This window comes from Artibeus jamaicensis, unplaced genomic scaffold (genome assembly GCF_021234435.1).
Source record: "Artibeus jamaicensis isolate MK-2021 breed Jamaican fruit bat unplaced genomic scaffold, CSHL_Jam_final scaffold_1964, whole genome shotgun sequence".
Lineage (NCBI taxonomy): Eukaryota > Metazoa > Chordata > Mammalia > Chiroptera > Phyllostomidae > Artibeus > Artibeus jamaicensis.
In genome coordinates, this window is record NW_026522030.1 from 50,365,689 (window position 1) to 50,654,046 (window position 288,358).

At 37.8% G+C, this 288,358-nt stretch overlaps 1 protein-coding gene and 1 pseudogene across 7 annotated transcripts; both read right to left on the reverse strand.

The window, feature by feature from the left end:
• Positions 1-13,369: 13,369 nt before the first annotated feature.
• On the reverse strand, positions 13,370-173,079 carry MPDZ (multiple PDZ domain crumbs cell polarity complex component). Of its 7 annotated transcripts, none has more exons than XM_053656301.1 (46): positions 172,804-173,079; positions 144,914-144,982; positions 143,304-143,470; positions 115,189-115,392; positions 114,468-114,607; positions 112,864-113,077; positions 111,675-111,803; positions 110,011-110,205; positions 107,281-107,395; positions 106,852-106,940; positions 100,841-101,024; positions 95,310-95,419; positions 93,021-93,167; positions 90,164-90,328; positions 88,489-88,674; positions 87,129-87,338; positions 84,193-84,309; positions 81,789-81,956; positions 74,183-74,467; positions 73,818-73,941; positions 69,820-70,018; positions 62,725-62,829; positions 59,201-59,293; positions 52,752-52,929; positions 49,583-49,693; positions 45,008-45,106; positions 41,852-42,011; positions 39,884-40,080; positions 38,654-38,745; positions 38,343-38,433; positions 36,045-36,125; positions 30,090-30,182; positions 29,928-30,002; positions 28,968-29,142; positions 27,101-27,246; positions 26,226-26,309; positions 25,853-26,046; positions 23,639-23,786; positions 21,984-22,070; positions 21,033-21,123; positions 20,094-20,137; positions 19,118-19,240; positions 17,417-17,521; positions 16,743-16,855; positions 15,832-15,955; positions 13,370-14,005 (listed from the first exon to the last, which is right to left on the reverse strand). In XM_053656301.1, exons 2-46 carry the CDS (start codon positions 144,927-144,929, stop codon positions 13,859-13,861), a joined length of 6,120 nt encoding a protein of 2,039 aa, XP_053512276.1. In that variant the 5' UTR covers positions 144,930-144,982; positions 172,804-173,079; the 3' UTR covers positions 13,370-13,858. The 7 variants fall into 7 exon arrangements, with proteins under 7 accessions (XP_053512276.1, XP_053512270.1, XP_053512273.1 ...); XM_053656295.1 differs by lacking the exons at positions 45,008-45,106; positions 172,804-173,079 and adding exons at positions 153,865-153,911; positions 154,342-154,512; XM_053656298.1 differs by lacking the exon at positions 45,008-45,106 and having other exon boundaries at positions 111,675-111,791.
• A 111,638-nt stretch (positions 173,080-284,717) lies between these two features.
• The window catches only part of LOC119045568 (actin-related protein 2/3 complex subunit 2-like), a 9,133-nt pseudogene continuing 5,492 nt past the window's right edge, over positions 284,718-288,358 (reverse strand).

Below are 288,358 nucleotides of genomic sequence, written 5' to 3' on the forward strand. Positions count from 1 at the left end.
GTGGGCCCAGCCCCCAGTGGCAAACATTTACTGCAAAGTAACTTCCTAAAATTCATGTAAACTCTCCAAGGAAAAGTGTAACCAGTTCAACCGTTTTTGTCCTTTTCATTTGCAAATATCCGTCTTCTGTGATGTGATTATCGGTATGGCTCCTTTGTTTTCTGTAAAAGGTAACCACCTGCCCCAGCTGGTGTAGCTCAGTGCATTGAGCACAGGCCTGTGAACCACACAGTCACAGTTCGATTCCCAGTCAGGGCACATGCCTGGGTTGCAGGCCAGTTCCCAGCAGGGGACACACGAGAGGCAACCACACATTGATGTTTCTCTCCCTCTCTCCTCCCCTTCCCCTCCAAAGATAAATAAATAAAAATCTTTAAAAAAAACCTGCAAAAAAAAAAAAAGGTAACCACCTGAAGCAACCCGTGCATAGTAAATGAGGACCATCATGTAATGTGCCAAGAAACCCAATAAAGGCCGGTCACAGCAAAGGCCAAGGCTTCTGCTCCCCTTGAGAGAAAAGCCATGCTGTCCCTTTTCCTCCACCAGACTTGGTTGTCCGTGTGAATGTCTCATTTCATCCACAATGATACGGACACTATGGGCCAGTGTTTGCATCATAAGAAGAGAGAGCAAAGAAATTAAAAACCTATTTTTTTAAATTATGACTGAGCCCTGGCTGGTGTAGCTCAGTGGATTGAGCACGGGCCTGCGAACCAGACAATCGCGGTTCGATTCCTAGTCAGGGCACATTCCTGGGTTGCAGACCAGTTCCCTGCAGGCCAATTCCCAGCAGGGAACTCACGAAAAGCAACCATACATTGATGTTTCTCTCCCTCTCTCCTTCCCTTTCCCTCTAAAAGATAAATAAATAAAATCTTAAAAAAAATAAAATAAATTATGACTGAAAGCTCTCCTAACTTAGTGAGGTAAATAGACAGGTAAATAGACACACAAGTCTAGGAAGCTCACAGGGTCTCAAGCAAGATGAGCCTAAAGAGACCCACACCAAGACACATCATAATTAAAATACCAAAGGTTAAGGACAGACTTTAAAAGCAGCAAGAAAAAGACAATTAACTACAAGGGAGTTCCCATAAGACTGTCAGCTGATTTCTCAACAGAAACTTTACAGACCAGAAGGAATTAGCAAGAAATATTCAAAGTGATGAAAAGCAAGGACCTACACCCAAAATTACTCTACCAACCAAAGCTACCATTTAGAATTGAAAGACAAATAAAGAGTTTCCCAGACAAGAAAAAGCTAATGGAGTTTGTTACCACTAAACCAGTATTACAAGAAGTCATAGAGTCTTCTTTAAAAGGTAGAAAAAAGTATAAAATATAACTTGGCAATAAATTCTTATCTATTAACAATTACTTTAAGTGAAAATGGATTAAATGTCCCAATCAGAAGACACAGGAGGGCTGAATGGATGAGAAACCATGGCCCATGTATATGCCGTCTTAAGAGCCTTACTTCATACTGAAAGACACACACAGACTGAAAGTAAAGGGATGGGAAATACCTATATTTCACAAGAGTGGAAACAACAGCAGCAATAAAGCTGGGGTAGCAATACTTAGACAAAATAGACTTTAATACAAAGGCTACAACAAGAAACAAAAGACTCAGCAATTCCACTTCTGGGTATTAATCCAAAGAAACCCAAAAGAGTAATTTGGAAAGACATACATATCCACATTATGTTCATTGCAGCATCATTGACAATAGCCATGATATGGAAGTAACCTAAAAGCCCATGAATAGATGAATGGATAAAGAATATGTGAGACATATATAGAATGGAATGTTACTTGTCTATAAAAGAATTAAATCTTACCATTTGTGACAACATGAATGGACCTAGAGTGCATTGTACTGAGTGAAATAAGCCAGAAAAAGACAAATACCATATAGTTTCACTTATACATGAAACCTAAAGAATAAAATAAATGAACAAACAAGAAACAGACTCAGAGATATAGAGAACATTTTTTTTTATGGTTGTTAGAGGGGAGAGTATTTGTGGCAATGGGTGAAATAGGTAAAGAGATTAACATGCACAAATTGATTGTTGCAAAATAGTCACAGGGATGCAAAGTACAGCAAAGGAAAAGTGGTCAATAATACTAAGAACTATGTACAGTGCCAGACGAGTACTAGATTTATCATGGTGATCACTTTGTAAGTTATATATATGTCTAATCACTTTGTTACATACTTCAAACTATGATAAGATCGTACATCAACTATAACTGAAAAATAAAAACATTTAAAATAAATAAAGAGTAACCAGGGTAGTAGTAAAAATACAAGGTCTGTCAGGAAAAAGTCCAGCCATTGTTACTATAACTAGAATGGTTTGCATGACATTGATGTGACCTGGCAGCCAAGGAGAGTGAGTGGACTGGAACGCACATGTGTGAACAATGACAACTTCACTGTACTAGTCAGTGGGAGTGTAGACACTGTTGAGTGAGCACATGTACTGTGTGGCCACTGCATTCAAAATGACTGAGTGAGTAGAGCATTGAATCTGCATCAAATTTTGTAGCAAGCCTGAACATTTTTCTGCAGAAATCATTCAGATGTTCAGAAGGCCACAGGTACGGGGCAACTGGTGATTGGCAGCTTCATCATGACAACACACTTGCTCATGCATCACATCTTGTGCAGAGTTTTTTGGTGAAACATCAAATGACCTAGATGACTCAGCCACCGTACAGCCCAGATTTGGTGCCTTTTGACTTCTGGCTTTCCCCCAAACTAAAATCACCTTTGAAAGGGAAGAGATTTCAGACCTTTGATGAGATTCAGAAAAATATGACTAGGCAGCTGATGGTGATCGGGAGAACTGTGTGAGGTCCTGAGGTGTCTACTTTGAAGGGGACTGAGGCATCATTGTCCTATGTACAATGTTTGTAGTATCTCGAGTCTTCTTTAATAAATATTTCTATTTTTCACAGTACATGGCTGGATACCTTCTGGACAGACCTCATGTAATTTGTTTAATTTTGTTTTTATGTAGTTTTCCCAAGACTTAGTACCTGAGATAATAAACTAACAGGGAGATCTGCTTTATAATGCCATGAGGAGGGCAAACAAAACTGAAATCAAATCCAACTCACAGATACCATTTAAGAAACAGTAAATTTTAATACTTGCTGAGCAAAGAAAAAGTTGAATCTAACAGATCTTTCAGGTAGCTTCCTGCTGGGAATTTGTATATACTGATGACTATGATCTCTAATGATTTTATGCTTGAACATTTTAGAGTAAGGCTCAATAAGTTAACAATAACAATCAAATATTATTCATGCATCTCCTTTACCCCAACTTCAAATGTACAACGTGAATGCTTGGCTAATTTCCTTCAATTAAGAAATATGATGGTAATATTATAAATTATTTAAATACTAAATTCTTTAAAAACCACTTTCAAATACTCATGTTAAATTAAAAGACCCACTCCTTGTCAGAAAACCTGAGTTTTAGTCCCAACTTTATCATAGATTATTGGTAACTTTGAAGATGGCTCATCAGTATTAGTGGATTTGGTTAGATTCTTTCTCAATTTAAAAATTTTCATCTTATTGAAAATCAAGAATTTTCAGGCTCCTATTCAGTATTGCCTTTGGAATGACACCATGCCAGACCCACAGCAGATGATCAGGGTCTGATCAAATAAACAAGCTAGAGAGATGGTAGGGTACTAGAACACTAGACTATCTCCATGTGCAAGTACTTTCCAAATGCGAACAGCCAACTTGGAAACATACTTGACCATTACAGGACTGGCTCCTACTCTACACCCTAACATTGCAATATCAATTAACTCATTTTGTTGCAACTCAGTGGGTACACCAAAAGCTGACCCAGTATCTTCCTCTCCAGGTTCGCGCTTCCTGGGGTGGGGGGGAGATGCACAGAGGGTTTCCTTTTCACCATTCACATCTCAGTTAATTCCTCAAAAATAATAAAACACTCCCTCTTTACCTTCCTTGCTTTCAACTCTCCAGTTCCTTTAGAGGAAAACTTTCTCTTTCGATAAGAAAAATAAAACATATCATGGCTTTCTATGTGATAGATCTTTTACATCCTACGGGGTTAAAAGCTAAACAAAGCCCACTCTGGCTGTCCAGAAGTTCAAAATCTGTTGAGAAGAAAATATATAGCTAATCGACTTTCTCATATCAAAATCTGGTATGGTAGAGGTGTGTCTCCTGAAAATGTATTCCTTAGAACTTGAGTCTCACCAGGTATTTTTGGTCAGTTGGGTTTGGAAAGTAGTATTTTATATTCAGTGAAGACTTATAATATATTGTTATTTTTGACTATTGTAATAAGTCTGGCATTTAATGAATCACTTTAACTGTGTTAAACCTATGTCCTAATAACTTATTTTTGGACTACAGAAGGTTTTTTTTAATAAGTAATAGTCCAGAGATAAAACATTTTATAAGCATCAGAAGATGAGTTCTGACTAATAATAGTTACTATTTTCTGAGTGTCCTAGGTATTTTCCATGAGAAGCACTTTAACACATATTAGCTCATTAAATAGAAAACTTTGTGAAGAATAAAGAATTCGTGCTAGGTCTTGAAAGATGCAAAACAGAGACACGCTGAAGAAAAAGACTTTCCAGGAAAAGGTAAGTGCACGTAAAACATGGAAGGCAGTATATGCAAATCATGTCTGGGAACATGCAGACAGGAAGCAGCCCACATTTAACTTTCATTTATGATGGTAGAAATATTATCAGAATAGGTTTCTTCTAAACCAACTTTTCCCCTTCTTCATTCCTTTCTTCTACTTTCCTCCATCACTCACATCACCACAGACACCAAAACTCCTGCCCCAATATTATTTTCAGTGTAGTAAAAGAACCCATAATGTAAATAAAATAAAATGACACAGTGCCATCATCTTTTATAAAATGTGTAGGTCCAAGATACAGTGATGATAAAAATGATCAAAAGATTGTACCTCAGAATGAGTATTGGGTATATTCGTTAATGAATCTATTGTGTGCATTTTAACTTTTTAAATTATTGATTTTAGAGAGAGAAGGGAGGAGAGAGGGAGAAAGATAGATAGATGGATACATCAATTTGTTTTTCCACTTATTTAAGTACTTAATGGTTGATTTTTACGTGCCTCGATTGAGGATCAAACCCATAACCTCGGTGTATCAGGATGATACTCTAACCAACTGAGCTACCTGGCAAGGGCTATTGTGTATGTATTAAAATTATACACCTTAAAATAAATAAAAATATATATCACCTCATAGTTTTGGGGAAATTGGATATATGTTATTCTATTCATTAATAAAGTTGTGGATTAGTAAAAATTTCCAGGGCTCTATACCAGGAACATGATGGCATATATGTTTAGATATTATCGGTCAATTCGATAACTTTTAATCAAAATAGCCATAAATATATGTTTCAGCTACTATGTAATAACAATGATCTGTGCTTTACAACTTTAAAAACACTCACATTCATTAATTATCTTGACTTTCAAAAACAGAGAAGATATCTCCACAAAGAAATACAGGGTCCAGCACAAATAACACCCCCATTTTTTTACAAAAATTTTTATCACAAAATCATGAGCATGTAATTCTGTAACATTACACCGTCACACTCGAGCACACTGTACGACATTTAAGACTATAAATTCCACACCCATAGCGTTACCTTCCCAACCACACTCCAGCAGGTGTCGCTGCTGCCGGGCCCCGCGTATGCAGAGGAACTAAGCATCTGGCCCTCGGACAGAAGAGGTTCACGGCTGCAATCACATTTCTTCCTCCTTCAAATTTGAAACATTTTCTGCAATCCCATTCAAAGGTTTTAGAAACAAAATTTCTAGTCTGTTCAGTATTCAGAATCCCCATCTGAAAAGTTAAGGTACTATTAGTGACTGTTCTTTTTTTCATTTTCAAGTTGAAAAGTAGGCAACCTCTCAAAGTAGCAACATCATAAGGGTATCATAAAAAATTAGCTCCATGGTCATAAAGGAAAACCCCTTCTAGAAAACTGTTTAATTACCAAACTAATTTCTTTTTTGTTCACTCCCTTTTGAGAAGGGCTTCTACTTAAAAAAGAAGGATGAAAGTAAAATTTATCCTAATTTAACACAGAGAACTGGGGAGACTGTATGGGTGATGGTTATTGTACAATTTCCCATTTACTTTTAAAACTACATATTGAGCTTATTATGCAAGCACTGGGGTTTTTTGATTGACTATGAAACCTCCTAGTAGGTTTAATAACTCCCATTCCAAGTCTATCTTATTTAAAAAATTAAGGCACATTCACTTCACCAACCAATGAGATTCTGCAGTTCTCAGTTCTGCTGGAATCAATTTTGCCTCCCATTCTAGTAGAAATTGAGGAAATTCCTAGAATGAGACAGAAAGAGGACACTTAAAAGTTCATTATTAAAGGCGGGATGTAAATTAACACCAGGGATAGCACACTCAAGGTCATCTCCACAGTTCCACTATGTGGACCATCACAGCCCTTAAATTATGCTGACTTTACTATAACAATATTTCTGCCATTTATCAAGCATCACCACATGCAGATTCTTCATCTCATTTGATATTAATGGAGCTGTGAGAAAGATTTTCTCAATCCCATTTTACAGTCAAGGAGACAGAGACCCAGAGAGGTCAGCTGCCTTCTAGTGGAGCCAAGCCAGGGTACAAACCCAGGGCCCTGAGATGCAGGAGCTCATGCTGTTCACACCACATTTCAGAAAAATCCAGAGTTCCTTTAGCGTAAGGCATTAATCAGCTATCACTTCCATTCATGCAAGGGAGTCCACATGCATGTCAAGACTTCATTACATAAATACCAGTAATGTGCATAAAGGAAAATCTTCAGAAAAAAAATTAGTGAATAGAAAGAACTATAGGTTCCTATAAATAAATGTAAATGAATGGGATGAAAATAATTCCCCTAGTTTTAGTCCTTCAAATAACAGTAAAAGTTGTAAATAAGAATTTAAACACAAGGTTTATTTATTAACCCTGAGATTAAAGCAGAAAGGATGAAGAAATTCTATGTTCCCTACCCTTCAAACACAAGTTAACTTTTTACAAAAATGAGCCAGCATCTTCCATCACAAAATGAACACCTGCACCAGATCTTTTTCTTGAGGGAAACTGTCTGAAAAAGAACATTTAACTTCTCCTTTCTTTTTAAAATCTTAAGTAACAAACCTAAGAAAAATAACAGTCGTGTGGAACAAATACTAGAAAGAATTTAAAATCACCCTCCAGCTAAAACGAGAGGTTGCTGGTTGTGCCTTCACCATCATAGGGAACCAAGGGCACAAAAGGGAGTCCACAGAAATTTGGATTCCCTAGGAAAGGATCTCATGAACTTTCAAAAAGTTCAGTGACATCTCTGAAGTATCTGTAGCGAAAACACATTATCTATATGCTACATTACAGCAACATATTTTCTAGAGTGATTAAGAACTTAACAAGTTTATGAATACCTGAGTGATAATTGGCCACTTCAGTTTGTTCCTAAGAAATCAAATTAACTTATGTATGATTCTATTACAATGTACCTTTTCAACTGTATAAAAATGTAAACTTACGTACTTCCTTATTGGTTTGTTAAGAAGTTTTTCCTAATGGGACCGACACATTTTAATTTTCACAGAAAGGACAAAAACCATAATAATAATAATGATTCGTTTTTAAAATCAGGTATTTATTTCATTTAACTTACAGAATTGTGGTTTCTCCCTTTAAAACATTGGGATGCTCAGCTGTTTTGTGTACTGTGTTGGTACACACCTGTGGGTTTTCACCCGGTGTGCCGCAAGAACTTTGAACACATGCAGTGCCTGACTGTTTAGTCAGGGGCACTGACCTCTTCTCCCTTAGACTGTCGAATAAAAAAGTGACAACACCCAACACAATAGCCAGCCGTCTGTTGTGAACAAATTGAAATCATACCTAATTTCTTGTCAGACTGGCCAAAAATATTTTGCTGTGCTGCAGAATTTTAATGATTAGTGTATGCGTGCCATAAGATGAAAAAGGTTAAGAACTATTGCCTTACGCAAACTTGTCTGGAGCCGGTGAATGAACATATTTTATACTCAGTTGAGAGATTTTTATCAGTACACTTAAAGGCAGCAGGGTGCATAATTAGGTATGCCTGCCATCTGCGTAGCCCTCCAGGTGCAAGAAGCATTAGCTTTATTTAATATTACCACAACATTAATTTTACTCCATTAATTTATGTCATTTCTCCTTTATTTCAAACTCAGATTGCCAAAACTAAGGCACTGAAGGAGTTGCCCAACTCTGGTTTTAAGTGAAAGCCTTATAAACAAAACCGTGAACAACCACATTAACTAAGAACACGGTAAAGAACAGACATTGATCAGCTTGGATTCACCTTTTCAAAGACTCTGCAAACAAAACCTTTCTGATTTTGGTATAATAGAGTTTTTCCAAAGAGAGAGTATATCACCTGGTCATTTTAGGAAGCATTGACAAGGCGCTAGAAAATACGGAGTTGCGTAATGAAGAAAGGACGCTATTTCAGCTCCTCTAAGCCCAGGGAAGAGTCTGCATGGAGTCCTTAGCACCCTTCTAACATGTGCAGTCTTCCTTCATGACAAAGTTCTGATCCTTGTTGGGCAGCAGTGTCTTCACAGAATTGAAGAACATGACCGTTGCTCGTAGTTACTTCATACTTATGCAAATGTATTTATTTTTGATTTTTACTGTTATTTTTTTAATCCCCACACAAGGATGTTTTTTTTCACATTGATTTTAGGGAGAGAGGAAGTGGGATGGGTGGGGGTGGGGAGAGAGACACTGACCAGTTGCCTCCAGTGCACGCCTACACTGGGGACTGAAGCCACAACCTTTGGTGTGTAGGGTAACGCTCCAACCGGGTACCTGGCCGGGGCATGATTTTTTCTGAATGTATTACTTTTTCACTCACAGTAGTGAGATACAATTCCTCTTTGAAGCACATTTAAGTTAAAAAGTTAATCTATTTTTAAGTAAAATATTTAATAATAATAGAGTTATATAAGGATATGAGAAATACCATGAAAGATGTACACAAAGCAAATGAAATTTTGGCCTATGTTGATTTCCATCTAACTTCTGAAGAAAAAGATATGATCACACAAAAGTGAAAATTGAAGGCAATTGAATAAAACTATTGAGTTTATATTATTCTATCTCTCCCAAGACATAATAGGTACCACAACTACAACCATTTCTTGATGGCTTACCCTGTACATGGTATTAATGCTCTATATACAGTAGTGTAATTTCCAAAGCAAGGTATAAGCAATGTACCTTTGATACCATTCAAAGATAGAATATATTTCAAGGTAGACTCAAGTGAAAAAATCTTGATTTCTACTATATTGATAACAAAAGAAGAGAAAGTATGTTTTCCCAGGGTAACTGTGTCTCTGAAAATATACACACAAGGTGGAGAAGAATGGGGAAGTTAAGAAGAAAAGATGAGAAAGTATTCTCAAACAACACAGCCTTCTGAAAAAATGTCCGAAGTTAAATGAACACGGAGAAGCTCTCTTCTTGAAGCTGCGTGAAACACTCTCGATGGTAGCATTTTCAGAAACTTCAAGACACATTTTCATTGAAAGAATTCTGAGGTCATAGTGATAGATTTTCCTCCTTCTTGACAGAATGCTTTCTAGGGGCCTACTATTGACCTCTCTTTACTTGTCTGGTAAGTATGATTCTTAGACAACCAATATAACACAATTGCTTTCTAGTTTACATAGAAAATGGACGATATGGAGCACCTGTATTTTGAAGGGAAAAACGAAGCTGCAACGTTAAAGTATACAAAAGTCACTCCAGGAACTTTTGCTATGCTTAATTTTCATGCTCTTGCATTTAGAAAGGTCCTCGATGCCAATGCTTCTTTCCTCTTGAGATAACTGAGACCAATCCCTCCTTACAAAAAATCTCTCTTTAGAAAGGAGTAAAGCTAAACATTGATTCCTAATAGACAAAGTTGAGGAACATCTTTGCACAAATCAAATGCATCCCAGAATACTCGCTGCTGACATGAAACAACACACCAGGGCTGCTGAAAGCAGGTGATGATAGTTTTGACATTCCCACACTTAGACCAAAAAAAAAAAAGGAAAAAAAAGCCTACTTACTCCTGTCTCCCTGCAGGCATCCTTTCAACTGCGCCATTCAGTCTGACAAGAGATCTGAAGAGAGGCTCTAAATCACTGCAGAGCATTCATTCCCAGACAATGAGCTGGCTGGCCAGATTGGAAGTGTACACCTCAGCGCAGGGAGGAGCTTCCTTTGCTTCTTCTAATCTATCAAAATCTGCCTTATCAAGTTTGTTTTTTAAAAGACTTTATTCATTAATTTTTAGAGGGGAAGGGGAGGAGAAGAGTGGGAGAGAAACATCAATGTGTGGTTACCTCTTGAGTGCCCCTCACTGGGGACCTGGCCTGCAACCCAGGAATGTGCCCTGACTGGGATTGGAACCAGCAACCCCTTGCTTTGCAGGCCAGCACTCAATCCACTGAGCCACACCAGTCAGGGCTGCTTTATCAAGATTCTTGAAAATAAAACAAACCAATACCCTTCCACCCACCCCGCCAAAAAAAAAACCTTTCTCCTTTGGCTTGTTTTATCCTTCATGACTTTAATCTTTTTAGGTTTCCAACTTAATCTTTGTTCTAGTATGACTGGCTATATACCTCACTGCTACTCCTGCTGTTACATATCAGTCAGTGCTGAAGTTAAACACGTAATCATCATCTTTAGGAGTGGTCACAGAGAACACCAGAAATGCGTGGCATTCTCTATTGTGATACAGTTGTACACACAATTCTATGGGACCAACTGTGGTCAATCCTGTCTTGAGTTGTACAGGACATTAACACTGTGAAGTTCATGTCTTCAATCTCTTTACTCAGGCCCTTTATTCCTTCATTAGATAGAATTCTTTTATTTCTAGAGCAAAATAATATAGGAAGCATAAGCTTTTGCCACTTCTTCCCAAAGCTGATGAATCAATATTCTTTTCCTCTCAATCTTTTTCTTTCTCCCTTCCTGTCACTCCTCCCTCCCTCTCTTCCTTTCACAGGCTTCAGTCTTGTTAATTAATAGAAATTCAGGAGGGGATTTTTCCTCGAGGTGTTTTTTATATTCCTATAGTAGCATTCCACTGTTCCTTTTTTGCATTTAGTATGCAGACTGCAGCTAGCTAACTTAATACCATCAAATTAATCATGATCTATCATTTAATCATTCATATGTTCAACAAAAATGTATAGAGCCTCTATTAGCCGGACACAATGATACCAGCTACAGATTTAAAAATATTTTAAATACTGTATTACATGCAGTTTCCCAGGGCTTCAGAACAAAATGTCACAGACTAGACAATTTATAACAACAGAAACTTATTCTTTCACAGTTCTGGAGGCCAGAAGTTTGAAGTCAGGGTGCAAACAGCCAACCTCTGTCTGAAGACCTTAGAGAAAAACCCTCCCTTGCTTCTTCCAGCTGCTAGTGGCCCCGGCACTTTTTTCTCCCCATGGATTTACATGGATTTTCACTGCAATCCAGTATGACCTCACCTTCACTAGTGTATCTGCAATGAACCTATTTCCAAATAAGGTCCCAGTCTGAGGTTCCTGGTGGATATGAATTTGAGGGGGATGTTATTCAGACTAGTACAGATATCCACCACGCTGTTCTCCCCGGAATACGCCCTCATATTTACTCAAACTTTCATTTGGTTAGTTAACTTCTCTACCTATACCATAGTGTCCTTCGTAAAAATCTTTGCTAGTTAAAACTTACAAAAGAGGGTAGCCCAGCTCCAGTGCCGGGCATACCTTCATGATGGAGGACCCTCAAGTGACGACTAAGAAGGTGGCTGTGTCACTGCATAACGAAATAAACTTTGTTACAGTGAGCACCTCGGTGTACAATGTCTGGTTAAGGGGAGTGTCTTCCCAGTTGCTGCATATGTAGCTTTGTCTATTCATTTTGTACAACTAAGAACCACAGAGTTTTTATTTAAAACAAAAACTAGATACAAGTTTTGAGATAAAACAACCTATCCTTTTACAGATGAGATGAACAAGAAGGAACGCCCATGTTCATAGCTGATTAAGGACGGACTCAGCAGAACCAAGGGTCCCCATCCATGCTCAGTGTTCAGATCAGACTTCTCAGGCTTCTGAATATAAATAACTTGATCGTGACTTTTCCATCTGAGCACACTTCAACTCTGACTACCCTAAAGAACGACTTACAGTATCACTGCACTAACCGCATCTCTGAAAAACAGATCCAGGCAGGAAGGAGACCTTTCTCTTTACAACGCTGCTTGTCTTCTGCTCCACCAGGAGTCTCTGGGTCTTTAGCATCAGTAAACACTCGGGATGTAATGCAGACAATACTGAGCTTTTCATTATCATGTTGTCCAAAGTTCCTCTCATTGTAACTGTGGACACCGCATGTTCAGTTAGACATGATGAAAAACAACTTCAAATTGTAAGCCTTGAACAGTGTAATAGAGCCTTTCACCAGTAAAAAGAACAAACAAAAAACATGTCTGCTTCTTTATTCGTGCACCATGAAACTTCTTTATTCACTTCAATTCTGCATTCACACAGAAGTGCTGTAATAAAATATCTGTACACTACTTCTGTTACAAATATAGATAATATTTAAAGTAACTTTATATATTCTAATGTAGGAGTTTCACGCTCTAAAATGGGAATGAACACATGATAATTTCTCACCAGTTGTCTCAATAAACAGCTCCATCTGTTTCCCTTAGTCTTAAACTATTGTATTATAAGATGTTATTATAAAGCAATGAAATGAAGTTATGTTAATTCCGTTAATTTTTCTATCAATGTTCTAATGGCATACAACCAAAATAATTACTAACACATGGCTTTTTTCCCTGTCGTTGGGATGCGCACTAAGGAGAGCTGACTGCGCAGTGCACTGACACGGCGTTAGCGCTGCGTCAGGGAAAGCCTGTGCTGCGGGTCCACGAGCTCCTGCTCCTGCGCGGCGAGCACAGCTGCTTCCCGGAGAAGCGACGGTCGGTGCAGGGAGGCATCACCGTTTTACCTGCAGAGTCCTGGGAATACTTCTAACAGGTCACAAATGAACATGAACACGGACAGGTGCATGCAATGAGTTCTTTACAACCTCAGGGACACTGCTTTAGACATCTGCTCTTCACACCACACTAGAAACCCACCCAGGAAGAAAATATTTATGTGTATACTAAAGGGGGGAGATGGGACTTTTTATAATAGTCAGAAATTTTAAACACTGAGTATTTTTAAAGATTTTTAATAAATTTTTTTAAGTTAGTAGTAAGGAGAGGGGTGGATTGACAAAATACAAGGCGCTTTTACATGACTTGACATTTTCTTCTTTATTTTATATTTTCATTTTCACCCTACCTTATTGAAGCCATTTCTCCTAGGCTAGCTTTAGAATTCTTTTTTCTTCCTCGCAAACCAGTTCAGCCCATGATAATTTTCACCCACGTTACTGTGAAGTGCCAGGCATCTTCCTGGAGAAAGAACAGTTTAACGACGTGGACAGTCCTACCTTTGGGTGCAGGCTCGCGCTGTGCAAGGAGCGAGGGGACAGGACGCTCCGCTGTCAGGGAGAAGGCTGTGCCCCTGTGAGTGCCACAGGCCTAGCTGGAGTTTTTCCCTACAGTTCTGAAGAGCAAGATGAACACCGCATGGGAGAAGCCTCCCAAAAGACCAGTCCCTTTCTCGTTAGTGTGACATGCAAGTGAGAGGGGGTGAACTTCAGGAGAGAACCACCAGTGTGACAGTGCCTTTCGTCCGCTTCAGGATGGCGACGGCCTCTTCGTGGGTCACCCCTTCCAGGCTCTGCCCATTGACAGCGATGATCTGATCACCCCTTTTCAGACGCCCATCTTCGGAGGCTGCTCCCTGCAATGACCAAGTAGGCCTGTTTACTCCTCAGAAAATGCTGCACAACAGAAAAAGATCTAAACTGGAGCTTAAACTGCTCGGCATGTGCACGCACACTGCTCTCGGGACTCCACGGCCGTTGAGCAATGATGAACACACACAAAGGAGGTCTTTCTCCTAAATGATTTCGGCAATGAAATTCCTATTTGAGAGGGAATGTAGCAGTCAATAGATTAGCTGACTGTTTTTTTGGCTGCTCAGCATAGCAGGTGGGAACCCAAATTAATGAGGAATATTGGGAATTGGCCTAGTAAAGTTGTTTCATAGAATCTAGGATTTCTGATCCTGTAAAGAAGACCTGCGGAAAGCAAAGTAAGGATCAGGCGGGAACAAAAGAAGGTTTGCAGGACAAGGGCGCAAGGTCCCTGAAACCCAAAGGTTTGCAGAAGTGAAAGCCCACATGTATGCCGACAGGGGTGGGGCAAGGCACAGACCCCGCTGATTCTGACACAGATGCTCTCTGTGATTTCATAGAGGCAGCTCAGGCTTGTTGGCTCCGTACTTCCCAAGGGGGTAGATGGAGTCTTCGCGTTCTTTGTGGACCCTAATGATTAAGTTTAAACACAGACATTGCTGTTTAAAAAGAACCCTACCTAAGGCACACTGATGGTAGGCAATTATGCAATTAAATATAAAATTAAAATACAAAAAAGTTAATGAGGAATCCATAATGATGAAATTCTTAAAATATGTTCTAACCAGCATGCCTTAAATAAACTGTTCCAAGGCTGAGGAAATGACTGCATGCCTCTTCTATTCATTGGCAAATGTTGTTTGTATTTTTGGACCGACTAGTGGCTTTTAAAAATCTCATAAATTAAGGCTATAGCTTGACTGCTGTAGATACGGTGCTTTAAATTGGTTAAAAATAATATTTTTTCAAAGTGACAGAATGAAGCTGCCCTTGGTGGGCACTTCATAGAATCACAGCACTAATCTCAAGCCCCTGTATCAAATCTTTTCATAGGTTTGATATATTTTACTGCTTTGGACTGTAAAATTTTGAGATTCTGTACTTCCTCCTGCAGGAAAGTTTGTCCAATTTTGTACTTCCTCAATAATGCCTTAAAATATATAATAATTACACAGGTTTAAATTATTTTAATAGCTTCACCAATGTTGCAATAACTTTGTTCTTATTCTAAACATTCTTAAAATAGAACAGGGTACTGTATAATTACAACTATATACTAAGGGGTTTTCTTTTTTTCAAATAAATCCTGTAACTGCAAATGCTGGTTTGATGTAGGTGATAGAGCTGCTGGATACTCTGCAAATTATTTCCGTTATTATTTCTCTACTTTATTCAATGACGTTAAACTGTAAAATAAATGTTCAATCAGTTAATCTGCATATCCATTTTTTGTACTTTTCTCTTCCTGTTTTATATTTCACAACAGTAAAAGAAAACAACGCACACAGTAAAAAAAATGCCAGCACTTTAGACCATACATATTTAAAATGTTCTATTTTCAAAAGACATTCAATCATACGCCACTTATTTTTTAAAAAATAAAATCAGGCATTAAAGTTCATCAATATTTTTATGTGTATTGTCAAGAATTCCCATGGAATTTCAATTTGAGCCTATTTTCCTTTAAACATAACTAAGCCTCAAATTGGACAAAAATATTTAATGACCTGTTCCTGGAGGGAGCTCCAGAAGAAAATGACCAACTGTTAACCATTTGGTGTTACCTCAGGCCATAAACTAATAAGCCAGCTGCTGACCACTACTAGCGCTTGTTTAGGGGAGAGAGGGTGGTTACAATTTGCAATCTTACCTTCGCAAACACTGTTTTAACATAAATGGGTAAGTCTCCATGAGGGCTGCCATGTCCTCCTACTATACTGAAGCCCAAGCCATCTGGTCCTCGGTCTAGTGAAATAGACTTACACTGAGGAGGTCTACAGCAAAAGAAAGAAAAAAAGTTTTTGGATTTAAAAAAATACATATATTATCATGAACCAGCAAGTCAAGGATTATCTAACACCAACCCAGAACGAGTATCAATGTCTGTGTTACTGATGCGTGTATCACAGGTGTTTTGGCAGGCTTAAATTCTCAGTCGTTGCTCAGTACTTTATATTTACATAATCTAACAAAATTCTACTTAACCTCCCTATTACTCATTTAGGGTTCTCTTAAACTAACATATTCACAACATGTGCTCACTGCATGGAGAAGCTCATTCTTTTCCCAATTTACTTAAAGTCAGAGGTTTAGGGTCCAGAGGACCATCACGGGGTAGCTCATAAACATCAGCACTCCCACACTCAGAGAGGAAAACCAATTATAAATAATGTAAAAGCTGCAACAAATTATTTAAAAACTCCAATACACTCCTCTCTTCTCTTCTTTCTATGTTCTAATTCTTTTGTTCTCAAGTGTTAGATACTTGTGATTTTTTTAATCAAAAAAATGATTCAGTGAGTAGGAAATGTTGGATAAATCGAACTTGCTCCACGTCGCACAGGACAGTGACAGGGAGACTAAGAAGTGCTCGCGAAAACTCAGAGCTGAAAGTGTGCAAAGGGCAGTGACATGTCTGTCTGTCTTTGATAAACTAAATCCATGCCATAATTGTTTAATAGCTTAGAAACACCTGACTTTCATATTTCATACCTCATCTCTTACTAGTTCACCTTTATCTGAGCAGTAGGGGCATACAAACATAATATATGATGAGCTCACCCTAAATCATCCTGAAATATACTGCTTGACGTCAGCCCAGAGAGAGAAAGGCTGGAGCTGGCCGGCTCCTGCTGCTGACCCGTGACCACGCTCACGTCTCCTCCGGCAACCACCTGTGTGCAGGAGACGCACAGGGAGAAAAGGACATGTGCATACGGCTGGGGAAACATCCGTAATTTTCCTTCAAAAGGAGCATTTGGATTAAAACATGTATTTTATTCTCTCCTTAATCATTTCTGTTAACATAATATACAGCCAAAGAGAAAGAAATTTCACAAGGTCCAGAGGCCTCTTCAACTGGCACTAAAAATATTCTCCTAGTTCAATTTATCAAGTTCTTTGATGGTTTTCAAACATGGCCTCACATGCCATTAATTTCTAAAGATCTTTAGAATACAAGCCACTCACACCACTTAAATTCTACAATCGATCCTTCATTGCTAGGCCTGGGCATTTTTCCCCTTCAAGTGTGAAACAATAAATGCACCAGAATAAATGTGACAGAACATGTTTTACTTACGCTCCTGGAACTCTCAGTATAATCAATTATGTTTCAGGGGAATATTAAGTGAAATCATAGCAGGAGATTTAAGAGTTTTTACTGGTTTAACATCAAAGCTCCTGTGTCTTCGAGCTACCTGTATTCTGAATAGTGCTTGGGAGAAAAATCTTACCTGCATTTCAATGGAGCCAGGGGTACTTTTCAGTAAGTTAACTGCCTGGGTGTGAGTCATGCCCTCAGTGGATGTGCCACCAATAGTGACAATCCTGTCCCCAACCTGCAAGGGGGAGAAAGACACAGCCAACTGCTAAAGCAGCCACACGGAGAGGAACACGGAGACCTGAACAATCATTTCCTTTTCTACCATGCACATCACACATGTAGTGCTACCAGCAATGAAAATCGACCTAGGGAAACCACTGATTCCCGTGAGGCTGCAATCGTAAAAAGAAGTTACACACAAATGACTAAGTTCTATAGTCTCTGGGAGGAGGAGAAAATCACTCTTCATTTCTCCTGGGTAAGATGCTGCCTCCTATTAAAAGAAGAAGATACCTGATGTCATTTGGAAACCAGAATTTCTCTGGACGTTATTCTTATGCACATTATATGTGACTCTAAGTCAGGGGTGTGCAAACCGAGATCCAAAGGCCTCATCTGGCCCACTGCTTCTGTTGGTGAATAGAGTTTGCTATGCTTGTCTGGTTGCATTCATGGGGCAGAGCTGAGGAGTTGTAACAGAGAATCCTATGTCCAAAAAAGCCTAGAACAGTTGCCACTTGCTCTATCACAGAAAAGCTGTCCCATCCCTGTGCTGTCTAACAAGCAAGTTTTAAGTGTCAGTCACATATATGATATCAAAGGAGACTGAACCATTCCCAATTTAAAGACTGTTTAAAGTGAGTGAAATAAGCCAGTCATAGAAAGACAAATACCACATGATTTCACTCATATGTGGAATTTAATGAACAAACTGAACTAACAAGCAAATAGAGACAAACTCAGAGACAGAAAGCAGAATGACAGCTATTGATAGCGGGGAAAGGAAGGGGTGGAGGGATTCAGGAAAAAGGACTCATGGACAACAGTGTGGTGACGGCAGTGGGGAGGAGGGTATAAATGGGTTAAATGGAAAAAATACGATAAAAATTTTAAAAAAATAAACTAAGAAGCTGGCCATGTTTCTTGACCATTTTGACACACAAGGCCACACAGATTTTACTCTGTAGAAAATTAGTTAGCTGCTAGCTAGCAAAAATTCCATCACAGTGTTCTCCAGTTGAATAATCCCTCGACTTTGAAGCAAGTTTTATATAGTTTTACAGTTTATGTTACATTTACAAGGTGGAACAAAACTAGTTTTACAGTTGTAGGTATGTCAAACAGTTTATTCTTGAATTTTTATTTATGAATTACTGTATTATTTATTTGTATTACAACTACAAATCTATCTATCCACACCTATATGTTGAACTTCTGCAAAATTGATAAGGCAATGAAACATAATCATCTTCAACTTTATAAAGTTAAATGAGCACTTAAACAAAAATGTGTAAAAAAATTTCCAACTCACACTGTTCTGAAGCACTTTGTTTTAACTTCTATAAGTTTCAAACAAGTAAAACAAGAAAAGAAACTAGAGTTAATCTTCCCACTTCATTTGCTTGAAAATTTGCATACAATAGCAAATTCTCTCTTCTAAAAATTTTCTTCACCTTTTACGCAAAGCAAGGCCAAGGTGTGCTGTGAGTAGATTATCTGATTTAAAAGCAGATAAAAACATTTAAAACCACCTGAAACCTGTGGTCAGATTCAAAGGTTTATCAAAGTTTGCCAATGTGCTGGGGCTACCAGGGCAATTAGATAAACTTACTCTGAGTTTCTGGGTCTGAGCTGCCACTCCATTCGGGTGCATCATGGCGATAAATATGGGGACGTCACCAAGCGGGCTACCCACTCCCCCAGCAATGCTGATTCCCAGTGAATCGGAAGGCCCCTGCCATGGAAGAGAGAGTTGGGCCAATGTGATATTTTTAATTTACCTTTGGTTTCTTTGGCACAATATTCTATGGTTAACTCTGATCCTCTAGGTGGATCAGAGGGTGGAAAATAATGCTCAAAAAAAATCACATTATTTTATTTGATAAAGGCCCTTAGTGTGATTTAGGAAAATAAGCATCTGTAGAAGAAACCATACATGTTAAGTGAAAATCATATCGTGGGGACTGATGAACAGCAGGTAAGCTGATAAAATGAAAAAAGCACAATTTTCTAAATCAGAGGGACTTGTGTTCAAAGCCAGGAAGCCACACTTCCAAACACTGGGACCTGGAACAAGTCCTCTCCTCCCAGACAACCACCAGGTCTTCCCTGACCGAGTGCAGACAACAGTGCCTGTCACAGAGCGCTGCAGTGAGCTTTAAATGAGATAGATGGTGGCAGCACAGTGTCTACATGAGAGCTCAGCACGTAGTAACGGCTCAGTGAGTGTGGCTGCTTTTATTGTCCCTCTTCTACACATCTGTTGGGGAAACCTGCTTCAGGAAGACAGGACATATCTACCAAAAGCAGAGGCTGACTTATTGGTATGAGGTGGGGCAGACTTTGCATGGGCTGAGCTGACGCCAGTCTTGACAAGACAGAGCATGCCAACAGTGACTTGTCAGACAAGGTACTACAAGCAGAAAATTCAGCAAAGACTGCATTGTGCTGTTCTTTCTGTGTTCCATAAGTAATTTTTCAGATGGGACTATGAAAAAGTAAGATAGCTTAGAGAAAAACACGTATGCAGGTGCCTCTAACTTCAACACAATTTTCATTGTTTTCTTTTTCCCAAGTCCCCAAGTTACCTTTTTTATTTCAACTGTTCTTAATCCCTGTATTTCAGATGCTACTATAAAGATGAAAAGAAAAAAATGTGGTTATTAAAGCATTTTTTAATTTTCATTTAGATTTTAGTGAATGTCTGGAGGTGGATGGGACTAAATGGCATATACCCAAATTTTTTTGAGAAGGTTCTCACAGTTGCTGGTACACATGATTACATCTGTCTCACAGAAGAACTCTTTATTTCTCCAGTCAGAAAAACACACACACCACCTCATGTCTTCCTTCTTATTTTAAGCATGATTATCTAACTGTATAATCCACTGTGAGTGAGACGAGGACAGGATGTGTTTTGGACAGAAAGACACATGTGCACAGCTGAGAGGAATAAAGCCATGGGTGCCCTGAAAAGCACTCATGGACGTAAGTGCCTAAATTTCTAAAATATTAGTCATATTGCAAACAGAGAATGCCATATGGCTAGTTTCTTCAATTTGAACAACTTTCAACGAATGCTTCAAGCCAAAACACTCTCTGCATCATGATTTCATGTAATTAAAACACGGGAGGATCATATTAATTTTCTCAATCAAAGGTTTTGCAATTCTCATGGAAAAAGAAGGCTTCACTTAATGGCCTCTTCTGATTTATTGGTGTTACACTAAACTGAGAAAGGAAATAAAAATCAAACACACCAACAGGCCGAGGGATAACAATTCACAGAATCCTGATTCTAACGTTTGGTGCATCTCACAGGGCAGACGTGCAGGGGGAGAAGCAGCTGTAGGCACAGCTTCCCGCCGTTCAGAATTTTTGCCGGCACACATCTTTCTGCCTGTATTAGTGTGTGGAATGATTTGGGGGAAAGGGAGCTCAGAGGTAAATGAAAACAGGGAAGAAAATCTGTGTTGACAGCCAAAATTCAAACCAGGAAATCATGTTGAAGGTCTGACCCATCTTACGTGCATTCTTCTTTGAATTACTGTCCAGCGACTCAGATGCACTGGATCCAGAAAGCGGGAAAGTGAAGGATGACAGGCTGCATTCACTCATCTACGAAGACAAAACAATGACTTTACAAAGTTGTAACAGTGATGATAGGCCTTCAATGCCACTTACTTCAGAACTCAATTATTTTAATGCATCTGGAGAGAAATACCTGTTATTAAGTAATACTGGCATTTGATAATTTGATAGGCATTTAAATGGCTTCGACTGATTTTTTTCTAAGAAAGAATTTGCATAATGATATAAATAAATTGAAGTGGAAAGGATGGATGAAATTGATTCCAATCTACTTCCAATCTACCTAAAGTTTTGGTGGATTTTCATAATCTCATTCGAGGTAATCCTCTCTAAATGTCAGCTGACACTGTACATAGATGGGGACTTACAAACAGTAGAACTGGGACCAGCTACAGGAAACCAGTGGCAACCATTAAGGGGCCAATAAGGGGTCTTTCAAGACAGGTTGATGAAAACAGGCTTCTGCCATCACAAGACAAGACTGAGGAGGGCTTGCCGAGAGACTTGAACCATGTTAATGCTGTACTTTCACACATGTGGAAGCATCTACAGTATACTGCTTGGTAAATGTTATAAAACACTTTAAAATATGTTATTTTGGTAGTCTTTCATAAATTAACTGGTATGAGATTATGGAAAAAGAATTATGTTAGAAAAGGAATTAAGTTTCTTTAAATTCTTACAAACTACTCGAGAGCTGTACCTTGCTTACCCGTCCACATTCGGCTCTTGCTCTTCCCTATGGCAAATTCTGCACCCCACTCGGCCAGGCTACCAGAGAGCCAGGCCTATGTCCGTGACCCTGGACAGACCCACAGCCTAAACTGTTCTTGAGTTCCCTTCGGCATGTGGACCGCATTCCCTTGATGAAGCCCCCAGCTACCCACCTGGCTGCTCTGAGAGGGCCTCCGCTCTGAATGGAACGGTCCAGCTTTGATTCTTCCTACTTCCAAGGTCACTGTCCCTAGGGAACACTGGGGGAGCAGTTGTTTTATGTAAACGTTTACATAAAATGCCACAGTCCTCTTCAGGAGCACATTTTACCCCTCAAAACTGAGTTTTTAAAAGGCTTATTCCTTTTGGAATTTCCATAGGCAAGGATACCCCCAAGTTTTGTAGAAAGAGGTTCTTTAAAACAAAACTAGTCAAAATAGTAACAATAAGCAGCAGCAGCAACATCAAATGTCTGTCTTACTACCTCTTAATTTACGTGGATACTCTTTCTCACAGGTAAGAAAATGAAAATCGGGCAATTATCTCAGAAAACATACTGATTTAGATCAGCTAAATGAACTAAATAACTCAGGTTTGAAAAAACAAAACAGAAACAATAAAACAACATGTTTTGCTCTCAATTGTAGACACACAGACACACACACGTAAATTCTCTATTGTTACTCTGTGCCCAAATAAACAACACCTAAATTAGCCATTGTGCTAGCAACACAAAACAAGGAATGAAGATGCTACACAGCCTCATGCAGAAGTAGCACGAGGAGGTGTGTAAGATGCTAGGTTTCTGCAGTCAGACACACTGTTTTCAATCAGACTCTGTGACTCACTAGCTGGATGACCTTAATAGATGACTAGCTCCATAAGTCTTTAGTCTTCATTTTTAAGATGGAGACCATTACAGGCTGTTGAGATGACATAATCCCAAATATAATGCTTATAACAATGTCCAGCGCAAAGCAGTACTTCCATAACTGCAGGGCACTGATATTATTATGCTCCTTCTGATAGGGATTACAAGAGATGTTTTATTGTGAAACATGTTGATGATGAATCAAATTCTGCAAGGTCAAAACTGGACATGCAATATCCCTAAGTTGTTTTGGTTTCTTTGTCACTTTGGGGTGGGGAGGAGAAACTTAATCAAACCCTTCCTGAACCTAGCATATTTCCAGCTTACATAACTGCAAAGTTAACAACTTCTATACCTTATTTAACTTGTATATTTATAACTGATTTACAACAAAGCTCTTATAAACTTCGAGTATCTATTATAAAAATTTTTCAAGTCAATTTTTCTGTTATAAAAGCAATTCTTCCTATATAGAAAGTTTCGAAAATAAAATGAAGAAGGAAAACCAAGGGTTCCATGGTTCCAATGATCACTTTGTAATTACCGTTAAAGGACTTATAAGATTTTATTTTACATGAATGTTTCTATACTGTAAATACAATGTTGTATCACATTCTCTGCTATGTTTTTTCATATTGATCAATATAATTTCCCTGACATGATTTTAAACAGATACACATGCCACGCACCTTTGCTCTATTTACTGGTCTGTATAGTTATGTCAACCTCCAATTTTTCTATGACAAATAACATTGCAGTGAACTTCATGTGTATCGTGAAGACTTTGTATACTGAAGATTATTTATCACAGAAATATGGTTTCTTACCTAGTATATTTTTCTTGAGAGAACATTTTAAATAAAGAGGAGTCACTGCTTTTTTTACTGTGAAAGCTCCATGTCCGCGTCCCCTGTTTTATATTATGGCACGCAATTATCGTTGACATTGGAATTTTACCTTCAGCAAAGCAGCAACAGCTTCCTGGGTGGCATTATGAACATCCTCTCCATTCACCATGAGTATCTGGTCTCCCTGCATCAGTCTTCCATCAGCATCTGCAATTCCTCCTTGGACAATGTCTGACACAAATACTCCACTGTCATTTCTGCAAACAGAATTTGAACTTGACTTTGACTTTCAACATTATTTTTCTCAATTGTAATGTGGTATTTATTTAATAAAGAGCTGACATTTTTTAACTAAAGTATTTACTCTATTTTTATGACTTCACAGGCTTTCTTATTTTCAAAGCAACACCGGGGCAATATTATTAGAATTTGTTTTTGTGGTAAATAATAGCTTATGTCTACACTATGAGTTCCTTAATTAATTTTATTTAAAAAATTGAAAAATGGAACTGCCTTATGACCCAGTGATTCCACTTTTGAGAATTTATTCGAAGACCCCTGGAACAGTAATTTCAAAGAATATATGCACCCCTGTGTTCATGGCAGCATTATTTACAATAGCCAAATTTTGGAAGCAGCCCAAGTGTCTACTAGAAGATGACTGGACAAAACAGCTGTAGTACATTTACACAATGGAATACTATTTCACTGTAAAAAAAGAAAGTTTTACCCTTCAGGACAGCATGGATGGACTTGGAGAACATTATGCTAAGTGAAAGAAGCCAGTCAAACGAAGATAAATATCACATGATTTCATTCATATGCAGGATCTAATGAACAAACTGAACTAACAAGCAAAACAGAGACAAATTCATACATAGAGAGCAGGCTGACAGATGTCAGGTGAGGGGGAGGCTGGAAAAATTGAGCAAAAAAAGAAATGAAACCTCACGGACATGAACAGCAGTATGATGACTGCTGGGGACCAAATGGTACATGAACTCAAAAAAATATAGCTTGTGTCTTGTAACATTTTCTAGGTTAAACATATCTTTCATAAGCATACTTATTTAACAATTATATACTGTGAGCAGAAGCGGCTTCTATTATACTCACCGTATGGATCACAGGATCACACAGCTACCAAATGGCAAAAATGAGACATAGGAGTCACTCCTTGGGAGCTAAATCTATTGTTCTTTCTATACCACAATGAAGCTTTAAATGCATATTGACCTATGCCTATCAAAATATGTTGCTATTACCATCAACATCATTATTAACATCATTGAAAATGAAGAACAAATGTGTATCTCAAGCTAAAACCATTTATCGGCCAGAATTTAAGTACCCCCTTTGCTCTACTACCTTTTCTTTTAAATCATTACAAATCTAACTTCCAATCAAGAGAGATTTATGCATAATGAAGAGATACTAATCTTGTTCTAATCTTTCATTTAAAAAAAACTATTAAATAAGCCAGCAACTTCTTGCTGAGACACAAAGGTAACTGTAATCAGCAATGTTCAGTGAAAGGTGAATTGCATCACTTGTTCTTGCCAAGGTGGCGACCTCAGGCCATTTCGCCATCTGATGGTCTGCTTCCCCATCTTTAGAAGAGAGGTGTTAGAACTTACTGCACTATATATCTGTTAATATTTCCTACACATATACATACTTAAAGTAGATTGGCACTGAATTTACGCATATTCACCAACCTACCACCCCTGCCTGTACCTTTACACTGTTCCCTTTCGATGGCCCGCTCCGTTCCAGCTGAGCCTTCTCCCTGGAATGTCCTCCACCCTCTTCCATAAACCATCATTTATCACTTTTAGCTTCAGCCTAGGCACCTCTTTTTAAAGAAGTTTTCCTAATCTACTTCCCTTAAAGAGGTTTATTTGGTCCATTTCTCCTCTGCTTCCATGGATCCTCACATACACTTCTGTTGCTCATCAAAAGGTCCCTTTGTTGCAAGAATATAGTTAATTCTCAGTTACCAAGCTGTGAGTTTTTGGAGGTTGGAAACCATGTTTTAGTTGCACTTAACTCTGCTCCCCAGAACCTAACATATTTCCTGGCACACAGCAGGTACTCAGGAGTGACAAATGGCTTTTTGTCTGGTGCCTTCAAAAGCCCTCAGAATACTAACTGCAAAAGTTCAAAATCAATGTCTTTTGATGTTTCACACCGAGTGGTCTGACAACAGCTATTTACAGAATACTAGCTGTTGATAAAGATTCTACTACAGCTAGGACTCTTGAAAAGACCTTAAATTCAATCATTTCCAACAGGTCACTGGACTTGCCCTTTTCAATCTTACCTTTTACCAACAATGCTCAACCCCAGGCCTTTCCCGGGTTTCTTCTGCAGCTCAACAGTGAGGGTGTCACACACGTCCTCCTCTTTGTATGGGGTCTCATCTCTGTAGAGTGTCAGGCGTACTCTTTGTGGCGTCTGTCTCAGGACATTTATCGCTTCATCATGTGTGGCCTTTCTCAAGTCAATTCCATTCACCTGTACGTAAATGGGATACAAGACCAGGTGAGTTAAGGAAAGGGAAGAAAAAAGGAAGCAAGGAAGGAGAGAGGGAGGGAGGGAGGGAGGAAAACAAACAAACAGTAAGACCCCCCCACCCCCATCACCTGGAGCAGTTTTTGTGCTGACTGTGAAGGTCAACCACACAGCATTTGTACCTCTAAAATCTGATCACCAGCCCAGAGTCTTCCATCTTTACACGCCGCTCCTTCTTCATAAACTTCATGGATAATAATGGCACCCTAAGGACCCAGACAAATCATACACATACTTTATTCCATTTTCCGTAGGAATGAAGAGCAGAAATGAGGCCAAAACACACTGCACTTTTACAGATAGTGATAAGGGTTATACAATCACTGGATCCACATGAGAGTCACATCAAAGTTCAAAGAAAAATATAATAATATCGTTTTTGCTAAAAAGGCTCACAGGAGCTTATACTTCTTTCTAATGATAGGGAGGCTTAAAAATTATGAAGTATATAAATCACACACATATATAATGAATACACATCATCTTTTGTATCACATATGAATGAAATGACAAAGCATTTTTGACATTTAGAAAATGTGCCTGCAATTTATCCATAGACTCCTCTCAATATGGCTCTAACTCAAACATATCAGGTCAGTGACAAGAAATTAAAGTACAGCAAGGACTAGTGAACTGATAGAAATATTCTGAAACTAAAGGCTGCAATCACAAGTTGTACAACAGAATCTTCTGTTTGTTTTCTTTTTTTTTCAACTGAATTTATTGGGGTGGCACTGGTTAATAAAATTATACAGGTTTCGGGTGTACATTTCAATCAAACATCATCTGTACACTGTATTGTGTGTTCATTACCCCGAGTCGACAGAAAATTATTTAGTCACACTTGGCTCACTCAAATTAAAAACACAAGTACCCACCTAGTTAAATATTTGCTCTGCAAGTTAAAATAACAAGAGTGGCACATTATTGCAAGCCGATCCCTGTCATTTAACAGACTGAGAGGAAGCCCCCGAGACGACCGTGGGTGTGCCCTCACCAGAAGTGTGTCGGACCCCCCGACGATGCTCAGGCCCAGCCCCGTCCGCCCTTTGGAGATCTCAATCGTAGTCTCGCAGCCTGGGATAATGGGGCAGGTGGTGGGGTCAGAAGCAAAGACTGCTGGTGTTGATGACCTGCTTGTACCTACAAACAAGTTAGAAAGAAACAAAACACAAATGAAATTGAGTAGAAGGCACAGACAGTAAACCTGCCACCTCCAGGAGTTGAAGTAGAAAAATGGGCCCAAGACTGGGACAAAGACTTCAAACTCACCTAATCTTTTAGTGATTAAACTATCAATCAAATACGACTAAATTCTCATTGTTAATTGACAGTGGCAGGCACAAAATTACCTGTTAAATTGTTTCTTGCACTATTTCTGTATTTTTTAAGTGGCTAGAGATAATATGTATACAGAAAAGAGGGCAGAAGAACTGAACTGAACCTCTAGTTTCACCGATATTCTACATTTCACCTGAGCCAAATAAACTTCTTATGAAATCACGATTTGTAAAGCTCAGAGTGAGATGTGCGGCAGGCCCCACAACACAGTCCGGGAAGACCACAAAACGCACAGAACATCAATGATTTTGTCACGAAGCCTGCCTTTGAGGGCTTCTCTGTCTCTGCGGTCCATTCCTTATTAGTGGAGAGCATCTCTTCTCATGTAGACAGATCTGAGCACTATGTAGCTGCACTTAACATCTGAGTTTACAATCAAGTGAGATCACTTGCAGTATCTTTCCTGTGTCTTATATGACGTCTTATGAACTCATATAACACATACTGGTACATATATGCTCAGAATTCAAGCAATCAGGATAGAGTATGAAAAACTGAGGCTAATGTAAGTTCACACCTCATTTTATTATAGTCTTCATATCCTACGACTTATGATATGCCAAGGAGCATACAGCACACAGCACATTTTGGGAAGCTGGGTACTTGGTAAAGCAGCTTTAGACAAGATGCTCTCTTTTTAGGAAATCAGAGACAGACTAGTTTCTTGCTCCTAAAGTGGTAAGAGTAGATGCAAGATATTTTCTTTTATGTTACATTTTTGTTTAGCTTTCCATATTTTTATAGACAATGCTATTTAGGGGTCAATATAAAATTAAAAATGAGAAAATTTCCATGAAAATTTTTTTAACAATTCAATGAAGTATCCACTCTTTCTGAATCACTTGCATCAGATATGTGCTACTTTAAGACTGTTTGTCCAACTATATTACAAATGTTTTAAACTGCTGTTTCCTTAAAAACCTGTCAAAATAACTGAATGTTACCAAAAGGGATCTTTTCCCCAACTTCAGAAAAAGTTAATGTGTTTAAATACCTTTCTTCAATGCTGCAAAGCTTGAAATTTATTGTTTTATGAAACAGTAGTGCAATTGTTCTTAAAAAATAACTGGAAGTAATAATTTGTGTCTCAACACACTAGAGTGGCACTGAAATGATATGAAAGAGTGGTGTCCCATTCACTTGACGAGACCCCCTGTTACATTCCAGGGACAGGATTCAGACTGACCACAAACACCCAGGGCAAGGACTAGCACTTTTAAGAGTCTCTTTTAGTACCAGGCACCTGCTGATTCCCCTGGTGAAGTGGTATCATCGTATCCATTTTCTACTGCATCCATTTAGAACACTAAGGCTTAGAAAAGTTAAATTACTTGCTCAGTGTTAAAAAAGAAATGTGCAAAATGTTTTTAAATCCTCAGTCGGATACCTGGAATCAAGGTACCGAGTTCCCTGACTGTGGCCTTTTAAAGACTGAGCTCCAGGCAGGAGCTGGCTCCCAGGTGAAGACCTGCTGTCGGGTCTGAGTGCGCGGGACGTGCAGGACTCACACGGCCAGTTCTTACCTCGGACGGGCTCTGGTTCTGGGGAGCCAGCTCGTGGGACCACTGCAGACTGGGAACTGTTCTTTTTTTCTTCATTGGTTGTACCAGCTGCTGAAGCAAGAGCCTGGGAATCTGGATTCTCAGAACGAATGGTAAGTTTCACTGTTGTCTTTGCTGTTTTCAGAAGGCTAATAAACTGGCAGGGGGTGAGTGTGGAGGGGAAACAATATTCAAAAGCAACTTAGTACACTTACGCAGATAAGCCACTATTATAGTTGGAATCTAAAACTACAACTGAGAGAGAAGTCAGAGGCAAATTCTGCCCTTGTCAAGACTTGAGGGGTCAAGGTAGAACTGTTACACTTTCTTTCTAGTTTCTCTACTTGCCTAATACCGATTAAGGCCATAGTTAACTTCCATTTGCAAGTCTAGTTCTCACTTGTCTTCCTTGTATCAGTATATGGACTTCAACTTTTTATATTTTCAGTTAGTTTCATCCATTTCTGTGGATCACTAAACCTTAGAATATACGAACATGGGGTATTTGCCCATATCCTGATTCTACAGAGAATCTGAAGCAGCTTAGCAAGCAATACACACAGTGGCTAGCCAGTTACGGGAACAAACATTCATAAAAATATTCCTTTGTCTTAAAACTAAGTTGACTTTTGTTCAGAAGTTTAAACTTTTCCTAAGGGAAAATGGAAGTGATAGGAAATGGTATTTATATAAATGTCCACTGAATATCAAATTTACCAGATAACAGAAAACAGCTCAACATTACCTTGACTGGAAAACAGAAAATAAAAATTAAAGAAATTTAGAATAATCCCTCTCTTCTGTAGGGTGTCTGTGTGATACAGCTACACGGCTGTAACTCCCTAGGCCAGCCACGCGGACACACACACACAGACACATGTCAGCCATGACCAAGGGCAGCTTCACAGCGCCGTTTGCATTTTTCCTTAACAGAAAAAGTACCTTTTCAACAGGATAGCCAACAACAACTTCATCATCTACAGCCAGGATCTGGTCTCCAACTCTGAGCCGTCCGTCCTGAAGAGAAACATGGAAGGTTTCAGTGTTTTGCAGAAGCACCTTTCTTCTCCACCACGGCTGGACATGAGAAAGGGGAAGCCTCACCTTGGCTGCCACGCCATGCTCTGTTAAACTCTTTACGATGACTCCGCTGAGAGTGTCCTCCTCACTGATAGCGATGCCCAAACCCCCTTGATCCTAGAGAAATAAAAACAAGTCCAGGCAGCAAATCTGAAACACTGAATTTACCCAAATGGAAATGTGGCCGTAAGTTCTGAAGTTCTGTATGTCATGCTCTTCCCAGGGACTAAGAAAGAAATTTAAACTATTCTGATGTCCTCTATTAAAAATCCTGTTTTTTTCTTATGCAAACTTTCACGTTTTAAATAGGAATAAATTATCCATCAAATATTCAAATACATGGTGAAGCAAAAGTAGGTTTATAGTTGTTCATATGGAAAATAATACAATAATAATAATACAAGAATAAACCGTGTTTTGCATACTCTTAATCGTAAACCTGCTTTTGCCCCACCCTGTATCTTCGCTCCTTCCATAGGCCTATTCTCTCTAATATCTTTAGCATATAGATCCAGCAACATATCTCTAGTACCTTTAGCAAAATATCCTACAAACAAAAAAGCATTCAGTAACTCAATGAACATACAATGTTTGAGACTTTAATTGGGTGTAACTGGCTAAGTCAATCAAAACCAAAGTATGCCCCTGCTTTCTCTCTGTGGCCCAGGCTTAGAAATACACACCGAGACGGGCTCCTCCTCCCCTCTGCACCTCTCTCTCTAGCAGCGAGGCTGCAATGACTGCTGCGTGCCCTGTCCTTTCGGGGCTCAGTAGGCTTCTCCAGGCATTTGTGTTTTGATCGGGTGCAGAATGAGAACACTCTCAACCCTGAGCCCAAAGACGTGCACTGGAAATCTGGCAAGGCTACGCAGCGGCATCTACTTTTATCAAAACCAAATGTTCAGTAATACTAGCTTTTACCTTTCTTTAATATTTAAGTTCATAAAATTAAATAGGGTTTTGAACATTTTTGTTCGGTTCGAGCTGGGATCCTCTTCTACCACGGTCTCCATGCAGGGAAATCTGAAGCAACAAGATAAAAGGGAGCCTCTGCATGTTTCCTCTGGACAGTCGACACGGCAGCCAAAGTTCGCCGTTGGGCGTTTCCGGTCACAACCAGGACGCCCGGGGAAGGCTTCACCAACACTGTGAAGAGTGCCAATGCTGGCTTTCCTGAGGCAGACTACTGCTGCTTGACGACTTTCAGACCGTCACTGCAACTCGCTCTCTTCCCAGGCAGTGAGTCGTGTGTATGAGACAAAGCTGCACTTTCAAGGCGATCAGAGCTTGGTTCTAACTTACTTCCTGCCTAGCTGTAGAAATTTGAACATGCCACTTAAATCTCTAAACCTCAATGTTCTTTTCTAAAGACAAGCCGAAAAAGGAATAGTACTACTTGCCCAACAGCAAGGTGGCTGTGAGGATCAAATGTATTAAGAAAGGGCTTGAAAAGTTCATGCATTATACAAGTGTTGTTATTATACATACATTCCTTCTGCTAATAATGCTACGGGACATACACAAATTGACTTCAGATAAATTCTTTAAACATGCCAGTATTTTGAAACCTGAAATCTGGTCTAGTAGTCAAAGAATCAGGCTTAATAAATAGGAAAGTCAATGTTCTACTACACTGACATAATCCCAATGCCAATGCTAAATGTTAATAATTTAGTTAACCACTATTTGGGATTTTCCACACTAAAGGTCTTTCCTATTGTTACAAAGATACTTTTGTTTGAATAAGTAATACTCTGTATCTACAATGATTGTACGTACTCAAGTCAGATCTGATTCTATTATTGTCTATTCACTTAAGTGTATTATTAGCTGGTTGTTTACCTAATACTCATTCTCACCTTACTGCCTTACACAAACTCACAGGTTTTCAGTAGAAAACCCAGCCCCCCTTCCCCTGCTGCCTCAAACAACATACATACTGTCCCCTCTCTCTTTGCCTACGTGTTTAGTGGTGGTGTTCAAACATGTTCACAAACCCTTTGATATTCTTCAAGAAGGATATCCATTTAAGAAGGGATTCCTGAGTGTGAGCTGGACTTGGCAACTTAATTGTAATAAATACAGTAGAGAAGGTAATGTGCCATTTCACAATGAAGTCAAAAAGGGCCTAAGAACTTCCTCTTTGCTCCTCTTGGATCACTCACTCAGAGAAAAGCCGGCTGCCGTGTCGTGAGGACACTCCAGCAGACTGTGCAGAGGAAATACGGCCTCTCACCAACAGTCATCGGAGTAACAATCACGACTGGATGTGGACCCTCCAGCCCCAGTCAAGCGTTCAGGCGACTTGCAGCCCTTGCTGGGAGTTTGCTGGCAACTGTACAAGGCAGTCTGAACCAGACCACCCAGCTAAACTGCTCTCAAATTCCTGACCTGCAGAAACTGTGAGAATAATAAATATCTATTGTTTTACGTTGCTAGTTCTGAGGTCACTTGTCATGCAGCAATAGCTAAATAGCTTCGAGGATGGTGTTTAAGTCAGCTGTACCATGTTATTCCGCACCAACAGTACTCAACTCAGTAGGTGTGTGATCTGAACTGGTCCGGTTAGGATGAACCTCCGGACTTTTGCTCAGAATTCTGGGACACTCTCTCCCTCAACCCCCAATTACATGTGGAATAAGTAGCACATGAGCCCAACCAGGGTTCACAACCATTCTAAAACTATGAGGAAGACCTGCCTTGGGATCTAGCTGACACAGTAAATGGCTGTGTGGGGACAGCAAAGGACGATTCTGATGACACGGCTGCGCTACAAGATCAACCCCCCAGAGCCCGTAAATGCCCTTCTTTAGGAGTGAGGGAGTATGTTTTTTGTTATTTGCAACAGGCAGAGTCACAAAAGGAATACAGTACATATTTACATGCATATATATGCCCTGATCCCACTCAGAATATTACAAAACAAGTATATACACATCTCCAGACAATTTATTGATATTGTCCGAGGCAGGATGACGTACAAATAAGGATGACAGGGTGGGAGCACGCAATTTCTTTTCTAGCTGCTCAACTTTGCACCTCACTTCTGCCACAGTACATTTAGTTCTTAATAAAAAAAGATCTGAGAAACATTGTTTTGAGCTAGTTATAAAAGCACCACCATAATGGGAATGTGAAACAAATTAAGGAAATATATTTATAAAGGAACAGTTGTATAATTAAAGAGCTAAAAATGAGTAAACAGGAATTAAAAGTCAAACTAAACTAAACATGCTACTCCATTATCAGGAGAACTACTTTGAAGTTGGAAGATATCCTAAATTCAGAAGAAGACAAACTTTTAATTGTATCTGAAGACTTTCACCACATAAAATTGAATGGATATGAAACATCTCTGGCAGTCATGTAAGTTTGTTACTTGCTTTTATGCATATGTACTTTCCTACTGCAAAATGAGCTAAAGATAAATCTTTAACCAAAGATATTCGTCTCTTAAATTGAACTAGCATTTCTGTCAACCACTGAGTATTCATTTATGAACACATACACATTATGAACTTTTTGTTTAAACTACTAGTTTCCCACTTAAAAAAAGAATTAAAAGAAAAAAAGAAGATCATCGACCTGTCAAGAGAGTTTCTAAGGAGTCAAAGTGGAACTCAGAATGACCTGTTACATTAGCTCCCTTTTGGAACAGTACAGGAACTATTCTCTCCTTCTCCACTCGCCTGTCTTGACATCTTTTCCCCTGTCCACACACTCTGTGTCAGTGGCCGTCATTCTTCCCTCACAGGTGCTTAGCATGAACTACAGTGTACCATACTATACAAGGTAATGGGAGAGAGAGTTTAAGAGTCACTTCTTTCAATATGCAATTTAGATGTACAGAAAGTATACCCACGTGGAAGTTCAGTATAAGAGAGACACTCTTGGGCATGCATGGTTAAATGACAAATAAGTGAAGACATCAATTATAAGCATTATATAGGCCAGAATATTGAAGAAATATTTCCAAATGAACAGAAGTAAGATCATGCTAGGTCTTGAGTCATGCAGGATTTATTTAAACTACACTAAAAAGAAAAAAAAAAGCAGAAGGGTGTTCCGATGTAAGCAAAGACAAGGAGGGATGAATTCTTAAAATAATCTCCATGGGCTCTTGATTCAAGTTTGTTGCAATGAGATAGAGGATCTAATAAGGGAACTGGGAACGCAACCCTGAAATCAGCAGTGGGAAGAGGAAGGTGATAATTAGCAGTGGAATGAGGGATTCTTGAATGCATAGACTTCTTGGTAGAAAAGAAAGAGGCTTTAATGACTTCTTTTCCCTCTACCTACAATACAAATGGCCCCTTGAGAAGGAATTCTCTTAAATGTATATGCAGGGTTATCTTAAAAAAAACAGTGAAGTCACAGTATTTTTTTCTCTTAAATGCTTAACAAGGTCTGACCATGTGCCAGGTGTTATACCAACCACTTTATAAAGAACTTGTTTAATACTTACAATTACCTATATCAAAGATCATATTATCATCTCCAATTTACAGGTGAGAAAACTGAAGAAAACATAGATCACACAACGTGTCAAGTATAGAAGGCCTGTCCAGAAAGTACCCAGCCATGTAATATGAAAAACAGAGACATTTACTGAAGCAGATATAAATACAAGAAACACTGTGTACAGGACAATGATGCTTCAGTTCCCTTCAAAGTAGGCACCTTGGGACCTCACACAGTTCTCCCAATTGTCATCATCTACCCCATCATATTTTCCTCAATCTCATCAAAACTCTGAAATCTCTTCCCTTTCAGAAGGTGATTTTAGTTTGGGAAAAGAAGTCAAAGGGCACCAAATCTGAGCTGCAGGGGGGCTGAGTCACCTGAGTGATTTGATGTTTTGCCAAAGAACCCTGCGTGAGACGTGCTGCATGAGCAGCCACGTTGTTGCGATGAAGCTGCCAGTCACCAGATGCCCATACCTGCGGCCTTCTGAATCATGTGAATAGTTTCCATGGAGCAATATTTAAGCTTAACATAAAATCTGATGCAGATTTGTTTTTCTACTTGCTCAGTCATTTAGAATGTGACAACCATACAGTACACGTGCTCGCTCAATGGCATCTGCTGCCCCTACCACCTAACACAGTGAAGTAGTCATTGTTCATACAGGCACCTTCCAGTCTGCTCTCTTTGGCTGCCAGGTTACATCTATGTTGTGCAAACTGTTTTCATTACATTAACAATGGCTGGACTTTTTCTGGACAGCCCTTATATACTTGATGGAGACCAGATGCAACCCTGACAGCCGGCTGCTAAATCTCAGGTGTTGTGGCATCACGCTGCACTGCCTCACAGCTGGAGAGTGGCCGCATTTTATGGGAATACCCTCCTACCCTCATCCCATCTCCTTGCTGACTCTTACCCCTCTGCACTTCACTGATCTTTCTGCTCCTCCTCTCATTCATCCTGTCCACCTGCAGACCAGCATGAGCCTACAGCACCTGAAAGCATTTACAGGTCTCTTTTCATCAAACCACATCTTTAAAGCCATCATTTGAACCTAAGGTTCAATAGCAAATACCTTATTGGTATCTATCAGTGAAAGTTCTAGTAATGTGAGCTTTTGGTTTTATGAAGGAAAAGGACTATAACTTCTCTTTCTTTATTCTTTACTTTTTCCCCACTGTAGATCCTTGGCAAATAAATCAAAAGAGGGACCATGAAATTTCAGACCTTGGGCTACCATAAAGGAGGAAAAGTGGGGTCCCTGCTAAAATATCAGTTAGCAGAGTGGTTCTGACATGTTAGCATTCACTGGAATATTGAAACACAGAGTGGGGGACCCACCTCAGAGTTATTCATTCAGTAGGTCTGAGTGGCCCCAAACAACTGCATTTCTAACCAGATCCCAGGTCATACTGACGCTGCTGGTCCAGAGACCACACTTTTGAGAACCAGTGGATTAGAACAGTGCTGTGAGGGAACTCATCATTTCATTCTAATTCAAGGCAGATTTACCTTGGGAAGCTCCAGGTGTTGCACATTTTTAAATGAACTCAGGTCCACAGCTGCCTCAGAAGTTGCAACGCTTGGTTCAGCCTGACAGAGAGAAAGAAATGGCAAAAACAGCAAGTAAGTGTTATGCATTTTTGTTTGTTTAAATACAGTGGCCACTTACTCACACTTATTTCATATATTGGGATTCATTATTACTATTTTAACATTTTATTACATTTAGGAACAGTATATTCTCTTCAAAATACTAGTGAGGTGTGATTAGACAACAATTATTTTAGAGTACAATATGGTTTTCAAACTGCCTGGACTGACTCTGTAATGCAATCTACTAGCAATCCAGCCACCAAACAGTGAAATTCATTGACACATAGAACACCGAGGTGCCATTTTCTTTTTCTTTTTTTTTTTTACTATGTTAGTCATGAAGTGATTTTAGAGGCTATTAAATGTTTTCTCTAAAAATTACTAGAATACTCCATTTCATTAAGAGATATATTTGGTACAATCCATATGAAAATAAAATTTTCTCCTTTACAATCATGAAAAACCACTTCACTCAGTTCACCATTACAAGCAATGACTCAGTTCCCAGGATGAGACGACAAGTCACACCTCTATCTCATATATTAGACAAAGCCTCAGGTTTATATGCTTATTTAGGGAACAGTGTTTCCTTTCCTATACCTTCTCCCATCGATAGTCATCATGGCTCTTCTAATTTTCAACTTTCCTCTTTCTATTATATCCTTCTAGTCATCTGAAACACACATCCGAAGCTTAACAAATAAGAACAGAACTTCCACCAAAAAGCTCTGAATTTTCTGTGTCACCCTGTAGCCATTGCCTTCTTTTTCTAACTCCCTACCCATATTTTGCTTTCTCAGGAATCACTAATAATTTCCTAGCTAACAAGTTCAATGGACTTTCTTTATTCATCTTCTTATTGGACCTCTTTGCGGTATTCAAAGTTGCAGGATATCCTCTTCCTGAAATGTGCTCTCATCAGCTGCCATGCAACATGTCTGTCTGGTTCAACTTCATCATCTCTGACCACCCTGTGTGAGCCTTCTTCCTTGTGCTGATAACACATAATCCTGTCCTTGGCCCTCCTCTCTCTAAATGTTCTCTACAGATAAGAACCTCAGTTTTCATGCCAAATCTGCACCTAAGGTAATCCATCTCTAAACACTACACCAAATGTATACTGTACTTCAATCTTAAGTTGCCTCAAACACATGGGTTCTTTTTTTTATAAATATTTGTTCTTCCTCTATTTTAAAAAAAATTTTAGTAAATGTCAGGCATCCATCAAGTCACCAAGTCAGACACCTGGAGGCCTTGTACATCTTATCTGTTTCATTCACAAGTCTGTCCCCTGCCCAAAGAAAAGGACCTATAAAAGGCAATATATATATATATATATATATATATATATGTATATATATATATATATGTATATGTATATATATGTATATATATATACACACATACATACACACCCAATAAATATTTGTTGGATAAATAAATTCTCAGCCATTCATCTTTCCCCAATGAGTACATTTAGTTGTGGACGAAGTATCTAGCTAGTTTCTTTCTTAGTCATATGATGTATATGAGGTAACCCTTCCCTTTTTTTTTTTTTACATTAGTTCAGGACCTTGTTATCTTTCTTCTGAACTACTCTGATAATTTTCTTACTCCCTTTAACTTCTTTACTACAACCTCTGATTTTTCTCTGCACCACTTCCAAAGAAGTTTTAAAAAATACAATTTTCATTCTTTGAGTACCTAATGACATGGCCTCAAAGACAAAGTCTTCATCACATCCCATAGTCTGACCCTCCCTCCCTCTCTTCTCAGTGACCCTTCCTCACCAGCTCCCACTCCCTGCCTCTCACTATTCAGTGTGCCCCGCAGTGTCCAACGGTCTTGCATCTGCCAGAGCTTCTACACCACTGCTCAATCCACTGCATCTTCTTGCAATGTTTTTGCCCCCAAGTCTTCTCCTTCCAACCTACAAGTAACCTCCTCTCTAAAGTCTTATTCTCACTCTCTCTCCAGGGGTGGGATTGACACCTCCTCTTCTACCTTCATTATTCTCTTTGTAAACTCTACTACTGGCCTTCATGTAAGTGGTGAGCTGACTTGCTCAGTGCTTCTTGTACTAGGCTACAAACTTCATGGGGCCGAGGCTACGACTTACTTATCTTTGATCGCCTGGAAGGGTTTTATACTTGTTGAATTAATAAGTGGTATATCAATTCAATCTTCCCAGAGAAGCAAACACGTGCTACATACCTCCTTATTTTGAAGATTCTCTGAGGTAGAAGACAAAGCTTCTATTGTATTTCCAGGACATACAGCCATCTGACTCACTGCATCTTTATTTCTAAGGGAAAATACAATGACCTGTCATATCACAACGATTCACATTATTTTCAATCTTTTACTTTGAGATTCAAAAGGATTACTAGAGAAAATTCTGTAATTCCAAAGACCTGGAACTATAACACTAACACATTTATAAATGTTTTATTTTTATTCAAAAGAACTCAGAATTGAAAGGCTAATACAATGTATTTAGTAAATCAGAAAAAGAAAATGCTCACCTGATAAAAATTATTTTTACTTTAGAAGGGGCACATTTAATGATTGATGAAGCATTCTGATGACTTCTTCCATATAAAATTTGACCATTGATCTATGAGAAATAAACATCATTAATTGAACTTGTAATTTTAATTTTGTGAATTTTTATCATCCTAGCTAGCTCATTAAAGGGATATTTATTCCTTTATATATATATATTATATATATATATATATATATATATATAAAAAGTTTATATATACACATGTATAATCTCTTTCCCAGAACATGAACCTGACTTTGAAAAAGCTCATTTTAAAAGCCAACATTAAAATGATATCATACAGTCTGCTCTTCCTGGACTAAAGAGGCAGTACCTGGACTGACTGTAGGAGAACAGAGAGTGAATTTCTTGGCAGGCATTGGGCTTCAGCACACTTTGAATAAAGCAAGGGCTCTGCGGAAGCCCTGTGACCTGCACGGAGCATCCTGAGAAGTCCCCTACTGTCATAGTTTCTAGTTAGTCTCAAAACTCAAGCCCTGGGCATAGGCCACTGGGAGAAGCAGTGCTCACAGACCCAGGATTTGGGCAGCACATTGTGCCTGATGGAAACTGTCAGTCTTCTACTTATTCAGTTACTGCTGACTGAGCCATCAGAAATACACAAAGTAAGGGAAGAGTATGAAGGCAATATAAAAATATGTGGATCCCAGCCTACAGGAAGCAAGGACAAACAAAACAGGCAAATGCAATGCTAAACACTATAAAGTATGATCCACAAATTTATTTTGTTTGGAAGGTTAAGTTACTGTTTTAGTTATTTAGCCTTAACCTTGACCCCAATGCACCCAACATCCATCACTCTACCATTAGGAATTCAACTTCCAGAATGTCTAATGGGTTAGTCTCATTACTGAGGAATGATCGGTCATTTGGCTTTTCAAAAGCTCCTAATAAATGCAGCACACACAAAAAGGTTTTTTGAAGTGTAATCTTTATTACTGTCTTGAGGCAAAAATTGTTTCTGGTGCTACGCAGTCATGACCTTTAAATGGAAGTTAATGGGAACATGGACTTTACTTAGCAGAGATGTGGTTTAGTGCTAAATTTGCTGTAATGTGTCTATTTTATTAGGCAAGCGATAGTTTTCTCCCTCACCATATGAGGCCCAGGTGAATTTTCTAGAAACTTCTGATTCCATTGCACCGATTCCACAAAAGTAAGTTCAGCGTTTTCCATAGGAAATTACCTCTAGAAGCTCATCTGCAATCTGTAATCGACCATCTTTCCCAGCTGCTCCATTTGGATCAATCCCCACTATAAAGACACTCATTCTGGATCGGTCTTTGTTCCCAGCAAGACTGAGACCCAAACCACTTCGACCTTTCTCCAGTTCAATCATATGCAGCTCGCCTGTGAGAGTTCCATAACGTTCTCTGATATTTTCTGCACACAACAACAACAACAACACAACATTATAGGTGTTGAGAGTTAATTCACAGTCAAATACTTTACTACAGAAGGCTACTTAGAATAGCCTCAAAAGGGCATCGTTTGTACCAGAATAATGCTTGGTGGTTAAGAAAGGCTAAACACGGCCACCAGGACCCAAGACCAGTTTCCTGGAAATCCCACACTCTGAGGCATTTCTTCCCACCTTGCTGCAGAGAGTACAGTATCTGAGCAGTTGGTTTACCTAGCATGAATAGGTCCAAGAGTGATTCACAGTAACAGACTCAGACTATGATTAAAATAGAAACTTAACATTTGCAGAGGAAACAAAAGTCCAGAATATTCATCTCCATTGGTCAGCAGAAACCTTTCTCCCACAGGAAAACCTGCAATGTGTGTCATATCATGATGGGCATGGCCCAACATATTTCCAGAGAAAAGGGAATGAAATTTGTTATTGTAGAGAGTCATCAAGCCAGGACTTATCAATGTACCTGTCCCAGCTTTTGGACACACATCCTAAGTAGATGAGACCACTCCTATCTCCCATTCTCCAAATTCCAAATGCAGGTGCCCTGTGTCACAAGCCCAAATGAGGAAGCAGCCAGTAGCAACACTAACTGCCAGGCGTGTGGCAGAGCCGTCATCAGGCCCAGCCCACTGAGCCCATGTACCACAGTCCCATGGGCAGATTAATAATGAACTGTTTCTCAAGCCATTCAGTTCTGGGGTAGCTTGTGATATGACAATAGTTAACAAACATTCCATTCAATGGTTTCCTCGGAGTATATTCCAGCCACTTTGGCGGACGAGCAATATACGCTAATTTCACTGGCAATAGACTGAACTATCAGTTTTACAAATCATCTCTTAGAAAATGTTACTGTATGGCTGATACCATGTATTCTCTCTTGATTCTTAACTCGATCAATTTCATACACTGCTGTTTCCTGCCATTTCCTGAACCCTTCTAGAATCTAGCAACACAACTTTTACATTCTGTACTTCTAAACAGCATATGCCATAGATTTCTTAAGGGAAATAATTATATTTTTAAAATGAAACTTTGTAAAGGACTAACACATTCATAACTCTTGGGTGCATTTTTACTATTTCCCTGTAAAATGGTTTCTTTCCTCAGAAAACGGAGACACCTCAGTCATCCTAGAAACAGCTGCCATTGAACATTTCCCGGGCATCAGGAGTGGTGCTCAGCACTCCTGAGACATTATCTAATTCACTGTGAGCAACTGGAGATAAAAACCGCACTTTAAAAAGAGGAATAAACCATGAAGCTAAAACGTAGAGGTGGTTAAACAATCTGTCAAATGCCCACAGACTTTATTTCAACAACTGTACCGCATTACCCTCCTAGCAGAGAGAGCAGCCATTTCAAGGCACAGCATCTGCGACAATCGGAGGAACCTGAGGCCTAGAGAGGGGCGATGACTTGTTGAAGACCATGCACGGCCGTTGGTCCGGGAACAGCTTCTGAGAGAGCGCCCTGTTCGAATTCTCATATAAATGGCAGAGGGAGCTTTGACAGAAATGTGGACTTGAATAAAAAAAGGAGGAGTATGACTTCATGCCTTGGGAACGCATGCTATATTCAAGAAAAAACAAACAGTATTTTTTTTCCACACAAAACTGAAGTATTTATAACTAAAGCTGAAACATCCCTTTTCATTTAGGGCATAAGCCTTGAGAACCACAGAGCTCTTTTAGTACTTGTTACAATTAAATGCATTACAAAACAGCAACTTACTCCAGCTATACCCAAACTCATCCTCTTTGTCCACTTCTGAGACTTTGCTCGCAGATGGCGGGGCTTGGTCACTGCTCATCTCAGCAAACGCTGGAGGAGGGGGTGGAGGCACACTGCGCGATGGAGCCTTTGCTGGCTCTGTTTCCGACTGACTGGGTGCCTGTGGGGACAGGAGGAATGCAGTGGGCATGTGCAGCTTAAGGAGAAAAACATTAAGGAAAACAAGAGAAGAATGTTGAAAACAAAAAAACTGGCTTTAAAATATCTGACACATACATAATAGGAAATATAAATACATAATGGGAAATATAAATAAAGTGGTAGATAGGATTCAGGTCAAGTTTACAAAGCCAAAGTGGGATGTTCAAAAACATTACATTATTATTTGGTATTTTAAAGTGATGAACTGTTCAATTTTAAGGCTTAAATCACTTAAGATAAAAAAGTACACAAACTTCCCCCTTTGGAAAATTTTATTCACAATTTATCATAAATGTCCAGGGCTCTGGGCAAGATTTGGGAGGGGTCTAGAAAAGGCTTCCAAGAAACTAGAAAAAAATAAAGATGCTAATCAAACAGCCAAAGATGTTCAAAGCTTGATAGCAAGACTGTACATAAATAATTTTTTATTGCTACCTGAATCCTCTCTCCAAATGACTGTGTCAACAAATCCACGAAAACAAACATCACACGCGCATGTTCCTCTCCCTGGGAGCTAGCTTGTCAGCAGAGGGCACACAGACTTGGGTCTGAGGGGCTCATTTTAAGAGACAACACCATTGTTCCCTTGCCAAGGTAGCTTGCAAGGTCAAGGAGAAACATGGGCAAGTATTTCACATAAATCCAAAGTATGGTATACTTGCTATCACAGGTCCTAATCTAAAAAAGGACTTGGCTTCATCAAGTTATAGAGTATCAAAATGAATATTAGAATTTAAAAGGATCTTAGGTAATTGAGTTCACTTTGCAGATTAATCACCCAAGACCATGAAAAGTCAAAGGTTTTGTTCAAAATCACACAGTGGTACATTCTTTTTGCTTAATTCTTAACCCAATCTAATGCACTTCCCATTATACCAGGTCATCTCCCCAAATTTCCACAGTGAGACAGCACCTGGTTCAAGAGTCAGAGACACCCAGCTGAAGTTCGTACCTGGGCATGGCAGTGTCCCTGAGGCCTGGAGCCTAGGTTTTTCTACCTTCTTTAGTTCATATTTCATCCTATGTGAAAATCCCTCTAATACACTTTATTTGATATGTGTATGTTTGGGAAAAACACAAATTAAAAACAAAAAACCTCTTACAGAACACACTAAAGGATAGGCAAGCACAAATACCCGGAGATCATTAAGTGGTATTGAGAATCAGAATACCACAAAATATACCAAATACTAAAACTACATGGCACTGAGTGTGATCTTTCTTTGATGACTCAGAAAGCACTTTGGGATTGTAAGTTACTCCACAATAATCATAATAAACAAGATTTACTATTTTACTGGCAAAGCACAGGAAAGATGAATAATACTTACAGGACAACAGATTTTCAAGTTACAAAATGTACTGTATTAAAATGTTCAGCTTATACACCACCGGTCAGACAGACAGGGATTGCTAGTATAAACTGCACCCTTGGTATCTTCCCAGATGCTGGGCCATGACACTCTCAAATTAACAGCGTGCAAATGAGAAACGGACAAATGAGACTCATCTGACAGACGAAGGTTCATTAAACATACCAAGTTGGGGGGTATATAATTAAAATTTTTCTGGTTAAAATAAAAAAACTACTTCTCTGGAACAAAAAATGTTAATAGGCATGAATTAAGCCCATTTCACTTTGAAAAATTAGAACAAAAATCTAATTTAAACCTCATAATTTTAATAAATTTATGGGTACAAATTTTTAGGTATTACTTGCTGCCTAACTTTTCTGAGCAAGTATTTCCCTTAACAAACAAACAAACAAACAAATAAAACCTACGGTGAACAAACTGTTCAGGATCTCATGTTTTTACAAGGTGAGCAAACAAAAATGGTGCCCTAACATAGCTCATGAATTGTAAAATGAATACAACTCTAAATACATTTACTAAAGGCAATGAGGCATTCCATTTTACTACCCCTACTCATTCTGAGATGATATAATTGGCTTGTTGCTGACACTTCTTAAAATTTGTTAATAAAAGTACAACTCTTTAACAAAGATCGTTCAGTGTTCATTGGCAACAATGTAAAGTGCACTTGAAACCACGCCATGCCATCTACGCACACAGCCTGATGCACACACACAGCACACTGTATAACACACCACTTACTCATGGAAACTTCTCATTCAGACAAACCTTAAATGGTGTGGGAGCAAAAGGGTTAGTTGGGGAACAACGGAGGATAACTCTACTTGAATTCTGTAATTCCTATAGTAACAGAAAATATATTCCTTCAGATACATTATCTTTGGTTTTCTTCATTACAATAACATGAAATTCCAATGAATATTCATAAAATGCTTCCTGGAAGAAATTATTCACAGCTTTCTTCCTTTTCATGATCAAATTATAGTATGTTAGTTCTCGTTAGTTTTTGTTTCAGTTTTGGACTTACAACTGCGGCAGAACAGGAGGACACCCAAGCGCATGTGCAGCAGGTCTCCACGGGCAGCAGTGGCCCCATGGCTCCCGACTGAGGCACCCCATGGACACAGCGCATGAATATTCAAGGAACTCTTGTCAATGCATGACTTTCCGTGTTGTGATCAACTCACACTGGGGATTTTAGGGCAACCTTGTATAAGTCTATTCAAGATTTAAACCATTACAAGGTTTTTTTAAAAGTTCCGTGTGACAGTATTTCATATATTTGGCAACTAGCAAAAACTTAAATATCAGAACATTTAACTCACACCAAAACACAGAAAAGGCACTGCACTCACCATTCTCCCTTACCCTTCAGAAGGACCATCTAATTTCAGCTACAAAAAGGAGTATGCTCTGGCAAGAAAACATACTGAAGAAAGGATTGACACGCCCACTCCAAACACACAGTTTGCTTTTTTCTGCCCCAATTTAGTAAACAGTGAACTGGGACAAGGCACGACAGTAACAAAGAACAAAACATTTTCAAAAGGCAACGGCAAGACAATGGGCATTATCCAACCTTGTCGGAGTTGAACTGCAGAGAGTCAGCAAATGGGTTAGTGCTGCTGAAGCTGAACTTAGGGTAAAGGTTGTGCGGCAAGGAAGGCAAGGGGGGTTTCTAAAAAGAAACACAACAGGCGCTAAGCGCAAAGAAATGTATTCCAGACAACTCAGTTTTAAGAACAAAGTACTTACTGATTTCAGTAACTGCAGAAAACTAGATCCCGTCAGACTGTCAGATCTACTATCAGTAACACCATCAGTCTGAAACAATGTTTACCTCTAGCGACCTGAATCTGCACTTCTATCTAAAGCTGGCCACCAACCGCACAGGAAACGCGTCTGACACATGGGTTCCTGAATTCCTTCACTCCCACTAAGTGTCTTCACTGGGAGACCGATGCATGTGTATCTGTCTACTTTATATACTAACATATATATTATGCAGATCGGTAAACATGTTTCTAACTAAAATCAAGTTTTTAAAATGTACATTTAAAAGCAAATTATGCAGGGTTTTTTTTTTTTTTTTTTTTGGTAAAACAAAGAATGGTGTATTTGTTTCAGAATGCAAATTAAACACTTGTCTGCTAATTCACTGGTAATCTTCATTAGTCTTTTATTTTGTTTTCCAGTAAGGAAATTTTCATACTTTGACTAGATATAAAGCTTGCTTTAAGTCAAAAAATTTTTAGTTAAAAATAATAATTTTTAAAAAGTGAATCACTGTACAGTGATGTTTCTAGTTCTGCCCACTTTTTAAAGTAGAAATATTATATATACATATATTTAAAATTCGCTATAAAACTCCCCACACCCTTCTATGTTGGGGAATTGATGGGGTTCTGAAGGACGCTTGCAGCCCTACCCCAGAGTGTCTCTCACAGGTGCTGGGGCTCACCTGTGCGGGACACACAGAGCGAGGACTACGGGGTTTGATTGGAATCATTAAAGGCCGGGTGACTGCCAGACAGAATTTAACATTTTCATAGTTTAAGGGAAAGGAAAGTAATTTCCTTACCACAATAAATTCTCCTTCTCTTCATACCCACTATCTTTTTCTTTCATTGACTACATCTTTCAAGGGAAAATGCAGACATTTAAAATTCATTTTGGCTCCAATTAAATGTTTGTGTTACTTCTCTCTATAAAAAAATCTCTACTGGCAAGCATGGAGAGTGGAGAGACTGTCACGTGACACCACCCCGCCTGGGAGAGCACTCTGCAAAGACCACCCTCACTCGGTACGCCTGCGCTGAAGTTCACGCCACACAGCCCTTTCAATCTGCTCTGCTGCAGTGTTTTTCCTACAGACAGAGGACAGAAAAAAGAAATGGGCACAATGACATTTCTGTGCGTCTCAACGCTCGCTCTGCTTTTCAGTTTAAAATGTCAACTCCTGCTTTACAAAAAAGAAGATCACAAATGTCAAGGAATGTGACCAGACAGTACGATGGAAGAAATGACTAGGCAGAGATTAAAAACTTATCCTAGGCGCAAAATAAAAAGTCAGTGCCACGGATGGTAGAGATTATTTCTAATTCTCACACGAGGAAGTTTTTGGTTTTACAGTTCCTTTATAATTCTGTAGAATAATATAAAATAAAACCATAATGTCAAGAAATAAAATATTTAAAGAGAGCTCTAGTTTTTTGCTTGCCTGCCTTCCTCCATTCCTATTTTTTATTTTAATTTGCAGCTCTTATAGGATTAGAATTTGGCCCTGAGAACAGAATATAACAGCACAGAATGAATGCAGCAAGGGAAGTGGTGGATCACTATTATTAAAGAAAGGTTTATGGAAAGAGACTACATTTCTTATTAAAAAATCAATGATGAAACTTCTGTTTATAGTTCCAAGGGCTGATAAAAATAGAAATGTTATTAAATAAGAAGCAGTACAGGGAAGACAAAAACATTCTCTGGCCCATATTAATAGGGCCCGCCCTTCCCTACAACGATGTAGTCAGACTAAGTTCTGGAAAGTGTCACACTGGTGGAATTATCAGGACTAGCTCTGGAAAGTTCTGAATCTTGAACAGCCTAAGAGCTTATGTATAAGTTTTTCTTAAAGCTTTATTATATCCACAAACAAAACATTTACCACTAAGAAACTTAGTTATTTGTAATTTTTCCTTTAGATTATAGTAGATTCAATTTATTTTCATAGGGAAGTAAATCATTGAATACCAAGCACTTCTCATTTTAAATGCAAAATTAATTATAATTTCCTAAAGCAAAATGCATATGTAGAGAAAGAAAAAAAAATTCCCATACCCATCTTAGGTTCTCAGCTGGATCTCTGTAATAAGAAACAGATTAACGAGAGAAAAGTGTACATATTGATTTAATATAAGTTTTATGTGACATGGGGCCTTCATAAGGAAATAAAGACCAGGAGAAATGGTTAAACCCGAGTGCTGTTACACGAGACTGCATGAACAGCTGGCAGTCGTGGGAAGTATCACGAGACATTGAATATGGACTTAGAGGAGTGCACTGGGGGACTCTGCACAGTCTGTCCACTGGCTCGCCTCAGCATCCCTTCCCCTCTTCTCCAGGGATGGGAAGGGCGCATCTCACAGGACGACCTGGCAACCTGCTTCAGCGTGGAAGGGGAGGTCAGAGTCATGGAAGCACCTGTCCTTTCCCAAATTCCGTTAGCTTAAAATATTCCATATCCAACATGCCATACTTTGGGGGGGCATGTCCTGAAACCTTGCTTGAGTAACACTTATCCTGGAATAATTGGTACAAAATCAGGCATCATTATAACTCATAATAAAATAGGAGTATTTTCCAGGTGCACACACACAAAAAAAAAAACCACAAAACCTTCCCAGCTCATTAGAAAATGTGACTGGCACTGAAATAAATATTTGTAGTTTAAGTTTTTTAAAAAGTAGTATTGAGAAGCCTTATTCAGCAATTTATATCATCCTAAACATTATAAAAGTTTGAAACAAAAAATAAAAGGAAAAAGAAATATGCAAAACCCACCCACACAAAAAATAGCTTTAACTTAAACAACCGTTTACCCACACTATCATGCTGTGTCTATGTTTAACACAACAAATGGAAACAAATGCAGAAAGATTTATAGTTATTTAAACAAACTGAACAGCATCTGAAAAGAATGCAGCATGATGCAGCCCCACCATTTGGCAGATTTTCTCATCTGAATGAATAATTATTACCTAACAATAAACAACTGAATGATTAAAAACTGCAGATGTGAAGATAAATGCTTACATTAAGAACAGCTAAATTCATTTCTTACAGTAAACTTGGAGCGGAGCTACACACCTGTCTCAACAACAAAAGGAACAACCAACAGGATAAATCTAGTCACTTTTATTCAATGACACAGATTTTGAAAATTACTTTGATCTCATCTACAGAGCTATTTGCTACTTTCCTACCATCATATTAAATTCTTAATTTTAAATTCTGAAAATTACCTTAAATTCTTCATTTTAAAAGTTAAATGTATTGTATATAAAATTACATATTTTAAATTTTAGATAATCCTTTTAACTCCCCTCACATATGCTGACCTTTCCCTTTAAAACACAACCAACTCTCAAAGCTGACAACAGGCATCTCGAAGAGATCAGCACGTCAGAGGTTCTCTGCTTGGATCTGGAAGTGAGCCTCTCTCTACGCTTCAGGACACTTGGGAAACTCTGGCAATGGTGTGCGAACTTTTCAGTGAACATGTGTGTTTCTGAAGAACTTTCTAAAGGCTATGCAGCCCAAATATATCTAAGAACTGCTACATGTTAAAATATTTTTCTTTTTACTGAGGTACAAAGAAGGAACAGAAAAATAGTCTTAATTCTTGGCACAATTTTCTTCTTTGGCAATATTAGGGCTGATCAAATACACAAAACCTCAGTAACTTCTCCCTCCACAACACTGACTAAAATCCCTTAGATTTTTAGAAATAATTTTGAAGCCATTTTACCTGTGATGGCTGATGGTAAAATGGGTCAGTAGGTTTCTGTCCATCAGGGACGAAGCAGCAATGTAAAGCTAAACAGTAACTGAAGCTGGGAAGCAGCAGTTATGACATAACTCGTATAGAGACATACAGCTTAAACAAAATCCACCACGTGTAAATGTAACATTCAGTGAAATAGATAAATACATTAAGATTATTCACTGGTGATCATGGGATTTCATAAACTGAAAATTCTAAGGAAATCAATTCGTAAAGAAAATGTCATCTCACTGGCTTCTAGGGGACTTCACTGAAGGTCAGAGATTATTAACCTCAAAGACTATACCACATTTCTGTTAACAATTTACATACTTCATGTCTATAGTGAACATTAATAACTGCCCATCACTGGCCACCAATGAATCCTACTTCTGTGCATTTAAAAGAAACTTCAAGTGTTTATTAAAATTGGTAGAAGGGATTTCCAGGACACCTCAATTAAGAAAAACAAGCAAAACAAACTTTTAACAAGTCTCCTGAGATTCCAAGACTCAGTATCTTTGTTTTTAGAGACAACTTGGCCCTTGATCCGTTAGATTCCAAGTTGAACACTGTTCAGATATGCCTACCTTGCCCTCTGTGTTTGCTTACCCTTGGTCTGTTTATAATGCTCTGTACCATAAAGACTACAGGGTTGCCTGCTTTCCGAATGGCTTCCACAGCTTGTTCGTGGCTTGCATCTCTGAGGTCCATGCCATCCACCTGCAATGGAAGGCCTCGGCTTAACATTTCAAGAAGCTATAGAACAACAGAACAATTTGTGGATCTGGAGTTCTGAAGATCCTTGGAGGAGCGTCCTGGAAAATTAGTTTCGGAATAAAAAATAATTGAGACTGTATGTGAGGCTTCAGAACTTTTAATCTGATCAGCAAACTGTGGTCCCTTGTTTTGGACACTGATTTCTCTCTCTACTAATCAACTGAAATAATAATCAATTAGAATGAAGGATCTGCTTCTGCATTCCTTACACTGCTTGGCTGCTCCTTTAATAAATCTGTGTAATTAAAGAAATAATGTAAGGGGGCTGTCTAGTAGCACTGTCTTCATCATGAAAGTCACTGTAGAAATGTTTTCCAACTCATTAGAGTGCTTTGGGAAGTGGATGGGTGATGGCGTTGTGCATTTTTCTCTGGACAGGGAAGCTTGAGGTTGAAAACAAAATTCTGATGTTCAGAAATAACAGGTTATTGTAAGGTTAGTTGTGCAAAGAATCTTTGCAGTAGACATGACAGGAACAGAAAGCCAAGAAATTGTGCTTACTTGTTAGTAATTCTTATATGAGTAGCTTGGAAAGAGAAGTTATTGTGTACCCTTTTATTCTGCATGGCTTGCCTCCCCGATGATCAACTGAGCTGGTGTACTACATGGATAGGAAAAAAAATAGTTTGAAAGGCCAAATGCTAATCCTGTCAGAAAACTATAGGATACTATATCATTTTATCATTTCCAATTACTGCAATATGGTATGTACAACAAAATAACAAAATTAGAAGGGACCCAATTCTGGAAAACTATTAGATCTCTGCATAGAACATCATCACCTTTAAAAAGGTATATACATAAGTACATACGTGTAATTGAAAAACTCCCTCAGGCTGATACTTAGGAGATACTTAACATGTCTTTCAGTGCATATTAAAAATGATTTCTAACTTCTGTAGAAGGAAAGTTAATATCCATGTGTGCTATATATATCATTAGTGAGAAAATTTTAACTGGACATTAAATATCTTTGTTCACATCCAAGAAAAGCTATACTTAGAATAAAATCACTTGCAAGCTTCTACTCATCTAGTCTACATACATTTTCAGAAACTCTTAGCAGAAATGTCAGAATCCCCAGGACTACAGAAGCCTAAGGCTTCCTTATTTATAAGAAAATCCCCCACACATAAAGCACTCAGCAAACCACTGCTAAACAGCATACAGTACTTTACCACAAAAAAGTCATTTTCAATTGGATAGGGATGTCTTAAAATTCTTAATACATTTAAACAATATTTTGGTGAAAACCATGATCAATCCTTTCCAGAAATAATCATAAGCATTTCTTACTTTTTCTATTTATGTTGAAGGTACATAATAGTGAAGTACCCATAAAATAAACTGCCCTGTGATCATTTAAAATGGAAATTTTAGGTAGAGTTCTTTAAAAGGGGGCTAAGATTTCATCTAAAGGAAGGTAAGTTTGCAGGGAGAAGAAAGCCCATCATTCTTCCTTGTAAGTAGTCGGAGGGAAAATAACACATACACGGCCCTTGTTTTCTCTCAATTCTCAATCTTCTTCCTTCTTCAGCGCTCAGTAATCATCAATCGATCAACTACTCAATCCCCAAAATGCTAATTTAAAAATAATGGCTAAATTATAACCTTCTTTTAAACAATTAGGGCATTTTAATGTATAAGTTCTATGATTTCAGAAAGTGAGAGGCAATCACTTGTATAAATTAAATATAACTTACACATAGTAAGTCACCATTATATTTAAAATTGTATAGTTTAACACTGTATTTATTATTTGCAGAGTTGAACTTTGGTGAGAACCAAACAAATTTCATAGTAAGAAAGCAATGAGTTTCTATTTGGAAGCTGTCTCTTTTTAGTCTACTCTATAAATCCTGACAACTCAACAAATCAGAAATCAGGTATCTCTTTACCCTCTTAAATACAGTAACACTATGCTTATCATGGTCAAATAATTTATCACAGTGCTCTGAAGCGGCCTGATTACTTGTCCTGTCTGTCGCACCTGACAGGCGGGCACGCCCTCCTTCCCTGTGGGTGCCCAGAGCCCGCTGGGCACCTGGAACACAACAGCTCTCCAGGGACACTTGTTAAGTAAATGAATGAGTGATGCCCGAGGGAAGAGTCTATAGAAACCATTAAACTTCACTTTAAATTAAGGAATTAGGTACAATCTGACCAAATGCTTTTCTCTCATACATAACCAAATGCACGTGTGTACACACATGTGTGGCAAACATGCAGCCTTGAGCGATGAATGGGCACAGCAGTTAAGAAGAAGGAAAATCTGAGTTAGGCCTGGGGCTGGGGCATTTAAATGAAAGGTAATCAGGGCCTTAGCATAAGAGATTTTATTAAAAAGCCTCATTTGGAAAAAAATCTCATTCATCAAAGTTTACAATAAAATGATAACTACAAAGTATTTTTGAAATGAAATCCCAATTTTGACTTAATTATGATGGGCATATTTTGCATGTGAATATATATTGTTAAGGAATTATTTCCCAAGAAACTTGCTTTGCTCTTTTAACAAGAATTCAATTATTATCTCTCAGGGCCAATGTTTTTAAGAATGGTTGGTAACACTCTCAAACATCAAGATACATAATCTGTCAGCCTATACTGAAGACAATAATTATGGATGAAAAGAAACAAATAAGAAATACTTTCCTGTGATCAGGTGGCTAAGTTGGTTGGAGGGTCATCCCACACACTAAATGGTTGTGGGTTCGATTCCTAGTTGGGGTGCTTACAAAAGACAACTGATCCAAGTTTCTCTCCTACATCAATATTTTTCTCCTTATCCCCCTCCCCATCTCTAGAATCAGTGAGCATGTCCTCGGGTAAGGATTAAATAAATGTTAAAACTAAGGAAAAGAAAAACCTAAGTGCTTTAACCACAAACACATTTTACTCTAATGTTCAGCTGAACAACCAATGTCAAGATGGTGATTCCCTTGGTAAAGAGGATGCAACAGGTAAAGCGTTTGGGCACAGAAGGCTCAGTGGAGGGTACCTCTACTATTCTGTCTCCAGGTTTCAAGGTTCCATTTTTCCCAGCTGGACTATCTTCAAGAACATGTTTGATGAAAATGCCCCTCATCACTTCACCGTTGCTCAGACGGCTCCCCATCCCTCGTCCACCAACAATGCTGATACCCAAGGATCTGCTTGGTTCTCTCCAAAGCTCAACCCTGTAAAAAAGGAAACACAGTGTTACGTGCATGAGAAAACAGGGGAGAAGTTCATGGCACGGGAGTTGGCCATTTTTTTGAAAAAGAAATGACACCAAAAGCACAAACAATCAAAAAATAGCCTAATTGGACATCAACAAAATTAAAAACTTCTGCTCACTTGAATATATTATTATTAGAATAAAATGGCAAACCAAAGAATAGAAAAATTTGAAAGTTTCATATCTGATAAAAGATTGAATACATCAAGAGCCTCTAAAACTCAATAACAAAAAAGTAAAAATGTGATTAAAACTGGACAAAGAACTTAAATAAAAATTTCTCCAAAGACATACATACATACAGAGGGCCCATAAGAACATGTAAAGATGCTTAATTCCACTAGTCATTAGGGAAATGTAAATCAAAACTATAATAATACAGTGAGATACCATCTTACACCCATTAAGATGGCTACTATAAAAAAAAAGAAGTGTTGGCAAGGAGAAATTAGAGAAACTGTGAAGAAATTTAAACCCTTAAGCGTGCACTGCTGGCAGTAATGTGTAATATTTTATCTGCTACTGGAAAACAGTATGGAAGTTCCACAAAAAAGTAAAAATAAAATTACTACATGATCCAGCAATTCCATTTCTGGATACAGACCCAAAAGAATTCAAAGCATGGTCATGAATATGTACTTGTACAATGAAAGGAAATGTACTTGTATGTACTTGTCAGAAAGGAAATTCTGACACATTCTACAACATAGATTAACCTTGAGAACACTATGCTAACTGAAATAAGCCGGCTAAGTGAAATGAGGAACAAACTCTATAATCATTTCACCTATTTGATGTACCTAGAACAGTCACATCCACAGAGACGTAAGCAGAAGGGTGGCTGCTAGAAGGTGGGAAGAGGAGGAAATGAGGAGATATTAACTGAGTCAAGTTCCAATTTTACAATACGAAAGAAGTTCTAGAGATGCTGGTGGTAATGGCTACACAGCAATCTTAACGTACTTGATGTCACAGATCAGCACACTTATACAAGATTCAAATTGTTAACAATGATAATAAATATTTTAAAATTCAATGGAATGTGTTTATATATTAACTTTTCAAATATTACTTGCTCAACTTATTAAAGTTCCACCAGTAGTAAAACAAGGTCATTTTAAATACTTCCCAATTATGTGTTTTATACATTCTGATAAATACTCATGCATTTCTGAAGCAGATTTGTTAAAATTAAATACTGGACTTACATACTCCAGGCTGGGCACAGACCAATGTTAAAAACCATTTTTTAAGAGCTCTATTATCATAGACATTAAGTAATCAAGAAATGCAGCTACCCCTGAAAAGACAGTTCTAAGCTCAGCAACCCAGTCAAGAGAAAGAACATTCCTGCACACACTACGTTAGAAGCTGACCTATGTCCAAGTCTTTCTCGCCAGTGCAGATCTGGTAACTAACAGTCGGTGGCTGCCAAGATCCTACACGATCCGGTCCCACCCCATCACCATTTCCAGAACAGCATCTCCCACAGCTCTCCCCTTCCCTCTGTCCGTTCCAGGAACACCATCTTCTTGCTATTCCCTAAGTTCAACAGACACATGCTCCTGCTTTGAGGCCTTGGCACTTGCTACTTCTGTGTTGCATTCACTTCCCCTAAACACATAAAAAACACATGAACTCATTTACCATAAGTCCAAATATCTAGAAGAGCTGTGGATGGACTGGAAGTACATATTTTATGAAAAGGCTGGGATACAAGAATAAGCTGACTGGTGGTGAGGGGTTTGGCCAAGATGAGGTAGCACTCGGGGAACTGGAGGAAGACAGAGACATCAAGCAGAGAACTCTGAGACAGTGAGACTACACCCTGCTCCCTGCTTCAGGGAGACAATGTTGGACATTAAATAGGAGAAGAAAGCATGGTCCCAACAGGCCCTCAACCTTGACATTCAGGGTGCTCACAGAGGAGAGGAAAAGTTGGAGTGAGGCTCCGGTGCAAGGAGGGAGCCCCCAATAAGAGGCTGAGGATAAAGGAGCACCCCAGGTGGAGTGAGGGGTGGCTACTGGTCAGATGGAGTCAGAGGAGACACTTCTTTGATCCACGGTTTTTTTCTTTATTAGAAATCTACAATCCTAGAGACCCTACCTGTTTGGTTTAAAAACATCTCACCATGATCTTTATCTTACACAATTTGTATGAACAGTTTAAACTACTTCAAATTTCATTCCTCATGTTTTTTCATGCTAAAAATTCTGGGAAAGGCAAAAGCCAGCAAACTTCCTTGTCTTTAAAGCAGTTCCTAAAGTAAAATAGCAAAGTAGAGAAGTCAGTAAAGTTAGTCACTATATTCATATTTAAGAAGCTTTAAATATTAATGGGTGGAACTCCTTAATTCTTCTTCCAAGAAATAAAAAGTTAAAAGACAAGAAAGAAAACAAGAAAGTATCTCCTAGGGTGCTTTGTGGTGGGTGTAAATTAAAAAGTGGGTCTTATAATTTCTTGATTAAAAATAATAGCAATAGAAAACACTTATTAAGGGCTGATCACATGCTGAGCATTATTATCTAAGTTCCACACACTCACACTTAATTCTCACATCATCTTTATGGGGTGGACATGCTTGTGAGTCCCATCTTACGAAGAAGGAAGACACACAGAGGGGTTAAACAACCTTTGCATAATAGCATGGAATGCTTACACAGGGTCAGGCACAGACAGCAGTGTTTCCAAACAGCAGTCCCTAGAAAAATCACTGTAACAACTGAAAACTGGAGAAGACAACCGAAGGTGGACTGTCAGAATGACAACTGTGCTGACGAGCCAGGCTCATTAGTCACTGAACGGAACATGGCAAACATGCCGTTGGAAGAAGAAGAAGACCCGTAAAAGAAAAACTTTATAGATCGTGTATGGAGTTAGTTTTATGCAAAAATGGTAGCCTTTCGTAGGCTTATGCAGAGATTTAAATAGAACGAAATTCAGAAAAGCCAAAGTGAAACAGAACTCTGAGGCCAGGATTTCTAAGCTCAAACCAGGTCCCTGGGTGCAAGTCCTGCTCCTTTGCTACCTGACAACTGAGTGACCCTCTGCAACTTACTTAGTTTCTCCCTGGCTTTCCTTATCTGTGAAATGGAGCCAGTAAGAATCTCTACATCAGACTGTTGCTGTAATTATTAAATTAATGAAAACATGTAAAGTGCAAAACAAAGCTTTGGCATATAGTAAGCAACCAGTAAGTCTACCACTACTCCTCTTATGATTATGGTTAGTGAAGCGATGTGATTAAGCAACACATAAAACTTAACCCATATGACAAATGGGCAAATACAAGCTCCGCCACCTCGATCCTGTTATATCTACATATTGTTTGTTAGGACGCAGCACCATTTTCTGCCCAGCAGACTGACAAAAACCTTTTTGTTTTTTAAATGATCATATGATGAAGTGACAAGGATATAAGGAAAAGGGACCTCTTGCATATTGGAAAAAGAAGAAAAACTGATATAGCCACCTTATAAAACAAGTTGACAACTTCTAAGAAAGTAAATAACACATTTAACTCTATGAACCAGCAATTCCACTTTTGGGTATATACATAGATAAATTCTCATAGATAACTACAAGATTTACTACAGAATTATTACAATAGTGAATAACTCTTAACTATTCAAAACTCAATTTGGGAATAAACTGTGGTATATTCATATATTAAAGTGCACTACAACAACTAAACTGAATTAACAGATCTTTAGGAATCATAATAAATCTTTAAAATACTGGATTGAGAAAAAAGCAACCAAGCTGGGAAATGACAGATAAAACAGTATGACACCAATTTTTTAAAATCAAAATCACATGCAAATAAGAGTAACACAGCTTATTTGCAACGTTCAAATTTACACTTTGCTAAAAAGTATTCATTTTCCACACAAAGCACGTTTGTTTTTTTTTTAGCGCGTGAGTAAATGCCCCGCACATTTACAAAGATATAAAGAACATTCATAACATTTGCTCCTCATTTATCAAAAGGTGTGGTTATTTTGGTAAGTTTTCTTGTAATATTCTATGGACATAATAATCAATGAAATTTTGCTGAAAAGTACTTCAGTGCTTCTTTACCAAAGTATCATTTTTAAGACTTATGAAAACTCAAAACATATTCTCTCTAACTAAACATAGCTACTGCCTTTAGAAACATCTTCTAGGCAAAAATTTATGATAAAATTAGAAAATATTCCTGTGTAGAAGTTACATTCATTCTTTCTCATAAGAAAATTTCATAATGATTTCAGTGTTCAACACTTTCTCTTTGTTTAGTTGTCAGTGATGATGGTGGTGGTGGTGGTGGTGGTGGTGGTGGTGGTGGTGGTGGTGGTGGTGATGTCTGACAAGGCCAGCCACTGACTGAGTGCTCATTCTGTATCAGGCACTATGCTAAGAATTTTAAATGAATTATCAGAGTAAATTCTCCCTGCCCCCTAATTTAAAAGGTTCTATTATTAATCCCATTTTACAGATGAAGGAACTAAGGCCTAGCAGAGATTCAGCAACTCATCTTACTGTCAAAGCTAGAATTCAAAGACAGCTCTTACTGACTCCCAACGTTTTGCAGAGTGCCATCCAAACATGGCTTTTCCTCCCACAATGTTATTAAATCTGCCGCCCTATCTTCTGCTTTCTCTATGATCACTGTCCCCCAACAAAGCTCAGCTTCATCACTGTGGTCACCAGCTACAAAATAATTTCATCCGGCAATTGTGCTTCCATTCTCAAATGAGAAACTTAACATCTTACACTATATTTTTTTGCCACAAACCTAGCATTTATATTCTGTTCTCAATATGGGTAATGTAGAGACTGTGATTTCTTTAAGCAAGGCTAAGCAGCTTTTTAAAAATTCAAATGAAGTAAGCCAGGAGGTGAAAGAGAAATACCATATGATCTCACCTACAGGTGGGACCTAATCAACAAAACAAACAAGCAAAATGTAACCAGAGACAGTGAAATACAGAATAAACTGAGAGTAATCAGAGAGGAGGGGAATAAGAGGGGAAAAAGGGGGAAGGGTCATCCAGGAACATGCATAAACGACACGTGGACAAAGCCAAAGGGGGATCGGACTGAGGGTGGGCGGTTGGGGAGGGTGGGGTGGAGGCACATGGTGGGGGAAAAGGGAGACACTTGTACTTGAACAACAATACAAAATTAATTCATAGCAAGAAGTTGTTTTAGATGGCTGGAAATGCTTACGGGGCGGGGTGGGGCAGGGGTGGGGTGGGGTGGTGCGCGTGCATGTGTGTGTGAAAGCAATGTACATTTTCTATACTTTGAAAGTGAATCAACCCAGAAAATGTTTCAATGTGATGACTGCTGCTTCATACTCTTCTGTAAGCAAGAAAAATCATGAAACTGTATCTCTGAAGACTGTAAATTACTCTCCTTGAGCATTTTACTTATTCACTGTAAAATATATATTAAGTTTTTACTAAGTACCAGGCACCACTATGATAGTCATCTTTAGATCTGCTCAGAGGGAGTGTCCAATGGTTATTTATATTTTATACTTAAGGAAAAATACCTTATTATTTTTATTTAACTACACTGCGCATCTCTGTATGTCGCTTACCCAACCAAGTACATTACAATTTCTTTGAAGGCAAGATTTATGTCTTACATTTCCCTTTTACCACAAAGTCATCTGCTTCTCTGGATCCATAATCAGAATGCAATACATTTCTATTAAAGTGGATTTGATTTTATTTAGCATGAACACAAAAACCTGCCTTAGTGACGTACAGTGATACAGCTGGGCATCTGCAGGACAGTCATCTTGTCCATTACATGTGAAATCGGTTATAGACAAACATGGGTTTGAACAACGGCAGCCCACGGGGACATGCTACTAACACATGATCATCTGGCACACACGTTTTGAATATATCGTTTCCACAAATGCTAGAAATTTTAAATTAACATTTGATGGTATGCTTAAGATTAAACTCTACAGCAAATAACCATTCTAACCACCAATGCATACATTTATCTAGTTAACTTTATGTACTCCCTACTACATGCCAAACTCTCGCATACACGTTAGTTGTAACCCTGTGTGATTTCTATTATCTTCTGAACCTCTCCACACATAACGAAGCACAGGCATATTAAATGACCTGCTCCGTGTCACAGTATAAAGTTGTAGTCCAGCACCTGGAACCACACCTTCCCTTGTTTAAATACTGAGTCGGCTGAAGACACAGACAGTCCTTACCGCCGGGGCTGATTCCAACTGCTGTACGCTGCATTCTGAAGTTCACTTTCTTCTCCCTCTCCTTCTTCTCGCTCCGGCAATTCTGGAATGTCTCTGTTAAAGAGTTACACGGTGAGTACACCCAAATCCTAGGAACCCCATGCGAGGCTGTCTGTCATATACGCCCTTGGCTGACTTGGCTACAAAGGCAGAACTGTTTTATATTTTCACCATATTCAGCCAGGTGGTATGTAATAGTTTACATTAAGGGAAGAATAAAAATTTTATCAAACAAAATAAAAACCTTACATTAGAACCAATCTACCCTAACTTAGTTTAAAGATACAGCTGAACACTAAGCATCTTGTCTAGTCTCTTTCCTGGTGAAATATGGGAAGATAAATGAAAAGAGAAGGGGACAGATACAGAATTTTAAAGAAAAACTATTTGACAGGTATGTTTTTGATACACCTACCACATGCAGGAAGACAGAAGCACCACATGAGTTATAAGGTGGCCCAGCCCTGGCTGAAGCCCCCCGACCTAGAGAACCTCTGATTAAGTCAGCCAGGAGTTTAGCATCTCTGCTTCCTAAGAATGGACCGATTCATCCCCTTCCACTTTGGAAGAAAGATGAAAATGCTTATGGTTCACCTCCAGGGGCCAGACACAGACCACTGCATGCAGGAAGCAGGTTACAACGCACCCGTGTTTGAGGTCACTTTTCAGTTTCCGGAGGAGTTCAGATTTTGCCAAATGCCAGGCATATAACAAAATGTGTCCAGTCAAGTACCATAAGGGCAACAGAAAATAGTTAAATCAATTATGGTGTCTTATGCTGTTAGAAGAAATCGAATTTCTAAAGAAAATTTCATATATTCATTTGAAAGAAGAGAAGGCTATACAAATTTTTATTCAAAATGATTTCCAGCTGATTTTTACAGAAACTGAAGATTCTAAAGAAAGCTTATGTTCAAATTTTGTCCATTCTCCATTGGAAGGAATACTGAATTCTGTCAAATGATATAATCTTTAGACTCTGAGGTCAGAAGTCATTAATCCAATAATTCATCTGCATTCAAATGTATTTCACATTTTTGGCAAGTAGATGGCCAGGCTCTTACGTGAATTTCCCATTTTTTTCTTTGACCTGATTGTTAGGTCTTTTGTTGTTGTTTTCATCTATTAAAAGGAAGTCTGTCTGCCTACAGGTCCTGCCCATTGGTTGTGTGTTAGAATTCCCCTCCCGTGCAAACGGAGGAACCAGGCCCTGCATGATGCTGGGGTTTCTGAGAGTGTAAGGCAGACAGTAGGACAGGAGTGTGGGCAATGGAGTCACGAAAGAGGAGACTTTAAAAGTGACACTAAGACAGTGACTGAAAATGAGACACTCTGAGTGAAGCTGCTGTCCAGATGATAGAAGGCAAAGAGATGGACACTAGGACTGACCCTCTGGAACGTAACTGGAAAGAATATTATAGAAGCAGCAGGTGTGGAAGGCAGACAAGAAGGAGAACTTAAAAGGACTGCTAAAATATTCAGTGACAGGCGTGGGCTGAGTGGAGGTCCTCACACCTGGACTGTCAGCTGCAGAGCTAGTCAGAAACACTCAGGCTCACAGGCTCCTGCTTCTTTAGCTGTAGGAAGACTAGTATCCTGCATCCTCTGATACAAAGGACTCATTCTCTTCAAATGACTCTGCAGTCTGGAACCCTTTCCCTATCTGAGCTATGCTCCTGTACCCGTGCTAATTATTCTTTATGCATCCTAGAGTGTGGGGTGTGGGACTCAAGTGTTCTAAAGAAGAGAATGGACCGATTCTCTTCCTCCTGCACTCACTCAGCCAGGAGTGCTGTTGAATACCAATGACACTTCTGTCAACTATAAAAATCCCCTTTATGTGTGCCTTTAGGTGCCAGACACTGGCACAAGATAACACACTAAAGTAGCACTCACATTTTAATTGAGCTCATTTTACTCTAAAACCTGAGCTCTTAACCTCCATGCTTTGCTGCCCATATTTCTATCCTGGGCTTGGGCAGTTCTTTCTTTGGATGCAATGGTTCAAAGCCATGGAGCCTGACTGTTTACATTCTAGTCTTGGCTCTGCCACTTATTAACTATGAAACTTGGGCAAGGTAGTTAACCTCTCTCTGGTACAGACTCCTCCTCCTTAAAATGCAGACTGTTCTGTTTTGAGCACCCTCAGGTTAACAGCAAACACACCTTCTCTGCAGTGAGGCCATTCCCTGGTCCACTGTGGGAGGCAAGTGCTGCAGGAGCGCTTTCTCCCTGGCACACTGTGAGTCCCTTTAAGCCCTCGGTGCTTAAAAGGAATATGACGTTACTATGGGATAGTCTTTAATTCAGCCGTTTGAAGTGACACTTCAGAGGGATAGTGGAGTAACTGCTTTTAGCGTTCTGACAGAAAGCATCAGGAAGCTCTAATCAATCCATGCCATTAACCCTGAGACGGACATTCTAGAGTGGAGTGTGCCTGAGCTGCGTACAAACAGGATAGAGTGAATACTCCTTTTCCCATAAAACTCATGAGGCCTCAAGGCTATTCCTTCCCTGTATTAAACACACACCTTCCCTTCCCTAACCCTTTCTGTCTCGTGGCCATCATGTGCAGTTTGCAGAGGGAACAGTGATGTCACACTGTGTCACCGAAATATTCAGGGATGTTCTAACGTTCTCTGAGGAATGGGAGGACCCTTCTGAGAAGATCCCAGAGTATTTACAAAGCCACTTCTGCTCTGCTGCTCGCCTACAGAGAAAGCTGGAACCTGGCTGCCAGTGCAACTGAAAATGAAACAGGCCCCAGCTGAGAGTGTGAAATGGTACATTTGACCTGGAAAAGCAATTCCGCATTATTTCTCTCCCTGTCTTAAACTCAGCAGCAGCACCAAAACCCAGTTCCTGCCTTTCCTAAGGGAGAAAAACACAACTTTTTCCTGTTCTTAATACATTACATATTAAGAGCATTTAAAAGACGTATGCTCTCTGCTTCCTAATGTATGTGTATATGTGTTTGCATGTGTGTGTATGTGTATGTGTGTACGCGTGTGTATAAAGACATTCAGACAAATATTCTATAAAAGAGTAAAAAATAACCATTAAAAATATTTCTCAATCTGTATGTATGTTAAAAAAGGAATAAATAAAATTTCTAAACATGCTTAAAAATACTTACAAAGAGGAAAAGCATGATAAAATACTATACAAACTGTAGCTTCCAAGGAACTGATGAATCATATTTATACCTAGGGTGAATTTCTCCAAACTCAACATGTTAAAAGTGCTATCTATATTTAGTGGTATAATTAGAAGTGATTTTAGTGTTTTGATTTGAATTTTTATATATTTTCCACACTATGTCATAACTGCTTAAGTATGGGAGGAGGATGAAAATATTTTTTTATGTTGAAAGAAAGAAAGGGAATGTCTTTCATTGCTGGTCCTCCTTTACTGTGGATTCAAAACTCTTCTTTATAACCTTCTACATTACCCACTCATTGTAGCAGATTTACCGTTTCATTTACCTGCCAGCGTATGAAGAAAACATATCCAGTGCCATCATCCCTCCGGGGTGTCCTCCCAACTTCACTCTAAAGTCTTCCAAACGCTCCACAGGCACGTAAGTGATCCTGGAACAGAACGTGGCCCGTGAGAGCAGAGGGAAGCGACGCTCTGGCTAACTCTTAGGGACAGCCTCCAAAACACCGAAATGAATTATATCGTCCCTTCACCCCACCCTTTCACACAACTCATTTAATCAGCCTACTCATTGGGGAATCCAAACTTCAAAAGAAGAAGTATCCTAGAGTAAGAACAACCGAAACTATATGTTAAAGTGCTCCAATAAACTATGTGTTTACCAATAATTACACGGGGGAGGAAAACATTATTATTATTTCCAAATGAGAAGGATAAAACAACTTTTTATACTTAGAAAGATCTATAAATTGTCAGTAGTAACATTCATTTCATCCAGAGTCTCGGTTCCCTGAGCAGGAACAAATTAGGCATATACCATTGAAACACTGAGTTTTTATTTTATGTAAACAACTTTACAGTCTTCCACAGTGCATACTTAATTATGGATATTAACAAGTATTATCAAGAATTAAATGTTAGCTCTATTAAGTTATGAACACTCCAAGCCTGACGTTTAAGCTGTTAAAGTTCATGGAAAGATACTCTTACTAATTTGTAGCAACTTCTTATAAGTTCATTTTGGTTTCGGAAGAAAACCTATTGCTTACATCTGAATGGTCACTTACTAATTCACCCAGTACTGGCTGCATGCCTCTGGTGTGGAAGGCACTGAGTCAGAGGCCGACTACAACCATAATGTTTACACAAGGACATCTGAAAACCCAAGTTTAGGGCTGCCCTACCAGGCTTACAGCTGATACACTTGTTTCAGTGGGCTGTTCCAAGATACTCAAACTAATGAAAAGGCAAGCATTTGAAGCCAGTTCAGCATGTTTGCACAACTGAAAAAAGAAATATATAGAAAAATGCACAATGTAACAATTATAAAGACTATTAAAACAGCTACCCATAACTTATCCATAAAGACAATAACTATTAAAATCTTAGCACTGAGGTGCAAGGATGAAAGGACTGTCTTTTATGTTATAATAAAATAAGAATTATACCAGTGCCATAATTTACTGAGTGAGGAAGGCATATAATTTCAGTATATTGGTTATTCTATAAAAAGCATTTACTCTGTGAAGTCACTTAGATGTGGAATCAGAAAACAGTTCTGCTACTCATCAGGAGTGTGGTGGGAGGGTGAATCACCACCGCTCAACTGCAGAAAGGACACTGCGTTTTATGAGGCTTTTGTAAACTGAGATGCATAATACCAGCGTCTGACAGGACACAAGCTGGCCTCGTCACACCCGATCACCCTGGCAAAATCCGAGGACCCACATAAAGGTTTAAAAAAATGAAGCAGGAACCTAGATTTAGGACTAGGCTGGGTGAGAGAGTTGCATTCTAATTTGGACCTTACTGAATCTATTCCCCAATAAAAACACCTTTTCTGTGATATTAAAATACAGGGTTCTGCAGAAGTAACACCTGCTTCAGTGTGGGGGGTAGGGTACGTGAATGTCTCGTATGAGATGGACAGCAATTTGAGCATTGCACCTAAAATGTTATACGGTGTGCTCGAGTGTGATATTGTTATGTTACAGAACTACATGCTTATGATTTTGTAACAAAATATTTTGTAATAAAAAGGGGCATTATTTGTGCTGGACCATGTATATTGAATAGTAAATTTATATTTATTCATTAAAAAGTAATGAGTCAAAATATCTAACACACGATAATGAAAAAGAAGACTGACTGTATTTTACAAAAAAATTAAGATAAACAAAAAACCCCAAGCCCAACGAGCCTGTTCAAGAAAACTGGCATTTCTGAAGATCCAATGTCGTTGAAGACATATAAGTAAAACCTTATGAGAAAAAAAAAAGAGGGAGGTGTGAGGGGAGGAAGCTAGAACATGATAGTAAAAATAATGATAATCAGTTCAAAGTATTTAATTTTTTAACTGGCTTGAGAAGGAAAATATATTTCTATATCAAATAATGTTTAAAGGCATTTTCTTCTGTATTTGTTCAAAAATGGTTTTCTTTTTAGCAAAGGGTGAGGGATGGGCAGCGGTACAAATATTTTTCTGGTATTTCAGGTAACGGTGAGAAAGGTTACAGAGGGCAGAGCTCCCACAAATATTCAGCCCGACGTGCACACGTCCCATAATGCGGCAGCGCACACGGAGCAGCCCCGACACGCCTGCTCACACGGCCACGCCAAACCTCCGCCTCACCGGGAAGAGCAGTGCTACACACGGACTGCAGAAACACACCGAAACTGCTTGTTTGAGGGCTGCGTTAAAGAATTCTTAAATGTAAACTAACCCTGGGTTAGATGTGGAGCAGAAGAAAAAAATGTAATGCCAGTGATGCCGAAATGTGATACGGCTCTTAATCCAGGGCCCGCGTCTGCACACGCAGACAGGACCGTTCCCTGACAAAGGAGCTTAAACGCTTAGGAGCTGAAAATATGATTTTCAAATAGGTTCACAGTCATTAGCACAATGTGAAAAATGGAACAATCCCACATATTTGTTCCTATGTAAATGAAGAAAAAAGCCCAAATCTATGTACTGAATCTATATCTGGATCTGTCCCTGCACCAGAATGTTACAAAAGCATGAAACGGTTTTCACAGACAAGTTGTAACACACCGCCATAATGAGCTTTTAGACTCACCGATACTCACACATAAAAGGGGCTCGATCATCAGCAGGTGCTGCAGAAAATCTAGAATGTGAAGCATACGCTGTGGCACCTTTTTACAATGGTGCTAACAAATGTCACTGTCTTGTGCGGAATCTGAGATGCACACATATGTAGTTAAAAGTGGGTGCTCCTGGTGGTTTCTTCCCCCTCCCCCTCCCTCCCATCTACACCTCCCCCAGAAAAGCATCTGCTCTTTACTGGTGTCTATAGCAATGATTATTAACAAGCATGGAAAAATGTAACTGCAATCAATCTTTTATTCCTTGATCAGGAATTCATCCCACACTTTAGGTTAAGGCAGGTGAATTCTGATTCAGCTCAGTAATTATCTGGCAGATGTTACAAGCAGCTGCTGCTAAGCGCAAAACCCTTTCTATTATTACAGAAATATAAGAGCTCCTGGCAAGGTGGAGTGAGAAGTGAAACAGAATGCATTCTGGTGAGGCTTCACATCTGGTTTTCCACAGAAAATAATGAAACCTGGAACTTAAACTGGCTGTTCTTGAACTCTTGAAACTCAAATTATCTTCACAGGCATGCGTGAACGCACAGTCACCAAGTTCCTAGCTCTCTATGGTAAAGGCAGAAAAGAAATCCAGTACAGTTGCCTTGTCAAGCAATGCTTTTCCTAAAACCAATCAGTTACGTAACTGAGCCATTAAATCTTTTTTTTTTAAGTCCCTCCAATACACTTCTCTACCACCGCCCCAGATGAAGCTTGGTTCATAAACAGAAATAAAAGGAAGAAAGATGGATGGAGCCCAAATCCAGGCAACGACTACAAAGCCTAATTAGCCAGAGGCAATGCAGGGCTCTATTCAGAGTAATGGGGGCCTTCTGGGAGGGAAACGCACATGGCTTTCAAGGTAATTCTAAACTCTCAGCTTCGGGAAAGCAAGTGATCTGCAAGGCATGGGGCCAAAAACGTTCTCTGCAAAATGTGTGGAACACACTGCTCGGCCCTGGCCAACCTAAATCACTATTTGTTTTATCATTTAACACACTTTTTTTCTGAAAAAGATTATGATTCTAATTTCTCTCTACCATGCACCCAATGGGTCACACCATAACCATCTGAATCACAGGTACAGTGGGACACTTGGGAAGAAAACAAACTTTTATGAGGGCACGTCTGTGAGTGTGTGTATGTGCCCTGCATCTTCTGGCTTTTCCCAAAACTAAAATCCTCTTTGAAAGAGAAGAGATTTCAGACCTTTGATGAGATTCAGGAAAATATGACAGGGCAGCTGATGGCAATGGGGAGAACTGTGTGAGGTCCCAAGGTGCCTGTTTTGAAGGGGACTGAGGCATCACTGTCCTATATACAATGTTTCTTGTATCTTGTATCTTCTTCAGTAAATGTCTCTATTTTTCATATTACATGGCTGGGTACCTTCTGGGCAAACCTCATATATTCATCATTTAAGCAAAAGAAATGGACATTGGACCACAAGGGATAAAAAAAACATTTTAAGTTTTTCTTTTTTCTTAGTATAGAGGCACTGATATTTTTAATGATTTTCACTTGTACTCACATTACTCTTAAAATAATTGAGGGACTGTGACAGGATCTGATAATCTGTTCCAACATACAATAAAAGTCAAAAGGCATGCAAAAACACAAAAGTTCCTTAGTAAAATCCTGCCTCAAAATTATACTTTTTTTTATAAGAAGAATCTACTCTAAACAGTAGAGATTTTCTACTTTTTATTGAAGACAAAATGAAAACCAGATTGCAGATATTATTTTTCTTTTAAGCTTTTACAATATGTACTTTGCAAGTAGCATTAATACAATAAAGTCCACCAATTAGTAATCATTGCATCAATCTAAGGTCAACAATCCTTCCCTGAGCTCTTACTACTTCATCCCTTATACAGTAAACACAAAGACTCAATGGTTAATGTTACAAGGAAAAGCCAAACTATTACATCAATGAGGTGTGACAATAAAGTCAGAAACTAATTTTTATATTGGCTCAAGAAATGCTTAGTGACTTAAAGATGGAACCACATATATAACGTGCTTTAGGCACATTGTGGGATTATGGGACAGTTGAGGCACTTCCCCCAAAATACCCTACATGACCTACATTCAGACTGTATCAACCTACTGATGAATCTCTTGGATCATGAGGTTCAAAGAAGGAAACTTACCACTCAGACTGGTGCTGCTCTACATGATCTTTGCCACTACCTGGCCCTTAAATGACTGGCTTAGTTCTACGATTCACACAGGTCAAATGGGTAGGGTACTCCTTACCCTGAGGGCCAATCGAAACTTCTTTGTAAGATCCTAAGGGTGGGCCCCTCCTGTTCTGTGAGAGATATCATTTATCTCACATCTAAGGTTTTTGCCAGAATCATTGGAAAATTAAAATTAAAAAGAGGAAAGCAACACTGTTTTAAAATATTTTTTATAGCAGGCATTTATTTGTTTCCAGAAATGAAAGACCTGACCCGCTTCAGAAAAGCCAAGTTTCTGCACCTTGAAACGGCTGTTTGGATCACAACACTGGAGATCCCCTCTGGCCGATGTGCGCAAGTTCCACGGATGGCCAGCATTCCCCCCTCGACTTGGGAGAGCTGCAGGATGGAGGAGGGATGAGGGAACAGATGTCTGAATGATGCCACCCCCACCAAACTCGTTCCAGATCATCTCCTCCTTTGATTCTGAGATAATCTAGACCCTTCTGGGTGACACTGAGGCTGCTGTGTTCCTGCAGTGAGGACCCGTGTCCTTGGCCACCCGGGCTGCTCTGGTCCTCCTTTAGATCTCCCTGAGTGGTTCCACGGGATCTCAGGATTGCTGTGTCCCCCCACCTCCTACCAGAATGGGAAGGCCTTTTGCTGGGAGTTTTCTCCTTTTCCTTTCTCTTCCCAGGGGCTTCAGCCTGGCGTTGGGAGACTCTCTGCCTCCATTCTGTTCACTCATGTTGCCTCTACTCTGCCAGCTGAGATGACGGGTCCAGCCCCTGGACCTTGCAAGGTCTCTGAAACAGGTTTGCTGGACATGTCCCTTCCTGCCACCACAGTCACTCTGCCCCTGGGTGTCACTGCTGTGGCCCCTGTGCTGCACTCTGGCTAGACGCTGCTAGTGCCAGGGTGAGGAAAGACAGTGTGTCCCTAAGCACAGAGTACTTGCATGAAGCATGTTTTCAGACTCCTTCCCCCACCAGCAGAAGCAAGAGAGGTGGCTCCAGCCACCTCAGCAACCATGGGGAGGCTCTTGATGCTGACCTGGTCTTGGTCACCTTCTTCACAAAGCTCCGTGGCTGCTGGGATCCTCCTGTCCTTTGCCTCCATCACAGGAATGTCCATCACTTCACGAGCCAGTACAGCACTGGGTGCTGCTGTAAGCCTCCCCTAGGGGGGTCTCAGGGAGAACACCAGGTCTTCCCAGTGTGCAAACAGACCTCTTGCCTCTGACAGGTGGCATAATTGTAGATAAAAAGAGTGGCCAGTGGCCGGTTTCAAGGGGAGCTGTTTTTGTCATGACTGTATATGGACAACTGTGCAAACTTCAAAGGAAGCAGCCTGGCCAGCCTCACGCTCCTCTCTGACTTCACAAGTCATGTCAGTTATAACTGACCAGGTGTGTCAGTCACGTTGGTGCCAACTGCACAGCTAACAGCCAGCTGTGCCAGCGGCATGACATCAGGTATTGCAAGGTCAGGGCTGCTGAATGTGATGCCCGGAGCGACCTTTTGCACACCGTTGTGCCTCTCAATAACTTTGCCTTTGCTGATCTGGCTGAAGTTGCTCTCAAACAAGGGAATGTGCTTAAACACGGGGAACTTGCCCTCGTGCAGCTACCACTGCAGCTTCCCTGTGGGGCCGGGGAACACGTGCAGCCCGTGGCTGCTCTGGGTGCCACCCTCCGATAGCGTCCTGTTGCTGCTCGTGTCTTTCACTATGACCACTGTGTGTCCTCGCTGGCACCTCCCCCCTGGTCTGAACCACTGCCCCTGACGCGTCACCTTCAAGCTTTGCTGTCCACCTGCTGCAGTCACACACGGCACCGCGTCTTCACCCCCACAGCCGCCCTCGCAGGAAGGAACAGCCACCCCATCGGGGGTGGAGGGAACGAGGCACACGTGCACAGTCCTAAAATATTTCCGCACTGTTACTTATAGTGACTATCTAAAATCAAAAACTACTGAGGACCAGTCAAATTCTTAAGTGACTTATAGTAAATAAATACATTATTTTGCATATCAAACAGAAGTATATTCTGAGGGAAAAAAAAACTCTGATTAATGAACCGAAATCCCTGAATTTCCCAAGACAAAGCAGGGTCCAAATGACACTTACTTTATGTCAGGCCCAGTGAGAGAATGTCTTCTCAGCATGGCTCGTGCCTGGGCGTTGGTCAAACTGATGGTAGATTCTTCATTAATAGACAAGATGCAGTCCCCAACGGCAATCCTGCCGTCTCGACTAATGGCACCTCCGTGAATAATGCTGCGAACAATCACTCCCAGGCCATCTTTATTAGCACTTACTGTCATCCCTGTGGTAATGGAGGAAAAGAGATAGGAATTAACTCTGCGACTTTCAAATTCATCTTATTTTGAAAGTCACACAATCCTTATGAACTAGGAGTAACTTCATCCTCACCCAAGGATATTTTACTATTGATTTTAGAGAGAGAGGAATGGAAGTGGGGCTGAAAGAGAGAGAGAGACAGACAGACAGACAGACAGACAGACAGATGGATGTGAGAAGCACCAGTCAGCTGCCTCCCATACATAGGTGTGTGCCCTTACTGGGAATTGAACGTGCAACCTTTTGGTGTATGGGACAAAGCTCCTGCCTCCTGAGCAACTGGCCAGGGCAGGGATAGCTTTTTAAGCCAATAATAAATAATCAAAATGAAAGAAAAAGTTCCTAACGAAAATATTTTAAAGTAAATTTTAAAGTGTGAAATTGAGTCCAGACACAGACACTCCCTGTTGGATACATTAGAGACAAAACAGGTCCACAGGGCAGTGCATGCACCTTGGACACCTGATGTGCTACTCCTTACACAGGAAGCGCTGCCAGGGAGACTGTGTTGACAGTACCAAGTGAATTTCATAACAGGAGTTCATCCCGCCCTGGCTGGTGTGGCTCAGTGGATTGAGTGCCCACCTGTGAACCAAGAGGAGGTCACCTCCTACAGGTATCAGAGAACAAAGAACAGTACCACAGATGGAAAGTTAGTTCAATAAACTGAGAGACCGAGAGACTGTGTACTACACTATTCCCAAATCATATGTTCATTCAGTATTCACTTATTATGTGCTTATTGTGTGCCAAGTACTATGCTGGTGGCTTGAGAGAAAAAGTCATAACAGAATTCTAACTTCAACAAGTGTGTATTAAAGTCTGACCCTTAGTGCCTATCACAGTGCCTGAATGTTTAGTAGTGTGTGGAACAAAAGTGCTGTGGACTTAATTCTTCTCTATTCCCATTTTATCTTCAACTCTGAATCTCAAATTCTATAATCTCCAGATCTGGATGTTTAATTGCCCTCCTGACATGTTCCCTAGATGAATAACAGGAAATGCAACCTTAGTATGTGTAAAGTCGAATTTCCAAGTCTCTACCTCCCCTTATTTCTCCATTTGTCCTCCCCTTTTTTGGTGCTGATGCCACAATACTGCTCTCCATTACTCAAGGCAGATATGTTGAAGACATTCTTGATTACTACCTCTTTCTCACCTCTTATATCTAATGCATCACCAAGTCCTGTAATTTCTATCTCCAAAATCCATACATGTCTTTCTCCATTTCCCCACTAAGCCCATACCGAGCTAGCGCCTTCTCTTGCCTCACTTCTCACAGCAGCCTCCAACCTGGTCTCCTGGCCTCCACAGCGTTCTTCTCACAGCAGACACGGGCATTTAGAAGAGGAGAATCACATCACATCCCGCCCTTGCTAACAACCTCTGACCATTTTCCACTTTGCTAGTACACAGCATACCTACAATACTCGGCACAGTCTGTAGGGCCCCCTCAACACGCACCCTTCCTTGTAAAACACAGTGGCCTCCTCGGCTCCCTGTGCTCCAGCGACTGTGTTTCCGAACTCACCTGGCCTCTCCCCATCTCAGACTGACGGCCTCTTTCAGTCATTCCCGCACAGCTAGTTCCTTACTCTTCAATATCACTTCCCCAAAAAGGCGTTCGCAACAAACCTCCCCTGAATTACTATTCCCTTCGTACCCTACCCTCACTCCATTTCTTCAAAAATCTAAAACCTTTTTAAGTTATGTTAACGCTTTACATAAAATAATGTTAAGTCACTTAAAATCATGTGCTAAAAGTTCCTTTAATTAAGCCAGATAAAGAGAGATATAAGGGTATTTATAAAAACTTTTCAGAGGTCAGACCATAAAATCAGATGTACTCAAAGCATGGCCCTTCCAAGAGCCTCCCGGCTGTTTTCAGTGTAATTCACAACCTTTGCCGGACTGGTCTTCCTAAAACACACGTCCCACCGCGTCACTCTTCGGCCCTGAGCTGCCCCTGTGTACAGACAGGACGTGGAGCCCGGAGGACACAGAGCCCTGTGCCCTGCACACGGGCCCACCAGCAGCTGTCTCCCACCTGGCCTTGCTTTCACTCCAGGTCTCACTTCGCCCACCTTCACACCACACTTCACCCATACCAAACAAAATCCAGTAATACTTCACATTTCTCTTCCTCGGCTCTGGTCGATTCCAGCTTTTCCCAATTCTTCAATTATGAGGTAAAAATCTACTCTTTCAACAACTAAATCAAATATCTTCTCCTCTTTGAAACCTGTGTAAACTTCACCACACACTCTGAGAGTAGGGATCGGCTATTTTCTCTTTTGAGCTTCAATGTTCTGTGTATTAGTGTCTATCCTAATATGTAATGCTTTCAGGACTTGACGTATTAATTAGCTAATTCTCTTAAACTCAGAGAACATGAGTTTATATACAGTGGCTAGAATACAGAGAAAAAAGAATGTTTGATGGTTGAGTAAATACACGAGAATAGGGTTTCTCATATGGGCTTTACAAAATGTTTTATGAGTTGGTCCAAAAAAATGGGTCCGAAGGCCAACGAAGTATGAGAAATGCTGCATTTTATAATCTCTTCTTAAAGGTCCACATGCACATCTGAGTACTAAAGATAGTGAGATATAGTACAAATAGAAAACTGTCTCCTTAAACTTATCACATTTCAAATTTTAAATGTGGAACCCACTTATAACTCCTATTTATAGCCTACAGAACTACTATTTTAAGTGACATGCTTTCAGAAATATTAACAGATGAAATATTTGACATGCTTTGATATATCTACGTCTCAGTGCATATAGAAAGTTCTTTAGCTTTCGCTTTATATAATTTTATTAAATGTAATATATAAGAAATAGTATAACTAAGTAGAAATTCTCTGCTGTAATTTTCTATTCAGCTGCTCTTGGAAGCACACAGCCAACATCAAATGGAACGAGGTATCAATGTAAAGGGTACTGGTTGGTACGTCATGGAAAGAGCAGATTCCCCAGTGCACAGCTAACCAGAGAGTCTTGGACCACACTCCGCATTCAGATCGACTGCTCTAACATACTACTTATCATCACAGATCATTAGGAACAGAGTTGAGTCACATGACTGCTTAACTAAAAAAAAAAAAGGAACAAATGTGTTCTGCCTCAATATAGCTTTAGTTATTGTAATTAGGATTTCATTTTTATAGGAAGTCTGCTCTGCCCAGCTCTGAAGGCTTTATGATTATGAACTAGCTGGAACCTTTTATGGGTAAGACAGGACAAAAATCCTGCCACCTGGGAAGGACTATTATAACTTGCATTTATATTTTGGTGGTGGCACACCTGGCTGTCTTTTTAGTATTTCTCTCAGTGAATGAAAGAAATTAAATACAAACTGACTTATGCATAACTGGTAACATTCAAAGAAGCTAATAATTTGCTTTTTCAAAGAAGTGAGAACTCCAAATTGCTGACTTTTCATTTTCTAAGAATTCCTTTTCTGATTTTCTGTTTCATACACAAACAATTTGTATATCTTTTACTTGAATGTAAATGAGACTACTGAATACTTTTAAATAATTAAGAGAGTGAGGGATTTATGCGAGTCTGAACTAAACAAATGTGTTAATCATTTCAGGAAAAATAATGAGAACACGAAAAGAGAAACCATAAAAATTACAGGAACATTTATAACATCTATTTTCTTATCTACAGCCCAAAATATCAAAACCAGGTTCAATTTTTCCTCTTTGCAAGGGGGTTGTTTGGGAAGATCTGTGTGGAAAATAAGGAACTTACCTAGGCTAGAATTGCCTTTTGCTATAATAATGGTCCTCTCAAAAGATTCTTTGGCCATATTTTGAAGCATGACGCACTCAGCAGCAGAGGCCAGAGAGCTCTGTTGATTTAAGAACTCAGAGCCCTGACGGAGAGAAAAAATAAGTCACGTGAAAAGGAAAACTAGACTTTGGAGTATGATTTCAACATCAAACATATTCTCTAACTGACCGTGCCTTATTCAACGAGAATCTGTAACAAAAACAAGTTCATAGGTTGCCTTCTGAACAACCTCCGTGGCCGGAGAGCACTAGCTCCAATGGGGAGATGAGCTGCCCTGCCCTCAACCTCATCGTTTCACACAAACCACACCTTTCAAACAGTACCTTTCCGCTTGGGTCAGGTAGCAGAGGAGAAGTAAGTGCTGCACTTGCTATAACATCATTTGGGAGGTGAGATTCAGCCCACACTCTCAGGTTTTCACAGCCATACTGTTGTTCGATAGCATTTGCGGGGGCATAGTCATTTATGGTGAAGCCAGAAGCGGGCCTCATGCTCAAGTCTCCTAAAGGTGGACTCTCATCCTGTCTTTGCAGGAGACTCTGGGTGTACAATTCTTCCAAGGACATGTGCAGGTCAAGTACTGGATCTGAAGAATTCTCAGTAACATCCTGATTATTAAAGAAGAGAATGAAAAGTTATGGCCAGAATTATATCAATGTATGATCCTTTCTTAATGAAAGGCTATTTACTAAAAAAAACAAACAAACAACGTAATTGTTCAGTATTTAAAAAGCACTAGCAAACATACAAATACTTCGCTTAGGTGATGTGCATATACCTTTATTTTTCTAAATGCTTTTCAATGTATCTCCTGCAATCATAAGTCTTACATTCTGCTGAGTTATATTATACAGTACATGGTATATGAGACCACTTAGATACAAAAGTATGCTCTATTCACTCAGTGTTTAATGTACATGGGAAAGCAAGTAACTTATATTTCCAAGTCTTATTTAAAGAACAGTTCATTTCCAATGAGATTGCGTTCGTATGTATCACAAGACCGCAATCATACAGAAAATGACATTAATTGATTCAGATTAGCAAGAACCTTCCAGAGGAAATTATTTTAACATTTATAGGTGTTTAGGAAAAGAACAGAAAGCCACACTTCGTATTATTGTAGAGAAAATTTTCACAATATTCTGCAAGACATAACAGAAGAAATACTAAGAATGGATATTATTCTAACCCATTAGAAGATGTATGTTCTAACCCAGGCTGTCTCATTAGCAATCTGTATATCACAGAACTTCTTTTTGCTTTATATTCATTTCTAAAATTCCCTAAGCTCTGAATTCTATAGTTTTACTCCTATGTAAACCCAGGTATCTACTTACAACATATATATTGTATCGCTTGTGCTCTGGCAAGCACCTGCTCCACGAACTGCTGTTGTTGAATAGACATCAATTTTCTCTTCAATTCTCTGATTGATATTTTTAAAGTATAATAGTAGTGTGTCTACATTACCATTAGAAAAGATTAAAGCCATTCAGATACACAGTCTGCATGCACACTATATTAAAGTCTTCCTCTGTGGCTCCTACTTCTGGTCCTTTCCCCCGTGAAACTAGCTGGCTTCAGCTGTGTGTTTATTGATCGCACATTAAAAATTCACTTGATGTATGTAATTCCAAATGCACACACACTCACACATCCAAGCACATATACTTCAATTTTTAACCTAAACTGAACCATATGCTGCACAGTAGGCTTTTACTTGCTTTTTTGAAGTATCTTTATATAAGAGATCCCCATGTCAATGAATAAAATCCAACTTCAGTCTTTTTATGGTTACAAAAAACTCCTAAGTATGAAAGACTTGAGTGCAGACTTCGGAGCCTGGCTGCCCCGGTTCAGGTGCTGACTCCATCACCAGCTAGTTCTCTGAGATTTGACAAGTTACTTAAATATACCCTGTATCTTGGTTTCCTCGTCTATTAATTAGGGAAAGTAACAGGACCTGGTTACAGGACTGTTGGGAGCACAGAGAGAGCTAATTCCACAAAATACTAAAAACATGCTTAATTTAACAGAAAATGCCCCGTAATTGTTAGCCATTGCTGATATTTTTACTCGACATCTTTGTGGACCTGTAAAAATTTATTCAGGATCAACTGCTACAATCGGAGCAGTTGTTCAAATGATATACACACTTAAAGTGATATGCACACATATACTGCCAAACGGTCTACCAAGTTCCTCTCACAAAAAGGGAACACGAGAGCTCCTATTCACTAATCTTGAAAACTGTAAATCAGCTTGGCAGTTTGAGTTGTAGGAAATACATGCATTAGTGTTTTAGGGTTTTAATGCATGTGTCCCTGACAAGTAGTGAGGACACGCCACTTGTACGTCTCTTGTGAACATTCTCTTTTTATACTTTACCAAAGATTCTATCTGATGGTATTCACTTATTGTCATCATTAATATATTTTGAATATAAAGTCTTTGTGATATATACTGAAAATATTTTCCTAGCTTGTTACATCTAAGTCTGCATATGATCTATACATGCAGAAGTTAAATTTTATATGTAATCAAGAATTATGTAATTGCGTCAATTTTTTTGTGATTCTGGGTTTTCTATGTTGTTCAGTAAGTCCTTCTTCTGCACAAAGTAAATGAAATGCTTTCCTTTTTTTCTTGTGTTATCATTGCTTTCTTTTCAGATTCCATTTTAACCCATCTAGGGTGTGGTGTGAGATACGGGGCTGTCTCTTCGTGTGTTCTAAGTGGGTAATCAGTTGTTCCAACACAATTACACTCCTCTCCCTCAATAAAGTTTTCACCTCTCTGGATTTAATATATCAATGGGACGAAGAAATGAGAAAAGTGTGGACATCAAACAAGCAGAGAACATCTTTAGAATCCTCAGGAAAAAATGATGGGGAAGTATCATCCTCTATACCCCTAGAACCTAGACAATAACCGGCTAGCTCTGACATCCAACTTGGATCATTTCAGTTCTATTAAAAATAACAGTGTACTTACTAAAGAAATTGGTTAGCTTCTGTATTATTAAATTAATTATGATAATTAGCAATAAGTCATCTCTCCCACTCCAAAAAATAAAGATAACAATAAAAACTACTTTTCATCAGAAGGAGGTCAAGCTGCCCTTGTTGGCTGGGGTTTGCTGTAAATCCTGTAACAAATTTCCATGCATTATTCATGAAGGAGTTAGCACAGACACAGAAAAGAAAGAGCTAATCAACACAGCAGACAACATAAGCCTACTTAAGAAACGTTTCTGGTTGCTGAACAACCAACTGAGTTTTATTTTTAAAAGTCTTACAGTGACTGATGGGAGGAGAAGGATATAAGGGAATTAAATGGTAATGAAAAAATACAATAAAGATTAAATAAAAAAAGAAAAGAAGCTCTTTCCCCATATATATCCAAAAATACACATAGTTTCCCATTGCAATCTGGTATCTAAATGAAACAGAGGTACCAAAAATCCACCCTAATACGCCCTTCTACTTGATACGGTCTTGTGCTCTGGAGGAAAAAAAGGGGGAAAGGTTAAATAAAAATGTCAAATTTACTTGAAAATAGGTCTATTTCTTAAATGTAATGAATAACCTAAGGCTGTACTTGACCACATCATTTACCAGGTAATATATTTACAAAGACTAGCTTAATACTTAAACTTTCATTGGATACAAACTGCTTTTCTTCAATGAGCAGTCAACCACAGAAGTCTTCTTATTACTTTTCAAAAACAGGCTATAAGCACGGCTATTGCAACTTACATTGTTCCCACACTTTCTGAGTTAGGGTCCTTTATTGTTTATATGCTAACTTTACTGAGCAAAAAGGCAACATCTTTTATACCTTTGAGAGCTTCCATTTTTGTTGTTAAGATTTTCCCAATCACTCTCATCATCTGACTAGAGTGATTTAATTAGTTTTTTAATACTAACCCTCCCCTCAAAAAAAAACAGACATTTTAAACATGGATGTAAAGCCAGTAATATTTTATGTTATACAATGACAGGTGAAGATTGGCGGATTTGTTATGGGAGAAACTCAGTTCTTGCTGATGCAGTAAAGAATTACAGACCAGCAAGCCTATCAGCATGCAAGCAAAATTTATTAGTGCTAAGTTCTAATAGGTAAGCAAAAACAACAGTGGCAAGGGGCCAGATGACAAGTGCCCTGGTGGCCAGAGCCCCTCCCTGACCCTGCCAGCCAGAGGCCAGCTAGCCAGGGGCCCCTCCATGTAGCAAGAAAGGGCCAAGAGAGAGGGTCCTTTGTTCTGAGGACTTATATAGTTGGTAGGATGGGGTGTGGGAGTTACTTATGGATTGATGGATACAGGTGGTGCCAGCTTCTCCCAGGGAAGACCTAACTACCCAAATGTAGATACATGTGGGGGCCTGTTACCCTGAATCCCTTTCTCATGCTAGACTCCATTTGTTCACTTTGCAGATATGACTAGAGGTAGGCAGTTAACCAAAGTCATTTTATGGGCTTTTTCTTTGCTCACTGTAGACTCCTCCCTTCCCCCTCCAGGTCCTGGAATAAATACACCATCTCAAGGTTTTCCTTTTCCCAGCAAGTGGAGATGACACACAAAGACCTTCCAGGGCTCCTCCCTGTCCCCTACACTATCACAATTTTGCTTGTTCAGAATGCCTGGCAGTCCTACTGAATCTGGCTCAGGACTACTGGGTCAATGGGTGAGACATGTTCTTTTGCTTTCAGCCTCCTATATCAAGTTCTCTTGTTAGAATGCAATGCTGAGGGTCCTACCTTTATTTCCCCTCTGGCCACTCAACTCCTAGCTGCTACCGTAACAGATTATATATTTATCTATCTACCTATATATCTATATATACTGATATCACAGACTCCATTAGCCGTGCTTGGTGTACAAGGTACAAAAAGGAGCTTCTCTCTTGACGAACATCAATTTCAACTTTCACTGGAATCAACAGCATTTCCTACAGGTACCAGAGCCCAGAAATGAAGGACAAGCACCCAACTGGAGACCTGCCAACCCTGGAGGAGTATGAGACCCTGGGTGCACCGGGAAGGGTGGGGCCTGCAGGTGAGGATTAGGAGAAAGGGAGACTCGTCACACAGCTATTAAGTCTTTACTGGGCATATTTTTAAGCCAAAATAGGAAAAAATAAATGAAAGCATCCTCTTCCCCAAGACATGTTGAGCTTTTAAAAGAAAATCTACAAGCATTCAAGTCTGAAAAGAATTAGTTCTGCATTTGTTATGTCTTTGGAGGGAACAAGAAAAAGGGGATAAAAAGATTAATCATACAGTTAAAACCTAAAACAGTAAGAAAGGGGAAAAAAAAAACTGGCTTTTTGCCTTTAAAATTCACCTTTCAATGGCCTGCCTCCATTAATCCAAATACAGGGAAGCAGCTATATTTTTCAGATTTTTGAGTAACGGTTATTTCTCTTAAATCCTTAACTGATAATTAATCAAATCAAGCAAACTACTTTAAAAAGAAAAACACAGCAAAACAGACTCCTTGACGGGAATATTTTGTACAGAGGAGCTCCGCATGGGGCCGCAGCCCTCTGGGGTCTGAGATGAGGAAGTCTTCCTTTCAGGGTGTGCTCCTGCTCTGGGCGCCCAGTTCCCACATCTTCTAGCATACCTGACCAAAGTGAACGACCTCACATTAATGTAAGAAGAAAGGCAAAACTACCCAGTGCTACCAGACACAACTCTGGCTACAAGATTATTACGTATTTAGTAAAGTCAGAAACTTGAAGAGTCACTGAGATCTTCACCCTCTATTTCATCCTTTTTCACATCAGTCTACAGGATTCTTAGTTTTACTTCAATATCATCTACTATTCAATCTTATTTTATCAAGTAAAAACTCCTAATGTGAGCTCACTTTTTTAAAAGAAAAATGGTCAATTCTAAATTCTATAACAAATTGCCATTCTGTCTTTTCAAAAGTAAATTTTGTGAAAAGAAACAGAAAGATGAATGCATCATCTAACTTTTTATTTATTTACACACAATTCCCTAGTAAATATGTAGATGCTAAAAGATGCTACAGAAAACAAAAACAAAATCAAACAAAACAGAGATTTACTGAACAGTCCTACTTTCACAGAAAACTAAAAGCACACAAGAGTTTCACAATTTGATTTAAAACACCCTCATTAATGTCTTCTTTCTTGTTTTGTAGTTTAAATATTTCAGTTGATAAACCGGCTTGCCAAAATTTGCTTCATAAAAAAAGTAAACTCCTTGGGAATTTAAAAAAAGAAAAAGAAAGAAAGGAGGCAAACAGACTTCAGTAAGCCAATATGTTGTGTTGCATATAGCCAGCATTTGCCCTGTGAAATATATGCACTTCTCAGCATGCAGATTGTGTGATACCTTTAAGTAACAATTTCAAAGTTAAACAATGCAATCTGTCCCACTGGCAAGAATGGTGCCATGCTGTGGATTAGGCAACTCCATTAGGAGATGAACTCAGCTTCCAGCCCTGAGGCAAGGAAAGACTGAACATGGTCCAGACAGGATGCAGTCGGAGAGACAGTCTCAGGTGTGGGGAGAGAGGAGCAGCTGCACCATTCGAGATTGTACCTTGTAAACCAATTCAAAAAGATTGCCCAGCATCATTTGCAAGGATAACAGGTGTACCTTAAACATAAAAGAAAATCCTTGAATGTTCTGGCCAAAACAAAAAAACTTGTTCATTCAGAGAAGGAGGAAATCTGTGCTAGACCTATGAAAATTCTACTTTCCAACTCATTCAAATTCCCTTCCCACTGATTTATGTGGAAAAAAGATATTTCATATATTTAAGAAAGAATTACTGGCCAGTCTTTTATCTTAATTTTTATTATCTGTGGATAGTTCCAACATAGAAAAATAAAGAAAATATATCTACATATGAACTTTTTGCTCAGATTTATAGATATTAACATTTTGCCCTATTTTCTTCAATCTCTTCCCAAAGTGATACAATGCATTAAATTACATTCCCATGCTTCCTTTTTTCTCTAAGAATAACTTCTTTCCTGAGGTTGAAAAGCAACATTACCACAGAGTTTTAGCTTTTTAAGTACATACACATACTCATAAAAATACACTGAATTGCTTTGTATAGCAAAAATATAAACAATGCCAACAACTCAATAGAAAGATAAGCAACCCATTAAGAAACAGTCAAAAGATACAAAGAGGTCACGGATGAAGTGAAACCCAAATGGCCAATGTATTAACAAGGAGCTCAACCTCACTAGTAGTAATCAGGGAGCCCAAATTAAATAATAGGATACCATTTCATACCCAAAAGATTGACTAGGTTTTAAAGTATTACTTATTAAACATTATATGGCATGTCACCAAGAAAATAGAGTTGGAGCATTATCTGTTTCTAAAATGCAAACATCACAGGTATGACAAAAAGTAATTTAATTCTTCATTCACATCCAGTGACTTAAATACACTGTGCTGTTCAGTATGATTTTTATGTATTCTTTGGCATCATTTTATATAAAAACATATGACAGCATTAAATTTAATTAAGCTAGTAAATATTAAATTAATGCAAAAATATTTTCATGAGTCATTTTTAAAAACAGTAAGAAAATAATTGTAATTTTTCCAAAGTAGACCAGCTAAAAAAATGCGATTTGAGAAACACATTCCATGGTTGTCTTTGTAACATGAAATCCTAAACAGAGCTTTGAACTGTTGTGTCTACACTGCATCCAGACCACAGAATTAAAAAGCCCCTATGAGTCTAAGAGTTACCCAATCAATACTACCTAAAGGACACTGCACTTTAATTTGATAATGAGCCCATGACTTGAGGAACATATTGTTTCCCACATGCTACTCCGATAGCTCAACTCCCCCTAGCAGTGATCTCTGGAAAATCATACACCAGGTTCGCCCATAGATGAGATAACATTTCCTTCATACCTTGGCAGGAGAAGATGGAAGGGAGGGACCATAGTTCAGGCCATCACTACAAGCACTGCCATGAAGAGATAAAATAGAGGCTGGAGTAGAGTAGATACTGTCATTATCAGGAGAGTACTGAGACTCAAATGCAGACTCATTTGCTAGGTCAGCATCATTTGTGTCCACCTAGGAATAAAAGCAGTAACATCAGTTGAAAATTCTATTCTATTATACATATACGATAAAGTCTTCACTTGAGACTAACAGGCATACTGAAATCATTCCTTATCTATGCTGTTTTCTACATAACCTCTTCACCCTCTTCACTGCATCAGAGACTGACTAATGCAGTAGAAGAGGGATGAACTGCCCACCATCTGCAAGGGATGTATGTTGGCTTGAAGGTTATTTTATTCCATCAGTAAAGAGCTAAAGGTAACCATTAATAAAGGACCCGGGTCAATTCTAAATTTGAACAGTTCCATAAATTAAGAAAAATATCTGCTTTTTTTTCTAGTTCACATTATTTTTAAATAATACCTGCCCAACTTCTAGAATTTTGTAATACAATGAATGAGGTCATCACTTTTCCTATTCAACCAAAATAAACTTCTTCGATACCACTGCCAGGTGATAATCTATTTCTAAATCTCACTAAAAACATATTTTAAGTTATCGTTAACTGGATTTAAAAATCACCCAAGTTGCAGACTTGGTACTTGATGATGATCATCAGAAACTAAAGAGGAAAACCCATCATTTCATGCTGAAATCACACTAATAAACAAGGTGCTCAGTTATGGTAAAACTGTGTTATAAACTGCTATGTTTATAACCCACATAGAGTTTGAAAAACCACATAGAGTGTGGTAGACAATTTCACTATGCCTTTTCTAAAGATCCTATGACTATCTGCTGTGGAAAACCAAATGACAGAGTCAAGACATGATAAGCTTGAAGATGTTCTTATAATTCACTCACTGTTACACCTTAGAATGGGTAGAACTGACATAAATATTAACCTTTTCCAATATTACCAGTATTTTCTGTTTTATTGGCAAAATCTCCTATGTTCTCCTTATTTGTGATTTCAACTTACACATTTAGCCAGGAAAAGTTACAAAGCAGTACAACATTATACCAGGTCACATTCTTGCATAAACATGACAAGAAAACAGATGGGCCATTTCAAAATGAACTTCTCTAATAATACAGGGTTGGGCAGAAATAATACCCCCTTTTTATTACAAAACCATAAGCATGTAATTCTGTAACATAACAATATCACACTCAAGCACACCATATGACATTTTAGGTGAAATATTCAAATGGCTGTCTATCTCGTGTGAGACATTCGCATATCCTACCAACCACACTCAAGTGAGCCTGCCTTCTGCCGGATTCTGTGTATTTCAATACATGTTCAAATTCACTAGTGTGTAACTGCGTGGAGATTTATCTTTTATGTATGGACATTATGTACAACAATCTAAAAAGAAAATATTTAACTTCTGTTATCTACATAGATAATATTAACTAAGCCTCAGATAATGGATTACAATAGAAACATACTTGTTTTAAGTAACATTAAAGAAAAATATCTCAAAACAGTTTGTATACCTTTCATTGATGACTCTGAATCTTAAAAGAGATCCCAACAATCAATTCATTTAATTACTGTAGAGATAAAAACACTACAGTCCAGAGAAGTTCAATGAACCATGTATATAGTTAGTTAGGGAGAAAACCAAGGACACATACTACCATAAGATGCTGAACTCACAGAAAAGTGAGACTACTCTTCTTTTTGACTGGTAGTCATATAAGGAGATTCAAGAAAGCCATGACAATTCTAGAAAAAATGATTTCTTGGGGCACTTTTAGACGATGATGTATCTGTAACCTGCAATATTTCAAAAAGAGTTTTCTATGGCTGGCTAGTATGGAATACATTTAAACCACAGTATTTAATGTAGTCCATGGAATTCTAAACTATCTACTTTTGAAGTGTTAACATAATATTAACATAATGCCCATGAAGACCTATTACCTGATTAAAAGGTAGACAAAAATGCTGATTTCTGGCTACATACTGAAACAATTAAAAGGATTTCTAGAAATCCTCAAGTATACAATTAGAGCAAGTAAGTGCTCCCATAAACTTTTGGTATGATGTAAAGATTAATTCTACTTGTTGACATAATGCCTTGCTAAATAAATTTTTCTCACAATTTCATATACTTTTCATATATGGTTGTTTTTATTCCCATTTTGAACTACTGGAACCATTGAGTTGATGAGAAAATGTTTAGTTTTCAAAACATAATGAACAAAGAATATAGTAAGACTTTAGACTATTTTGAAAAGCAAAAATTATACATAAGAGTTTTGAAAGAAAGCTTGATAAGTCATGGCCACTAACCAGAGCCAAGTCAGCCCTGAAGAGGGCTTTGTCAGCCAGCCCTTCCTCCTCACAGGAGTGTGGGGGGTAGAGAAAGCAATCCTCCTTAGCAGAAACATAGCCTTCTTCTGGTGAGAGCTGCAGGGAGAATGAAACTCAGTGTTGGAGGATGAAATGAAAAAGAAAGAGAGGGGAGAGGGGGACAGGAGAAAAAGAAGAAAAGAAGAAAGTATGGGAAAGTTTTCAAATGATACCACATGACTTTAACATCAAATGGTGAGCATAAATATGATAAATATTCATATTTAACAATTTTGTTAAGACACAGTGAGGATACTTATTGCAATACCAACATCACCTGTTAGAGGAGAATCCTTTTCAACTCATTTTTTTCATTTTTCTTATATAAGATTATCAAAATTAATAATATTTTATATTAAAGTAATCTGTTTAATTTTTTAGCTGGCAAATATTCTGGCTAAACAAGGCAACTTTTGTGTATTAAAACATGAAAGAATTGCCAAAGAATCAAAATATTAAAAAGAATCAACTTGTGTCATCCCTTATTAGAATGTTTTTTTAAGGAATGTAATTTTACTTGACAAGGAATGTTAGTGAACCCTACAATGAAGTCTCTTAATTCAGCATGGCCTTTAAAAAGCAAAAAAAACAAAAACAAAAACAGAAAACTACATGCATGCCATCTACTTAAACTGCATCCTGATCTATGACACTGTAATCCTGATCACACTACCAGGAAACCTGACATTCCTGTTCCAGCCTCAAATGAAACAAGCTACCACACTTAGATAATCGCTATGCCTGCCTCATCACCCTGCTTCATCAATACCTGCAGAAGCAGTTTAGGACAATACTGTTTCTCTTCTTTTTCACACAAGCTAATAGTAAACCTCACCTTATATAAAAGATATTTATCACATTAATGCAATGCATACCGAATTTGAAATAGCAAATATTCTCATAAGAAAAATTTATTTTAGAACTAGCTAAAACAAGAAAAAGTCTTTTTCTGTATGACTGGCACAGTTTCTCCCAAGGGCAGTAAAAAACGTGTATTTTTTTGGCGAGTCATGTTCGCCATTTTCCTTCGTCTAACAGGAAGACCAGAATCAAATCGCGTGTGGTTAATCTTAATACCCAGGGTGGAGCAAGAAGCAGGTTTACAGTCATGGGTACAAAAATTCCAGAAGTTTATTCTTATATTGTTATTTACTAATTATTTATCATTTTCCATATGAAAGCTGTAAACCTATTTTTTGCCTGCCCTGTGTATGTACAGTCCCATAATGACCTGTCTTCATTCTTATATTCCCCTTTGTATGGATCTTTTGTTCTGATTTCTTCAATCCTGATTTGATTTCAGGTTAGTTAGATGAACCTATTTTCCTTCTCCCCTTCCTTTCTTCTTTCAGTTTTCATAAACATATTTTCATAGGTTACCAATCCTTTGTGGAGTAGAAAGTGAAGAACAAAAAAAGTTAATTAACATTTTCCCTGGCTGGTGCAGCTCAGTGGATTCAGCACAGGCCTGTGAACCAAACAACCTCGGTTTGATTCCCAGTCAGGGCACATGCCTGGATTGCAGGCCATTTCCCAGCAGGGGACGCATGAGAGGCAACCATACATTGATCTCTCTCTCCCTCTCTCCTTTGCTTCCCCTCTAAAGATAAATATAATCTTTAAAAAATTAATTAACATTTAAAACACAGGGGTCCAGCCCTGGCTGGTGTAGCTCAGTGGATTGAGCATGGGCCTGCGAACCAAAGAGTCACCGGTTTGATACCCAGTCAGGGCACAGGCCTGCCTTGCCAGCTGAATCACCAGTAGGGGGAGTGTGAGAGGTAACCACACATTGATGTTTCTCTCCCTCTCCTCCTCCTTCCCTTGCCCTCTCTAAAAGTAAATAAATAAAACCTTAAATAAAATACAAGGTCCAGCAGAAGTAACACCTGCTTGAGGATGGTTGGTAGGGTAATACTATGAGTGTGATAGTTATAGTTTTAATTTGAATATTTCATTGAAAATGCTGTATGTTATGCTTGAGTCTGATATTGTTATGTTACAGAACTATATGCTTATGATTTTCATAATAAAATTTTAAAAAATAAAACAGGGTGTTATTTGTGCCGGACCCAGTATATTGACAAAGCTTACTATTTGAACAACTCCTTTCAGAAAATCAACAAATTTTTATTAGATGTTTATGCAAATATGTCCATGTGTTTGTTTCCTTAAGGGAGGGTATTTGCCCTTTCACTTAAAATATATATTTATAAGCTAAAATAATTTCACAAAGATAATGTCTCCAGTATTTCACCTCGATTCAGCCATAAGTGCTGTTACAATCTCCATGAACATATTGACATGTAGTCTGTCATTAGATATTTTTACTGTTGCAGTAATTAATGACATGAGGGCTATACGCCCCCAGGGGGAGAGTCACAAGCTGATGAACCCATTTTGGAAAGTTCAATTTCTTGCTTTGCAGTAATTAGATTAAAAAATGTGTTGAAATCAATAGAATGTAGGACCTGAAGCCACTTTACAGAGAATCTACTTCATCCCACCCTAGTTAAAAATTCCTAACTGAATTAACAGTTGTTGATGCTATTAATTTCTCTAATATTCCACTTGGTATAGATATTTTATGGCACATTTGTTTGAAAATATTTTATTCTGCAGCATCATGACATTATTATCAACTAAAAAAGGTCAAAAGTGATGTACAAAACAATGTTGTAAATTTATTTCTGAACCTCTTGTTTTATTTCACCATTTAAAAACAATCAGAATTAAATCTTTACTCTCTTGGAGCCATAACCATGGTGATAAAAAGTACCAAAACGTCATGATTCAATCATAAGAACATATGAAACTAAAAGTAAGCCATTTTGCTTGCAAATATAAAAAGGAATCAGTAAAATCCAAATTCTTACTGGCAAAGGCTTGGCAACTCCTATTTTCACAATTCCTGACGGTGCACCCTTCAGTGCCTGCACAGCTTCTTCAAGACTGCTGTTTTCCAAGTTAACATCATTGACAAACATGAGTCGGTCTCCAGGAAGAAGGCGTCCATCCTTTTCAGCAACGCCACCAGGCACCAAAGAACGAATTACGATCACAGTGCTTGCTGGATCAATTGGATCCTGAGAGAAGGGGGAAAAAAAAAAAGAAGGCAGCCCTATTTTACACTGAAAATATTTTTACAGGTTGCCCCCACTTCCCCAAACTGTAATGGATGAGTAACTATTTCAGGTGTCTTTAAAATAAATTTCATTAATACTTCTAATGAATTATCTGGGCTAACGGTTACCTCTGTTTTAGAGTTTAGGAAGAGTTCACCCTAAACAAGGAACCCTCACTTGCCATCGTTCCTGCATCAACCTTTCAAATTGTACATATAACTTTGAGAGAACTTTAACTTTTGATAAACTGTCAAATTTTATAACTATCATCTGAAGCTAGACAGATGTCAGATATATGAATTACTAAAATCAGCATTTGATAAAGAGAATAGAAGTGTTCTGGAACATCAGTAGGTGTGAGTAAATTGAAAGCAGCAGGGTACACCGTTTGAAATAAGGAAATATAGAAGGAGGCTGTACAGAATTTGATGATGCACTATAACATATACAGCAACCTTACTATCTGCACAAGGCTCCAGAATCAGGACCTGCGAACAACAGAACCCCGGGAGTCATCGGAGACAGCGTCTGGCTCAGTATTAATTAATGAGGAGCAACAGCTGCGTGCATCCAACCGTCCGAAGCATCTCCTCAGCTACTCACAGCACAGAACACAAGGAGACGTAAGGATGCAGGGCCCATGTAAACAATTTAAGTTTATTTATAAACTTATTCAAATAACAGAAATGCTAGATTTTATAATATATCTGATTCTACATTTATTATTTACTTCAGACAAAAGCAGTTAAGTTATGTGATGCTTCCTGTCTCATCATTAAAATATAAACCATCAGTTAAGTGCATGGAATTACAAATAGTTTGGACAGACTCCCAAATGTCAAAAAATGTTTCTACAACATTCCTAAAATGTACTCTGCATGTTCTTCAAATCCGCAAGAGCTGAAATGTAAAAGAAGTCAATGAGTGCAAAGTTAAAAAGACATCCTTTATGATAACCAATGAATCATATAAATTAATATTTTGAAAGATTTACTAGACACAAGAAAATGTCTCGATTAAAATATTATCTCCTTTTTCTCTACTACTAACAATGTATCATTAGTATATATTATCTTCATTAAAATTTTGGTTAAAAGTAGGGTATATTTACCTGATAATCTAAAATGCTGAAACCGAGTCCTCTGCTCCCTTTCTCCAGCTCGATGTGCTGGACACCAGCCTCCCACATGGCCAAGGGTCCTTGAACCTTCTGTGCATTCTGACCCACATCGGTCATCTCCAGCACAGGATCCTCTGTCTCCGAAGACCCGATGAACTCGCCTAGATCTATATGAGGCTGGTAACAGACCAGACAGCTCTTATTTCAGAGGCACTAGATTAGCAGATACACATAACACTACAAGAAAAAGGGAGATTCCCAGCTTCTTTACAGAACAAAACACTCTCAAATAAGAGCAGCAACAGCTGATCAGGAAACCTTTAGGGATTAAGGTCATAATTACTGAAGGCTATTGGACTAGAAGTAATACCTAACAATGGGAATTAAAAATGTATGGTTCAAAGACCTTATATGAAAATATACACTGGTTACATCTCAGCACCATGACTGTGGCTGATTTTCACTTTTTTCATCAGTGTCTATAATCAGAAGAAAAAGATAAAGCTATTCTGATATTAAAAAATGACTCTCGCCCTGGCTGGTGTGGCTCAGTGGATTGAGTGCTGGTGTATGAACCAAAGGATCGCTAGTTCGATTCCCAGTCAGGGCACATGCCTAGGTTGCTGGCCAGGTCTCCAATAGGGGACATGTGAGAGGCAACCACACATTGACGTTTCCTTCCTTTTCTTTCTCACTTCCTTTCCCTCTGTCTAAAAATAAATAAATAAATTTTTTAAAAATAAAATATAATTCTTATGATAAATAACGACTACAGAGAAATGGCTATATATAAAAGCTCCGTACTTCAGTGCAAACAAGGATTCTAAGCTTCTGTGTCATGTGCACAAGGTTATTTCATTGATGAGTTAATGTGCACAGTGGCAAGACACACTCTGCAGTTAGGTGGGCCTGGGCTTGAAGACTGTCTCTAAGATTTCTTATCTTAACTGCAGGTATCTAATGTTAGTCTTCAGAAAAGCCAATTAGATCCATTTCTTGACATTTTGACCTGAATGGAAAAGACTCAGCAAGCAGAAAAATGGTAGTTTTGGGGATGCAGAGTGTTACCTCATATGTAGCATTAGGAGCTCGAATTTATCACATTTTAAAAGTACTGGTAGTATACAAATAAGACATACACCAGCAGAGATGATGTGCCCACCCGTGTTTAGCTACTTGCCAAGCAGTAACTGTGTGTCAGGCTCTGAGCTCAGTAGGTTATGTAAGAGAAACTTTACCACATATGTACTACATATTCACTATTACATATTTCAGTCTTCTCTCCTATAAAGACAATATTGAGTACTGATTCCACAGGAATATTACGAATAAATTATACAAGCCTGTAGTGGGCATTAACATCTAATATGCTTACATTACCTTATTTAACCTACAGAGTAATGCTCCAAGACAAGCAACATTACTTACATTGTACAGAGGAAAAAACTGAGATGCAGAAAAATGAAGTCCATTGCCCAAGGTCACAGAACTAGTAAGTGCCAAGCCTGATTCAAACCCAAGTCTGTCCGACTCCAAGGTCTATCTTATACGCTTTGGTCAATGTTAGGAAATCAAACACCAAATAAAAGAGAATTAAAAAATATAGAACCCCGTTTAGGCCTTCCATTACATACTCAGATTAGTCTCATACCCACATTCCCAGTACCTTTTCTGTTATTTCAATGTCACACAAGTCCAGGCTCTCCAATTCGGATTGGGTGGCAGGGGGCACAGTTCGGCGACAGCACACCATGGTTACTTCTATAGGCAATTCTTTTAAAATATTCACCACATCTTGGTGATTTTCCCCAAGCAAAGTTATGCCATTCACCTGGGGAAAAAGACAAGTTGTCCAAGAAACATTTCATAATGTCAACATTCTTTTAAAAACAATTTTCTGTTAAATATACATTTTACTATTGCCATAGTTCTGCTGTGCTCAGAACTACAGTTAGACTTGTAATAATACCATCAAAAACAATTGACATGCAAGTACAGTCTTGCTGGGATTGGACCTTCTAAGACACTCTTGGATAAATGACGAGCCTCCATACATATTTAATCTGCCAGTGTAGCAGTTTGGAAAGAAGAGTTAATAAAAACTTTCTTTTCCTTCATATATTTTTTATTTTATTGATTATGCCATTACATTTGTTCTATTCCCCCCTCTGTTCCCCTCCACCCCGCACACCCCTCCCCCACCATTCCCCCCTCTTTAGTTCATGAACTTTCTCAAAAGATGAAAGGAAAAAATTATTTTTAAAACTGATATTTTATATTATTATTAATAAAAAATCAAAATGGAAAAAATGGTACATAGTGTGTGCTGGCACATTTTTTTTGAGTGGGGCAAAAGAATACATTGAAACTTTCTTATTTATGCATTAAAAGTACCCAGAAGGTTGCTTAGACATAAGAGTAGTTACCAATTGAAGGCTGATGGGAACTAAGTGAACTGGACAAGAAAGAGGTTTTTACTCTAAAGCTTTGCATTTTTAAAAATTTTTATTTTACTGATTATGCCATTACAGTTGTTCTATTCCCCCCCTTCATTCCCCCCACCCTGCACACCCCCCTTCCCCACCATCCCCCCTTTAGTTTATGACCATGTGTCTCAAGTTCTTCGGATTCTATATTTCCCATACTATTCTTGCCCTCCCCCTGTCTATTTTCTACCTACCATCTATGCTACTTATTTTCTGTACCTTCTCCCCCCTTCTCCTCCTCCCACTCCCGTTGCTAACTCTCCATGAGATCTTCATTTCTATGGTTCCGCTCCTGATCTAGCTGTTCTTTTGGCTTGCTTTTGTTTTAGATGTGGTTGTTAATAACTGTGAGTTTGCTGTCCTTTCACTGTTCATATTTTTTATCTTCTTTTTCTTAGAGAAGTCCCTTCAACATTTCATATAATAAGGGCTTGGTGATGATGAACTCCTTGAATTTGATCTTATCTGAGAAGCACTTTATCTGCCCTTCCATTCTAAATGAAAGTTTTGCTGGATATGGTTGTAGGTCTTTGGATTTCATGACTTGGAATACTTTTCTCCAGCCCCTTCTCGCCTGTAAGGTCTCTTTTGAGAAATCCGCTGACAGTCTGATGGGAACTCCTTTGTAGGTGACTGTCCCCTTAGCTCTTGCTGCTTCTAGGATTCTTTCATTTTAATCTTGGCTAATGTAATTATGATGTGCCTTGGTGTGTTTCTTCTTGGGTCCAACTTCTTTGGGACTCTCTGAGCTTCCTGGATTTCCTGGAAGTCTATTTCCTTTGCCAGATTGGGGAAATTCTCCTTTATTATTTGTTCAAATAAGTTTTCCACTGGTGGCTGTTCCTTTCCCCCTTCTGGTAGCCCTATAATTCGGATGTTGGAACGTTAACAATGTCCTGGAGGTTCCTAAGCCTCTCTTCACTTTTTGAATTCTTGTTTCTTCATCCTTTTCTGTTTGGTCATTTTTTTCTTCTGGTCCACTCCTTTGATTTGAGTCCCAGTTTCCTTTCCATTACTATTGGTTTCCTGTGCATTGCCATTCATTTCAATTAGTTTAGCCTTCATATGTTCCTCTAATTTGTGACTAAAATCAACCAGTTCTGTGAGCATCCTGATCACCAGTGTTTTGAACTGTGCCTCTGATAGGTTGGCAATTTCTTGTTCCCTTAGATTTATGGGCTCTGGGGCTTTGAAATCTTCTTGAGCCATTTTTGGTCTGTTCGCGCTCATTAAGTATGAGGAGCGGAGCCTTAGGGGCAGGGTGGGGCCTCCAGGGCGGGGTCGCTGGGTTGTGATGCTGTATGTGGTGGCGGGGTCAGAGTGGGGAAATGGTGTCCCCCACTCCTTCTTCCTTCGGCTGAGTGAGGAAGGAAGTCTTGGGTGTTCACCAGGGTAAGGTTGCTCAGGTCGGTGGATTGTGACACTGTATGTGGGGGTGGGGTCAGAGCCGGGAAATGGCGGCCATCTCTGCTGCCTCCCATTGTTGCTGGGACCCGCTCGGTCCCGTCTCACTGCCCACTCCCTCGCCGGTCTATCGGTCAGGCTGAAGAATTCGTTGTTATCAGACTTCTGGAAAGTTCAATTTTCTGTGTTCTGGCTGTGTTTTCTGTTGCTAATATTTTGTTGTCTCTAAATTTGGTTGTGCGAGAAAGCAAGGCATCTCCACCTATGCCTCCATCTTGGCGGAAGTCTCACTTTGCATTGTTTGTGATTTAAAAATATGTAAATAAATATTCTAAAAGTTGACAATATGTTTTTAAAAAATTAAGGAATTTTTGTAGTTTTCTCAACCTAAAACAACAAATAAACTCAGCATGAAACTAGGTCTGAAACTCAGCATGAAGTTAGGTCTGAAACTCAATGCAAATATTGACTTGAATTTCCTGCTTTGGGTGGAATTTTATTTGTAGATCTCTCTAAAGTACCCTTTAGAGGGGACATTTATAATAAGAACTTGCTTATTCACCACCTGAAGCTTCCTGCAGCCTTTTAAGAACCTTAGCTGGGGCGGGAGAGGACAATGGTGCAGCTCCTTACTTCCAACAGCTCATCTCCACTGAAAAGCTTCCCACTGTGTCCGACAGGACCTTCGGGTAGAACAGACCGGATAAAATGGTGTCCCACTGTTGCTTCCAGACTTATCCCCAACCCACTGTTCTCACTGAACTTGCTCACACAGGCCACCTGAAAGAAGAAAAATCGTCACAATTCTAATATTCTTTCATTTTTTAAGTTCTTATGTATGCATTTTATATTACTCAAAACATGTCAACTTTCTCACAAAAGCTTCATAAACCTTACTGTAAAGCTGCAAAACTTTGGAGCTTTTCCTTTGGAAGTGTACTAATATCTATCAGTTTTATGAACCAACAGAAACCAAAAGGAAGAAGCAAGAAGCAAAAACCCAAGAAAATTTGCCAGGTCTACAGATAACAGCCGTCTGGAAAAACGCACACTTTGCATTTACCATGTGCCAGTGACTGTGCTAACCCCTTTACACAGTTTACCTCATTCACTTCTCTCAGGTCCAGTTTCTATCCTAATTTACCAGGTTAGGAAGGTGAGGTTCAGAGAGGTTACCTTAACCACAGTTGGTGAACAGCCAGAAAAGAGCTATGAACCTAAGCAGCCTGAACCTATAGCCCACAGCCCTCGCTTATACTGTACTGAGGGACGACACTTGTCTTCAAAAGAAAATCAAACCTTAAAATAGGAGAATGACCTTCCTATTTCCTATGTTACTCACAAAATAATGAAGAATGTTAGGAAATCACCCATTTTCATAAAGACGCCATTCACTGTTACATTAAAATTGGAAGTATACTAAAAATTACCTACTTCATCCCCTGTATTTTACGGTTAAGGAAACTGGAGATAGAGAGACAGAAAAATGCTGCTTCATTACAAAAGATCTCGTTCGTATCTTAGTGGTAATATGTGCAGGGCTCTCATCAGAAACTGCCTCATCTGACTGAAATTGAGCACTGGATGACCTTCTCACTCCTAAAAACCTGTTGTAGACGCCTCTTCCTCTGAGCAGCCCTCCAGGTGCCCTCGTAATGTCCATCAACCCTCCTCTCCACTGTACCACCACTCCTATGATTAGCTTTGTGCTATAGACTACACAGACAACAATTTAAAGTTGGATCCAAGTCTAACTTACCTTCGTTGAGGGCCAATAAATAGTTTAGTTCTTTCGTACAGCTCACATGTGCCCTTGACAGATATGTAACAGCGTGAGGACCACCCTGAGACCATGAGCGCAAAGCTCACGAAGAGTTCCCAGTCTCTAACACTGGCAACAAAGCGGCAGGTTAAAGGGCTCCGTTCACTATTCAACCACCACCAGAAGCGCAGTCTCAGGTCGGGGCCAGGTGACCCCATGGGAGGAGTTCCTCAACTTTCTTTTCACGTTAAGTTAACCACACTTAAGATGGACCTTCTTGTATTTTCCCCAATTCGATTTAAAATGGTAGTAACAGCTACACTCATTTCTTAACTGTTAACTATCTTGAGTGTTTAAAACAAAGATCATTGTCAGGAGAATTAAATCAAACATGAAGAACACTGCTTGGCATGAAGAGATCAGTAAAGGCTAGTTATGAATATTATATGAATCTATTTTCTTTTCTCTCTTCTAATCTGAAGTTACTTAATTATAAGCAATAACAGAAATTCTACCTAACCTAGTACTACATTTTTCCTTTTGAAATCCCTGAAATTTGCTATATACCTAAAGACTGATAATTTGTGGCACCTTTGTTAAATCTTTCTAGGATGCCAATAACAATTGTTATGATAGTTATGCAAACTATATTAATAAACATAAAGCAGTCAATATGGCATAAGTTATGTGAAAAAAAGCACATAGAAATAAACCTGTCAAGGAAAGTAAATTCGTGAGTGTGATAGAGAGTAGGAAAAAGTCTTTACAATTTTATATATAGGTCATAATTTATTTTTCTTTAATCTTTAAATAACTGCTATTATTCTTTTATGATTCTCTCTATAAATCCCAAGTTGAAGAATCAGGATAAAAGTCTCCCTGTATCTATATAAGGTATACTACAGCCAGAAATATTAAAACATTGATAAATTATGAATTCTAAAACTTCATCCCATTCATTTCAGTTCCTTGGTTACTATCCAACTTTCTCCAATCTGAATTTTTTAATACCTGAATCAGCACATTTAGTTCCCCAAAAAAAGCCCAGTACAACTGCTACTTTTCAAAGACTCTTTTTAATTATGGTTTTTATTGCTCTCATGAACTTTGCACTAAATACAGTTATAAGTAAGGAAGTTAGGGAGGGTAAGGTAACCTACCACAATTTCATAATTAAGTCCCATAATCCTTTGCCACTTTGCCAGCAGGGCAGCTTCCTGTTGTGGTGGGTGTTCTACTTCTTCTATCTCAGCTAACAGTAATGGATACCCTGAAATTGCCAAAACAATTCAGTTAGTGACAAACTACAAAAATTATCCTCATTTTAACACTCTTTTTTTTTTTTTAAATTTTAACATTCTATGCCAGGGATCAGAACCTGTCTATTATACAAAGTCTAACTCATCATCCAATATATGAGATACTCTGTCTCTTTACATATTTTAATAATTTAATTTAGAATCCTATCATCTTCATGTTCTAACACTATTCTAAGAGGCTGTTTTTAAGCCTTGACTATATTTCCATTGAAGTATCTATTTACAATCTAACATTTACTTAAAAGAATGAGGGCCCCAGATGACTCCGGGTTTCAGTGGGTGATCCTTTGGTGATACTAGTAAAAACCATGCTGCCTGTCATGTTTACCTATTTCACTTTTATTTGGTTCTACAGAGTAAAGAAGGACCACGCTACACCTTAGCAAAAACAGGCAATCAAAAGAAATTAACAAATAAGATATACAACTCCATGTACAATGAGCAAATAAGAAAAAGTGAAAAACTGAGAATGCGCATTAAAATAAAAGCCCATGATTGGACTGCACTAACTGGCAAAAGGAAAATAAAAAATTTTGAAAGAAAATCACTAAACAAAATTAACCTAAATATTTAGCCAAAATAAGAAACTAATTAAAAAATTTGCAAGTCATATTCAAAGAGTTCCATATTTCGTCCTATTTCTTAGTCATAAAGGCTGTTTTCTGACTCTCACTTGAGGACATTTGTTTTTAAAGATTCTATTTAGTTTTAGAGAGAGGGTAGTGGAGGGAGAAAGAGAAGGAGAGAAACACTGATGTGAGAGAAACATAAACCAGATGCCTCCTGCATGCAGACCTGGCCTGCAACACAGGCATGTACCCTGATGGGTAGTTGAACCTGCAACCTTTTGGTTTGTGGTATGATGTCCAACACACTGAACCACACCAGTCAGGTCATAAAGGTTGTCTTTTAAAAAATCTCCACAAGGCATACTCTAAATTAAAATTTAATATCCCTGTTGGCATTCAAATTGCAAATTTAAAGTGTTCCAAAATTCAGATTTTTTATTAACTGCCTTCTCTATAATGGAATTAATGAGCTTTCACTCTAGACCTGTTTCACAAATTTGTAATGACTTAAATTAATAAAATGATCTGGGTTCTCCTTGAGAAATTGAAAACAGTAAAATATATATGTATACACATTTTAATTTAGAGAGTAGCCCACCCAAATGAGTGTTTTCTTTTCAAAAGTAAATTCAGTCCAGAGAAGGATAACTACGACACAGGGATGAGCAAAGGTTATATACAGCCTTTCAACCTGCTAAGGGTTAGAAAGAGCAGAGTCGGCTCAGAGTCCTACCCTCTCCCAAACCCCTTTTCTCTGATTCTGCTGTCCTTATAAAGGTGGGCAGTAATTCAAGCAGGGTGGGATTCTGAATGCAAAAAGTAGGGAACCTACATGCTGCTGATAAAAAAATCTGAAATGTGTCTCCATACAACGACAACCTACAGTTAACAACTCTCTATTCTCCCCCTCTCCCAACTGCCCTAAGACAAGACTTAGGCATATTTCCAAAATTCTAAAGTGCAGTCTTCTGATCTTACTGAGGAGTCAAATGGCTCCTCAATCTTGAGAAAGAAGAACAAAGCAGGAGGGAATCACCATAGCTGACACCAAACTATATTACAAGGCCATTGTAATCAAAATGGTCTGGTACTGGCGTAAGAACAGACACATAGATCAATGGAACAGAATAGAGAGCCTAGAAATAAACCCAAGCCTCTATGGTCAATTAGTATTTGATGACAAAGGGGGCAGAAGCATTAAATGGAGTAAAAATAGCTTCTTCAACAAATGGCGATGGGACATGTGGACAGCTACATGCAAACAAATGAGGCTCAACCACCAACTTACACCAGAAATAAACTCGAGATGGATAAAAGACTTCAACGTAAATCACGATACCATGAAAGTCCTAGAGAACACAGGCAGGAAAATCCAAGATATTCCATTCAGCAGTATTTTCACTGATATGTCCCCTAGAGCAAGGGACATAAAGGAAAGAATAAACAAATGGGATCTCATCAAAATAAAAAGCTTCCAGCTAAAGAAAACATCAGCAAAATAAAAAGAGAACCAACCGCATGGGAAAAGGTATTTGCCAATGATATCTCAGGCGAGAGTTGATCTCGAAAACATATAAAGAACTCACATGACACTACTCCAGGAAGAAAACAATCCAATTAAAAAATGGGTAAAGGACCTGAACAGATACTTCTCCAAGTAGGACATAGAGGGCCCAGAGACATATGAAAGGATGCTCAGCATCACTAGCCATCAGAGAGATGCAAATTAAAACCACAATGAGATACCATCTCACACCAGTCAGAATGGCCATCATAACCAAATCAACAAACAGTAAGTGCTGGTGAGGATGTGGAGAAAAGGGAACCCTAGTACACTGTTGATGGGAAGGCAGACTGGTGCAGCCACTGTGGAAAACAGTATGGAATTTCCTCAAAAAACTAAAAATGGAACTGCCTTTTGAGTTGGCAATACCCCTGCTGGGATTATACCCTAAGAATCCTGAAACACCAATTCAAAAGAACTTATACACCCCAATGTTCACAGCAGCACAATTTACAATAGTCAAGTGATGAAAGCAGCCTAGGTCCCCATCAATAAATAAGTGGATCAAGAAACTAGTACATTTATATAGTAGAATACTATGTAGCAGAAAGAAAGAAAAGAGCTCCTAACCTTCAGGACAGCATGGATGGATCTGGAGAGCATTATGGTAAGTGAAGCAAGCAAGGCGGTGAAAGAAAAATACCATAGGATCTCACCTATAAGTGGAACCTAATTAACAAAACAAACAAGCAAGCAAAATATAACCACAGACATGGAAATAAAGAACAAACCGACAGTAACTAGAGGAGAAGGAGGAAGGAGATAACAGGGGAAAGAAGAGAAAAGGTCATCAAGGAACAGGTATAAAGGACCCATGAACAAAACCAAAGGTGGGGATGGTTGAGGATGGGAGGTGTGAGTGGGTGGGCCAGACGAAAGTGGTGGTGGGAAAATGGAGAAAAGTGTACTTGAACAATAAAGTTGTACTACTTTTTTGAAAAAGTAACTTGGGACCCTTGATTCGGAGTCTAAAGCCTCTCCTGTCTGTCCTTCTATACTGTGTATTCTCTACAGCAAAGTAGATGGTCTGAGCCTCCATAACAACCCCCCATCCCCCACTTACTATCTTAGGCTTTGTGCTTTGAAACACTGTTATCTTTCCCCCCTACTACTGGTAATTCACTTCAGCCAAAGTAATTTCTTCACCTAATAGTGTAAAAAATGGTAGAATGTTATCAGCACCTGTGAATCTTACACATTTCACTGCCAGGGTATATTCACAAACACAAATACTGCTTTAAAATAAAAATTGTAAGTAAAAAGCAAAGAATTTAATGATGAAGTAGTAGATATTTTCAAGAACTACAATGTTTCAATAAAATTATTTTACGAATCGACTTCCAGCCACAAAGGAAGCATAGCTAGGTATGCTTTACTTTCTCACACAACCAAAAGGACAACCACAAATTTAAAAATAATAAACAACCAGAACTGCCAGAATATCAACTGTGTGGAAGTCTGACAACCAAGGAGTTAAAGAAGAAACATTTATCCAGACTAGTAGGAAGGATGGAGATTGGCAGCTGGGGAGGAGAGGACATGCCACAAAGCAGCAGACCAGGCTAGGCAAGGCGGCAGCGGGCAGACTGGGTACTCCCATACTTGCATGCAGATAAGCCAGGAGGAACAACTGAGAAGTGAGATGTACCATGCACCCCGGGGTTCCAGTGTGGGAAAATAAAGCCTCAAAAAAAGCATGCAGTGCCCTGTCTAAAAAGACCACAGCGTTCTGGTATATTTACATATTAAAACAATGCTGCTCTAAAAAAAATGTTTAAGCAGCTTGATGGGCTCTAGGCTTATAGTAAAAGAAATCTAAGAAAGTTTTAATTTCTCTCTAAAATTCCTTTCAAAACCAACCTTGCAATATCAAAGTTTAGAACTTTTAAAAAAGTGAGAAGGAAAACCCTCCCCAAATTGGATAGTTTCATTCCTGTTAGCTTATGATTTAAAAATTCCCTTGTGTTCAGTTTAGAAATGCTTTATAATTTTCTATTCACTTTGTTAAGTAAGTACACACACATGGTGGACATAGAAACCTGAGGGATGGAGTAAAATCATGTATGTAACTGACTGATCTTTACAGGGTCCTGGTTAAAAAACGTAGACGAGATTGACCCAGCAGGAAAGCATGCCAGCTCTACATGAACTATTTTAATGTGAACTATTTTAAGCAATTAATCAGATCTACAAATAAAGATGAATGGGCACATCTTCTTTTGAATTTTTTTTTTGTAATTTACAATAGGTCCATAGAGGCTTAATCACATTTTTAAAAATCACATCTGTATAAAAGTACATGAAGAACAAGATAACCTGACTCCAGGTGTTTACCTGCTTTTTCAATTGGTAATTGTAACATAAAAAATGTTTCTCCTCAAACATAAAAATGTTCATCTTTTTCATAAGTTTCTTAAATAAAAGAATATTTTAGTAATTATATTTATAATATAATCATGCATCTGAATTTTTCAAACCCTACTGTATATATTTGAATCCCTACATGAGAAATTGTTTTTCATAGGTAAACTCTTCAATAACAACATATTCTTAAAGGAAAGTTCTCCTGTTAATGGGACAAAGAAGTAATGAATTTCTCCTGTGATCTGCCTCCCTGTATCCTAGTACTGAAATAAGTACTTCACAGCATAAATACCGGAATGGTTAACAGTGTGAGAAATGAAGCAGCACTTTCAAACCAACAGCCGATTTCCACCAATAAACCCTTTTCCCCAGTGAGCTCCATGGGGTTCAGTAATTTCCAGAGATACTCATGTATATAAGCAGGCTTCGAATGACATTACTAAGTAGGAAATTAAAGTTGATTCCTTCCAGGAAAGGCTGAGGAGTCAGGTGCACTGTGGGGCTCAGGTGCACAACCCAGGCAGACAGAGCCCCCCTAGCGAGAAAACGTGACGATGACAGTCAAAGGTCAGTCAGGGGTAGAGAGGTAAATCCCTACCCAAGTCTCCAACGCAGAAATGGTGCCTGAATCAATAGGATAAGAAGTAATCTGCTTTATTCAGAAGCCAATTCTATACCTCATGAATACATCATTGTCCCATTAATCCCGACAGCATTAAATTTCCTTTTTACTGGGTTTGCATTAAATAGTGCGAACTAAAAAACAGTTTTTAGTTAAAAGAGAGTGAAAAAACAGTTTTTAAATGATTTCAGAATTAGAAAAGAATTGAAATGTTGTAAGGGTACTACTAGCAACCAGATTAACCTGGCACTACCTTTGCTTATGCTGGCATTAACAGGAGACAATACGGCGTCTTCGGCGCCGTCCTCCCTGGACGCAAGCTCAGCCTCCTGCTTCGCCCCTCTCCTCATTAGTGTCAGGTGCACAGTTTGTCCTGTGTGCCGCAACACCTCCACTGCTTGTTGATTGGTAAAACCCTGAAGGTTTGTGCCATCCACCTGGTAGGAACAAGGCAAGTTAAAGAATGAATGGATATTACCATTTATTATCATTTCACGAAATACACAGTTAGTGCTTGTTAATGTAAAGAGAATGTGGAGTGAGTACCCCTCTCACTGGGGGATGGGCTGACACCTGTTTGGAGACCAGTACTAGCTCACACTCACTAGAATCAGTCAGGAGGGTTTTGCTATTTTGTTTAATACAGATTCCTAGGCCTCACTTCTAGAAATTATAAGCCAGCAGTTCTGGGGGGACAGTCTTTTTATACCTCTTAAAATATTTTTACATTCTGCAGGTAATGTTGATGCAGTCAACTTTGGAAATCAGTATTATGCAGGACATAAAAATACAGAAGACAGTGAAAAAAGTGGTCAATGGAAGTGCTAATATTCTCTAAAATCATATACATATGCTTAAAAATGCCAACAAAACTGCACTCCTTTTCATTTCTTTGCCTCTTCAAAAAATGTATGCAGTTTTCCCTTTTTCTAGTTCACAATGACGAATCATTTGAAGAGGCCTCAGTGAGCTGTTCAAACAGAAGATATAATCACGTAACCCCCCTTGCCTTTCACAAACACGCATAGGGCAATGCTCTGATTTCTTTCTCTGAATGGCTAGAGTGGCCTGGGTCATTATCCTCACCTCCCATCACCACCTTCACCCTAAATAATGTGCTTATCACTCTGCCCAAAGGGCTTATTTCCATCCCTCCAATCTCATGGCTCCCTTCAGCCACGACATCTCTGCAAGTTGTGCTCCCACAGTACAGACTCTCTGGACAACCAAAGTGTCCTTCGCTAGATGACAAAGATGTGGTACATATATGCAATGGAATACTACTCAGCCATAAGAAAAGATGAAATACTACCATTTGTGACAACATGGATAGATCTTGAGATTGTCATGCTAAGTAAAATTGCACATAAAAAGTTAAGAACCATATGATTTCACTCATATGTGGAGCATAAAACGGACAGCAACAAAAGAACAAACAAGAAAAAAAACAAAAACTCACAGATGCAGATTACAACAGTATACTGGTTCCCACAGGGTAGGGGTTGAGGGAGTAGTCAAAGAGTAAAGGGGGTCACGTACACGGCGACAGAACGTGATTTGGCTCGAGATGGTGAACACACAACACAACATACAGATGATGTATCATAGACTGAACACTTGAAACCTATGTAATTCATTAACCAACATCATCCCAGTGGATTTAATTAAACAATAAAATAAAAATAAATAGTGGCATACAAAATTCAGTACTAAGTAGTAAGTTTAATTCTAACCTGAATACTACTACAGCAAAACAAACCTTTCAAGCCTTATTCCATAAAAGACAGAAATATGGATGTAATATACTTGTTGCTAACAGCAAACAACTATAAACAACATTTCATTTATAAGGATTATTTAACTATACCGCAACAGTTCTACATGTGCTGATATGATTATAGCTCCCAGGTATAGTTTTAAGTAAAAAAAATATTTTTTAAAATGTATGAACAAAGATAATATCGCCCTACTTAAACATAGATACATGGATACTTTCTGAAATTTTAAAATATAAACCACTAATAATGGTTTCTATGAGAAGATTTTTTAACTATGTTCAAATTTTATATTCTTTAAACCTCAAGAACAAAAATTAATCGAAGTTAAATATATATGTTATTTACTTTCAGGATAGTGAAGGAGAAAAACACTTGAAAAAAATCTGTCTTGAGTTTCCATAAAAATTTTTAACATGCATAGAACTTAGGCTGGAAGTTCTTAATTACAAAAGATTTTTATTGCTCAACTCTCAAAGTGAGTTTCATTAAGAAAAATCAAATGCATATGATTTTGTTTACTTAATAGTAATAAAATACAAATATGTAAAAAAAGTACATTTTTCCTTTATTTTGAAAGCTTGATGGCCTAAATTTAAATATATACTTCTTACCCAAGTGTCAGAGATGGCAGAAGAACAGAACAAATTGCTATAATGAAATAGTCACAGACTTTTAAACCCAGACTTCAGTTCAAATTCCTCAGTATCTTCATCTGTAACATGGGAATAATGATACTTCCCAAAATTACAGTAGGTGGTACTTTGTACTGAAGACACTTATCAGCTTGAATCATTATTAATAGGGTGAAGAACTGATTAATACGCCTGAAAATCCCAAGCCTTCATGGGAGCAACGTTTGTTCAACATAGTAAGTCCCATCATACGTGTGAGGCCAGATCACCCAGGTCTGAACCAAAGCTCAGGCCAGTTCTGGTCCCTCATTATTGAAGGAAGTGAGTTGAGTAAGACGTGGTTTCAGATCCAATGGTGCCACAGACAAGACTGCAGTGGAAATAGGTGCCATGGCAACAAGAGATATAAAATTAACAGGAACAATTACAGGGTGAAATACTAGTGGGAGCGACTAAAAAAACCACAGCTCCTTAGCACCCTCAATTGGCTGTCCAAGCCCTCCTCAAACACAGCCTATACCTGTATGTACAAAAAGTCACAGAATATCAAAGGCGACATTTGGCACCTTTCCATAGTTACATACTTATTTAATAATATTTTAATCAATCATAACCCATACTGCTTTTAGCCAGGATTATGTATGTTAATCTAAAAAGAATAAGTTTATATCTAATGACAAGCTTGGTCAACTTTAGAGTCCTTTTATAAGGTAATGCTTATATACCTATATATAAGTAGGGCAAACTGTATTCATTCACTCTACTCCGCTCCTCTGTTAAGGTCTATAGTGAAACCCTAGGGGTCCACAGAGCAAAATCTGTGAAACAGGAATCCTGTAACAAAGAAGTTTTAATGCCATAAAAAATACTTTCTCAAAATAGTGAGAAATGGTTTCTTAATCTTCCCACCATCACAATTATAAAATGAAAACACAGTATAGCTCCATATAATAATAGCTTTTACCAAGAAAAAAAAAGATAGAAAACAAAACAAAACAAGTACTGCAGTTGTGAAAACACAACCTGTGTGAAGTACTTTACTATCAGTATCTCAAAAGTCCACAAGATGGTGATATTTTGCACTAAATTAATGCATAATCAAAAGCATCTCATGACATTCCCTAAGAGTTTAAGGTGCTTCTAAGAATGTTGCTAAAAGTCAGAAATCAGAACATTGATGATGGTAAAGACAAGAAATTATATTGAAAGCAAGAAAACATTTCACAAGAAAGGTGCTTCCACTTCTGGGTCAACAATTTCCTTTATCACTGCGCTTGCCTAAGGGAAATGATATCTGATGATCCACTTACATAAGAATGAAAATAATGACATGATGGAGAGAAACACTGTGATTCTATTTTCAAATGTGTGATCATTTCATTCCCTTAATAAATATCTGCTTAACTAATTAAATTGCATCTGTGTGCAATTATGCAAAGTATTTAAAATAAATTACTCATTTGTTTTCCTAAAAACCATACAAGGGTCCTTTCTTCATCCCAATTTTGTAGGTGAAAGGAGTTTGCAAAACAAACACAAAGTTGTAATAGGATTCAGGGACTCAACTCCTAAGTACACACCCAAGAAATGAAAACATACATCTACACAAAAACTGGTACATGAGAGTTCATAGAGGTGTAGAAAGGTGGAAACCACCCAAATATCCATGAACTGATGAACGGATAAATGAAATGTGGTATATCCATACAAGTGAATAGCATTCAGCTAGAAAAAGAAATGAAGAATTTCTTCTTATATGCTACAATATGAATGAACCTTATGCTAAGCAAAAGAAGCCAATAACATAAGATCACTTATTGTATGATTCCATTTACATGAACTGTCCAGAACAGGCACATTTATATGAAAAGTAGCTGGGTGGTCATCTAGGGTTGAGAGGATGGGGGAATAGGGAGTGACTGCTAACGTGCATGAGGATTCTTTTTAGGATAATGAAAATGTTCTAAAATTGATTGTGATAATTAATACACACTGAATATACAAAACCTACTGAATTATACACTTTAAGTGGGTAAATTTTGATGTGAATTAGATCTCAATAAAGCAAATTTATAAAAGCTTTTCCAATGGATTACAATATACAGTTTAGGGGGGAAAGTAGTAACTATGTTTCCAATTTTTAATTCAGTATCACATATAAATTTAGAGTCTGTATCTATTCACTCTCTCTCCCTCCCTGTCCTCCAAAATAAAGCACTTAAAGAAATTAATTTTCATTGCATGTTAAAATGGAGATACTGTGGGGAAAATTCATTCCCAGGAGACAGCTGGTTTAGGTGGCAAGCACACCTTGAACTTTATAGTAGATTTCAAGAGGTGAACAGGTGTAGTTAGGAGCTTTATGGAATTAAGTCCGAGAACTCAGGGAGCTGCAATGTAGAAGCAAATGGCAGAGATAAAGAAAACCTCTACTTTTTCTGTTAAATGGTGGTAGAAAACATGTAACATACAATTTACCACCTTCACTATTTCTAAGTGTACCATCCAGAAGTGTTAACTATATTCAGTCATACCACAGGTCTTCAGATGTTTTTCTCTTGCAAGATGAAACTCTATACCCATTAACAAGAGCTCTCTATTTCCCTCTACCCATCCCCTCACAAAAACCATTCTACATTCTGCTTCCAAGTTTGGCTACTCTAGGCACTTCATATATGTGGAATTATACAGACTTGTCCTTTTTTTTGACTGGATTATTTCACTTAGCATAATATTCTTAAGGTTTATCCATATTGTAGAATGAGACAGAATCTCCTTTATATTGCTAAATAATTTTCCATTGTATAATATCACATTTTGTTAACTCATTCATCTACTTGTGGACATCGGAGTCACTATGTCACCTTAGCTATTGGGAATAATGCTGCTATGAACAAGGACTCCTCTATTTAGGTGGAGAAAGTAGAAAGTGTAACACTCTACTTTCTCACTGTTATTAGTATCCCAAGGAAATAACATAAACTTAAACATAAACAAATACATATTAAGATAAATTGGCATTCCCCAATATGTCTTCCAAAGAATATTAACATGTTTGAGGATAGAAAGAACTCATGATTACAAAGGTTTAGGAAACACTAAATTAAAAGAGTTAAACAAGTTTCTCTGCTATAGAACCTCTCAGTCTTCGATTTTTTGATGTGCACTGTGAATCCCTAAGAGAACAGATCGCCAGCAGTTTTCCTAAAGTTGTTGACCAGGAAGCCCCTGGTGAAGCACCTTTTGCATTTGTGTTCTAAGGAGAAGTCATGTAGTCCCATTCCCACTGAACACTGGGCTGAAAGTCAGACTGTCTTGAACATTGCCTTGAATAGCCCGTACACTCAAAACATACTGCTGTTATTATAATAATAATGATGGGCTTGATCTGAGTAAGAGAAGCTGGATCTTTTCTTTATTCTTGTACATTCTTAGATCTAAACATAGCCCTGGTCATGGAGTCAACAACAGCAGTGTCATTCTGCTATAGAAAAAATGAAAATGCATTCCAAATTCAGATTCAAGCAAACTAAAGGTTATGACATGTGGTTTTTGAAGTATCTACAACAAAAGTGTAAATATGATCTTAATGTAAGTTAACTATAATATTAATGTTACAACCCAAAATCAGATGTATCAGAAATTATTCAATAAGGAAGCCCCAGCTTTCGAACTGAAATCAGTAGGCAATGCTCTACCTCCACAAAATAAAGTTGGTCATTGTCATGAGAGCTTTAAATCGTCAAAGCCAGCTAATGTACTGAGCTAAATGTAGTTCTCAAAACTGAGTAAGCTAGGAGAATGCATTTTTCAACCATGAAAATTAACAAAGTGAAATTAAATGTGTTACTTACTGCTATGATTTGGTCTCCAATTTGGATTCTTCCATCATGCTCAACAGCACTGCTCTTTGTAATGCTCTTTACAAAGATTCCTGAAGGTTCTAAAATTAAAAATAGTTTTATTTTTACTATTTATAAAGGTCACTCAAATAATAAATCATATTCATCATCCATTATCTAAATATAAGGTCCTAATTTTGAACAAATATAAATAAATAAGCCACAAAAACAAAACCAGTAGTACAACTTAGGCTAGAGAATAAGACAATACTTCTGTCTGTCTTAAATACGAAATCAGAATCATACACATTCAATTATTCCTAAAAATGTTTCAATCTGGTTAACCATCAATATAAAAATAATGTTGAGAAAATAATTCATAAGATAATTATATAAGGCAAATGTCAAATTAAAAAATAAAATACTAATGTTTAAAACTACCTAATTTTTTATCTCCAATGTAACCAGCAATGGTAATTCCTAATCCTTGGACATTTTTAGTGAGTTCGACATCAAATGTCTCACTTTCTTCACTTTTCTGAGTGGAAGCATCAACCTAAAATAAAATCAATAAATAAATACACAGAAAAATAAATGTAAACAAACAAGATAAGCTCAAAAGGCTACAGCCTTTATTTAGAAACAATAAACTGTAATGAACTGTCAGAGAAGCCTGCTGGAGGACCATAATATAGATTTTAGTCCTTGCATCTTGGTGACGTGGACTAGCATCAAATTTGTACTAAGAAGGTGTGTCAGCAGTAAAGCAGAACATATACCCTTATCAGAGAAACACATTATTGTTTGTGTGTACAAAACTTTAAAATTCAAACAATTTCTTATTAACAAATTCTATACTTAGAGATGGCTCATCTTCATTTTTAAAGGAGTTAGGAGGCTGAAAGAACTCACGTTTCGAATTCAGAACGAGTTCAAATCTAGCTCTGCCACTGAATCTTTCTAAGCAACACTTTGTCAATAGCCTACCAAAAATAAAACAGCATGTCCAGCTAACATTTACTGAGAGCTTCTTTTTAACAAGCAGTTAACATAAATTTATTTACTCCTTAGAACAAGGCTATGAGGAAGGCACAATTACTGTAGATTTTTCTCTGGGGAAACTGAGAAATATAAACTTTTTCAATGATAAATGGTAAATGTTCCACAAGAGGCAGAATTAAAATGCAGATAGGCTGGTTGCTGAAACCCTGTTCTGAATTGCGAAGCTATACGTAAAATCCTTAGAGGACCGTAGAGGCCATCCTGTCTACTCAGGACATGTTGCTGCTATTACTATCCTAAGTTAATAGTCGATTCTAACACCATGAATATGACAATCTATCCTTCAGACACGTTATTAACAGACTGATGATTTAAGAAATCAGTGAGATTCACCAGTGACCTATTTAAAATGGCCCCTGTATTCGTTTTGTAAATTCATTCTTTAACTTAAAAGCTATCTATAAGGAAAGTATGCCTGTTTGCTATGAGTTCCTTCCATCCTTCAATGGAAACCAAAGGCAGTGTTCTCTAACATGTACCCCTGGTGTTAATTATGCATGGGCCTGAAGGGCGAGGATCCCTGAATTAAGCATTGGTGGACTAGTGCAGTGAGTCTCCGTGAGCTACGGTATTATACACCAGCACAGTGTCAGCAGACTGCAGGGAGAACCGCAGAGGATCACAACTGAATGAAGGCTAAGGGTTCCAATGGACCTGCTGGTAGGGGCTACTAATGTTCTCTGATTTTCTTTAAGAAAACTCTTGAGTAGATCTCACTGACAGTCCACCTAAATGAAATATAACTTTATGGTAAAGTTTCATTTAGTTTTTCTCACTGCACATAATTATCTGTGCAAACTTAGCAAAAAGTTTAAAGTTTAGATAATTACAAGAAAATGACAGGATGAAATCTGCTTCAATTGAAACAAATGTGTTTTCTATTTTTAATAAGACTTATGCGAGCGCTATTTTAGAGGGTGGCAATTTGACTATCGAATGGTTTTAAAAGGGGCACAAGCTTCAGAAATGATGATATGCACAGAATAGATATTTTTCTAAGCTTTCAATTACATCAAATGGTTTTCGGTATTGCATTCATTTATATGTTGCTGAATAAAATGTTTTTGTTTACCACAAAGAATGCCACTTAAATACTTTCATAAACAAGCTTTCTTTCTTTACTTCTTTCTCTCTGCAAAAAATAGCAACCAAACTCAATCCTAAAAAACAACAGAATCATGGAAATTTCAAGTGTTCTAATAAAGTTTCAAAGGGCTTGTGGAGGAGGCAAGGATACTAAAAAAAGAATCTGAAGCAACTGGTTACAAAACACATTAATAGAAAAAAAATCACATAGATGCATTTAGATCTATGACAAAGGAATGTAGGACTTAACATTTGCTATAAAGGTTATCTAAAAACTGAGTTGCTTATCTTTTTTAATATTTAGATTTTCTGGAAAAAATTATTTTGTAGATATTTTATCCGCTACAGTCATATCATGACCTGAACTATTTGTGATAACCACATTCTAAAATTCTGAAATTGCTTAGCTTTTTTCATATCAAGTTAAAAATAGAGATGGAATGCTATACATATGAATAAAGCTTTTGTGACAACCTCAAAAGCATAACTTTTGTTTAAAACTTTATAAAAACTGGTTCAAGAATAGAGCCTTCTCATTACAAATCTGATAATAGTTGTGTGACATAACCTTAAAACAATATTAAAAGATTTTAGTGAGCATTATTCATCAGCACCACTCCCAAAACAAAGACAGTATAAAGGAAGTTGTAAGGGAATGATTAAAACTTATAGCCCACCTCACAGACAGCCTTCTAAGAGCTTTAAAGAACTAAACATTTTAGGTATTAGTTACAAGTAATTTTTTAAAACTTTTTCAGAGTGTAAAGTATTATCCTCATAAATATGCCACTTAGATAAAAAGCATAAAATAGTGATCTAGAATTCTTTACACAATTTTTCCTCTGTTACACATTATTCCCCAAAACATATTATTTGTGCCAAAATACCTCTACGTTTGAATTTTGTTTCACTTTTTATCACTAATACATAAACATGATTAAATCTAGTTTTAAAGCAAAGACCCCGTCACGTCAGTGCCATTGACCACGTACGACCTCCCCGATTCGCCATCCACCACCTTACCCGCATCTCCGGTGTAGAGCATGGGGACGAGCACCCGGGGGGCGCTGCCGGTTCCTCAAGGGCGCCTCTGGCTATCACCAGTTTCACTCTGTTCCCACACTGCCGCAGGACTTGTGCTACTTGCTCACTGCTCATTCCTGCTAGATCAGTGTCACCAATCTTTAGAATGTGGTCTCCACTGCATAATCGCCCGTGCTGAATAAAAAGAGATGGATTTATCAGGCTTTATTACTATTATCTTCATCAGAGAAATCCTAAATGAGGGAGAGGGAATAATTTTAAAAAAAAACAATGACATGAAATATCAATCATGGAACACTAAACATGTGGTTGTGGTTTTTACTGTTTTTAACTAAAATTCACAGGTATTCCTTAAATTGAGAGTCAATATGAGCTTTTCAATTTGATTTCTACTCATTAGATACAAGAAAGTATTATGTAAGCCTTTTTGTGATTTTTTTTTGAAGTATAGGAGGAGAAAATGCCATTAAACAAAGATCAAGTATAGGTAATTATACAAATACATATTGCTCAAAATATGGTATAAACCACAAGAAAGCACTGAAATAATACCACAATTTTGTGCCTTGCTATTTAACTTATACGCATCTCTAAAGATTTCATTTATAGAAAAAATCATGGTGAGATAAACACAGTCTTACAAGCCTCCATAAAAACGACGGCCACTAGAAATTTGCGCAGTGATGAAAATGTTCTGCATTGTCCAATACGGCAGCTACAAGCAGCATGTCACCAGTCCAACTGAGCAACTGAATCTATAATTTTATTTCATTTTAACTCATTTAAATTTGAATTTAAAAGTGACATGTGGCAATTACCCACAGTATTGAATTCTGCAGCTATACACTGAAGGTAAAACTCATTTATCACAAGCCTGTTAACTAGGGGAATCTCACTGATGCCACTAGAGACTGGCTAATATTAGAAGAAATAAAGTTTGCAAACTGTCAATACCTTTATTGATAAGGCTGCAAATATATCTGACTTTCACTTATGAATATGACAGATATTTGATAAATCTGACTCCTAAGATCAAATATACATGCAATAGCAAATATCTTTATAAGCAAATTGTTATAATCAAGGTAAAAGACACCTGTATTAGCTATACTTGTCTAATTAAAATATAAATCATAATAAGTAACTACCAATTCCTTATACGTATATATTCCAACGTGTCACAGCATACATAGCAATTCTGTGAGGAGCGACTCTAAGTGATAAAAACAGACTGTGTTTCACATACAAAGATGATAACAGTGACCCATCACTACAGGGGCAAGATTAACCCTATTTTTTTCCTATAATAATGAAGTATTCTTTCTGTAATATGTGGGACCATAAAATAGTTGACTAGGTTTTTAGATATGATTTGTGATATAAAAATAATGGACTACTACCTCTACAATGATCAAAAACCATAAGCTTTTGTCTGTGGGTCTATTACTTTAAATTAATAACATCTTCATTTGAAAGGTATTTCTCCCCAGGTCTAAGAAAACATTTTCAGGACAGCCCAGCGAACAGAAGCTTATAACTCAGCTTCTTTGGTATTATCTAAGGCTGAAGTTTCTCTTTCCTGACAGAGAACATAAAAGAGGAAGCCATGCTATTTAACAGAGGACCCTTTGGAAGTGGCTTACCTGATCAGCCACCCCTCCAGGCAGAATGGTCTTCACTATCACGCCAGTTGCTTTGCCTCCTACAATGCCAAACCCTAGGCCAGATCCATCATTCACCAATTCAATGGTTTCCACATGCTGCCAGTGAACCTCAAAACAAAGCTTCTGTAAGCATCTGAAAAAACTTTTAAGGAAAACTAAAATTTTCATTGTAGCTGATATTTTTGTGAATATTATTTTTTGAGTAGTATTAAAGAATGAGTTCGAACATAATGAGCCTTAAGAAATGTACCTTTTGACCTGGCTGGTGTAGCTCAGTGGATTGAGCTTGAGCTGCAGATCAAAGGGTCGCCAGTTCAATTCCCAGTCAGGGCACATGGCTGGGTTGCGGGCCAGACCCCCAGTGGGGGCCATGGGAGAGGCAACCACACATTGAGGTTTCTGTCCTTCTCCCTCCCTTGCCCTCTCTCTAAAACTAAATAAATAAAATTTGAAAAGAAATGTACCTTTTATTTAGTACATTTCCCTTTCAACAAATTGTTACTGCATAATCATTCTCGAATTATCAATACATCATCCTAGTGACCACACTTAACCAGGTAAAGACAGTGATGATTTGTGAGATCCTTTGTGAAGCATTTTTTAAAAAGAAAACAATCAAGGAAAAACTTTTACCTATTAAAAATGTTTTCTGCATAGTCCTGCCTTGCCAGGTTCCAAACCAGATGACTTCTTAAAGTCACTGAGAGCCTAACTAACAATAATACACGGTGGAGCACAAGTAGGTTTACAGTTGTTCCTCTGAAAATAACACAATGGTTAATAAATAATAACACAAGAATGAACTCTGGGCTTCATGCACTCACAACTGTAAACTACTTTTGCCCTACCCTGTACAAGCTACCATTTACAAAGCAAAATCAAGATTTTTTTCTGCCTACAGTCAATTTTGTTACAGGATTAAATTTGTTTTCATTTGAGGCATGCTGTCAAATAAAAAATCAACTTCATAAAATTAGTAAAAATTGTTTTAGAAGCTAGAAATTTAATCACAATTAAATAAAAAAATATTCCAGGCTAGGGAAGGATAAGAAAATAAAAACGCAAAACCTCAATACAGACAAAGAACCTAAGGAATTAGAAACGTGTGAAAAATCAGAAAGACCTGGAAAAATATGTTCTGTTCCTTGTGAACAGCTTACACACTCACCGGATTAGAGTGAGCTGAAATTGTGCTGGCCGCAGACGGGGACCGGGAGATGATGGGGCTGATGAGCTGAGGCAGTGAGCCTCTGGCAATAACCAGCTGCACATTTTCTTTGGCTTTCTGAAGGATGCTGATAGCTTGCTGATGTGTGATTGTCTGGTCAAGTGCCTGTCCGTTGATAGCAAGGATCTGATCAGTTTCCTTCAGTCTTCCATCTCTATCAAGAATGAAAAGTAGAGTAAAAGATATCTGACAGCTCCCAAGACAATGACAGCTTTTTTGGCATATATTTCAGGTTATTTTAATTCCATTTTCTAACGTCCACACACTTAAAGATTTTTGGAACTTCTGTATTTAAAAACCTATACTTTGCTTAATGTCACTAATCATTAGAGAAATGAAAATGAAAACCACAATGAGATATCACCTCACACCTGTCAAAATGGCTACCATCAATAAATCAACAAACAAAAAGTGCTGGAAGGGGTGTGGAGGAAAGGGACCCTTTTGCATTGTTGGTGGGAATGAAGACTGGGGCAATCACTGAGTGAAGCAGTATGGAGATACCTGAAAAATTAAAAACAGATCTGCCTTTTGACCCAGGAATCCAACATTTGGGAATATATCTGAAGAAACCCAAAACACTAATTAGAAAGAATATAAGCACCACTATGTTCACTGCAGCATTATTTACAATCACCAAGATATGGGAGCAGCCCAAGTGTCCATCAATAGATGAGTAGATAAAACAACTATGGGACACTTACACAATGGAATACTACTTGACTGTAAAAGAAAAAGAAGAAAATTTTACCCTTTGCAACAGCACGGGCAGACCTGGAGAATATTATGCTAAGTGAAATAAGCCAGAGAAAGACAAACACCATATGATTTCACTCATATGTGTAATCTAAAAACAAACTGAACTAACAAGCAAAATAGAGACACACTCATAGATGGAGAGCAGGATGACAGCTATGGGGGGAAGTTAGAAGGTAGCGAGATCAAACATAAAGTGAAAAGGACTCAGACATGGACAACAGTATGGTGATTGCAGGGGGCGGTACAAGGGGACTGAATGGTAATAGAAAAAGTACAACAAATTTTTTTAAAAAACATAGAATTTGACTTCAGTTGATCTACCCCTAATCAATTCCTCCCCTTGAAACGTCCTCTTCTTTCAACTACCCACTCAACCTACATCTTGGATATTCCTATCTTCTACAAATGAAAGCAGAGATGCATATATTTACTTGTTGTTTTGAGTATATTAGTAAAATATAGTTCAAATTATCATGAGATATACATATATATATTTCCAAATAGTCATTCTTACATCTAATCAGAAGAGCCCATTTACTAACACTGAGAATACTATCCTAATCAAATTTTTCTTTCCTTACTAAAAAGGGATTAAGTTCTGTTTATATTTAAAAGCTGCTCTTTTCAACAGGACTTACTTTGTAGCATAGCAATGTTAATGACATGTATTTCTAAACTGGTTAATATCATGACATTTGAATTTTTGTTTGTTTTTATTCACTTTTGCTTCTCTGAATTCTCCTGAACGTGGTCCCAAACCGAGAGAAGCAGCCGGCCGGTCTCACCTGTGGGCCACACTGCCCTCTTGGATCTCTTGCACAAATATCCCCAGTTCCCCCCGGTTTTCACTCCTCAGTCCCACAACACTGAACCCGAGGCCTCCGCAGGGAGGTTTGAGGAGCTCGAAGACTTCTACGTGGCGACCCTGTCCACGAAATAAAGCAAGAAATAAAACCCAAAGCCAATCACTGTACTCACAGTTAACTTATTAGTGACATCATTTTGTTAAAAAATAGATTTAAAAACTTTTTCTAAGATAAGATTTATCCCTCATCACCTAGAACAGAGGTGTCAAACTCATTTTCACCAGGGGCCACATCAGCCCTGTGGTTGCCTTCAAAGGGCCGAATGTAATTTTAGGAGCGTGTAAATGTAACTGCTCCTGAACAATTAAATGAGAGCTCGGCACTGCCACTGGGTAGAAACAAGGTGCTGGCCAGATAAAACAAGGTTTTAGGGCCTTGTGTTTGCCATCTGTAAAAATATATAATAGAAAAATTTCTGAACTACCCAAACTCATACGAAATCACTTTCATTCCAATTTGTTTCAAATGTTATAAATGTCTTCATTAATATTTAATACTACATTTAATAAAATATATACATTTAATGTATATTTAACATGTTATATAATATAAATTTATTAATATTCTTCAATTTATCCAGGATTTGATTATAGTCTTAAGATACTGTACATTCTATTGTAACAGAAATAAGTGTTCTTACCTGGGCCATATTTTTAATAAGTTGATCAAATTCATCACAAGCATGTTTCCCATTGATGTGTGGAGTACCTGAAGTTGTAAGGGCTTCCAGATTACCATTGTTTTGGGATGATAAAAACAATTCATTTTGCACAGCTGTAGCTGGGGTGATATGCGAAATATGGGCACATTCTGCATTTGAAATGGCCGATGTTGCAATGTTTACCTAAGAGTAATATAGAAATTAACAATTTTGACATTCCACAAACTGTTTCATAAAAACATCCCAACAGGAGTAATAACAAAGTATATACCAAATTTCAAATTGTCCATACCCTTTAATTCAGCAACTCTATTTCAAGAAATCTGTTTTAAGGAAAAAATCAGAATAACACAGAAAGACATGTGAATAAGGATATGCAATGTAGCACTATTTGTTAGATAAAAAATATTTTAAACTAATTACTTCCAGAGTTCAACTCCAGGGTACTCATTAAAACAGAGCAAAAACATACACACCAATACACACATTTTTAAGTGAAAACAACTAGGTACAGAATAATATGTATAATATAATTCAATGTACTTTTAAAAATGTTTATATTTTATTTGTTTACAAATGTATTAAACATCTGAAACAATATATACCAAACAACCAATATAACACTATTTGTTCCTGAGAAATTGGATTCTGGGGATTACCATATTACTTGAATTTTTAAAATAGTGTATATAGTAAAGAATTTGATTTTCCCTAAAGAGAGATCTGGCCTTTGTCCCACCTCCTAGGAAGTAACTTTTAAAGCCTTGGAATTTCCCAGATGATAGGAGTGCCTTTGTTATTGTTGGTGGGCTCCAAGGTCACATGATACAGATCAAAGTCTGAGACTGTGTTAAACTCTATGGGCAATCAATCCAACCCAGGAAATGATGACCAAATAAAACTGAGCAGAGAGCTCAGGTGAGCTTGCTGGGTTGGCAATCCTCCATGCACACTGCCATGCATAGAACTGGGGGAAGGGGACACTTCCTAAGGAAAATAAAAGCTTTCTTTGGTTTGAAATCCTACCAGGCCCTACACTACGAGTCTCTTCATTTGGCCAATTTTTGACCTCCATCCCTTCTGTAAAATAGACCAAAACTATGGATGTAATAGCTTTCCCTAAGTTCTATAGGTCCTTCTAGCGAACCTGAGGGTAGTTTTGGGAATCCCCTGCACTTGCAGTTGGCTCAGACATTAGTCTGATCTTGTGTATGTATATTTTTTTTGGATTGCCTCTGAATTTGTCTTTGGAGCTTAACTCCTTTGCTGTTGGTCTCAAAGGTCTTGCACAGAGTTGCCAGTCTGAAGGACTGTGCCTCAACCTCACAGTCTGGCAATTCCAGGTACAATAACAAAAATACACAGTGACAAAAAATAATTCCATTTGTGAAAAATAGTCTATAATTACTTTTGTGTGCCTGTTATAAAGAGCTCCAAGCTAAAGCAAAGCAATTCACAAAACAGTGCAAACAGTCAATCCTGACTTCATGTTTCTGTAGGGTGTCTAGAACCTAACTCTTTATCTCTAATACCTTATCAGAAAGGTTACGCCAATGCTGTTTTTGGATCACTGTCTGAACTCCTCTCCTAGCACTCTGTCCTTCACCCACACAGCTCCAGCAACACGGACCACTTCACCTTTCCTCCAACTGCCAAGCTGCCCCACTCTGCCAGTCAGGTACATCCTTCTCGCAAGTAGCTACACACTTACTTCTTCCATTCAAGTGTGCCCAATGTCACCACAGAGAAGCACTCCCTGACAACCATATCCAAAGAGCCATCCCACCATTATACTTCATGCGCTCACCCTGCCCTATTTTTCTTCATGGTGCTTAGTACCACCTGGTATGTACCCAGTTGCCATGGAGCTCTGACACCAATCTGCCAAGACAGACTATAATGTAGAATCTGTCCAGGGGAGGAATTTGACTATTTTATTCTCTATACATACTCACTCTCTAGAAGAGTGCCTAGCTAGCAAAGAGCTGGCATTTAACATGTATTTGCGGAATGTGTTTATTCATTTTATAAGGATCTACTCTGATAAAATCTCGCCAACAACCCTCCACATATCTTTATTTTCAGTTTACAGATGACAAAATTAATTAAGTGACATAGTATAGAGCAGAAACAGTATAAATGAGCTATACTTTTTCATCAGTGTGTTCTTATCATCTTTGTTTCACACACAGTCATTTGAGATATCATTTCTGCAAATAAAATAATAGGTAAAGAGCTTCTAGTGCACAAATCATCAAAGTATTTCACAAAACATCACCAATCAGGCCTAAGAGTATGTTACTTATCCTTAAAAATAAAACTTAAGTACCAGTAAGTTACCAAAGTTACCAATAATTCAGCCAGTATAATGGTTTCTACAACCACAGATGAAAAAGAGATCAACGTGCTTAAGAGAGGCTTTTGGGAATCCTTTCAGATACTCATTTTTCAATCTACAGCAGGTATGATCGATTATTATTTTTCTAAAGCAAGCTTCTTATGCCAAACCCGATTTTCTTTACCCTGAGCCATGGCGACTTCAATACAGTCTGCCAGTGGAAGCCGCACTGCTCAGGTCGAAGCAGATGGCGTAACGAAATCTATCACAGGCTGAGGGTCCCACACATGAAGTCCTATGGCGTATTCCATAGGAAAAAAATGTTTGGATTTCTTCTATGGTAAGCCAGAAGGAACAAATCACATTCCAAGAGCTGAGAAATCTCTGCATGTTAATTGATGAACTATGAGCTCTGATAACACGTAAAGCAAGGAGCTGAGGGCATTCCAAGAGAAAGAGAGGACCAGAGCAAGTACAGTATTAGGATATGAGAATGTATAAAAGTGCTAATTATCAGTATTTTTTCCAAATTATGTTAAAGGTTTAACCCATATCAATGACTCTTCCTGCTCTTCTGGGCCCTTGAGCTTCACATAAATGTAAAAGCAAGAATAAAGAGATCACACATGTAAAAATTACAGTTTAATTACATTATCACAAACAAGGCTTAATAATTTCTAATTCATGTCCATAAAAAAGCACAAACTCCCCTTTTGGCCTTGTTATCACTTTATTAAAATGATTTCTGAACCAATCTCCCTGAAAAATTAGAATGAATCTTACTGCCCTTGATAGGCTTGTTCACAGCAGACAGAGTGTAAATGTTTAATAAAAAGAAGCTGACTCCCATCTTGGTTTATAGAATATTAAATAAGCAGAAGAAAACACCACTATCTGGTGATTTTTCCATACAGATAAACAATCTGTATAATTTACAGAAGTTGCTAGTAAATGAGCAGGAGTCACCAAATAATTATGTGTTCTCTATTCAACTTCTGGCTGAGTGTTTCAGTCTAAAAAGGGCTTTTATGTGCTTAGTAAATAAACATATAACTTAATTATTACGTTTTAATTAGTTCTAATACTTTAAACATAAATAAAGATTTTATAAAATATTCTGTTAAACATTTGTCAAATTCTTTGTGAAAGGGCAAAACAAAACACCATCTCAGTATTTATAAGTACAGGTAAAGCCCTTATAAGATTCCATCAAAACCAGTAATTGGTTCATTACTCTAAAAGGTCAGATAAAGCAGAAATAATAACAAAGGACAGATATATAACTTAAGAACATTATTTTAACTTAGAACATATACATATTCATTCACAAAAATCTTAACTATGAAAGGGCTCTACCTTCTCTCTTGCATAAACCAAATTCATATAGTATGATATTATTTTCAAATTCAGCTTCTGAACATGGAACAAGAATTTGGACACTTGAAAAACAATTTCATTAAAGAAGCCTAGATTTTTATGAGATCTTTCTTCAATTTTTTACAGTTTAATAAAACATAACCAATTCACCATGAATACATATGAATTCATCAATTCATATATATGGTCTTTCAAAATATTTTGAGTTTTCATAATTTTTGGCACAAATTTTATATAATAAAGTCATAATTATAAAAACAATTATAACTGGGATAAACAGGTATAAAATGACTTTTTGATAAATGTGTACTCATTTGGTAAGTGCTTCAGAAGCACAAACAAGGAAATATCTGAATGAAGAAGTACTTACTGCTCTGGGCGAAAGCCTACATGCCATGTAGAGGCACTGGACAGTATCCTTTTGCCTGGAAAGTTACTTATTTACAGGTATGCTATAGTAGCATCCCAACAAAATAAAATCATCTTTAGTTCTATATACAATTAAGCTCACCTTGTGGAAACAGCAGTTATCAGAGAAATCCTTTCACTGTGATCAGTAAAAATATTTGTATAAAGAACTGTTTTTTTTAAATAAGCCAGAAATGTATCAATAAGAATACATCACTTCTGTCATATTCTATGCATTGGAAGCAGATCAATAAGCCTGGACCACGCTCAAGGAGAAGAGATCATACAAAAGCAGGAACACCAGAGGGCAGGGATTATTGATCAGTGTCCACCTTAGAAGCAAACAGTGTACCATAGCAAAGCAGCTGAAAGCTAAGAAAAAGGAAAGATCTTCAGAGGTGCCAGAGGAAAAAAACAAACTTTATCTTCCAAAAAATATAATGCTGACAGATGATTTAAGTGAATCAATAAAAAAGACAATAGAATTTAAAAATTAAGAGTAAGAACAAAAAAAATGGACAACCTAGCACTTTTAGAATACCTCCTCCGCACACATACTCACACACAAAATACTGTGTTGTCTCAGATTTGTACAAAAAATAGCAAAATAAATTTTAGGCAAAAAGAAAATGATCCCTGATGGAATGTTCTTAATGCATAAAAGACTGCAGAGCAGAAAAAAAAGAATTAAAATTGAGTAAATAGAAATTGCTTAAAACAAGGAATAATCTAAAACTTGTAATTTTAAATACATGTAGTCTTAAAGTACATGATAATTACACCGAAGAAAGGAGTACGGTAAATGGGGTTAAACTGCAATGAGTTCCTTGCGTTTTTCCAGGAAGCAGTGAGAGTACTAATTAAAGTAAAATTAAAAAAAATTAAGGGTACATACATCTGACAAAAGACTCATACATAGCTGGCTTATATAAAGAAAAGTCAAAACTTAATAGTTAAAAAATATATATCCAACTAGAAAATGAACAGAAACATTTCGGTGAAGAGGATATATGGATAGCAAATAAGAATATAAAAGATGTTCAGCATCATTACCCATTAGAGAAATGCAAATTAAAAGCACAAAAAATATCACTATATACCCAGCACAATGACTAAATAAAAAATCGTGACAACACCAACCACCAAAGAAGATGTGGAGTAAATGAACCACTCATATATTGCTGGTAGCAAGGTAAACTGGTAGAGCCAGTCTGAAAAAGTCTGTCAGTTTCTTAAAAAATATTAAACATGCATTTACTATATGACACAGCAACTATACTCCTGGGCATTTACTATAAAAAGATTAAAATCTATATCCATGCAAAAAACATGCTCAAAACAGCTTTACCTGTAAGAGTAAAAAACTGAAAACAAACAAAATGTCCCTCAGTAGGTACATCCAAACCATAGAATAATATTCAGCAATAATAATTTTTTAAAAACTGTAAACATACACAATAATTTTGATGAACCACAAGAGGTTATGGTGAATGAAAAACCATCTCAAAAGGACATATACATCATGATTACATTTTTATAACACTCTTGAAATTACTAAATTATGTACACAGAAATGGTTGCCAGGTGACAGAGAGGGTCTGGGAAGGGAGCTGAACATGACTACCAAAGGGTAGATACGAGAGACCTACAGGTGACGGAATAAATATGTACCTAGATTGTGGCAGTGGTCACACAAACCCACACAAGTAATAAAAATGACACACATTGAAAAAACGAATGCATGTTATACCAGTATCAGTTTCCCAGTTTTGATATTTTGCTACAATGATTAAGTTGTAACCACAGGAGGGAACATGAGAAAGCATATACAGAACCTCTCTATACTACAGTAAAAACTTTCTGTGAATCTAGAATTATTTCAAAATGAAATCTTTTAAAAAAAATTGCCTCAGATCAAAGATATTTACTGCAATCTTTAACTACCAAAAGAATAAAATTAAGAAAAATAACATACTAAGAGAGGAAGAAGATGAAATAAGAGGGTAACACACAAAAATGACAAAACTAAACAAATAAAAACAAAAAAGAAAACAAAAAAATTGTAAATTAAAATGAAAATGTATCCATAATTACATTAAATATAAAGGGGTTAAATACAAAGTAAAAGACAAACTGCCAGACTGTATCGCACAATAAAAGGCAAATACAAGCTGTTTACCAAAGATACAAGTCAATAATAAAGATAAAAGATAAAGAAAAGATGAAAATAGAAAGAAAAAAATGATATACACACACATGAACCAGAAGAAGGCTGGTACAGCTAAACCAGCATCAGACAAGTGGACTGTAAGGAAATACGCGTTACTGGAGACAAAGGGGGACAAACCACAGAGATAACGGTCAATTCAGTAAGCAGAGAAAACAATCTTAGTCATCTAAAAATGTAATGTCAAAACATGCAGGGCAAAAGGACTCAAATCCAAATGACAAACAGCCAAATCTACAATCATAAGTAGATATTAAACACATCATCTCAGTAACTAACAAAAAAAAATCAATAAGGATAAGAAGATTTAAACAATATCGTAAACAAAACTGACATAGCTGAGCAATATGGAATGTTTCACCCAACAACTGCTAAATGCACATTCTTTTCAAATGCAAAAGAAATATTTACCTAAAGTACGTATCATCAAATCTCAATGAATTGATAACATACAGAAGATGTTCTCTGATTACAGAAGAATTAAGCTAGAAATAATTAACAGCAAGTTAAGTCAACTGAGCAATGCATTTCTAAATAAACCAAGGGTCAAAGAAGAAATTGTAATAAAAAACAAAACATTAAAAATTGAATGATAATAAAGATATAACACATCAAAATTATAGGATGCAGTGAAAGCAATGCTAAGAAAGGAATTTATGGACTTAAATAGGCTATTAGAAAAAATTAGGAAAAATTAAAAATCAACAAGCAGAGCACATATGTCACAAAGCTAAAATAAAATAGTACATTAAACCTGACAAAGAAAATACAATAGACCAAAATTCAAGAAAATAAAAAAAACACAATTAAGAAATTCAGCAAAGCCAAAAGTTTTTCTTTAGGATAAAGAAGAAAAGATTAATGAAATTGAGAAATCTCAAGCAACATTGACCCAAATATATGCAAAAGGCATAAATTTCCTGTATCATGAATAAAAAAGAGGGACCTAATTAGACTCTGAAGGTATACAGTGATTAACCTAAACCAAAAATTTTGAATATCCAGAGACACATGAAGAGATGCTCAATATCATTAGCTATCAGAGAGATGCAAATTAAAACCACAATGAGATACCACTTTACACCAGTCAGGATGGCTATAATAGACAAAGCAACAAACAATAAATGTTGGAGAGGGTGTGGGGAAAAGGGGACCTTAGTTCACTGTTGGTGGGATTGTAGACTGGTACAACCATTATGGAAAACAGTATGGAATTTTCTCAGAAAAATAAAAATTGACCTGCCTTTTGACCCAGCAATTCCACTGCTAGGATTATACCCCAAGAATCCTAAAACATCAATTTCAAAGAACCTATGCACCACAATGTTCATAGCAGCACAATTTACAATAGCCAAGAGTTGGAAGCAACCTAGGTGCCCATCAGTAAATGAATGGATCCAAAAATTGTGGTACATATACACCATGGAATTTTATGCAGCAGAGAGAAAGAAGGAGCTACTACCTTTTGCAACAACATGGATGGAACTGGAAAGCATTATGCTGAGTGAAATAGGCCAGGCATTGAAGGACAAATACCATATGATCTCACCTTTGACAGGAAGCTAAACAATAAAACAAACAAGCAAACAGAATAAAAACAAAGACACTGAAATAGAGAACAAGTGGGCAGTGACCAGAGGGGAGAGGGAAGGGAACTTAAGGGGAAAAAGGGGGGAGGGATTTTGAGGAACAAGTATGAAAGACACAGGGATGAGGACTGGGGGGGGTGGAATGGGAGGGAGGGGGGAGACCGGGCGGGGGGGGGGAAGAGAAAAAAAAAATGTACTTGAAAAGTAACCAAATAAAATTAAAAATAAATAAATAAATAAATAAATAAAAAATAAAAAAAAATTATATGAAGTACACCAAATTTACCAAAATGTCAGTAATTTTGTATCTATTAATGAAATTGAATACATTATTAAAAATCTTCTCCCACACTAAACAAAACAGGACTCCATGATTTCACTGGCAAGTTCCTCTAACTATTAAAAAAAATTTAACACAAATTTTATAAACTATTTCACTGGCAGGAAAAAGTAACTGCTCTAAGCTTTTGAGGCCAGCATAACCATGACACAAAAACCTACCAAGGACATTACTAGACAGGAAAATTATAGGTATGAAGATGCTGATCAAGAATGTTAATGCACTAAATCCAAAGATATAATAATTTTCCAAAGAAGATAATAATTTTAAGTAAGTTGGGCACTCCAGAAATGCAAGGTCAAATTAACACTTAAAAATTAAGTTAAATTTAACATACGAATGGAATAAATGAGAAACACAGAGTGTTACTAGCTCACTGGGTAACAGGGGAAAAGCAGTGGATAAAATGCATACTTAGTAGGGAAATACTGAAAGCTCTCAACCCTCAGACTGATGATGAGACTGTGACATCCACAATCACACTCCTCTTAGGCTTCATTAAGTTGGTGATACAGTCAATATAAAATAACTATATTTCCTAGCAAAAGCCAACCAGAGACTAAAATCTTTTTAGAAAGATTACACTTAAAATACTACAAAACCCTTTTTTGACAAAACTGGAATTCAAGACACCCACACACGACCACCTGAATTACAATGATGGTGCTAATTCTAACAGAGAAAAGGATGATGCTCTTTTCAATAAATGCTTCTGAGTCAGAGGTATATTCAAATGGAAAACCACATACACACCCATGAACATACATTCTTTATCTCAACCTCACACCATAGCCGAAATCTACAATACAATACAAGCTTATGAGAGAAAATCCCCGCCTCCTTGGCATAGCCAGTCGATTAGTTAAATAGGACCAAAAAGGCCATATCCACAGAGGAGAAGCTGGAGAAATGGGACTTCACTAAAATTTAATGAAGATATATACACACAATAAATCAGCAAGACTGACAAACCAATAGAAAAGTGGGCAAAGACTTAAACAGGGACTCCACAAAGTAGGCTATACAAATGAGCAATAAGCATACGAAAAGGTACTCAACATTATTATTAGAAAAATGTGAATTAAAACAACAATACATTAGAACATATGCCCAAAGTAACTAAAATTGGAAAATATAAAATTTGAAGCTGGTGTGCCGAGTATAAGCAATGATGTGAAGCAGTTACATTTTTTTCACAATTTTAGTAATAGCTACTTGGAAAAACAGTTTAACAGAAACTACAAAGCTGATATATAAATGTCTGTCCAGAAAGTATCCAGCTATGCATTACGAAAAATAGAAACATTTATTGAAGAAGCTACAAAACACAAGAAATGTTGTACATAGAACAAATACAGCCTCCATCCCCTTCAAAGAAGGTGCTTTGGGACCTCACACAATTCTCTGTGTCTCTTCCATTGTTCTAAATATTCTACAAAATCCTTTTGGAATCACCATCAGCTGTCCTGTCCTATTTTCCTGAATGTCATCGATGGTATGAAATCTCTTTCCTTTCAAAGCTGATTTTAGTTCTGGGAAAAGCCAGAAGTTGCAGGGCACCCAATCTGGGCTGTAGGGGGGCTAAATGTAGGGTAAGTGGAGACAGTCTTTCCCCAGGGGAAGCAGTGTTCCCACAGCCTTGGAGGAGCCTGATAACCACTGTTCTCATGGGCTTGAGACTGGGTCCGATAAACTGTTCCCATAACATGAAGTGGGCTTGCATATGCAGAATTATGCTGTGTTATATAATTTCTGGCATCTTGCCGGCTTTGTTCCCCTGTAGTACTTAACCAGGTAGGGACTCCCTTCTGGGACAGGTGTCATCCTGGGGAGCAAGGGCCATGACAAGAGACATTCAGACAGACATGCAGCTTGCAGCATGCGTGGCTCACCCACCTGGGAATAAAGGCATGCCAGACATCCGAACTGCTCCGTGAATCTTTTTCCGTCTGCACAAATACCATGAACCTGCCTGGCCTCGAGGGGTGGCAACACACTAAGTCACCTGGGTGATTTGATGTTTCACCATAAACTGCACGAGACGTGACGCATGAGCAGGCACACTGTTGTGATGAAGCTGCCAATCACAACTGAGGTGCCCATAGCGGTGGCTGTTTCCATCATATTTCTCAACCCGTGAAGAACACTGAGGTAGTACTCCTCATTAATTGTTTGGCCTAGAGAGGTGTACTCATGATGGACAACCCTTTCCCAATCAAAACACATATTTAACATGATATTGATCTTGCTGAAACTTTGCCACAACTCCTTCAGGCAAGGAGACCCAGGCAACTTCCGCTGGGACGACTGACCTTCATTTCTGGATCATAGCCATAGATTCACCCTTAATCTTTAGTCATGACCTTCTTGAGGAAGGCTGGCTTGTTGGTAGCACTTTCAATAAAGTCATTAGCAACTACAGCACAATGTTCCTTCTGCTCTGGTAGTAGAAGCTGGGGAATGAATTTTGCCATGACATTTCATGCCAAGTTGCTGCATCAAAATCTTGGACACAGTAGTTTTTGGAATCCCCAGATTAACTTTTAGTCTTGCAGAGTCAGTCACCAATCTTTGTACATTACAGCCCGTACAGGTTCAACACTCTCAGGTGTTCTGCTTGTTACAGGCCTTCCAGAATGTGGATCACTTTCAACAGATTCTTGACCATCTTTGAAGCATTTGTGCCACATTTTTATTTGTGTTGCACTCACTGCATCATCCCTGAAAACCTTCTGGATCATCTGAACATTTTCTGCAGAGGAATGTTCAAGCTGAATGCAAAATTTCATGCAGATTTGTCGTTCTAGTCAGTCATTTTGAATGCTATAGCCACACAGTACACGTGCTCACTAAACAGTGTCTACTGCCCCACTGACTAGTACAGTGAAGTCATCATCGTTCACACCTGTGCACTCCAGTCCACTCTCGTTGGCGGACAGGTGACATCGAGGTCACAAACCATTCTTGTTATAATAATAATGACTGGATTTTTCTGGACAGACCTTGTATACCCTTAAGGTGGAAAGATTTCACTCAAAGTAGATATCCAAGAGAAATGCACTTACGAACATCAAATGACATATGCATGGCAGTTTTATTTATAGTAGCCGAAAACTAGAGAAAACAAAATTACAATCAACAAAAGATGGACAAATACATCCTAGTATATTCATACAATGAAAAAGAACTCCCACTGCATATAATATAAATGAATGTCACAGATATGAAATAAGAAAAAGGAGCCAGATACAAAGAATGTATATATTCAGGTTGCATTTATATAAAGTTCAGATACTTATCTATGGGATAAAACTCAAAACATCATATGATCTGACTTATATGTGAAATCTAAAAAAGCCAAACTCATTGATACAGAGGAGATGGGTGGTTGCCAGAGATTCAGGAAAGGGGAGCATGGAGAGATGGTGGTCCAGGGGTACAAACTTCCAGGTATAGGATGAGTAAGTTAGAGGGATCTAATGTGCATCACAGTGACTACAGTTAATGGTACTGTATTGTATATTTGAAAGCTGCTAAGAGAATATATCTTAAATGCTTTCACCACATACACACACACAGAGGTAATTATGTGAGTTCATGGATGTGTTAACTAACCCAATTATGGTATTCATTTCATAGCAATGTGCCAAATATATGTTATATACCTTAAACTGGGATGTCAAACTCATTTTCACCGGGGGCCGCATCAGCCTCGTGGTTGCCTTCAAAGGGCTGAATGTAAATTTAAGACTATCCATGTAACTACTCCTGAACAGTTAAGCGAGAGCTCGGTGCTGCTAATGGGCAGAAACAAGGTGCTGGGAGGATAAAACGAGGTGGAGGGCTGGACTGGCCCACGGGCCTTGTGTTTGCCACCTGTGCCTTAGACTTGCACAATGTTATATGTCAATTATATCTCAAATAGGCCAGAAAAAAATAGTGATTCTTATGGGGTAGAGGGTTAGGACTGACTAAGGAGACACCAAAAGTACTATGGAGTAGTGGTAACTTTCTATACTTTGATTTAGGTGAAGGGTTATATGTGTACATTTAATTCATTAAAACAAAAAATTTGAGCTACACAACTTTGTTCCTTACTATATGTTACTTCTCACTTTTTAAAAAGTTTGCAAAATAAGTGATAGAATCAGAACACAGAACCTGGGCACTCCAATGGATGATACACAAGCGCCTCTGTTTATAAAAGTAAGAACAGCCTCTACGAACTATTCGGACCCTCTGAATCTAAAGTTCAATTACCAGACATTCACTTAGATGGTGAAGAATATAAAAACTAGTTATCTGAAGGTGAAGCTTCCTCTAATATTGTAATGGATGACACTCCACAGGCTTCATATGGATTCAACTGGCTAATTTCCATTCCCAGAATAAATCCTTTAACAAGTACTCAGTCAAGATGAATACTATGAAAATGTGTTAAATTTTTCTCCTCTAAAGATTATGAATTTCTAAAACTTGTAGTCACTTAATACAGACCAAATTACAAGAAGAAAAAATAAACATTATGTTATATTTTTATACTAACATATTTTGACCCATACTGGTACTAGGATGACATATTTGAGAGATTTCAAAATTACAAATTGCTTTACATGTTTTTTAATAATACCTACTGTATAAAATTAATGTCATTCCAAAATGCTCAAAAAGCTCAATGTCTTAAATATTTTAAAAATATTTTGATAATATAAATGTGCTCTGTACACTTAAGCTTAACCAAATTTTTCAGATACATAGATTCACTTAACTAAATTTGCTACAAAATATTGAAATATTGTCTTCTCAAATGTCATCCATCCCTTCTGGGTTGTTAATTGGAAAGGAAGTTAATATCATTGCCTCTATTTTAATGGCTAACATCAATCTATCCAAAGTACTGATACAATTGTCTACAAAGATGACTGCTTAGGATCAAACTGAATTTCCTTGTGTTTCTATTAGTGCAACCTCCTCTCAACGCTCAGTAGAGCAATAAGAATAAAATGATCCAAACACTATGTACATTTTATGGATATTACATTTCTATCATTTAGAAGCTCTAAGCAAGAAAAATGACCACTGCTTTTGCAACCCTAGTTTCATAGACTTTAAACAAATGTCACAAACATATAATGCTAATTCAATTTCCCATATTTTGTTTGTTTGTTACTCCTTTAACATAATCAGAAATAAGAAATGAGGCACTCTCTGGAGAATCTGACATAACAGGTGCACCTCACAGAAATGCAGACTGTTTTTTTTTTTTTTTAATTTGCACCTTGTCTCTTTTTCTTGCACAACAAAAAAAAGGAATTTGCAAAAATGCTGTAAAACACTTTCTGGAACTGATCCCAAATATAAAATGGAGAGATGGATAGGCTGCTGAGAGTATTCAATGAAAAACAGTACCTAAAATGGCAGCAATCACAGGGAAAAAATTTTATACACAATAGAACTGCATTTCAAGTTTAGAACCAAGGGAGGCCTCCTTTTCCATAAATCTTTCAGTGAAATACTGATTAGAGCACAACTCTGATGCATTATTGAACAGGCAAACCCTTGCACAATAATTGATGGTGGCACTTTGATTTAATGATCCTTATTTTTAAAGCTAATTAAAAAAATTGAGTTGCATGTTCAAAGGGGATTAGCTTAATGTGACGAGACTATTTTGGACATAAATTAGCTCACAGCTCCTAAACTAAACAAGATACAAAATGTAGCAGCAAGTTATAAAAGGGAGGGAAGACATTTTCAAATGAAATAAGCATAATTTTACATTTATTATGAGACATTACTTTCATTCATTCAAATACTTACTGAGCACCTTAAACATCCAAGATATTGGGCTCTAGGTAATGGTGATTATGCTTTCCATGATCACTAATATGTTAGGTATCCTATAAAACTACTCCACCAGGATTAGTTCACCAATCTACTAAGACAATACTTTTCTATTATTAGCCATGCCTATTGAACAGCAAAGCATATGGTGACCAATAATCCACCCAATAATTTGCAGATATTTTAAAGTAGCTATTGACTACTAGTGGCTGCTAAAGTTAAAAGATAAGGAGATTGAATTTAGAAAATAATTCCTTAACCAACTGTTTCACAAATCATAAAAAAAGAATGTTTAAGGAGCCATTCTGAGTAACCGAAATGCAAATTTTCTGCTGTTGCCTCTCTGATACATGAGTCCATAGTTTCAGGCCATTATTTGTCTTAAAATTTCCCTGTGCTAAAAAGGATAAACTATCAACCATGAGACTCAAGATGGAAAGCCAAGAACACTTAAACACTTAAAAACAGAAGTGAATTAAAGATTATGTAAGATTGTTGTCTTCTCCCTTTTAGTAAGTATGTGCAGATGATCAACATGTACCACAGCAATGCTGACTGCTACAGTTTTAAATGACAAGCTCAAGTATGATACTGTACTTCTATACAATGTCATCAACTTAAGTGAAAGGCCGGGTAGCAGGTTATGCTATTTTTTTTTAAGATTTTATTTATTTATCTTTAGAGGGGAAGGGAAGGAGAGAGGGAGAGAAACATCAATGTATGGTTGCCTTTCATGTGTCCCCTGCTGGGAACTGGCCTGCAGGGAACTGGCCTGCAACCCCAGTATGTGCCCTGACTGGGAATCGAACCGCAATTGTCTGGTTCGCAGGCCCGGCGCTCAATCCACTGAGCTACACCAGCCAGGGCCAGGTTATGCTATTTTATAATGTTCTAGTTTCCCCACAAAGCTGCATGTAAAGAGATTTTATTTCTTCTTGAAATTCCATCTTAAAATACGTTGATTAAAATCAAGCCACAATTCATACTCCCTAAAATGTTGAGTTCAGGCAGCATAATGCAGTGTTCCCCATGTATACTTTATAAACTAATTTTTAAGGAAGGTCTAAATTCAACTAAAATATTGAGAAACACTTCATATGAAAAAATTCAGATGTCACTCCACCACCAATTTTCTAAAACATACACGAACACTTGGGTAAAGACTAGAAAATAACTTGAATTTAAAGCAGTCACAATTATGTTTTAAACTTCACTTTATATTGTTAGAAAAAAGATTTTTAAGCTTACTGTTAAAAAAAAGTTACTTCCTATTGTGAAGTAAAATATAACAGGATAATTTAACCTATCCCCAGACCTTCTACTAAGATTCCAGTTCTACAAATTTCAAAAAAAAAAAGGTTTCTTTGTTGTACTGTTTGATCTATTTTGATAATACCTGTATTTTTTATAGCATCATTGTGTGGGAGGTGTCTGTGGCAGGATGATGAAGAAAAAAACAACGTTCTTTTCAGCTCCTCTCATCAAGAGCAATAGCCTACCTCTCCGTCCACTGAATCACTTTAAAAGTTCTTGATGAAACAGTAACTGACCTTTTTTGACCTTGACTCTTGAGTGTACAGCATGTCTTTTTAAGCACTTACACTGCATAAAAAATAAAACTTGTTTAAAGGAAAAGCACTACCGTTTGAGTTGTAGGCTGAACTAGCTACTTCTTTCCATGAGTATATTATGTGAAAAAACTACTGAATATCAAAAAGTGATTATACAGACTTAGGTATGTATATGGCAGATAATTTCTTGAAAAAAAAAGTAATCCTGTCATCTCAAGAAAACAACTGACAGCAACTGTTGCCAATAGTAAAATTTTGAGCTTTCAAGTGACAATTAGAATTTTGAAACATAAAACTGCAACATTAAATCTTGACAACTTTCCATGGCTTCAAGACTGTTGAAAAAAAATGGGAAGCTATCCTACCAAGTCTATTTTTTATATTATACAATAAAAATGTAATTGTCCCACTTTTCAGATTAGCAAGATGATGCAAAATTATGCACAGACTTAACAAATTTAAGCATAAGAGGGAGACATTTTACTGTAACTAAATACAAAATTTTCATTGGTTTGGTTTCAGATTCTACATTTTAACTAATTTTTGAGAAACTACAAAGAGCTTGGGTGTCTATCAAAGAAGGATATCCACAAATTTCTAAAAGGGCTATACTGTTACGATACAAATAATGGAACACCTGAAGTTGTCCCAGAGGCTCCTTAACTATCCTTGATTTTTTGGATTCTTTTTTCTTCATGTCGACTGGTTAGATGTCTTTTTCTTCCTTATATTCTAAATCATTCATTTGATTCTTAGCTTCATCCACTCCACTGTTGATTCCCTGTAAAATGTTCTTTATTTCACTTAGCATCTTTATTTATCAAAGGATCATTTTTTATGCTACTGAAGTACCCACTGAATTCCCTAAGCATCCATATAAACAGAATTGTGAACTTTGTATCTGATAGCTTATCTCCATTTTGTTTAGTTACTTCTCTGGACTTTTCTTCTGTTCTTTCACTTGGGCCATATTTCTTTGCTCATTTTGGCAGCCTCCCTGTTTTTGTTTCCATGTATAGGTAGAGCTGCTTTGACTCCGTGTCTTGGTAATGTGGCCTCATGTAGTAGGTGTCCTATAGGATCCACTTGCACAGCCTCCCCTACCCACCAAGCTGGGTACTCAAGCTGCACGCTCCATGTGGGCTGAATACTCCCTCCTCTTGTAGATGAGTCTTCATTGCTGTCTACAGATCAATTAGAGGCATTTACCAAGGCTAGAAAGCTGGTAGGACTAGCTGTGACACCTGGCCAGCAACAACCTCCCTCTTTAGCTTGTGGAGGTGGTTGGGTGGTACTCCAATTTGGTCTGTAACTGTCTGCTGGGTGCCAATATGTGCATTATAGGTATGCCAGAAGGAGAAGGGAAAGAGTAAGAAATTGGAAACCTATTTGAAAAATAATAAAAGAAAACTTCCCTAATTTGGTAAGGAAAATAGACATACATATCCAGTAAGCACAGATAGTCCCCAAAAAAGATGGATGCAAAGAGGACATCAACAAGACACATCATAATTAAAATGCCATAGGTTAAAGGCAAAGAGAGAGTTTTAAAAATAAAACACATAGTTACATATAAAGGAGTTTCTATAAGCATGTCAGCTGATTTCTCAAAAGAAACTTTGCAGGCTAGATGGGATTGGCAAGAAGTGCTCAAAGTGATGAAAGATAAGGACCTAGACCCAAGATTGCTCTATCCAGCAAAGCTTTCATTTAGAATGGAAGGGCAGATAAAGTGCTTCCCAGACAATGTTAAGCTAAAGGAGTTCATCATCACCAAAGCATCATTATATGAAATATTAAAAGGATTTATTTAAGAAAAATAGAAAAACTATGAACATTAAAATGACAATAAATATATAATCATTGACAGTTATGTTTTTTAAAGATTTATTTAATTTTAGAGGGAGAGGAAGGGAAGGAGAGAGGGAAAGGAACATCCATGTGTGGCTGCCTCCTACATGCCACTAATTGGGGACTTGGCCCGCAACCCAGGCATGTGCCCTAGACTGGGAATTGAACCGGGGACCCTTTGCTTTGAAGGCCCGTGCTCAATCCACTGAGCTATACCAGCTAGGGCCATTGACAATTAAATTTAAAAAACAAACTAAGCAAATATGTAGAACAGAAACACAATCACAGGTATGGAGAACTTTGGGACCTTGGCCAGTGGGGAGGGGCATCTGGGGAATGGGAGGAAAGGTGAAGGGATTAAGAAGTACAAATTGGTAGTTACAGAACAATCATGGGGATGCTAAAAGCAAGTACAGGAAATGGAGTGGCCAAAGAACTTACATGCATAACATGTGACATGAACAAAGGAAGGGTGATTGCACAAGGAGGGTAGGGTACTGTATAGAATAGTTCCTGACACACAGTAAAAATGTAGTATCTGTTCATTGTGATGATGAGGAGGAGGAGGTGCAGAAAGAGTAGGAGGAACATCTTACAACATGGTTACCAAGAGAAAAGCTTTTTTCAACATAATTTCAGTTACTTGGCACATTTATGTATATTAAAGTTAGATATTTAATAAGGAAAAATAAATTAATGTAACACAGTTCTGGATATTTAAGAATATTCATGCATTCATTAATTAAGCAATCATTTAATGAGTTTGAGCAAAGTATCATGTTAGGTATAAGTAGTCAAAGATGAATATGGTATGGTTTTTATCCCCAAAGTATTAAACGAATTCCAAACAAACCTAAAATACAATGAATTCCTAAACTGCTTTTTATGCTTGTTAAGAAAAAATGGCAAGTGGAGCACAGCATAGACACCACAGTCTAGACATGTGTGTTGATGTGCATTTGCAGAATGTCTTTTCTTTATTTAAATCTCAACACTTCTGTGCTTTCTTAGCAAAACTTCCAAGGCAAAACATTTAAAGAATGTAGCTTAACCAAAAATATTCTTATCAAAGGATGCTGCAATTTTCCATATCAAATGGGAGAAGATATCAAAATTAAGTTAATCTACTCTAAATGCCAAGACAAATAGCAATTTGGAAAATGAAAATTTAGACAAACAACGTATTAGAACTTCTTCAGTTGCTTCTCCTATCAGTACCGCATTTCCAGAAGACAAAGAAACCTGATTCACTGTTCATAGTCTGCCTGGAGAAAAATAAAAATACAACAAAACCCTACAGAAAAGTACAATATAAACACAAGGATTGCAAAAGCAGGTTGAGAGTTGTTTGTATGGAAAAAGACATACAGATCATGATTATGGCAACAGCTTTATTAACTGCTTGGCATTCTCACAACTGTAAACCTACTTCTGCCCACTACTGTATATGAAAATGAATGCATGATGACTAATGTTACTTTGCCATACTGTCCTTTCAATCCACTACCTATATTTACTTTAAAATCAAGTATAATTATAAATAAAAAAGGAATGAAAGTTCTTATTTATATTTTAAGGGACCTATGCTTAAAATTTAGGGGCAGAATTGAAGAGAAATGACAATAAATTTGAGTTTACAAAATATTTTGTTTAAGTGCATTTCTATTTAGGAATACTATTCCCTCTTTTTTCTAACATACTTGTTCCTTTACATTAGAGAAGTAAGGGTTTAGAAACAGTATAAGTTAAAGTAAACACATTGACTTTGGGGTCAGATGGATTTATATTCTCCTCTTAAATCTACCAATGAATAACTTCTCTACGCCCCAATTTCCTCAGGACAGAAATCGGGACAACCCCCGCCTTCCTCTGAGCTGATGGACGGTTGAAGGAGGCAGAGCTCACACAGTACACAGGGGTTTCTGAAAGGTGAACGCTGTTGTCACTAACGCTTCAAATGGACAACGACTGTTCCTACTACTTGGGCTAAAAATTTATTTGAGTTATATCCAGTAAATTACACATTTTTTCCTCCAAAGATCATTTAACTTTGTCACAAAGATACCACACAATTAGCACCATTTGCTGTTTCAGACACGCATGCATACCCAATAGCAAGATGGTGTTGCATTTTAATCCAGCACTGTATAAAAAGCATGAACAGTGCCTTCTTGCCCAGGATAAAACAAGAATTTTAGTCCTTTCAAAGGCTCTGTATTTACAAACTTTTGGTTAAAGGAACAAACATTTAAAAGCTGTTATTGTACCAAAAATAAAGTATTCGAAATTCCTACAGTAAATAAACTTTATGGTAAATGCAAAAACACAAGAATCACTCCTCTTCTTTAAACTTCTAGACAATGTACATTAAAGTCTCAAGAAACAGGCTCTTTTCTGGTACGTGGCTTCAATGCTCTACCAGAAAAGCCAAAGCATTCAGGGATAAGGAAAACCTTTCTTCATTTTCACAAGCAATATACACAGAGAAAAGTGCCAGTCCATTTTTAGATAATTTCTGTTAACGGGAATAAGGCATATTTTCCTTCTTTTTCTTCCCTCACCTTAGTGACACCAAGTCATAATTTAACTCACGCATTCTTGAGAGACAGGAGTCATTTCCCCCTTACTGACTGCAAGCCTACAGATGAATCATCTTCCCTTCAGTCTTGAATTAGAAGCCATAAAAAGAGGGGTCATTTTTTTCCTTATATAATAAAATAAACCCAAGGAAACAGCCATCCCTGTTCTTGGAGACAGGAATTGCACAAAACAGTATTTTTCTGATAACAAAACACAAAACAGGGCAACAAAATGCTCACTTATCAAAATTCTCATCTTCCCATACGTGGAAACTAAAAGCAAAGGAATATAAAAAGATACTTAATTTCATGCAGATGCAAAGGAAAAAATAAACAATCCAATTAAAAAATGGGCAGAGTATCCAATAGACACTTCTCCAAAGAGGACATACAGATGGCCAATAGGCATGTGAAAAAAATGCTCAACATCACAAATCATCAGAGAAATGTAAATTAAAAGCACAATAATACCTCACACCTGTCAGAATAGGCATCATGAATAAATCAACGAACAACAAGTGCTGGAGAGGTTGTGGAGAAAAGGGAACCCTAGTTCACTGTTGATCTAGGTGGAATGGAGACTGGTGCAGCCGCTGTGGAAAGCAGTATGGAATTTCCTCAGAAAACTAAAAATGGAATTGCCCTATGACTCAGTAATTCTGCTTCTGGGACTGTATCTGAAAAACAAAAAACCTGAAACACTAATTTGAAAGGATATATGCAATTTTATGCTCATTGCAGCGTCATTTACACTGGCGAAGATTTGGAAGTAGCTCAAGAGTCTATCAATAGATGAGTGGATAAAAAATCTGTGGCACATTTACACAATGAAATACTACTGGGCCATAAAAATTTACACAGTGGTAAGTGAGGAGAGGCTTAGAAACCTCCAGGACATCTTTAAATGTTCCAACATCTGAATTATAGGGGTACCACAAGGGGAAGAAGAACAGCAACAAGTGGAAAACTCATTTGAACAAATAATAAAGGAGAACTTCCTCAATCTGGCAAAGGAAATAGACTTCCAGGAAGTCCAGGAAGCTCAGAGAGTCCCAAAGAAGTTGGACCCAAGAAGGAACACACCAAGGCACATCATAATTACATTCACCAAGATGAAAATGAAGGAGAGAATCCTAGAAGCAGCAAGAGCTAAGGGGACAGTCACCTACAAAGGAGTTCCCATCAGACTGTCAGGAGATTTCTCAAAAGAGACCTTACAGGCAAGAAGGGGCTGGAAAGAAGTATTCCAAGTCATGAAATCCAAAGACCTACCATCCAAGATTGCTCTATCCAGCAAAGCTTTCATTTAGAATGGAAGGGCAGATAAATTGCTTCCCAGATAAGGTCAAGTTCAAGGAGTTCATCATCACCAAGCCCTTATTATATGAAATGTTAAAGGGACTTATCTAAGAAAAAAGAAGATAAAAAAGATGTACAGTGAAAGGACAGTAAACTCACAGTTATTAACAACCACACCTAAAATAAAAACAAACTAAGCAAACAACTAGAACAGAAACAAAACCATAGAAATGAAGATCACATGGAGAGTTAGCAACAGGGAAGTGGGAGGAAGAGAAGTGGGGAGAAGGTACAGAGAATAAGTAGCATAGATGGTAGGCAGAAAATAGCAGGAAGGGCAAGAATAGTATGGGAAATACAGTATCTAAAGAATTTGTGACAGATGGACATAAGCTAAAGGGGGGGAATGGTGAGAGAGGGGGTGTGCAAGGTGGAGGGGAATGAAGGGAGCAAAATGGGTCAATTGTAATGGCATAATCAATAAAATATATAAAAAACAAAAAAAGAAGACTAGTACTCAGTGGTAAGAAGAGGAAGGAGGGAGGAAGAGGGAGGTGGAGGAATAATCTTACCCTTTGCAATAGTATGGATGGGCCTGAAGAGCTTTATGTTAGTAAGCCAGTCAAAATAAGACAACCTTATGATGGGCCTTACGGTCACATTCATATGGGGAACATAATGAGCAAAATAAACTAACAAAGAAAACAAACAAACATATATAGAGGACTGACTGATGGCTGTCAGTGAGGAGGGTGGTTGTGGGGCTGTGTGGAAAACGTGAAGGAATTAACCAAAAAAATGGAAAAAAAACCACAGGTAGACACAGAGCAACACAGCGAATACCAGAGGAAAGGGCAGTGAAGGCGGTAGAAGAGGGTAATGGAAGGACAAATGCTGATGGAAGGAAACTTGATGTGGGGTGGTGAACACACACTACAATATACAGATGTTGAATTACAGTGAAATAGAACCGTACATGGTAAACATATAATTTTTGTATCATTACCCCAATAGATTCAATAAATAATTCTCGTCTTTCCATCTATCTTAAAAATAAAAATGTAAGAAATGATCAGTTACTGATGCTACTGCTTAAGAGCAGCATATACCTCGACATTTGGTCTGTAAACTTGACCTGGCAGTCTGCAAATACATACCTACTGGTGGTGGCCCTGCGGGCCACCCCAGAATAGTGCCCCCAACTGGTACCAGACATTTGAAAGGGACCCTCTGCAATGCACATGAACTATTTCTCTAGGTTTTCTAAAATTAGCTCCTGTTTTAAGACAAAGTACTGGAAAAAAATACAGGTTGTACATTTCCTCATGTACCCTCTGGAAGAAAAACCATAACTTTTATAAGTTTGAATGTGATGTATTCTTACTGTGTATTCTTAGTATATTTCATTGTTAGAAATATGAAAGAAGCATTTCTGAGAAGAGCAATTCATGTATTTATAATTATAACTGAAGGTCTTACCTATCAAAATGTCATTAAAACTCTTTTCTTAATTTTATGTTATATCTTTTTACTACAATTTTTTAATATGGACAAATTTAAAAAGTTATTGAGCAACTGATTTTAAAAAATCATTTATTAAATTATTAAATACTTCGCAATCTGGCCTGAAAGTGTTCTCTCTTACCAACAGCCTGCATATATTCCATTCTCTGATAACACAGGTATATATGTGACTATTTCGCAGATGCTCAGTGCACACTTTATAAACCCCATTCATTGTTTTGGAGGGTTGCTGTGTGCACTGAGGATGTTTAGCAGCAACCCCGGCCGGCCTCTATCTGTTACATGTCAGCGGCACGCCCTCTCCCACCCCAAACTGGGACAATGGAGCATGTCTCCAGACATTGCCAAATGTCTCCTAGGGCAGGAGAATGCAAAATCACACCCAGCTGAGAACTGTTCTGTACCCATGGACACGTTGCTCCCACTACCTGAAATTACTTCCCCCACCTCTGCAGAAATTCCTAACCATTTTTCAAGACCCATGTTATCTCCAGTGTGAGTTTTTCTTCTAGTCCAAGTTAGTAATTCCTTCCACCCACTCCATCCACCTTCTTGTTTTTCTATTTAATTACAGAAGCTTATATATGTTCTATTTCCCCCTCTGGATAGTGAGAACCTCTATCTTATTTATTCATTGTATTTTTATTGATTTTAGGTGTTCAGTAAAGTTTTATTAATAAATGATCATGAGCCTGCTTCTATGAAGCATCCATGATATAATCCTCCAATCACTGCCAAGCAAAAATCTGACTCACTGAATGATGTCTCACATTGAGCAATACATAATCCCCCAGTTTTTCTGCTGTTGTTTTGCAATTGCACATGGGTAATGGAAATTAAATGATATAATTAATTTTAGTAACCCAAGGTGCTGGAAAAATATAGTTCTTATATTTTTGTTTGACATTTGTTTAGATTTATCTTTGAATCAACTATGAATCAATGTATTTTACCATCAGAGGTTGTGTCAAATACTTTTTGGAATGTGAACAGTAACACACTTAGAGACACAGAAATATAAACCAAACTCAGATTAAACTTAGAAACCAAACTAAGGTAAAACTTATAAGCAGATATATAAATCAAAATTTCATACTATGAAGACTGTATTTCAAAAGTAAAAATAAAAAATATAATATTCATCAACACTGAACCTGATGATCTTCAAGTAATTTCCAACTTCATTTTATGTTAAATCAGTATCTCTCCAATTATTTCAAGAAATGTCAAAATTTACAAGGAAAACATGAGAAAATCTGACTTAATTTTGTGTGTGTGTAATGCATGCATCTAGACGACATGTGTGTATGTGTGCGTGTATCTAGACTTCTCTGGGAGAAAGCTGAATGAACTAGGAGCCTGGAAATATCAAATAAAAACAACAAAAAAAGAGTGTGACACTCCAAAAAATTTGGAAATCACTAGAAGGAGAGTGTTCTGAATATTGTGCCTCAGGGCTTGTTTCCCATATGAGCAGTTCTTGTAACCTAAATTACCCACATCTTTTCTTCAATCTTAGAATTGATCTCTGTTGGGAAGGAAGGAAGGGAGGGAGGGAGGGAGGGAGAGAGGGAGGGAGGGAGGGAGGGAAAAGAAAGAAAGAAAAAAAGAAAGAAAAAAAAGAAAAGAAAGACCAGCAATACAAATTTTCAAATATTAGTCCCGAAATTCTAATGTAATAAATAATTTTAATCCACAGTTTTCTTACAACTGACTCAGGGTAAAATGATGTTTCATTAGTGCCTGTGGTCAATTCATAAGGCAAGGGCAATTAAATCATCAAGAAAGTAGCATACACCTATACGGGACTGGAGAAGCGTCATAGAATAAATATGCAAATCCAATTTCCTCATGGCTGACAAGTTTCTATTATGAAACTGCTAACGTGTTTATTTGCCCCTCAATGGCTGGATTTTTGTCATGAATACGCATTGAGCCCTGCAGTTAATAGCTGTGATGGCTAGGTGACAGGGAGGACACTACTGGAGAATTTGCACTTGACAGATCATTGACACATAGTCACATTTCTTTTTTTTTCCCTTCTCTTCATTTAACAGGAATCATGCAGTAGGAAATAAACTGGAGCTATTTAGAGATTATTCAGGTTTAATAGCACACATCCTTTTAGCTGGTGGTTAGAACAATGCACAATGTGGCAGAGTTAAACAGAGGCATCAATTATACTCTCAGTCCTGTTAATATTTCTGACAATATTTAAATAGCACATCCCTTCAGGGCATGGCTTTTCTTTGCCCTCTCAGTTACACACCTGTCAAGTGTTTAATTTTCCAAAGGGAAACAGTTTGATATCTAAGAGCAGTCTTAATACTGAAGAAGCAAATTAGAAAAATTAAACATTATTGAATAGACATAATGAGGAGGATCTGAGGGGAAAAATAGTAGGCTTAATTCAACATGGCATGTCAGCATCTGTCATTAAAGCAACTACATGATCATGTTCTCCAATATGCTGCATATACCTTGAGTTTTTCAATTATTCTCTGCCTTTGCTCTTTAAAAGACAAAATTATGGTGGAAAAAAATCAGAGGGGCCAAATATACTAATAATACTAACAAAGATGGAGACAGTAACTAGCACCTACTGTGCATATAAAATTATACATCTGAAAACATAATCTAGGTATAAGGTAATAAACAAAAGCTAGCCACTGCTGATCAGATCTGTGTAGTTATTGTTTTAAAAGCACAAAATATTTCACTTCTTAGGTGCATTAATTAAATATTAAACGATAGCAGTTGGTAAACTATATAGAGAATTTAAGTCTAACAAACTTTGAAATATTTGTGTTTAAACTTTAATTAATACGAGTTTCTGAAACTGTAGTTATACAAGACAAAAATCTGGTTCAATAAATGAATGAAATTAGTAAAGAATGGAGACTAAAGTAAAGAATCAAAACAACTGGGAGGTCGTCACCTTTCCTGAAGTTGTCACCTCAGGAGGTTAAAAACCATCTGAGTCATTTTAACCAAAATTAAACTTTTATCAGCTAAGGACCAAGTTTCTGCCTTTCAGGGAGAAGTCATGTGAGACGGGCTGCACAGTCAGAAACTGGAGAGGACGGTGCCTGGCAAGGCCAAGAGTTCTAGTTCTAGTCACTCGTCCTCTTTTAGTCGTCATGACAAGCAGGTGTGGGTCACAGGGTGTCCTCAGACCCTTTCAGTCCCTGAACAGGTGACCTAAGAGCCAAAAGTCCAAAGGCATGTGAGACATGTCCATGGCATTCACCACCTCACAGTTTATTTAGTCCTAAAATATATCTGTCTATCATTAATACAAAGACACCACCACACCATACCTAGTCACAGAGGGCGACATACAATGATACTGTGCATCACAGATTTCCGAGGAGGTTTCAGCTGAATCACACGGGCCCGAGACAGTTTTGGAGCCCATTCCCTACTTGGAAATGGTAAAACCAGCTCAGCAACAGGTAGGCCCTTCTATCCCCTCCCTTGGGCAGCCCTGGCAAGTGCAAATGCTACTGGGATCCACTTGCATCAGGAAGACCACAAGGGGTCATTTTTACAGTTTCCTCACTGGACTAGTGGTATTTCCTGATGTATGTACTAGTACTTTCTGTTTCAAATTTTTCTCTCATTCTAATCATATCCTCATAACACAAGGGGAGAAGGCACCTGCTCAACCTCACAGCCTCTGAAAAACCAGTTTTTCATATCATAATCACATTTATAGTCATGATACTGGTTTCTCCAAAATCTTGCCCATCCATTCTAAAAATGAGCATCTAAAACCAATGTTTTCAATAACTTGCAATGGGGACAAATACAACTACATATAATGAAACACCTCTTTTTCATAATTCATGATGATCATTTTAAATCATTAAGTAGAAATTCACTAGAGAAAAATATTTTTAAAGATTCTTCTTCATTTAATTTTTTGGCTAACAACTTATCTAGATTAAGAAGTTTCATGACGTTGCTACTATTTTTTTCTGCACTAGGCACACATTTGAAGTATTTTTCATTGGAGCTGTTCTTTCACTGAATTATAAAACTAGTCTTAAGTTTCATTTTTAACCTTTTAATACAGAATATATGGTACAAGTCATCCAATACCATTAAATTAATGCTAAAAATATTAGAATGGGAATTAACTTGGACTGAAGACATAAACTGACTTCCAACCTTGGGAGGGTAACAACCAATTAAAAAATTTTTTTTTGCCCTGGTCCTTGTGGCTCAGTTGGTTGGAGTGTCATCCCATAACCATAAGGTTGTGGGTTAAACTTCTGGTCAGGGTGCATCCTCGGCCCCATCTGGGCACAAACAGGAGGCAGCCAATCAGTGCTTTTTCTTGCATCTGTGTCTCTCTCTCCCCTTCCTCTCTTTCTAAACGCAATGAGAGAATGTCGAGTGAGGACAAAAAAAAACCACTTAAATATTTTTTTAAAAAACTGAGAAATGGTGATTTAATTAGTAAATTCAAAGAACTGACTTCAATTTTCATTCTGTCATTGTGATATATTTCAGTTTTAATATAGATGCTAGGGCTTTTTAATGCTCATGATTTTTTACAGAGAAAACTGTTACATTTAGAAGTTCTAGTGTTTGTCACCATCTGATGCTGTCATGGAAGGGATGGCTACTTACACTCCTCTAAGAAGTGAGAACTGCAATTCCTCTAACTGATGACAGTGTAATTATTCCTTTTACTGTTAAAATGGAGGTGATTTCCCTTTTTCACACACGATTACACATGCAAATCCAGGCTTATCTGAATCTTTTAAGTGTACCGAAGGTCTGAATCTGAATGAGCAAGACCACATGAACAATGAGCTCTGGTGATGGTGGAAACCAAGTCTGTAGCCACCCACTCTACACATATTTTATTATCCCTTTCTCCTGTAGGGGCTCCTTCGTTAGCCTTCACACAACCTTCAACACCATGTCATATCATCTCCAATATACAGCAACAACCATTACAAAAATAACTAAGGGGGAAGAAGCCACGGTGAATCTGAATGTCTCCTTTGGAGGTTTAAATGACTTCATTAACTATTCATTCACACATACAAAAATCAGGCTTTCAGAAAAACGCCAGCCTTTCACAAGATCTATGCCAAGCTGTGAATGCCTGCTTTGGGTGAGTGATGTCCTACCTGGTCTTTCAGCTGCTGCACAGAAGTCTGAAGGCTCAGAATCTGACTGAAGAGTGGGCTCTGCAAGACTGACTTTAGAAGGTTCAGTTTGTCTTCATTGGCCACATCCCCACGCTCTCGCAGCTTGGCTTGCAAGCGCTCTGCAGCCTGCAGGGCCCGGGTTTTGTCTATACCAAAGGGCAGCATCAATCAGTAACGGGAGTCAAACACATACACCAACCCATGCTTATAGAAATCCCAGAACTTTTTTTGAAAGCATAAAATTGACTTAGGAAAAAAAAAAGGAGGGACTAAAACATGTCACTATAAATATGTCCCTCAAACTTGAAGTTTCTTGTAAGAAAGTTTGTTTGAAAGCAGAAAACTGAATATAGTATATGATACATGCAACTAATTTTAAAGTACAGAAACTAATTCAGATAAAGTATATTTCAGTTCTAACCCCAGCTATTTCTACTTTAATAAAATCTATTGAAGACTAAATGTTCAGTATTCTTGCAAATGCTGATATTTTCACCTGTTAAAAATTATTTACATGTAAGAAAAATTAGAAATATAACTCACAAATATAAATATAAGTTAGAAAAATTAGAAATTAGAAAGTGAATGTGGATAGTCATAACATCCAAAATATGACAATGCCATAGATTGAAAAGAAAATCATCCTATATGTGAAAATTTACCTGCAAATACATCACAGTAATGCATATATCGCTTCAAAAGCGCAACTTTTTAATACTTTTAGTTTCCCCCAAAATTTAAACAACAAATTTACATATATAATTTATCATTATAATTCAAATATTAATTGACCACAATTTACCAGACACAATTCTGCAAAATATATAATACAATAGTAAAAATCCAAGCATGTTACATGTTCCGCCAGATAATGATTTCTACCAAAAATAATGAAAAACATCTCCCTACGGACATGTATTTGCACACACACACACACTCCCTCCCTCCTCTGCTATCTCTCTTCCTTAGAACTGAAGCCAAATTTACTTTTTAAATGGAGCCTGTTCAGTTAATACCCTGAGAGATTATATATTATATATTCAAATATATTTGCCATATCATAGTACTCAAACACAGTGAGAATTAATGATCACCATAGGCACTTTCTATAACATGCAATGGGGAATTACACAGAAATTGGGATATGAATTAATGTTGACCATGAGTTCACAAACACACACAAATTTAAACAAACAATATTTACTCATATGCAGAAATTTAAAAGCAAATTATAATAAAGATACAGATGAAAACTTTATCCTGGGTCCTATTTCCCACAGTATCTCAGAATAAAAAGCCACCATTAGGTTTGTACGTAAGAATTGGGTTTACATTTAAACATAAAACCCATAATTAGTAAAACATTGCATTTGTTTTTAACTTTTGCTATAAATGATATTTTTATAACACTTCAGATGAAACTGTGCAGATATAGAAACACATTACATTAGTTTAATGCTAGTGGATAAAAACTTTTAAAAACTAAGCTACAACAGACTCCTGCTACTTAGAACATACCATATTTCAAAGATTCCCCTGGAAGGACTTTCAATTCTTATTAAAAATAGTCAGAAAGTAATAGGTCTTACCTATAGTGTCTAACATGTTTTTTTCAATGTTCAGTGTACTTCTCTATAAACAGCCACCAAAATGGAACTCTGGGGGGAAAATGAAACAGTTATGTTTTATCACAACTTGAAAACTATATTATAAAATTATATAACTATAGAAAGCACTTGATATTACTATAATTCTTCTGACCATTAAACTTTTGTTGACTTAAAAGATAGTTTTCCTTATAGGCAAAAAATATCTTATTTTGCAGGTAATACTTGCAAAATAAGGTTATTGGCATAAAATCTATTTTAAATAAGATTGGAGACATATTCAGAATATTTCTTTTAGAGGTCCGCAACACAGCTCATTAAAACCTTGGATTTACTTAAAGATCCTTACCCTAAAAGTAAAAAGTTAACTTGACTCTGCATAAGAAATTCTGTGGGCAAAACATTAAAATGTAACAAGGAGAAGATGTGATCCTGGCCTTGAAAGTTCACAGTGTAACTATGGCGACAGCACGTCCACACCAATCAGAATCAAACAGCGACACTCAAGCAGTACACCAGCCACTGGGAGGTAATGCAGTAAACCGTGGACGAACAACTGAATGAAAAGATTGCTACATTAAAAAAGATTCTTTTCAAAGGTTTTCACAATACTCTTCTAGCTATAACATTCTCTTCTTTCCCATAAAAAAATAAAAAAGATAACACAAACTTCTCAAAGGCTCCAACTCACACAGATCTCCTCTTTCTCTGACAGGTACTTTCTAGATAATTTTAAGTACTGAATTCAGCTCTCCACTGGCAATGTTCACATTTCTAATCCATCTTTAATCTTTGCTGTCCACCAATTTTGCACAATGTCTCCACAGTTAAGACTACCCTTTGTCTTGCAGAATACTGAGTCATCAGGAAGTCAGTCAATAATTCCTTCACTGGAGGAAAAGAATCTACAACCACATTCACACTCTCATCTGGAAGATGAGAAAGGGGACTTCTCTGAGAAGGAAGAAGTTGCCTCCTGTTATTTCTTTTAAAGGAAAATGCGTTTGGAAAAAAATGGAAGTATGTGAGGGATACATGTGAACACATGCAGAGACCACCAACGCCTGCAATTAGCTCTGGGTAATAACAGAGAACAATACTTATTGACTCTCCTAACCCCAAGTTAAAATATACCATTGAAACCATCAACTTCATTTCCAACAGTGAAAAGCTCAGCCGCTGGCACCTGTTTTAAAACATGCCCTGGTGTCACAACAGGAGAGCACTGGCTTTAACCTGGAACTGAAACCTAAATAGCGGTGTGGCCTTGAACGAGGGGCCTACCATCTGAACTCTAGTTTCCCAGAAAACATATTTATTCATTGCGTATATTATGATAAATGAGATAAATAAAATATACCAATTTCCAGCTCACTGCATAAATCATAACTATAAAACATATATTCAGCATTAATGCTGAGACCATATAGATGAGCATTCCAATATCAGGCACTTAATGGTTTCATGGGGACAAACACAGGGAGATCTTAAAAATAAGCTAGTCATATTTTTTATTCTTACTGACAAGAAAACTATAATATTCCTTTGTAAAACAGCATACAATTAGGTTCCCCCTCTCAAAAAAGTATTAACTTATGACATTTAAAGACTAGAGCTACCCCAACATAAGCAAGCCCAGATCTATGTGGGTATGTTTAATTAAACTGCCCAAGGGGAAGCACAGTAGCAACGAAAGAGCATGGATTAAGGAGGCTGACCATTTCAACTTGAACACTTAGTAGCTCCATGTGTTTAAGTCATCTATCTTCTCTGAACTTGAAAATCTCTTAAAGTTCAGAAAGGGTAAAATTATATACCTGAGTGCTTGGTATACACAATAAAATTTGGTGCTATTCTCTGTCCGTTATAAAATGTTAACTCAGAAAGACAGGCTGTATCAGCATGAGGGGGAGTGGGGGCACCCTTGAAATTTAGAGGCCCAGTGATTTAGGAGTCTGCAAAGAAAGTATAGGACGGGCAGTTTCCAACTAAGAAAAACACTGCTGTCCAAGAGTTCACCTACAAGTCAGTTACGTGAAAAAAGAATTCATCTTTTTCATATAAAGTCTTGTTATCATACAGGTTTTTGTTTTTGTTTTTAAGGCTCAAGTTGTAAGTCACTGACATTAGCTCCCAGATGAAATCACTACTCCTCTGGATTTCAGTGATAAAAAAAAATTTGTTTGTTTGTCTTCTCTGCTCTAATGTCCCTAAAACAAATACATGGAACTCTGTGTGTGTGTGTGTGCACGCATGCGTGACCTTTTGATTCATGAAAAACTTGAACATGATGACAGACTTGCCAAATCCCTTAGAAATTTCTAAAGGTTTTGGCTGTGATCATATGATTTTCCAAAAATGGGTCAGCAACACCAGCCTCAACAGAGGATAAAAATCCAATAAGATACTTAGTATTATGTAGAAACAGAAACTTAATAATTGATTAATAATTTTACTTGTTTCAACAAGTTGTACTGGTGATCTGTAGGCACAGCTTTCGTGTACTAGACAACCAGTGCTTGAAACATTAAACAAATCACTCTGCCCAATGCAGATTACATGGCAACCAACAAGTGAAAATATGTCATACTAAAAATAACTACTAAGACAAACTGTCCCAAATGTATACGCTTTTCTAGTTTTCTTAAACAACTCTGACTATAAGAGTACAACCTTAAAAGAGCTTGCTGGTTTGAGGCCTGTCGGAGTTGCTCAGCATCTGTTACTGGATTTAAATTTAGCATCTGTCTTGTTCATAGCTGTATCAGTACTACCTGAACTTAGCTCTCAAATGGGAGGCTGCAGTCATTTGCAAGTATTCTGTCATAAATTCACCTGGCCATGACAACACCACTTACACTTTCAGTCAAAGTTCAAGTTCTAGGGTAACAGTACTCAACTAGTGCTCCAAAAGCAGACAAATGACACCAGCATCACGCAGTCATCCAAGAGAAAACACAGCCTCTTTTTAGCATCTGTTCTTTTGAACTTCTCCCTCCTTTTTACAGGCTTGATCAAAAAAGCATTTGTGAATAATATTTTTGTTTTCCAGTTGGCATTTACGAATTTTTTAATTCCTTCAATAACAGTAGTCTACTATTTTACTCCCCCAAATTAAAGACAATCAGGTATCAAGAAACCTTGCCTTGAAACTGATCAATAGTCTTGTCCTTCCTTTATAAAGTGGAAAGATAAATTACCTATCCAAATTGAAAATGCTGAGGGGGTCACAGGATTAGAAAAGAACTCAAGCTCTCTTATTACTGATTCAACAGCACATAGGAAGCCTACATGAACGGCATGTTGGTTAGGTGGCAGAATTAGAGAAATTAGAGGACACAGTCTGGGAAGCAACAGGCCAAGTGACTGGAAGAAAAAACATTGTAAACCAGCACTTAAAATACAAGATGACATAAGGACACTACACCCGAAGGAAGAGACAGGAAAAGCTTCAGAGACCCCTGCACAGGGCCCTAAAGAACAGATGGGACTCAGGGCAGAAAGGGTGATCAGAGAGCGCTCCACACAGAGGCAAGGATGCATCGTACCTTCTAAGAACTGCAAGTAGTTTCTTGCACATGGACTGAGGTTGAAGGAGGAGCAAGGACAGAAGCAGACACGATGAGGGTAGAGTTTAAATTTTAGCTTTGAAGTTTATTTTGGTACAGTGAGTAATGTGGTTGCTTTGTTTTACGAAGGACACTCTGACAATCATGTGAAAGACCTATGAGAAGCAAAAGAAATGGGAAAAAGGCCAGATATGAGGCAATTATTAGAAATAGTGATGAAAGTGAAAAATAAATAAAAATGGGAGATAGATTCAAGAATTAATTAAGAGCTGTAAGCAAAGGGACCTGACAATACGAATGAACAAAGATGAGTCTAACATGAATTCCAGCTTTCCTGTTTCAGTTACTGATTGGATGGTAATACCAATCGCCTAGATAGAAAATATAAAAAGAACAACATATCCGGTATGACTCCTCTAGAAACAAAATCTGTCCTTATCAAGAGTTTAAAAGGCTGAACCATTCATTGTACCTCAATGCTGCCATGGACTGAAGTATGTGCCCCCAAAATTCATATGCTGAAGCTGTACCCCTCAATGTGACTGCATTAGGAGATAAGACCTCTATGACCTTATAAGAAAAGGAGCAGATATCACTTGCTCCCTCCCTCCCTCCCTTCTTCCTCCCCCTCTCTCTACATGAAAACACCAAAGAAAGGCCATGTGAGGACACAGTGGCCATCCACAAGCCAGGGAGAGAGTTTTCACCAAAAACCAACCCCTGCGAGACCTTGATGGCAGACTTCCAGCCTCCAGATCATGAGGAAATAAATTTCTGTTTTCAAGCCACCCAGCCTGTGGTATTTGCTGTGACAGCCCAAACTGACTAATATACAGGGTGGGGGAAAAGTAGGCTTACAGTCATAAGTATGCAAAACACAAAGTTTATTCTTATATTATCATTTCTTAATCATTGTATTATTTTCCATATGAACAAACATAAACCTACTTTTCCCCTACATTGTAGATTTCACCTTTCCCGTATCCCTTACTCCGAAAAACACATCAGACACCATGACTCTCCTCTGCCCCGATCAGAACCAGTGGAACAAGGACTGGGCGCCTCACCCAAGGAAAGACAATCTAAGTGCGACCTGGAAGGTAGAACTGGGCTAGTCTCTCTTGGGAACCTAAGAAGAGAAACATTCTAAAAATAAACCAACTAGTGGTAGAGCTACAGTTGCAAAGAGAGGAAGAAGAGGAGTAAAGAATGAAGAGGCACATGCAAGCCTAAGTTACGAGAGCCCACACAAGTCAATTGACAGAGACAGAGAAACAGAGCTTCGGAGAACACAGCCAATGGGAGGGAAACAGAGTAACTGGTCCCTAAGATGCAGTCACTGACACTCCTTACAGTGAGCTCCGTTTTGCCAGAGGTAATTAATATGAGGTTTTTGTTCCATGAAACAACCTGCTTTGGTGTAGCAACCCACACCCCCTCCCAAGTAACCCGATCCTCTCATGCACCCCTCTTAACAAGTACCCTTTCCCCATGTGAACACTCTGCTTCCAAAAAGGATCTGAGAGATATAAAGCAAAGATAACTTTAATAAGACCACTGAGATCATTAAGAATCTTACAGAGAAGATAGTTACATCAGAAAAACAGGGCTTAGGCTAGCTGCTCTTATGGCAGGTAAATAAAATACTATGAAGTATTCAATTTTGATCAATGCCTGAGAAAAGCTATTAGGTTCAATCAAATAAAACATTCACCCACTACTGAAAAAGGAATGTTCGAGCTAACTGACAAGGTTCATTCTATTAATGAAACCACAGTAACTATAAACGTTTAAAATAATGGTATTTTTGGCAAAAAAATATTCCAGTCATAGCAGGTTAGAAGTAGTAGTTTCATTCAAACTCCACTAGAAAAATAAGCCAAATATGTATGTCAAAAATGTAAAATACCACTACCAAACAGAAATGAAATCCATAATTTATAAACTAGGAGAAAAAAACATGAAATAAAGAATACTCAAATAATCTACAAGAGGTGGGAACAGAGAGGGAAAAAACAGGAAAAGGAATAGTAAACACAAAGCAAAGGGACTAAAATAAATCCAGGTACCTGTATTCGTAACAAATACAAAGGGATCAGACTCACTTATTAAAGAATAGATTCACTACCCAGATGTCAAAAATGAAATTGAGACTTGCAGAATAAGTATAGTTTAATATCGCTGATCTATATTTTTTAAAAATATAAAATGTGCTACATATGTTCTCTCATAATGTTCATATGTACTATAAATATGTATATATGTAATCTCATACTATTAAACAATTAACTAAAAGCACAGGTTCTAAAATCAATTATAGTACCAGTTACTTCTAAGTGTGGACAGCTGGAAGATGTAGCCTTGGATCAGAGGGAGGTCAGAGGGGATTTCAGCTTCCTCTATTTTTTTAAGGAAACTACACTTTTGTAACGTTTTTAAAGTATATCTGTAAAAAAGTAACTGGGTTGAAGTATTTATGCACGAAATAGTGAAATGTCTGGGATCTGCCTCATTGAAATGGAAGGGACAGAAGACAGAAGACCTGGGCGTGAGCCAGTGGCGATTACGACTGAAAGAGGCCATGCCAGGGTTCACTGTAATCATAATTCACTGTCCTGTGCACACTGTGAAATCTATACTTGAAACTTTTATAATAAAAATTAGAAGAAGAGATTAGCAGTAAACATATGAAAATGTTAATATCTAATTTGGAGGCTAGAACCAGGGAGGATTATTTCCTTCTTTACATTTCTAATCCCATCATCCTCCCTCATGGAAAAAAGATTTCACCTCCAACTGCTCAATTATTTGGATTTTTTTTTTACCATTGGTAAATGCTTCCAGAAAAAATAATTTCTTCAGGCTAGATTACTTAACCTCCAGCAAACTGAAAGAAAATATTATGAAAAGACTTCTTCAAAAATTAGTATGTGGTAAGAAATTTTTACTTTTATCATTAAACACAAAGTTTTACTCTGATTTTTTGGAGGGTACGCTGCTTCTAGTTTGGCCAACCAGTTTTAGATGAAGAGGCTGAGAAGCAGAGGCGTACGCCCCTGGCTGAGCCGGCCCCACAGGAGAGGAAGCCGCTGGGCAGGATGAACACTGCCGCGGCTCTACCAGGGAACTCAGACACAGGGCAGACACAGGTCCCCACCCGTGGGAAGGAGGGCCAGACTCAAGGGAGCACATGAACATAAATCTGCTCTGATGGAAAGAAAACTTATCTTTCTCATATATTCATATGGCAATATAAGGAATAGTTAGTCACATAATATATCTCAGCTGATACTCTAATATGAAGAAGTGTCATAATAACCCATAATAGGTGGAGATACAGAAATCAAAATCATTACTTTGACCAAGAATCCACAGACTTGGACTAAGTTTTGGTAAAAGTAATATCATCTCGTTCCTTTCCCAGGAATTTCCTAATAGGAAGGAAAAGAAAAACTTGTTGAATATTATAAAGAAAAATATAAACCCATATTTTTCAGACTATAAGACGCACCCCCAAATTTGGGAGGAAAAGGAAGGGCATCTTACAGTCCAAATGTAGCTTACCTGGCTTGCTGTCAGGAGGTGGGTGCAGCAGCCTATGTTATTTATGTTATTAAATATTTTACCACATTTTTTGCTTCAAAATTTTTTTCCTATTTTCCTCCTCTAAAACCTAGGTGCATCTTACAATCCAAAAAAATTTGGTATAACACAGAAGTGAAAATATTTTATTATAGATATACTTACACAATAAATATAGTTATACTAACAAATATTTATTAAATTAACTTTTGTTTTGAAAGTCACTTCTTTTCATTTTTAAGACTGTTGGCCTGAGATGAAAAGTTCCTTGTCTTTTCAAAAAGTCTACATGTTCTTAGCTTAATGGCAGACTCCTTAAAGCTCATAGTAGCTTTATAAAGACTTTTACCAGACTCACAGCCACTTCCAGAATGACATACTACATTCCATGATGCTTTTAAGTTAAGCCCCCTTGTTTACTGCTTATACCCAACTATGAAGTCGATTTTATAATTAGCCCCACAAAACATGCAGTTCGCAGACAAGCTGGAGCTCCCTGAGGTCTGGTTAGATAACAAATCAGTGGTGAATATGTATGGGGTTAAAATCTCAGGCTGCTGTTATCACTCTGTTGACTAATTTGAAAGGCTGAACTTTACTTTTTAATATACCAGACAAATCAACTCTGTTTATAGTCCATTGTATTTATTTCCTTCCTCCTCCACCCTTATCCATAATTTTTTAAATTTAAAAAAATATACACATACATGTTAGCAAACTATGGATTCCAATGTTTTCTCTCTGGACACCCATTTTTACATATTTTCCATCCATAATCTTCTCTCTTAGTAATGGGACAGGAGCCCTCAGTTGTTAACTCACACCAACCGTGGTGACTCAGAGAAAAGACGCAGATGCTCCTGAGAATGAAGATTTGGTCTCCTATGCTCTCTCAGTCCCCAGTTAAACTCAGAGGAATTCAGGTTTGTTGGGCCATTTGCCCAACTGCTACCACATTTTCGTGCTAGGCACCAAGACTCAACAGGCCGGCACATTTCTTGGGCAGAACCTTGCAGGGAAATTCCTTCAAGGGCTGTCCCTGCAAGGTAGACATCAGACTCTACAGGCCTATAACTGCTCATAAAGCACTCATTCCAGTCACATCATGTCCCTGGGGAAGCCGAAAATGTGCAGAGGGATTAACTTTGTGCCACAGAATTCCCAGGTGCAATTTCTACACTGGCAACAAAGACTCCAGAGAAATTACTTTGGCCTCCAGCCTCCTGCCCTTTTGCTGCCTAGAATGAGGCAATTCTCCAGTGGGCCCAGAGAAGATTAGGTCCTCGGTGCTTAGGAAAAGCAGGGATACTTAAGGTGTCCCCACGGGACCCAAAACTTAGCCAGCTGCTGCCCTGCATTAGGACTTATCAATTGCTGGAGGAGGTAACCATACAGAAGATATCTGTCACTTCTCAGCCCCCTCTCAGTGACAGATTTTCTCTGAGTCTATGAGATCTCAGTGTTGAGACTGGGGCAGAACAGTATGTGGTTTTGTCAGTTGTGACTGAATGATTCCTCAGGGCACAGTCCTCAAGGAGCGATTTTCAAACTTCTTCATTTCACAGCACACGTGAACTAAATTACTAGTTTAGTTTACTAAATTACTAAATTCTGCAGCACACCAAAAAATATTTTTCCCTATGTGACCAAAAACTTGGTATAATTTTTGTACATTCCCATCAAATGGCTATTGTTATATTGTGTTTTTTTGTCTTTTTTAAAAATTTGACAATCTAAAGGGGAAAGAGGTCAGTGTCCCTGAGTAAACAGTCAGGTACTTACCACATATTTTGAAAATTCTTGTGGCACGGTGGTTGAAAATCTCTGTCCTAAAAGACAGTGAAAAGGACAACTTTTCTAATCCAGATGAAACTGGATTTAGGAGGTGGGAGGGCAGACGAGAATATTATAACCATGGTGCTTTGATTTATCTCCCCACCCAAACTACCATGAGTCATGCCCTTCACCAAAGGTCATTTCCTAGTGCTAGTCCTTGTAACTTTTAAAATAACTCTACTTCCACCATTTCCCCATTATTGTTCCAGATGGTTTCTCCAGTTCTGGAATCTTTTCTACAAAAACTATGAAGAGTGTCATCTACCATACCACTTATTTAGCTATTACTGAGTTATAAGTACTACATACATAATCAGATATTTTTATCCTTCCCCATCAATCAGTGCCTCCTGAATTCGGTTTGTGCCTTTCATAATTTCCCTTTGCTGAACTTGGACAAGGGTCAAGATAAAGTTTACAAACCTTACTAAAAAAGAGACAGGCTCCAATTTCGGAGAGGAAATCCTCTGGGAAGAAAACCGCACATTGGTGTGATAGGATGTGCTTGTTTTCTTCCCTGTGCTGAGCCTGTGGTGGCTATGCCTGTGTTTCTGCTCAGAGAAGCACCACGTGGGAAGGGCTGGTGAAAGACTCCACTCCCCCACATTCTCTGAGTCCAGTCTTGGCAATACTCTTCAGCCAGAAAAAAATACGAGTTCATCTGAAGTTATTAATGCTTAATAATTTCAAATATCTTATCTGAAGACATAGGAAATTTTGTGAGTTTTTACCCTTTCTGAAACAACTTGCTAACGACATCGTACAGATGCAGAAACAGATCACAGAGATTACAAGCTTTCTCAAGATCACGTAACTCAGACATTTTTTAAGTAATCATATTTCTACAGCCATTATTATATGGGAGTACTGAAAAGTCTATGTAATAAAACATCAAAATTATCTGAAAGCTTCAGCCAAAAGTAATGTAATTCAGCCATAAGAAATTTTGGGGGCAGAGAAGAAAAAAAACGGGTTTAAAGCCCTTACTCGATCAGACTGAGTAGATAGATAGTCTAAGAAATAAACTGTTAAGTTTTCCATGTAATTTTGCTGATTAAAAACATAACTTTATTCCTCAGGCATAAATTTATTACCAAGTACTCTTTTTAAGATATAAAAGTTTCCACATGTATACTCAGTACTGGATGTCTAAAATGTAGGCTTGGTTATAACTCACAAATTAAAGCAATAATTCGTTATCTGACCCTTTTTAAAACTGCTAGTCAATAACAAATAATAATAAAATGGCATTTAAGAACTGATTGCTATTGCATTTACTACAATAATGATATCTCCAGAAAATAAAATAGTCTCCGTGAGTGCAATTTTTAGGCAGTCAACCACCACTGATTTTACTGCTTGACATGAAATCATTTATGAAATAGCCTTCATATGTCCTTGTCTCCTTAAACAGAGCCATGCATGTTATACACATATTTCCCATAAAACTACCAACAGCTCCATATTAGATACACCCAACTTCAAGTAAGAAAACTCAGGCTCAGAGAGACAGTTTTCCCTTACATTCATGAAGCTTGTAAGCAACGGAGCTAACATTTAAAGCCAACTCAAGTGTGAATGACATTAAAGCCAAGTCCTTTCCACCAAATCATAGCTCTGAGCTCTAATAATAGTACTAAAGAAAAGCAAAACGTTATTTGCCTTTAGATTAAATAGTCCCATGCAACTATGCTTTCAGAGTTCCCAGACTGCTTTATAAACTTTTCTTTAAGGAACATGTCACCAGATCTCGGCAGGCAGAAAACCCTGCTGGGGCAAATCCGCTTAATGGGGTCAGCCACCACAAGGCAGCTTGTACACTGTGGTCAGGGTCAGTCCTCACAGTCAGCCAACCTGAGGGCAAGGCCCACCCATGGATGAGCCAAAAGCAATCGAGACTAAACTTCAGCAGGAGAGCTCACAAAACCCACGTAAGGGGCACTCCTGGAACACCTAGCTCAGGTGATCAGGGAGGATGAACCACTGAGTCGCTGAGCCCCACAGGGCATCTATTTCAAAGGTCACTCTACCAAGATGGGGGGGTGATAACAGCAGATCTACAAAGCACACAGAAATAAACAGAGAGGCAAGCAAAATGAGGAGACAAAGAAACATGCCCCAAATGAAAAAACAGGAGAAATCCCTAAAAAAGGAACTAAATGAAATGGAGACAAGCAACCTACCAGAGAGTTCGAAACAATGGTTGTAAGGATGCTCAAGGAACTCAGAACTTCAACAAATAAATAACAAAACACCCCACCTCAGAACAAGAGATACAAACAGACTAAAAGTGTAAGAATAGAAAAAGATACTTCTACAAATAGAAACTGGGTAGCGATACTTAGACAAAATAGACTTTAAAACAAAGGTTATAGTGAGACAAAAACAAAAAGGACATCACATATTGATAAAGGGATCAATCCAACTAGAGGACAGAACTCTTGTAAATATCTATGCACCAAACAAAGGAGCAAACATTGCTCCTAAATACATAAAGCAAACACTGATGGACATTAAGGGAGAAGTAACACAGTCATAGCAGAGGCTTTTAAACCCCATCGACATCCACAGATAGATCATCCAGACAAAAAATCATCAGGGAAACGGCATCCTTAAACAACACATTAAACGGATGGATTTAATTGATATTTTCAGAACATTTTGCTCCAAAATAGCAGAATACACATTCTTTTTAAGTACACATGGAACATTTTCCAGAATAGACCACATGATAAGCCACAAAACAAGTCACAATAAATTTAAGAAAAATCACGTCAAGCATCTTCTCAGACCACAGGCTATGGAACTACAAATCGATAACAAAGAAACTGAGAAGTAGACAAACACATAGAGGCTAAGTTACATGTCACTACACGATGAATGAGTTAACAATGAGGTCAAAGAAGAAATCGAAAGATAACTTGATACAAATGAAAACCAAAATACAAAAACCCCAAATCTAAGGAACACAGCTCAAGCAATCCTGAGAAAAAAATCATAGCAATGTAGGTCTACCTCAATAAATAAGCAATCTAACCTTACACATAAAGGAACTAGAAAAAGAACAGCAAAACCCCAAGTAGGGAAAAGGAAGTGATACATGATCAGAGCATAAATAAATGAAATAATCTAAAAAATAGAAAAGATCAATGAAACCAAAACCTGGCTCTATGGAAGATAAACAAGACTGACAAACCTTTAGACTCATCAAAAAAAAGGAGAGGTTCCAAATAAATAAAATAAAAATGAAAGAGGAGAAGTAATAAGTGACACCACAGAAATACAAAGGATTATGAGAAAATATTACAAACAACTATATGCTAACAAAGTAGCCAATCTGGGAGAAATCGATAAATTCCTGGAAACATACAATCTTCCAAGACTGAACCAAGAAGAAATAGAAAATCTTAAACAGACTGATTACAACAAACAAAATCAAAGCAGTTATCAAAAAATTCCCAGCACACAGAAGTCCTAAATTACATGATTTTACAGGTGAATTTTTCCAAATATTCAAAGAGGAACTAACGCCTACCCTTTTCAAACTATTCCAAAAAATGAAACAGGAGAGAGGACGGCCAAGCTCATTTTATGATGCCAACATTATCTTATTCATGAACCAGATAAAGTCACTATAAAGAAAGAAAATTATAGGCCAATATCCCTGATGAACAAAAATCCTAAACAAAATATTAGCAAACAGAATTTAGTAATACATTAAAAAGGTTATACATTCTGATCAAGTGGGATCTAATCCCAGGATACAAGGCTTCTACAATATCCTCAAATCAGTACAAGATATACCACATAAACTGAAAGATAAAAATCATATGGTAGCAATAGATGGAGAAAAAGCATTACATAAAATCCAAAACCCATTGATTATAAAAACCCTCAGCAAACTGGGAACAGAGAGAATATATCTCAATGTAAGAGCCATAGATGACAAACCCACACCTAACATCACACTTAAAAAAAACACTAAAAGTGTTTCCCTTAAAAGCTGGAACGAGACAGGGATGTCCACTTTCATCTCTCTTATTCAACACAGTTCTAGAAGTCCCAGCCACAGCATTCAGACAAGAAATACAAGACTTCTAAATTGGAAAGGAAAAAGTAAAAACTGTCATTAACTGCAGATAACATGATACTGTACATTGAGAACGCTGGACATTACACCAAAAAACTACTAGAACTGATACGTGAATGCAGTAAAGTAGCAGGAGACAAAATAAACATTCAGAAATAGTTCCATCTTCAGACACCAACAACGAACTCTCAGAAAGGGAAACTAAGAAAACAATCCAATCTCCTAGTACATCAAGAAACATAAAATACACAGTGATAAATTTAACCAAGGAAGTAAAAGAACTGTACTTAGAAAATTATAAGACAGTGAAGAAAGAAACTGAAAATGGTACAAATTAATGGAAGCATATAGTGTGCTCCTGGATAGGAAAAACTAACATCATTAAAATGTCATACTACTCAAAACTATGTATAGATTTAAAGCAAATGCCACCAAAATCCAATGGCAATTTTCACAGAACTACAACAAATAATCTAAAAATTTATAAGGAACCACAAAAGACCCCAAAGAGCCACAGAAATCCTCACAAAAAAACAAACTCAGATGCATCACACTGCCTGATATCAAACTTTACCCTAAGGTTACAATGAACAAAACAATATGCAACTGACATAAAAACTGACACACAGATCAATAAAACAACAGACAGCCCCAAATAAACCCACACCTTTATATTTAATTCATCTATGACAAAGGCGCCAAGCACGTACAATGGGCTAAAAACAGTCTATTCAGCCCTGGCTGGTGTAGCTCAGTGGATTGAGCGCGGGCCTGCGAACCAGACAATCGCGGTTTGATTCCCAGTCAGGGCACATGCCTGGGTTGCAGGCCAGTTCCCAGAAGGGGACTCATGAGAGGCAACCATACATCGATATTTCTCTCCCTCTCTCCTTCCCTTCGCCTCTAAAGATAAATAAATAAAATCTAAAAAAAATAAAAAATAAATAAAAACAGTCTATTCAGTAAACAGTCTTGGGAAAACTGGACTGATACATGTGAAAAATGAAACTAGATCACCTTCTTATATCCTATACAAGAATAAATTCAAAATGGTTAAGACTAAAAGTAAGATTCAAACCATAAGACACTTAAAATAAAACAAAGGCAGTTGCATCCTTAACATTTTTCTCAGAAATATTTTTTCTGATATATCACCCCAAGCAAAGCAAACAAACAAACAAACAAAAAAACAAATGGGACTACATCGAACTTACAAGATTTTTCACAGCAAAGGAAACAATCAACAAAACAAAAAGACAATCTACTCAATGGGAGAATATATTTGACAGTGATACATCCAATAAGGGGTTAATATCCAAAATTTATAAAGAACTCATATAATTCAACACCACAAAAAATCCAATTAAAAAATGGGCAAAGGACCTGAATAGACATTTCTCCAAAGAGAACATACAGATGGCTAATAGGTATATAAGAAGATGCTCAATGTCACTAATCATCAGTAAATGCAAATTAAAACCACAATGAGATACAACCTCATACCTGTTAGAATGGCCATCATCAGTAAGTCAACGAACAATGAGTGTTGGCAAGGATGTGGAGAAAAGGGACCCCCATACCCTGTTAGTGGGAATGCAGATTGGTGCTGCCATTAGGAAAGACATGATGGAGTTTCATCCAAAAATTAAACATGGAACTGCCTTAGGACCCAGCAATTTCACTTGTGGGTATTTATCTGAGGAAGCCAAAAACACTAATTCAAAAGAATACATGCACCCCTGTATTCATTGCAGTGTTATTTACAATAGCCAAGGTCTGGAAGCTGCCCAAGTGCCTGTCAGTGAATAAAAAAAGTGTTACATTTACACAGTGGAATATTACTCAGTCACAAAAAACATCATTGTGAGAGCAGGATGGACCCAGAAGGTATTTTGCTAGGTGAAATAAATCTGTCAGAGAAAGACAAATACCATATGACTCCACTTACACGTGGAAGCTGGGGACCAAAATAAACAAACAAAATAGAAACAAGGGGGTTGGGTGCTAGGTGAAAACAATGAAGGGATTGAGGAGTATAAATTGTAAGTCACAAAATAATCACAAGGATGTCCAGTACAGCATAGGGAATACAGTTAATAGTACTATAACTATGTAAGGTGCCAGGTGGGTACTTGAAATATCAGGGGGACCAATTTGTAAAGTATATGGTTGTCTAACCACTATGCAATCACATGAACCTAATACTAAGTAATATTAAATGTAAACTGTAACTGAAAAATAATTTAAAAAAAGAACACACCACGATTTTACTAGTTGCGAGACCCTGGGAAAGTTGCTGAACTTCTCTGAGAGGCGACTGTAAAGTGGGCATTAGCAATAACACAACATGTAAAGTGCTTAGAAGTAACGGGCACACAAAAGCTAGTGCTGTCATTATTCTGCCCTCTGTTAACATCTAGACGCTAATCTTTCCCCTTCGCTGTTTTCAATTTGCTATCAGGTTAACCACATTTATTAAATACGTAACGTCTTAAAACAAATAAAATGTGGCCTTTTCTGGTCTGGGACTTGCAAATGGTACCATGTTTTACCTGTGCACTAAATAGAGGACGTGGCTTTGGAACATCTCCTTTTCCACTGCCAAAAAGTACATGTACTTTTTGTACTACTGGGGAACCTCAAAATCACCCCTGCAGCACTTCAAAGGGGTAGAAATGAAGTCAATGATTGCAAACTCCAAAATTCAGTTGGCAAAAAAAACTGACATTTAAAGGTGCTGCCTACCAGAAAAGACAGATGGGGAGGGAATAGGTTTGATGTATTGCAAGATCCAGATAAATAAACGGGAGGAAAGGCAGGAGAAATAATGAGGTGAAGAAGCTCAAAGGGAGAAGAGATAAAAAGATGGAGTGGCAGCAAGATAATTTAGAAAGTGCTTAAAAATTCCTTAGCATCCACCAGCCTAACAGGAGTGGGAACCGGGTGTCATCTGAGGTCACAGGGGCCCAGGAAGAACTGAATCACTTCCCACCAAAGCGAAACTTGGCCTTGCTCAGAAAGTGAGAAATGCTGAAGCATTAAGTACTATTATTAACAACACTATTAGCAAGAGAATGGCTAAGTATTCTTTCCTAACTTTAAGAAAATCAACAGCAAAACAATGATATAAATGTATTTATATAACACATTTATAAAAACCCCACTGCATTACTTCAGCAAGTTTTACCTGAGCGCTTGCGTCTCCCCACGCACGAGGCATGGGGAGATTCAGCCTGAAGACATTCGCACAGGATCTTTCCACTCCCATTTAACGAATTTTGCACTTTTATCTAATTTTGAATTTGTAATTTTTTTTTTAATGTAAGAAGACCATCCCAAATTCTATAAACTTTACCCCCCCCCAAATCTGTACCTGCCTATATCTGAATTATTTGACAAAACAGAATAAGGACCAGTATTTAACTTCTGAGCTCTGAATCCAGTGGAAAACAGTAATTACACTGTAACATGATGCAGAAATTCTGTGAGTCCAGAGGAATTCAATACTGTCACCATGAGTCACGAGAACTGGGAGGAAACACGACAGGTGATTGTCCTGAAGGTGCACAAGTTAGGAGAGGGTGGGGAAGAGCCTCAAGAGGCAAGGCCCCCCCGGCTGAGGGAAGAGGTCTGCCAGGCAACGAAGCTGTAAAGGAAACAGAACTTAATGACAGTGGCTCTACTGTACTGGGCTACCAAACTAGACGGAAGCTGGAAAAGCAATGTTTCCAGTCCCATCAGGACCTTGCATGGAAGCAAAGTGTTTAGATGCAGTAGTGAGTGGAGGAGGGATTACTAAAATTTGTATTCTGGAGAAACAATGCAGGCAAAAGGCCAAATAATTCACCCAAGAGAAAAAAATAAACTAATGATAATGCAACCCAATGTTAAGTTGTTAAAACACCTCAATTGGAAAAAAATGTAAGCCTACTTTAAGGCAGTGGCAAGGAAAAAGGAAGGAAATATACTTATTAGAAATCAAAACTATTCAACGGCCACTAGAACTATGTTGAGGACAGGTGGAATGAGTGAGGGACAGCAACGGATGTTGACTCTCAGTGTTTCTAATCTTGGAAACTAAAAACATTGGGACCCCCTTAACTTAAAGAACCACTGCAGAAATAGGAATGTCATCTGTTTTCAGAAGGAGTGGGGATGTTTTCCTTTCAGACATAGAGCTTGAAATGCCTTTGGGAAATAGGAATTATTAGAAGTTCCACAAGGGTAGTCATTTTTGTTGTTGGCTCCTTACCTGCCCGCAAAGGGTTACATCCCAAGCATGAGAAATAGTGGCTGGCCCAGAGTCGGCACTCAATCAGTATCTGTTAACAGAATGAGTCAATTACATCTGTGGATCTAAGGAGAAAAGAATTTGAAAATATAAGAGCAGAGAGACAATGGCTTCTAGGTGTTGCTGAAGTTAACGCAGATTTGATTGATCAGAAAGAAGGTAGAGCTGAACAAGAGGGGTGAACTGAGGTAGGGAACACTGGCAAACATGAACATTCAAAAATATACAGGGTCTGACAGAAGTAACACCTGCGGGAGTGTGGTTGGGAGGGTAACAACAGGGGTGTCATAATTTACAGTTTCAATTTGAACATTTTACTTAAAATATCCTATGGCATGCTTGAGTGCAATGTTGTTATGTTACAGAATTATGTGCTTATGATTTTGAAAGATTTTATAATTAAAAAGGATGTTATTCCTGTATATTAAATGAAACCCAGAATTATCTTGTAGAGGGTGGGGCCCTTGTAGTACAGGCTTTCCCACTACGTGAGTGTTCTAGGAACCCATCTATTATCAGTGTACCAGCTGGCATTGTTGTGAGAGGCTGTGTTCTGCTTGAATGAACTTTTTTTTGAAGACTCTTTCAATGCATTCACCCATTTCATGATGGGTGATCTGTGACCACACCATGTGGATTGTTCAGCAGTTTTTGAGAAAAAATGGCACGTTCCCCATGTCCCACCCTCCCCTATTCACCTGATCTCGCCCTGGAAGACTTTTTTGTGTGTCCCTGGATGAAAAAATTTCTGAAAGGGCAACATTTTGCCGATGTGGAGGAGGTGAAACAAAAAATGCCAGAAGCACTAAAAGGCATCAAAATCAACAAGTTCAAAAACTGATTTGAGAAGTGGAAAAAAAATCTTGATAGGTGTGAAGTTTAAATATATAAGAATAAAAACACAATTTTTTAATAAAGAAATTCTGATTTTGGGAGTTTCCCCTTCTATTTTAAAATTATTTCAGTGGCAGAATCAGTTAGAAATAAAGACCCTTCATGTTTGATCACACCAAGTATCACCTTCAAAAGCACTCAACACGAGGCCAGGAAGAGTGTTACTGTTTGGCTGACACTGAGTAAGGCTTACTTGACTTCACTTTAGTTACTACACCAGCATGACAACAAATTACATATGGAAGATTACCTTAACAAGATCAAATTAAATGCATGAGATAAAATATCTTAAGTAGATTTCACATAATTACTCAGAAGGTGAATTAAAAATCCCAGTAGAATAAGAAACATACTAACAAGTTCCAAGATGAAACAAAGTCTATGTATATGGAGAGAGAGACTGTATCTTAAATATATAAAATTGGCCATAATCCCCCTTTATTTGCTAAATAAAACATCACACGAAATCAAAACATTCTCCTTTGGATCTTCTATTGAAGAACTACACATCTACTCAAGAAATTAAAATTTGTCTGCAATTATAAAAGCAGTGTTTCTCATAACCGTACTAAAGGATTACTAATTGCTGACAGAGGAAAACCCTCTATCCCTGTGTCAGCAAAGAGGTATCACTGTCACCGTCTAAGTCAACTGACAATCCTGTCAGTCGGTGACAGTCTGCTGTGCTGAGAACACACTCAGCAAAAGGATGACAGTGTACAGCATGCTGGCGAGATCCCAAGTAGTCCAGACATGGGAAAACTACATGAGGAAAACCAAATTAATATGAACCTACCTGAACACAAACCTTAGCTGTATAAGATAAACAAGTGTGGACCAATTCAATCCCCTTATTACTAATTCACAGATAAATACAACAGGCTGCTCTATTAAGTTACCATATGTAATTCCATAGGACTCACTAGGGCCATCTTGACAATTGGTATTTTCTCTCTGAAAACATTTTAAAAGGTCTTATTCCCTTTCAATAAACATGACTATTTGATTCTTAATTAACTTACCTACTATTCATTAACTACATTAACTGTATTTTACTATGTTACTCAAAGGGCCAAATGTTAATAAGATTTTAAACCAACTTTTTTTTTTAAATAATCCAGACAGCACATCTGCCTGAAATGTTGTTTTGTTTTTGCCACATAATTTTAATTAAGTGAAGAGGAAGTAGAGACAAACACATAAATCTTATAAATGACCCAAAAAGTCTGAATGATTCCATCCAGAATATTGTATTTTCACAATACAATGCTTACCTCCGCTTGAATTCTCAGCATGTTTGAGGATCTTAGTTGTAACATACACTTACTGTGTGGCAAGTATTTGGATAATTCCAATACCAGATTAGTCCTTTAACCAATTCACTATATGACTGTCATATAAATTTGTTATAAGCAGTGACAGATAAATCAATCAAAACAAAGTACAAAAAATAAGCCAGTCAGGAGCATGAGGCAAGCCTCCGGAAAACAAAGCTCTGGGCTCACTACTGAGACTGACGATGCTGGACATACACTCTTCACAAGGCAATATACGAACGTTTTCAAAAAGCCTCAGTATTTATGACATTTTTTAAAATCACTTGATATATTTATATCAAGAAAGATATAAATTTTAAATCTCTTCATTTTACAGTCACCAGGTTTTTTTAAAAAAATGACAACATAGTTTAAAACTTCAAGTAACATTAAATAAAGGAATTTAAATTTTGTTTATCCAAAAGGGGTATGATTTTAAGAGGCCTAGAAAATACTGTCAAACACAGAAGTCTGACACGCACAATTAATACCAAGAACAAACACCCTGCAAAACACTGGACAAAGCACAAAAGAATCCGAAACTATTTTAAAAATTCCTGAATGATGTATCAATACAGTGACCTAGTGCTCAGCGATAAATAGTAATAAATGGTGAATGCAGGCAACATGGATAAATCCCAAAATAGAGTGAAAGCAGCCCAACTAAAGACAGAACATACTGTATGATCCTATTTATTTAAAGCCCTAGAGAATGTGAACTAGTTTATAAGGACAGAAAGCAGAGCGAACCAGTGTCTACTCGCAGAGGGGCGGAGGGGAGGCTGGGAAGAGTTCAACAGGGGCGTGAGGAAACCGTGAGTGATGGGTACGCTGGGTCTTGGTTGTGCAGATGGCTGAGCACAGGCCAAAATTCCACAAAGTGTATACTTTCCATACGGGCAGTTTATCATATGTCAGTTATAAAGTACACCTCAATAAAATAATTAAACCATCCCTTCCTCTAACTTGAGAAGAGGGTGAAGCCAGAATGCCCTGAGTTCAACCCCCAACAGATGTCCACTGAACTTACTGGAGCCGGCCAGGGAGCAACAATCCAGGCCCCGGGGGGCTGTTTCTTCTTTCGTTTTCTTACCTCCAAACAGATCTACAAATATTGGGTTGGCCAAAAAGGCCACTTGTTTTTTTTCTGTAAGATGGCTCTAGTCGTGGTTAGTGGTCTTTAACTTCATTCAAAACAAGTTTGTTAGATTGTATCATGACAGTGGTCATATCAGCGTGCATTTAAAAGAAAACTTACCCAAATTGGTGAATTTTTGTGTAGCCATTTTTATACTGAAGATGGAGAAAAATTAGCAATATTTTTGGCATAGCATGCTGTATTATTTCAAGAAAGGTAAAAATGTAACTGAAACACACACACACACACACAAGATTTGTACAGTGTATGGAGAAGGTGCCATGACTGATTGAATGTATCGAAAGTGGTTTGCGAAGTTTGGTGCTGGAGATTTCTCACTGGACAATGCTCCACGGTCAGGCATACCAACTGAAGTTAATAGCGATCAAACTGACACATTAATTGAGAACAACTAATGTTGTACCACACAGAGATAGCTAACATACTCAAAATATCCAAGTCAATAAAGTTATTGGTAAAAATGAAAAATGTGTCTTTTATTTTACAAAAAAAAAAAAAAACCTAAACAAACTTTCTGACCAACCCAATCTTTTGTGACCTAGCCTGATCCAATATATACAGTCAGCAGATTATTTCAGAATAAAGAGGCATTCAATGCTGCACTTTTCTGAATAGGAAAAGAATGACTACTTACTACTCCAAGGACACCCATAAATGTGGTCAGAAATGGGCGGGGTAAAAAGGCCGAACTCCAACTCCACTGAACCCTACAGTGGAGGGCAGTCCAAGTCCTCCAGTAGGAAACACATGCCTCCCTGAGGCAGACTTCTCACTTGACCAATGAAAATAAAATACCCATGGAAGGGTGGGGGGCAGGGAGACACCTAGTCTTAAAGCTCATGATCTTTATCCAGTAGTACCCTAGACAAACACTGTCAAGGGGGCCTAGCAAAGTTTAAGAAAAGCTGGGCGTTCCTTGTATAGATCACATAGTACCTGTTACACTGCAGGATAATATTTGTAACTTTATTATTCTATCATCACGGTTTTGTTAGGTTAGTTATGTTGTATGAGCAGAATATTTGCTACATCCAGTTCCCTGGAGAAGGGCATGCCAGGGACTACCCAATTATATCATGTGAAGTTATTCCAAACTTAATTATACATCTATGTCACAAGTAATTTTAAACAGATCGAGATTTAGAAATGCACTCTCTACTGGTGCCCTGTGTGCCACGGGCAGTTAAGCTCCTCATAGTCAAGAGACATTGGTTCAAATAGATGCTACTAAAGAGATGGATATTTAATTATCTCAGATCCTATTTCCTCACTGAGAAAAAGAGCAATCAGTGAAATCCCTTGATAAGCATCTCTACCTATGTGTTTGTTACATCAGGATAAGGGAAGCATCCTCAGTTCACAAATACGTGTTTATTTTGTGGGGGCATTGGGGTTGTAACTCAGTAATCGAATTACAGATAAATTTCATTTCTTTGAGCTAGACTGTATTTCCTAAATAAAGGGTGAAGCAAAAGTAGGTTCACAATTGTGAGTACATGAAACACAGAATTTATTCTTGTATTATTATTTATTAATTTTTGTATTATTTTCCATAAGAAAAGCTGTCAACTTACTTTTGTTTATGTATTTTTTAAAATATGTTTTTTAGCCCTGGCTGGTGTAGCTCAGTGCATTGAGCGCGGGCCTGCGAACCAGACAATCACGGTTCGATTCCCAGTCAGGGCACATGCTGGGGTTGCATGCAGGTTCCCAGCAGGCCAGTTGCCAGCAGGGGACACGTGAAAGGCAACCATACATTGATATTTCTCTCCCTCTCTCCTTCCCTTCCCCTCTAAAGATAAATAAATAAATATTTTTAAAAAATAAATAAAATAAAATGTTTTTTAATCATCAGAAAAGTTACTAAGGAAATAATTATCTTACATATTTTACTATAACTAGCTTTAAAATACAAGCAATACAGTAAATGGTAAAGTACCTCACAACACACTCAAACTATCAACATTAAATCATAAGCACAACCTAAATAAGTTTTTCCTCAAGATTTTTTCTTCCTTTTTTTGCCTCTTTTTCTTACAAGTGTTTCCTTTTTCACTTGCCCCTTATGCATTTATCTATAGCACCTTAGATCTGGAGGAATAGTGTTTTACAACAAAATAACAATTTTTTCATAAACATAAATAAAACTAAAAGAGGGATAAAGATACACATTTCCAAGACCAAACAAACGTAACCACCACAGGCAAGGAGAAAAGCAGCAAGAACTTCAGTTTCTTTTTGCTTTTATTTTTTAACTGAATTGGCCAAATTTGGAAGAAATGTTTTAATATTATAACTTCAATATTTTAAAAAGTTTTTCATTATTTTATGAAATTGTATATGTATTATTTTTTAAAGCTTTTATTTTTCCCAAAAAGAAAAGACTTCTGGGGGGAAAAGATTGTGCCAAATATTTGCCCACAAAATATGCACAGGATATGCACATAGTCTTTAGATTAATGTAATTTAAAGGATAAAAAATACTGCTTTAATTAAACTCCAAACTATCACGAGATGTTTACAACACTAACATTTCATCTTTCAAAGGTAACATACTACTTACTTTCAGGAGATAAAAGAAATATTCTTAAGAAATGCAATGCTTTTATGAAACATTTTAAAAGAAAATGAAGGCTCCATCTACAAAAAGGAAGGGCCAATTTCCCAGTAAACACCAGGAGAAAGAAAACAAGTGGCCACAGGCCAAAGTAAAATACCTTTTCCTCAAACAGCAGTTTCCCTTTAATCACAAGCATCAAATTACACAATAATGCTTAGTTATATCCCCACAATCCCCTCCTACATAACCCGCCTCCCTACACTGAGCCGGTCCATTGGAGGTCTGGCCAGTATTCGGCCTGCAGTCTGTAAGCACCACGTGGTCTCCATAAGAACCCTACTCTGGGCTGACTTACGCCTCCAACTCCCAACCTTGTATGTTGAAGTCCTAACCTCCAGTACCTCAGAATATGAGTGTATTTAGGGGTAGAGTCTTTAAAGAGGTATCTAAGGTTAAAAGAGGTCATTGGGGTGGTCCCCAACCTAGTGACTGGTGTCCTCATAAAAGATTAGGACAGGGATATGCACAGATGGAAGGCCATGTGAAGACAGAAGGACACATGGCCACCTACAAGATGCCATCTACAAGTCGTCAGCAAGCAATCCTATGTTGATGTCTAATTTTCTTTGAATCCCTATAACTTTTACTACATGCAAAATCTTTTTATTCTTTCCTCTGTGTCATTTTTGCAGCTAAGACTGGGAGCTTCTAGAGCAGTATATTGATTTTGTTTTCTCCCCAGTGCCCAGCCCAACAGAACGTGCCTCCTAATTCATCTATCACTATCTACTAAATGAGTAACTACCTCAGATCTCTGAAAACGCTTCGCAGGAAGGCTGTGGATTACTGAACAACACTGGCCTCCTTCATCTAACGGTAGTTCCTTATCTCATTTTCATTTGCCCATATGGAACCCCACTATAATTATTTAATCTCAGTATATCAGCTTTCCCTACTAAATGTAACTTCCCAACTGTATTTATATCGATGTTGTCCTATGAATGACACTAATTTACAATACAAAAATAATACCTTTCTTATTATAAATACAGAGTTAATATTGTATATAATGATGTAACTACATCAAACAAATTCCTAGTTCAGGCCAAATGTGTTTTTAAAGCAGATACAACTCTTTGGGAAATATAATGATAATACAAGATTCTGTCATGCGCATGGACTATCAAGCAGTCCTGAATTCTACAGGAAGTCGTCTGCTTCTTTACTTTACAGTACAATATCTTTACTGGCAGATGAGTTGTTAGTACAGTATACATGGAGACATTTCCGGCCCACTATATCAACTTGGCCTCAAGATATTTTATGAAAGCCAGAGTACTTTGTCTATGTTACACATACAAAATGGAGCCAACCTGTATAACTCATCACAAAAAAATCAAGTCTATGATGTCAGACTTAGGATGTAATCTGCAGAACAATTCTGAAAGAATAAACTCAGGCAGTTATCTTCCAGGTAAATTCAGTTACATGCCAGCTTCTAAGTCCCTCATCTTAACTCTAGACAATGGGTTCACTTCTTTATTTGTAAGCAAAGCCTTTCCACCCAGCAGCTAAAGGCCTGCATCAATACAAAATTACATATACTTCAAGGATTTCTATGAACCTGTTCTGAGCACCCCTAACCTGCAGAGATACAATGAACTATGGAAACAGCTGCCTCTAGTCCATCACAATATATGTGCATTTAAAAGGTATCTAATTGTGATGACATCTTTAAGGGCCAAACAGAGCTATGTCTACATGATAGCAATTTCAAGCAAAATAAAAACTGACATCTATCTAGTCAGGCTTAGAACATAAAAGGAAGTGTGTTAAAGGGAGACAGAGGGGGAGCCAAGGAGTGATACACATGGGCCTGATCTATTAGTGATATGGTGAGATAAACTCCATCAGTTTTTTGTTTGTTTTAGCAAATGAGGTGGAAAAGAGGCATGGGCAAGAGTGAAGGGGACTCCCCAAACTAGCTTTGTCTAAGTGACAGCATGCCTGTGGAAAGGAACCCATCACAGGGCCTAACCCCTCCCTCTCTTTATCCAAATAGTCATCTTCAAACCTGCTCAGATAACAGAAATGCTCAAAAGTCACTGGAACTCGCTGTAGAACACCTTGAAATATGGCTATGTTAAATTAAAAATAATAGACATATTTCTACCTGTCAGAATCTCTAGTCTACATTCTAAGAGAGAAAGATACCAAAAATCTAAAAAAAAAAAAAAAAAATGACAGCGACATTTGGAAATGAGAAAATCCAACACACTTATTTGTCTCTCCCCTGGGGGGAAGTACGCCAGTCATGGGGGCACACCGGAAACAGGGCCTGAAAGGCAATGAAATGAAACAATGCACCCACGACAAAAGGGAGTACTTAAGCAATACCTTTAAAGGCTGGCTTTGGCTGGCAACTTTTTCTGTTCAAAGTAACACAGTAAACATTTCAGACTTCAAAGGCTATACATCTCTCTCTCAACCATGCAACTACTCAACTCTGCCCCTCGCTGTGCAAGCAAGCAGCCATGCACGGGTAAGAATGAGACACAGATAACGTGTGCTACAACACAACTTTAATATGGACACTGACATTTGATTTTGGCGTAATTTTCACGTGTAAAATACTCTTTTCTTTCAACAATTTAATAATGTACAGGCCACTCCTAGCTCCTAAACCTCAGTGAAACACACCAGTGCAGTAGACAGATTTGGCCTATGGCCCTTAGATTTACAGACTTCTGTTTCAAAAGACCCCAAGGTGAACTCTGAGCAGAGACAGAGCCCAAACTAGATAGACCCTCCCATTTGTAAACTAGTCCATTAACAGCATGCCTGGGTAACCCAGGCAAGATTATCCCCATTGCCCTCTAGGTCTTCACTCTTCCCTCTGGCAAGGCAGAGCTTCCCTCCAGAGCTCTGCACTGTATTAAAAGAACTTCAAGTTTTGTTGGATTTTAAAATGCAACTGTAGTCATGGCTAGTGTGGCTCAGTGGATTGAGCCCTGGCCTATGAACCAAAGGGTCGCTGGTTTGATTCCCATTCAGGGCACATGCCTTGTCAGCAGGCCGGGTCCCCTGTAGGGGGTGCTGGATAGGCAACTACACAGTTTCTCTCCCTCTCTTTCTCCCTCCCTTCCCCTTTGTAAAAGTAAACAAATAAAATCTTAAACAAGTGAAAAAATAAATGCAACTATATACTTAAATTCTACCATTCGATAAACACACACATCACAAATGTAGACGATTCGACCCTAACAAAAAGTTCATTACAGACATCTACGACAAAGTTCTACAGGTAAGAACTCCCAAGCCCCAAACAATCACCTTGTTAGTTTTCCCGATCAGGTGTTATTTATTCTGTAAAATGCAACCTAAATGAGGAATGCCTGCGGAAATACAAAAGGGATGGCTACACTACAGCTGTCCACCAAAGCTGGATGACAGACCACTTTTCAGATTCTTCCCCTCTCAACATCAAAAGAAAATGGAGGGATTTCCTTTTTGGCTGGGGAAGTCATGGTCATCTAACCTTCTGATGATACCTACGAAACGCTAGTCGCCACCCGCACCCGCCCCACCAAGGCACACAACGGCCCTGCCCGAGTCCTTCCCAGAGTGACTTCAGCAGCCCCACCCACACAGATGGATGGAGATGCCCCGCGACGCCCACCTCCCCCCAGCCACTGTGCAGCGCAGCCACCTCCCGCCGTCCCCTGGCCCCTCCTCTTCTCCGCAGCCCCAGCTTCAATTTCTAAGTGATCTATCTGCAGGAAAGAAGAGCCCGACTTCCGTGCCTCTGCAAAGAACGCAAGCCAAGAATTTAACCATCACCACCGCCAACACACACACAGCTCCCCTAGACACAAAGCGTTTCCGAACAGCGATTCCCCAGGAACATCCGGCATCTCGGGGCAGCGAAATCGCACACAAAAGCAGCCCATCGGCGCCGGGGCGGGGGGAGAAAGCGGGAGGCCCAGGCAAAACCGGGTACCAACAGGAGCAGCAGATAAAAACGCACGGGCGCGGGGGGGGGGGCGGGTACCAATTAGCGGCGCCCGGGAAGAGGGGGTACACCAGTGCGGGGACGTTTCTCCCCACGCCCTCCCCACCCCGCGGGGCCAGGCACCGCGTAGCAGTGGAGGGGCATCCGGCCTGGGGCGCGTCCGCGGCAGCGGAGAGCAACAGGCTCCCGAGCCTGCGAGCACCCAGCCCACGCGCCAGGCCCGGCCCCGTTCAGGGCACGACGCCCCTCCAGACGCAGGCAAGGAAAACTTTCGAGCCACTCCAAGTAAGCAGACACAAGGGGCTGGGGGAGGGGAGGATGGAAACGTCTCGGAACATCGTTCGCGGGCCCTGCGGGGAGCAGACCAAAGAAACTTCCAGACCGCATCCTTTAAAAAGCCTGCGGAGCCGCGGCGGCTCCCCGGGCCCCGCGGGGTGGGGCCAGCGCGCCCGCCCGCCGCCCGCCCGCGCGCCGAGCCCGGAGCACCCGCGCACCCCGGCCGCCGGCGCGCGAGTGAGGCGCGGGAGCGCGCCCGGCCTCCGGCCCGTCCCCGCGCTGCTTACCCGGCCCGTGGCAGCTGCCCCCGCGCGGGGACGAACGGGGGCAGAGGCTGCGGAGCCGGGGTCTCCGGGGACTCCGAGTGCCTGGCCTCGCCCACGTTCTCTCTCTTCTCGAGTAACGGCCCGTCGAGGAGCTTCGGAATAAACGCGCAGACACACTCACGCGCAACCGAGAAACTTAATCCCCCGTGGCCGGACGCCAACCTCGCGCTCCGCCGCGCCCCCTCCCCACCGCGCGCGCCGCACTTGCGCCAACAGAGGCTGCGGCGGCGGCGGCGGCGGCGGGGCGCGAGCTGCCCGAGCTGCGTGACGCCTGCGGCCGGCGGGGCGGGCGCGCCTCCGCCAATCAGGGGGCGCTGCCCTGCCCGCGGTCCGGGGCTTGGGACTGGCTCCGGGGCGCCGGTCCTGGGTGGTGGGCCGCGGGCTCGGTGGGACAATCGGGGGAAATGCAGAGCGGCCCGTTAAATAAAGGAATCACTATTTTGGACACATATGCCCCATGCAATGTTTGTGACATAGTTATACTAAAAAATAGTTTTCGTCCTGTCTCTGAAATTTGAATTTAATTGGGCGTCCTAAATTTTAAGTAGCTAAATCGATTGATCCTTGGGAACTGGCGGCCTCTATTTCTAGTTGTAGGGTCTTAAACATTTTTTTAGTATGTGGACTGCCCTGTGGATGCCCCACGGGAAACTTAACTCAAGCGGTGTGGAATGGTGATGAGAAGCACTTAAACGAGGAGGCAGGCATAGGGGTGGGGCGAGGGAGTGGAGCTAACGATCTTACTTTCTAAGTTACTTTTAACAAAATCACTGTTCGTTCTTAGACATATGATCCAGTTAAAAGATAAAACAAACGTGAAGGAAGGGTTCAGAATTGCATGGTGCTGGGAAAAATATTTATTTCTATTTCGTGCCATTTAAGATTGTCTTTCCTTAAAGGGGGGGGATAAATGTTAATGGAAGAAGACTTGATTTGGGGTGATTATTATAGCACTGTGCACCTGAATCCTATATAATTTTATTAATCAATATCAACCCAGTAAGTTCAAATAAATAATAAACAGGCATTAAAAGGATTGTCTTTCTTATACCCTCAATTCCTGAATTCCAGTAATCTTTTCTGTGGAAGAAAATTGCTCCTTTTCTCAATACATAAACCTGATATCAGAGTATACATCAAAGAATACGCAGAAGCCCAATTTAAAACATTTAAAAGAATTTATTTTAATATTCTGAATAAAAATTCTATTTTGTCAGACATGTTTTTTTTGTTTTGTCTGTTAAAAACTACTTGTATTTCTCCGATATTAACCAAATAGTTGAAAGGAAACAGTTTAAAACATATACAAGACTTTAGAGGGAAACTGATTTGAGCTGCTTTTTAAGTTAAAAACTTTAATTACATTTTTCCCATTACCATTTGACGCCCTTATATCTCCCCCCCCCCCCATTGCAATCACTGGATATTGTCAGAAAGCTGCAAAAGATATAGTTTGCCTGTGAATGATGGGGGATTCAGCAAAGTGAACCCAGTGCCCGGAGTGGACACTGTGCCATCAACCACAAGGCCCCTTGTGCTTTCACAAACAGGAGCAGTGCAGATTTGCCCACTGGGGAAATGTAAACAGTGCCTAGGTTGCCTCAGAGCCTATGGATATTCACCTCCTCTGGGTCATTTGCAAATGAAAGTGAAGTTAGGATGAAAGGAAGTTAGGAAAACCCATTCCCTTGAATTTTCAACAGGTCGCGAAAATTTCTATCAGCATTCTCAAGTACCCGGTTCTTAAAAACATTTGCTCCACATGACTTTTGTGGTTTTGCCACAGTTATCTCAAAGCATCCCATTTGGAGAATTCCAACGATTCCTCCTCTTTGAATAGCAAAGCACTTAAAAATCAAGTTATCTTGAGCTAGGGAGAGAACCTTTCTCCCCAGTTTATTTTTCTCCTGCTACCACCTTTCCTCCCCTCTCCTTCACAGCTCAAATCCTTGAAATCAACCAAATGCATCTGGCTTTCTACCCAAATCACTGCACTGGAAGGGCTCTTACTAGGGACACTGATGAACAGCCACGACTGAAATCCAATGCATGTGTTTCTCTGTTCACACTTGTCCTCTCAGAAGCACTTGTAATGGTTAGTTGAGCATTCTCTTCAGAAGCACAAACCCCACCAATTCCACACAATCACACTTTCAGTTTTGCTCCTCCCTTTTACTTAGGGGAAGATGTGTGGGACCTGAAGCTTATACAATTTGGGTGCCTGCTTTAAGAAAAAAAAAAGATATCTTTTGAAAATTTTACAAAAATATATGATCATGCAAACCTGTGTCTAGGGCTCCTCCCAGGTAAGAAGAGGTCGGCCCAGAATCTTAAGCTTTGTTAGTTTCAAAGTAGATGTCACTTCTGTCATCCAGTCACTCACACTTCAATCTTTACCAGCTTTCCTCCTCTTCCTAACCTTTATGTGCTGGGATTCCTTAAGGGAGAGACACTCTTTTCTAAGTTCATGTTCACCTGTAGCTTATCATCTATTGATCAAAGATTTCAAAATTGTTATCTTCAATCCAGACTTCACCGTATAGCTGAGTGTTTATTCAACGTCCCTGTGTGCCTATCTCAAACCTACATTATTCCACCTGGAACCATGGTGTTTCTTCTACTCGGGTTTGGTCATCTATCCCAGTTCAGTGACTCAGTGAACGGCACTACCGTGACATCACTTCACAACTCGTACTGATAAGGTAAACCCATGTGACGCACTCTCATTGTATCCTATACTTTTGCTTCACAGTATTCATCCTACTTTGTAATTGTATATTTAGTTTTGTAATTACTTACGCAATGTCTCCTTTCCCCCTCAGACCATCGACTCCATGCAAACAGGTACCAAGTCACACTTTCATCCTCAACCCTAGCAAAATGCTTTGCACCCAATTGTTTGTTCAAATAATGTCTGCTTAAAAGATAGATCTTGGCACTTCCAATTTAATCCATCAAGATACAGAGAACAATTCTAGTTGACTCCCAAGTACACGGTATTTGCTCTGCTCTAACAACTGGTCACCTAGAGGTGGACAGCAGGCAGTCCCTCATGGCTACACGTTACTGAGAGCTCCGGTGTCAGCACTGTATGAACAGAATCCTTTCCCCAGGACTAAGTGACTCTTGGGGAATGCTAATTGTGGGGCAGTGGACTATTTCCATGCATTTACCAGCCATGAGTCTTACTACTAATGCTTCTCATAAGTGCAAACCAGATGGCATGTGTGCATCTCCCTCTGCCTGATTTATAATGATGTGCAGTTTTAATTTATTACAGTTTGCAGAGATTTTTCTATTCTATCTGCTGGTTCCAACTGGCCTCTAATTTCTCAAATGAAAGAAAGGAGTTTGGTTTTTTTCAGTTCAATATTATAAAAAACATTTTATACGATCATTAACTTTTTTCCTCCATCAAAAATATTTCAGATTTTAAAAAAGGTGAAGAAGAAAAAGGAAAATATTAGGATGAGGAATATATGTGTGTCTAGGAGAAAACTATTAGGAGGGAATGGCTAAGAAAGAACCTCAGGCATGATAAAAATGTAAAATTATATCTCATTTGAGAACATGTAGAGGTATCAGTCTCTATTCATACAACGAACTGTTTATAAAAGAATAAAAACACTGAAACCTACGTTGTGTGTGATTGGGTCTCATCTCTCCAAGTGAGAAAGAAAAGGCGCCAGGAGGTCATGACCATCTGACCTTAAATTCCTTTCCTTTTCAACCCACAGAATTCTAGTACAGTGAGGAAATCATGGGAGAACGCACCAGGACCAGGTTATTTTAGGGGTGGAACACACCCAAACACTGCTCCAAAAACTTTGACTCCAGTTAGTGCAAGCTGGCTAGATTGCCATTCTGAAGTCTCTCTCCTCCATGCTATGGGGGCATAAGTCTGTTTTCCAAAGTCAAGAAAAATCAGACATAATGCTAAGTGGAAAGAGCTTGCTCCAGTTACACAGTATCTTTTTGGTAATATCCATACTTGTGATGGCAAAAAATAATAGAGATAAGAAACTGAGTTTTGAGACCACCACTGTGTCCCTGGATTACATATTACCTGAAGTCCACCCCATCTCTTATATTTCCATTTATCTGAACCAATAAACCTCCTTTACTTCTTAAAGTAGGTTGAATTGGGTTTTCTTTTATATGTAACTAAAATAATTCAGACTCATGTTATATACATATGAGGCCATCCACAGTGAGCTAGACAGGTGCTTTTAAGTTTCAAAGAACACGTGAGATTACTTCAGTGGAGTTTGTTAAAGAACAATTAGGACTATAATGAAGACAGAGTTTCCACAGGTAAAACACACTGGAAAATGTGACATGTTTCTGGTTATATCATAAGCACACAGAGAGAAATGGAAGGTCATTTCAGAGGATGCACCTTCAGAGACCGGGTTTATTCAGAATCTTCGCAATTCTACCGTAATTATGACTCAGTGTACCTGTCCCTATTTATCTTGCTTTCCTTTTGCTTTTAACAATATTTGTTTAAATTGGTTCCTAGAAAGTCTGGTGATTCTTCATGTTTTGTAATATTTAATAATTAGGCAATAAACAGCTTTAGACTCTGTTCACACCAGATGGTTTGTGGACTCAGGTTCTTTACTTGTGAGGGTGAGTATTACTCAGGAGCCTCTAAAATTCAGGATAAGGAAGTCTTTGCTCAGTTCTGTTTGATCTGTTTAGAAAGGACATAGCTGGGTGTGTGTCTGAGAAATAGGCACCTGTCTTCGAGGAGTTCTGTGTGGAAGTGCTGTGTGTGTGTGTATTTGTGTCAATGCATGTATGTGATGTGGTCCTGATGGCAGTGTTGATTGTTCTAATTCTTGGGTTTTGCACCTGACATTTTATTTCCACTCTCCATTGTACCTGGTATTTCAGTGGTCTCAGCTTCTTTAATAGGAAAATCCCTTCCCTTCAGCTATAGTAGTCTAGGACCTAGGACAGTGCTTCTCAAACTGAGAAGGGTCAGGTATTTTTTTGTTGTTGTTGTTTTTGATTTCCAATGTATCACTGACCAATGAACTTGAAATGAATTACTAGAAAGATGAATACATATTTGGATGTTGTATCAATGATAACTGGCTGTAAAGATCTTTAAGAAAATGTTTATTTTTCTGTGCACCAGGCTATGGAAGACACATTGGGGAGAAATTCTCCAGGACCTTGTTCTCAAATATGGTCCATAAATCAGACATATGTGGATTGTCTGGGAGGTTATTAGGACCCAGAATTTCAAATGTCACCCCAGACCGCTGAATCAGAATCTTCATTTTAACCAGGTTTCCAGATGCACATTAACGTTTTTTGGGAGTTCCCACTCTTTCCTCTGTGTTTTGTCATCTAGGAATGTGCTGCTACATCTCCACCTGGAAAGTTTTTCTCTTCAGAGCTTCAGATGGCTGGCACTCCCCATTTGGGTCACTGATCAAACGTCACCTCTGTAGAGAAGGCTTCTCTGGCCCTGCAGCAAACGTAGTGGCCCATCCATGTCATTTTAACCTGTATTATTTTCTTTATAGTATTTAACACTTTCTAAAATTGTGATTGTCCCCCTCCCAGTCTCTCACCCCCACCTAGAATGGAAGGTCCATGAGAGCAGAGATCTTGTCTCATTTCCTGTCCTTTACCCTGTGAGAGCACAGGGCCCGGTAGGTGGGAGGCACTGCCCACAGCACGGTCTACACTCCATTTCTGGTTGTTTCATGACTTCTGCTCACTCCTGGCTCCGACTGCCTAAGTGCTTCTGTTTATTGCTTTCTCTGTGTGTCTTTCTGAATTTGTAATAAAAACCAACCTAAATTGACTCATAAAAAGAAAGGATGCCGGCTCATGGGACTAAAAAGGTCCAGCGCTAACGCAGTGATCAGGCATGGTTCAGGGCTCTGGCCCCATATCGCTCAGCTTTCTTCCATCTCTGCCTGTCTCCACGTGTCAGCGTCCTGTCCAGGGTAGCGGACGGATACCCACAGATGTTCCAGCTCCTGCACTCACACAGAATGCCGTCCAGAGACTGTAGATTGCAGTTGCTCTCTTTTAAAGAGTAAGTTTCCGTTTTCCCAACCTCCTGCAGTATTGCTCCAATATTCCTTACACTGAATTGGATCGCATGCCTGTTCTAAAAACATATACACACATAAAGAGTTGTAAAATTACAAACAATAGAATGTACAAATGTTCAGTACACAGTACAGTAACTTTTGACAATTATATACATCCACATAGACATCAAACAAACCAAGAAGTAGGATATTTCCATCACCCCCAGAAAGTTGCCTTGTGTCCCTTCCAGTCGATCGGGTGAATAACAATGCTTTGCCAACCCGTACTGAAGTTGGAAGCAAAAGGAATGATCAGGAATTCTCATCCTGTCTTTATTTACAGTGTTAACACTTTATTCATCATTTGTATTTGTTTTGCTCATTTAAAAATGACTGCACTAAAATATTATTTATTTTGATTATTGGGTGTTTGTTTGTGTGCCCCCACCGTAAATTTTGCTCTCACAGTGAATGCCACACTCACCTTAGTCTCCTCTCCCTATTTGCAGCTATGTCATCGATGACCCCCTCTCTCTGTCTCTTTGCCTCTCTCTCAGTGTGACTTCTGCCAATGGCCTCTGCACAGGACAGCCACAGAACAGCTGATACTCTTACATGCTAGCTGAAGGCCCCCAAAGCAAATGCCTAAGTGAGCCAGCAGGCAAGCTGCATCTCCTGTCTGATTTAGCCTTGAAAGTCACCTGGGGCAACTCCTGCCATATTTTACTTATCCTGGCAGTCACAAATGATCAGACATAAGGACAGCCAACGTAGACTCTATTCTTGATTGAAGGAGTGTCGGAGAAATTGCAGACATTTTAAAATCACCATGACCCCTACTGCTTTTACAGCCAATTTAGAATACAAATAGCCCTTATTTTTTAGTATGAAAAATTCCTATCCAAACACATTGTTGAAAATTTAATTTTACATTCAGTTTAAACTATCTCCTCTTTGCTCCCAGGTTTAGTTGGATAGTGTTGGTTTTATTCACTGCGTTCTGTCCATTCACTCACTGCTGTTTCTGGCTCCTCCAAATTAAGGGTAAGAAGTTAGGAATGAGATGAAAAGGAACAAAATTACCTTTTTACTTGGCTCACTTTTGAAAACTGTCTTCCATGGCAGATACCCAAAGGCTAACTCCTTCTCTTATGGGGTAATTCAGTGAGTTATTTGGAGACCTCCTCCACTCTGGCGCCTTGGACATCTGCCCATTATGGGGATGAGACATTCCTGCTAACCTCGTAGAATTCCTTTTCGGCTCCTGCTTTCCTGGTACACCCCGCACAACTTCTTCCTACTGGGGTCCAGGAATCCAGACAGGCAGTTCTCTTGGGAATTCCTTTCAAAATGGTGCTAGTCTACCCCTCACTAGAAATGTCTCACGTTGTCTTTATGGCACCACAGAGAAACTCAGCAACTCACCTCCATCCACATCTGCAGATTGTTTCTGGGGCCTGTTGACCACCGGCAATTCTAAAGCCTCTCACATTCAAACTTCTCAAGGGAAAAGTCAGAAAGTGATCTCTGGGCTCCCCAAACTCCAGAAGACCCAGATCAACTTCCAGGAAGGTTTTCTCACCACACTCTGCTTCCATAGCTGCACAAGGCAGGGACTAAGTTGTACATACAGTTCAGCAAGTCCACAGCCTGGGAAACAAAATACTACTCCTCTATCAGACAAATTGAACTTGGTAAGTGATGCTCTTAAAGCTCCTCTGACTTGTCTAGGGAGGTGTTGAGGAAGCAAGACTCTTCCCACACTGAGGAGCGGAGAAGAAACATACGGTGCTCTTACTAAGTGTACAGTTTTCTTTAAAGAAAGCCTCATTCTGAAAAACCCTCCTTTGAATTCCTGTTCTTTTTAAATTGTTTTAATTTATTTTCTTCCATCACCATTTTTCCCCCTATACCTTCTACCACTTCCACTCACCCACCTGACCTCCCAGTTACTACACTGTTGTCCATGTTCATGAGTTCTTTCATTTTTTCCTTTTTTTGCTCAGTCCCTCAACAGACCCCCACAGCACACCTCCTCCCTAGAGCTCTCAGCCTGCTCTCCATCTATGAGTCTGTCTATATTTGCTTATTAATTCAGTTTGTTCATTAGATTCCAAATATGAATGAAATCATATGATACTTGTCTTTCTCTGACTGGCTTATTTAACTTAGCATAATGTTCTCCAGGTCTGTCCATGCTGTCTCAAAGGGTAAAATTTTCTTCTTTTACCGCTGAGTAGTAAGTATTCCATGGTGTAAATGTACTGCAGCTGTTTTATCCACTCATCTACTGATGGACACTTGGGCTGCTTCCATATCTTGGTGATTGTAAATAATGCTGCAGTGAACATAGTGGTACTTATGTTCTTTCTAATTAGTGTTTAGATGGTTTCCTTTGCTGTGTAAACACATTTTGGTTTGATGCAGTGCCATTTGTTTATTTTTCTTTTGTTTCCCTTGCCTGAGAAGACACATGTATATTGGAAAAAATATTGTTATGAGAAATAGCCTAGATTTTACTGCCTATGTTTTCTTCTAGAATTCTTACAGTTTTGAGTCTAACATTTAAGTTTAAAATTATAGGACACCAAAGAAAGAAGATACAAATAAGTGGAAGCATATATTATGCTCATGGATAGCAAGAATTAACACTATTAAAATGTCCCCAATCTCCAAAGCAATTTACTCAACACAATTCCTATGAAGATATCGATGGTGTATTTCACAGAACTAGAACAAATATTCCAAAAATTTATATGGAACCACATAATACTCTGAATAGCAACAACGATTTTGAGAAAGAAAAACAAAGTTGGAAGAATCATGACACCTGATACTAGACTGTACTATAAGGTCATAGTAATCACAACAGCATGGTACTGTCATAAAAAATAGACATATAGATCAACAGAATAGAGAAATAGAGAATAAAAATAGGAACGGAATAGAGAGCCCAGAAATAAACCCACACCTTTTTAGCCAGTTAATATTTGACAAAGTAGGTAAAAACATGCAATGGGCTAAAGATAGTTTGTTCAATAAATGTTGTTGGGAAAATGGGACAGATATGTTTTTAAAAAATGAAACTAGGCCACCTTCTTATACCAAACACAAGATTAAACTCAAAGTAGAATTTCTGCTTTTCAAAAATCATAGCCTAGAAGTCAATGATAAATCAAGAGTGTCAGGGTCAATATTGCAATTCTTAGTAAGTGCCATGGGGATGTGGCTAGCACTCCTGTTTACAATATGTGGGTGAAATATCTCTGGGTCTTGAGCTACAGGAGTTAATCAAAGCTTTAAGACAGCAAATGTCCCAATTGAAAATGATCATGCTTCTGTTATCGTATATGAAAGTCACATATTATAGTGCCTATTGCTGGGTCATATCCCATGTGTCTCATCTCTTATAGCCATATTATGTTTTAATGATAGCTTTATAACTAAAAACATTTTTCTTAAGACCAGGAACAAAATAGTGATGTCCTCTTTTACTGCTCTTATTCAACATAGCACTGGAAGTCCTAGCCACAGCAACCAGACAAGAAGAAGAATTAAAAGGCACTGAAATTGGAAAGAAAGAAGTAGAACTGCCTTTACTTGCAAATGACACAATACTATATAGAGAAAATCTTAAAGATTCCACAAAAAAACTACTAGAACTGATAAATGAATTCACTGAAATAGCAGGATACAAAGTAAATATTCAGAATTAGTTACATTTTCATATACCCATAATAAGCTATCAGAAAGGGAAACTAAGAAAGCAATCTCATTTATTATTATAGAGAAAAATACCTAGGAATGAATTTAACCAAGGCAGTAAAAGACCTGTACTTTGCATATTTTCATACACTGAAGCAAAAAAAATATGAAAATAGAAATAAATGGAAGCATATACTATACTCATGGATAGGAAGAATTAACATTATTAAAATGTCCATACTATCCATAGCAGTTTATGGATTCAACACAATTCCCACCAAAATACCAATGCATATTTCACAGGACTACAACAAATAATCCAAAAATGTATGTGGAAACACAAAGATGCTAAATAGCCATAGCATCTTGAGAAACGAGAGCAAACTTTGAGGTATCATGCTACCTGATATCAAATTATGCTGCTAGGATATGCTAATCAAAACAGCATGGTACTTTCATAAAATACACAGATCAAGGGAACAGAATACAGAACCCAGAAATAAGCCCACACCTGTATGGTCAATCTATGACAAAGGAGGCCATAACATACAATAGGGAAAATTGGACAAATATGTATACCACCCTCTTATGCCATATACAACAATAAGCTCAAAATGGATTAGTAAATTTCTGTAAGACTCAAAACCACAAAACTCCTAGAAGAAATCATAGGCAGTAAAATCTCTGACATCTCTCTCAGCACTATTCTCTTCAGAATATCTCCTCTGGCAAAGGAAACAAACAAACAAACAAAAAAACCAAATGGGACTACAGCAAACAAAAAAGTTTTTGCACAGCAAAGGATACCACCAACAAAACAAAAAGACAACCTACTGAATGGAAAAATATTTTCTCCAATGATACACCCGATGATGGTTAATATCCAAAATTTATAAAGAACTATGCACTCAATACCAAAAAACAAATAATCCAATTAAAAAGTGGGTAGAGGACTCCTCCAAAGAGGGCATACAGATGGCCCATAAACATATTAAAAGATGCTCAACATTACCAGTCGACAGAGAAATGCAAATTAAAACCAGAATAAGGTATCACCCCCAACTGTCAGAATGGCTATCATTAATAAGCCAACAAAGAAGTGTTGGTGAGAATGTGAAGAAAAGGAAATCCTTGTGCACCATTGGTGGAAATGCACATTGGTGCAGCCACTATGAAAGACAGTATGAAGTTTCAAATAAAAAATATAAATGGAATTTCTTTATGATTTAACAATTTCACTTTTGGGTATATATCCAAAAAAACACTAATTTGAAAGACTATATGCAGCCCTGTGCTTATTATGGTGCTATTTACAGTAGTTAAGGTGTGTAACCAAGTCATGTGCCCATCAATAGATGAGTGAATAAAATAGTGGTGGTACATATATTCAAGGAACAGTCCCCCCCCCCCCCCAAAAAATTTAAAAAAATAAATAAATAAAATAAAATAAAATCTGCACAAAAAAAAAAAGGAACATTACTTGGCCATAAAAAAGAATGAACTCTACCATTTGTGACTGGATGGATGGACCTGAAGGGTATTGTGCTAAGTGAAGTAAATATTTCAGAAAAAGACAAATACCATATGATTTCACTTATGTGTGGAATTTAAAGAACAAAATAAATGACCAAACAAAATAGAAACAGACTTTAATTGCAGAGAACAGACTGATGGTTACCAGAAGTGAGTAGGTTTGGGGGGCTGAGTGAAAAGGTAACAGCATTAACCAACTGACAGTTACAAAACAGTCATGGATGTGAAGTGCAGCACAGGAAATGTAGTCAATAATATTGTAATAACTAGGTATGGTGCCAGGTGGTTTCATGAAGTATTGGAGATAATACTACAAAGCACAAGTAGCAAACACAAGGCCTGCCTTGTTTTATCTGGCCTGGCACCTTGTTTCTACCCAGTGGCAGCACCGAGATCTCGCTTAACTGTTCAGGAGCAGTTACATATAAACAGTCCTAGAATTACATTCAGCCCTTTTTGAAGGCAACTGCGAGGCTAATGTGGCACCTGGTGAAAATGTTTGGCACCCCTGCTATAAAGTATATGGCTGTCTAACAATTATGCTGTACACCCGAAACTAACCCCAAATAATACTGAATGTAAACTGTAATTAAAATAAAATAAAATAAAATAAAATAAAATATGCCCCATCCCTACTATTTTTTCTCACCTAATAGAAGAATTATTTAATTACATACTTTAACTTATGGAAATAAAGAATATTAAATAATCCAAAACATAATCCAAATGGAATTTGTAGATTGCTTTTTGTTTTAATAGAATCAGAACTTATTTGCATTTTTACACCTACCAACAATTGTGGATTTTATGGAATTTATCCTTTTGAATTGAATTCTTAAGAGCAAAACAGTATTGGTTGTAAGATGTGTTTCTTTCCCAAAGTTCTGTTTAAAAAGATGTAATCAGCCAGAGTCCACCTAGTAGGTTGAGTAATGATAAAGTGCTAAGTGAATTATCAGATCTGCTTTCTTTTATAGTTTTAAAATGTTGGTTACTTAGAGAAAGTCAGACACTGGATTAAAAAGAGTAGTGAAGAGAATAGAGAAGTAAAACACTTTAAAATTATATGCTGCATTATATTATTATTTATAGCTTTTAAAGTCTTTGCCTTCCTACTATTTATAAGTTATTAATCTTCCCATTGTGATAATGATTGTTGAACTAGAATAGAATGTATATGGAAAAATTGAGATTCAAATTGTTCATAGACTGAATAATTACCCTCTAAGGGCCTTATCTTTGCTGTAACCGGATGAGCTTTTTCAAGAACATAGACATTATACATTATTTAAAAAGTATATAAAATTAATGAACATGGTCCATTATTAATAATCTTAGTTCAGTAATGAAATTGCAAAATTGAAAAGGACAATGAAAAATTTGACAAGAGGAAACTTACACAATTCATAACATTATTTTGAGGGAAGATTTGAGTTTCTACTTTAGAGGACTTTGCCTCAGCATTTTTGTCTCAATATTGGCTCTTTATCTCTGTGATACGTGCCATGGTCTTTATGAAATAGTCAAATTGCTGAAAAACATGCTCTGGTTTATGAACAAGTATGAATTTGTTTGTATTTGATATCAAGTAAATTTTGAGGCTTTTTAAATTTCGCATTTCAATTAGATTATGTATAAACGACAATATGTGAAGACTGAGTTTACATGAATAATATTCAGTATAATTTTAATATAAGATAAAATTTAAAAAGATTAATTTGATATGTACATAGTAATATAAAAGTATTATACAATATGATAATTTATATATGTAACATGCAGATTCACTAAATTAATGCTAAGATTTTTTTTTTACAGATACATCAGGTAAACTTGGGAAGGGAAAAAGAGGAACAAGACCGAGTAAAAACTTCTATATATTCACTCAAAAGACCAGTACAGTTTAGAGCCCAGAAGAAGCTACTACTGGGTTACTGAAGTCAGAAAGGAGAGATCTTATTTTAGTTAAGACACATTTGCACCCTCTACTCTGTTGTTTCACTTTATTAAGTAACGAGTAACCTTGAACCCAGCAGGGATGTGTGATAAGAGAATAACTACCACTCATTTTTTAGTAAATGATGATTAAGTACTTGGTACGAGCCAGGCACCAGTATCCCCACAGAAACAAGGACCACAGCGGCTCCTCCTCCCAGGGCGCTCCCGTTTCAGAGAGAGGCTGATGTGGATGGATGACCGCAATACAGACCTGCTTCTAGCCATATAATGTCCATGAATACAGGACTGCTGGTAACATTTTTCTAAGGGCAGTGGGGAGCTACTGAGGAATTTTAAGACAAGGTAGATCATGACAAACTTTACAAATCTTAAAGACCAAAAGGCAGATGGAAATTACCTTTTCAGGTTCAGGCCTCCTTTCTCCCCCCCTTTTTTTTTTTTTCAGGTCAAGTGCAATGTGTTTGCAGCCTTTGGCCAGGCTCAAACTAAGAGTCTGGGGTAAAGAACAGAAGGAGTGAGCCCGCTACAGAGAGGTGATTACAAACATGGAGGTGATAGACACATCAAAAATGTTCAGGAATGTTATTCCCATTCTATGGCCATGTTCATAGCAGCTTTAACCCAAAGCCTGGTTTTCTCTCATCATGTGTCCAGAATGTAGCTTGTGAAACTGATCCAGTTCCAATCCCCTACTACCTCTGATTTCAGGGCTTCTCAGGGTCCCCAATGAAATATCTCTCAATATGTCTAAATGCTACTTACAGAAAGGACTGTACTGTCAAGAATTTCCCATTACTACCCCCTCTAGTACCAACACCACAACTACCATTTCTACTGTCACCTCCACTACTACACACCACCATGACCAACATCACCATCATCCAACACCATCAACAAACACCAGTATCCTCCATGACTTCCTGGTTCAGAGATTGTATGTCTGATTAAATGCCCCAGTCTGAGCCCTGTTGGATCACTCTGCACACACACATTTTGGCGTGAACTGGGCATACACATTCCCAAAATTAAGTTATGGGGTAATTTCTTTCCCCTCGGTGAAAATAGAGAAAACTACTAAAATTGGCTGTAGTTTCTTATTTGCTTAACCCCTCTGACTTAATTTGCTGTTGGTCTGTGTCTCTATATATCTTGCTTCTTTTCACATTTTGTAGGTAGTGTTTTTCTTCCACATCCAACCTCTCTGCAGAGTGATACGTGATCACAGAGAAACACAAACCCTGACCCACCCATCGACATTTCATTTTTTCATTGCTCTGTTGTCATTTTTTAAAATTTTATTTAGTTATACTTTGTTGTCATTTTACCCAACCAACTTCTCTAACAGATTGTCTGAATAGTTCAGATCCAATGAACAGTTTCAGATATGTCTCCTACCTGAAGTTTTATTTTTTCTTGAAATAATTCTTCTTCCCTGATTATTTCTTTTCAATCTTCTTTCTGTAAAATTTTTTGTAAGTTTCGTTTATTATTCTCTGCTTTGGTATTTATTTTTTATTTAGAGGTAGGTTTCTTCAAAGCCTTCAGACAAAAGCAAGTTATTTCTTTATTAAAATGATTGTACCTTCAAAACTTAACTTTCTGGTTGTAGCTACTTTGTCAAAGTAAAATTTACATTTATGCATTTTGCCATCACTCAGATTGCCTAGGGAGTCTGAAGTATATTGGGAAATGGCCTTGAAATCAACACCTGAGTGAAGGGCTATGAAAGAAAAAGAGGTAGGCAGAGGAAGGTGTTGAGTGTCGCAGTGTAGACAAAGCCCTCAGCAGATCCTGCAGGGTGCTCTGGAACTAAGGCGACCCTTTAGGTTGTCCCAGAGGAAAGGGATTCTGGCTTTTCAGAGGTCTATGAAAACTGCCTACCTTTCTAGACATTATTTCCAGAGACCATTCCAACATCATCATCCTTGCCTCTATCTTTGTGGATTTTCTTAAACAAATACATTTTCCAGATATTTTCTTAATTTCATACTCTTTTTTTCAAATAAAATAGAATGATTTTGAGTGGGCTTTGCACACTTTTCCTTCTCTCCATACAAAATGACGAAGTGCAAAAAAAAAATCAGTGCTGAGTAGAGCACAGAAAGATTAGGGCACAGTCAGCTCGTCAAATTTTCTCCAGTGGATGAAGATGAAGGCGTGACTGAGTCAAGCCTGGAAAAGCAAGTCCAGAGGCAGAAGCAGAGTAACAAACGGGAAGGGTATTTGGGTATCAGGCTCAGCACAGAAATTAGAGTGGGGAAGAACCTGGAGCAGAGCAAGAGTAAGTTGGAAACAAAGCAATTGCTACAAATAGCACCCGGTGACCACAATTTACACTTGTTTTCAGTTAGCCCTGAATGTGTGGTGAATGGAATTATCTCTATGGATTAAAATGACACAAAGAGAGGAGACGCTTTAATATTCGGGTTTATTTCAAGAGAAATAGACTAAGACTTAATCATGCAAAAATAGAAATTTGAACACATTGACCACCAGTAAGAAGATTAAATTTGGTCATTGAAAACCTCCCACCACTTCTTGAGTTGTACCTTTTATATTACAGCAGTAATCTAATAAGAAAAGCAAAACAAAACAAGAACAAAACAAAAAAAAACCCTCCCAACAAGCAGAAGTCCAGAACTAGATGGCTTCACTGCTGAATTCTCTCAAACACTGAAAGAATTAATACTAATCCTTCTCAAACTCTTCCAAAAAACAGAAAATGAGGAAACACTTCCAAACTCCTTTTATGAGGCCAGCATTGCCCTGATAAGAAAAGGAAAATACAAGGAAAGAAAATTGCAGACCAATATCCCTGATGAAAACAGAGGCAAAAATCCTCATAAAGTATTAACAAACCAGATTTAACAATACCTTTAAAGGATCACACACCATGATCAAGTGAGGTTTATTCCAGGCAATCCAAGATGGTTTCACATCTGTAAATCAATCAACGTGATACACCTCATTAACAAAATGAGGAATAAAAATTATATAATCATCTAAACACATGCAGAAAGAGCATATAACAAAATTCAATATCTATTTATGATAAAGGCTTCAAATGAAGTGGGTATAGACAGAAAATTCCTCAACATAAAAAAGGCCATACATAACAAGCTCATAATTAACATTATGCTTAATGATGAAAATCTGAAAATTTTCCTCTAAGGTCAGAAACAAAACCAGGATACCTGCTCTCACCACTTTATTTCAATGTAGTATTGGCAGTCTTAGCTAGAACAATTAGATAAGAACAAGAAATAAAAGGCATCCAAATCATAAAGTAAAACTGTCACTGTTTGCAGAGGATAAGATATTATGTGGTCTGTCCAGAAAAAGTCCAGTTATTTTTAATGTAACAAGAATGGTTTGCACAACATCGAGGTAACCTAGCAGCCAAGGAGAGTGGACTGGAATGAACATGTGTGAACAATGAGGACTTCATTGTACTAGTCAGTGAGGGCAGTAGAAGTTGTTGAGTGAGCATGTGTACTGTGTGGCCATCATATTCAAAATGAGCAAGTAGAGTGATGAATCTGCCTCAAATTTTGCATTAAGCTTGAACATTCTTCCATAGAAACTAAGCAGATGATTCAGAAGGTTTTCGGGATGATACAATGAGTGCAGTGCAAAAAAAAATAGTGGCACAAACCCTTCAAAGATGGTTGAGAATCTGTAGAAAGTAATCCACATTCTGGAGGGCGTGCAATAAGCAGAGAACACCTAAGGGTGTTGAACATGTATGGGCTGCAATCCACAAAGATCTGCAACTGGCAGTGTGAGAACTAGAAGCTGATCTGGGAATGCCAAAAACTGTGTCTGAGATTTCGATGCAGGATCTTGGCATGAAATGTGTCATGGCAAAATTCATTCTGTGGCTCTTGCTACTAGAACAGAAGGAACATTGTGCTGCAGTTGCTAATGACTTGGTTCAAATCACTACTCATGAACCAAATAATGACCTATCAGAAAGAGAAGTTAAGTAACCCCAATTTAAAATTGCATCAGAAAGATGAAAATACCTAGGAATAAATTTAACCAAGGAGGTGAAAGACCTATGCACAGTGAAGAAGTTGATTACATACATTGAAAAAAAAAATAAATGGTAAGATATTTCTTGCTCATGGATTGGAAGAACTAACACTATAAAAATGTCTGACTACCCAGGGCAACCTAATAGAACACACAAACCTAACATTTGTATGGAACTGCAAAAGATGTATTCCTTGCCTGCATTTGCCAACAACCTTTTGCAGAATCCTTGGTCAACTGGCTTCCAGCTCAATTCCACAATGGAAGGACAGAAAAGGGCAGAAACCAGTTTGCCCTCTTTCTCTCTGCTTTGGGCAGCTTCTGGCAGTGCCTATCTCCTTGGAGTTTCCTGCTGCCTCTGAATGAATACAGAGGCCTCCATTCATACTGCTGTTGAGCTCTGGTTAACCTGCCTTATACCTTTGCCCCTTCATCCTAAGGGCACTAGACGCTTCCTGATGTAGTTAATATGTGAGACGTCTCACCACTCCCTCTTTGGTTTTTCTGATAACTTTGTAGCTCCTTTCTCATACTAAATGCCTTCTACTAAACTAGCTGGTATAGGTTCTGTTTTTTCTGCCTGGACCCTGATATAAAATGAGAATTGTACTGGCGTCTAGGGTTGTTTTTTTTTTCATCTTTTATTGGTGATTACTTCCCACTATACTTTTTCTGTGATCTTGCACACCATTCATTCAACAAATATTTATTATGCTACTACCCAGTGCTAGGCACTGTTGTAATTGCTAAGGATACACATAATAATGGGAAAAATCAGCCTTGCTCTCACAGAGCTTGCATTCTATTGTGAGGTAGAATAAGCAACTGTCCCTGTTTGATGGGGATGGAGGGTTTCTCTGGGGGCAGGGCATTCAGTACTAACACTGGGGACATCCCAGGCAAATTGAGATGGTTGTGATGGTTGTGTGGGAGGTAAAGAAAAATATATATTTTCTAAAAGTCAGGTGGCAATAACACATAGTCATTATTACCTATGTTCATGGATTTAAAAAGTATTTTGCAAAAATGAAGTTGCTCATTTTAATTCACATAGAATTAAACTAAGTAATGGATTTCATACTATGCTGAGAAACTAATTTAAAATAATGGGAACAATCTAGATAATTTTCTTTATGAAAATATATAATTGCAATGCGCGAAAGTGGAACTTCATGGTTTCTTGACTTTGTATGATTTCCAGTTTCTAACACTGATGATTTCTTGGGTTTACTATGTTGTCCTATATGGGCAACTTAATAATTTGCAAGTTAGAGTTTTTTCTTTCTAGCACAAATACTTTGTTGAATAGAATAATTATATTTGGTTCTTGATGGTCAAAAATATTATAGCCCTAAAGTGACACTTATAGAGCTTATACTCTTTATTTTGCAACACCTTAAATAGGTTTCATAACAAATATATCTCTCTAGAAATTTCAGTTGAAAGGCAAAATGAGTTTGAATATATTCTTCCAAGTTAAGCACTTTCACGTTATGGCATTTTATCAAAGTACTTTAGTTCTCTTCTGAAAGTTCTACTCAGATGTCTAAATAAGACCTAGGTTTGAAACCTAAAATACATTCTCCTGGAACTTACATATATACTCAGATGTCTGTTGGTGCAAGTAAGTAGAGCTATGACAGACATAGAAAATCCTAAGCACATGTAAATCCCAACCTATAATGTAAAATATGATTGATCCAGTCCTTGCATTAACACTGTTGCTATAGAATAATGGATCTGTGATAGGTTTCTGATACTTCACCAGTACCACACCATCACCAATATCGAATTTATAATGCCTTTTAGAATCTGTTTGCCTATGAAGGACTGCAGCCTCTCTTACTATTTTGTGTTGGCCCTTGTCTGGTGGTGAGTCATCAAGGCAGAGGGACATAACCATTACAGTCTTTTTCTAGAACTTCTGTCAATGCTCCTTTGGCTGATGGTTCTCGCTGTGGAGATGCTGCTCTGCTGGGCACAGAGAATCTCTGCTGTGGCCACCTGAACCTTAGGGTGCCTTGCAAGGACGCACTGTATGGGAAGTGCACTGTATGGGAAGTCAACTGTATGGGACATCCTAGGTCCTCTTCCCGGCACTGCTAGTGCACTTGGTCTAAGAGGGAGCATCCCACCTGAACATATACCATACATAATCAGAGATTTAGCCTCTCAGCACTCTGGGTGGCTGGGCAGGGTTGGTATGGGCATAAACCAACCCTGAGTTGGTTTCCTGAGTCATGAGTAGTTTCATCCAATTGTCCAAGAGTGTTAGAATATTATTCATTTCTATGTAGCAATGATATAAAGTATGGTACTGGCTAAGAAAACCTTAGAAGAACAAAAGTCCTTGATGTTATTCTAATCTCCCTTGTAGCCACATTAAATCAAGTAGTGAGGCTGGGTACATGAGGAGATAACATCCCACTTCTCAAGGATGCTCACCTCTTCTCCTCACCTCAAACACGCAATAAAAACAGTCCATTCCCACAAAATAAAAAATAAATAAACATACAAAATTTTTTCTTTTTTTTGCTCCCAATTACCTTATGAATTAAGATTTATTTAGCAAAGAATGCCTTTCACATATATTGAGTATCCAAGTTCCAGCTGCAATCTAGCCAAACTGCTAGATTATAATAATATACCTATTTTAATACTTTACAATATATGAGGTTGTTTTATGTTTTTTAAATTAAAATCATTATTTAAAATATAAATCTCAGAAATTCTAGAAAGCCTATGTTACAAGATACTATTTTATAACAATTTCATTCCTTCCTCCTTCCTCAGTGATAGAAGCCTGCATTTTCCAGGTGGCTATGCACGTTGGCAGAGGCAATCCCCACAGGCTCTAAGCACTCCTGCATGTTCCTAGTGAGTATGCCATGAATGCTACGGGCCTAGGTCATCTTTCAGGACTATTTTTGCAGCAAGAAGGACTAAGCAGGCTTGCTAACTGCTAGCTATAAAATATTGGGTTTCCTCAAACTCAGGGCTCTTCTTTTGTAATGTGGGCTTTCATGCAGGCCCATGGCATCATTCCGTCATTCCCTAGGGACTTCAGGTGCAAGGCAATCTACACAAACATGCCGTGCCATGATTAATAAAGACCCAGCAGTCTCTAGTCCTCTGTCAGCCTCCATGAAACAGTAACAGCATGACTTCATTGTTTGGGAGTTAGGTAAAATCAAAGTTCAGACTTTGCAAACTCCAGACTTGAAAACGTATATTGCATCTGTGACCAGGTGTCTAAATTCTGGCTAAGGATCTATATTTATTAGAAGGAATTTGTGGGAAGGCTTCCTCAAAGGCAGTAAGTGGCTAAGGTAAACTTTGTTTCCTTCCTCCTTTCTGTTATTGGAATAAAGGTAAGATAAATAGATCTCTAACAGTCATCTTGGACCATATGGTGACCTTGGTGACAGGAGCCTATACCAAGGGCAGCAGAGAAGAAATACAGAAGAGGCTTAGGTCCCAGTTGAACTTCGTGGAGTTTTCATACCTATTTTGGTCTTCTTGCCTGCCTCTAGATAGTTATATTAAGTAAGAGAATAAACTATTATGTCTATGTTACAATCCTGAGGGTTCTCCTACTTTCCCAATTATTAAACAATTTTTATACAGGGGTGAACACAAACAGGTTAATAATAATAATAAATGCAATAATAAATTAGTAAATAATAATACAAGTAAATAAAAATACAATAATAAACTCCATGTTTTGCATAGTCACAACTGTAAACCTAATTTCGCTCACCCTTGTATATTATAAACACCAAATAAATGAGATTTCAGTGGTATGAAGCATCTGAAAAGTATTAGTCATTTGCCCTGGCCGGCTGCCTCAGTTCATTGGCACATCATCCCATACACCAACAGACTGCAGCTTCGATTCTCGGTCAGAACATGTACATAGGTGGCAGTTTTGTTCCCTGCTTGGGGCGCCTGTGGGAAGCAGCCAAATTGATGTTTCTCTCTTACATCAATGTTTCTCTTTCCCTCTCTCTCCCTCCCCCTTCCTCTCTCTCCAAAATCAATAAACATATCCTTGGGTGAAGATTAAATAAATAAATCAAACAAAAAGTATTAGCAATTTCTCAGAAGTTTCTCATGGAATCTCTGAATATACTGATTCTTAGAATTAGGAATCAGAATTTGTTGGGCAGTATTCTATGCCTTTACCTCATCACTCTAACTAAAGAAAAGTTTTTTTTTAATTGGTATTGTATTAGTTACTCTCCTGATAAAGCTTTTCTTTGAAGACAGACTCCATCTCTCTTAGAAAGTTTGAAATCTACTGTGTTAAGGAAATAGTTTATGAAATGCCATCCATGATATTATGTGAAATTAGGAAACTTTATCCTAAGTTTACTACTTGGAATACATTTGACATTTTTGTAATTATATTTGCAAAACTAGAAAATTAGTTTTAGTTGTGATGAAATGTGTTTTGGCAATCCTAATGCATGGATTTCCATTTGTAAGTAATTTTAAAAGGTTACATTCTTCCCTGAGTACACATTTTCAAGCAGCTATTATTACTACTCTACTTTATGCATTAGCATCTTGGGAAGAATATGGCCTTAATGTATAACCAGGGATTACAATGTTATCATATTTGAGATTCTTTTAAGCAACTGTTAAGAGGAGTCTGCAATTACAACACATTAAAATACTTTTACTATCACACTAAAAGTAATCTTATAACAACTACTTCACTTTTACCATAATTAACACAGCAAAACTTCTTATAAAATTCATATGGAGCTAAACAAACGCAAAAGATTGTTTAGATGTTAACTATCTGGTATGGAATATGACTCGGTTCTATTTTATTTTCAAATAGTCGTGTATCTATATCCTTTGAATTCAGACCTACTATGCAGTAATGAGAGGTGAGATGCACCTGCACAGTATACTAGCTAGGCTTGAGCAGAAAGCACCAAGGTGTCTTTGGATTAATAGCTGTTTTTCAAAATTACAGTGGTGCTTCTAAAAGTTGGCCTAGTAAAATTCTTCAGTAACCATAATGCTGTTTCTTATACAGAGAGGCACTAGAAGGAGTGCATTTGTTAACCATTCAAAATGGCTCTGCTTCATTCTAGAAAAGGATGGCTATGTAGCACAACAATCCAGAATCAGCAACTGATTTGACACTGAATAGACTGAGCAGGTGCCTATCCAAAATGTTTAACAGTTGGTGTGGCATAGGCGCTGGGGAAGAGTGGCAAAGTCAGATGGCATAAGGTCACATGATAGGGGAGGGGAAGTTTGTGACCGTTGTTGGAAGCCATGAATACACAGGGAGAGGAGCTACTGGGAGAGGAAGCCACAATAACAAAATTCTGGAAGTTGGAAAGAGATGGGAAGCTGCAAAACCACTTGATTTGCATCATAGAGTAAGACACTAGTGTTTCTGGAAACCAGGTGCTTCTGGAAATGAAAGTAAAAATAGTGCATAAAGTGTGGTGACTAAAAAGTACCTTTAAGTAGAAATAGCTCCCAGATCCTCCAACTCATTGCATACAACTGGTTTGTTCCCTCTTCTGCATCACAGCGGGAGACAGGGAGTTTATCGTTTGTGGAGAGTAAAACCAAAGGCTTTTGGCCTGGAGAACACGGGGCACCATTGAGGGCCAGGATACTGTACTGAAAATAGGGATAGTAAAGGGAAGGCTGAAAAAATAATTGTCAATATCCAACAGTTTTTTCCTCAGTTCTGCTCACAGAGCACCCACAATCTGACCTCTACTCCTGAGCATGATAATAGGAAAATTTTTATTGAGGAATTCAACCAATCCAAGATAAATTCCTAAAGATACTGATGTTAGATACTCCCTAAATTTTTTAATAAAAAAATTGAAGGACCTGGCTGGTATAGCTCAGTGGATTGATTGTGGGCCTGTGAACCAAATGCTCAGTGGTTCCATTCCCAGTCAGGGCGCATGCCTGGGTTTCAGGCCAGGTCCCCAGTAGGGGGCGCATGAGAGGCAACCACACATTAATGTTGGCTCTCCCTCTTTCTTCTTCCTTTCCCTCTTTCTAAAAATAAATAAATAAAAATCTAAAATTTTAAAGTAAAAAAAAAAACACTATTGTAGGTTAGTTCCCTGAGGAAATAGACTCTGAAATGGAGATTACCTTGCAGGAAGTAAAATAGGGTGGGGGACACTCATGGGAACACAGCTATGGGAAGAAGCAGAGGAGAAAAACAGGACTGGGAAGAGTTGGTTGGACTGTGATCACATCTCAAGCTGACAACATGGGAGATTTAAAACAAGGACGGTCCATTAAAGTCCTGCATTATGACCAGGAATTTGAGTGTCTGTGCCTTTACGTTGACTAATCATCGGACACAGGTTGCACCCAAGGAGGGGGCATGACTTTGGCAAAGGTTTTCCCCAACTGAGGACAATTTTCAGCAGGGAGTGACAGCTGAGGACTGTCAGCAGGCAGCACTCCTAGCAGCCAGTGAAATAAGAGCTCACTTCTGAAGAAGCTAGAGAGCACCTGGCAGTTATCCTGCAGGGAACCCCACCCACACCTCTGCACAAGTTTCACATTTAACTCTTCAATGTCTGTATCAGGCAGGAAAGGCCAGGTTTTGCTGGAATAGCACATGATCTCCCAGTCTCAGTGGGTTACAGAAATGCAGTGCTCTGCTCAAAGTCTTCTTCAATTTGAGATCTAGGCTCCTGGGGAATAGCCTCTACCTGGAATATGGCTGACTTTTTCACAAAGGAAAACCATGGCAAACCATGCAACGACTTTTAAGGCTCAGATGTGACAGACATCTCTTCTGCCGACATTTTATCAGTTAAGCATATCACCTATCTAAGCCTAATGTCATAAAGTGGGAATATGTAATATCCACTTACGTCAGTTATCTATTGCCCCCAAGCTCAGTGACCTAATACAGTATGCATGGAAGTATTCTTTGTCATGATTCTAAAGGTTGGCTGGGCTTGATACAGTGATTCTTTTGCTCCTGTAGTGTCAGCCAGAATCACTGAGGCAGCTGCATTCAACCAAGAACTTAGTAAAAGTTGAAATAGCCAAGATATTGCCTCTTCCCCATGAATGACAGTTGATGTCAGGTGTTGATTGGAGCACCTTGTTTCTCTTTCACTGGCTAATCCACTATTCAGTCGCCCTGGAGGGCTTCCTCATAGGGCAGTAAGAACACTTCAAGAGAATTTAAATGAAAGTTGTCAGCCTCTTAAGGCCTATGTCTGAGACTGGTATCTCTTCTGCTGCAGTTCATCAGTCCACATTCAAGGGGGGGAGTAGAGAAAGGTGGGGAGATGTTAGCAGCTGTCAGCAGAGGCCATCCACTATACTTTAATGGGGAGAGAAAGCAAGATATTGGTGAATGGCGGTAATTCCTATCACGGAAGACTCAAAGTGCATCAGGGGTTTGAGGAAAGCCTTGAACACAAAAGAAATCTAAGCATATAACTTTGCAGGAACCATGTAGAGTGAGAGACACACATGAAAACAAAACAAAAAATCCCCACCTAACATTAGATGAAAATAGAAAAGGTTTTATTCATAAAAAAGTAACATTAATTTTTAAAAGAGAAAACCAAAAGAGTTTTTGGAATTTAAAAAAAAATGGTAGAAATTAAACACTGCATTAGAAATATGGAATTTTTATGTTGAAATCTGCCTGTAGAGAAAGCACGAGGCAGAGTAAAAAATAATAGAAAAAAACATAAGAAAATGAGAGGATTCATCTGAGAAGGTCATATTTTTAGACACAAAGATAGGAAACAAAAGAATCATCAAACAAATAATTGAAGAGTTTTCATACTATGAAGTTCCCCAACAGCAAAATGGATCAAAATAAAACTAAACCAAGCTGCACAACTGTAAATTTCAAGTATTTGGGAGAGAAGATAAGGACCTACATGCCCTACAAGGTTCTCAAGAAAAAAATACATTTCATGTAAAAGATGATGGATCTCAATGGCATTGAACTTGAGCAATAGCAATGCTGGAAGCTAGAAGACAATGACAATCTGTCTTAAAATTCCAAAAGAAGATTTCCAATTTCTAATTCTAAATTCAGTTATCTATCTATCTATCTATCTATCTATCTATCTATCTATCTATCTATCACAACTAGGTGTGTCTAACAATACTTTTTAACTGTGCTATGTCTCAAAATATTATCCTCCATTTACCAAAATAGAGGAGTAATCAAAAAAGAACAAGACGTGGGAGCCAGAAAGCAAAAAATGATTAGAAGAGAGAGGCAAAGGAAGATCCCAAAAGGTTAGCTGCCTTAGAGGACAAACAGCCCAGATGAAAAAAGATGGAATTCACTGAGGACAATATATTTGCACAAACTGAGGGAAGACTGACACTTCTAAGAGAGACTGAGAGCTTACATATGAATATAAGAAGGTACTTACAGGGCGTGTATACAAGCAACAGCTACATAGCTGTAGAAACATAACCTTGATACTGAATAATACTTGAAAGTATGAGGAGGGTCGTTGGGAAGCATGCAAAGGCCAGAGACTGGAGAAGAAACTCACCTGTGACTGTGGGAAGTCAATAGGTAAATCCTACAACTGAAAAGCAAAGGACTGGCACTACTGAAGTTAGTCATAAGAAGCAAGTATAGCTGGATAGAAGTATCTAAAAAGTGGACTGTTTGGTTATGTAAATTAATAAACTCTTGTTTGCTTGTTCGTTTGAGTTACTTTTTCTGTTTGTTTTTTTTTTACTTGCTTTCCCCCCACTGAGTCATGTCTAATACACAAGTACATATTCTCAGATCCCACATCAGATTTTGTGAAAAAAAGTATTTTGAAAAACTTTCTAGGCACTTCTGATGATAACTGGTTTGGAAATCACTACTTTGAAGAACAGTAATCTTTGTGAGCTGTGTTCTTTGATAAGAATTCTCATCTTTCAAATTCACATACAAATGTAGCTCCCAGCTCACATTCTACTACATCTCTTCATATTTCTTCTTATCTTCAGCTATGCGGCAAGATTTTATCTTATATATGCAAGTATGAAATAGTGATGATGGCAGTGGCAAGTAGCACATTGCTCACTTGGGGGAAAAACACACAAAAAACAAAAGACTTGAAGAAATCAGGAATTTTTCTATCTGATAAACTTGTAAATTGCCTAATGTACTTTGAACTCTTGTCTCCCTAATGTTCCTTCCCCTCCGCTGCCATGTCCCTGAAGAAAAGTTTCAGTGTTTTATCCTTTATAAGTAAACCTGGGCAAGGGCAACACCTTTGTCCTTCATTCTATGAAGAATCCATTTCTTCTGCCAGGAAATTTTTTTTTGTAGTTGAACTGAATCTGTGAATTCACTCAATAAAATGGCCAATGGGACAGTTTTAAATCCTGTTTTACCTGATGAACAAATGTTTCTGTATCCCAGTTCATGCCATAGAAAATCGAGTTTGTAAATTATATTTATAATATTAATGTTGCTGACATGAAAATGGGTATGAAATGTTTAAAGAATAAAACCATGAAGTTGCTACATTCAGGGAAGAAAGTACTAGTTACCAATTGCTGCCTAGCAAACTACCCTGCAACTTAAAGAACAACCATTTTCTAATATCTCTTGATGTGTAGGTAAGGAATTCTGGCTGGTCCGGGTGATTATTCTGTTCTACACGGCACGAATAGAAGTCACTTGGTATAGTTCAGCCAATGAGTAAGCTAATCTCGAGGGTCCAAGGTGGCTTCAAATGAAGCCCTGTCACCTTGGCAGGGGTGACATGGAAGCTGAGCTTGGTTGGGACTGCTGACCAGAGCATTTACCTAAGGAACCACCAGCCAGGATGAAGGTCTCTGGGTAGTTGGGCTTTATTACCTGACTACTCAGGGCTCCCAGAGGGTATGTGCAAGAGACCTGACTTAAGATACAAATTGTAGCCACCTTTTCTCTGCCACAGGAAGTATCATGAAACACATGTTTCTGAGCATTGAGGAATTCCTTACTCCTGAGGATCAATCTAGAAGTTGTTCTTCTAACAGAGAGGACTATGAGCAATCAAGAAGACAAAGCAAGATATAGGGACACCTATAATAGAGACAACTTCAATGATTAAAAAACAAAGCCTTTATTGGTAACAAGAATCTAGTACAGTCATTTAGCAAAATATATCGCAGGAAGCAAAATCTCTGTGTCAGTATGATTGAAAAACAGTTATATTTAAAATAAGCAATTGCGTCGATGTCAACAAAACTGGCTGGGAAGCTGATGCCCTTAAGTGAGCAGGTAGCTGGTTGTCAGTGTTCTAAAAGAAGGGCCAAATGTGGGTCAAGGGGTGGAAGTCGGAGCTGGTATTGTTTCCAAATAGAGTGAAGGAAAACTCATGTGTAAACCAATCTTTTCCAAAATTGTATCACTATTTACTGAGCATAATGATCTTCAGTATGCTGCTCCAAGAGGTCTTATGGGACTTGGAACAAAAATCGACCCTACTTTGTGCCAGGCTGACGGAACAATCAAGCAGGTACTTGGTTTAGTTGGAGTTTTACCTGGTATCTTCACGGAACTGGAAATCTCCCATTTCCTGCTTGGAATGCTTCTAGACTGTGAGCACTGAAGGAGACAAGCAAGCGGCAAAAGTGCAAAAGTTGTCTAAGAGTTAGGTGCTCATGGCGACCACAGGATCTGCGTTGATGGAGGAAGTTAGTGCAGTCGAGACCAATTTGGAAAAGATTGCTTTGGCTAATCCTGTATGTACAGAAGTAGGAGATAAAACTATTCTTAGCAGAAGAGCTGAGAAAACAGTGCTGTTTGATTTTGGCTGGGGTCAAATAATAAGAGGAGAGACAATCAAGCTGATCATAGATGATGGCTGAAGAATTTAATAAAGAATACAGTTGGGTAAAGTCAGATTTTTCTCTTCACAACTTATGGCTATACTTTCAAAGCACTACTAGGGAATGAATTTCACAGCTCATTACTTTAGTAGTAGCTGTTATTCTGATTTTTTGTTGATGAAAAATTAACCCTATGTTTAAAATAGTGTCTTCAATAAATGCAAAAAAATGGCATAGTGTTGGATTGAATCTACCAGAAATGAATCATTCCCAAGTAATGTGTAATTTATCCATTACTGCATAATGGAGGTGGAAGAAGGAATAAGGGGGATAAATGGTAATGGAAAACAATATAATAAAAAACAATTAAAAATAAAAAGGAAAAATAATTCAGGTTTGAAATGAAACTATTTATGACAACCAGCTTTTGCTGTAGCATGCATGCAACCAAACCTGTTTGAAATAAAGTTTTTCCTCTTAAACAGTAAAATAAAATAAGTAATTAGAAATGTAGTGAATAAGAATTCCTGTGAATAGCAGTAAGGTCTTTACATATGAAAACCTTTCTACTTTAGGTTGTGAAAGACAAAAGCAGTGAGTAATACACAAGGAGCAGAACCTGGGCAATGAAAAAATAAAAGAAATACAGCTAAGGCAGGACATAAGACAGTTCTTTCAGCCACCAATGACTAAATGATTTGAGCAGGTTTTTAGCATGGAGCACAAAGATATTACTATAAAAATTCTCATATGTTGTCTTCATATTTGTATTCTACAAATTATGCTTATACTAGCTATATAGTAACTTGATATATATTTCTTTTCCCTAGGCATTATTTCTGACTCAACAGATATTTGTTGTTTGAATCACTGAACATATGAAAGTACAAACAAAAGATTAATAAAGAATGAAAAATCAGGATCCCCCATGATCATTTCAGATTCTCATAAACATAATCTGTGGCCACCTGGGGGTAAGAGTATCAGGCATATTAGGAGACTGATTCTCCTAGACCGGCAGGCACCACCCATGAGGGAACTGTGTTTCAAGAATAAGGAGACAATGTCACAGATTGTAACATAGTCAATAGAAAAGTAGAGAGCAAGTGATCACATATGATACAAAGAATTCAGGACAAATAGATTTTTTAAAAAAGGCTTCCTTGAGACATGATGAATAACAACATAAAGAAATTGGGAAATAATATTCATAATATTCATAGTTTAGCTTCCTGAAAACTTATTATAAATTTGTTCTACATTGTTAATAATATTAGCTGCATAGTCTAGGGAATGATACATACTGTAGCCAAGGCAGGCATACTCATAACAAATGTTTTTTATTTGTGTGGGATTGTAATTATGCAAATTAAAATTTAGCTGTAGTTACTCTTGCCTTGGTTCTGAATGGACTGTAAGTGTGGAGCTCATGCAAATTCGGGATTGTGTTTTCAGTGGCACTGATTGTCCCTGTGCTTCAGGAAAGGGATTGGAGTAAAGGCTGCAGAAGTAAGAGTGGCTTTGGTTATCAGAATAGTTTTTGAGTTTGTACTTTTTTGTATTAGTCGTATGACTTCATGTAAAGACTGAGATATCCGTGGTCCAAAGAGGGTCCCTTGGAATTTCATTCTTAATCTAAGTATGTGTTTCTGATTATAAAATTAATATTTGTGCATTGAAGGAGATTTGGAAATTGCACAGAGTAAAATACTTGTAATAGTCACCACTTTGAGGTAGTTACCATATACATGTACCTGCTTTCCCCTCCAATGTCTTTTTTTTTTGTATCTGTGAACATACTCAATTTTTCAAATGTCAGTAGAGCATAGCAGTTGCAAGTGCATGGTTTGGAGCCAAAGTGCTTGGATTAAATTCCGTTTTTATCAATTTTTTTTCCTGTATGATCTTATATAACGCCTCAGCTTTCTCATTTGTAACATAGAGACAATAGACTATAACCTAGAGTTCTTATGTGCATTAAATGCTGTAATTGACATTAGAGCTCCGAAGGAAGAGTCCCGTCCTTTCTCTTCATCTAAACCTTATTAGAAAGAGCCAGGTTGTGGCTCGCTGAATGAAGCAGAATTTGCTGCTGTCATACATTGACACATTGGCAGAATTTGCCTGAAAACTGCCCTTTGGTAGACCAGGGAAATACTAATAATGAAGAATAAAAAACCAAAATCCTGTATGATCATACAAGGTCTTCATGGGGCAGTGTCTCATAGGAGCCTTTGCCACAAAAGTGCCTGTGGGGGAAGGACAGATGCCCAGGGGAGCCACTGGTCTCCATGTACTGCAGGACCCAGAGAAATCTAGAAAACCCGAAGTAAAACCCTTTCCTCCTGCACCGTCTCTCCCGGACCTTCCACTGACATTGAAAGGGCCTAGTTCCATTTTCCTAGAGCAGACAAAAGGCGGAAATTGGAAGCTGGGAGACAGTAAGTTAGTAATTAGCAGACCTCATAAAGCACTTAGAGCAGTGCCTGGAATATAGTAAGTGCTCAAGGACCATTAGCGCTCACTTTCTCAGTCACATGTGCATACACATGTCCAACCATGGTGTCACCTCTGCGGTACCCTGAATTGTCACTTAGGATCATATCAAGGCTGTTCTGCACATGTTCTTAATAATGTTCTTATTAACATTTCTTGGAATCCCAATTTTATGTCTATATAATCATTCTTCATGTAGAGATATCAAAATGTGTTTAACCATTGCACTGCTGTGTATATTATGCATTGTTTCTCATCTTCAATCTGATAGGTAAAGCTGGGTAAATGTTATGCTCTTTAATATATTTAGATAATTTCCCGTGGCTAATCCCCAAGGAAGAATTTAAAGAATAAACATCCTTAAAATTTATATGTTGCCAAATTTCTTTACAGAAATGTAGTTCCATTTTATACTTTCTCTTGAAGTTAGTGTCTGCTACAATAAATTTAATATTAAATACTTTTATCTTCTATTTGATAAGAAAAATTAGTGTCCTATGTTTGTCTTAATTTGCAGTTTGACTACTAGTGAAGTTTGATATTTGTCATTTTATACCATTTGCCCATATTTCTATTTCTATTGGAAGAAATATACAAGAATTCTTCATGTAGCCCTGGCTGGCGTGGCTCAGTGGATTGAGTGTGGGCTGAGAACCAAAGTGTCACCAGTTCAATTCCCAGTCAGGACACATGCCTGGGTTGTGGGCCAGGTCCCCAGTAGGGAGCGCGCAAGAGGCAACCACACATTGATGTTTCTCTCCTTCTCTTTCTCCTTCCCTTCCTTGTCTCTAAGAATAGATAAATAAAATCTTTAAAAATTTTTTCATGTATAGGGAATAGTAAACCACTATCTATTACATTTGTTATAAATGGATTTCTTTTTAAATTTAAACTTGATTTGATCTATGGTTTTAAAAACTCCACATTTTAAGTATTATACATTCATTATAGTTTTTTCATGACTTTCCATTTCTTTTTTGATAAGACAGTAAAGACTTCCATTTTCTTAAGATTAGTTATATGTATACATCATTCCTTCTGTTTTTTAAAAAAATTTTATTTGTTAGCTATTTAATTTTAATGTATCTGAAATCATTTGGTGATTATCTAACATTGTTTTTTAAAATGGATTAACTATTCATCATTATTTGTTTAATAGTCTGCCTTTTTTATTGTTTTTCAATTTTGCCTTATATTTTATTTCATTGTTTCACTTGATAAATTCATTGTTTATGTTTTTAAATACATGATTTATGAAAATATATTTGTAAATTTATACCAGTAGCCATATCTAAAAAGACTGGTATTTGCACATTACGAAGCTCCTTTATTGGATAGTTGATATTAATAATCTTTTATTAATTATTGGAAAAAGAGTTGGAAGGAATCATAATATTACATTTCCAAAAGTTCATTTGGTAAAATAACTCTGCTCTGCCATTATCTAGGTGATAGTTAATAGAACTGACCTGATTTTTAAAAATGCTGAAATTCTGTCATCTGCATAATTTTCTTCCCCCGACATAAAATTTTTTCTTTACTTTAGGATCTGCTTTATTTCCCCACATCTTTAAAGACATACGCAACTGACATACGTAGCACAAGATCTGATTTTAGCGATATAACTTAATCTTTAAAAATTAAATATTTAAAAATTATATGCTCCTTTCATTATATAATTCTTGACAATAGAAAATCTGAGAAATACAGACACACATAAAGAAGAAAATGTGATATCACCCAAAACTAACCATCGGGGGAAACCATCGGGTTAGCATTTGGTACATCTCCCCCTTCACTTCCCTGTACATGCTTAAGAAAATAAACAATTTTAGAATGAAAATCATATCATTTTTATATATGTAAGTAGACATATATTTCTAACATACAATTAAATGTTATTAATGTATTATATAGTAAAATCCTATTATGATATAATAACCTATTATTAGTAGTACATCACTAAAATATTCCACATAAGTATGTTAAACCTCCATATATTTATAAATTTTATTTTAGTGTTCTAGTGTTTTTACTCTATTCAATATTATTACACAGATGTCCTTACAGTCTACATGGCATCTCAATACCTGATTATTCCATAATTTAACAAATTCCGTATTACTGAATGTTTATGCTGTTTACTTTAAAAAGCTGTTATAACACTATGAATAATTTCTTAGCTAGATCATTGTGCAGTCTAATTATCTTCTAAGGATAAATTACTAAAAATTGAGTTACTAAGACAAACAGTACAAACATATTTAAGGTTTCTATGCCAATTACCAGGCTGCGCCTCACGAAGTTTGCCCAGTATATAATCCCGGCAGCTCTGAGAATGATCTTTCAGCACATCCTGCTCTACACTGGATGTTTAAAACAAAACAAAGTGGGGGAACCCTGCTAATCTGATTGATAAAATGTATACTTTATAGTTGAAATGTTATTTTATTTTATTGTTTCCCAATTGAATGGGCAAGTGTCCTATTCAATAATCTTTAGAAAAATATCTTAGCTTTTGTTTTTGCCAGTTTTCTTTCAAAGCAGCTTTAAATAAAATTTAAATTTTAAAAATCCCATAAAAAACTTCATTGAGATTAGTTTAAGTCTAAAATTGATTTGGGAAGAAATGACATGTTTAGAATAATCCAGTTTAGGACAGTGTTTTCCCTGACAATTTATTCAAGTAATATGTTATATTTTTTCAGAAAATATTTTCTTGACATAGCGCCTAAACATTTTTAAGTTTTATTCCTATGTATTTTACGATTCTGACATTGTATGTAGTTAGGCATTTTATTTGCTGCCACTGAGATTGGAAACCCTTCCCCCTTTGGATCATCTAAAAGGTAATTTTAAGATCAGGGGGAAGAAGTAAGTATGGTAATTAAAAGCTCAGGTTCTGGAACCAGACTTTTTGTCTGTATGTGGATGCACCACTTACTGTGCTGAGCAAGCTGGGTGTGCTGAACACCTCTCCCTCATCCCTCAAGAGCCCTGCTCCCCTGCCCACCCTGCTCTGTGCTCAGAGACAGATCTGAAAGGCTTGCGGCTGTGGGGCCTCCCTGCTTCTTGGCTCCCATTTAGGTTCAGCCAATGAGGGCATTGGCAGGAAATCAGTGTCGGGGCAAAAGGAGGGGAATGGTTGATTTCCACAACTCCTTCCCTGCTTTATTTTCACCCAGTACCCTTTCAAGAGTCCTCTTCACCTAGCTACCCATTCCTGCTTTTGGCAGTGGGTCCCAGCACTTGCACCTCAGCCCTGTGAGTGGCCAAGGTTCCCTGCTGGTGCTAATTTCGGATGCTGCAGAACCCTCTGGTGTTTCTCTAACCTTGTTACCCATTTTGACTGGTCACCTGTTTCTTTCCACGATCTTAACCCAGCGCAAACATCACATCAGGGAGCACATATCTTGGTCATTTTTCTTATCTTACTGAGAATGCCTCTCAGCTTTCATCAAAATTATGATTTTGGCAATGGGTGTAGCATAGGCATCCTATGTTATGTTCAGGAAGTAATTACACTTCTCTTTGTAATTTTCTGAGTATTAGGAAAAGTTGTTGCATTTTATTTGCTGGATTATATATATGGCACGTCAGTGTTTTCAATGAGACTTATTAATGTGGTCTTTTATTTTGTAATGTTTTCTATCAATAAAACATCCTTTTATCCCCAGAATAATCCAAATTAAATTTACTTTGCTAATATTTTATTTTAAATTTTTTAAAAACTCTCTCACCTGGCTACCTTAAGACCATCTAAAACAATGGACTTATGTAGGAAAGGTAACACCATTAAACTGATATTTTGCTTCAGCATGAATTGCTTTGAATAACTGGAAATCTTAGTAGCCTTATATCACCCAAAGCCTTTGTTTTGTTTTGTTTTGTTTTGTTTATAGTCTGCAGTTCAGAACAGGTGGCTTATCCAACATGTCAAGGTGTCACTTTTTTTCCCGGTTAGGCAGAGTTTGGTTAGGAGAAGTGAAAAAGCAAAAAGCAAAGAGTAAAGCAGACCACAAATTAATGTCTTGCAATTATCTCCAAGTCAGAGTGAAGAGAATATAAAAGGATTGGAATGTGTTCCTACCTTTCTTCTTTTATTCTGAAAAATGTACTCTGTTCCTTCTATTGTGTTTCTTAATCTAACTCTATCAATCCTGGATTTTATACCAGATAATTGCTTGAAAACCTACATAATAAAAACCTTACCTAAATGATTATAATGTGTATTAGATTATAAAACCTAAAACATCAACTTCTAGCAATCTGTAATACTGATATATTACACCTGTTTTACCAGATTATATCATATTATGCCATGCAAGGGTTTTCCTTTTGGTTTCTGTAAATCAATTTCATCACATCAGAATCCTGAGCACAATACCTTTAAGGATAAGAAGAGATTTACTTAATATTTTATGAATGATTATATATTTGTTGTCAAGCACTTGAAACAGAAAAATAACTGATATAGTTGCTGAGTCATTTACATACATGGAAGCAAACATTATTAACTTTGTACCTGGAGAAGCTAGCATTGAAAACAGAAGGCTGGCTGCAAAGATTGTTTCTTTTAAATTACATTTCATTTGATTTTATCTGACTTGGTCTAAGAATAAAATCCACAAATATTAAACCTTATATTTTCATTAAAATTTTGTTAGGCAAATACTTAGTAAAGACAAAACGTCATTATTTATAATCAAAGAGATTCGAAAAGATCAAACAAGACTTAGTATTTGTTTGATAAGAGGCAAATTACTAAAGTTCATAATGGACAGTTTACTTTCTGAGATGTTTTCTTTTTTATTATTCCACCTTACTTCCCACTCCGCAGCGAAGGATGTTCTGCGTCTGAACACACAGGCATGCAAGAATTCCATTCCCACAATGAACTTCCCTCACCGCCTTTCCTTTCTAGTACAAAGAGTAGAAAAACTAAGTGTGAGAACATACAATGCCTAGTAAAAGCCAGCACTGCTGAATGAACTCATTAAAACCAAGTGAGAATTGCAAACTCTGGAAATTAAAACATCGAAACATCTGTTAAAACTCAATTTGTGTTTCTTTGAGGAAAATAATAAATCTGATCGACTCTCAGTATAGCATCTTAAAAGAATAAGCAAAGGAGCTTGATAAGTAAAATTAATTTGGCAGGTGGGTCAATAAGTTAGGATCTGGGACAATTCTTGGACAGTTTTCGTCATTTGAGATGTAAAGTAAATCAAGAACATTCCCAAGCAACAATAAAGTAAAACTGAGGAATTGCATTTACCAAAAGTGCAAGAGGAGGTGGAAAATACTAAGAACAACTAGATTATTTGTAAAGAAAAGAAAGTCAGTATTTTCAGTTATCTGGAAAGTTAAAGATTTATTTTTTAAGTTAAGGTTGTTTATTTACTCAAGCTTTATATTTTTACAAAATGCCCTCTCTCACACACATGCTCTAAGAACAGACCTTACTCAGTTGCTTTTCATTCCTTCTTCCCTCCCCTCCTCAATGGGCTATTTTTCACAGTGGCTAAAGGAAATGTTTGTAGGATTTATCAAAAAGTCAGGTTTCTTTAGAACATACATCATGTACATGCACAAAGCCCAGCCCATTTACCCCCTACTCTCTGGGAACAGCCAAATTCCTAACTCTCTTATCATAATTACTTACTATATTCCTCTCTCTATAGCTTCCAAATTAAGGTGTGATTTCTTTGACTTCTACTCAAGAAATTCCTAATTTTTTCACGTGGTGGCAAATTTTAAAGCAGTCAGAAAAAATTCACGATTGATTACACACACTTTATATTAGGGAATGTGATTGCATTACTGAAGCCGTTGTTCCCTTGAGCTATGGCAGCACAGGTGTCGAGGTGTCAAGTACACCTGCATGGCCGCCGCTCTGTCTAAACCGTCAACTCTGCCCCCATCCCTGTGCTTTTCGCTTCAAGAGGAATGCTCAGGGGCGGAGAGATGCTCACAAAGTTTTCTTTGTTTTGTTCTCCAGGAGACCTGATGCTGCAAATAAGTCTGTTTGGTGTCCACCTTTAAGCCATCTGGTTTGTGAGCTCCCAGCTATAGATTTATCAAGTATGTCTGGTATTTTTGTTGAAGTCATCTGTAAACCTAAATGCAAAGACCTGCTTCAAGCGATGAGCGGCGGCTCTTCGCCAGGATACCGCCACTCGATCCACTTTTACCCAGATGCTATTTCCATGCCTGCTGCCTCTCCAGGTGCAAGTTCCAATGTTGTCATCTGTGTTGCCATTTTTTGGCATCTAGACTCCGGGCTGGGGATGAGACCGAATTTCTGGGAGAGTTTGCTCTTTCTCCCTATTTGTATCATCTCTAACACAGGTAAACCTATGTCCCCCTTTGCACCTTCTTCCCCTGTCACCCCGGCTTCAGCTTCCTCCAACGTCTTGCTAGTCAAACTGGTTTCCTTGCCAAGGTTTTCCAAGTCTGTATCTTACTTTGGGAGAGGAAATAAGAGTAATGCTGACTTTAGATACAGAGTATTTTTTTATGTAGCATTTAAAGAGGCGATACTATGTATAATCACTGTATGTGGGGCTTCTGTTCTCTAGTTTTAAAGTACTTTCCAAAAAGGAAACATGCCTGTGGTAAAAAGTGAAAGTGGTAACAAATGGTGGGATTAAATGTGCATCTTCCTCCAACCCTTGATTCAGGTGGTTCTTCACCTTGGAGGAAACCCCTGTTCTTAGTTCCTATGTACATTTCTAGAGACAGATAAATGCACATCCAAGCCTACATATTTATGATCGTTTTTATACAAGCGCTAACATGTTATATAGTGCTTTCATCCTGCTTTTTAAAGTTAGTGAAATATAATAGAGATTACTTAATATCACTCTCATAGGTCTGCCTTATTCTTTCTAGTGACTACCGAGTATTTCGTTGTATGACTGCATCATGTTCCACCGACAGTGCTTCACTGATGATCACTGTGTTGTTTCCAGTATTTATGCCACTGCAGGAGGCTGTGGGTCTCCTCGTGTGCTTGTCTACACAACGACCGCAGAGAATTAGCAGGGAAGTCATTAGCAGAGAAGATAGGTGAATTATAAAGTTGTGACAGAGGTTGTTAAATTTCCCATCCAAGAAATCATACCAATTTTTGTATACTCCTTACAACAATGAGTGCCTAGCTATTCTCAATCTCACCAACACCATGTATTTTTTTTTAATGAAATGCTCGTATCTTTGTGAAACAAGTGTGTGAAAACTGTTACTTTGTTGGTAAGTCCTAAGAGAGCAAACAGTAGACTGTGACCTTCCTGTAACAGCGCCTAACTGAGCGTGGGTTAGTGGGTTAGTCCCACCCACTCTGTGACAAAAGTGCTCCTGGCTCCGGGTCTTCTGGGCAGTTACTTTGTCTCTCTGAGATTTCCTCTCCTTATTTTCAAATCAATGATATTAGCTTATTATGTGTAAGTACCACTATATACTTCAATTCAGTCTTGAGAACCAATCTATGAAGTAGCTGTTAGCACCTTCATTTCACAGATGTGACAAATAGATTCCTCATCTTTTACATTGAGATGAAAGTGTCTTTTTATAAAATGTTATGAGAGTTAAGTGATAAATTACATATAAAAATAGCACAATGTCTAGTCAGAACTCAATATACATTACTATTGTTTTTTTTAATAAGAATACAGGAAAAGGTTTATCACTGTAAATATAAAAGAACAGACCTTAGAAATATGTTTCATGTATTTCATTTTCCTATTGCACTAAACTTCTCAAGCTAGAATAAAAAGCTTAATATTTCTGACCTGATGAACTTTTTTGCCTGTACTTCTCCAGTTATTACTACATTTAGCTATTAAGTCTGAAAAATATTAACTTAAATTTATTGATTAAAAAAATAAATGCTAAAGTTACTCATCAGGGGTAGCAGAGTCTATTGCAAAATGAAATAAAAATTTAAACTATGAAATTCAGAAGGAGATAATCTTCTCCTTTTTAAAAGGCATAGTCCAGTATTTCTGTTTCCAGAATTAACAAAGATAATATTTTTGCTTTGGAAAATTTTTGTATGCCTAAGAGATTCAACATTATAAAGATGAAATCATATTTCTTCCAGCTGTGGACAAAACTCCTGTTCTGATCCAAAAGTAACCCTGGTCATGAATTTAGGGCATCCAAATTTTGTTTTCTTATGTTCACGTATATTTTATTCTGCCACCTTTTAAAAATTAAACATATTTATTTTGAGATCTATGTAAAATCATTTCTTCCTTTTAATTGAGATTAAATTTCTATATCTTGGCTTGTAACATTAGATATTTGAATATTTTCCAAATTTTTCTCTTGTAAGAAGTGCTCTGAGTTCTTGGACACCAGACAACAGCATGGTGGTTACCAGAGGGAGACAGGGTGGGGGTGGTGAGGGCAGAGGGTATCAAGTGCACGGCGATGGACAACTTGACTTTGGGAGGTGGGCACACAACGCACTGTGTGGATGATGTGTCCTAGAATTGTACACCTGTAACCTATAGGATTTTACTAAGCAATGTTACCTCAATAGATTTAATCTAAAAATAGATGCTATAGTAAACATTCTTGGAAATATTTTAATGTTTCTGGAGCATATTTATGTGGAAGCCAAATTGCTGGGTCATGGGGAATTAATTTTTCACCTTGACTAGCCATTGACAAATGTGAGCTGGTTGGATCTTTTATGTCTCTACTGAAATACATGACAGTTCACAGAGATTCCTTGTTTTTCTGCTTTCTCATTGTGTGATCTTGAATAAGTACTTGAATCTCTTGAATTCTTAGATTTACCATCTGAGAAATGTGTGTCATAATAATAACTTCCCTAGTAGAATTTTGACAATTAATGAAATCATGGAAAGAGTATATTGCTTAAAAGATAATAAGCACTTATTATTATTATGATATTGTTATTGCCTTAGTGATAATAATTAATGATAATTACAACTTTAAAATTCAATGGAGGACCAGTAATTGAGCAGTTTGGACTGGGAGGTAAATTGGATTAGGTGGGGGAATTTGAAGATTGACAGGGGTGTAGCTCTCCAAGCTTTGGGGCATGTGGGTAATTGTACCCGGTTACTTTCTTGGGTATTATTTTAAGATGTAAAATATACATGTTAAGGTTTAAATGATAAATATAAAATACATTTGTGTCCGTTTTATAGAGAATGGAAAGAGAGTTACGCGAAAGACTGGAGGTCAATCCGTTGATGCCCGTGGGACCTGAGGAGTCGCGGGAACCAGAGCCGCGTGAACACGCAACTGCTTCGGCCAATTTTGTTTCTCCTCAGCACCCGCTCCAGGCAAGGCTGCAGCCGCAAGCTGTGCGCACTTGGGGTGGGAGAAAGCAAGGCTAGGTGGGGAGGCTGATCTGGGTAGGAGGTAGGCTGGCTGCCAGATTCCCCAGGGTGCTAGAGAAGCCTTCTTATTATAATTTAATAGAAAGTCTTATGCCAGAAATATTTTCATAAATAAATACAAATGTTGGTTCTTGTTGGAAAATGCAAATCAGGTAGTTTCAATGTTTTAAAGCTTACTTGATACATCTTAAATAACAAGCACAAACATATGTGTGTGTACATATACACATTTAAATGTATATTAAATTAGGCACACAAAAATGTTTTATAAAATGGCATAATAGGACCCCACCAGCATCCTGACATCAGGCTAAAATTCAAATCAAATCAGGTAACCTTGGAAGCGCTGCAGGAACTTGCATCCCCACAGCAAGTATTTGTTAGACCTTTTCTCAGGTGGCATTTGGACGATCACAGCCCCGACCAGACAGAAACAAACATCGTTCTGTCTGGCCGCATCATTCCTATTTCAAAGTATTAATCTCCTGTGTACAGGACATCAAAACAATCTTGGGAGGATTGAATACGCCACTGTCTGGTCCAGCATTTAACTCCTGTGTTGGGTTGGCAAAAAAGTTTACATTTTCCGTAAGATGGCTCTTGAAGTACTTAATTGTCTTGTACTTTATTTGAAATAATTTTGTTACACTGTATGGTGACAATGGTCATATCAGCATGCATTTAAAAAATCAAAATTGGTGAAATTTTGTGTCACTGGAAGCATTGAAGATGGAAGAAAGTATGCAACATTTTCAGCATATTATGCTTTACTATTTCAAGAGAGGTAGAAATGCAACTGAAACTTAAAAGATTTGTGCAGTGTGTGGAGCAGATGCTGTGGCATTTCAAGGTAGCAAAAGTGGTTTGAGAAGTTTTGTGCTGGAGATTTCTCAGTGGATGATGCCCTGCGGTCGGGTGGACCAGTTGAAATGGATAGCAATGAAATTGAGATATTAGTTGAGCGAAATCAACATTAAACCATATGGGAGAAACCTGACATACGCAAAATATCCAAATCAATACAGTTATTGGTAAAAATGAAATATATGTAACAAACTTTTTGGGCAAACCAATATATTAGAGCTGATATATTTGCTGACTTGATCTTTCTTTTCTACTGCTGAGACAAGGGATTAGGAAATTCTCTGAGAATCAGAATGTTGGAATAAATTATAGAGACCTGGTGGTTAAGCTAACCTAAGATCATCCATTCCTCATAATACAGCTGTAGAACATAATGGTGCTCTTTGGATACTATTGATAGACAGGGATGATAAATATATACAATTTGCTTTATTAAAGCTTTCTTTACATCACCAAAATATTTCCTGAGCTATGGTGCCCAATTAACCCTTAGACAATGTATTGTTTGGAATGGAAAACTGGATCTTGAGCCTGGCCGATCTAGCCAGTTGCAAACCTTCCCAAATACAATGTAGACTGATGACAGATTTCATATCTGAGTTGTAGGGAAAATCATAATTTTAAAAAATTATGGAGAAGTAAAGAAAATGCCCATGGTAATAATGACCAAATTAATTGATATTATTGTTATGTGACCTGCAAGGGGCACATACATCATATTACAAGAAGTACGAGATAATAAACCCGACAAAGTAGTCACCATCACTAAGACCCTTGGAGGTGGTCAGAGAGCTAAGCCATGGTAGAGTGGGGACTGAACAGCAGATGCCATGTTCTGCCTTAAGAAAAGAATCTCTTCCTACTGGGGGGGTAATTTAACCGTTATTCCCAAATTAAATGAAGTGCTTCACAAACTGACATAATACAGCCCGCTGGCACACCTTCTCATTGTTTGGAACGAAGTACTAATGACACCAAGTAATTTATGAATCTAAATAGTTGATGGAACTATCCCACAATTTGATATTGGTCAAAAAAATGTTTGAGAAAAGCAGTGACATAATGTAATAGAAACTCTTTTTTCCATTTGTTATAAATATTATCATTATTATTATTTTTATTATTGCTCAATTAAAGTTGTCCCCATCCCCCCTTCATATTCTTCTTGCTACAGTTGGAAGAAGCGGCCCAGGCCCAATTATATTCATGGGAGTAGGGAATGTTAATTTTCTAAACATATTTCAGAACCTCAGAAAGGAAAGACTAATTTTTTCATTTACCACATTTAACTACGAGTTAGGCTGATCAGGCACAGGAGCTGGTGGTAGAGAGGAATAGGTGTGACTGCTGCTCTCAGGCCTCTTGCAGTCTAGCAAAATAAAGTGGGACTTAAGTGTGCTCACCCATGCCCAGCAGCTGCTGTGTATGGGTGGAGGGTGTGCTTAGCGGTCATGGGATGCCTTCAGTGCTGAGTTCACGGACAGTCTCATGACAGCTGAAGCTGGAAAATTGGCATTGCCCAGGTTAACAGTAGAGGAAGCATCACCAGGATTCCCCCTGTCAGGGAGGGAAGACTGGAGGAGGTTCTTTATCTGTATGAACACATGTGGGTATAGAGTTGAGGGAAGATGATGGCTAGAGTGGAGACAAGGGCTACAGGCCTTCAAGGATGACTCTGGGGCCAGAAATCAAACCCACATCGGAATAGCTAGCAACTCTCACTCTAAGAAGGCACACAAAATGGTCATATGTTCGGGGCCCTGGGGCAAAGACACAGAAACGAGATGGGTGGTTGTGTGCTGTGTTAGTTACACATTGGGCCATTTAGCAGGGACATAGATTTATTATGATATTTAACAATATAACGTAAGTATCATCATAATTCCAGGGACACTAGAGCTGAAGAATCACCATGGCCATGACTCCACAGTGCTTATGAATAGGACACACTGGGCAATCAAGAGCCACAGGCGCTCCCATACACCAGATACATAGGAGACACGGCAGGGCAGTTTTCAAACCCAGCTGCATGTTAAAATCACCTGGGAACTTCAAACAGACATCAGTGCAAAGGTCTGACTCCCAGAGATTCTGAATTAATTGCCTGAGTGGGGCCAGGCATTGACAGTTTATTTTTTTCCCCTAAATACTTTCAACATTCTTTTTAGAGCAGTTTTGGGTTCACAGCAAAAATGAGCAGAAAGGACAGAGATTTCTCATGTATCTCCTTTCCCAACACAGGCACAATCTCCCCCCTCCAGCAACATCTCATGCCACACAGGTGCATCTGTTACAAGAGTAGGTGAATCTAAGCTGACACGTCATTATCGCCCCAAATCTATAGGATACATTAGGGCTCACGCTTCATGTTGTACACTCTGGGTTTTAACAGACACATGGTGACATGTGCCTTTCACTGGAGCATCGTACAGATTGGCAGTTTATTTTTAAAGGCTTTCTTGGTAAACCACTGCTCTAGTGGTAGGGAGGGAGCCACAAAGAAAGGCTTGAAGTCCCCAAGCTGCAACGTGATACTGTCAACAAAATGACAGTAGGTCCATCGCCCTCCAGGGATATTAACTGTTAGGCAAAATGCAGAACAATATTTCTGAAACGCTGCCAGGTAAAAGGAGCATCACTTGCTAGAAAGTGGTCATTGTTTGTGGGCAGGGATGGGAATAACCTACAGAGGATAGAATGTTCCCAACAGCAACTAAGGCTGGAGTTTGGGTGGAAAGAAATTTCAGATAACATATTTATGTGTCATAATGGAAGAGGTTGTTTGGACTCAGGACAGATGGAATTTAGAATCCAACTTTGTCAACATGTATCACCTTGAAAAAAGTATCTGACTTTTCTGAGTGTCAGTTTCTATATCTTAGAAACACAGATACTGGTACCGAACTTGAAGGATCATTGTGAAAATTAAAGTCATTACATCCAGGTTACCATATCCCCAGCTTTTTTAGGATGATCCAAAAAAAAAGGACTCTTGTATATTTAATGTTAGCAATGACCAAAGAAGAGAACATGAGCAATTTCTTAATGGTTCTTATTATAGACCAGAGAATAACGAGAATTCAAAAGCACTAGTCAGATGATCCTATAAGCTTGTAACTAGTCAGACGATCCTATAAGCTCGTAACTTGGGCAGAAGCCTCCTTTGCCATTCTCCATCTCCTCAGTTTGTGAGGAACACCCTCTCTCTTGAGCATCTTGGCTAAGAGCAGACATCTAGTTTTGCATAAGCATGAATGAAATGATTCGTGACAATCCGTTACCCACAAAAGGGGCACTTCCTCCTCCCACTCAGCAAAGATAGCAGAAACTACTATGTGCCAAATCCTTACTCTCAAAAAGAAGGTTATTTGTATATGTTTCACGTTACCAAAAAGCTACCGAAATGATTTAGCTAATGAAAAGCAAGAATTTGTGGTAGGTGGTGAATTCAAGACCTGAGGGTGAAAATACAGACCTATGACAGTATTATTTTCAAGTATCTTCAAGAATTTGGTGTACTTCATAACCAGTAGGTGTCAGTGGAGGCATTGAACACAATCTTTGTTTCTTAGAACTTTGTCCCATAAATGTTAGTGTAATTTAATTGGTAGAATGTAGTTATGATGGGCATAAAGGATATTTATTCTTAAGAGCCATGTATTTTACATGGTCATGAACTTTTGAAATCACTGGCTTAAGGAAGCTTAAGTGTGTAATTTAAATGGGCTTACATAGTACAATATATAACATAGCTAATAGAATCTTATGAGGTTATAAATATATACCATGGGCTTTCCTGGATAAGATAAGGTTTGTTTTTTAGAATTATTGTACAGTCTGATTTATAGGACTAATTTAATGAGAATTCATAGACCCATGGCTGCCTTCTAAATCTTTGTGTAAATGACATTTTCTTTTATAACATTCTTTTAGCTTTTGATAGAGAAGGGGAGGAAATGAAGAATTTTAAACTTGCATTATATTAGTTACCCTCTTTTGAGTTCTTTCGTCCTTTAAACATATAGTATCTAATATTAGGAAGGTAAATTCGCCAAGCTCTTTTGGAGGAGCCTGCTTTAGTGGGCTGCAGGCATCTCTGTTCCAGTTCTATCATGGTTTCGGAGTTGATTCATTAGTACAGCCCTGCTGGTATTGCTGAGTTGAACTTTTGAACACAGTATTCTCAGTAGAAATCCTCACACTTAGAAATTAATTTGCCTGCTGGAGGTGTTGGAGGTTCTTATTTATGCATAATTTAAGGGGGAGGTGCATGAATGTGCCCCTAGTGACGATTTCATGGGTTCCATTCTACAAATTGAAACCAATGGTGGCGGTGGTGGTGGTGCTTTTCAAGTGTGACTGGGGGGCAATCTAATTTACCTAAACTGTTCAAAGGTGAACTCAACCTTTTGAATCATAAATTAAAAATCTATTCCAGTTTTCAAATTAGAAACAGTACAGATTACATATCTGCAGGCCATAAGGGTTCTCCTCTCCTGGCCTACTTCTGTTGATTTCATCAGGATAGAGGAGACATTTCCAGACACCCTGGGTTTTAACACGTCCATGTTAACATCCAAAGTATTGTACAAATATCACATTGCTCTTCCTGTTACCAGAACTTTGTGAGCCTCCGACCTTTGTGTTTTGGTAATAATATACTCTGACCTATTAGATTACTAGAATGTCATAATGTGAACAGGATTCCTCTGAAAGACATAATATCATAGACTAAAAGTCCAGACCACTGGAAACACTTAACAATGTCAACTATGGGACCGCATAACACATAAAACGCCTGTGCTGACTGTAAGATGTAGATACTGTTCTTGATGAAGGCTACATTCTAAACCTACATTATAGATTTTATAATGGGGGCAAAACAAAAAGACAAAGGCACATGTCAATCAGCTGCAGAGCACACAAATCACTGAACTCCTAGTGTTTGTTGGAGCGCTCCCATGGGAAGGCTGTTGCATCCAAAGGCCAATCCTCCTTATACAGTCACTTCCTAGAAATTGTAACTGCATTAAACTGGACTTCAGAGATCAACCTGCTTCAGTCATGCCATATCAGGGTGGCACCTCGTGCCATTCTTTTTTTTTTCTTTTTTTAAATTGATTATGCCATTACATTTGTTCTATTTCCCCCCTCCATTCCCCTCTGCCCTGCACGCCCCTCCCCCACCATCCCCCCCCTTTAGTTCATGAACACATATCTCAAGTTCTTTAGATTCTGTATTTCTCCTACTATTCTTACCCTCCCCCCTATCTATTTTCTATCTACTGTCTATGCTACTTATTTTCTGTACCTTCTCCCCCCTTCTCCTTCTCCCACTCCCCTGTTGCTAACCCTCCACGTGATCTTCATTTCTATGGTTCACTCCTGATCTAGCTGTCCTCTTAATTTGCTTTTGTTTTAGGTGTGGTTGTTGATAACCATTCTTTTTCCTTTCCTTTATCCTGTCTTGACGCCTCTGGCTTTTATTGAGGACCAACACAGGAAATAGCCTTTTTTAAAAAATTTAATATGTTAAGAGTAAGGATGTCGTTAAGAGTGATGACTGTTATGTTTCATAGGATTCTTACTTTTAATCTTTGTGTCAGTAATGTGTTGTTTCTCTGAGCTCTTTATAATTCTTGTGATTTAATTTTATAATGTAATAGGTTTATCAATGACCAGCTTTCTTTTTCCCTACCAAGTCTGGCTCACAAGAAAGCACAGAGCCAAAATAGTAGTTCTGTAGCAAGTGCCATGGTCATCATGGTTTACAGTTTGATCATAAACTTCCCTCCTAGGCACTCTTAATATGTTTTCATCTTTCTTTTACTCTCATATTGCTATATGACATATATCCTGTAGGCTCTGGACTTTGGGGCAAAGTGAGGTATTTTTATGCAATACAATGCATAAAAATAGAATATATCTTCAGGATGGACCTATGCTACACTTAAAATCCAAATACCTAACCACACCCTACCCACTATAGTTCACAATAAAATTATGAGGGAATACCACCCATGGTTAGAAGGAAATAGAAACAACACTAAGATAATAACACAATACTTAAATTTTTATGCTATGTGATATTGTAAGGGTTGACTTTGTGGCTCTGTTTTAGGGTAGAACTCATGCAGTAATTATTTTTCCAGGTAATTTAAAAAATATAGTGTTAGGACTTTCTCAATTCAAAGTGATGGTATCTGTTAAACTAAAAAGGGACTTCCTGAGATTAGAAATAGTAATCCATTTGATATGGTCAATTAAAAAGCTTTTGCACAGCTAAATAAACCATCAGGAAGACAAATAGGAAACCCACTGTATGGGAGAACATTTTCACAAATGATACATCTGATAAGGGTTTAACCTCCAAAGTCCACAAAGAACTGAACACCAGGAAGACAAACAACCCAATTAAGATATGGGCCAAAAACCTGATTAGATACTTCTCTAAAGAGGGCATGCAGAGGGCACATAGACGTAGGAAAAAATGTTCAACATCACAAATCATCAGAGAAATGCAAATTAAAACCACAATGAGATATCATGTCACACTTGCCAGAATGGTTATCATCAATAAATCAAACAGTAAGCGTTGTGGAGAAAGGGGAACCCTAGTGCATTGACGGTGGCAATGCAGATTGGTGCAGCCACTGTGGAAAACAGTATGGAGTAGCCTTAAAAAAATTAAAAATGGAACTCCCTTTCAACCCAGTAATTCTGCTTCTGTGAATATATTGTAAAGATTCTAAATTACCAATTAAAGAATATGCACCTTTGTGTTTATAGCAGCATTATTTACAATAACCAACATTTGGAAATAGCCTAAGTGCCCATCAGTAGATGAGTAAATAAAAAAGCTGTGGTATATTTACATAATGGAATACTACACAGCAGTAAAAAAAAAGAAGAAGAAGAAACTTTTAATTTTGCTACAGCATGGATAGACCTGGAGAATATTGTGCTAAGTGAATTAAGCCAGTCAGGGAAAGACAAATAACATATGATCTCATTTATAGGACAAATCTAATCAACACAATAAACTAATAAACAAAATATTACAGTAATAGAAATTTGGAATACATGAGACAGGCTGACAGCTACCAGAAAGGGGTGGGTGCGGGGAAGAGTTGAAAGATGATGAAGGGATTAACCAAAGAACATTTAAGTACCACCCAGAGACATGGACAGTGATATGGGGATTGACTTTGGGAGGGGAGGGAGTAGGGCTGAATGGAGGTAGGGAAAGGGAGAAAAAAATGGGAACCATAAGAGCATATATAATTAAAATAAATATGTTAATAAAACAACAAAAAAGAAACAGTAATCCATGGTTGGAATTTAAGATGTGGGCATTGATATCTTAAATTACGATAAGGCCAATGAACAGAAAGAGTGAGTGTAAGACTGAAATTTGAGGCGTCTTTGAATTAAAAAAGCAAAGAACAGTATCGAATCAGAAATGAGTTACCTTTGTAGGTTCAGAATATGGCTTTCTGGAGGAATGGAATAACCAGGTAAGTAAAGGAGACAAAGACTGGTTTGGGTGGAGGAAAATGACTAGATCCAGTGCTAAGGTAAGAAGAAGTAACTCATTGAGTTTTCTTTTGGCATTACAGTTTCATTATTTAATTTTAGACTAGGTATTTAGGGAAAATTTGCTAAAGCTGAGACAGGAAATTAGTCTTCATTTATAAAGCATTGAATGATTTTGGAAATAGGAAAGATATTGTCAAAACAGAAGTAAAAGATTTCTTTCATTTTAGGAACAGAATGAGTACTAAGAATGATGGGTAGGTAAGTGCTCCTGATAATGAAATCCCTAGTAAATATTTATGGGTATGTCGGCATATTGAACAGTTGATCGATAGGAGCCTTTATCCCCAGGAAGGATTTCTACCTTAAAAGATCTTGTTCTCCAGATCTTAATTTTATGTGATCAGTTTTCATCCTTCTTGTCTTTATTTTACAAATTCCTAAATTTTTTTCAACACAACTTACATAACTTTTTTTAGAATTAAAGACATGAAACTGTTTTTTTAAATGGTACCTTAAAAATTTTAAATTTAATTCTAAAATAGTAACAAAAAGAGTATTGTATGTAAAGATTTGAGAATTTCTTCTGAACTAATATGTCCCCACTTCTCTAACTTTGTAAAAATACTCTTTGTAAAAATAGTACAGTCAAAATGGGAAAAAAACCACATATTCGTTATTTAGACTTATATATGATCAAATGGATACAGGAGAAATATATTATTTTGAAACTGGGTTTTGGCTTGAAATATGTTTATTCCTTTGGCATATGGATAGGTTTAGTCATTACAATTTGTCAACTCTGAAGAGATATAAGCAATTATTTAATTTGCAAGCTACACGTTTTCCAAATGGCCAATCTAAATTTTCTGTTTAGCTGTTTTTATAAATGACAAAGCAGAGGCCACTCTTTTTAAGTGACTGAGAGAAAATTATTCACTGAATCACTGGCCAAGATATGTTCATTGCTTTTGGTTCCACAATATCATTTCAACTATGAGGCAATTATATTTTTAAATAATCACAAAAGCTTACCATGAGTTAGCTGTAATAGAATGCTGAAACTGGAATTGGATCTGAATCTGAACGTTTATCCACCAGGTAGCTGATATGTAATCTTGGGAAAGTTACTTTGTTTCTATGAATCGCAGTAACCTCTTCATAAGCCCATTATGAGGACCGAAGGAGAAAACTAATGGAAAATGCCTAGCAATTTAAAATGCTAAACAAATGGTCATCCCTTTCTTGTTCCTTTCCAAACCATAGTTGACACAGGGCACCTTACCATTTTTAATTAAGCTCATCTTTCTGGTAAAATTATGTTGATGCAGGGAGCAGTGTCCCCAGTCCGGCCCAGACAGCCACGCTGTCCTTCTTCCTACTGTGTGTGAGCAGTACCACACATTAGGAGAAGCACACAGAGACTTGGAATCTAAAAATTTGCCAACACGATTCTAATTTACTTCAAAATCTAAAACTTTGGAAGTTCAAAAGTACAATTTAGAACTTAACTACTAGGCTTTTTATTGCTTGCTATCATTTTTATCTGAATTTAGTGTCTCTATTCAAACTGTAAAGTCAGAGAAAGAAAACAGCATGGTTCAAAGAGGTCTACATTCCTGGACTCATGGTTTTATTGCCAATAAATACCCAACAACCGATTAAATGAAAAAATAATGATAAGCTCTTAGTATTGAATGAATAGCATTACAGCTTATAGTGTGGAAAAGTAGAATCTATTTCTCTAGATTATTTGATTCTGTTTTAGAATTTTAAAGAACATCATTATATGTAACTTTCACATACTTTCCATATAAAGAACATCACTATATATAACTTCTATATACTCTAAAAGTATATATAGAACATTAGATATCATTTGATTTGTGTGGCACAAAGAAAAGAATTATTGCTTAGTATTTGTTGTTTTCATAATCTCAAGAACTCACAAAATCATTTGAAGGATAAGACAATAGATTCATAGCAACAAGTTGTATTTTAAGACTATGAAGATACTATGAATATCATGCCAAGGGAAGCAGTTATATTTCTAGTCCTAATAATCTTAAAGTTTTCTTATTAATTTTAGGTCCAAGGAACTGAGCTAATACATTTTCCATGGCTAGGTACTCTAAATCGTTTTCGTATGCATACTACAAAAATGAATGCTTGTCCTTGGAAAGTGGTAGAGTTTTAGTAGTAAATGGAAAAGGTTTTTATTTCTTCCTTTTGAGGCAAGCTAAGGACTCTGAGAAGTTAAATAAGTGTCTTTTATGTTTTGTCTCCAAAGACCTAGCCAACTGATTACTAAAAATTAAAAACATCATAACCTAAAAACGAACATGACTAAAATGAACAAGATTTGATAAAAATGACTTTACCTCTTGGAGCCCTGATCACTCTCACCCCACCTTTATTTTGTCCACCACTGGACAGTGCTATCTTCACTCACTGTCAGCCCCACTGTGTAGTGACTAGATGATCTCTAGACCTCCTTCCAGGTCTGTTATTTTCAATGAGTTAGCTCACTGAGATATAGTTTTCCAAACATTTCAACAAAAGCTGTTGAACAATGTACAATGAATATGCAGCTGTTTGACACCATATGGCCAAACATCTGGATATGTGACTCCGTTTTTCAGTTGTTAAACATGTACTTTTTTGAAGATCCCGTCTGCATCTGAACTTCAGCTTTAACTCCAGAACGATAGAATGTTAGTGTGAAACTGCTCTCTAAGGAACACATTTTACCTGAGCCACAAAGAATTAACAAATTAGAAAAGATGTCAGTATCTCTTCATTATCTTTTCATAGCAAACATCCACAGCTATTCCTGAAAGACAGGTACCCTTATACGGTGCTGCAGTTTTGCACATCTGCTCTCTGTTTCATCATTGCCATAGAGTAACTATAGACATGGTAGTCTGGATTTTATTAGCAAAATGAGAGAAATCTGTGGAGCAATAAGAAAGTAGTCCACCTCACACTTAACGGTAGTTGTAAGGCTCAAGTACCTTCAAGGCTTTTTCCTTTATGTAGAGGCTCTTTCTCTGGTACACATAAACAAGGCTGCATACCAAAAACATACAGTCACCGACTGCATTCACTAGATGAGAATTGGGCCTACAGCCATACCACCAACAGACTACACACTTGCCAAGGCTCACAAAGAGGAGTCGGGCCAGCTTTTCTCTGGATAAGTTAACTCTGAAATATCAGGTCAGGAAAGAGACAGGATGTCAGAATAAATCGATTCCAGAGCCGAAGTCCATAATATATAATCATTCTAAGGTCCCAGTAGGAAAAGGTGCCATAGTGGCCTCCATCTTTATTAAACTAATTTTGTTTCAGACCAAATCTAATTCATATAACCTTTTCCAGCAGGAACATCTTTAATTTAAGCTTTGTTACTCTACATGCAGATTGCTTTTAAGAGTAACTTTTAAAATTTAGTAATTAGCCCTGGCTGGTGTAGCTCAATGGATTGAGCAGGGGCCTGTGAAGCAAAGGGTTGCTGATTTGATTCCCAGTCAGGGCACATGCCTGGGTTGCAGGCCAGGTCCCCAGTGGGAGACACATGAGAGGCAACCACACATTGATGTTTCTCTCCCTCTCTATCTCCTTCCCATCCCCTCTCTCTAAAAATAAATAAACAAAATATTTTTTAAAAATTTAGTAATTATTTCTTACATTTTACAAATTGTCACTGTGCTTGCTTAACCAGATTAGCAATATTTCATCTTTTTTTTTATGATGCATACTTTGTTCCCGATCCTATACTGCCTTACCAACCCCCAAAGCTCGCCTGATACTTCTTCCAGGAAAATCTTGATATTGTTGTCCTTACAGCTATAGAGATTTCCCTAAGGCTTCTTTTGTTTCTTGTACTCAGGAGGAACTCAATTCTCCAGTTACGTAGCACAGGACGCCAAAACTAAAATTATTCAGGAGATGATGAACATAATACATAAGCAAAAAACTCTAGACTTCTAAAAAAGATTACATTAAAAACGCTATTCTATTTAAGGGCCAGGTCCAAGATGGCAGTGTGGAAGGTACCTGAACTTGCCTCCTCCCATCAGCATATCAAATATACACTTGCATATAGACCAGTTCCTCCTGAGTAAGGACTGAGGGCTGATTGAACACTTCTGCACAATAAGCAATAGAGGGACCACATAGAATAGGGTAGAAGGGATGGAGATAACATACCATAGGAACCCCACCTTCAATGTGGTGAGCAGCAGTATGGAAGAATATCACTGAAGAGCTGCATACCGACTGCCTGCCATGGTGTGCACACACACACACACATACACACACACACAAACCCAGAAGTTTAACGTGTACCTAGGCTATGTGTAAAGAAAATCCACTTACTAGCCCTAAAGCCTCTGCCAAATGGGTAGAGAACTACTGGAACTCTCCCAGTTCACAGATACCATTCAGTGCCATTTTTCACATTTCCTTTTTACCTGGACTGTATAAGAGAGAGCTTAGTCCAAATATCTAGCCAGCCTTCTAGGCCACCCCAGAGTATCTGGGCTCACACCAGCTCTGTCTCTAGCCAGCCACTCTGCCAGAGAAGACTCAGTGCTACACACCCCAGGATACCTCACCTGTGTCTGCTCCAGCTCCAACTGGCCTGGCAAAGCTGCTGGAACACTGTGTTGCTCCTACAAAAGTCTGCTCCTTCAATACAAGGAGACATGGCTGCTTTGCCTACTTTATAGAAACAAACTCAGAATGTCAAACAAAATGAGAAGACAAAGAAAACATGTTTCAAATGAAAGAACAAGGTAAATCCCCAGAATAAAATCTGAAGGAAATGAAAATAAGTAATTTACCTGATAAAGAATTCAAAGTAATGGTCATAAAGTATCATTAAACTCTGGAGACTGGAGAAATGCAGTGAGAACTTCAACAAGAATCAGAAAATATAAGAACCAATCAGAGCTGAAGAATACAATAACAAATAAATACACTAGAGGGAAAAAGAGCAGATTAGAATAGAGGAACAATTAGCAATCTGGAAGATAGAATAGTGTAAATGACACAGTTAGGACAGCAAAAACCAAAAAGGTTTAGAAATAACGAAGATAGATTAAGGTTCCTCTTGGAAAATATAAAGCATTCTAACACTTACATTGTAAGGGCCCTGGAAGGAGAAGAAAGAGACAGGGAGAAAACTTATCTGAAGAAATAATGGTTGAAAATTTTCATAATCAGGGAAAGGAAAATACATCCAGTTATAGGAAACACAGAGCCTCAATCAAGAGAAACCCAAAGTGATTCATTCAAAGATATAATATAATATAATTGAAATAGCAAAAATTTAAGAGAAAATCTTAAAGGTAGCAAGAGAAAGACAACTAGTCACATACAAGGGAAACCCCATAGGCTGTCAGCTGATTCCTTAGCAGAAACTTTGCGGGCCAGAAGGGAGTAGCAAGATATATTTAGTCCATGAAGGAGAAATTTCAAACCAAGAATACTCTACTAGGCAGTGTTCTCACTCAGAAATTAAGGAAAAATAAAGAGCTTCCTAGACAAGCAAAAACTAAAGAAGTTTATCACCACTGCACTAAATTTACAAGAAATGTTAAAGTTTTTTATTTTTAGTGGAAAATAAAAGGCCATAACCAGAATTAAGAAAAGATATGAAAGAAAAATTCTTACTGGTAAAGACAATATATAATAAAGGTAATGGATCAGCCACCTAAAAAGCTAGTATGAAGTTTAAAAGAGAAAAGTAACAGTCAACTATAACTAAAAATGTAGTTAGGGGATACACAAAACAAAGAGGTCTAAAATATGAGATCAGAAAATAAAACATGGTGGTGGTAGTAAAAATATAGAACTTTCAGAATATGTTCAAAATTAAATATCTATCCACTTAAAATGGACTGCTATCCACACACGCATAAGCATTCTGTATGGGAAAAGTCCAGCCATTGTTAATATAATGAGAATGGTTTCTGCAACACTGATGTAACCAAGGAGAGTGGACTGCAATGCACGTGCCTGAACAATGACAACTTCACTGTACTAGTCAATGTGGGTGGTAGATGCCATTGAGTGATTATGTGTACTGTGTGGCCATTCCATTAAAATTATTGAGTGAGTAAAAAAACAAATCTTCATCAAATTTGCATTAAGCTTGAACATTCCTCCACAGAAACTATTTGAATGATTCAGAAGTCCACAGCTATGGGCTCCTGGTGGTTGATAGCTTCATCAAAACAACGTGCTCTCTCATGCACCACATCTTGTGCAGAGTTTCTTGGCAAAACATTAAGTCACCCAGGTTACTCACAGCCCGGATTTGTCACCCTGAAACTTCTGGCTTTTCCCAAAACTAAAATCAGCTTTGAAAGGGAAGAGGTTTCAGATTGCCAATGAGATTCAGGAAAATATGATAGGGCAGCTGATGGCTACTGGGAAAACTCTTGAAGGGGACTAAGGCATCACTGTCCCATGTACAATGTTTCTTGTATCTTCTTCAATAAATGTCTATATTTTTCATAGTACATGGTTGGATACTTTTTGGACAGACCATACACACACACACACACACACACACACACACACACACGCATATGCATCATACCTATGAACATTATGGTAACCAAAACCCCAAAACCTATGATAGGTACACAAACCAAATAAATAAAAAGGAGCCAAAAATTACATTAAAGAAAATCAGCAAATCACAATGAAAGAAAGCAAAAGAAGAAGAAAGGAACAGAAAACTGCAAAAAACCCCATAGAAAACAATAAGCAAAATGGCAAAGAGCACATACTTATCAATAATTACTTTAAATGTAATTAGACTAAATGCTCCAATGAAAGGTGGAGGGTGATTGAATGGATCCCCCTCCCAGAAAGACACATTTATATACATGCTGCCTACAAGAAGCTCACATCATTTTGAAAGACACACACCGAACAAGTGAAGGTATAAAAAAGATATCCCATTTAAATGGAAATAAAAACAAAGCTGGGGTGGCAACATTTGTAGCAGACAAACTAGACTTTGAAACAAACACTGTGACAAAGGACACAGAAGGGAATTAAATAATGATAAGGAACCAATCCAAGGGGATGATATAATGTTCATAAATATTTATGCATCCTACGGTGCATTCAGGAGTACCTGAATATACAGGGATGGGCAAAAGTAGGTTTACAGTTGTTTGCAGAGAAGTATAAATAGAAAACCAATGCAATCAAAACTGTGTGTTCATGGCACAAACACATACATAGCTCAATGGGACAGAATAGAGAGCCCAGAAATAAATTCATGCCCATGTGGTCAATTAATATATTACAAGTTAGGGAAGAATGAATAATGGGGTAAAGACAGACTCTTCAATAAATAGTGTTGGGAAAATGACAGACAAATGCAAAAACATAAAACTGAACAACCTGATTGCACCATAATATACTTCTAAAGGAAAACATAAGCAGTAAAATTCTTTGAGGTTGGTGTTAGCAATATTTTATGGATATATCTCCTTGGGCATGGGCAACAGAAGAAAATATTAAAAAAATGATAATATATCAAACTAAACAGCTTTTGCACATCAAAAAAATTGACAAAATGAAAAGGCAATGGTCTGAATTGGAGAGGTTATTTGCGAATGATATATCCAATAAGGTATATACCCCTTATTATAGGCATTATAGCATATATTAATGTCCAAATATATGAAGAATTCCTATAACTCAACATCACAAATAATCTGAGAAAAATGGGTAAAGAACCTGAATAGATACTTCTTCAAAAATAGTCAACAGACACATGAAAATATTATCGACATCACAAATCCTTAGGAAATGCACAATGAGATATCACCTCATATCTGTCAGAATGGCTATTATCAAAGACAACAAACAACAAGTGTTGGTAAGGATGTCGAAAAAAGGGAACCCTTGTGCACTGTTGGTGGGACTATGAATTGGTGCTGCCACCATGGAAAACAAAAATATGGAGGTTTTAAAAAAATAAAAAATAGAACTACCACACAATCCAGGAATTTCATCTGGGTATTTATGTGAACATTTTAAAAGATATATGCAATATTCATTGCAGCATAATTTACAACAGCCAAGATATGGAAACCACCCAGGCATCCACTGATAGATGAATAAATAAAGATGTGGTATGTATACATATATGTGTGTGTTTCTGTATATGTAGAAGTATTTGATGCCTTGGATAATGGTTTGATCTCCAGAATATATAAAGAACTCACAGGACTCTACCCCAGGAAGACAAACAACCTAATTAAAAAATGGGCAAAGGATCTGAACTGACACTTCTGCAAGGAGGACATGCAGAGCACCCACAGACATATGAAAGGATGCTCAGCCTCCCTACCCATCAAAGAGATGCCAATTAAAACCATAGTGAGATACCACTTCAGAATGGTGGTCAGAATGGCCATCATAAACAAATCAACAGATAACAAGTGCTGGTGAGGATGTGGAGAAAAGGGAACCCTAGTGCACTATTGGTGAGAATGAAGACCGGTGCAGTCACTATGGAAAATAGTATGAAATTTCCTCATAAAACTAAAAATCGAGCTGCCTTTTGACCCAGCAATACCACTGGGTCATACACTAAGGGATTATGCACTAAGAATCCTGAAACACCAATTCAAAAGAACCTTTGCATCCCAATGTTCATAGCAGCACAGTTTACAATAGCCAAATGCTGGAAGCAACCTAGATGCCCATCAGTAAATGAGTGGATAAAAAAACTTTGCAAATTAAAACCACAATGAGATACCACTTTACACTGGTCAGAATGGCCATCATAAACAAAGCAACAAACAACAAATGTTGGAGAGGTTGTGGAGAAAAGGGAACCCTAGTTCAATGTTGGTAGGATTGTAGACTGGTACAACCACTATGGAAAACAGTATGGAATTTTCTAAGAAAACTAAAAATGAATCTGCCTTTTGACCCAGCAATTCCACTGTTAGGAGTATATCCTAAGAACCCTGAAACACCAATCCAAAAGAACCTATGCACACCAATGTCATAGCAGCACAATTTACAATAGCCAAGAGTTGGAAGCAACCTAGATGCCCATCAATAAATGAATGGATCCAAAAACTATGGTACATTTACACAATGGAATTCTATGCAGCAGAAAGAAAGAAGGAGCTCCTACCCTTTGCAACAGCATGGATGTAACTGGAAAGTATTATGCTGAGTGAAATAAGCCAGGTGTTGAAAGACAAATACCATATGATCTCACCTTTAACAGGAACCTAAACAACAAAACAAACAAGCAAGCAAAATAAAAACAAAAACACTGAAATAGAGAACAGGCAGATAGTGACCAGAGGGGAGAGGGGAGGGAATTTCAGGGGAAAAGGGGAAGGATTTACAGGAACTAGTATACAGGACACATGGACAACAACTAAAGGGGATGGAAATGGGAGGGAGGTGGGGAGCACTGGGGAGTGTGGGCTGGGATGGGAGTAGAAGACAGAAAACTGTACCTGAAAAATAATTAAATTAAAAAAAAACTGTGGTACATTTACACAGTTGAATACTATGCAGCAGAAAGAAAGAAGGAGCTCCTATCCTTTGCAAGAGCATGGATGGAACTGCAGAGCATTATGCTGAGTGAAAGAAGCTAGGTGACAAAAGACAAATGCCATATGATCTCACTTATAAGTGGAACCTAATCAATGAAACAAACAAATGAGAAAAACATAACCAGAAACACTGAATTAAAGAACAAACTGACAGTAACCAGAGAGGGGCAGGGAGAGGGATAATGGAGGAAAATAGGGGAAGGGCCATCAAGGAACATGTATAAAGGACACACAGACAAAGGGAAAGGGGGAAGGTTCGAGGGTGGGAGGTGGAGATGGGTGGGGTGGGGCTGAGATCAGGTGAGAATGGAGACAGTTGTACTTAAACAACAGTAAAAAATAAATAAAGGAAGAAGTATTGTTACTCTGCCATAATAAAGAATGAAATATTGCCATTTGTGACAACATGGATGGACCTACAGAGTATTATCCTAAGTAAAATAAGTCAGATGGAAAGACAAATGCAGTATGATTTCATGTATATGGGAATTCTAAAGATAACTCCCAGAACAAAACTAAAACAGACTCACAGATACAGAGAACAAACTGACAGTTCTCAAAGGGGAAAAGGTATGGGTTGGCCGCAAAAGGCAAAGGGAATTAAGAGGTACAAATTCCTAGTTGGAAAATAAATAAATGATTGAGATATAATGTACAGCATAGGGAATATAGTTAATACTCTCATAAGTTTGTTTGGTGACAGTTACTGGAGTTATCATAGTGATCACTTAGGTACATAAATGTCAAATCACTATTCTGTACACCCAAAACAAACATACTTCAACTATACTTTAATAAACATTATTATGAAAAGCTAAAATACATTCAGATGTGATTTGGCAACACTGATGCCCTGGAGATGACCATGCTCCCTGATTTCAAACTATCATCGTGATGCCGAGTGGTCAGCTACCTCAAACATAACTGGAAGAACCATTTAGCTTTATTAATTAATCAGATATTCCATTCCTGTCATTTTACCACTACTACCCTATGTCTGAAACTTTTCTGGAGGAGGCAATAGTGTTTGGATTGTCTGTCTACTTTCCATGTGTCCTTTCCATTTCTCTAGGTGTTTTCTTGCCAGAAGACCCATTAGAATGTCAATGTGTCATTTCTGCCACTAACTTACAATGACTTTGAATTGCTTTATGATGGTGATCCAATCCAAGGTCTGTGATTCAGTCCCCCTGCTTGTTTCTCCCAAAGACTTTCCTATTGCTGTACTCCAAGTGAACTAAATAATTTAACATTTCCCAAATATACTGTACTTTGGGCCTTCACACCTGAAGGTATATAACCATGATACAGTGGGAATCACCTCATAAAGTAGTATGTTACCCTCTGTAACCAACATAGCCTTACTCCCTTTCTAATCCTATTAAAGGACTTGAAACTCTAGGTTCTCGTCTTCTAAGAACTGGTAGGTTTTTCATTCTATGTGGGTTCACCCAGACCTGGGCTTCAGATAAGCTCCTGGAAGCTGCACATACACAGTCTTGTATACTTCCCTGGTGCATGTAACGTACACCACTTATTTGCTAGTTCAGTCATCAACCAAAGTGAAAACAACCTTGAACCAAGTTCAAATCATTCTTCTCACCCATCTTTGAACATTGATCAGTCCTTTGTTATCTGACCTAGCTTACTACCCAGAAATCATATGGCTATTTCCAGCTGCAAAGAAGATTGGAAAATGAGTAACTGGAACTTTCAGCCTCTGCTGTACGTTTGTAGGGAACAAGGGGGAAGAAAATGACTGTTGCTCAACCAATAGTGTCTGGAACCCTCTATGTAGTTTTAGGAAGCAATTAAGAAACATTTTTTTTCAAAAAGAAAGATCATCATAATGATTGATGGCAAATTATTTTTTATTTTAAAGATTTTATTTATTTATTTTTAGAGAGAGGGGGAAAGGAAAGAAAAAGAGAGCAAGTGGGAAACATTGTGAGAGAGAAACATCAATGTGTGGTTGCCTCTCACAGGCCCTCAACTGGGGACCTGGCCCACAACCCAAACATATGCAGGACAACCAGGAATCAAACTGGTGACCTTTTTGATCAACAGGCCAGTACTCAATCCACTAAGCCACACTAGCCAGGGCATGATGGGAAAATCTTTAATGTTTCTCAAGAAAGTGATTTCAGATGATAGTTCTTTTAACTCTGTAAGTGTAAATTCTATGTACTACTTAATGTTTCTCAGGTAAATTCTAGGTACTCCAAGTTCTTTCTGCCATTTGCCAAACCTTCCATAAATAACTCATGCTTGGAGAAATTTTTTTTGCTTGTTTATATCAAAGACAATGGATTCCCAGTCTAAGACAATCAACGCTGAAGCTAATGTTCAAATATCAACTGCAGAATTATCTGGCTCTGGAAGACACTACAGCAAAAGGGTTTGCACTCTTTGTGGGTTAGATTTAATCACAGAGCATCTGGGCATGATTCTGGAATTATTGTGCATGCAATATTAATGAAGCTAAAGTCATGGGTGCATTCTCAGTTATGGGTCAAGTCCAGTGTTCCAGAGTAAAGAATGGGGATACTTCTGTATGTAGTCCTGCTTACTGATTCTAGAATTATTAGTAGCATATCTTAGCTTTTTTCCTAAATTGCTCCTTCATGCCAGGAATGCTATCAGTTTTATTGCTCTATCTCTCACAGAGCCTGGATTCCAATCCTTGATGCATTACTCAGGACTAAGGTCACCTTGGACATGTTACTTGATCTCCATTTCCTCAATGGTCTAGGAAGACTTATGAGGGTTGTATGTGTGTGCATGAAATACAATGTAGAAATTTTTGTGAAGAATTTTGCGCAATGTTATCCAAAGAAGTGTTCAATAAATGGTGGCTATTATTAAAAACCAAATTAGCAATGTTAGCTATTATTAAGAACTTAATTGGAAATTAAGGGCTTCTTTATTTCCACTAGCTAGCTGTGCGTTTTTGGCTAAGATACTAAAATTTCTTTCCCACATCTGTTAAAGAAAGGAAGTGTGCTAGAATCTGTGAGCTCACTTGCAACTTTAAAGTACAGTGATTTCTGGCCTTGCCTGTCAGTGAGCACACTGCAGTGCTTGGGGAAAGAAAACAAAAATCCCATAATGCACCAAAGAAGAGATCTAGAGCAGTAAGACAATGTAGAAGTTTGGTCACGTAGTTTCTTTTTCTTTTCTTTCTTTTTTTTGTATATCCCATTGCAATTTTTCTTATTTATTTATTTTTTTAAATATTTTTTTCATTTTATTCTATTACAGTTGTCCCAATTTTTCCCTCTTTGTGTTCCTCTGCTCAATGCACTCCCGGCTCCCACAGTCCATTCCCACACTGTTGTCCATGTCCGTGGGTCATTCATACATGTTCTTTGTCTAGTCCCTTCCCCTTCTTTCCACTATGATCCCCTTTCCCCCTCCTCTTTGGTCACTTTCAGTCTGTTCCATATTTCCATGCCTGTGGCTCTATTTTGTTCATTAGATTCCTCTTATAGGTGAGATCATATGGTATTTGTAGTTTTATAATCAAATTTGTCAATTAGTCATTACTATTCTTTTATGATGGGGCAAAGACAAAATGTTGATGTTAATGGGTAGAATATCCAGTAAGTGGAAGGACTCTTTTAAGAAAGAGAACCTTTCTCCTTCATGTCACATGGAGAAAAGCATCCTTCCACGGCACTTTGTAAATGAGCTCTTGGCTATTGCTGGGCAGTAAGATCTCAAGTTTACATTTTACCATTTATTGGCATCCAATAGAGAAACAGAATACTTTTATTTGGAAATACATTTGGAAAGAATTGCAGAGAGCTCAGGCAGCCTTAATTGTACTTTAGTTTGGGAGATTTTCACCTCTGTAACTAGCTGGCACTCTTCCAACTGTAATTTAGACTTACCATGAACTGTAGGGTTTTTTTTAATGTGTGCAGTAATTTCTTTTTAAACCAATAACTTTTCTTGCTCCCTGTTCTACATTTTAATTTTGCATCTGCTTTTCTTATTTTCAAGGACTCTCTGGTCCCTATGTATTTATTCTCTTAAAAGGTACATTTTATCTGTGGTTTTAGTGATATTTAAACACTTTGAAAATTTGGTGAATTTGGGTTCATTCATGAAACCATTTTAATCCCATTGTAACCTCTCATCAGTAACGTCTACTACCCCAAGACAGGTTCATTTAAATTACAATAGGAAATGCTTCTGAACCTTCAAGCATCCCAATTTATGCTCTTTTAATCAAACGACTGCAGACCAGAGTGACTCTCATAGTGAACTCATTAAGAGAACCAGGGTTCATTCTGGCAGAGATTTTATTTTATAGAAAATTTTAAAAGGTAGAAAAATTTTATGTCCAACCTTGTCTTACAGCTGTTCACATGTTATCACCAAATAAGCTGTGTTGTCACAACCATGTGGTTGCACGAATAATGTTTGCATGAACAAGTGAAAAACCAGATGCACTTTGTGGTCTTCTGATTCAGTTTATTGAGATATACAGTTATTTTCTTGTGAGAAGGTCATTCTCCTATGGAAACAAAGAGGAGTAAGACTGATACTGACCTGGAGAATCAGAGCAGTATTCAAACTCATTTTGTGTAATGTGCTAAGGATGGCAATGATGAATGTTGGATAACATTTATTTTCTAAAATCTAAGGAAAGTTTCTTCCTTGGTGAAGTGGAAGAAGAAATGTATAAGATTGTCAAACACAATAAAGCTTAAAGAATGCCTAAATTCTGGGGACCTGAGGGCATCAGTATTTGCCCCAAATATAGACAGAATAGAAGATTGAGTCAAGGATAGGCACTTTCAGTATGCCTTCTGTTTTTCAGATTGGCTCAAGAACTGGGAAGGTTGTGCATGAAGTGGAAGACTTCAGAGTCTACAATCTGCAGAGGAAGACCTCTGGCTCATTGGTGGTGGTGAGGCTTGCAGCGTACAGAGAGATGCAATCTATTCCTTACTCACAAATCTTCAAGAGTCTGCTACACGTTACATCTATACCAAGTTTCTTTGTGACTTCTCCATTGCTTTGTCCTTAACTTTTATGATTTATCTTTTCCCAGTTAAATCTATGATGTATTAGAAAGTTACACTTGTTTAAGGTGGGTTCGACATATGTTTCTCATTTGACTGTCCATTTGCTTTAGTACCATTTATTGAATAATACATATTTTCTCAACTGGATTGAGATTTTCCCTTTTTATAGCCTAAACTGTTTTATATATTTAAATTGATTTCTGGACTCTCTGCTGTATGTCATTGCCTTGTCTATTGAGCCATGTGCTAGTACCATGATGTGTTATCACTAGTTTTTTTTATTAAAATTTTTTTACCATTTTAATTAAAAAAAAATATGGTATCACTAGTTCCCTGCCCATCCTCACACCCCATACTCTTAAAAGACAAATTCTTCATTATTTTTTATCTTTTTCCATAGGGTTTATCAGGTGATGATACTATATCCTAATTCATTCATATCATCATTACCTATAAAAAATTAGGACTTTTCACAGCATGCTTTTCCAAGTGACAGATACAGTAAGAGGCAGATCTACTGTAGAAAAAAAGAAACAAAACAACTCTAGTAAATAAGAGAAGTGTGTCCAGAGATATAAGTTCTGGATTCTAGAAAGTTCCCTCTGTCAGAAGTACCACAGTATCATTCTTTAGCATGGATATCAGAAAGAGGAACAGCTTTCATGTTTGGACATGAATTATTAATTAAGTTTAAATATAAAATATTTGAAGCTACTTCTTGAAGCAAACTATTCTCCACTACAGAATATGAAATAGTTTCCATTCATTCATCTTTTCTATATAATTCTTTGCATAGAATAAGTATCTGCAAAGCAATATATGTAAAGTATTTTTCTATCACTTCCTTTTTTCCCATTTTAAATATCTTTATTGAAGTGTATTTAACACTCAACAAAATAAATAAAATTTACCTGTTCTAAGTGTGTGAATCAATGATTTTTAGTAAATTATACAATCATGCAATTATGACCATTTTCCAAACTTAGAATATTTCCATTACCCTGGAGAGGTTCCTCACAGCCCCAGGCAAGTATTAATGGACTTTCTGCCTATTTAGATTTGCCTTTTCTGCTTTCAATTTTTAACTCAACAGTTCTGCTTTTTTTAAAAGTTGTTTTTAATTATAAAATTTTAATAAAAAATTAGGAACATCAGGAGAACTTACTATTTACAAAGGACCTTAGTAAATCTCTTGGTTAAGGGAACTACCACTATTGTATATTTGATAAATCTGGATTTTTATTTTGTTAACAAAAAGGTATAGTTATAAGGTCATAGCTTTAGCAAATGCTATTTTCTATCTATTGAAGACTTTTTGGCACCCCTAGAAAGAAGACAAACAAAAGGACCAAGTAATAATGCCAGAGAGATCAAAGCAATTCCTTCTGTCAATAGTAGCAATTCATGCAAATCTTTAAGCACTAAAGGCTTTCTCTAAGAGCTAAAGAAAATTCTGCAAGAGAGGATCTTTGTTAAAAAACACATCGTAGAAAGTGGTACCAGTTTCTATGCTTTATCAGTAGATTCTGTTTAAAGACAATCAACCTTGGCGTAGAAGAAGGGTGGGAAGGAGGCAGAGTGGAACTAAGATTTATTGAGCACTAACTATGCTATTTCAAATGCATGAGAGCCAGACCTCTGCAGTGTGCTCCCCTAGTTGTAATGAGTGGGCCCCTCAGCTATGCTGCCTAGGATCCGAATTCACTCTTGGCCACTTTCTAGCCACCTGGCTTTGGTGCAGGTTATTTAAGCTTTCTTTGTTAGTGCTTCCAACATCATTAATAGTGAAATAAGATTGTTATAAATATAAAATGAATTAATTTATTTAATGTACCATGCCTGACATATAATATTGTACTAATTAAATATTACTATGATTTCCACTTTACTGATGAGGAAACAGAAGCTCAGGGGTAAAGACACTTACCTTAATTCATATCTTATTCAATGGTGGAACTTGGTTTCTAGTACTGGCCTGTCTGAGGCCCCGGTTAATGATTTCATCTACTCAAAATGAGGTCCCTGGGTCAGCAGCATCAGTATCACCTGGGAGCTTGTTAGAAATGCAGAATCTTAAGGGCCTGCTCCAGATTTACTGAGGCAGAATCTACATTTAAACAAGATCCCCCAGGTCATTCTTATGTGCATTAAAGTTGAGCAGTGCACAGAACACCCCACTGAGGAATCAGAACAGCAGAGAATCATCTGCATGCAATCCATTGCTTTAGAGACCTCAAGTATCCCAGCGTGGGACTGGTCTTCCAAACTTTAGACTCTCTGCGTCTCTTCTTGGTCAAATGTACAGCCCGGAGGCTGACTCTCAGGGCTGGCTGTTGGTTTGTCTAGTATGTACCGATCACTATCACTCATTCTCTCTGCCTTTCCCTCTTTTTCTCTGCCCCTGTCTTCCTTTCCCTGTGTCTCTCTCCCTCTCTCCCACTTTCTCCTTCCCTCTCTTTGTCTCCCTCTGTTTTTCTGTGTGCCTCTCTTTTTCTCTCTCATTTTTATTCCTAAATTTGTATCCTGAAACATTTACTTGGGGCTGTCCCTAGAAAATTGTGCCTTATTATTCTGAAAAAAAATCCACTAGAGCATGCCTTGATAAAGACAATAGTTTATGAGAACAGAATAGATTGTGAAATTGGACAAAAAAGTATTAAATGCTAATTCTTTCACTTAATATTTTCCTCTAAACAATTTATTTAACCTTCTGAAACTTATTTTTTCTCTTCAAAAATGGCGATACTAATAGTTATGCCTCTGGGTTGAGAGGATCAAATAAAATCAAGATATGAAATAGCACCTGGCACATAATAGGTGCTCAATAAATTTAAAACAAACCCTGAATGAGGACAGGAAGTTTCCTGTCAAAGTTAAGGAAACTTGCACAGGAGACCCATTACATTTAAAAGTGGAGAGACAGTGGCTTCCATTCATGGAATGAAATAAGTTCAAAGTATTTAAAGGGATATTTTTTATACTGAAAGACTAAGGCAATTGCTTTTATGTGGAACAAGCCCTGGGAGGGCTCTTTTTTTAGAGTCATCAGTTCCATTTTAATCTGTGCAAATGTTTTTTAAGGAAGATTACCATTAGCAAATCACAAGAAATCTTGTCCCTTTCATCATGTGATTTAAAATAAAAAGAGTCACTCACATCTTAAGAGGAATTTTAATATCAGAGCTAAATTTTTTGTATAAAGGTACGGCACTAATTTCATTAACAAAAAAAATGATGTAAGTGAGTGAGCAGAAATTCTCTTTTTGTTATTATTTACAGAGTATGCTCCCTCCTTAAAGGAAAGTGCGCCCACATAGCATAACGGCAGAAAAGGGCATTGGTAAACCTCCCTCAGTTCCGGTTCTCAGGACCACAGTGAGCACTGCACAATAGATGCGCCTTTCAAGTCCTAGCAGCTGTTCTGCTCTACGGAGCACCCACTGAGTTAAAGCACAGACACTCCACTTCCCTGTGAAATCCTAGGGTTCCAAAGCCTAATTAATTTCCTGACATCCATAAAAATAATAGGATCATGCATACAAAGTACACACACGTATATATTTTACAATAAAAGTTTAAAGGTATATTGAGCAAATAAGTAAATTGCGCAAACTTTATTCTGTCCTTTTCCTCCATTCACATACTCCCTAGAGATGAAACGTACAAGCAACCTAACCCTTTTCTGCCTCGCAGTTTGGCGTCAGTTATTTCACAGCGGTGTGTAGTTTGGCACACTTGCAGTTGGGTTTTATTATGACTCACTGCTATGTGTACAACATGTAGGCCTACCATTCCGGCACCTTTTCTCCTGATTCCACTTTTTTTTTTAGGAGAGAACAATGTTTAATAAATAAATAGCAAAGAATGCTGCACAGTTTGGAGGCAACATTTTGGTTTCCCACTAACATAGGTTTACAGAGGAATGGCAGACTGTATAAATATAAGATCAGATTACATTTTTCAGTCTGTTTCTTCTTAATTGTAGTGCCCAGATATGACACAGTCTAAACAGCACCTCTCTTCTGTCCACAAAATTTAGAATTATTATTTTTCTTGTGTACCCTGGGGAGAGAATGCTCCTAGAATTTCCTTCCCTGGGGAAATTATATTTATTTATCAGTGGGAGTTAAAAAGAGGAATCCAGTGGAATTGCTTCCTGTCTCATTCAGGGGTGTCCAACCTTTTGGCGTCTCTGGGCCACACTGGAAGAAGAGTTGTCTTGGGCCACACATTAAATACACAAACACTAAAGAAAATAAACAAGTCTCATAATATTTTAAGTAAGTTTACAATTTTGTGTTGGGCTGCATTGGTAGCCATCCTAGACCACATGCGGCCCATGGGGCACAGGTTGGACACCCCTGGGGGTGAGAAGAACAGAGCCAGTACACTGCTGTATCTGCTAGAAGCATGTAAGAAAGAGCTCAGTTATACACATAGCATATTTCAAATGCATTCAAATAAACTCACTTTGCTTCCTTTATCACTCCTTGTTAACTTTCCTGCTTCCACAGTAGATTGTGTGTATGTGTGTAGACTTTTACTATCAATCTCGCCTTGGGATATTGGGACTAACTATCCTGATTTAACCTCAGTGACCTCCTTGGTCCATGGCTTCTAGTATTTGTCCTATATCACCGTGTCCCCGGTAATACACTATAGTTGTTACAGTGTGGTTTAATGAATTAAAATGGAGCTGGTGTGAAGAGGGGCAATGTGAAGTTGCCTTGGAGGAATAAACCTCTGAAATTGTCTCACATAATGTGAGCCTCCAATGGGTCATGGATCATCCTGACTGTTCAGCAATTTTTTCACCCCCAGGGCCCCCATTGCAATACCTCCTATCAGCAATTAACTTTAATGAAGATTAGAAGTCTATCTGGAACTTTCTCCTTGGTGCAAAACTGTCAAGGAACATGCAAACAGCTGTCTTTCAAGCTGTGGAATTTCTCTGCTCTGGATTTGCACTGGCAGAAGTTGGGAGGAGAGTGGGTAGTGAAGATTTCTTGAATTTCTGGAGTATGGAATAAAGGATCCATTCCACTGGGTAATTCCAAAGCATCCAGAATAATATATGCCTCCTAAGCTCTCAGGTTCCTGGGTTTTCTCTGTACTATAAAATATGGTATTTTTTTAAAAGCTCCTGAGATGACATAGCTACATTTTATCGTCAAAACTACTATATTTTCTCATTTCTAAGTCATTCATATTTTCACATTTTAACTTCTCTGAAATTAGAATGTGTCTAAAGTTAATTGTGCATCATAGTTTGATTGCCAGTATCTTAGTGGTGCATAAAATCAATGTTCTATTTTACAAAGTCAACTTAGATTCAGAGGTGTAAAAATACACCTTTTTTAAGTGCACCTTCAAAGCTCTCCTGACTTCAGATCTGGAATTGCAATAGGAATCACAACACTGGTCATCTCTGTATTCTATTCTCCAAAGCAAGAACATATCAAAAGTAAAATATAAAATAAAACAAATTAATAAAAAGCAAAAATATTTAGAAAACATTTAGCATCTCAGTTTATTGACATTTACTATGAGTTGTTGGTCTGAGCACTCTATTCCTTTTAAACCCACTTGGAGTGCCCATAATAAATGAGCTCTCCATTTGCAAATGGTAAACCACATAGTCAGATACTGCTGATGTATCATTAATCTCCACTACCAACAAAACAGCTACATCCTGAACTGGATCAAAGTATTCGATCTGATCAATTTCTGTAAGCATGAAAATGTCTGAAATTCTGAATCAACTGTCATGACTGATTTAGTTGTACTGGAGTCATGATATTATTAAACCTTAAAGTAATCGTTCCAAAGATGGTTTATGCATTAGATTATCCTCAAATATATACAGAGAAAATAGTATAGTTCTCCACTGATATGCTAGATTCTCTAGATACAAATAATCTTTGTTAAGATGTGTGCTTGGTTTTGAATAAAGTTGGGAGAGAAGGATGTAAGATTTGAGAAATTTATTGAGCAGAACACTCTGAATATTTCATGGCCATTGACCAAGCAGTAATGGAAAATGAGAACCAAGAAATAAAACTCTTATCAACATACTGAAATCTCTTCTGTCTCTACATGGAAGTCTTATATGTAAGCATTGGCAGCAGTTTGAACTTTGTCATTCCAATAAAGTTCCTGAAAGTTACTAGATATCACTTCTTTTTTTACAGAAAAACATCTGCAAGTGTATTTATCTGGTTATGAAAAAGATACATTTTACTTTTTTAAGTGACATCACAACTATTTATTTGCATTTGCAATATACATTACTAGCCCATTTCAAAAATCTGTGAACATATGTGCATTATTAAAACATCATCCATAATGTTTAAAAATATACTAACTAGAGAAGCATACATAGTTGTCTCTACCTCAGAACAGTTTCACTCTACTATTGAAAGAATTTTTCTTGGTTGAACAGAGAGCTGTTTTTAAACTGTCTTTGGGGAAATTTAGCTAAAGTTTTCCAGTCTTAAACTTGATTCAGACTGCAATTTCAATCTGTGAACACACACATGCATGTATTCTGTGTTTTATATAAGATAAAAATTTTGTCACAAATCTAACATTACTGAAATGTAATGTATCTTATAAACAGTAGAAAGATATACTTGACTTTGCAGTGTTGTTCTTTGTTTATGGTAAAAATTTAATGTGGAATCTTACAACCAATGCTGTCTTTCAGGAAATATAGAATGGTGATGATGACATAATAACTGCTGTTTATTTCTTACTCTGTCTCAGGTACTGCTTGAAATATGTTACATACTTTACTTAATAGTCACAAAAACCCCACACAGGAGATACTGTTGGATAATAGTCACAGGTGAAGAGACTAATGCGGGCTTAACTAGTGAATCTGGCTATGACTTGCCCAAGCCACTGACTGTAAACGTGGGAGAGAGGGTTTGCATTCAGGGGCTGGTGCCAGAGCTTGTTCTTTTAAGAACAGCACAAGAAACCAACGTAATAAACAGCAATCTATGTCCACTTTTGTGCAAATGCCTGCACTGGGAAAGTATTGTAATTTCTAGATGGCATCAGTAGGTGGTAAACTCATCTATGATTCTGGAAGACATCAACATATTCAGACAGAACAGCTTGTCTTCCTTCCATTTATATTTTCTGTAGACCTTCTCTGGGTCAGGCATGGAGCTGAGAAAATATTGGAGGTATGTAATGAGGAAAGAAATTCATTTAAATAAGACTGAACAGTAAGCTTTGTCTCAAAATTAGGAATCAGCAGATATAAGGGTATTAAGAAGTACAAGTAGGTAGTTACTGAGCAGCCCTGGGGATGTGAAGCGCAGTATAGGAAATGGAGTAGCCGAAGATCATACCCATGACCCGTGGGCATGAACAATGGTGTGGGGATTGCCTGAGGGGGTGGGAGGTACTGGGTGAAAAGGGACAAAGGGGGGAAACCTGGGACAAGTGTAATATCATAATCAATAAAATATAATTAAGAAAATAAACAATCTAAACACTGAAAAAAAGAATCAGCAGATCTGGGTTCTCCTGCAGGTCTGCTGCCCGCTTCCTTGCTATGAGACAAGAGCTGTGAGAGAGGAGATATGAGTCCCTTTCTGTGATTAGGTTTCTCCATAAGCATCTCTTTACTGCATCTCGTGAATGTGAATATAAAATAAGATAACATAGTTTGCAAAGCACACATGATAATAGATATAATTGGCATTAGTAATTTCCAGTGGACTTGTTATAAACATAATCATTGACCAAAGATCCTTTCGTGCATACCCTGAGCTTCACAAGAGGAGGGGTGTGTGTGTAACAAAGCAGAATTAGGCTCTGAAAATCTCAGATGAAATGTGCCACGGCTCTGTACTGTCATTTCACTGGCATCAATTAAATTGGTATTGCTTCTGCGTATAGGTACAATCGTTCATTTCTCTCCCTCTGGCTCTGTCTCTCTTGGTCTTTCTCTAGAACGGTGGGGAATATATTACCTCTGTTCTAGAGGTGAACAGACTGACTTTGGGTCCCAACTTTATCACTCAATTGTGCCACCACAAGTCTATTACATAACTCTCTGAGTCTCAATTTCCTTATGTTCAAATAAGAGTAACACCCTTTATTCAAGATATTTTTGAGAATGAATGGCATAAAGCACTTAGAATATGGCCAAACACAAAGTAAGGGCTTAAAATATTAGGTATTTATTATTGTCTTAATAGATTGCAACCATCCATCACTATTTTAACCCACTATAAATTCCACATGAACACAAAAATTCTGGTATGGAAAATGTGAAAATGCTGTTCTTGGCACCATGGATGATATAGACATAATTAAGTACTGTCTACATTTTTAAAAAGATTACATGTGGTTTGGTTTCTGCCAAATCAATCATTTTGCTCATTAAGTTCATCCAATTTTATGTATTATAGAAAGCAATGAACTAGCACTTTTATTTTAAAAAACATATAGGCTGTCATTATGTAATCTACAAAAACCAACTTGGTATAATTGTTCTGGACTAACCCCAAACATTATCCCTTTCTCCAGTTGAGTATCATGTTTATCAGCAATTTGTCCTTGCAACACTAGTTGAATGCTCAGTTTCATTTCTTCCCTTCTTTACATGAAGGCAGCTATTTTTGAATCCCTTGGAATCTTCCCCATTTTATCCACCCGTCATCATCTTCCAGATGGCTTTGCCACATTAAATTCCCATGTGTACTATATTGTTGTTCATCTTGAAAGTCTCTCCAAATTTTTCCTGAAAGTTTATCCTAAACACCCTAAGTTGTCTTCTTTTCATTTTTGCCTGTGTTCTGAATCCGGAACATCTTTATCTGTGAGAGGCAGTTAAGATCAATGACTTTGTAGCCAGACCCACTGACCTCAAATTCTAATCGCCTATATGATCTTCAGTGAGTTAATTATTTTTGCTTTGGTTTCTTTGTCTGTAAAACAAGGTTCGTAAAGGTAGTACCTACTATAGGGGGTCATTGGAACAATGAAATGAGTAAAATGCTTAGAATCATGCTATATAAATGTTTATGGTTATTATGTCTGCTTGTCTCTCATCCTGGGTTGTTGATGCTGTCATATAATTAAAAATTTTACCACTTGAATAAATTGGATAATGTGGAGTAGGAACCAAACAGCAGAGAGAATATAGAAAACAGATTCAGACAAAAAATGATAAAGCTGCAATGAAATGAGAAAGCTATGGAATTTTAGGTAGGGCAACATTTTCTTTTTTTTAAATCATTTTTTATTGTTGTTCAAAAATCGTTGTCTCCATTTTTCCACTACCACATTCCCCTGCCCCACCCACCCTCACTTCCCACCCTCCATCCTTCCCCTCTTTGGCTTTATCCATGGGTCCTTTGTACATATTCTTTGATGACCCTTTCCCTTCTTTCCCCCATTATCTGTCTCCCCTCTCTTCTCTGGTTACTCTCAGTTTATTTTTTATTTCAATGTCTCTGGTTAAGAATAGATGAAAATCAAAAGCCTCAGAAATCTGAGAACAGGTAGTGATACAGATGGACTAGAAAAGATTGCTGGAAAAATGTCATTGGATAGCACAGTTACAGCAATTTTCACAGCATCATGCATTGGAAGAGAGATTTCAAAATACCAAGGAGTAGATAAATATAGGGTGAAAGGCAGCAGTACAAATTTGGAACAAAATGTACTAGTAACTTTGTAAGGTTATTGGATATGAGTCAGGTATGCAAGAAAAAAGAAAGAAGCCACAGATTGGGTCACATCAGTGCTAGAAAAGTTAGAGAGAGTTTAAGCCACATTCTTTAGGATATTACTAATAGGGTAGATGAGCTTTCCATTGCTTCTCAAGGAAAAGGCAGGGGGTTAACAGGGTGGTGAATGAGAGAAAAGAAATAAAGAGAGATGGGAGAATGAGGTGATGGAGAGGTCAATAGACAGGGAGTGAAGACAATGAGCTTCTTTATTTCTAGCTCTCTCAAGAACAAGAGGCACAACCTCAGGCCAGTCTCTTAACATTAATGGACTAGATAAATTAAAAATCGTACAATTCTTTTCTCCTCTGAATCCTGATGATGATACATGCTGAGATGAAGGTGGGTAGGAAGTAGGTATATACATATGTCAGACAACTTCTGATCCTAGGAAAATAAAAGTCAAGGTCATCCCCATGAACCAATCTCACAGATAGGCACAGTGGTGAATCTTAACTTGTTGAGTGAAAGAAGCCAGACACAAAAACTTTACACTCTAAGATTATGGTTACATGAGTATGGTTCAAACACAGGCAAAACTCATCTTCCATGTTAGAGGTCAGAAGAATTGTTATGTTCTAGAGAATGGAATGACTTGAGGGAAACATTTTGGGGTGCTAAAATATTCTCTATGTTGCTCTAGGTGGAAATCACACAGGTGCGTGCACAGGTCAAAGTAATGGAGCTGTACACCTCAGATGTGTGCACTTTAGTGTTGTAAGTTGTACCTCGACTGAAAACAAAAAAATGAGTAAACATCTAATTTAAGAGAGAAAAAATCTGCCCCAAATGAAACTAGGGTGAGAAATTGAGAGCCTTGGGGCAAGGCAATTTCTAAGGGGGTGATCTCTGGGTCACTGAGAGACAGACACATGGATTGGATCATCTCATAGCAGGTAAACATATATGTTAACTGCTTAACATAAATAGTTACTATTATTGAACTACTCGATACTATTTATATTGAATAGTAAATAGTTACCGTTGTTGAAAAATTGATTGTAATGATTTTACAAATATATTCCACATGTACTCATGATATATAACATATGAGGTCTGTCCAGAAAGTATCCAGCTATGCAATATGCAAAACAGAGACAATGTTGAAGAAAATACAAAATACAAGAGACCTTGTACATAGGACAATGACACCTCAGTCCTCTACGAAGTAGGCACCTCGAGACCTCACACAGTTCTCCAGTCTTTGTTGATTACAACCTGTACACGTTCAGCACTCTCAGGTGTTCTGTTTGTTGCGGGCCTTCCAGAATGTGGATTGTTTTCGACAGATTCTTGACAATTTTTGAAGCATTTGCGTCACACTTTTATTTGTGCTGCACTCATCGCATCATCCCCGAAAGCCTTCTGAATCATCTGAGTAACTTCCATGGGGGGAATGTTCAAGCTGAATGCAAAATTTGATGCAGATTTGTTGCTCTACTCACTCAGTCATGTTGAATGCAATGGCCACACAGTACACATACTCACTCAGCGGTGTCTACTGCCCCCACTGACCAGCACAGTGAAGTCATCATTGTTCATGCATGTGTGTTCCAGTCTATTCTCCTTGGCTGCCAAGTTGCATCAAGGTTGCAAACTGTTCTCATTATATTAACGATGCCTGGACTTTTTCCGGACATTACAATGATTTTCAAAGTGCTCTGCTAAGCTTCAGTGCTTCATGGAGAGCTCAGATCACTGTGAGGGGTGAGGCAAGGGAGACCCAGCAGCCTGAGCTCTCTACCCTGGATTGGCCACTGCAGTTCTACTTTAATCTGTTTTATAAACTGTGGTTCAGTCACAAGAGTTAATATGTAAACAGATTCTACCACTAAGAATATTTGAATAATTGTAGGAAGTTATACACAGATGATGTGTGATCTAAAAAAACACAGGGTCATTGGAGAAATTTTACAGAAGAATTAACATGTATTCCAAGTATGTTTACATTTTCTTCAAGCTGAAGGTCCTATGCATGTTGTTGGGAACACAAATGAATGAAGTGTCTGTCCTTACATAGTTCAAAAACCATGGAAAAAAAGCCCCATAAATTGAGCCACAGTATTTCTGATCTTCCAAGGTTCAAGATTCAGGATGAAAAAAAATGTTGTGCTTTTTCTCTTTGTTAGCCTTGACTCTCCATTCCCTGATAAAAGAAGTTTTGCTTAAACTTTCCTTTCGGGCAGAAAAAATTCTGCCTTCCACCCCACCTTTTTTGAGTTTCTAGAGCAGGTCACATAAAGAGAGCTGGAAGGACAATGTGATTTTATGAGAGTTTTATGGAGTGTTTGTCGTACTCCATTTCCTTATTTATACACTTGTGGCAAGGAGGAGGAAGGAGGTGCCTGTGCTGATCACTGTTATCATTGCAATTCTACCGTGCATCCCACCAACCAGAGCTTCCTGTTTTTGCCACCTTTGACAGCCACTTCTGCCTCCCCACCCTGCAGGTCCATTCTTCTCTCCATCTGTTCAATTGACACCTGTGACACTCAGCAGGCATGTGTTTTTATACCTCTCCAGATTTAAATATTGCTCATTGTTTTTATGTTTACTTAGACTCATGTCCATCATCAGCCAAGTCACCATGTGCAACATGCTAGACATTTTCTTTAGTTAGATTTCCTTTTCCAGGGACCTAGTGGACATTTGAAATCCCCTAATCATGAAGGTTGGCAAAGTCTGTCATTGTTTGTGTGAGTGTGTGTGTGTATGTGCAAGAGAGAGAGAGTGAGAGGGACTCAAATTGCCATCTAAAATATCTATCTACCTTGCTCAGTGAAGATATTCACATTTTATATGTATATTTATTCCTTCTTATATACCTTGGTGTGTTTATATGCAACACTGCATCAATTAAAATAAAGATAATTAAAACAGGTATTCTAAAATAGTTTCAATTGCAGCATTTTATTTGTCATTAAAAAAATCCCAATGTGGGCATTGCACACTGACGTAGACCATTTGGACATCTTGTTATTTTAAGCATGTCTGTACTTTGTATTTCATGTTTTGCTCATAGATTTGATGCTAGCTCACTAAAATCAGGAGGAAAAAATTGCTACTTTTTGTCATACCATGAATTATTTTTCAAAAGGTGAACATGTTTTTAATCTGTAATAGTGTAATTTATGTTCTAATGAGCAAGGAGTTTTAGAGAATCAGATCAGAGAAGCACTGAGCAGTTGGAACACACGCCACATTCCTGAACTTCCCACACAAATGTTTCCGTGCACTTCAGCCCATTCCAAACCTCAGATTTCCTATAACCTCACGAGGAGCCTCCTGCCGCTATTCTTCCCTGATAAGCTCCACATATATTTACTTTACTGTCTCACCTTCTCCATCAAATGGAATTAGAAGGAAGTAAAGGGCTCTCGGCTTTTACAATTTATTATCCTTCAGAGAATGAATGTTTGTACTTTTTAGCCACAGAGACCTTTGTTCAAACAAAACATTGCACTGAAGCCAAGAGTGGAAAGCAGCTAAATGTTAGGTTGCTCCAGGTGAATCAGGGTGGGGACCTACAGCTCTGCACTGGGCCATTCCTACCTGACAGCAGCCCCAGGAGAGCTCTTCAGAGCTGTGTTGAGTTGGTTGACTTAGCAGTTCTCAATTCTGGTCATTAACTAGAGTCATTTGAAGAACTTCATAAAAATACCCCTGCTTAGAACCTGCCCCAGATATTGTGATCTAACTTCCATGGGTTAGGGCCCAGAAAATTGTTTTGTTTTTTTTTTTTCTTTCAGGGCCCAAGATGTTTGAATGTGCAGCTGTGACTAAGAACAGCCTATGGCACAGCTGGCTGCTCCCCACTCCCAGAGTTTCTGATTTTGTAGGTCTGGCATGGGGCCCAAGTATTTGCATTGGTAATAATTTCCCAGGTGAGCTGGGGAATACATTTTAAGAACCACTGCTTTAGAGAAATGGTGAAATTGGCCAGGATTATCTCACTTCTGCTAGGATCTGAGAAAAAAAAAAACCTCCATTGGGTTTGGTCTTCTCTATCCTTTTTTGAATTAACAAACATAACTCTGATGCCCAATCATGCCTATCACTGAAGGTACCAATTATTTTAGGCAGGCGTATGATCTATGGGGTTGCGATTCTTTCAAGCCTCTGCTTAAAAACCTCTCACAGTGTTTTCCTGGATAACTAATTATACTTGAACAAATTCGCCAAGTGATATGAATGCTAGGATGATATATTGAAAAGAAGACTTACCAAAACACATACACACACACACACAATTTAAAAATGGGAAAAGGACCTGGATTTCTCCAAAGAGGATATACAGATGGCTAGTAGACATATGAAAAAGTGCTCAACATCACTAATTATCAGAGAAATGTAAATTAAAACCACAATGAGATATCATTTCACACCAGTCAGAATGGCCATCATCAATTCATCAACAAACAATTGCTGGCGAGGATGTGGAGAGAGGGAAATGCTTTTGCACTGTTGGTGGGAATGCAGACTGGTGCAGCAACTGTGGAAAGCAGTATGGAAAAACCTCAAAAAATGAAAAATGGATCTGCCTTTTGACCCAACAATTTCACTTCTGGGAATATATATGAAGGAGCCAAAACCACTAATTAGAAAGAAGATAAGCACCCCTGTGTTCATTGCAGTGTTATTTACAATCACCAAGATATGGAAGCAGCCCAAGTGTCCATCAGTAGATGAGTGGATAAAACAATTATGGGGCATTTACACAATGGAATACTACTTGGCTGTAAGAAAGAAGAAAAATTTTACTCTTTGCGATAGCATGGATGGACCTGGAGAATATTACGCTAAGCGAAATAAGCCAGTCAGAGAAAAGACAAATACTATATGCTTTCACGTATAAGTGGACTCTAACAAATAAATTGAACTAACAAGCAAAAAAAAGACAGACTCATAGATGGAGAACAGATAACAGCTAGTGGGGGAATGGGGAATTTAGGGGGTAGAGGGATTGAGCAAAAAGGATAAAGGACTCATGGGCTTGGACAAGTGTGGTGATTGCTAAGGGGCAAGGGTATAAGGGGGCTAAATGGTAATAGAAAAATATAATAAAGATTATATATATTTTTTAAAAAAAGAAGACACTTTAAAATAAAGAAATGAACAAACATGATAGGGTCTGCTCAGAGTACATCATATAAGTCCAAGTGTCATGTTTGGCAACTCAGAGCCGATGAACACATATATTTACCTTTAAGGAGATTACCCAAATGTCACTGAGCTGCTTGGCTGCCTTCTCATCTCTTCCCATGCACTTCTCCTGCCTTTCAGACAGATAGACAAGATCTAGGGAGAAGAAGGTGATATATTTAGTTCCCCAAAATCACTTTGGAGCAACAAGATTTGGAAAAAGATGTTAATAATTATTAAAAGTTAAACGAAGTTTTGGGATTCCAATAGACTTCCTGCCAGAATGTCTGCTTCAAGGTATGACAGGCTCAGTCACTCGGAATCATAAAGCAGTTGAGCTCGAGCTGGAGCTGGGCATTTATCAGGCACCTCCATGAACTAGGAAGTTGGGAGAGGACAGAACTTATGTCCCAAATTCCTGCCATAAACAGGTGTAACAAGGCATGAGTCAGTGGGAAGGTCCCATCCCATGTTCCCCTACTTTCCTGAAGTATAACAGAGGCAAGACTTTGGTAGGGACTCTTTGGCATGGGAATGGTTGGTGCTGTTATCAGTTAAATTCCATCTTCCCAAAATTCATGTTGAAGTCCTAGCCACTTTATTTGTGCTACAGAAAGCAACTTCCTTTGAAAATAGGTATTTTGCAGATGTAATTAGTTAAGATGAGGTTAACTAATGTAAGATGAGTTAACTAATTAGTTAAGATGTAATTAACTAAGATGAGGTTTGGGCCCAAATCCAATATGACTGGATATATTGGATTTATATATCCTTATATGTCCTTATAAAATGGGGAAACCTGGACAAACACGTACAAATAGGTAGACTGCCTTATTAAGATGAAAGCAAAGACTGGGTGATGCTTTCACAAGCCAAGGAACTTACTCTGCTGACAACTTGAATCAGTCTTCTGGCCTCCAAAATTATGAGACTGTAGATTTTGGCTGTTTTATCCACCAAGTCTGTAGTAATTTGTAATGGCAATTCTAGCATACTAATATAATAACATGAATAACATGTTATTATAGAATAACATATCAGATAGCGCTGTGGAGGAAGCCCCATACAGCACCTCCCAGAGAACTCAAGCACCCCATGAGGGAGCCAACATTGGAGGAGGCACAGAAGGCCAGTCTTGACCACCCAGAGAAGAAGCAACAACCAACAGGTACAGGTGCACCGGAGCAGACAGTAAAGATGTGAGACAATAATAAACTCTTGTCCCTTTCTTCCTGTCTGCTTGTCATAGTTCCTGGCTGCTGGGGGTAGGATGGTGGGGAAATAAAAGATGAGATCTAAATTACTTGATATAGATGTTTGAAGCAGGACTGAATTTTAGTAATCCAAAGGAACAGAAAAGTCATAAACGTTACTCAAGATATTGCTAAGGTGTGGAAAAGGGAGAACAAGGATAATAGCGAGAGATTGTGACCAGAGGAAAGTAAGTTTTTCTTGACTATACCCCACTGATACTTACTGGAACTTGTCAAAAATGGGTGGTGATAATAATAACACAACAATAATACATGGTTAATATTTATTTTGCACTTAAAATTATTTTCTGGGATAAATGACTTATATGCATTATGCCAGTTAATTACTACAGAGTCCCAATGAGATGGGAGATACAATTCTTATATATTAAGAAACTGGGTCCCAAAGAGGAAAACCTGTATATGGTCCATCAGCCAGCAAGGGTTAAAAACCAGAATTTGAACTTCTGCCCAGAGATCCACAAATGCCTGAGTTCCCAATGGCATTATATTGTTCCCACTTGATTTATCCCTGAACTCCAGCAGTTTTTCCACCCCAAATAAGCTCTTCTCACTACTTCCCATTAAGTGCTCACTCAGGATTACTGCAGCACGTTTCTTGACATGCAACTAAAAGATATAGCTACTCTACATGTAAACAATCTTCAAACATTGTGATGGATTTCATTCTCCTTCAGGGTTTCTGAAAACAAATGCCCAACTTTATTATTTCCTCTGAAAAGTCATAATCCTAATTTTAAGAACTAAGCCATCAAGCCACTCTAATTCTGGTTATTATGACCATAGTCATGACTCAACCCTGCATAGGGCAATGTTACAATACATTAATGGAAAAGATGATCATCACCCATGTTAAAAAAATAAGTCAGGAGTTCTGGCCAAGATAAAGGTGTAGGCAGAAATGCTTCACTTCCTCACACAACCAAAAGAAGGATAACAACCAATTTGAAAACCAAAGATAACTGGAACTATCAGAAAATTAAACTGTGTGGAAGTTCAACAACGAAGGAGTTAAAGAAACATTCATCCAGATTGGTAGGAGGGGCAGAGAAGGGGGCAGAGAGGACAAGTGGCAAGACAAGGTGGCAGGCCGCAGGGCCAGGGTGATCCCATATTCATGGGCTGATAAGCTGGGAGGAACAACTGGGGGAGCAAGACAGACTGTTGAAACTTTCAGCATGGGAAACTGAAGGCTCTAAAAATCTGTGGTAGTTGCAGTGGCAGGAAAACTCCCAGTCTTGGGAAAGTAGGGAGAATAAGCAGCATTGTTTCCTTTTTGACCCCTCCCACCGCAATGCAGCACTGAGGGTTGCCCCGCCCTCATGAATATCTAAGGCTCCTGTCCTTACAAGTTAACAGGTGCACCAAAACGAAGAAATATGGCTCAAATGAAAGAACAGATCAAAACTCCAAAAAAAGAATTAAGGGATAATGGGATAGGTAGACAACCTATCTGATGCAGAGTTCAAAACACTGGTAATCAGGATGCTCACAGAATTGACTGAGCTCAGTCACAAAGTGAAGGAGGAAATGAAGGCTACACAAAGTGAAATAAAAGAAAATGTAAAGGGAACCACCAGCGAAGAGAAGGAAACCAAGACTCAGATCAACAATTTGGAACAAAAGGAGAAATAAACATCTAACTGGAACAGAATGAAGAAACAAGAATTTTAAAAAATGAGGAAAGGCTTAGGAACCTCTGGGACAACTTTAAATGCTCCAACATCCAAATCATAGGGGTGCCAGAAAGAGAAGAGGAAGAGCAAGGAATTGAAAAGTTATTTTAAAAATCTAATGAAGGGAAACTTCTCCAATCTGGTGAAGGAAATAGACTTCTAGGAAGTCCAGGAAGCCCAGAAAGTTCCAAGGAAATTGGACCCAAAGAGGAATACACCAAGATACATCATAATTAAGTTAGCCAAGATTAAAGATAAGGAGAGAATTTTAAAAGCAGCAAGAAGAAAGGAGAAAATTGCCTACAAAGGAATTCCCATAAGGCTATCAGCTGATATCTCAAAAGAAACCTTACAGGCAAGAAGGGGCTGGAAAGAAGTATTCCAAGTTATGAAAGGCAAAGACCTACATCCAAGATTGCTCTATCCAGCAAAGCTTTCATTTAGAATGGAAGGGCAGATAAAGTGATTGCCAGATAAGGTCAAATTCAAGGAGTTCATCATCACCAACCATTATCATATGAAATGTTCAAGGTAAAATATGAAGTATATGAAATAAAAGGCAATCAAAAACTATAAACAGTAAAATGACAACAAACTCACAATATCAACTGAACCTAAAAAACAAAAACTAAGCAAACAATGAGAACAGGAACAGAATCACAAATATAGAGATCATATGGAAGGTTATCGGCGGGGAGGATGAGGGAGAGAATTGGGGGGAAAGGGAATAAGAAGCATAATAGGTCGGCACAAAATAGACAGGGGGAGGTTAAGAATAGTATAGGAAATGGAGAAGACAAATGACTTACACGTACAACCCATGGACATGAACTAAGGGGGGTGGAATGTTGTAGAGTGGGGTGGTACAGGGAGGAGGAGGGGAAAGGGGAGAAAAAACTAGGGACAACCCTAATAGCATAATCAATAAAATGTACTTAAAAAAGAAATATAAATCAGAATGTAACATTGGCTCCCATTAATTCCAATAGGAAGAAATAAAAACATTAACAGTAGTTATTTCTGGCTGATAATCTAGAGTGATTTGCATTTTATTTTTCATCCCTCTGAATGTTCCAGTTTTCTTACAATGAGCGTGTATTTCTTTTTTTTTTTTTACCAGAAAAATATATTGCTGGAAGCTGCTGCAGGCCCTGCCAAATGCTTCAGCATAACAAAACAGTTGCCTCCCTGCATTTCAGTGGCTAGATAGAAAAACATTTCCTGGTCTCATCAATATTATTATAACACATTTATCCTTAACAACTATATTTCTGCCCTTTTCATCATTTTCAAAACATCGTATCTCCTTTGTCTCTGTTTTATTAGTGTGGTTATATAGAACATGATGATTGAAAGTGCTAAAGGGGAGGTTGTGGCTTTTATTTCATTTATGGTGAACCAGCAAAAACAAAATTGATGAGTTTTCCTTATGCATAAAGCATCTTTCATTGCGCAATTGGTTATGAAATATTCTCAAATTCCATTCCAAACCCTACCTCGTGCGCTGAAATTTATAAGAAAGGGAATTATCTGAAAGCTTTGAATGGAATAAAATTGCTGAGCAAAAATGGATTTGCTGACCATCGAGCCCAATTTTCTTATTTTACAGTTGAGGGAATAGATGCCAGAATGACTTGTCCCCAGTGATTAACCCAGCAAACCACAGAGTCCAGGCAAAAAATTCAGCTCAATTGTGTAAAAATGAGGGTCCTCTAGGTGAAAACTTATTTTATCAGTCAACTTCAAGGGTCTTCCTAAAGGAGACATTGTTTTGCTTTAAGAAAATTCCTTAGTACCTGCTTGTGGCTAAGGCTGAAGCCTCCAGGGGACAGTAGTTGGGAGAAAGAGCTATCCTGTTCCAGGTAACAAATGAATGTGGTTTAAGTGTGGAAGCTTGAGTCCATTTAGCTGAAATGGCCAGGGAGATTTTCAGACCAGAGATGACTAATATTTGGTTTTATGCCATTCCAACAATGGAACTACTATAAGCTATAGAGTAAACTAGGATCAAGAAATCACAGAGGGGAAATATCAACCACTGGTTAATTACAGCAATATTGGGGAAGACTTTGAATTTCCCATGGGGCAAATAATGGAGTTATGATGCAGTCATCTCTACATTTTTTTAGTACAAGGTGTCCCCTGTTGATAGATGAGGTATATAGTATAAGCTCTGTCAGCTATCATACAACCTTTTATGTGTCAGGCACTGCAACTTTTCATATATTATTTATAATACTTAGAACATTTATACAAAGTAGTTTTTATTATTTCATATTTATAGATTAGGATACATAGGCTTAGAGAAACACATAATTAGGTGACCTTGTTGCCTTCTCCATTTACCAGCTGGGGACCCTGGGCAGGTCATTCAACCTCTGAGGGTCTGTTTCCTCACCTGTGTCATGCTAATCTTCACTATGTTAAGATTTAACACCTAAACTCACTACTATGCAAAACACCTAGCACAGTGCCTTAAATTTAGAAGATGTTCAATATGTGGATTAATAAATAAAAATTAGGGCAATATAAACATAAGCTTGGATAATTTTCTTAAAAGTTGAAATAGTCACAGTTAAGGGAATAAAATATAATACATTCTCCCCTTCCCATTGGGTTAATTCCTGTATTTATTTTTATTTTTGTTCTATTTTTTCATTATTATTTACTCTCCTTATACCTCCATCATGAGTCCTTGTTCCTTGTTGCTCAGTCCCTCATCCTCCTTTACCTGTCTTTACCTGTCATCCTGCTCTCCATCTATGAGTCTGTCTCTATTTTCCTTTAGTTTGGTTTATTCATTAGGTTCCACATATGAGTGGAATCATGTGGTGTTTGTCTTTCTCTGACTGGATTATTTCACTTAGCATAATATTGTCCGGGTCCATCCATGCCTTCACAAAGGGTAAAATTTTCTTCTTTTTTACAGGCAAGTAGAGTTCCATTGTGTAAATGTTCCATAGTTGTTTCATCAACTAATCTGATGATGCACTTTTGGGCTGCTTCCATATCTTGGTGATTATAAATAACCCTGAAATGAACATAGGGGTGTTTATGTCCCTTTGAAGTAGTTTTTTGGGTTCTTTTGGATATATTCCCAGAAGTGGTATCACTGGTCAAAAGGCAAATCCATTTTTCATTTTTTGAGGCATCTCCATACTGCTTTCCACAGTGGCTGCACCAGTCTGCATTCCCTCCAACAGTGGAAAGGTGAAGAGTACTGCTTTTTCCACATCTTCACCAGCACTTATTGTTTAATTGATTTATTGATGATAGCCATTCTAAAAGGTGTAAGATGCTACCTCATTGTGCATTTTTCTCTGATGATTAGTGATGTTGAGCATCCTTGCATAGGTATATTGGCCATCTATACACATTTCCTAATATTAAATTATACATATCAGGACAGCATGGTGCTGGCATACAAATAGACATATAGATCAGTGAAGCAAAATAGGGAGCCCAGCAACAAATCTATACCTTTTTAGTCAATTACTGTTTGACAGAGGAAGCAAGCACACAAAATAGACTAAAGATAGTTTATTCAATAAATGGTGTTGAGACAACTGGACAGATACATGCAGAAAAATGAAACTAGACCACCTTCTTACACCACGCACAAGAATAAATTCAAAATGGATTAAAGACTTCAATGTTAGACCCCAGACCATAAAAATTATACAAGAAAACATAGGCAGCAAAGTCCCAGACATTGCTTGTAGCAACATTTTATTGCATACATCTCCCCAGGCAAGGAAAACAGAAGAAAAAATAAACAAATGAATAAAATTGCTGAGCAAAAATGGATTTGCTAACCATCGAGCCCAATTTTCCTATTTTACAGTTGAGGGAATAAAATGCCAGAATAACTAGTTTTCTTTTAACGAGTTATTAGACCAATAATATTCATTCTTATTCACAATCTAAAAACTGAGGTATCCTCTACTGACATGATGCCGACACCTTTTCTTCTATTCCTAATTTGCTAAGGATTGGAATTTAAAAAAGACTTAAGACATTCAATATTCTTACTTTCCTCTCTTGTTCCTTTTCACTCTTTTCTTAATTTTTTTTAAAAAAAGATTTCATTCATTTATTTTTAGAGAGAGGGAAAGGGCGGAAGAAAGAGAGGGAGGGATACACTAGAGAAACATCATTCAATTGCCTCGCCTGCCCCAGCTGGGCACTAAACGTGCAAGGCATATGCTGGCTGGGAACTGAATCAGCAACATTTCACTTTGCAGGATGAAGCCCAGTCCACTAAACCACACCAGTCAGGGCTGTTCTCCTTTTCTTTGAAATCTTTTTGACATTAGATAATGGTTTTAAATAAAATGAATATTATATCATAACTGAAAACAGGTCCCCTGGTCTGTACCCCTTGTAGAGGGATCTATTGTTTACAGCTAAAATGTAAACTCCCTGAAGGTAGGGTTTTTTTGTTGCTGTTCCCTGATGTCTTTCAGGTGTCTAGTACAGTGCTCAACATACAGGAGACCTTTAGAAAGTATTTGTGGTACTAGTAAAAAAGTTTCTTAAAAATCCATCGTATCAATTTTTTTAAAATTATGCCACAGAATTGTGATACTAGAAATAATTGTGGCTCTAAAAGATCTTTTCTACTGGTGGGGCTCAAAGTGGTTTGTAGTAGAACTTCTGTGGATAATGGGGAGGCTGGGTGCTCCTCCTAGGACTAGGGCTGGGGAAAAGCCACTGCCTGCTCAAACTCTGCTCCTCAAACACAGGCAGTGGGTACCTCGATCTCTAAGGCATTAGTGGCACGTTGTTGCTCTAGTTCCTGGATGAGGTAACTGAAGTGTAACTGTAGCAAAGAAGTTATGAATCTGAGTGCAGAATGAGTCTTTACACCATTAATGGTTTTCTTTCCTATTCATCACAAGGCCTCCCTGTTTATTTCAAAACAATTGCTTGAACTCATGGACATTCAATAGCCTGCCTACTTTATTTGTATGTAGAAAAGAATAAAACCATAGGAGCAGAGTACTGATTTCCTCCCTTCCATCCTCTGTCCCTCCCTCCCTTCCCTCTTCTACTCTGCTGTCCTCCAATGGTTTGTTTTGTTTTTGTTTTCTTTAGTGACCTGGTAATTCTCCCCAGAGACTAATTTAACTACATTGTTTTCTCAATTAGAAGGGTTTGCTGAGGAATTTCTCTAAGTCTCTGCACAGATTAGCTCTAGCACTCTGCCAACCAGAATCCAAATCTGGTGTAATTCATTGGGAACATTTACGAACCTGGCATTTCCAACAGCTATGCTGCCTGTGGTGGTAAACTACAGGGCCCTCACTGCTGCCTTTGCAGCCATCTCAGCTAGAAACATAGACTCTGACCTTTGACTTTACACTCCCTTTGCTCAATTAGGAGAAAGAAATGCTGGCCCTGGAATTGCTTCCTCAGAAAAGGCAGTCATCCTGACAACTATACGCTCCACATGCCTTGATTACACCCATGTAGGTTTTCATGAAGGTAAACTGGGAGAGTCAAAACACCTTGAATCTCTGCACAAGCAAGAAGAAGTCCTCGGACAAAAGATATCAAACACTATTGTTAAGAAGTGTAACAGAAAACTGGGGTTTCAAGTGACTCCGTCAGGTAGCTACAGATACTTTCCCACAGCTCCAACCATAAGATCATGGAGTCACCCAGTCTGCTCATAGATGATCTACGGGGACTAGAAAGCTACAAATATACCCCAAAGAAACTGATTTTTGTAGAGAATGAACAAGAATATCTACAATGTTTGCCATGTGAACATATGTGAGATTAATAATGAATTTTAGAAACTATACACATACAGATGGGATTACATAAGGATTTGTAGGTAAGAAATAAAGCACAGTCATTTCCAAGTCAAATATCCTCCAAATATTTCCTCTTTTCTCCCCTCTGTTTTCCATCAACTGGTTGAAGTCACACAGCTGTGATTCAGGCACTGGTGCTGCAGATGAATCAGAGATGACAAAGAGGTCCACAATTCTTGGTCAGCCTTGTAACAGACTGTTCAGCTATCAACCAGAAATGATGCAGTGTTCTGATTCAGTTATGACGGCCCAAAACGAAGTTGGGACTCCAAAAAATATTAATACTGTGGATCATCAGTTTATATGGTAGGCTATTTGAGAACATTTCTATTACTGAGGCAGAGACTCCTATCTTTCTTTTTCTCACTTAAAACATATTTATAAAAATCAATAATAGATAAAGTATCCTTAGTTCTTTAAGTTTTCCCACAAATGCCTGGGTGCTACCATGTTATTTTCTATTATTTAACTTCCCATATGCAATACTTCTCTCAGTTCAAACAATTGCTTGAACTCATGGACATTCAATAGCCTGCCTACTTTATTTGTATGTGGGAAAGAACAAAACCATAGGAGCAGAGTACTGACTTCCTCCCTTCCTCCCCCCTTCCCTACTTCCCTGTCCTACTCTACTGTCCTCCAATGGTTTGTCCTCAGGTTGAAAAAATAAAATTTGTTATAAAATGCAAAATTGATAGCATACGTTATTAATGTTTCCCTGAGCCCCAACTTTAGAAATAGGTTTCCTGGCCAGCATGTATTAGGTCCCTCAAAGGATACCAATCAAACAGGCCTCTAATAAATTTAATTTTATTTCATCTTCACTTCAAAATCTGGTTAAGAGCTTAGACTTGAGAGTCTAACTGGTCTAGAAAACATTAGTCGCTGAACCACTCATTTGTTATGTGTTTTAGAAAATCGTCTGTGCAGCTTAGAAATTTGAGTTTTAACTTCAAAGACCTGTAGAAAGAGGAAAATAATATTTTACTGGTCAGTTATAAGAAATAAATGAGATAATGTGTATCAAATGCTTAGTACAGTGCCCATGCTAAATGGCAGTGGGTTTAACAGTATAATGTTAGGTCCCTAGGGCTTGATCTAATGATGGAGCATCACAGAGGAGAATAGAGAAAGCACCAAGAGTCAAGCGTGTGCTCCACATCTGATGTTTAGAGGAGCATCATTTGCTGAGTCACCTTTCATGGGACAGTGAGGAGAAGGCAGCCTGCTTCAGAAGGGAGCAGAGAACATGGGGGATGACAGAGGAAGGACTAGGAGGGGTAGTTCTGCTTTAGAGGGGTGCAGGGCTGGCGAGGTGAAGCTACTTCCTCATCGTACTTGTGGAAGTGCTTTTCCCCAATGAAGCCAAATAAGAGGGGCCTCAAGATTTGGGGAAGATGCAATGTCATATCCCCCTGGCCTTCTACCCACTCATTAGCTTGTCTACCTGCACTTGGCTTTTACTGTAGGAGTAGCAGCCAGGAAAGAGACACTGAGATTTCCAAGGGGTATGGAAGGGGCTTTCCATAGGACCTCATAACCCCAGCTGGACAGAGAAGCTTGTAAATCAGGTGAAAATAGAGGGCTGACGATGTTGGGAGATCACAGGGAGAATTGGGGCCCTCTGTAGGGAGAGTTTCCCATGGAACAGGCAGAGGATGCATGGAGAAAGGATGACTTTGAATAGAATATGAGGGTGAAGCTCTAAAGTAAATGATTGTATCATAAGAATAGCATAAGGCCATATTAATAACGGTCCATGAAATTAGCTTTATGACTAGAACTCTCTGTGCAAAAGGAAAAGGGGAACTTGCTACACTCTATTTATGCCATCTTAGAGCCAATAAACAGAATGTGAAACATTTTAACCATTTTTGAGGATCAGTCTAAAAAAGTGATATCTTTCCACTGATTTTGTGACATTTATTTTCTTCACTTTATGGAATTTCTATAGGCTTAGACCAGTGTTTCTCAACCTTTTAATTTTGTTTTATTTTTGTCCCCACAGAATCCTTTTCAGTATCTGCGAACCAGACAATCGCGGTTCGATTCCCAGTCAGGGCACATGCCAGGGTTGCAGGCAGGTTCCCTGCAGGCCAGTTCCCAGCAGGGGACGCACGAAAGGCAACCATACATTGTATGTCTTTCTATCCTCTCTCCTTCCCTTCCCCTCTAAAGATAAATAAATAAAATCTTAAAAAAAAAGAGTTAGAGTTTCTTTACACTTCAAGAACCAGTTTTTACCCCTTTGGGGTCAATAATGCCCCTGTTGAAAATGGACTAGATTGACAGAAAGACAAACTCCTAGTCAGGTTAGGCATGGGTTTCCTCATCTCTAAAATTAAGAATCCAATTCACAAAAACGTTTCTTATGTTCTAGGCATTGTTCCAAGGCCTAGTGATACAAAGATAAAAGACACATGATGCTGTCCTTAAAGCAATGGGTGCTGTGTGTTCTACAGAGAGCGTTTCCAGCAGGCGATACCTGTGCATCACCTACTTCCATCACAGATCTTGCTATGGAAGTTTCCCTTGGGAAGCTTAATGGAATTTAAAAATTTTTTTTTAATTTTCTGCTTTTACATTTTTGTTATAAAAAAGTAAAAAGTTTATTTTTTAAAATGAAATTTCAAACTATTAAAGTTGGAGGGACTGTAGAGAATATCCCACCCAAATGTCTTGGGTCCTCAAACATGTAGAGAAGAGTCACTGCTGTTGGCCGCTTCATTGGCTGTAATTGTTCGTTGATGCCTTGGTTTTAATTCCAACTCTGTTACTCACAAAATGAGTGACCCAGGTTAAATTTTTTACCATTTTTTTGTTCTCAGTATCCTCACCTATGAAATTTAGCAGGTGAAATAGAGAACTTCCAAAGCTTCTTTCACTACAAAATCTTAAAATTCTGAGATTTTTTATTCTTATGTGCACAGTGAAGTTGTGCCAGTATTCAAAGATGACATAAAAATTAATTATTATTTCACAAGATAGTACATCTTCACTTAATAAATGAAAACTATAAATAAGCGACATTGCATGTTAGCCAATAATGCTGATGCTTTATTTCATTTTTCACATATTTCCCTCAATCAGCTGAAGTTATTATCTTAGTTCTGTCAGTCTTTCTGGATCCTATTTTTTTCTACTTTCAAAAAGTGCAATTGAAGAAGTTCTATCAGAATTGATATATAATGTCTGAACTTTGATTTTGGGTATACTACCTAACATTTTCAGTCTCGATTTAACAACCCACAATTTACACTGCTAACTAACTAACTAACTAACTAACTAACTAACTAACTAACTAACTGTAAATTGATTTGCCATTATTAGAAAGTCATTGCCAATAACCTGTTCTGCTCCCTTCTGGATCTCATTGAACTCCACGATATTCTTTAACATCTTCTTTTTGTCTATGGGACTCGGGCCAAGGTTGGCTAAATCTTTGTCATGATTTAGTACTGAATCACTCTGATTATTTTCTGATGTGCTTTCAGACCTAAAATGTCCTCCTCTAGCATTCTACGCAGAACTGCGCATAGCAGCATTCCCTAGTGAAATTCCATCAGTATTTTATGTGATGCCAAAATAAGATCAACACCATAAAATATGCTTTATAATAATCTTCCTTGCTTTTCTTTCTCAGCTGTCAGAGATTATACAGATGGTTTGGTGAAAAGACCACATTGACTCCCACAGAGTACCCTTCACATTTCTCCTTGATAATAATTTAAAACTTTCATTGCTAATCATTTTTTTATCATTAAAACCATTTTGTTTTGAGAAATGGGATAGAAATAATTTTCTCAAGATGAGAGGTGGTAGCCCTTTCCTGGGGTGGTTGGGAAGAAGAGATTCATCACAGCCCACATAGTCTCTGTGGACTTAACTTTGGTTGAGAATATTGTGTGGGATGAAAAAGAAGGTTAGCATCATCAGAGGGAAACTGGTTTTCTAAGATACTGTTTACTGATAGCACTTCCTGAGACTACAGAAATAGTCTCTCTGCACTAGGAAGTGCCATAGCTTTTGAGTGCTTGAAATGTGGCTCTTGTGACTGAGGAAATACATTTTTAAGTTTTAATTTATATTAATTTAAAGTGAAAGAGCCACACGTGGCTAGTGGCCTCCATATTGACAGCACGGCCCCAGGAAGTAAGGTGACTAGTACTGGGCATCCAGAGACCAGTTAAAGGTTAAGCACACATCTCTAATCCACTATTTAATAACTGTGTTCCTGGGGAATCTTTCTGTCTCCCCTTAATAACAGAGAGACAATCACTGTACCTGCTTCTTAGGCTGTTGTTGTGCGTAAAAAAAAAAGGTAATTTATGCAAAGCGCTTGACATAGTACTTTTTACATTATACTTGCTATACATGTTAGGCATTATTTTAATTATTTTTAAGAGGTATAGTATAGTCACTTGAGTCAGGAAACTGAACTAATATATTTTTTCTCACAAGAACACCATCAGTTCTATAATAATGGAGTGGAAAAATCCTTCCTAAGTGAACTTGGGAATCAGGGACCTAAGCTTCTTGAGGTTCGTATCATTCCCTCTGGACACTCTTCGCTTCTTCTGAACATTGTTCTCTGTCATTGTCCAACATTTAAGAATGTGGAAGTTCTTTATAGGTCACTTAGTTGGCAGTGATCAAATTACTTCTAGTTTTAACTTCATGTCCCTTGCAAGGCATTTGTGGAAATGAATAGGCTTCTGTGGGAAAATCTTCAAATGTCAGCTCGATGAACAACCACCACCTTTGTGGACCATTTTGGACGGAGCTCGCGTCTGTGTCCCTCGATGCATCCGTCCATTCTTTGTAGTCTCATCCAGGGACGAGTGCAGTCACTGAGCACTCAACGAGCACTCAACCTTGTTAACAGGGGTGGTCTCAGGGTGGTGTGACTAACTGAGAAAGAAAAATTTACTTTCTTATTGACCAGCATGAGTCAGCTACCTTTCATCTGAGCCTTTCAATTATGCACTGTAAAATTAAATTACATAAATCTTGCCTTGCAAAGCAACACAGGAATTTAAGCACATTTAAATATCCGTTCCATGGACTGAATGTCCATGGAAGTGCTTTAAGCATCTATGTTAACCAAAAACAAATGAACAATAAGTGATATGACAGTCATGTTGACCCAAGATGCATTATTTTTTCTTCATGAGAAATAGATTTTGACTTATTTTACACTTCCTCTCTGCTTTTCATTTTTCTATTCTGTCAACAAAAATGGAAAAGGATGTCTGGGCTTTTCTCTACTTTTCCTCCACCTTTCCTCCAGAAAAAAAGCAGACTTCCTTATCTTGCACCCAGCTCCAAAGTATACAGCCTCTGATGGCCACGACGAGTGTGCCCATTTCCTTTGGAAGCACATGAGTGTATGCATCCTAACACTCCATTTGGAGCTGAGTGCCCCCAAAGTCCTGCTATGCTTTCACTACGGCTAACTCACGAGTGAGAGCGCTGGAGTACCATGGGCAATAAAAAAATAAACCCTGAACTGTCTGGCTGAACATGCTGTCCTTCTGCAGAAGATAATTTACAGTTTGTTTTCTTTTTCTTGCTAAACTACCACACTCTACCTTTTGACCTTGTTTTTTTTTTTTCTTTTTAAAATAGGAATGTGGGCTGTTCATACCATTCTCTATTTTCTTAATGATTCTCACTGATAATGATAAAATACGATCGCAATAACAATTAATTAAAGATTTTGTTAAATTTCAATCTGGAAACATTTTAATAGACTGATTGCTTCAACTGTGTTTGTTTTAATTTGTAAAACACAAGGCTTCTTAAATCATGATTCCTGATATTTTCCTAGGAATAACACCACATTAAAGTCCTAATTAGTCCCTTAAACTTTACAGACATTATTTTATTTTTATTTCTGATGCCAGTTTAGCACAAAGTACCTCGTCAGTAATTTCCCTTTGGAATTTTATTTTTTATCTTTGAGGTTAGGCTTTGAGGTTTGTGGAGAAAATGTACAAGCGAGGGCAACTGTTATATCAATCATATTTAATCAGGCCCTTTTCTCAGAGCTATTTGCTTCTGAAAATGAACAGGATGTCTAAACTAAAATAACGACTATTACCTAAAATTTAAAGAAATACAAACATTTGACTGAAGATTGCCTGACAAATAATTTCTTTCTTATAACAAGGACATTGTTCACTTTGCTATTAGAATTTTACTTTGCAATGAGAAGTGGTATGTTATCATTTAGCAGTGTAGACTAACATTTTATTTTCATTTCAAAATTGTTAGGGCACAAGGATGGAAAGGAGGGCTTTGTCTAGTGTATTTTTCTTTCTTTTGTCCTTTTCAAGACACTTGAGACTAGTGCTATCTCCCTATAGCTGTCCCAGTGGGATATTCAGATAAATCAGTTTGACTCTATTAATATACTGTATTGATCCACAATTCATCTAATTGTTGAGAGGATATTAATGGATTCCATTAGTCCATTTTCTAATTTCCACATGTTCTGAGGACCATAAATCTTTAGTTAGTCTACTTGTAAGAAAGACCTAATTCCAAAGGAACCAGCTGAAAATAGGACAAAGGATAGATAGTGCCAGGCATTTTATTTGTGAAAATAAGGTCTCTTCAAATATTCTTCAAGTATCTCTTTTACAGATAACAATTTATTTTAAGAAAAGAAACAACTGATAGTAGTATATTTACATATACAAACTTGTAAATGCAGATTCTCACAGTATGTTTCCTGTAACTCAAGGGGTTGCCATGTTTGTTCCAAATGACTGCTGGCACTGATTTCAAACAGTGTTCTCTAGAAAAGATTGCTTTACCTATGCAACTAAGACAGTGAGGACTGCTTATTAACATTATCGTAAGTAAATGAGATACTATTTGTTAAATGACTAGCACAGTGCCTGGAATATGCGATATCTACTGAACAAACAATTATTATTATCAAGACTTCTTTATCATCTCTAGTAATTTAGACAATAGTGGCTGGAGTTGCAAACAAGTACCTTCTGTTTGTTTGTTTTTTCAGGGAATGCTCTCAGGTGTTTGTCTAAAAACAAGTAACGATGGAAAACAAGATATACTCTCAATGCCAGAGCAGAACTAATAGAATTTTTGGCTAAACAACCCTGAATCCATCCATGCCAAATAACATGACTTGGAAAACTTGTAAGGTTAAAGTGCTGGACTTAGAATGTGGGAAGGGCAGGGAGAGATGGTCCAGTCAATGCCTTTATGATCAGAGCAGGAACCTGATTCCATGGAAGGGAAAGAATTTGCTGAAGGTTTCAAAGGCACTGCATTCAACTGTCCAGGAGTATGGTTGAGATTTGTCATGGTTCACCAGTCCCACCCTCTTTCCAACCTGTTACATGCTTCCACCTTAGTAAACATGAATTTAGGAATCATACCTCTGAGCACCTGACATGTGTGAGATACTTAGGCTTGTTGTTGTGGAAGATGTGAAGATAAAAAACAGTGTGGCTTTGAAAAACTCTATGTTTATATAAGGCTCTATGTTTATATAAGGCTTCATGTGTCCCAATCTCTACGTGGTGCAACATATAAAGAAACATCTGTATCTAGTGGTTCTTTAAGAGAGTATTTAAATTTTGAAGATCCCTTCAAAGGATTTTAGACAACACACGTACATATTAGGAATCTTCTCTTCTTTTCAAGTTTCCCACTCACAGTAGGCATTACATTTCTCCACCACTCTCTCATGACATAGCCCCCTCACTGCTACTGTGCCTCACCTTCATCACCACCTTCCCTCTGTACCTGGTTTTCCTAAAAAAAGAAAGAAAGAAAATAAAAGGTAATCTTCATATCCACTACTCTCCTATCTTCCTAAACTCTCTTAGAATACTTGTAAAAATGTTTTTCTACCTCGTAACACATAAGTAAAATTATAAAAAAAGATAAAATTTTGGCAACGAGAGATCACTGAAAAAGCTGGATAATTGATTACTTATGGTTATCAAGGATGCTGTTACTAACTATTCTGATCATGACCTTAATTAACAAGCTGATTATGGACAGTCACCTGATTTATGGCTGAGCTACAAAGACTCCTCATACTCTCCTCCCTAAAAGCTTTATGATAACACAATTAGAGAAAGGAAGACTTGTGAATTACTATAATTTCTAATGCATTCTAGTGTCTGACACAGAGAACACAAAATTCTCTTAACAGTTTGCACAAGAATTTCTCTTACATGAAAAAAATGTGCCTTTTTGAAAAGTTATTGATATACCTGTTTGGGTCACAGCTATAATAATCTCAAAGGAACTAGATGTAAAGGATCATCCTTTCTGTATGAGATGAGAGGAAGACAGTGCTTCTGGAAGGCAGAGAAGAGGAAGAACGGAGAAGAGGGTGTAAGGCCTTTGAAAGAATGTGGTGGGGGGCTCCTTATGACTCACAAATTCTTGGGACATTTTATGTCTCCTGCAAAGCCATCCCACAATTCTTTATCAACCAACTAAATCATCCCATGCCTCATGGACCAAAGTATTCTAGCAAGAAATAACAGTTTGTTATCCTAAAACACCACCGATTCTAATATGTGAACTAAGCTAAAGTTAGACATCTTATTAGCTGTCTACTACAGTAAGGATAATAGAAATTTAGTTTAACTGTTAACTTACCTACCTACTAAAGTAACCAAGATTCTCATTTCATTCTGTTTTCTGCCAAACACATATGTTGAGCCTTCTTGCCTCCATGATAGTTCAGAAGTTATCTGGGTATTCTTAAATCTTTTTTACAGTTTTCTCCCCATCTTTTTATGGATGTTGTTTCTATGATTTAAGTAGTATTTTCAAACTCACTTTTCTGGGTATTTCTCATCAGTATTTTCATAACACCTACTACCACTGTTTTGTCACAAGAAGTCCCACATTGCTTGCTGAGACTACAAGATAAAGATGCAGGGTTCTTTTACTGTGAACACTTATTAACATGTCAATCTGCTCCATGAGCACTTCTATGGGAGTCACTTTATAATTTCCATCTTCTCTAGAACTATCACAGCTTTCAGTAAATATTTATTGAGTTGAATTGCTGAATGCTTATGAAACTTATAAACAATTTAGAGGTAATCCATCAAGTAAATTCTAGTTACATAAAACTAAAAGGTCAGTTACTACTACTCTCTAGTTACTAGGGGGGTTATTTTAAGCAACCAATGACTGAACACACTTCACATGCCAGGTGCTTTACATACATGAACTAATTTAATGTTATCAATAACCATAAAAGTAAATATTATTTTATGGATGTGGACACTGAGGCTCAAAGAATAATGCAATTTGCCAAAGGTAGGAGAGGTGATATGTAGCTACTGAGTTCAAATGTCGTGTTTTTCAAACTGAATAGCCTCTGCAGCCTACCACCAGGCCCTGGCTGTACTCACAAGGTACAAACAGATACATGTAGTAAGTAGAAGTAAATCCCAAGAAAAATTACAATGAAGTTTAGACTTTCTTAATTGTGTTATTTCTATAATAATAAAGATTATAAAAATAAGATGCTCTGAAGAGTCATTTCAGGCAAATTCAGAATCTGTAGGTGTTTACACATCATTAACGTTCTCAGAGTTTTAATACATGTTGGGCATTCAATAGATTCCACCTCATGTAAAGTTGTGTGTGTTGTTGACTAGGACAGTGCAGAGGCCTCAGACCTTTCACTGCTGCAATGTGTACTCCAGCCTAACTCCTCTCTTCACAAAGGAAATTGAGTTTATGCTGTAGAGATAGAGAGACACATCAAAAAGCTCCATTGTATATTAGTTTGTAGATTTTCTGGGCTCCAGAGCTTAAATTCTATTGGTATCCAAATATATATATACACACGCACACACGTGCACACCTACATATATACACGTATGCATGCACGCACATGTATAAACACATATACATGAAAATGTATATGTATATGTACATATATGTGTATATATGTGTGTGTATATATTCCATTTGAAAGTTTAATTACGACTTAGCTACTTGTTTAAACTTTAATCAAATCTCTCCTGAAAAGTGCCCCATCCAAGAGGTTGAAGTTGAGTACTCACGAAATCACATTTTTGAATTTTGAAGTTATGTAAATGAGAAGTGGAATTTCCAGTTGTATGTGGGGACTTTGGGATGATACAGCAAGGAAAATCTGGCAGGCATCCCGTTTTACTGAGAGAGCAAAGCACATTTGTCCCATTGGTTATTATTTGTTAATGAAAATGTGTAGGATATTTAGGCAAATGCCTTCTTAGCCTCCAGGGTAATCAAGGTCAGGAATTCTATATCTTGATTAATTGTAAAATTTGCCCTTCCTTCCTTCCTTCCATCCTTCCTCCCTCCCTCCTCCTTTTGTTTTTTCCCATGCCACTAGCAATCTCTCCTCTCCATTGTCACTGACATGTGAACTTGATGTTCCATCTGAAGAGGTTCATAGTAAATGCAGTTGAGTGGAGTTATTTTGGAAAAGACAATCCTTTCCAGGTCTCTTATGATGAAAGAAAATATATCAGTTGTAAACATAAGTGTTACGGTCCGAGCTCTTCTCCCCAAAGCTGTGTTCATTGACAAGTCACTGTTTCACCAGCCATTATTTGGAGAGTAGTAAGAATAACTTTTAATTATTATTTAAAACAATATTTCCACTGCTTTATTATGGCTATATATTTCCTTAAAATTCTCACAGGTTTATTTCCAGATAATGGTCAGTTTCTGTCTCCATTCAAATTTTTGGAATTGGTTAGTGGAGAAAAACTCAGGTGGACAGTGTGACTGATATGGGTATAAAAACATGATCAGCTCCTGTTCCATCTTAATGGCAAGGTGTGCATGCTCTTGAACTGTTTTACCCCAGTCTTTATCTTGAAGATTTAAAAACATCTTCCTACTATATTTCAAAAATCTAATATGCCATCAGTTGTAAGATGTGCCATCATTTCCAGAGAATAAAAGAGAGATAAATGCTGTCAAATAAACTTAGACACACTATCAATTATAAGACATACCCAAATTTGAGAGACATTAAAATGTAAAAATCTTTGGAACCGAGAATTAATGGATACTGTATTTCTTTTCATTAATAATTATAACTCTCAAATAAAAGCAAAATCCAGAGCACATCATTTTTACTTGATTTGGGGGATCAAGCTTAATTTTATGCGTTTTAATATATGAGTGACTAAAGTAGTAGGTATCAACCAATAAATTTAACAACCAATAAATTTAATATGGATAAAGCTCTACTGTGAATGAAAGGAAGAAGCAAAACATAAATTGCTTTCAGAACTTTCAGTATATTTAGCAGTATATTATTCTAACTTTGGATAAATGTGTTTTGTGATATGGAAAAAGGCAGAGATGTAGTTCTAGAAACCTTTATAGCTATGAAGCATTACTAATTACAATAAAATGTGAGGCAGTCTTATCCATAAAGAAATGAATTCCAAAGAAATAATTGTTTTATGACCTATATATCTATTCCATGGATAAGATAGATAAGACATCTGTGAAACATGTGATTTCTCCATCAGCATGACAACATTATCTTATTTTTTCTGTTCAATAGCTGTTGTCTATCCGAAAAAAATATTTATAAGCATATCCAACCTCCTGGTACATAAATTACTTTGTAGAAGAAAATGAAGAACTTTCCAAACAACATAAACTTTTTGAGGTCACCAAGGTACTGTTAAGTAAATCATGCCCCACAGTCCCAAATGGTACCTAGTAGCCAGGAAGAGTTTAATGCACCTTTCAAAGTGCCTAATTTACTCCCAGGGAGTAACGAACTAGTGGACAGGTCTTGGATGATAAATTGCACATTGAGATGCATTTTCTCAAGTCAATTGGGCTCGGTGATGTCTGACTACAATTAATGCCTCACATTTATTTCAAACACGTGAAAGCAAGGTCTACAAATAGTTTCAGAAGTCAAAAACAAGACCATTTCATCTACATAAGTGCAGTAAAGGACAAGATGTATTCAGTCACATAAGCTATGATTACTTAAGATAAAACTGGCCAAGTCAACTGAACAAAAAGTATACTATGTGTAGCGGGGAAGGATCACTGAATAAGACATACTCAGAATAAAACCTCATCTGAAATGCAGCTGCACATTTTGTAATTCTTGGGTGGTCCAAAAGGTCTTCCTTTAAGAATTTAACCTGTTCAACCTTGTAGAATCTATGATACTTGCCAGAACTAAATCCAAGGTGGTATATGTCTCTAGGCCATGAATGCTGTTGTGTGTATTTACTGAATAATGTCTTTGCAAAGAAATTATAAAGTGCTTTTGCCTTATGCAAACTTTCCCTTTGTTAACCTTTATGATCTCAGGGAGATTGCATGAATGTCTGGTATCCTTATTATTGCTTTTCCTTTGGGGAATGATGAAAGAATCTGGAGTAATTGCCGAGTCCTAGGGCACTGAACTCATATGATCCACAATTCTAAATAGCCTCAAGCAATTAAAAGTTAAAACCACACTGACTTTGTATTACCACAGTTGTGCCTTCAGTGATGTCTGCCTGTTTACTTCATTTAGTATCATATTTGAGATTAATATGAACAAATGAAATGCTGTTAGATAGCATTTGAGGACAGATTTCATGGCAAAGCAGACTGTGTTGCTGTTTGCTGATTACTCATTTTTTCCCTCTGGTGCCCACTCTGTAAGAGATCCCTATTGGGTTACATTCAAGCGTGGTCATGGGAGTGACTTCCATGTGCTTCAGCCAGAGGTGTTAAGATTTAGTACATGCTTCATCACTTCTCTTTCTTCTTTACCCTAACGCCATCGGGATCCCACCGAGAAGCTCCTCAATTGTTGGGCCTCCTATGGGAAGATGATGATGAAGGAGAGCGACTATTGACCATCAAAGACCTTAGGTACAAATAGTATTTGTTGTTGGAAATCAGTGATTTTAAGGTAATTTGTTACTACAATATAACCTGTCTGATCCTCACTAGTCCAGTGAACATGTCTGACCCATGATAGCTGTTTAATAAATGTTTGTTGAATGAATCAATTTCTGGATTTCTGTAGCAAATTATTGTTCATACCACCTACAACCTGAGTTTGATATTTCATATCTGCCCTTTGGAGAAATAAGAGCCACAGATCATTATTTCTCTCTAGTTATACTGCCACCTTCAGGAAAAGTCCTCCATATTTCTCCTTGGAGAATTTTGGAAACATTTCTTCTGTGCTTTAGCTTATATTTTCTTCCTGATCTTAAAAATTTAGTAATTATACATTTAACTTTTGAAAAATAATTTTTGAAATTATTTTTTGGTCATATATATTAACAATCAAAGTGTCGACTGCATCTCCCCCCTTCCAACCATAGTGTTTCCTGTCCTCATCCTATGACATTCAGGAGTGAAGTCAGGTGAGTGGAATGGTTTAAAGAACTAAGATAAGCTGAGATCTTATCATGACTCCTTTGGGAATATATAAGGTAATAAAATTCCACAAAGTTGTTTTCATTGGCAAATATTCAAATACCAGCCTTTGACTTAGAACTTCACTGGCCAAAAGTTGCCAAGGGAAGCTTCTGAGCAAGGTCTGTGAGTAGAAGTCCTTAGCTGAGGTAGGGAAATTGCCAGTCTGAGCATGAATTTTATTAGGGCCACTTTACAGATCTAGTAACAAAGGTCCTACATAGATTCCATATTCTGCCTAAGGTGGTTCATAAACACAAAGGCCAAGTTCAAAATCACAGACTTTGTATCTGGGAGGGCTTAGAAATAAGCATCTCATGTGCAAACATCTTCATTCTTTTCCCAAAGCAGACATGAGTAATCCATCTAGGATTTTCATGATATACCCACACTGGGTTTGGAATCCTTTTTATGATACACTCTAGGCAATTCATAACAAGTTATGGCAGTTCATATGAAATGAAATTATATAACATTCCATACTTAACCCACTGGTTTTCCAGATGAGGGAACTAAGACCCCTAAAGGGAGGTAGGAAACTAATTCTAAGCATTTTCTGTTTTCAGTGCACACTAATGGGTATACAGCATATGGTCATATAAAAAAAGATTCCCACTTGACAGATGAGAAAATTGAGTCTCAGAGAGGTTAAGTAAATGCACAAGCTTACAGTCCTCACTAGCTACAGATGCACAACTGCAATGCAGTTCTCTTGACCTCCTCTAGTCCAGTACATCACTATATTTTATGCTACCACCAAGATGTAAGGTAATGTTATTTTTTATCTGAAGCAATTAATGAGTGACATTAAAAGAATCCTTCTCGGGTCAATGGCAGCCACTCATCTCCTCAGGAACCAGAAGAAACAGACCCATAAATAATAAACCATGATACATAGTGACCACCTGGCACCTAAATATTAATAGTGTGCATGTGAAATACTATTACATAACCATATTAAAGACATTAAATAAATGTCAGGGCCTGAAAAATTACAACTTTGGGTCACTGCTGGCCACTAAATTCCGTGGCCTGGCTATTAATTAGAGCACCAGCTTTAGATATTCCACTGTCCTGGGCTTTTCAGGAAAAGTAGTATCTTTCTAGATAATAAAGGGAACAGTCTGAAACCTAACATTTGCACACTTCATCACTGTTTATGCGGTTTGAGGCACAGTGACTCTTAACAATTTCCACTTTTGCAGCTCCTCAGTGTGTTAGGTCACTCAGTCTGGATTCTGCACAGCACAGCAGAATCACGGTCTTCTCCTGGATAGAGGACTAGCATTTCACCATTGACAATTCAGATATTTATTCTCTTCTCCAGCTCCTTCTGAGGAAACTGACTTAGCAAGAGGGAAGTTTTTCTGGTAGGAACATTTTTCAGCTTCTGTCCTAGATAAGTCGTATGTGAATTGCTTTTGTTAAATTCCTTCCCACTTGTTTTCTATTTAGTTCTTGTTGTATTCCCTCTAGGACACATACATCCCTTCTGTATAGTAAATTCCAGTCTGTTTTCAAAATAAGTGTTTAATTAACAAAAAAAATATTAGGGGGAGGGAAAGAATGAAGAAGAATCCAGCTCATCTTGATTATGTATTTAAGGCTTATTAGAAGCTAAATCTTTCCCCACATCAATATACTATCTGACTTCTGTAAAAACAAAGATAACAGATATATTTTTTCTATTTCTTTATACAACTTTAAACAAGATGCAGAAAATGCCGCCTACACACCCCTGGACCTTAGCCACTTTCCAAAACTCTAGATCTTTTCCCAGAACCTTCTGCTGCTTTACTGGTACAGTTCCTGCTAGTCTGTCTCTAGCATAATTTCCTACTTTTTTTTTCTAAGCATAACCACGAGAGTAGGAAGGCAAGTCAGTGGAATGCGGCAAAGCCAGCATTATGGAGCCTCATAAGGTTAGTGCTGGCAGGCAATCAGAAATCACACTGGCCACAAGAGTTAACCACACTGCATGTGGTTTGGTGGTGTGTACCTCGCAGTAATTGGTGTCCATAGTGTAACCAAAAGCATCATCATAATTGGTCATGTTCTAATGGGAGAAATAAATTTTTTAAAATATCATTGTATGTCATAGCCTCACTTCATAGGCAATTTTTTTAGCTCTTTCACATTTCACAACCAGAAAAATAATATCAGCTCCTAACAGATATAAAAATAAGTTTGTGATTTGACTGCAATATATTTTATTCCCTTTAAATAACATTTGTCACTCGATTATTTATTACAGTAACATGTATTTTCTATGGAAGAAGAAAATAAAAATCAACCCTAATGAGATTGCTAAAATATAACCATTGAGATCATTTTGGTTATTTCCTTCCAGTACTTTCCTAAACATTTAATTACATGTCAATAATCACATAATTAGGAGAATGCTTCGTATGCAATTCATTTTGTCCTATCTTATGCCTGGACCTAATTGGAAAGTAGGTGTTTCCCCATCTCCAATTTAACATAAAAAATAATGGCTTTCTTTGAGAAAAAAGAAGAAGGTGATGTTCAAGACAGTTCATGAAGTGGTTTTGGGGGTAATGGAAATAATTCATTTCTTGAATTGGTGGTCATTATACAGTGTGATATTCTGATAGCTCATTAAGTACACACGATTTGCACATTTTTCTGTTCTGCATGTTATACTTTAATAAAAAGTTTACTTAATATAAAATCATAATTAATTATAAAATAATTCACAGTGACTGAACAACATTCCATCATAAGGCTTCACTAGAATTGATTAGGCCATTCATCTATTCTTAGGTATTTTGTTTACCGTTTTCTAATATCACAAATAATGCTGTAATAAATATATTTGTACTTCAATATTCATCTACATCCCATTCACTTGGGAAAGAGTTCTGGAAGTATCAGTCCTTTTCCTGAGGAGAAAATATGCTATAATGGGGACGGAGAATTAATGTAAGTAAACTTTCTGCATTGCATTACTGATGGGTTAAACACAGTGAAAGCTTCACATTCTTACTGCTGTAGCCTGGGAAAGAGATGTGACTTTAAATTCTGAATTGAATCCCACATGGACCTTGGACAACATGTGACATATTCTTCATCCCAACAAAGATGTACAATTGTCTGTTCAATTCAAATCAGAAAACCATTTTTTGAGCACCACGTTCTTGGTGGGACTGTCCTCGACACTAGGAATCAGAGATGACAAAGGTACAGCCTGCTCTTGTTTAGAAATGAAAGTTGACCTCAGAGGAAACTCTTTCAAATGAGTGTGAACATGAGTACTTTCCCCTCACTTCATAGTACCTCTATATATATATATTGGGATAATAATATGCCTGTGGCAAGGATTAAATTAAACAGCATTACAGAGCACTAGCTGGGCATGCTATTCAAAATATTTAACAGCCCATTTATACGGTCATCAACTAATCAGAATAAATGTTGCTTCAGACAAAATGGAGGCTGGAGGCAAACTGTCTTCCTTTCAAATGCGTTCTGGTTGCACCTAGGACCCTAGCTCAGAGTAGGTACTGACAATGGTTTTTGTTTTAAGATTTTATTCATTTCTTTTTAGAGAGAAGGGAAGGAGAAAGAGAGGGAGAGAAACATCAATGTGTGGTTGCCTCTCGTGTGCCCCCTAGTGGGGACCTGACCCACAACCCAGGCATGTGTCCTGAGTGGGAATGGAACTGGCTACACTTTGGTTCACAGCCCATGCTCTATCCAGTGAGCTACCCCAGCCAGGGCCTGTTTTTGTTTTTTTATTCCTTTTTCTCCATGTAAAGTTTCTCAACCTCATATATTATTTTTAAATACAATTATTTTGCTTTAAAATATTTTGAGAAAGCAACTCCAGAGTTTTTTGCTCAAAAACTGTTCCTTTAATTTCACCCAATGGCAGCCATTGGAATGCTTCACCTGTTCTTAGCATTATCTCCTCTATATTCAACTCTTATCTCTGATGCAGACAGCCACAGCAGCTTGTTGGGAGAAAAGGTGCATCACATATTTATTCCTAAAAAGTGGTAAGTGAACGAAGGGACTATGCAAGAGCTGGAAAGGGTGGGGGTTAGTCATAGAAATATAGCAAATGAAAAATTAATAAAAAACTTGATATTCTGGCAGCAAGTTTCAAATCTCTGGGTACCATGAAACTGTTTCAAAATTGTACCTAATTTAGTAATGTCCAAGTACAGATGATCGCAGCCCTGGCCAGGGGGTTCAACTGGTTGGAGCATCATCTTATACACCAAAAAGCTGTGGGTTTGACCCCCGAGTCAGGGCATATATCTAGGCTGTAGTTCATTCCTGGTCAGGGCATGAACAGGAAGCAACCCCAATATTTCTCTCTCACACTGATGTTTCTCTCTGTCTCTCAGTCCCTTCCTCTCTCTCTAAAAAAGTCAATAAAACATATCCTCAGGTAAGGATTTATAAAAATTATGGATGTTATAAAAATGGAATAATAACTACAACTATAAAGTGCTCATTAATTATTATAGATTTATTGTTAGGTCAATATGGTTAAGCAACAACCCTTCAACAAGAGCAACTTGGAAATACGTTAACATTTGTTCTTCAGTTGGGAAAGACAAATATGTTATATTATAGGGATGATACATTGGTGGTGATAAAACCTAATATTACCTTAGGTTTCCTATAAGAATTCTCCAACAATATGTTCACTCATTCATTTCCTAAGGCAAGGGACATAAAGGAAAGAATGAACAAATGGGACTACATCAAACTAAAAAGATTCTGCATGGCTAAAGAAAACATCAACAAAGTGGAAAGGGAACCAACTGTATGGGAAAATGTATTTGCCAATGATACGTCAGACAAGGGTTGGATCTCCAAAATACATAAAGAACTCACAAGACTCCATATCAGGAAGACAAACATTCCAATTAAACAATGGGTAAAGGACCGGAACAGACACTTCAAGAAAGACATACAGAGGGCCCATAGACACATGAAAAGATGCTCAACAACACTAGCCATCAGAGAGATACAAATTAAAACCACAATGAGATACCACGTCATACTGTTCAAAATGGCCATCATAAACAAATCAACAAACAAGTATTGGAGAGGATACAAAGAAAAGGGAACCCTTATGCAGTGTCAGAGGGAATCTAGCCTGGTATAGCCACTGTGGAAAACAGTATGGAATTTCCTTTAAAAACATAAGATGGAACTTTCTTTTGATTCTGTAATCCCACTGCTGGGATTATACCCTAAGAATCCTGAATCATCAGTTCAAAAGAACCTATGCACCCCAATGTTCATAGCAGTTATTTATTTACAGCATTCATAGCAATATTATCTCCAAGTGCTGGAAACATCCTAAGTGCCCATCAGTAAAGGAGTGGATTAAAAAACCTGTAGTATATTTACACAATGGAATACTATGCAGCAGAAAGAAGGAACTCTTGCCCTTTACAACAGCATGGATGGAACTGGAAAGCATAATGCTGAGTGAAATAAGCCAGGTGGTGAAAGACAAATACCATATGATCTCACCTATAAGTAAAACCTAATCAACAAAAGAAAAAGTGAGCAAAATGGAACCAGTGACTTGGAATTAGAGAAATGAAGGTGACCAGAGAGAGGGGAGGTGGGGGAGGAGGATAACAAGAGAAAGGAAGGGAAAGGGCAAGCCCAGAAATGTGAAGAGAAGACTCATGGGCATGGACAGTGGTGGGGGGAGGAGTGGCTGTGGGAGTGGAGGATGGGGAAAAGGCAGCACAACTATAACTGAACAATAAAAAATACTTTGTAAAAAAAAAAGAATTTTCCATCTTGCTGCCATCTGAAGAATTTCTGTTTGGATACATAGACAATGTATATTCAGGAATGGAAATGTTAAGAGGTGATATTTTTGCAATTAGGAAAGAAAGTTTTCTGTAAGCTCATTTGAAAGAATGACATTTTAATGTCTATGACATCAAATGGCTTGTTTTGTACCCAACATGTGGTTATGAGGCTGGTAAGTGCTTAATACCCATTGTAGGAGAAAATAAGCACAGAATGAATGTTTCTTGGGCACATACAATGTGATATCTGTAAAAATATGCATTTAGTTATCTGAAAGATATGTGTTGAAGAAATAATTTAATTAGTTACTAGCTATGTGACCTTGGGTTAGTCATTTAAACTCTTAGAGCTTCAGATTCCTTATTTGTAAAAATGAGAAAAATAACACATTTGCAGAATGGCTATAAAATTTAGAAGTAATGCATGTTTTGTGATTTGCATAAATTGAAACCACATGTAATAACTAATATCATAAGTAATAATAAACAATTATAAATATTACCGTTATAATAAATGATATAAAACTCTGGGAATCATGAAAATAGAGGAAACACTTTAAAAAACCCAACTCTTGTGGGTGATCCTCAACATAAATGTCAATGAGAAAATTCACCAGTTGTGACTTAACAGAGATAGAATTAGGAAAATACTCCCAAATAAATATTTTTGTAATGAAGGCTTCATAGTCCTTCTGAAGCTTTTGTCGAGTAAAGTTGGTTTCCACAATAACCCAATTTTAAAGCATAAATAGTGATGCTTTAATCTTGGTAGGAGGCGTCGTGAGTGAGTTCTTGGACAATAGGCAGGTAAATACCTAAGCAACAGCTGCCTTAGGAATCCAAATATTTCACATTTTATTTATCTTCTCATTAAGCTTCACTGGATCAAATGCTGTAAGCAAGCTCTTCTTTTTTTTTCCCCCTCCCTTTAGCCCTGATCCAGTTAAATTACCTACAGGGAAAAGAATGCTTTAGTTTGTCACTATAAAGTCTAATGCTGGAAGTCAGATGGAGTAGAGAGATAATCACATTCTCTTTAGGAGGGCTTTAATGTTATCCTTTTTTTTTTTTCTGTAGCTGCATGAAAATTGTGCAAGAATGCCCTCCAAAGTTTCTCTGTTCTTGCCCTTCAGTTTCCAGGACCAGCACTCTCTCTGCATTGCCTCTGCTGGGCTCTCCATTCTCCAGGCTCTCTCTATACCCAGAGCCATGGGCGGGGTCAGCTCTTCTCAGCCTTCTCTTCTTCCCTGTAGAGTCTGAGCCCAATCTGATACCTTTGTGAATGGAAGAAAAGTGAAGCTCTAACTGAACTTAGAATGTGGTACCTTCAGAGAGGTGGCAATGAGTAGGATTGGAGAATGAAATATATGAATTACATGACTATTCCACATTTACACACAGGGATGGGTGTGCCTAGGAGCATGTACACACTTGCTTGAATGCACACACACACCATCAACCACAGCCTCACATAACCTCATTTTCTGTAATATCATATAATTACATATTGTGGTCTGGTTAAACTGTATATATTGTACTTTCTTGGGCTTCCAACATCAGTAAAACACTAAGAATGTTCAGCTTGCTTATCATGTGCCTAGATATGCACATGTAATAACTAACACACCATATGTTTACATTTATTATTACTAATAAAACTAATATGCCAAGCAGTTTATATTTATTATTACAACTGTTCCTCTCACTCACCCTTTAAGGGAGGTGCTAACATCAACATCTTACAGAAAAGAGAGACTTAAGGAACGTCAGTAAGCTATACAGTGTCAGGATAGTAAACAGAGAGCCAGATTTTAATCCAGAGACACTGACTGGATTGGGTTCCATTACATCCCTCTCTAGCTATGTCCCAACCGGGCTGTATTAGAAGAAACTCGGTATAGACTGCTGAGATGGACATGTCACACTGATGAAGAGTGTGAGCTGTGCTCCAGGGGAACCTTAGGAAAATGTCTTTTGCCTGGAAATTGAGATGCAGGAAAACAATTAGACTTTGCTAGCTGTTTTTTCTGCTTCCGTCCTCCTACCCACACGAATTCATCCTGAAGCTGGCTGCTGACTGACTGATCATGTCACATCTTGTTTCAAAACCTCTTTGGAAAAAATGCAAAACAAGTTACTCTTCCATCATTACCTTCTCCTGTAAGGAACTTTTGTGTGTTCTGGAAAATGAGTGAGATTTTTTTTCTTCCAGAAAACATGGATATGATAGTAAGGCTTGTATAGTAAGATTTTGTATCCTAATACCATTTATTTTTACTTATTAAAAATTGAATCAATAGAAGTATATCAATGATATGAATCTTTGATGATATTGAGTGTTCCTTTGCATCTGAAATCTGATATTTTGCATATTTTTATATAAAATTGTTCTAGAATCATCAATTTATCAGTTTGTATCCATTGATGAAATGGAAACTGAAAATTTCAATTATGATATAGAATAAAAAAAGACACAATACTTGTAAGGTTATACTTACTAGTGATGGATTCGTGAAAATCTGTAGATCTCATTTTTATTAGTTTCATGAAATGTATTTCTCTTCAACTATTCTTTAAATTTTTATTTCACTCTGTTTTCTAAGATGTTTAACTTGTATTAATCTCTGTAGTTAAAGCTGTTTTTTTCCCCTTTTAGGTGCTGCTTCTCACTGATAAGGCCTTTTGAAAGTACAGCTAAGCCTTGGCCAGGTGGCTCAGTTGGTTAGAGCATCATTCTCTACACCAGAGGTTATAGGTTTGAGTCCCAGACAGGGCAGTTGCCTAGGTTGCAGGTTCGATTCCTAGTGGGGGTGTGTACCCAAGGTAACTGATAGATGGTTCTCTCTCACATCAGTGTTTCTCTCTCCTTTACAATTTTACTAACCAATGTCAGTCCCCCAATACATTAAACAAATTAAATAAATAGATAAATAAATAAATAAAATGAAGTTGATTGTCTTGAACTTATATAGGATCTGTGTTATAACTTAGCACTTGCCAACTTAAAGTCAAGGAGACTAAAGCTATATCACTACATGCACACTGTCTTAAAAGGACACCTTGTATAGTTACCAATTCTGGCAAGTTAAGAATAAAAATGAATACTTCATTTTATATAAAAATCAGAAAGGTAGGCCACCAATATGTTAAATGTCCTTGTTTACCTTAGCTGACAAGCTGAGCTAATAGTATTACTCACATTCAGTTTCTTGAATATTGCTTCTTATAAATATACAATCTACATGCAATATTAACTAAATCCAGATAGCTATTGTGGTTGTTTCAATTGCACACATGTTATTTCCCCAAGACAATATCATAGATATTACATTTTTGTAAGCTGGTAACAATATATTACATTTTATGCCATGTTCTAAGCTTTTATGGTACAACTTGTATGTATTGTTAATATTTTCTGAAGTAACCATATATAAATTTCTCATGTTCTTGATGCCTGATGTAACAGTGTTTGAGAAAGTATCTTATATATATTCCTAATATAATAAAGACAGAATAATTTTTTTAATTACATAGAGCAAGGTAAAGTGAATTGTCTTATATTACCAATTAAGTGCATACTACAAGCATATCCATTAAAAATAAACTTTTTAAAGCAAACACTAAGTCCCTTCCTTCAGCTCGTCCTCTCTCCCTCGAATCTGCACCAGTTTAGCATGGAAGTTTAATAGTCACGTAGGGTTATTCATAAACAGGCTTCTGTTTATCTTTCCAAGCCCTTTCCCACTACTGCTGTCTATGGATCTTGCTCTCCAAGCAAACAGGATAATTTCCTTTTCTCCAGGATGGTCACTCTATTTCTTCTTGTTATACATCTGTCGATATTTTGTCCTTTTCTCTCTGCCTGATCAATCTTCTCCATTTTTAAAGATTCCATTAAAATCTCATCCTCTCCCCTGAACGGATTAAGGCTTTTCCCCCCCAAAAGGCAGTTTTGTAGTCACAGATGGTGAACAGTGGTTACCAGAGACTGAGGTCTGGGGGAAGAGGAGGTGCTGGTCAAAGGGCACACACTTTCAGTTTTAAGATGAGTAAGTTCTGGAGACCTAATGTACATCATGGTGCTATAGTTAATAATAATGCACTGCACCTTTGAAATCTGCCGAGAGAGTAGATGCCCAGTGTCCTCACCACACACATGCGCGCGCACACTCACACAGTGGTAACTATGGGTGGTGATGGGTAGTTAACTTTATTGTGGTAATCATTTCTCAATAGATACATATATCAAAACATTGCTCTGTATACCTTAAACATGCATGGGTTCTATTTGTCAAGAATAAAAATGTAAAAAGTTCTTTTTGACTTCCTTCAAATATGGACAAGATCAAATGGATCCACAGTGCAGTTACGTGTTTGTGTCATTCACCAGACAGGTAAATACAGATAGTCCCTCAGAACAAAGAGGAGTAAGCCAAAAAGTCATGGCAAAAGTAGGCCATTTTTGCCATCCTTTAAGCCCTGAAGCTATCAATAGCCACTATCTCTCCTGCTGAACCAGGATACCTCTCAGAGTTCTCATGACAGGAATCCACTAACAATCGGAGGGGCTGCAGGGGATGCGGTGGTAAAATTTGAATCTGAAAACTTTGTTCCTACTTTTGGCCGCATCCTTCAAAAGCTGTACAAGCAGATGATTCTATTTGAAATGAGAAAATGTAGACAATGAAAGTAGTTTGAACTTAGATATTATAAATACGCTATATAATACTATCTCAAATTATATTTCAGTCCCCTGGTGAGATAGAGCCAGTGGTATGCTGTTTAACAAGCAGTCCTCCAGAGTGGAGGAACAAAACAAAAAACCTTTGATTCACAGCATCAGTGAATTTCCTTGGGGCAAATACTCCCAGTCCAGAAAACTGCAAACTACTAATGGGACATCACTAAGCACAGACTGGGGAAGAGATGCTCAGTAATGCATTGTTATGCAGCATTATCACCATAGAAATACAATGGGCATAGATAACCTCAAGAGCAAAGGGAATAGTGTAAGTTAGGGAAATAACTAGGAAGTGATGAATTGTGAATATCTATTACTTTTGTACTTTAAATGCATGCATATATCTAACGTGATATTTATTACTAGATAATGGCTGTCTTTAGCACCTGGCCTATGAGCAGGGACCGAACAGCTGTAGGACACCACCGGTGGCATCATATTTTCTTCTTCAAATGTTTTAGTTCAAGAGCCATGTTTGACTGGGTCACATATTCCAGTGTTTGCACATGATAAAACTTAATTACTGCTTTTTAAAAGAAATATGGTGCACTGAAAATGAAAAGATTGCCTGAGATATTTAAAACGTATATTGATTCAAAATTCATTTATTGACTGTGCACAATTTGCCAGATACTCTGTTAAACTAAGAGAGGAGTAAAAACATCATATGGGCTAATACTAATCAACAAGTCTTCTGAGGCAAGTGATCAACAAAGAAATCTGGTAATTCCTTCGTGAGTTCCTTTCAGGTCTTCTGCTCATGCTTGTAATTAATCAGTGGAATGGCCAACATGCTCTCACTGACTTTTACTCATTTGCCTTGCTTAACTCCATAAAAGATGGAGTACGGCTTTCTATTTGCAGTTCCATTCTGTTCAACTCCTCCTGGTCTTCATTTTTGGATTCTGTTACCCCACACCATTGCTCAGTGCAGGGAACCTTAACACAAACAGCCTCCCTCCCCGCAGTGGCAAACTTCAGTGGCCCTGCTAGGCCCCGGGTGCAAAGCGCTTTGCTGCTGAAACTCCCCACAGCCAGGAGGCCACACACTCACACTGCAGTAACCTCCACAGCCTCCATGGGAAGCAGGACCTGATTTTATCCCCATATTATGAGTGAGGAGACAGGTTTGGAGACATTCAGTATCTTGGGCAGGGTCATTTCATGAGTAAGGATCACAGCTAGTAAAGGGCTTCTTTGCATCAGACCACTTTGCTGCTTCTTTCTTCATATAACACATGGGTATTTTGGTATAATTTCTTAAGCATGGCAGGCTGGAGGATCTTTTAAAACAAGGAAGAAGACATAGATTGTATATTATATTTAAATCTGTTTTTCCAATTAATGTTGCCTTCACAGTTTTTATTTTACTGTCTCCCCCTTTAAACATAACAGACGGTTGAAGAGTGATGTCATGAAGTTTGAGGGCAAGTAACCACAGGACTTGAAATTCTCTGAAAGAGGCGGGTTACAAGCCACAGTTGGCATGTTAACTGTGAACTAAATGGAAGGTCAACCCTAAGAAGATCTTCTTCTTTTACTTTTCACTCTTTACTTTATGTTAATATTTATATTACAGAAGGAAACCATAATTATTATTTACTTCTTGATGTGGGAATCATACTACCTACCACAAATATAGCACAAGGTATAAGAAAAATATTTTTCTGGTATAAAAATTACAGGTCCGTTATTACAAAGGCAGGGCAGCTGCTGCTAAGAGTTTTGACTTTAAAAAGCCAGGTACATTTTTCAAGAGCCTGCGTAAAAGGAGAGATGAAATGTTTAAGAACAAAAGAGGGGGAAAGAAAGATACGCTCTCTCTCTCTCCTCCCCTCTCTCCTTTCTCTCATTTCCTTCTTTCCCCCTCTCCTTCTCCCTTTCCCTTTCTTTCTCTCTCTTTTTCACTTTGGCCAGTATAGCTTAGTTCACTGGAGTGTCATCCCATAAACCAAAAGGTCACAGGTTTGATTCCCCATCAGGGCTCACACCCAGGTTGCAGGTTTGGTCCCCAGTTGGAGCATGTGCAAGGGGCAACTGATCAATGTTTTTCTCTCACATCCATGTTTCTCTCCTTTCATCTTTCCTTCTCCCTCCCTCCCCCTCTAAAGTCAATAAGCATATCCTCAGGTGAGGATTAAAAAAAAACAAGTAAGATCTTTTTAGCAGTCCATCATTTGGAAAGATATGCCTGATAGAACCACATCCACCATGATACAAACTCTTTTAAAATAAAATGCAGGGGAAAGTTATATAAAGAAAGCAATAAAGCCCAAATTACACCATCTTGGCCCAGATTGGCAATTTGATAATGCTAAGAGAAATTTCATCTCCTTGAGGGATATATTCACAAAATCACTGAGAAGACAAAAAATAATGCGACAAGGAAATTCTCAGGAAAAAAAGAGACTAAAATCTACAGCTAACATGTCAGCTTTGGTATGATTAAAGATTTTTATGAGAGGATCTTAGAAACTCACACTGATGACAGGATTTTTTCCTTCACCAGATTTTTATGCAATGTGGCTACTTACATGATAGGCTAACATCCAGGTATTAAGACCAAGTGTGACCATGAAAGCGACTGTGAGGTAAGAGCCAGGTCCCAACCCACCCATGGGAAGATCCTGCTTGAAGGTCTTCTGTTTTCTGGGCAAGACGTTCTTCTGCAAGCCACAGAAGAGCCTACGTAAGCCACAGGCAGAGAAACCAGGCCTGCATTCAGAGGTGGAACTTTGGTTACTTCTTGTCTATTCTGTGTTCTAAAGGGCCGGGGCTTTGTGTTATAGACCCAAGAATGGGAAGAGGAGGAACCATTAGAAATGCAGAAGTAGTTATAAGTTTCCAGTAGAAGCCAATGAGAAAAAAAAAGTCAAGCATGTTTAGAAATATAAAATTAAAAATAAAGTCTGTTTTCATTCTTGATATATTAGTCTCTTTCATGGAACAAAATGGTGCTTTAATTTTTTTCCCAAAACAAATAGAGCCCCTGTGAATTTTGCAGACATTTCTATGCATTGACAAGGATGCATAATTTTTCTGTGATTTTTTTTCTGAGTAAGGATATGGTTGTTTACACCAATCTAGTTTAATAATAATAATAATAATAATAACAATGATAATAATAATAAATGTAGCTTGTGCAGAATTTCTAGCACTTAATTCTCATCATCACCTTATAAGACAGTAGAGAAAACATTGCTATTATAATTTACATTAAGGAAACTGAAGCTTACGAAGATCAATTTCCTTGCTCAAACTATAGTCATGGTGATAAGTAGTGACTGTGATTAGAATTTCAGACCTTTGTCTCCAACTCCAGCTGTTCTCCATCATGTCACATTGCCATTGTTCGACCAGTGACCAAACTTGTTTGAATGATACAGAAGGGTTCGTTCTTGACCTATAGGCACTTTGGTAATGCATTTTGGTGAAGTAGGCAGAATTAGATGAACTGGGTTGTCTATTTTTTCACATTATGCAAAAATAAGGTGACATGATGGAATGGACTGGGAAATGATTACAAAAGCCTTTTTCTTACAAAGTCTGAGTCAAAAATGGTACATCTGGGATTTTACATAATTATCTCCTTACTATGTTAAGTAATTTACATATTGAAAATTACAATGTGCATAATCCTAATGTGTGAACAGTGTAACCTGGGGGAAAATTATACACTAAGGTTTGGGAATCATTTCAAAGTCCAACCAGAGAATAATAGTTCAATGAGAGGAAAACTGCATATATATATATATCTATACACACACACACACACACACACACACATATATATATAGTCACTACTAAAAGCATATATGCAAAGAATTTTTATGCCATTAAATTGTCAAAAATACGTTGATGAAAAACTGTAAATACATTATGATCCCAACTTTGACTTAAAAAATACTGCATAACTGTGTGTGTGAGTGTATAATTGGAAGAAAATAGGATTGAATTCACAATGTTTTAATAGCAAGGGTTTTTTCTCTATGATGGGAAATGGTTGTTTTCTGGATAATTTAGGGAGCCCCCCTAACGTGGTAGTTATTCTGTGAAGTGAACAACTAAATTTGATTTCCGGGTCCGTCACTCACTGTGTTCCCATAGGCACGCTTCGCCTTTGCTGCATCCCATGTAAAATGGGAATAACAGTCATGTCTACCTCCTGGGTTGCTGTGCAAATTAGATAATATAAATATGGAGCCCACAGCACAGTCCTGCCCGCAGTAAGCCTCAAATACAGCGACTGGTAATTGCATTTTTTTCTGTTATACTTTTCTGAATTGTTTAGATTTTCTAAAAGAAGTTGTTTGTTTCCTAATCAAACATATTGCGACAAGAAAGAACAAAAATGTAAAAAGCTGTATAAAAATGTACTAGATTTAACTATAAAAAATTTGTAACTAGTGACTTGATGGGGAGAAGGGTAAAAAGATAAACTGCTACTAGATAACTCCATTTTACACGATTTTAATTCCAACAGTAACTTGGTAAGGTAAGGTTTTCCCTCCTCCTGTTTTAGATCCTGGCTGAGCTTTTTGTTGTTAGCAAGGGTCAATAAATGGGATTCCAACCAAGTCTTGGCAGTTGCAAAACCCAGGTGTGTTCCAGAGTCGTTCTTTCTCACTTTGTCCCCTACAAGGAGTGCTCCCAGCCTCAGTGTCTATACCTTCCAAGGTAGTTGAGAGAGAAAAATAAACATCAGAAACAATTACTGAAAGAGTAAAGCCTGCAAAGAGGCTTAGAGGCATAAGGGGAATTCAGAAAGGTCAGAGTGTGTCCCGGGGCAGTCAGACCAGGAGG

Excerpts from the sequence above, each read along its gene's own strand:
- MPDZ (XM_053656301.1), bottom strand. Across the intron at positions 107,396-110,010 it reads GCTCTACACCGGAGATGCGG|GTTGATGCTTCCACTCAGAA; the intron begins GTAAGGTGGTGG and ends ATTTTATTTTAG. Across the intron at positions 45,107-49,582 it reads GCATTATAAACAGACCAAGG|AAACCCCCCTTGCCTTCCTT; the intron begins GTAAGCAAACAC and ends GTTTCTTTTTAG.